Source organism: Gobius niger (genome assembly GCF_951799975.1).
Source record: "Gobius niger genome assembly, chromosome: 1".
Lineage (NCBI taxonomy): Eukaryota > Metazoa > Chordata > Actinopteri > Gobiiformes > Gobiidae > Gobius > Gobius niger.
The window spans coordinates 40124794-40404793 of NC_136852.1; the positions used below are offsets into that span (position 1 = coordinate 40124794).

Below are 280000 nucleotides of genomic sequence, written 5' to 3' on the forward strand. Positions count from 1 at the left end.
TCTATCATGACTCTATCATGACTCTATCATAACTCTATCATAACTCTATCATGACTCTATCATAACTCTATCATAACTCTATCATAACTCTATCATGACTATCATAACTCTATCATGACTCTATCATGACTCTATCATGACTCTATCATGACTCTATCATGACTCTATCATGACTCTATCATAACTCTATCATGACTCTATCATAACTCTATCATGACTCTATCATGACTCTATCATGACTCTATCATAACTCTATCATGACTCTATCATGACTCTATCATAACTCTATCATAACTCTATCATAGCTCTATCATGACTCTATCATGACTCTATCATAACTCTATCATAACTCTATCATAACTCTATCATAACTCTATCATGACTCTATCATGACTCTATCATGACTCTATCATAACTCTATCATAACTCTATCATAACTCTATCATGACTCTATCATGACTCTATCATAACTCTATCATAACTCTATCATAACTCTATCATAACTCTATCATGACTATCATAACTCTATCATGACTCTATCATGACTCTATCATGACTCTATCATGACTCTATCATGACTCTATCATGACTCTATCATAACTCTATCATGACTCTATCATAACTCTATCATGACTCTATCATGACTCTATCATGACTCTATCATAACTCTATCATGACTCTATCATGACTCTATCATAACTCTATCATAACTCTATCATAGCTCTATCATGACTCTATCATGACTCTATCATAACTCTATCATAACTCTATCATAACTCTATCATAACTCTATCATAACTCTATCATGACTCTATCATGACTCTATCATAACTCTATCATAACTCTATCATAACTCTATCATAACTCTATCATGACTCTATCATGACTCTATCATAGCTCTATCATGACTCTATCATAACTCTATCATAACTCAAATTCAATTCAAATTCAAATTCAAATTCACTTTATTTATCCGTTAGGAACTTCATTTGCAGGAGAAGTGCCAGTACGGGCCCGATAAAAACAATACATCCACAGACATTCAACAACATACAGCAATAATAAATACATTAAAAAAAAACAGTATAGTGGGCCTTCGATAGACCAAGGTCCACACAGTCATTTATTCAGCAGGCGGATGGAGGTCGGGAGGAAAGTGGAGGTCGCCCTCTTTGTCCCCAGAGGGCGGGACCTGAACCTGCGCCCTGACGGCAACAGGGCGTAGTGAGAGTGCAGAGTGTGTGAGGAGTCTGTGGAGATCTGGGTTCCTTTCCTCAGAACTCTGGAGTCATAGATGCTGCTGAGTGAGTCCTGCTCCTGACCAATGATTTTATTGCTGATTTTGATGATTTTATTGAGCATGTTGCGGTGGGTAAGAGTGAGTGAACCAAACCAGACAGTGATGTTGAATGTGAGGATGGATTCAATGAAACATTTATAGAAACAGGCGAGAATGGACGGGTGGACTTGGAGTTTGCGGAGTTTACGGAGAAAAAAGAGGCGTTGTTGACATTTTGAAAATATGTGTTCAGCATTGAGTTTGAATGTGAGTTTATGGTCAATTATGGAACCCAGGTATTTGTATGAATTAACCTTTTCTATTATTTCGTTGTTGACAGTGAGTGAGGGACTCACTCACTCTATCATGACTCTATCATAACTCTATCATAACTCTATCATAGCTCTATCATGACTCTATCATGACTCTATCATAACTCTATCATAACTCTATCATAACTCTATCATAATTCTATCATAACTCTATCATAACTCGTGGGGGCATTCCTTGCACATTCCAAGGCTTCAATTTTAATTTCTGGATATTTGGGAGCCGAGTCAGAACGGATTGAAGAGCTTCCTTTACTTTCGTATCCACCTCCATCGCCAAACTACAACCAGCAAATGCGGCGCAAAACGCTTGACGTCACCTACAAGCCCCGCCTCCCCGGCTCGCTGAATGGTAGGTTGAAATTCAACCGATGTAACGTGGCCACTGAGATCAGACCCAGACGTAGGAGTTACGGATGGCTAAGGCCAAGCTACTGAAACTCTGAAAAAAACTGCTTTCTGACCTCGCAGGACAAATGGAACCCAGCATAACGCTCCGCCATGTTTGTTTACTCTGAAGTCACGTTTGATCTCGAGAGATGAGATCTCTCGTCTGACCTGGGAATGTTCGTGAGTGAAATGGGTTTGTATGTGACGTGTTGATTTTGCCGTGTAGCTGCACCGCACACTGTACGACCAAAAGTGTTTTTTATCGCCGCGTGTGTGAGGTCTTTAAGGTTTGGAGAACCTGCCCGCAATTTGAAAATCGTCCCGTGTGAACCAGGCTTTACGCAAATTCAAATGTGACTTTTTTTTAGATTACCTTCACTCCATTCACATTTCACACATTCGCAGTTTGGTCTAACTCCTCTCCTCCTCCTTCGTCTCACAAAAGCCTTTTCATTTGTGCCTGTTCTTCCCCGGTAAAAGTCGATGGGCCGCAGTTGGTAACATCCCTGTGATCAGCGGCGCTCGGTTACATAATTGCGGCGCGTCTGAATTGGATTAAGCGCCGTGTGTTTGCGGAGGGTAATGGAGCCGATAAGAAGCGCTTCAGTGACTAATGACAAAGTCTGATTCAAAGTGACATTTCCCCCCCACCGTAACATGGTTGTAATTGGCGGTGTCTGAGGCGCACTGGAAAAAAAAAATCGCCCACCTGCAGACAGTTTCAAAAAGCATATTCAAAAACAAATTTGGCACAACAAGCAAAAAAGCAGTACTAAGTAACGTGTTTACCTTAATACATCCTTCCCGTAGTCCCTCTGGGGGTAATACAAATGTTTATGGGATGATTGGAGGGTCTTTTATCTCCCCCTGGTGTCTCTGGCCAGAAAACCAAATTTGCAACTTGACTACCACCGGGCCGGAGCCACCAATACACACTAATGGAATCCACAAAGAAGAAGCTAACAGGCTAACGGGCAAAGCTAACTGTGGGCTAGCACCACTTAACCTCTTCACTCCCACCTGAACGGATCCCATTTTCTCCAGTTTGGCTTTACCCTAATCAAAAAGCTTCTTGGGAAAAAAGCACCAAAACAGCCACACAAAAAATGAGAAGAAAACAAGGATGTAAACGCGACAAAAAAGTGACAAAAAATCTACAAAAATGCGGCAAAAATTCAACAAAAAAGTGACAAAAATTGAACAAAAATGTGGAAAAAAATTCCACCAAAAAGTGACAAAAATTAAACAAAAATGTGAAAAAAATTAAACAAAAATGTGACACACAAACAAACATAAAAATGGTTGCACAACACAGCAACAACGCGAGGAAGAAGATCAGTTTTGTGGGTCTTAGCTTTCAAATGAGGTGTTACACAGACCTATATAATGGCCAAAGAGGACAGAATGCATTTGGTTCAGGCGGGTGGTAAGAGGTTAAACAGTATTTACAGCCAAGTTTGAGTGAAGAAAATTATTTCCATTGTTTAATTGGATGAACAATATCCCTCTCTCTCTCTTTGTCTTTTCCGTCAGTGTAGTATTTACTCTCACAGACAATTAATGAGTAAAAAAACACAACATGCAGTGACGCTTATGGCCTGTAGGGGCATGAGTTACTCAGTACTGCTTTAAAGAGATTAAAAGAGCCTCTTGGTCAGTGTTCAGCCTTAAATCTAAAACTTACAAAACTGTTGCTTTTTCTCTGCACTGTTGTCACATTTTTGAAATGTTTTTATTGTGTTTTCATTTCTTTTTGTCGCTCTTTTGTCTTGTTTTTGTCATTTTTTCATGACTTTTTCTGCACTTTTTTTCCCATCACTTTTTTGTGGCTTCCTTTTGGTATTTGTGGTGCTTTTCCATCACTCTTTTTCCGCTTTTTTGTCACTGTTTTGGCGCGTTTTCATCCTCGTTTGTGTTGCTATTTTGACGCTTTGTTCTTTAACCCTCAAAGATGAAACATTTCAGATTTAATCATATTTATTTTTAGTTGTTTGTGTTGTTATGTGATGTCATTGATTTATTTACCCAATGTTTAAAACACTGCAGAAAAAAGTGACAAAAAAGCAACAATAACAAGATAAAAAAGCACCAAAAATACAAAAATGTGACGAAATAAATGATATAAAAAGCCACAAAAAGTGCGATGAAAAATGACATTAAAAACAACAACAAAGGAAAAAAAAGTCACAATCAGTTTTGTTGGTCTTAGCTTTCAAATGAGGTGTTACTCTGGCCTATAAGCTGCAAACTAGATGCTTTTAGATTTGGGTAAAGCTGAACTGGAGAAAATGTGCTCGGTAAGAGGTTCAAAAAACCCCCAGAGTAAGAACTCGTTGCGTTTGACTCAAGCTGACACTTTTTAGAACAGAAGCCTTTCCCAAATGACCTGAATTCACCCTAATATAATGACGTTTAGATCTGTCTGTTTCCGTGTTTGACGTGGCGGTCCGCAGCGGAGTGAGCGATGGAGAGGTCAAAGGTTAAGTCCACACTGCAGCCGAGTGCCTCCTGAGGTCAATCCACTTCATTCATGACTTTTCCCGGAGTCCGCTTGGGTTTGTTCGCTTTAATGCTCGTTTTGTCTCAAGTAAAGAACCGTTTCCTCCACTTTTCCCAGTGGTACCGTTAAACGATATCAGTTTGGTATAAGAAATTTTAAAAAAAGATCCAAGTTTTGATGCTGTCGGTCCAGGGACAGGATTAAAGCAAGTGACATGTGCCCTTTCCCCCCAATTTTTCCATTTTGTTCCCACAAATTTTCCCCCCTCATTTTTGCTCATTTTGTATTCAATTTATTTTTTCCCCTACTTTTTCCTCAATTTATTTCCAGCCTTTTTTTTTTTATTTTCACTTTTTCTTTTCTTATTTCTGCCCACTTTTTTTCAATTTGTTTTCCAATTTTTTGATACATTTTTATCACCATTTCCCCCCTTATTTTTTCCCCTTATTTTTGCCACAGTTACTCCCAATTTTTCCCCATTTTTTCCCCAAAATGATTCCCCATTTTCACACATTTCTTGACGTTGGAGATGTACATTGTAAATGTGCAGATCCTCCACACATTATTGTTCTGTTCTATGGTTTTGGACAACAAATATTTTCGTAGTGGTTCAGGTATCGGTATCGGTACCCACGCCCATTTGAATGTCTCAAACCTGAAAGGGGAACCAATCAATGAGTACCTTTCTGATCAGGTGATGTGGACTAGGGGTCGGGTTATGGGTTTTTCAAAGGCCGATGCCAATTTTTTATTTTGAATGGCCAATGCTGATGTGCACGGCTCTATATTAGACCAATATTTTTGATGGGTTTTTCCAGATGTCTGGTCTATAATCCTGTAAAAACATAAGTACGAGGTTGCTTCAGCAGTGGCCGATTTAATTTGATTTCTTTAGGTAATTAAATCATAGTTTCTGTCCCAGCTTTGATTAGTTACCACTAGCATCTTTCCGTTAGCAGTAGCATACTGTTGCTAGCCGCGACATTGATGGGAGGACTTGTTTTAAAAAATATCGGACCCATTTATTGTCCGGCCGATATGTCGGTCGACCTCTAATGTAGACACATGACGTTTGAAAAAAGTTGGACCATTATTTTGGAGCCTCAGCTTTGATTTACGTTTTATGATTTGAAATGATGTGTATATAAGAGCGAAATAGTAAGAATGAAATACCTGAGCTGGGGGAGACTTTGCCTGGGGCTCCTCCTGCTGGCAGCTGTATGAATAACACATTTATAGAATGATTTACAGTTTCAGCTTGGCCTGATGAACACACTGGGGGTTTGGGTTTTGAAAAGGGTGCGTTAAGGGGAAGTACAGATCGAAGAGCTAACACTGAAGCTCAAAATAATGCTTTTTTTGCTTTAAGTAATAAAAGGCACAAAGCTCGTGTGTATTTGTGGAATAAATAATCCAGTATCTGCGCATTAAAGGGGGGGTATTATGCAAAATCAACTTTTTCAAGCTTTACATCATGTTATTATGACTCATTAAAAACATGCCTGAAGTGTTGCCTTGGCACATTCACGTATTTCTGAGTAATCTGTAAAAACTCTGACGGCGGCCATTTTAGGGATAGGTTTGCCTGAGTCCTCCTAGGAACGCCCCCACCTCCTGGAGACGCCTCCGAGCTTTCGTCACCAGCCGAGTAACCAACCACTGCTCCTCAGCAGAACCCCCTCCCCACTGATGCCACAGACAGCGTGTGGAGGGGGCGTGTCGGAAAGGCTCAGAGGTTCTTAAAGAGACAGAGGCCTATTTCAAGACATTCACTACAGCCATTTTGAGAGAGACATTTTATACAAGGCAGTTATTCTAATTTACTGCATTTACAGACCAACAGAAGGTTTGGCCATCATTGTAGTGTGATATAGACTGGTGCTATGTGACTGAAAAAAGCATAATACCCCCTCTTTAAAATGTCCTAAAACATATTAAGTGTGACCTTTGTGTTTCCGTAGACGGCCGCGATGCTGAAGCCCGCCGACCCCAGCGCCTCCGCCTTCCTGAAGGTGGACCCCTCGTACCTGCAGCACTGGCAGCAGCTCTTCCCCCAGACGCAGCTCAAGCCGCCTCCCAACAACAACAACAACAACAACACCTTAGCCCCGCCCCTGCCCTCGCTACCCGCCGACCGCCTGTCCATCAACGTGGAAACCCTCCGCTCGGCGCGCCTCCACCTCCACCACGGCAACGCCAACGCCATCTCCAGCTCCACGTCCCAGCTCGCCCCGCAGATGGCGCTCTTCGGGCAGGCGCTGGCGCCCGTGTGCCTGCCCGAGCGGCCGCCGCAGCCCGCAGGAGGGGGAGGATGCAGGGAGGACGTGGTGGTGGTGGAGAGTCACTCGCAGAGCGGCGCCAAAGAGGGCTCCGGCGGCGTGAGCGTGGTGTCGTCCAGCGTGAAGAGCGTCAGCAGCAGCAGCAGCAACGGAGCGGCGCTGGCGGAGGAAGGCGCTAAAAGCAGCTCGCTGAGGTTTAAGCTAACGTCGGAGGAGCTGGACTATTATCTGTACGGACAGCAGCGCATGGAGATCATACCTCTGAGCAACCACACGGGGGAGCTCAACAACCGTACGTATTTACATTCTTCATCTTTAAGGCTTTCTCTGGACATCGCTGTTTTATAAAGAAGTAGATATCGCAGTATATCGCTGTAATCAAGTCCATTTACTTTACATATGCAAGAGAGCTTTAACCCCTTAACTCCCACCTGAACCGAGCACATTTTCTCCAGTTTGGCTTTACCCCAGTCCAAAAGTTTCTGGAAAAAAGATGTGAAAATAGCAACAAAACTGAGACGAAAACAATGATGGAAATGTGACAAAAAAGTGAGAAAACATTGACAAAAAAGTGACGAAAAATGGATGAAAAAGTGGCAAAAATGCCACAAGAAATTGACAAAAAATGGATGAAAAAATGACAAAAATGTGACAAAAAATGAACAAAAAAATACAAAAATGTGACAAAAAAAACACTAAAATGTGATTAAGATTTGAAAAAAAAAATGACAAAAATTGGACAAAAAAAGACAAAAATGTGATAAAAAATTTACGAAAAAATTGAAGAAAAAAAAGACAAAAATGTGAGAAAAAATGACAAAAAAGTTACAAAAATGAGTTGAATACCCAACAAAAAAATGATGGAAAAAAATCTAACGTGAGGAAAAAGATCCTCTCGGTTCAGGCGGGAGTTAAGAGGTTAAACCATGCTATAATTAGAGATCCAGATTTTTTGCTTCCGATACGATACTGTTTATCTTTGTTTCTGCCGATATCCGATCTCTCCAGTTTCAGATCAATAAAATAATTTCTTGCAAACGACTTGTTACAATTCTACTGATGAATAAACGAATGTAAAAACATTACACAAGGATAACTGGACTTTTCTACACTAATATCCTCGGGACAGGCTTTAAACCTAAAGCACTAAGATAAACAACTCACAATATGTAAGACAGGTGTACGGAGTTAAAAAATGTTAAAAGTATTTACTTGTTCCAGCCATGTCCTGATGTGACTGCCTCTAAAATCCTGCACTGTCACTCAAAAAGGTGTTATTGCGGGTCTGAAGTGCCGTCATGCACGAGCTTAATATAGAGGGTGCAGTTACACGAATGACCTGAGGTGGCAGTAGTGAGAATAAAATGGCCAACTTGCATCTAGTCTCTTTAACTGCATTTCATAAACTAAAATAGAAACACTTGGCTCCTCCAGAAGTGGCTATTTAATTTAATTATCCAAGCATATGTTCTGTCCCAGCTTAGATGAGTAGACGAGCTGCGGCATTTTGCGCGGGGATTACAATACGTTTGCGGAGGTTAAAACTACACTAACTTAAAACTCACCGATTGAATTGTAATTCTAAGCTTCATAATGACATAAAGCATGTCCATATTCTCCAAGGGTGTTTTCACACAGGCTCGAGTTTGGTCGACCTAAAGCAGCACTTTTAGGTCAGTGTGAATCTAACCGCTGTAGTCTGGCCTGGTCTAAACAGCCAACTTTATGGGTCCGATCTTGTGTCTCAAATGCAGACGATAGTGTGACATTAAGCGCTTAGTAGGAGCGCACTTTGTGATTTTGGCAGTCCGGACTTGGTGCATTTAAGTGGATGGAGACACACATTTTCCTCCAACCAGATCAGGAGAGCAGGACCCTGTAGCTCCCTCTCTCTCGAGACGTGAACATTGTTTAGCTCACGACTGGGTAAAAAAGTTTTTTGTTTGACCTGTGAGAGCCTAAGGCTTAAGAAAGAACGCAAGGCTGCGTTCTTTCTTAAGCGTTCTTTCATAAACGAGGAAATGAATGTCAGCGTTGTTCTCATCAGTGCAGTCTCCTCCTCTTGCGACGCCCCCTCACAAGTGGCGGAGGCGAACCTAGACGAGGTGATGCATAACTGTCTGGTCTTTGTGCGTGCCCTTAGGCACGTACAAAGACACAAGATGTTGTTAGCATTTAGCCTCTCCCAGCATATTCCTATGGTTAGAAGCGTCCAAACTCTTCCACGTTTTCCCTATTAAAATACGTCTACATGAGTAGTTACAGGATCCAAGTATAGTTACACAAAATTAAGCATGTCGATTTTCTAACTGGGTAAAAAGGGGAACTATTTTGTACGGCATAATAAGGAAATAGGAGCACTCCAGGCAGTAACATCTTCACTCCTAAAGAATTCTGATATTAGATACTAGTGCACAGACGCACTGCCAGACAGGTACGTATAAACTTGTCTAAGCTCAGGTAAGAACATATCTCAGTATGGAAAAATGGTGGCCTGTTCCTTTAAGTTTCTTATGTGGCATTTGTTTGTTTTTATGTCGTGTAATGTCCTTTTATATGTTGACAGTGCACTTTGAGCTTATTGCACACTTTTTCCAATGTGGCTTTATACTGCAAATGGCTAAATAAACTGAACTGAACTTTCCCTTCCTGCTGCGCAGTAAAGCTTTCCTCGCCATGAACCATGAAATACCTCATTGTTTTTAACCGTGAGAGAGAAGAGTGACCAGAACATCACGTGTGTGTCTACGCTTTATCAGGTCGATGCCCGTTGTCATGGGAATAAGTTTGTTGAAGAGCTGATGGTTGTTACGTGGCTGATGGTGCGAGGTTTGGAGCGAGCGCCTGTGAACATGGACTTCTTATACTTCCTGGATACAATGACGTCTTTTTTTTTACATCTTCGTCTGCTGCTGAAGCTCCATTCTGTACTTCCTGCTTTTATTGTGTCATAGAAAAAAACAAACATTTTTAAAGCTAAAAATCAAACTCTGGATGTGTTCTGTCATTCCCACTTGTGCCTGCGGGGGGAGCTACAGGCAAAACCTCTCACCTCGTCCTGGCCCCTCTTTCGAATGATTAAAGGTAACATATCACTGCAGGTTCCACTCCTTGCAGTTAGTTAGTGCGTGTGCTGTTAAACCTGCCGTGAGGACCGACCGGTGCGGGTCCGCAGAGTCCGAGTGGCAGCTGTTCTATCGACAGGGGTCAGAGGTCACCGCAGCTACAGACTCCAGGCCTGAGCCACTCGGTTAATGTTTCCCTCTCTCCCTCTCCTGCCTTTATCTGTCTCCTCTCCCCTCTCTCTGGGGGGCGTCCAAATCAACTCAGCGCTTTGTCATTTAAATCAGGAAGCGCCCGCTGTCAGCGCGCTCGCCGTCAGCGCGGGAGAAGCATCGATTTTTAGACACAAAATAATGGTATGATCTGAAGCAGGCCGTTCACACGTCCCAAGTGTTTCTGAGGGGAGAGACGGGAGAGGGGGGGAGAGATGAGGAGAGAGGGGAGAGACGAGGAGACAGAGAGAGACGGGGGGAGAGACGAGGAGAGATGAGGAGAAAGACAGCGAGAGACAAGGAGAGAGGGGAAAGAGAAGAGGAGAGAGACGAAGAGAGAGGGGGAGAGACGAGGAGAGAGACGAGGAGACAGGGGGAGAGATGAGGGGAAAGACGACGAGGAGAGAGGGGGAGAGACGAGGAGACAGGGAGAGACGGGGAGAGAGACGAGGAGACGGGGAGAGATGAGAGAGACGAGGAGAGATGAGGAGAAAGACAGCGAGAGACGAGGAGAGAGGGGAAAGAGAAGAGGAGAGACACGAGGAGAAAGACAGCGAGAGACGAGGAGAGAGGGGAAAGAGAAGAGGAGAGAGACGAAGAGAGAGGGGGAGAGACGAGGAGACGGGGAGAGATGAGGGGAAAGACGAGGAGACAGGGAGAGACGGGGAGAGAGACGAGGAGACGGGGAGAGATGAGAAAGACGAGAGACGAGAAGAGACACGAGGAGAAAGACAGCGAGAGACGAGAGAGGGGAAAGAGAAGAGGAGAGAGATGAGGAGAGAGACAAGGTGAGAGGGGAGAGACGAGGAGAGAGGGGGAGAGACGAGGAGAGAGACAAGGTGAGAGGGGAGAGATGAGGAGAGGGGGGAGAGACTAGGAGAGGGGAGAGAGACAAGGAGAGAGACAAGGTGAGAGGGGAGAGACGGGGAGAAAGATGAGGAGAGGGGAGAGACGAGGAGAGGGGGAGAGATGAGGAGAGGGGGGAGAGAGACGAGGAGAGATGAGGAGAAAGATGACAAGAGACAAGGAAAGAGGGGGAGAGACGAGGAGAGATGAGGAGAGAGACTAGGAGAGGGACAAGGAAAGAGACGAGGAGAGAGACGAGAGATGAGGAGAGACGGAATGATACACCAGCTAACCTGTCACGGTGCTTGACATTAACAGTATAACATGAGGAAGTTCCCTTTTTTGTAAGACGGTCTGCAAGTTGATCTTTTGTTCAAGACCATAACACTTGGTAAACCCTCTTAGTTTGGACCAGTTCTTTTATTGACCTGATTTCCAAACGCAGTCTTTTCTCAGCAACAAACTTCGTGAACTTAAGTGCATCAACCAGAGAGAAATGATCACTGCCCCCGATTATTAGTCCAGGGTTAGCAGTGCCACCAACATTAAGTTCAGAAAGCAGGGTTGACAGAAAAATGGTATTATCAATCCCCTCAGACATAGGACAGAGGAAAAGTTATCGTGAGCTTCACGACCATCATTGAACTTTGACCTAAGGTATTACGCTCTCTGAAAACAGTTGCGTGTGTGTGCTTGAATCATAATGCTTTTCACTCTGTTATACCAATACAATGAGGCATCAGCTAAACCATACACACATTTTCTTCCCTTTTTCTTGTCCCTGTGCCATTGGCCCCCGGCTGCAGTTTGATGAAAATGTCCCTGGACTGCTCCATGCCTTGTAAGAAAGAAGATTTTATGTCCGTTGAGTGGAGTTCCAATAGTCTCTGACATAACACTGCCACTAGGAGTCTCGGCGACTCTGAGGCACAAGTTGATGAGTCCTTTTGCAGCTCAGAAACTTCTACTCCAATCCTCCTGCCTCTTGTCTATTTCTGAGTCTATTTTCTGAGTGCACGGCCAACAAGTGGAGACGTACTTTTGTCCTTTATCCTCAACTTCTTCAAACACCTCGTTCTGTCTCCAACTCTCACCTTTATGCGGACAGTCTTTGGCCCCCGTGATGCGTACTTTATCACTCTGCACATTTTGATCGTTGTCTGTATCTGTCTACCGGGTTGGTACCGGGCTGTGGAGTTTTTGAGGACTTGCCCTTTTGTCGTCGCTGCTTCGTCACAAACATGGACTCCTGGCGACTTTGTGTTGCCGCGCTCGTTTTTCCGCCAAATGTTCTGTTCAAAGTGGACTTGTTAAGTCTGTGCATGCATTTAGAGCCAACTGCCTATCCGTCATATCCAAACATGCAGTGTCCAACAGCTTGAAAGATCAAACTGCGTCTGGTAGCTCCATGTTGTACTTTGTAATACGAGAATAGTGCTGTTCGATATCAATAATAAAGTCCACCGTAGACATGTTCGCTTCTTTTATAATGCAGTCGAAATCAGAAACATTAACATGCACTGTCAGTACCAAATAAACCAATAAATAAATACATAAAAATACAACGTACAACATTTGGTTGGTCCAGCAGTGGCCAATTTATTATTACTTGATGCACTGTAGATGCACTGTCGCTGTTGCTGCGCCGTCTCACCCGCTCAGAGCAGTAGTAAACTGTTACAAAAGCCTCGGTTCAAGCGCCGTGTGGTGGTCGTCTCTGGTGAACAGTTTTCTCAGAGAGTCAAGAAGTTTGTCTATTTTTCCGTCTCGTTGATAAAACTGCACAGCTCGTATGGCAAAATTAGAGCGAGGGATAAAGCCAAGTGTAGAGAGTTTAATAACTCAAAAACATAGTAGAAAAGCTCTCCTTCTAATATCCAGCCGGTAGCACTCGGCCAATCAGAGCGCTCCGAGAGAGACGCTGATTTGACGCAATCGTCCAAAACTGGCTTTAGGTCTCCAGACCTTTAGATAATAGCGGTGAGCGCTCATGCTTCAGAACCAGAAGGTCCCAGGTTCGACTCCCACCTGGATGGAGTTTGCACGTTCTCCCGTGTTTCCCCTACCGCTAAATACCGCCTCCTCCAGCAAGGTGATTCCATAGACTAGAAATAATGGACGTCTTCTGCTCACTCCTCCCCGTTTACCATAATGACCACGGCCGTGGGGGAATTCATGGAGGATTTACAGACTCCGCCTCCCCAGCTCTGACGAAGCATGTTCCTAAAAAGGACATAAGGGCGGGATCTTTACTGTAGACTCGGCCCTTGCGTGACGTGTAGCTCGCGCTGCTCCAATGCTAACAGTCCGACCCTCATTAAGTACGAGATTTCAAAAATTCATATTACGAAAACCAGCCTGGTTTCATATATTGTTATTAACCCAGCGTTATCTCAGGAGGAATATCTAGCCTAGTCTAGTGTTGAAAAAAATGAAACCAGGCGTTAAAGTTGTTTTTAAGGTGTCTAAAGTCCAATGCTTTTCAATGGGGACCTAGTGGCGATATGGAGGTACTACAGCAATGGCGGAGCAATGGCAGCCCCCACGTTCGTGGTCAAAAAGCAGGGCAGCCAGCGGCCATTGGGTGATTCTGACCGTCAGCCTGGCTCCACATGGACATGGACATGGCTCCCCGGCGCTGCCATCGCCCACTGCTCCTTACGGGTCTCTCCGGTCAAATGTACAGGACAGATTTCCCTGGGGACAATAAAGTACCTGACCCTTAACCTGATTAGTTACCGTTAGCATTAGCATGCTGCCGCTAGAATTAGCATGCTGCTGCTAGCATTAGCAGGCTAACTCAGCAATTGAATTCTCCAGGTTCTGCCCTTCAAAATGACCATGTCCATATTCACTTAGATTTAGATGGCGAAAGTCATGAAGAGCTAAAACAAGTATCGTCCAGTATTGGATATTTTAAATGGATACCTGATATTCTTCTTCTTTCCTTTTAGTGTCTCTGGTACAAGTATCGAATCGGTACATCCGATTTGAAACCCTGTTTTTGAGCCTCTGGGCTGAAGCGGTTCTCGAGTCTCTCGCTGGAGGACTATTGTGCTCAGATATTTCCGCACAAATGTGCGCATTAGTTTTTAATTAGCCTGAAAAGCCCTCCTCCCAGTGTCTGCGGTGATGAAGCGTCTCCTCAGCACTATCTCTGTCGATGCCTCGTCTCATGAGCGATGGAGGACAAGCACATATTAATTGGACTCTCCGGTTGGTGCGTGTGCGTCTGGCCTAAGCGTGTGCGTGTCTGGAGTGCACAGGGGGCGGTCAATTCGCCGCGCGGTGATTTATCTGCGTGGCGGCGCGGAGTGGAGAGCGCGGCCGATAAAGCGCTCATCTGTCAGAGGGCTTTATTAATTACAGCGGCGATAATCATAATCATAGAAATGTAATGGAGAAGCTCAGGCTGCTCAGACCGGGGCTATCTCTGTCCAAACAGGAGATTAGAAATAGAGCTGCTGCTGCTGTACCACTTTACAACTTTACAACAGGAGAGAGAGCGACCGAGCAAAGGACACTCACACACAGATTATAGGGCCGGACTGGTCAAATAATGGTCACAGGCTAAAGCCATTAAAAAGAATCAGTATGAGGCACCTTTCATTTGAAACTTTATAAATGACTGAATGGAGTTCAGGATGTAATGTTATTAAATCGAGACACTGCAGCTGAAAACATCGATTTTTTTCACATAGTGGTTCTGCTTAACATCTTAGTTTTAATGACAGAGTAAAAAAAAAGACCAAGATAATATTTTACGTTTTTTTATGACGCTATACAAACACACACAGGTCACATGTGCAGACAAAGTGACAAAACTTTAGGGCCGTTTTCATTTCACTCTTTAACAACATCTCCACTTCAGTCGCTCCTACAGACTCCACACTTTACAGGCTCACACTCAAATTGATGTCTCTACATTTCGTTTATTTTCCCATTTCTCCTGCAGTGCGTCGCCTTCGCTGAAATGTGTGTTCGCAAAAACTCTTTCCCCTTTGAAAGCTGCACGTGTTTGAGCGGCTCATACTCGGACTTTTATCTGTGTTTGAATCCACTGCAGCCGTTTGTCATAATCCAGCCAGGCCCTGTGTCCGCGAGGCACTTTCTGTTTCAGTCAGAACAAAGAGAGACCAGAGCCAGCGTCTAAACAAACCCCACTCGTGTAACTCTAGACTTATATGCAGAGACGGGGCAGAAACACATTTACTGTCCCTAAAAAAAGAAGAAGAATTAAACTCCATGATGTAAAAAAAAAAAAAGTGTTCAAAACAGTCAAGGTGGCAGCTACTGAGTGAGCTACTTCAGTTTGAAATGACAACAAAAATGACAATTACAAAATTACAATACAGATCTGAACTCTGGTGGGGAAAATCCATCTCACGCTCCCTGAACCACTCTTTCACAAGGTGCCATGAGGGAATAAGAAATCAATTGGAATAACCTGGTTGTTCCTGATGTTCACGACTGCAGCAGCCCCAGCTCAGAACACACATCCAGGAGGCATCTTTTTAGTGGTGAAGTCGTGTGTTTTGAGGTGTACACTACACGATTTTTTTTGTCTTATAACATTTTTAGATCATAATAATAATAATAGTAATAATAATGATGATAATAATAACAATACATATGTCTTTCAAGGAACTCAAAGACACACAAACAAAGATGAAAGTGCTATTGTAGGTCGTAGGCGAGCTGAAACAAGTGAGTTTTGAGCAGTTTTTTGTAGGTGGTCAGTAAGGCCGTGTCCACACGAAATCAAGCTGAGGACCAAACGCAAAGATATTTTATCACTTCAGTGTATCGTCCATACGAGCCCGGCGTTTTGGGGGGGTGTAAACGAACATTTTCCAAACTAGGTCCCAGAGTGGAAAGATCTCAAAACGCCGTTTACGCGGCGCCGTTGTTACGACGTCTCCGCAACTTTTGCTAAAGCGATGACATCACAGCTCCAGAGTCTGTGATCCATAATCTACTGACCGTATAATGAGTTCTACTCATGGATCTATGATGGTTTGACTCCGCTCCTCTTTGCTCCACTGCCGTCCACAAGCCACAGGTGACAAGTAGAAAAACACGAGTCAGTCTGTGTTTTTGGACTGACAGTAAAAGTCACTGACAGGTTTTTACGTCTGAAGAATAAACTCTCCTCCTCGTCTCTTCTGTAGATCCTAAATCCTTGAATCAGTTTCATTTTCACTGTTTACATTCCACATAAGTTTACTGCGCATGCGCCTCTACATCTTGTTCTGTCATCTGTGTTAGTGTCACAGCGCCTCACACAGGCCTGGAAGATGGATTGCACTGTTTTCACAGACCTGAGTCGACCCATGTGGACGCACACATTTACTGAGCTGCTTCATGCTTACAAAGAAAGTTTCTGAGAATATCAGCGTTTTGTCTTCGTGTGGATATAGCCTAAGTCCGAGTTTCTGATGTGGATGAGAGTGAGTTCCAGAGGGTGGGGGCGATGATGGCGAAGGCTCGGTCCCCTAAGGTTCGGTGCCTTGATTTGGTGATGGGTTTGAGAAGGTCGAAGTCGATAAGTAGATGTCACATTGCACGACGTGGGGATGGTAAAATGGTGAGCTGCTCTCGTCTCCACTGTGCGATTGTTCAAAGAGACAATCGTAGCCACGATCAAAGTTCTGTCATAGCAGTTTCAGGCTTCAGAAGGCGAGTGTTTAGCTGAGACAAGTGCTGCATGCTATCAGGGTTTATTTTTGTGGAAAAGTGCAGGGAAAGTCCTGTTAAATTGAGCAGTCGGACCCGCTCTTGGCCGGCCTCTGTTGCTGTGACTCTGGAGGCGTGTGGCTGATGTGTTGACGGGACGCTGACAGAGATCCTCTTTGTAGCGACAGGATTGCTCACTCTAAGACTAGTGTTCCAAAATGTCAGCCTCTGCCTGGTGTCGGTCGTAGCTGGTCTTTGGTCGTACGACGATTCTATTATAAATCTTGTCCCTGTCTCACTGTACGACCCAAGACCTGCGATTTTCAGCCACGACCTAAGATTTTTCTCATGACCAGTGATCGTACGTCGGCCAAAATCGTGCAGTGTAAACCCATGTCCCATGTCATTTAGCTTTAGCTTTAGCTGACTTAATTGTGACAATATATTTTAGTCGACGAAATTAACACTGGGGTCATGAGTGATACGCTTTGAACAAATGAAATGATAAAATATCATCAGACACAGGGTATCTGCAAGAATTCACATACTTTTTCATCTCACTATATTATATAAGGCACATGTTCATAATATTTTATATATTAGAGCCATACATTGTAGACCTATTGATATTACAGTAGTTTCACCAGTTGGCATTTTGTTTTATTTGATTTCATTTTCATAAACATGCAAGAAGCTTTTGATTTAGCTTTGAATTTTAAATGAGAACTTTTTCATAAGCAGGTGTTAGCGGCAGGTTAGCAATAGCTGATTGTTGTTGAACTAATGTGGATTTCTTGTGACATAGCATTCGACCGACCTCCAAGTTTAAAACTAGGGTGAATCTATGGTAGAATTTGCCCTTGTCATAGTGTCCTAGTGCAGATGTTTCAGACCTGCTTCTACCAAGGTTTTAATTCTTTTGCTTCTAACAGGGGTCTGCAAACGTAGATTTTCCCCATGTTTAGAAGTAGTTTCGCACCAGGGTAAGGTGCACAGCAAAAATGAAAACGTTAACGTTAAAAGCAGCTTACCTCTGTGTCACTCGCTAAAATCATGTTGTTTGACATATGTGTAGCTCTCAGTACAGGTTTTGTCCATCCAAGAACCTTCACTGAACATGATGGTTGACGTTTCCCGGTGTTTGATGAAGGTCTAAGGTGTACAAGTCTGGTGTCCCTCTGTCCACGAGCCTGACTTCTGTTTTCCTCTTCGTCCTTGCCCAACACATCCGTATGTTTCTCCCCAGGACTTTTTTGCCGTTTGTCTGTCCTTGTAATCCTTCAGCAAAGTATTTTACTGCTGCGAGTGGTGCCACAAAACTGTCCATGTTGTCTCCCGTTTTCTGCACCAGTGTTAGGAACGGTAGCACAGCGGTTAGTGCTTGTGCTTCACAGCTAGAAGGTCTGGGTTCGATTCCCCGTGTCTGCGTAGGTTTCCTCCGGGTGCTCCGGTTTCCCCTACCACTAAAAACATGTACAATAGGCCAGGATGTATGAGAGTGTGTTTGAGAGTGCGCATGGGGGACGACGGATGGAATTTAGCCTAAGGCTACAATCCGGTGTGGCTTGTTCATTAACTTGCACTGTCCCTACCAAATAAACCATAAATAAATAAAATAAATTAAACATCAGATTCTCGCTTCCCGCTTCCGCCAAAATAACCCCGCCCACTAAAAATCCAAGCCAATCAAAGCTAGATTTCTCGCAGCCCTGCTGCTGGGCCGAAGTGTCAGCATGAGCTGCCTCGCGTCTTGTGGAGTATGAATAGGCCTTAAGACTTTTTAACACTTTTAAGGGTCTTAATTTCTTTTGAGGCACCCGGCCACGACCTGGTCCACATGCACAGCTTCTGGCGTTCGGGACATGGAACGTCACCTCGCTGGGGGGGAAGGAGCCTGAGCTTGTGCGGGAGGTTGAGAGATACCGACTAGATATAGTCGGGCTCACCTCCACGCACAGCTTGGGTTCCGGATCCCAACTCCTGGAGAGAGGCTGGACTCTCCATTTTTCTGGAGTTGCCCGCGGGAAGAGGCGGCGGGCTGGGGTGGGTTTGCTCATATCCCCCCAGCTCAGCCGTCACGTGTTGGAGTTCACCCCGGTGGACGAGAGGGTCGCGTCCCTACGCCTTCGGGTCGGGGACAGGTCTCTCACCGTTGTCTCGGCCTACGGGCCCAACATCGGTGCAGAGTACCCGGCCTTCTTGGAGTCCCTGGGAGGGGTACTAGATAGTGCTCCGACTGGGGACTCCATTGTTCTACTGGGGGACTTCAACGCCCACGTGGGTAACGACAGTGAGACCTGGGAGGGAGTGATTGGGAGGAACGGCCTCCCCGATCTGAACCCGAGTGGTGTTCTGTTATTGGACTTCTGTGCTAGTCACGGTTTGTCCATAACGAACACCATGTTCGAGCACAAGGGTGTCCATAAGTGCACGTGGCACCAGGACACCCTAGGCAGGAGGTCGATGATCGACTTTGTAGTTGTGTCATCTGACCTCCGGCCGCGTGTCTCGGACACTCGGGTGAAGAGAGGGGCGGAGCTGTCAACCGATCACCACCTGGTGGTGAGCTGGATCCGCTGGCAGGGGAGGAAGCCGGTCAGACCTGGCAGGCCCAAGCGTGTTGTGAGGGTCTGCTGGGAACGACTGGCGGATCCCTCTGTCAGTGGGGTCTTCAACTCCCACCTCCGGAAGAGCTTCACCCAGATTCCGGGGGAGGCGGGGGACATGGAGTCCGAGTGGACTCTGTTCTCCTCCTCCATTGTTGATGCGGCTGCTCGTAGTTGTGGCCGTAAGGTCTCTGGTGCCTGTCGCGGCGGCAATCCCCGAACCCGGTGGTGGCGCCCGGAAGTAAGGGATGCCGTCAAGCTGAAGAAGGAGTCCTACCTGGCCTTGTTGGCTTGTGGGACTCCTGAGGCAGCTGAGAGGTACCGGCAGGCCAAGCGTGCTGCAGCTCGTGCGGTCGCAGAGGCAAAAACTCGTGTCTGGGAGGAGTTCGGGGAGGCCATGGAGGAAGACTATCGGTCGGCCTCGAAGAAATTCTGGCAAACCATCCGGCGCCTCAGGAGGGGGAAGCAGTGCTTCACCAACACTGTTTACAGTGCGGGTGGGGGGCTGCTGACCTCAACTGGGGATGTCGTCGGACGGTGGAAGGAGTACTTCGAGGACCTCCTCAATCCCGCCGTCACGTCTTCCGATGAGGAAGCAGAGGCTGGGGACTTGGAGGTGGGCTCGCCCATCACCGGGGCTGAAGTCACCGAGGTGGTGAGAAAGCTCCTCGGTGGCAAGGCTCCGGGGGTGGATGAGATTCGCCCTGAGTACCTTAAGTCTCTGGATGTTGTAGGACTGTCTTGGCTGACACGTCTCTGCAACATCGCGTGGCGGTCGGGGACAGTGCCCCTGGATTGGCAGACCGGGGTGGTGGTCCCTCTCTTTAAGAAGGGGGATCGGAGGGTGTGTTCCAATTACAGAGGAATCACCCTCCTTAGCCTCCCCGGTAAGGTCTACTCCAGGGTGCTGGAGAGGAGGATCTGGCCGATAGTTGAACCTCGGATTCAGGAGGAACAATGCGGTTTTCGTCCTGGTCGTGGCACACTGGACCAGCTCTATACCCTCCGTCGGGTGCTCGAGGGTTCGTGGGAGTTCGCCCAACCAGTCCACATGTGTTTTGTGGACTTGGAGAAAGCGTTCGACCGCGTCCCTCGTGGTGCCCTGTGGGGGGTGCTCCGGGAGTATGGGGTCCGGGGCCCTCTGCTAAGGGCTGTCCGTTCCCTGTATGACCGCAGCAGGAGCTTGGTTCGCATTGCCGGCAGTAAGTCAGACCTGTTCCCGGTGCGTGTTGGTCTCCGCCAGGGCTGCCCTTTGTCACCGGTTCTGTTCATTACTTATGGACAGAATTTCTCGGCGCAGCCAGGGGCCGGAGGGTGTCCGGTTTGGGAGCCTCAGAGTCTCATCTCTGCTGTTTGCAGATGATGTTGTTCTGTTGGCTTCAACAAACCAGGACCTTCAGCACGCACTGGGGCGGTTTGCAGCCGAGTGTGTAGCGGCCGGGATAAGGATCAGCACCTCCAAATCCGAGGCCATGGTTCTCCACCGGAAAAAGGTGGTTTCCCCTCTACAGGTCGGTGGGGAGTCCTTACCTCAAGTGGAGGAGTTCAAGTATCTCGGGGTCTTGTTCACGAGTGAGGGACGGATGGAGCGTGAGATGGACAGACGGATCGGTGCGGCGTCAGCAGTGATGCGGTCGCTGTATCGGTCTGTCGTGGTGAAGAGGGAGCTGAGTCGGAGGGCAAAGCTCTCAATTTACCGATCGATCTACGTTCCCACCCTCACCTATGGTCATGAGATTTGGGTAATGACCGAAAGGACAAGATCGCGAATACAAGCGGCCGAAATGAGTTTCCTTCGCAGGGTGGCTGGGCGCACCCTCCGAGATCGGGTGAGGAGCTCAGTTACCCGGGAGGAGCTCGGAGTAGAGTCGCTGCTCCTTCACGTCGAAAGGAGCCAGCTGAGGTGGCTCGGGCATCTGTTTCGGATGCCTCCTGGTCGCCTCCCGCGGGAGGTGTTCCAGGCATGTCCTAGTGGGACAGGGCCTCGTGGAAGACCCAGGACACGGTGGTGGGACTATGTCTCCGAGCTGGCCTGGTGTCGCCTCGGGGTCCCCCCAGAACAGCTGGAGGAAGTGTGAGTGGATCGGGAAGTTTGGGCATCTCTGCTGAGACTGCTGCCCCCGCGACCCGGCCCCGGATGAAGCGGAAGAAAATGGATGGATGGATGGATGGATTAATTTCTTTTGAAGAAATATGTTCTATGAGCTGTTTATTTTGTCACTTGGTGTTTCTTTGCCGAGGTTATGTGAGTCGCTTGTCTGTCTGGTTTACTCCTTTGTTCACCGCAGACACCTCTCTGATTCGGACTGAATGGATGTTTATTGCCCATAGGAACATAATGTGTTGGTAATCGGAGCTGAGATCTCCCTCAGACACAGAGACGGAAGGAACCGGAATCTGAAGACTAAACACTGAAAAGCTGAGGCTGAATCAGTGAGTACAGTCAGGTGTGTCTTCAACATGGACTTTGGAGTCAGGTTTTTAGTTCCAATATTGATAGATATGGTTCAGTGTAGCTGCCAGTACTGAGCACCAGTAAGATACCGCGAGAAAAAACATCATAACCTGTTACCTGCCATCTTAGGGTTAGAGTTATCCAAATCTCAAAGCGTGACATGAGAGCTTACTGCCCATATGCCAATGTGTTGCCTCATTTAAAAGCCAAGACCTTCTAGTTTCTAAAACTGCATGTAAGATCTGTGTGAGTTAAACAAAACTTAAAATTGACCTTGACCTGCAAATCCCCGCCCCAAAACGGTAATTGTCCAATCAGACATCGTAGCAACCGTTATTCCGTCAAGCCACAGACCTCAGCTGCAAAACAATGGTGCGTATCAGCAGTGAGCAGATAACCACCAAAAACCCAAGTACCAGACAAAGAAGAAGAATCAGAATTAACTGTGCAGGTGAACCTTTACAGGCCTCAGTCTACAGTCTCACAATGGTGTTACGTAGCTGTCCCTTTATGATCAAAATACTGTGCTTTTGGTCACTGTTATAATGATAACTGGCTGCAGCTTATTATCATTGTGGCACCTGTTTGTTTAGCTACCGTTAGCTACCGTTAGCTAACTTTAGCGAACCGAAGCAATGCTCATATTTTGAGCAATACCACAAAAATAAGACAGCGTTGACCCGGCAGTGCAAGAGCACGGCTGGTCCACAAAGCTGTGCTGTTGCATTTAACCTGTTACCTGCCGGTTAGTTAACCCTAATCAGGATATAATTAAGGTTAAGAACGACAAATGTAACGTAAATTGTGTTTCACTCACAGATCTCACATATTTTTAGAAACTAGAAGGTCTTGGCTTCTAAATTAGGTATCACACTGGCATATAGGCAGTAAGCTCTCCAGTCAATACGCTTTGAGATTTGGATGTAGATAATTGCTAACAATGATTGCTAACCCTTACCCTAAGGTGGCAGTTAAGTGGTTAAGGAAAATACCTGATGAAGATGAAGTTTCTATGATTTAGTTTGAAACCTGTATGCTTTAGTTTCAATAGTTGTACTGTCCCCTTCGTTGGATAGTTTAATATCATGAATAAATCCCTCTAATGCAGATTGCAGTAGAAGGACGTGTTCCAGGCATGTCCTATTGGGACATGGTCTTGTGGAAGACCCAGGACACGCTGGTGGGACTATGTCTCTGAGCTGGCCTGGTGTCGCCTCGGGTTCCCCCAGAACAGCTGGAGGAGGTGTGCGTGGATCGGGAAGTCTGGACATCTCTGCTGAGACTGCTGCCTCTGCGACCTGGCCCTGGATAAAGAGGAAGAAAATGGATGGATGGATGGATGGATGGATGGATGGATTAGCTTGTAGAGTACGTGTGCTGCTGACAGTCCAGTGGTTAAGGCACTGCACACATGCAGAACATCACTACCTCTACTCGGCACCAAGCACAAGACACTAACGCCACATGGAGCAGTTTGACTCCAAGTTCAATTATGGAGGTCAGTCATTCACCTGCTGGTTCTGCAGGTGGGTCTGACTGAAGGGAGGGGAGAGAGTTCAGTTGACCTTGATTATTGGGTTATCTGATTTCCCCAGTTATCTGATTTTCGTAGCCACTGTCTGTTTGTTCCTTCCTTTTTTTGGCACCTTTATTCTTGATCGCTGGTAATTCATTTTACCGATCACATGCATTTGAAATCAGCCAAAAGCCACATATAGCGTTCAAATGGAAACTCTGGTCTTGACCAAGGACTCGGCAACAGTTTGTGCTTAGAATTACAGGGCAAACGGTGACCCTCCTGTGGGGTTTTCACTCCCCTCCACTCATTTCCTTCAGTTCCTTCTTTATTCATTTGTATGACATGGTGCTTCAGGTTCATTTTTGTCTGAAGTAAAACTCAACGCTTTCCACTCTACTTGTGCAGCTCGAAGTGTGAGAGAGTGTTCACTGTTATCAACGTCGATCTTGGCCGCGCAGACCAAACAGGAAGTCAGACCCACTTCCCACAAAGTCTTTCTGTTGTTTCAGTCTGACGGACGACGCTAATGAAACTCCTTGATTCATTAATATCTACCACGGAGAGGGAGGAGGAATGTGTTCGTGAAGACGGCGTGCCTGAGTCTGAAGCAGCCATCTCTAAATGTTTGTAGAACGTTACATTAGCAGAAATTCAACGTCCAGTTTCTGTCAGAGGGGTTAAATCTAATAATCACAGTGACATTTTTGATGCCTTCACCGATTTAGGAGTAGAAGCAAAACCCTGAAATGCAGAATCGAGCATCAGAGTGGACTTGGGTATAGTGCCTTTTTTTGTAATGCATTACACAAAGTTTTTTAAATGAGGAGTGTTGCCAGAGTTCATCCAAAGTTAAAAACACAAAGGAGAATGAATTGACAAAGATTAAAGTCTTTATTTTATCACAAAGCCATAGTCATTTAACACTTTGAATCATGCTGGTATACAAGACATGTTTGTTATGGATCAGCTTGACGTTGAAAACACTGTTTCTGCAGTGGGTAATCAAAGAATGGTCTGGATGAGAACATAACCTTTTTAAATCTCAAAAAAATGTTCATGTCCCGAGAGAAAGATTTGTAGCCTGCAGCCGGTCCCGCTGTGGCGCGGGTCAGCACTCGCTCGTAATTGCGTTAACGCGACCAAAACAAAAGCACATGTTACGCTATAGTCTGTTTTTAGAAGCGCAGGATCGGACCCTTAGTCTCATTTTAAACCGCAGTTTCATTTTTAAAGGCCCCACATCCTGTTTCAGCTTAGGAGATGAGTTCCACAGTTGGATGGTTGCGTCTCTCTCCGCCCGCCTCACGTTCATCTCAGATCTGACTTTGCAGGGAGCGGCGTGTGGTCCCTCTATTCTCTGTCATCATCTTATTTCCCCTCTCTTTCCCGTCTGTAGGCTGTGACATGTGTGCAGACAACAGAAACGGCGAGTGTCCAATGCACGGGCCACTGCACTCTCTGCGCCGCCTGGTGGGCACCAGCAGCACTGCGGCTCCTGTGGCTCCCCCCGATGTCCCAGACTGGCTCCGCGACCTGCCACGAGAGGTACGACCAAACACACGAGAAAGTGTTCCAGTGCAGACCGATACAGACAGGCTGTCGCGGTCACTGCTCAGGATTAAGATGGACAACTGATCGACCATAGCATTTGTGTGAAATTGTAATCATTGCTCTTGAAGATAATACAAAAGTAAAGCCCCAGAGGCACATGGCTACGTAAACAACCAGCACATGGCTACATAAACAACCAGCACATGGCTACATAAACAACCAGCACATGGCTACGTAAACAACCAGCACATGGCTACGTAAACAAACAGCACATGGCTACGTAAACAAACAGCACATGGCTACGTAAACAACCAGCACATGGCTACGTAAACAAACAGCACATGGCTACGTAAACAAACAGCACATGGCTATGTAAACAAACAGCACATGACTACGTAAACAAACAGCACATGGCTACGTAAACAAACAGCACATGGCTACGTAAACAAACAGCACATGGCTATGTAAACAAACAGCACATGGCTATGTAAACAAACAGCACATGGCTATGTAAACAAACAGCACATGGCTACATAAACAAACAGCACATGGCTATGTAAACAAACAGCACATGGCTACGTAAACAAACAGCACATGGCTATGTAAACAAACAGCACATGGCTATGTAAACAAACAGCACATGGCTATGTAAACAAACAGCACATGGCTACATAAACAAACAGCACATGGCTACGTAAACAAACAGCACATGGCTATGTAAATAAACAGCACATGGCTACGTAAACAAACAGCACATGGCTATAAACAAACAGCACATGGCTATGTAAACAAACAGCACATGGCTACGTAAACAAACAGCACATGGCTATGTAAACAAACAGCACATGGCTACGTAAACAAACTGCACATGGCTACGTAAACAAACAGCACATGGCTATGTAAACAAACAGCACATGGCTACATAAACAAACAGCACATGGCTATGTAAACAAACAGCACATGGCTACGTAAACAAACTGCACATGGCTACGTAAACAAACAGCACATGGCTATGTAAACAAACAGCACATGGCTACATAAACAAACTGCACATGGCTACGTAAACAAACTGCACATGGCTACGTAAACAAACAGCACATGGCTATGTAAACAAACAGCACATGGCTACGTAAACAAACTGCACATGGCTACGTAAACAAACAGCACATGGCTATGTAAACAAACAGCACATGGCTACATAAACAAACAGCACATGGCTATGTAAACAAACAGCACATGGCTACGTAAACAAACTGCACATGGCTACGTAAACAAACAGCACATGGCTACGTAAACAAACAGCACATGGCTATGTAAACAAACAGCACATGGCTACATAAACAAACAGCACATGGCTATGTAAACAAACAGCACATGGCTACGTAAACAAACTGCACATGGCTACGTAAACAAACAGCACATGGCTATGTAAACAAACAGCACATGGCTACATAAACAAACAGCACATGGCTACGTAAACAAACTGCACATGGCTACGTAAACAAACAGCACATGGCTATGTAAACAAACAGCACATGGCTACATAAACAAACTGCACATGGCTACGTAAACAAACAGCACATGGCTATGTAAACAAACAGCACATGGCTACATAAACAAACAGCACATGGCTACGTAAACAAACAGCACATGGCTATGTAAACAAACAGCACATGGCTATGTAAACAAACAGCACATGGCTACGTAAACAAACAGCACATGGCTATGTAAACAAACAGCACATGGCTACGTAAACAAACAGCACATGGCTATGTAAACAAACTGCACATGACTACATAAACAAACAGCACATGGCTATGTAAACAAACAGCACATGGCTACGTAAACAAACAGCACATGGCTATGTAAACAAACAGCACATGGCTACGTAAACAAACAGCACATGGCTATGTAAACAAGCAGCACATGGCTATGTAAACAAGCAGCACATGGCTATGTAAACAAACAACACATGGGTACGTAAACAAACAGCACATGGCTATGTAAACAAACAGCACATGGCTACGTAAACAAACAGCACATGGCTACGTAAACAAACAACACATGGCTACGTAAACAAACAGCACATGACTATGTAAACAAACAGCACATGGCTACGTAAACAAACAGCACATGGCTACGTAAACAAACAACACATGGCTACGTAAACAAACAGCACATGGCTACATAAACAAACAACACATGGCTACGTAAACAAACAGCACATGGCTATGTAAACAAACAGCACATGGCTACGTAAACAAACAGCACATGGCTATGTAAACAAACAGCACATGGCTACGTAAACAAACAGCACATGGCTACTTAAACATGGCTGTGTTTGTAAGGTACAGGTAGCTGTGATGTCAAGCCAGCTACATCAGGATTTGGCTAATGATCTGCTTCCATTCTTCAGATTAAATGACTGGATTAAAAAGGAAACAGAAAACAGAAAGCGTCTTTGAGTGTCCAAAAAAGCGCTATACAAGTTTGATGTATTATTATTATTATTAAAACCCTTCTTTTACACTCAGTAGTGTCAGCAGAGGTCCTCCTCGGCATCAGTCTGGACTCTCATTACACAGCCATATCTATGCTTTTCTCAGGTCTGCCTCTGCACCAGTACGGTGCCCGGTCTGGGGTATGGGATCTGTGCGGCACAGAGGATTCCTCAGGGCACATGGATCGGTCCATTCCAGGGCGTCCCGTTGCTCCTGGACAAGATCCACAGTGGAGTCCTGAGAAACAGCCGACACCTGTGGGAGGTAAAAAATAAAACACTTTTATGCTCTATCCTGCTCAGCTCCAAACTTCTTTTGAGTTAACAATATTCTGAAAAGATTTTCACAGGGATTTTTCAAAATCTAATTCCCAGGCTGATTTTTGAGATTTGAACCCAAAAAACATGGCAACATTTTCATGTTTACTGATATTTTCTCTAAAAACTTGCCAATTCAAAAACTAAACATGATACAGTATGTCAGAGCAAATCTTTTTGTAACCTTTTAAAGGAGCTTTCATTGCCCTGTTGTAGTGATTTCCTAGCCTGGGAAAACCCAGACTGCTGTCTGTGCTCGAGTCATTTCGAAGTGCACAACAGCCTGGGGGACCATGGCCGAAATCTTCGCATGGATTTGGGGACCAGTCACATTTTAGAGGAGGGACGGCAAGACTATTCGACATACGAAAGCTTGTAGTTTGTTTACGGATCAAAAAAAAGTTGGTAAAGTTTATTTACAGATCCAACATGACAGCAGCGACTCCATCTTTTGATCAAGCTTTAGACCGTGTTCTAAATAGTTTAGTTCGAAAGTTTACGGCGGGTACATCATACGTCATCGGATACAATTGGTATGATTGTCTATGGCAGACGCATGATAGACATTCGTAGTGCCCAATAAACAGCCATGGACAATCGTAAACAACACCTCACCTACGAGAAAATGAACTGGTGGTCCCCAGACTAAATATCTCGTGATATTTTGTCTGGCGATAGCCAGGCTAGTGATTTCCTATCGTAAAGGAAGTTTGGTCTTTTCTTTTTTAGTTTTTCAGAAAACTAGCTGCAAATCCAAACATACCACTGCGTGAAAATCCATGTACTCACCTGCAGTCTTAGGCCGTTTTCACACATGTTGGAGAAGCCCCTTGTAGGTTGCCTCGAGATGCCTCCCATGACAACGAGCATCAACCTGTCAGTGTGCCGACACGCGCGCACGCACATGCACACTTCCCCGATGTTACGCGGTGGTCACTCCTCTCCCTCGTGGTTACATACAGTGAGGGTGATATATATGTGAAGCGCAGAGAAATGAATCAGCACACAGAGAGGAAAGTTTCACTGCGGCTGGAAGGGAAAGATGGCGTACGTTAATGATTTAAAGTTGATCCATTTGGCCTCTCAGAGCAGTAATCCAAACATCCTCAGGCGGCGCGTAGTCATTCTTTCTTCGTGCAAAAAAAACGCATCAAAGTGAGAATAGTTCACCAGAGGTCGGCCACATTCACACCACACCCGCTCCGACGCAGAGGGCGGCTCAGGCCGCTCCGAGACCACCTGTTTCAGCCGCAGTCAGAGCGGCTGTTTAAGCCGTCTTAAAGTGCTGCGCTTAGATTCACTCTGAGCCTAAAGTCAGTAGGGTCAGTGTGCCGAAAGTCCAGTGTGGTCCCGAACCTTTGTCGGGCCGAAAGTCCCTTAAAGTTAACCTAATTACAGCCTGTGTGAAAACGCCCTTAAGCTCTCTGAAAGGGACTTTTCTCACAGCACTCACTGAAATTGTGATTTGTTATTGTGTAAACCTCGCAGCCTTATTTACATCATTTACCTTTGAGTGTCTGGTGTCTGTTATGCGTATTTCACTAAATGTAACCACTACAGTGAGTAAAAAAGAGCAAGAGGACTATGTGAGTTTAAACTGGGACTAAATCAGCATCTTATGGACAGTGTGAGGTGCGGCTCTCATTAGCAGCAGCCATATTCAGGAGTGTAAACGGCGAGTAAACGGCGGCTCCTCTCCATCGATCGATCGCGCTGGTATTTCCACGCTCTGGCAGCGCGTCGATGCCGCTTATAAACAGCCGCATTTGCATGAAGCACCAGACTGATGACTCCCTTAAGACCCGCGCCAAAGGTCGACGCCGCATCACTCCCGGCTGCCAGATATGCCTCACGTCCGCTGCTGATGAGGTCACGGGTCAGAGGTCGGCCCGGCGAGGGGAGGCTGTGGGGCCAGGCGCGGAGGGTGACATTGGAGATGAAGGGACAGAATACAGGTCTGGTCCTCTCCTCTGGCCCAGGATCGAACCTGGGATGTCCTTGCTGTGAGGCTCGAGCGCTAACCACTACGCCACTGTGTCGTAAAAAAAACCTCAGGGTCACAGTGATTCAGTTTAAGGTGAGGCGCTGCAGATGTATTTAAAGACATATTAGTCACAAAGATCTGCACAGAGGGATTATGGATTTATTTGTTATTAGTAAAAAAATCTCTAGCTCAAAAAATCAGGCAGAAATGAGATATTAAGAATCCCTCTTGAAAAATCTTCCAAATGTAGTTGAGTGTAGTCGGAGCTTGTAAAGTGTGGAGTCTGTAGGAGCGGCTAAATTAGAGATGTTGTTAAAGAGCGGAATGAAAACGGCCCTAAAGTTTAGGCACTTTGTCTGCACATGTGCCCTGTGTCTCCCGCAAAGGAAATGACCACATTTGGATTACAGCCTCATCTCAGTCACAGCCTTTCATGCTACACGTGGATACCAAACATGTCAGTATTTGGAAATAAATACACGTGGGAGAGACCAGGGAGCGCCACAGCCATGTTGGAGTCACTTCTTGAAAAACTAAACCTCTCAGACACACAGGGATGCTGAGTTGTCTGCGGAGGACGTCCTGTGTGACGTACATTTGAAGGGGATCTTGAGTTTGACTCCTGTCTGTTGTCGTTAGTGGCTCTGGAGCGTCCTGTGATGGGGTCAGGGTTCAGAGGTCGTGGGGATGGGGAGGGCCAACATGAATTTAAAGATCATGTGACGACTTTATCCTGAGGAGGTTTATTACAGCGGACAGACAGACACCTACTGACCCGGGACTGTCCACCCCGATTTGGAACGATGGCTGACAACAATATACTATATTTAGTTGTAAACATACATATATCGGTTGTTGTAAACAGCGATATATTAGGCCAATATTTGCATCGTCCCCACGATTATATCCACAAGATCAACACTTGATTCCAGGCTCATATTTGTTTAGCTGTAGTGGTTTGCAAAAATAGTTATCAAGTCTTCACACTTTGTTTTAATTACCACAGTCAAATACCACAGGTATTTAATTTATTTTTATTTTTAATTTTCAAATAAAACATCATTGTGTAGTGTGACCAAAGTAATAACTGCTTACACTTGTATTGCATTTTAGAAGCCTGTGTCACAAGTGTCTCAAAGTACTGTAGTCATTATTCATTCACTCCACACTCTGTGGTGGTTAAGCTTCATTTACCACGTGGCTATAATGTGTTGTTTATATCCTGATCTCTTAGGTCAGTGCCCTCTGCTGGACACATGTGGAATTCTTTTTTATTTATTGAAGTTGCCCCCTAGTGGCTGGAATGAGTTTACTGGTTATTTAGTTTTAAAAATCATAACTCCACACAGGAATGGGCTAGAGACTTACTTTTTTTTATACTTGGGGATTTGTGCTCTACAAGTCAGGGGCCGGGTCAAATCATCAGCCCAGGAACCGTAGTTTGAGGACCGCTGATTTAAGTTTTCATTCTGGCTTCTGTCCCACAGCCTCATTTAGCTGCAACCTCTTACAGGTACAATCCTATATATTGCTTGTTATTGAAATAACATTTACAGTTTAGGTTTATAATCTATTTCATTGTCTGTGATACATTTAATATTGTTCATAGTAGGCTTTGTATATCTGACGGGCAAATTGAAGCCCCCCCTCCCCCTTGGTGCCTCCTAAAAATACAGTATACCCAGTAGAGAATTGAAGACTACACCACTGGGAATGAACCTACCATTTACACAAAATCAAGATCTCTACAAACTTAAAATCCATAAATGTAGTCAGCGCATCCCTAGCTTTCAGCCACTATTGTATTTAGGCATAAAACAAGTTTTGAGCACCCTGTCGTCTTTAATACACTTGATCGCAATGCTAATAGATATGAGTTTGTTGACAATATTTTTCCCGCTGTAGAGCCGATTATAAACCCTGCGTCCGTCGTTATTGAAAATATGAACATAAAACGGACGAAAACTGACAAATGATAATAAAATGTGCTTCTTGTAGAAAGAAAGGGCACATTTGGCCTGGCATCCGGTTTGGCAGAAAAAGGACACTGTTGCTGGTTAAAACTGTGAGTCATGTGGGTCAGTCTTTTTCTGTAAACAATTGTGAGTGTGTGGACTTTAAACCTTCCATTATGGATGGATTTGTGGCTGTGTGTAATGGCGGTGACAAGATCCCAGTAAACGTGTTGAGAAAGTGTGAATTGAATGTGTCTGGTTTATTTTTCTCTTTGATTCATATCAATGACAGTCATGACCCATCATGCAGATCAGTGTGTGTATATTTGTGCTGTACACTGTGTTCCAAATTATTATGCAAATTACATTTTTCTAAGATTTTCTAAATTGTCAACTCAAATGAGAGTCAGCATAATTTTCAAGTCTTTAACTGGTAGAGGATCATTTAAATGTGGTGGAAAAAATCTCCCAGTGATAACAGTATTTTTTTCAAAAATAAATATAGTAAAAACCTCAAAATCCACAGTTTCAAATTATTATGCAACTCATCGTTTCAATACATTTTAAATTAAAGCTTGTAATTAACTGAAAATGGTCATTTGTTGAATTTGTAGCATTAGGAGGTCACATTTACTGAAATCAAAAGCTATTTCAATCAAAAACATCTTACAGGTCAAGTTATATTTTAACATAGGAGCCCTTGTGTGATAGCAGCTTCAAAATTCTTAAATCCATTAAACGTGTGAGTTTTTGGAGAGTTTCTGCTTGGATTTCTTTGCAGGATGTTAGAATAACCTCCCAGAGCTGCTGTTTGGGTGAAAACTGCCTCCCACCCACATAGAAGTTTTTTTTGTTGAGGCTCCAAAGGTTCTCAATAGGGTTGAGGTCAGGGGAGGAGGGGGTCCACATCATGAGTTTCTCTCCTTTTATGCCCATAGCAGCCAGTGATGCAGAGGTTTTCTTTACAGCAGGACATGGTGCGTTGTCATGCATGAAGAGGATTTTGTTCGGGAAAGCACGGCTCTTCTTTTTGTAGCATAGAAGACAGTGGTCAGTCAGAAACTCCACATATTTTTCAAAGGTCATTTTCACACCTTCAGGGAGCCTAAAAGGGCCTAAAGGGGCCGACCAGCTCTCTCACCATGATTCTGGCCCAAAACATGACTCCGCCCCCTCCTTACTGACGTCACAGCCTTGTTGGGACATTGTGGCCATTCTCCAACCATCCACTACTCCATTGATCTGACCATCCAGGGTTACACGGCCTCATCAGTGAACAAGACTGTTTGAAAATGAGTCCTCATGTATTTCTGAGCCACTGCAGCCGTTTCTGTTCATGAGCTTCAATGAACAGTTTAGGGGAGGCCCGGATTGAAGGTTTATGCACAACTGCAGCCTCTGGAGGGTCCTACACCTTGATGTTCGGGAGACTCCAGAGGCACCAGCAGCTTCAAATACCTGTATGCTGCTTTGTAGCATCTGTTCTCTTAATCTGATGAAACCGTCCATATTGTGCCTTTATCTGCACAAACCGGAGTGTGCTCTGAATCATCCACAAATCTCTTATCAGTACGATGATTACTCTTAATCTTTCATGAAATATCGAAGGTTTTCATACCTAGACCAAGGCATTCAACTATTTCACGCTTTTCCTCAGCAGAGAGACCCTTTTTCTTTACCATATTGCTTGAAAATTTTGATCTGCTTAATAAAGTGGAACATCCTTTTTCAGTAGTTTTTCCCTTAACTGGGCTTAACCTGAAAACTAATCATCCCAGGTCTCTGAGATTAATGTCAGTGATTCATAGAGCCCCGAGAGACGACACCATCCATGAGTTTAATTTTTTTACCTTTTTGACACAAAAATACAATTTGCATAATAATTTGGAACGCAGTGTACAGCAAACTGGTGACTGTGAGAGGAGTTTGTCTGTGTGTGTTTGAGAGAGGAAAGGTTTGTTCTGGCATGTAGTGGTTGTGTGACAATAAGGAACCTTGTTGTCAGTAGGCATGCAGGCCCGATACCACGTACTCAATAATGTGGTCCCGATACCACAAACCGAAACCACTTGACGTGCGGCAAAGAGCTACAAACTGGAGAATTGTTTAGTGGAAATACAATATTCCACATAGAGCTGACTTTATTACAGACTGCACTCCCTAAACCAGAGTCTGTGCTGGATTTAACCGGGGCTAAATTTTGTTAGCGCTGCAGCGTGGAGTCTGCAGTGTTTACAACATACAGGCTAATGTTGCTAACTAGAGGCTAACTCTGGCGATTCTTAAGACGCTTTTTGCCCATGAATTCATCTGTAAAACTAACTCAGCAATTAAAAGTGCTCTGAAAATGGAAAATAAAGAGATAGAGCATGTCCATATTGAGCGAAATTTAGCTGCAGCAACACTAATCAAAATGCTGCTGTTACTTTAGTCTACAAAACTGTTGCAGAGTTGTAGTAAAGCAAAAAGAGGCAAATTAGCAGCAGTAATAAGTAGGGCTGTGTACCGTTAAAAACGTTTTTTTTTTTTCGGTGCTAATTTTCTGTACTTTTTCTCTCCAAACGTCAATAAATGATCCACAGTGAGTCTAAAAAAGCCTGAACTCATGAGCAGCTTCAGCGCAAATGCAGAAGCAAAGCTGTAACTTACTCACACTTCAGTCATTATCAAAGATGTCTGAGCCAGGACTAAACCAGGACTTACAGTAAACTGATTAAAAACCAGGACTGAATAAGAAACTAGAGCTCTTAGAAAAAGAGAAAAGCAGTGACAACACGGTATGACACTGAGAAACACATGGGCTTTACCTTTAGCTTTAGCTTTAGCTTTAGCCCCAGAGCCTGAAGTTACTGCTGTTGTTTAAACTCCAGCTGCATCGGGGCATTTGGGATCAATGATTGTCTCTGGAAAAGGTGAGGCTCACTCTGCATTAGCCATGTTTGGAACAGTTATGGTGCATTTTCAGTGACAGAGTGAGCGCTCTCACTATGTAACAGATCTGTGACGTGTGAGGAGCTTTCACTGTCGAACGCAGTGAGTTTAGAAAAGTTTAGCTGAAAGAAAACGGTGCCTGATGTGGATCTGGTCTGTTCCTGCAGCTCAGGAGGTAATAATGTCCTTTCTCTCTTTTTATTACTGCTTTAGTGGGAATTCTGCTCAAAAACTGAAATTACAGGTGACGCTGCTGCTCCTGTTTTCTGATGTGCCGTGTTTGTACCACTGTGCTGTTTGTTTTCCTGAACGATACTTTTTATACACATTATTTTAACTCAATTAAAATAACATAGGTATCGAAAAAAGTACCGTTGAGGCACCGGTACCGAAAAACGGTACCCAGCACTAGTAATAAGTAACCATCTCAATAATATGAAAAAAAATTGAATAAAGCACAGGCATTGAGTAACTTTTGGACAAGGACTGTTCTGTCTATGCAATGAGAATTAAAAAAATTATATTGAATGATTGAATTGAATGAAAATAAATAAAATGGCCTATGTTCATTTCTAATATAAGGAAATGTGAATGAGTAAAGTAATGAATTACTAACCAACCTGCTGTGCAAAAGTGTCTATAAACCGTCTTGTACTCATATCTGTGTTCGGTGTCAGCAAGTACTTAAATCAAAGTACTAGTACTCGTATCGGTTTTAGAAAAAGTGGTATCGGTGCATCCCTAGTCGTCAGGTTAGCTACTGCAGGCTGGAAACGAATGGTTGGTCGCGGTAGGTTGGTTGCTTTAAAAGTAGACCTTGCGTCAGAAAAGGTCTCCGCGTGCCCTGAGGCAGACTGATGGAGCAGTGGCAGCCATAAATCACGGCCGGAGTAGATCCATCCCTCGCGGCCTTTTTAAGAGCCACGTGTCCGCGTTAAACAAAGCCACAGTGAACCTAAATCTGACTGAAGCGGCCGGTATCGACGCGCGGTGCTTTAAACGCTCGGTAAACGCTCCAACGCGGCAGATAAAGACACAAAGTCCTCCTCAGAGCCGATCGATGGCCGTGAAATACTGCCTCCTCCCGCCGCCTTAATTAAAACTGGCCCTTCCTGGAGCGCCATAGACAACATGCCAGCTGCGCCCTGATTGGCTATAGGACACACTTCACTTCCTGTTTCAGGCGGCGTCAATAGAGGAGTTTAACCACGGCTGAAGCAATGGAGGCGCCTAATGACCGAGAGCCGCCCGGGGGGGAGCTGCTCCAGTATAGGGCTGGGTCCCACAAAAACTTTAGGTTCGACTGGTATCGAGAAAAACTGAAAAATATGTAGATATCTTTAGATCAAAGTCTTGATGCTGCTGGTCCAGGGACAGGATTAAAGGAAGTGGCTTCAAATATTATTTTTTTCTTCCAATTTTTGCCCTACAACCCCCAATTAAAAAAATGCCCAATGTTTGCCCCATTTGCCCAATTATTATAATCTTATTTTTCCCCATTTTTTTCTGGTTTCCCACTTTTCCCCCTTAATTTCTGCTCATTTTTTAAATTACTATTTCCCCTTTTCCCCCCATTTTTACCTAATGTGTTCCCCATTTTTGTCCAATTTCTTTTTGCTACAATTTCTCCCAATTTCCCCCCAATGATTCCCCATTTTTCAAACATTTCTTGACATTTGTAAAATTAGAACAGAATATAAATATTAAAAGTATCAAATTGTGATGCACTGTTTGATCCCTGGCCTGATAAACGTAGGTCTTTGTGATCTCTCTGAGGACACTGTTCCCTTGCCGCCACACAACAGGGTTTGAACAGGGACTGAGGAACTCACAGCCAGGCACGTGTTCCTTTCACACAGTGCACTGAACTCTTTCTAATGCAAAGAACAGTTTGGTTCGGGTGATATCAGCCTTTAATGGGCATTATATTGGCCAATCGCTCATATATATCGCCTGATATATCGGCCGGCTGATACATCGGTCGACGTCTGTGATAAATCTCCGTGGGGAGAGACTACTTTGTTGTTTTTATAGACAAGAATATTGACTAAATAAATGCAGTCTTGGCAGTTTGCTAATTATGATTTCGATTCAATTATGATTATTTGCACAGCCTTGGCCCTTAGAAAAAGACAGTTCTAACATCGACTCTTCAAGCTGTGGTCAGTGATGAGATATCCAAACCAGTGTCCTCTTACCGCGGCATTTGAGCTCATTTGGATCGGCCTCCGGACCGAGTGGCTGCGTCAGGTCAGGGGTCAAGTCATGTGATTAAATACCAAGTTATGCTTCCAAAAACTACTGTTTATGAGTAAAACGAGGCCAGGACGCTGTTGATTAACTGGTTTTGGTCGGATGTCTGACTGTTTAAACATTTTGGCCTGAATAAAACAATTGCATTTTCGCAAGGATTTGTAAGGTATTCAGTTCAAATATGAACAATCATAGGCCTCATATCTCAATAAATAGACCAATTTATTTGGCCTTTTTATGAAGATTTATATATATATATATAAATATATATATATATATATATATATATATATATATTTCATGTAACATACAGTGTTATTACATACACCTCTATCTTTATCATTACAATTATTCTTTTGCACAAATGTGAAACAAAACCTTTTAAAGTGAGTATTAACAAATAAAGTTTTGGGAGAAAATGGAAGGAAAAGAACATGGTTGCACCACTTGGTGGTGCTTGAGATTTGGGAAACAGCCACTGTTTTCTTCTGCTCTTTGGTCTGTGTTATATCAGAGACAGTGTTGTATTGCAGACTGAATGTTTTCTGAAAAGGCCTCCTGCAGCTTGTACCTGCGACATATCTGCCGTTGCTCTAATGCTGTCAGAAAAGTCGGAAATCAGAAAATCCAATGTTTTCTCTGATTTGCAGAGTTCCAGTTGTCCAGGTCGGAAACATCGGTGTTAGACGCTTCCACAGAAGTTACAACTTAGTTGCTCATGTTGGAGCTTCATAATCAGTTTACAGAGAAACTTCATTGTAATATTATACAATAGTATAATGTATTTATTATAACTGTCGTAAATACAGTGATAATTCAGCACTAGTAGTTTCATAATTAACTGTTCAATGAGACGTTAGCAACAGAGCATTGAAGCTTATCTTTTCACGATGACATTTAACAAGTTTATTTGGGAACCATCTGCCAAATAAGGCGGTTTATTGCAGCCTTACTTTTGTTACATGTTGCATAGGGCGCAGAAATCTTTTCTGAGTTTCCGAATCAGAATTACGTATTACAATAATTGGGTGATGGCGTCTGTCAATCACGGCCACCGGGAAGTCACTGAGATCCTGCCAGCTCCCAGACGACCCGTCTTTGAAAGAGGATAGTTTGGCAGGACAGGTAAAGCACGAAAGGCTGTGACCGAGATGACGCTGTTATCCAAATATGGTCATTTTCTTTGTGGGAGACAGTTTGGAACAGTTTGGAACGTTTTAAAAAGTTTGGAACAGTTTTGAAAAGGGCTCCACCGCGGAGGCGCACCCTGGTCTTTCCCACGCTTCTTCATTTCCAAACACTGACATGGTTGTGTATATTTTTTGGTTCTTAAGCATGTAGCAGTTGCACGTTTATAAGCTTTAGTTTGAGATGAAGTGAAAGTGGTGTGTGAATCTGCAGGTGTGGATCTGCAGCGGCTCCGCACCTGCAGGTTTATAATAAAAAGAGGCTGCAGTTCTGATGGAGAGCTCAATCAGTAGAACCAGTTCTCTTTTACCATCCCTTTACAAGACTTTTTTGTCACATATTGTGATGCTTCTTTGTAACATTTTCATTCTGGTTTACGTCTTGGACTCTTTTAGACGTGCGTAAAGCTGAACATTTTCTCCATGTTTAGCTTTACGCAATTCTAAAAGTTTCTTGACTGGAGAGTTCACAACCTATAGTCCTAAAGCCTAATTCTTTTTGCTGTATTTTTGTCACGTCTTTGTTGTGTTTTTGATGCTTTTTTGTCCCCTTTTTGTCACGTTTTCATCTTCGTTTTCATTACTATTTTTGAGGTTATTTTCAAGGAGCTTTTAGATTCCGCCGAACTGGAGAAAACGTGCTCGGTTAAGGCGGGGGTTAAGAGGTCGACCCCAGTGGGCTTGTCCGGCCTCACAGTGCATTGTTTCCTATTCAGCTGCAGCGCCTCGACTTAAACCGAGCCCCTAATTCTCCTAATCTACGACACGCCAAATTTGGAACGGTTGAACTGATCTCAAACTCTTATCTGCCTGAAAAATAATGAAGTAAATCCATGAGAAACTTTGCCTGGGCTGTAAAAACTGCACTTATTTAAAGTAAATGTGTCTTTTAGTAATTCCCCAGTAATTGCCCTGAAGCCAAACAAACCTAAATCTCCCCCTCCCGCCCTCCCTCCCTCCCTCTGCCTCGCTCTCGTCTGGTGTTTTTGGAGTAAAATGTCTTTCCCACTGCCTCTCTCTGTTTTCCCGCTCCGTCTTTGTCGATCGAAGCCCAACGCCTCGCTGCAATCCAAACATGTCGTTTCAGCGCATTAGGCAACGTTTAATAAAAGACACATTACCGCAGCGTGAAATCATGTCCGCGCTTTTGTAAACAGAGAAGGAAGAGAGGGGAGAGAGAGGGGAGAGAGAGGAGAGAGGGGCTGAAGAGAGAGAGGAGAGAGGAAAGAGAGGGAGAGGAGAGAGAGGAAAGGAAAGAGAGGGAGAGGGGAGAGAGGAAAGAGAGGGAGAGAGAGAGAGAGGAAAGGAAAGAGGGAGAGAGAGGAGAGAGGGGCTGAAGAGAGAGAGGAGAGAGGAAAGAGAGGGAGAAGAGAGAGGAAAGAGAGGGAGAGGAGAGAGAGGAAAGGAAAGGAAAGAGAGGGAGAGGGGAGAGAGGAAAGGAAAGAGGGAGAGAGAGGAGAGAGGGGCTGAAGAGAGAGAGGAGAGAGGAAAGAGAGGGAGAAGAGAGAGGAAAGAGAGGGAGAGAGAGAGAGGAAAGGAAAGAGAGGGAGAGGGGAGAGAGGAAAGGAAAGAGGGAGAGAGAGGAGAGAGGGGCTGAAGAGAGAGAGGAGAGAGGAAAGAGAGGGAGAAGAGAGAGAGAGGAAAGGAAAGAGAGAGAAAAGGAGATGGAGGAGAGGGAGGAAATAGAGTGGCATAGAGTGAGGACAGACAAGAGAGAGAGGAAAGAGAGAGGAGAGAGAGGGTAGAAAGAGGAGAGAGGGGCTGAAGAGAGAGAGGAGAGAGGAAAGAGAGGGAGAAGAGAGAGAGGAAAGGAAAGAGGGGAGAGAGAGAGAGAGAGAGAGAGAGTGAGGACAGATAGGAGAGAGAGGGGGAGTGGGGAGAGAGGGTAGAAAGAGGAGAGAGGGGCTGAAGAGAGAGAGGAGAGAGGAAAGAGAGGGAGAAGAGAGAGAGGAAAGGAAAGAGGGGAGAGAGAGAGAGATATATATAGTGAGGACAGATAGGAGAGAGAGGGGGAGAGGAGAGAGAGGGAGAGAGGAAAGGAAAGAGGGGAGAGAGAGAGATATAGTGAGGACAGATAGGAGAGAGAGGGGGAGAGGAGAGAGAGGGAGAGAGGAAAGGAAAGAGGGGAGAGAGAGAGATATAGTGAGGACAGATAGGAGAGAGAGAGATAGAGTGAGGACAGATAGGAGAGAGAAGGGGAGAGGAGAGAGAGGGAGAGAGGAAAGAAAAGGAAAGAGAGAGAAAAGGAGATTGAGGAGAGGGAGGAAAGTGAGGCATAGAGTGAGGACAGACAAGAGAGAGAGGAAAGAGAGAGGAGCGAGAGAGTTTGGGAACGGCTTCTGGATGAACCAAAGAAAATAATCTGAACATGTTTTACACCCGACACAGAAAAAACGCGGCTGCGACGCTGGAGACAGATTGAGTTAATAGTTTTCAGTTTGGGAAATTCAAAAGATGATGTGAAATATTTTGGAAAATGTTGAGAAAACACATCCAGCTTTCGCAACACTGGTAAAGACAGTGATGATAGATATACTGTGCCTGAATGTGACTGGGTTCATGCACATTTTCATTTCAAGCTAAATTAGGAGCCTTATTTTGAAACAGCAACTTTTTTTGGCTGTTGCCAAAACGTGTAGCGGTGTGTTCACAAGCTCTGTCTGACCAACCACTTCCTCCCTTTATCGTCTCGTGTCATTAACGTAAACTCAACATCCCGTCATCGTTACGTTATCGTCATATAGTTATGTAGTTTTGGTTGATGAAAACAACGCTCCTCTGGTTAGGAGAATAGTTTGGCTGCCCAGACTATACTTTACTTTTAACGGCAAATAAAGCCACTTAGAATACCTCTGAAAACATAATTGTGAGAAAGAGTTCCCTCATGTCGCTATAAGGCTTTTTTTTTTTGCATGTGAATGTCTGAAACTGCATTTTGATTGACAAAATGCAGTTTACGGTAAGGTTCAAAATAATGTTAACAGCCAGATATTTAATTTCACTCATTGTATTGAATATATATGTACACATTATTTTATCCAGTGACGTGCGGTCGGGGTAGGGCTGGCCGAGATGACGATTTTAGACCGTCTTACGATCTCCAGAGCTGACGGTCTGTCATTTTTATGGGATTGTTTTATCACGGTTTTAAACACTTCAGCACAGTTGACTCTTTTCACGGTCAGTGAAGCAAACTCAAGCCGCTAACTTTCTGCTACGCAATGATGGACGCTAATGTGCGTATTTAGCAGCGAGCCGCGCCTCTATAGCAGTGTTAACTTCGTCGACTAAAATATTTAGTCTTAATTTTAGTCAAAGTGATATTTTGGACGACTAAAATTGGACTAAAACTAAATTAAAAGTTTCTCATGAGACTAAAACTATGACTAAAATGTCCAGATATTTTATTCAACTAAAATATGACTAAATAAAAATGAAAAGGAGAGACTAAAATCATCCAAACTTCTATTGACCGTCTGAAAGAGCCTCAGATCATGTAAATTCTCTGCCAAAGGATCAGCTCTGAGCTTTGTTCATGTGGGAGAAGCTCCATGAAGCAGAGGAACCAGATTAAATATGATTATAATGAATATTATCAATGCAAAGTCCACTAAATTAGTCTTAAATTTAGTCGACTAAATTGACATGCAATTTTAGTCGACTAAAACTAGACTAGAATTGAAAGGATTTTTTCGACTAAATCTCGACTAAAATTACATTACATTTTAGTCAAAAGACTAAGACTTAAACTAAATTAAAATATGTTGTCAAAATTAACACTGCTCTATAGTCGCATACACGACCAGGCTCCTCAATCTGGAGCTTTAAACCCAGTGTTCTGCTCTATGTCAGCGGGATTTAAGTCAGTGTCTTTCCCCCGTAACGCCGCTGCTTTGTGTAGATCACAGCGTGTGTTTATTTATTTACCTGCCAGCACATGTGCGAAGAAACGAGTGTGTCCTTCATCCTTTCAGTTCTGTCAGGCGCTGCATCGTCTCATTTGTCTAATTTAAATCCTGGACCCGGTTTATCCATGTCTTTGAAAAATAAGACTTGTCCATCTTTGGTGAATTACTTGGTCAAGTAATAACTTCTGGTAACAAACTGCTTCCGGTTAGCCTTTTACACAATAAAAGTCACTGCATGTTATTGCTGTAGTCAGACTCTTATTGTGAAAGGGTCAGACATCACAGCAGCTTGACGTCATAAGAGAGAGCTCTCAGAAAAGAAGCCAAACAGCAAAACACACGAACAACAAGCCTTCACCAAACTTACTGTTACTATTTTGCTTTAATTTTCTGGAGTTTTATTGTGTTTTTTAATGTATAAAGTTAGTTTGTCTATTTTTGCTGTGTTGATTATCACAAAGTACAATAAATTAGTATATTCACGGAGTCTTTTTTTCTTCAGTGTGTAAGTTATTTTTGTTACTATAAAAAAAATCGTGATAGAATCGAAATCGGGAGTTTATACACTGTGTTGTCTTTTAATTTTATTGGCAAAAATCGTGAGAATGTTTTTTTGTAATTGGAGAATGAACGTCATTTCAAAGTAAGTAACATTTACACAAATACCAGAGACAGCAAGTTGCATTTTCCTGCAGTTTTGTTTATATTGGAGTCCATACAGCATGTGCCTCACCAGCAACAAACCTCACCACACGTCACTGATTCGATCAACCTCATGGAAACTCATACTGCCGTCGTGTCACTGAGCAAGACGCTTCCAACTCCAGCCGCAGTATATGTCTGCAGCGTGAAGACTTGACTAGACTTGTAGCTCTGAGTTCGGTCCTTTTTTTTTACTTGACCTTCCCAATATGGCGGCCAACCATCTCCGTAAATCTGTCTGTCTTTTGAATAACAAAGTCTCGGCGATTGTGAGAACGCGTCTCGTTTTGAGTTGGTCCGCGTTAATGCGCCCATCCATCACTGGGCCCGGGCCTGGCTGTGTGTTTGCAGATATTCGGAGAATGCTCGCCGTAAAAAAACCTCCGTAATGAACGCGTCAAACTGTCGTCCGCCGTCATCGCGCCCCCGTCAGAAATCACGCAGGAATAATATTATGGAAGGGGAGATATTTCGGCGAGTGGTAAAAGTCTGCGTTTCCAATCCCCGCGTGAGTCGCCCGGTCGCACATTTACACAAATATTTGCGCAGAGAGCGGCTCCGCGGCAGAGCGCCGGGCTCTGAAGTCTCTCAGTGGGAACAGCCTCTGATCGCCGTCCGAGCCGCGGGAGCACTGTTTTCTATGGGAGGCTCTGCTATTACAAACATATTAAAGACGTGTTCTGTGGAGCTGGAATGAAAACGGCTTCGGCTTCACTCCACACAGTCGCTGACCAGAGCGGAGGGTGGACTGCAGTGGCTCAGTGGTTAGAGGGAGTTCATCCATGGATCCACAGTGCAGGATACGATAAACAAACTGTACAGAACTTTGGTGGTTTTCACACCTGTTGGAGCTTTATGGGTCGACCAGAAACCGCCCTATAGTTTCAAATGCATTTACCTCAAAGTTTGTTCAGTCCATGTTCACAAGCGGCCGCACCAAACGTCGCACCATCAGCCACGCAACAATACAGTGAGGCTGATGCGTGAGGAGACGAGCAATGACGTCAACCTCTTAAAGCAGTACTAAGTAACTTGTTTACCATAATAAATCCTTTCCGTCGTTCCTCTGGGGGTAATACAAGTGTTAATGGGATGATTGGAGGGTCTTTTATCTCCCCTGGTGTCTCTGGCCAGAAAACCACAATTGTAACTTCGCTGCCACCGGACCGGAGCCACCAATACACACTAATGGAATCACGAAGAAGGAGCTAACAGGCAAACTGGCAAAGCTAACTGTGAGCTAGCGCCGCTGAAACAGTATTTAAAGCCAAGTTTGAGTGAAAAAAATGATCTCCATTGTGTAATTGGATGAACAATATCCCTCTGTCCCTTTATCTTTTCTGTCAGCGTAGTATTTACTCTCACAGGCAATTAATGTAAAAATCTGCAGCTTGTTGCGACACCTGCAGTTGCGCCTATGGCCTCTAGGGCCAAAAGTTAGTTAGTACTGCTTTAACAGAGCGCATTTCCTCCAGTTCGGCTTTCCCCAAATCTTAAAGCTTCTCGTCTGGAGCTAACAGACTATAGGCTAGAGCAGGGGTGGGCAAGTTTGTGTCATGGAGGGCCGATTTGTTTGTTTTTTCCGAAACACCAAGGGCCGAAACTCACAATTGTAGCCCAATGTAAAGCACCTTTTTTCTACATATTAAGTTTTATACAAAATATATGACCTAGTGCGGTGTTTTGCTGGGAAATGTGAAAATATTGACAGTATTTTTCACATTTTAGAGGCCTTTCATGTATTTGGTCTCTGACTTATGAATAAATGTTTCTTCAAAATTCTCTTGGGGGCCAAAGGTTTTATGCTGGAGGGCCGAATTTGGCCCCCGGGCCTGACGTTGCCTACCCCTGGGCTAGAGTAACGCCTCATTTGAAAGCTATAGAATTAATCTAAACAGATGTTTTTCCTTGCCTTGTTTCTGTCACTTTTTTCTCTTTTTTTGTTGCGTTTTCATCATATTTTTCATCGCTTTTTCGCCATGTTTTTGTTGGTCTTTTGTTGCTTTTTTGACACTTTTTTGTCACCGTATACCGTTGCATTTTCGTCAAATTTTTGTCGGTGTTTTGACGCTTTTTTCATGAAGCTTTTGGATTCAGGTAATGCCAGACTGGAGATAATGTGCCCGTTTCAGATGGGGATCGAGAGGAGCTTTACTGACGATGTAAAGTTGATCCATTTTGCCTCGTCAGAGCAGTAATCCAAACGTCCTGTATATTCACGTGCCGTATATTCATTCTTTCTTCGTGCAAAAAAGAGGCGTGAAAGTACGAGTTGTTTGGCCTGACGTTGGCCGCCTTCACACCCACTCTGCCCCAGAGGCGAGTAAAGCCGCTGCGAGAGGCACTTGTTTCAGCCGGACTGTTGAGACCAGGCCAAACTACTGCGGTTGGATTCACACTGACAAAAAAGCAACAAAAAATGTACACAAAAATCTAAATACGTCCACTTTATTTGTACCCTTTTTGCCTGATTTAAAAAAACAGAATGAGAAGCCGCTCGTCTCCTGTGCTCCCTGTGGTAGTGGGCAGCGTTTGGACCTGGTGGGCCACCGTACGCTCTGGTCCCGGTGTTGTGTGAGAAAGCATTGTGTCCTCGGCTCTGGCTCTGTAAATATTATGTCTGTGATTAAAGTCCTGATTTACGGCTCGGTCTGGCCTGGTCTGGGGTGAGATCGTGGTCCAGTGGAGGTCCGAGCTGTTGGTTTTGGGTCGGACTCCGGGACGCGATGATAGCGGAGGTTTTTACGAGGCTCTGACGAGAGAGAGACGCAGAGAGACCAAGCGCTCAGCTGAAGCTTGAGGCCACATTAGTCGGTTTGAATAGAGATTGACCAGCTTTCTGCTTCTGATACCGATGCCGGGGGTTTGAGTATCTGCTGATGTCACACACCAAGAGACTTCCTTTCTCCAGTGAAAAAATGAACAGTCCCTTTTACTTCATTGCAACATCAAGAAAGTCTTATCTTCTCTTGCAAAAGTGATGTTACAATTATAACTGTATAACTGACTTATTAAAGTATTACTTCAAGGGATATTTCAGGGTTTTTGACATAGGGCCTCATTTCCTAGTTATCCAGAGTTGTTGATTTCTGGAAAAAAAAAAAAAAATCATTTATGGAGTTTAGTAGCGCTAGGCTAGTGCATGTCTATGGTAACTATTAGCCTGCATTAAAAACCTCTTCAAAATCATGGGCTCGTCCTCCAAACGTTGCCAGATCTGATTTGTAGAAAGCTCCTTTGTGAATTCCATGTGTAGTAATGGCGGCCGCAGGTAAACAAACTACTGTAGATCCGGTAACCGAGTGGATCACTCCGCCGCTGCGTAGCTACAACAGAAAAATATTCAGTCAACACAGACATTTATATGAGGAGTCTGGTGTTATAAGTGATTTGCCTCAGGTGCTCTGTGCTTGGGCCAGACTGTTTTTAATGCAGGCTATTAGTTACCATAGACATGCGCTAGCCTAGCACTAGCCTAGCACCACTAAACTCTTCAAAAAGAAGGACTGCATGAATTAAAAAACACAAAAAATTCAAAATCAACAACACTCTTGATAACTAGGAAATGAGGCCCTATGTCAAAAATCTAAATGTTTGAGGCACATTTATATCATTGTAAACTGTAATATAGTTATAATTTCTTGCTATTTTGAATTGTGTTTTAATCTAATCTGGCTAACCCCAGGCTGCTGTGTGCGCTCAAATCATTTCGACTTCACAGCAGCCTGGGGACCATGGCCGAAATTTTCGCATGGATTTGGGAACCAATCACAGAACAAGGAGGGACGGCAAGACGATGACGAGCTATTCGATATACGGAAGCTTGTAGTTTATTTACGGATTTAAAAAGAAAAAAGTTTATTTACGGATCCAACATGACAGCAGCAGACGCGACGCTATTTTTCGATTAAGCTTTAGGCCGTGTTCTAAATAGTTTAGCTGGAAAGTTTACAGCGGGTACGTCATACGTCATCGGATACGATTGGTTGTGGCCACGTGCAGACGCACTATGGACGATCATAAACCACACCTCCTACGAGAAAAGGAATTGGTGGTCCCCAGACTAAATATCACTTGTGATTTTAGTCTAAATATCACTTGTGATAAATATCACTAAATATCACTTGTGATTTTAGTCTGGCGTTAATCAGTGCTCATGAGATAATTCTTTATCCCAAACCTAAGTTCTGAAAGGTCTCTTTCCTCACGGCTCACCTTCATCTCTGTGGAGACATGTGAATCCAGTGGGAGGTGAGACAGGAGTTTCTATGATCATCAGAGCGTGTAGTAGCGCTATGCTAACAGAGATAAAAGCAATCCTTTGTGGTGGCTGTTTTTATAAACATTATAAACACTTATATTTTCACTGTGCATCCATGATCTACTTAACTCTGACAGTGGAACTTCTATTGTCCACAGCCATCAGCTGCGGGGGCCAAAATCGCATCCCTCTGCCATTTGGAAATATCGCGATAAAACTGCAAATGCGATGAATCATTCAGCAAACAGCAAATGTTGTTGAGTCCAAGCCTGTAAACTTGTGATGTGACGTTCGTGTCCGAGCGGCTCTTTAAGGTGAACAGTTCGAATTGGGAACAGAGCTGGTGTTAATGTGGACTTGCCGTATGTACAAACCCCGCACCTGTTCCTGTGGATTCTTTTTACTGGTTATTTTAAATTCCACATTCACCTCTGTGTCTCGAAAAGCTTTTGTCCTCTGAGATAAAGTAATCTGGATTCAGCTCGACGCGTGACCCGCGCTTTGACCCCGCCCTCCGTTTGAGACTCCCTGATTTAGACGAGCTCTGACGGCGCCTTAAACGGGTTTTGCCGCTTTCTCACCGCGGCTAACGTTGATTTTAAACGGATCGGCCGCATTAGAGCTGCGTTTTTGTCCCGGCTGACCACGTCCTAAACGACCCCGAGCGTTCCCCCCATCATTTCGAGCAGTTTCCCGATGCTCTCGCCTGGTTTTTTCGACGCCCCCGGAGCAGGTGGTGTCGTGCCGGGATCACGGCGAGTCCGATCAGATACGGACTCGCACGCTCCGGAGATAAACCGCCGTGACGCGCCGCTGATGAAGACCGCGGAGATAACACGGGAATTAGTGCCGTCGTATTGATTTGGTGTGAGGCAGAGGCGCGCGGACATCGATCCCCTCTCACAACCACTTTTACGCCCCAAAATACGAGACAGGCGCGAGACACGGGGCGCGGGAGAAGAGAGGGCGATGGGCGAGCGGAGGGAAAGCGGAGCGGACAGTCGGGAGCAGCCGCCCATCGATCCCGGCGCAGGTTCAGAGGGGGACTTTAATGCCGAGCACTCGTCCAGAAAATGAACAGGGGAGAGCTGCGGTATGCGCCTTTTGTCCCAGCGAATAAAGGACTGGAAAACGGTCTAAATCTGCACGGGAACATGGATGAAACTCAACTGGAAACAAGACTCTTCCCATGGATTGTCATGATTTCATCCTGAGATGCACATTTTATGAAAGGGGGGTATTATGCAAAATCGACTTTTTCAAGCTTTACATCAAGTTATTATGTCACTCCCTCATTAAAAACATGCCTGAAGTGTTGCCTTGGCACATTTACGTATTTTTGAGTAATCTGTAAAAACTCTGATGGCGGCCATTTTAGGGATAGCTTTGCCTGAGTCCTCCTAGGAACGCCCCCACCTCCTGGAGACGCCTCCGAGCTTTCGTCACCAGCCGAGTAACCAACCACTGCCCCTCAGCAGAACCCCCTCTCCACTGATGCCACAGACAGCGTGTGGAGGGGGCGTGTCGGAAAGGCTCAGAGGTTCTTAAAGAGACAGAGGCCTATTTCAAGACATTCACTACAGCCATTTTGAGAGAGCAATTTTATACAAGGCAGTTATTCTAATTTACTGCATTTACAGACCAACAGAAGGTTTGTCATCATTGTAGTGTGATATAGACTGGTGCTGTGTGACTGAAAAAAGCAGAATACCCCCTCTTTAAAAGAACAGGTCCCCGTTTCTCCATACTGAGATATGTTCTTACCTGAGCTTAGACGAGTTGATCCGTACCTGTCTGGTCTTTGTGCCCGTGGAAGAGCGTGGTCGCTTCCAACTTCACCCCCGTTTGGAGCCATAGGAATACATTGGGAGAGTTCAAATGCGAAAAACATCATTGGCCTTTTTGCGTGACTGAGCGCACGCACAACGACCAGACAGGTACGCATCAACTCGTCTAAGCTCAGGTAAGAACATATCTCAGTATGGAAAAATGGTGGCCTGTTCCTTTAAATTTTTAATACATTAAGGAGAGGGACTCCAGACACTACAAACTCATCTTTTTCCTTTTTGAGGTTTGGGGTCAAATCATTCCCCACATCAACTGAGGACATTTTCTCTAGTTTTACGTAAAAATAAATATCTTCAAAGCTTCTTTACTGGAGCTTTCAGACTATAGGCCAGTGTAACGCCTCATTTGAAAGCTAAGCTCTGCAAAACTCACCTGAGTTTCTTCTCGTCTTTGTTGCGTTAGACTCTCTTCTTTCATCTAAAAAAAACTTTGTTTGTACCTCTTTCCATTCATTAGTAATCATCCATAGAAAATAGGTGAAATCTGCCACCTAGTGACTCAATAAAATAATTTGTAGTTCTTTTCTTGAGTCACTAGGTGGCAGTGTTAGGCAGCACAACTAAGATTTTAACACCAGACGTGCTCAAGGCTTTGCTGCAGCTGTTCCCATTGAAAAACCTAATTGACTTCTATAGACGTCATTGGCAGTCAGCGTTCGGATTTCAATTGATGTCTTTAGACGTCATTGGCAGTCAATGAGTTAAAGGTGAATCCTCCAGCCAGGTGGTTCTGGCCATCAGCCTGGCTCCACATCTGGACACGTTGCCTCAGCGGGCATCAAAGGACGGGTCAAAGTAACCTTAACCTTTCTTGTAAAAGTAGTGGTAACATACCGAAAATAGGGCAATTCAAAATGACTTTAGTTTGGACATTGCATTTAGTGGTCACTTCTTTTGTTGTGTTTGCATCCTCATTATCGTTGCTATTCTGACACTCGTTTCAAGAAGCTTTCAGATACGGATAAAGCCGAACTGGAGAAAACGTGCTCGGTTCAGGCGGGGGTTACAGCGACCAGAAACCAGTGTAACTTTTCCATGCTTTTGTCGCCTCCATTATCGCACTCCGGGAGCGTGGTAATCAGTGCGACGGAGAAGTGGGCAAACCCCGAGAGGCCCGGTCTGAGTGTGTGTGAGATAACCACCGCGTTGGAGCTGATAATCCTTTAAACAACAGGCGCTCCCTGTCCATTAGAACAGCTCGGTGTCAGGCGCGAGCCAAAGGCCACCGAGACCACGTTCAACCCGCGTAATCCCCTTCTAATCTGACTGCGTTTCAATCAATGACACGCTCCGGCCACAGCCCTCATGCAATTAGGTTCTTATGTGGAGTTTCCTTGATGTTCAGCGTCTGGCGTTTTTGTATCGGTTCGTGCACACCCTATTTATCTTGATAACAATAACATGAAAGATGGAGCTTTTCAGATCTCCTCGACATGAGTAATCTCTCCTCACCACATTATTTCACCAAACTCCATTACTGCGCTGTGGTCAGTGTGTGGTCCATGTGAACGTGACAAAGTGCGGCGCTGAAACAGAATAATGCCCCGCTCGGAGCCGCGTGAAAGCGTGTTTGTGTTTGAGAAATGTGCCCCAAACTCTGCCGCTCTGGGCGAAAACTCCGGCATAAACACTGGGACGCAGCTGCCGATCCGGGCGGTGCTTCATGACAGGTTTACACAGAGCCACGGCCAGTCACGAATGACCCGCGAACACAGATGGAAACTGAATGAGATTATTTGGAGCTACGCTTAAGGGCGTGAATCATGGCAAGGGCTGGAGTTGGAAAAAAAAGTTTAAGTTCTACTGGTATCAAAAAAATGAAAGTATCGAAAGTAGGAATGATTAATGATTTTTTGTGTTGTCTTGGCCTTTTATGTTGTGTGTAATTTTTGATTTTTAAACTGTGTTGTGAAGTACTTTGTGGCTTTTGTCTGTGAAAGATGCTATACAAATAAAGATGACTTACTTACTTACCTACCTACCTGCCTGCCGGCCTGCCTCCTTACTTACTTACTTACTTACTTACTTACTTACTTACTTACTTACTTACTTACTTACTTACTTACTTACTTACTTACTTACTTACTTACTTACTTACTTACTTGCTTGCTTGCTTGCTTGCTTGCTTGCTTGCTTACTTGGTGGGTTTGACTTCGTGGGTTTGACTCTTGATCGTCGTCCTGTCTCATGCCTCTCGGTCGTGGGTTTGACTCCTGATCGTCGTCCTGTCTCGTGCCTCTCGGTCGTGGGTTTGACTCCTGATCGTCGTCCTGTCTCGTGCCTCTCGGTCGTGGGTTTGACTCCTGATCGTCGTCCTGTCTCGTGCCTCTCGGTCATCCTGTCTCGTGCCTCTCGGTCGTCCTGTCTCGTGCGTCTCGGTCGTGGGTTTGACTCCTGATCGTCGTCCTGTCTCGTGCGTCTCGGTCGTGGGTTTGACTCCTGATCGTCGTCCTGTCTCGTGCCTCTCGGTCGTGGGTTTGACTCCTGATCGTCGTCTTGTCTCGTGCCTCTCGGTCGTCCTGTCTTGTGCCTCTCGGCCGTGAGTTTGACTCCTGATCGTCGTCCTGTCTCGTGCCTTTCGGTCGTAGGTTTGATTCCTGATCGTCGTCTTGTCTCGTGCCTCTCGGCCGTGAGTTTGACTCCTGATCGTCGTCTTGTCTCATGCCTCTCGGTCGTGGGTTTGACTCCTGATCGTCGTCCTGTCTCGTGCCTCTCGGTCGTGGGTTTGACTCCTGATCGTCGTCCTGTCTCGTGCCTCTCGGTCGTGGGTTTGACTCCTGATCGTCGTCCTGTCTCGTGCCTCTCGGTCATCCTGTCTCGTGCCTCTCGGTCGTCCTGTCTCGTGCGTCTCGGTCGTGGGTTTGACTCCTGATCGTCGTCCTGTCTCGTGCGTCTCGGTCGTGGGTTTGACTCCTGATCGTCGTCCTGTCTCGTGCCTCTCGGTCGTGGGTTTGACTCCTGATCGTCGTCTTGTCTCGTGCCTCTCGGTCGTCCTGTCTTGTGCCTCTCGGCCGTGAGTTTGACTCCTGATCGTCGTCCTGTCTCGTGCCTTTCGGTCGTAGGTTTGATTCCTGATCGTCGTCTTGTCTCGTGCCTCTCGGCCGTGAGTTTGACTCCTGATCGTCGTCTTGTCTCGTGCCTCTCGGCCGTGAGTTTGACTCCTGATCGTCGTCTTGTCTCGTGCCTCTCGGCCGTGAGTTTGACTCCTGATCGTCGTCTTGTCTCGTGCCTCTCGGCCGTGAGTTTGACTCCTGATCGTCGTCTTGTCTCGTGCCTCTCGGCCGTGAGTTTGACTCCTGATCGTCGTCTTGTCTCGTGCCTCTCGGCCGTGAGTTTGACTCCTGATCGTCGTCCTGTCTCGTGCCTCTCGGTCGTGAGTTTGACTCCTGATCGTTGTCCTGTCTCGTGCCTCTCGGTCGTGAGTTTGACTCCTGATCGTCGTCCTGTCTCGTGCCTCTCGGTCGTCCTGTCTCGTGCCTCTCGGCCGTGAGTTTGACTCCTGATCGTCGTCCTGTCTCGTGCCTCTCGGTCGTGAGTTTGACTCCTGATCGTTGTCCTGTCTCGTGCCTCTCGGTCGTGAGTTTGACTCCTGATCGTTGTCCTGTCTCGTGCCTCTCGGTCGTGAGTTTGACTCCTGATCGTCGTCTTGTCTCGTGCCTTTCGGTCGTAGGTTTGATTCCTGATCGTCGTCTTGTCTCGTGCCTCTCGGTCGTGGGTTTGACTCCTGATCGTCGTCCTTTCTCGTGCCTCTCGGTCGTCTTGTCTCGTGCCTCTCAGTCATCCTGTCTCGTGCCTCTCGGTCGTCCTGTCTCGTGCGTCTCGGTCGTGGGTTTGACTCCTGATCGTCGTCCTGTCTCGTGCCTCTCGGTCGTCCTGTCTCGTGCCTCTCAGTCATCCTGTCTCGTGCGTCTCGGTCGTGGGTTTGACTCCTGATCGTCGTCCTGTCTCGTGCCTCTCGGTCGTCCTGTCTCGTGCTTCTCGGTTGTGGGTTTGACTCCTGATCGTCGTCCTGTCTCGTGCTTCTCGGTTGTGGGTTTGACTCCTGATCGTCGTCCTGTCTCGTGCCTCTCGGTCGTCCTGTCTCGTGCGTCTCGGTCGTGGGTTTGACTCCTGATCGTCGTCCTGTCTCGTGCCTCTCGGTCGTAGGTTTGACTCCTGATCGTCGTCCTGTCTCGTGCCTCTCGGCCGTGAGTTTGATTCCTGATCGTCGTCCTGTCTCGTGCCTCTCGGTCGTGAGTTTGATTCCTGATCGTCGTCCTGTCTCGTGCCTTTCGGTCGTAGGTTTGACTCCTGATCGTCGTCTTGTCTCGTGCCTCTCGGTCGTGGGTTTGACTCCTGATCGTCGTCTTGTCTCGTGCCTCTCGGTCGTGGGTTTGACTCCTGATCGTCGTCCTGTCTCGTGCCTCTCGGTCGTGAGTTTGACTCCTGATCGTCGTCTTGTCTCGTGCCTCTCGGTCGGAGTTATTGGTGGCTTGTAAAAATGCTTACATGAGTGAATCTGGCCCAGTGCGCTGCATCGATTGTTTGTGCAGCGCATGGACAGTGTATTGGCTGGGGTCATGAACACGCTCCATTCTCCTCAATACACTGTCACTGCATCAACGCAGAGCCACAGATTATTAATGAAGGCGAGCAGAGACAGACGCGACGGGGAAAACCACAAGTTAAGCTTTGTGGTCTGTTAGAAAAGGACATGATACACATTTGCTGTGTTTGCAAATGGATAAAACAATAGTTACTTTTTCAGTCCGCAGGGCCCACATTTAGGGTCGGTTCTACATTTAGGCCTTGCAACCTTTAACGTTTAACAAATAGGACCCGTCTGAATGCACCACGGCTTTAATTCTGTACAAAAATGTGCTTGAAATTAACAGGTATCCCCTCATGCTCTCTCCCTCCGGCACAGAATGGTGTGATCAGGAGAGAGGCAGAAAGCAGAAGCAATGCGAACTCGCGCACAAACACATAAACTGAAAAATTGGAGACATAAAGTGTTCTCTGGATCACAAGCTGCAAAACATTGCTCATTTTATGAAAACCCGGCACATATTTACGTCAAAAACCTGCTGCAAAGATGATGGAATGAGTCGTGGCTGAATACTCTGAATGTGCGTAAGGCGGCGACCGGGATATTTTGACCCGCCCCAACACAACCCGCGACCAAAGGAGAATTTTATGACCCGACCTGCGGGCAACCGGCGCATCACTATTATTTATTAACTTTTCCAGCTTCAGAAGTAGCAAAATTCTTGTTTTACATTTAACATCCACAATTTTAACTTTATTTAACCAGGAAAGTCCCACTGAGATTACCAATCTCTTTTTCAGGGGAGTCCTGGCCCCAGAGGGGAACCTAATTTACATGTTTTAGTGGTAGGGGAAACCCGAGTACCCGGAGGAAACCTACGCAGACAGGGGGAGAACATGCAAAGTCCACACAGAAAGGCCCCGTCCAGGTGGGAATCGAACCGGGACCTTATCGCTATGAGGCACGAGCGCTGACCGCTGCGCCACCATAGGCCCGGAGTTGTACATCTCAATTTCTGTTTTTGCTCTACAACTTAAAGAATTTATGAAATGTCCTCCCAACAAAATTAGTTGAATTTTCTTTTTCATTTTGCACATTTTTTGCTCTAAAGTTGCACATTGTGTCCAATTTTCTTCTAAATACTGACCTTTCCGTCCACTCCTCTGTTTGGTAGAATGTTTGCGAACATGAGAATAATAATCCTATCTGGGAATGAACAGGGCCACACCAGCAGCATTCTAACGTTATTATTAACCTCTTAACTCCCGCCTGAACCGAGAGGATCTTTTTCCTCAGGTTATCAGATTTTTTTCCATAATTTTTTTGTTGGGTATTCAACTCATTTTTGTAACTTTTTTGTCATTTTTTCTCACATTTTTGTCTTTTTTTTTGTCATTTTTGGTCAAATTTTTGTAATTGTTTTTGTTAAATTTTAATCAAATTTATTTAATTTTTTGGTAAAATTGTAATCACATTTTTGTAATTTTTTGTCACATATTTGTCATTTTTTGGTCATATTTTTGCCATTTTTTGGTCAAATTTTTATCACATTTTTGTCACATTTTTGTCACATTTTTGTATTTTTTTGTCAATTTTTTGTCAATTTCTTGTGACATTTTTGTGACATTTTTGCCACTTTTTTGTCAATGTTTTCTCACTTTTTTGTCACATTTCCATCATTGTTTTCGTCTCAGTTTTGTTGCTTTTTTTCACAGCTTTTTTCCAGAAGCTTTTGGACTGGGGTAAAGCCAAACTGGAGAAAATGTGCTCGGTTCGGGTGGGATTTAAGGGGTTAAATGATAAAAATGAGTGAAGGTGAACCAAAGCGCTGTGCGATCCTCGGCCTGCCCTCATGTGCTCACACCCGCTCTTATCAGTGTCTAAGTGCAACACCAGCTGAGTTTACGTCTCCTCCGTCACACTCGGAAAACAAACTGCTTCTCCTCAGTCGCTGTTTTAACCCGCTGTCTATAATGTTTCACGCTGTCACCCGTCAAAGGAACAGAACAAGCTCTAAAACATCCACAATGGACGCGGGCGGACTTCTCTCCCGTCGTAAATCCTCCCATATTTCCCTTTGTTTTACAGTTGGAGTGTGATTTATTCGGAGCACTTTCCTCTGGTGTTGTTTGAATGGGCCTCTCGCCGATATTTGTCACACGGGACTTTACCGCTGTCCACCGAGCGCAAAGGATTCCTGCTCATTCATGTCTCTTTTTTGATAAATAGAAGTCATTTCAGCTCGCCGTGTTTAAATTAGAAGAGACATTTCGGGGAAGTGAAGTTTAACATTGCTCCAGCTTCCTTCATCAGCCTCAAACACAGGCTCTCAAACTTTTTAAGGCGAGATGCTAGGAAACAAAAAACAAATATATATAGATAAATAATAGATGCAGTCCCGATCCAAAGTATAAGACCAGTTGAAAAATGGCAAAAAAATAAATAAATAATAATCAAGTTAAGGACCACATGCCTTTGAAAGGTCATTTTCTGTCAGGTTTTCTCTCTGTCATGACGTTGTCCTGATGCAAAGCTTTGATCGTGTTTGGGTTGTTGAGCTGCATAAGCGGAGCCTCTGGCCGTCACTGCTGAGGCGACACAGTAACGCAGTCAGATCCTGAGGCTTACGGAACAAAAAAGTCAAGTGGAAGACCCAAATAAATGTTCCCAGCGTTGAGAGGGAGGATCCCGGACCCAAATGAAGCCTTCCCTGGAGCCGACTCAGCCCAATAACCAGATGGTTCTCACAGACGAGGGCCTCAGTCTGCAACATCTGCACAGAGCCCGTTTGACCTTTGCCCTGCTCCACCTGAAGCTCCATTGTTCCACCGAAGCTCATTACTCTCTGTGGGGCGTAGAAAACATCTCATGTGGATCATTTACCATGGAAACCAACAGGAACATCAAGGTCACATTTTTATCATTAGAATAAAACTTTCTTCACCGTTCAGTGTCCTGTTTGGTCTCTCTCCAAAGTCCAAACGGACAGTTCTGTGGTTGTTGAGCTTATGCAGCTCAGCAACCCAAACACCATCAGAACCTGCATCAGGACACAGTCAAGGCATGTGGTCCTAAACCTTTGATCAGCTTCAAAAACAGACTATTTCAGTTCAAACTTGCTGTTGATTGCTGATGTAAGTTCTCTTCAGAGACGAAATCCAAATAACGGCTCGAGGTAAGTTTAAATCTATGGTTTTATTTAAATGATAGACGACACACCATAAAAAGGCATTGTAAAGGGAGAGTTTGGTCGGGTTGTTTTCCTCTGACATTAAAACTAAGATGTTAAGGAGAAAACTAGTTAAAAACCTTAACCTTAACCGCATGGACAATGGATTTGTTCACACCAGTGTCGTTTCCGCTGACGCTCCTTTTTTCATGATGACGACGAGCTCGACGTGACTCAGAACCCTGGCCCTTACTCCGAAGTTTAAACAACCCCTTTGACTTATTAGCAGCAAAAGGCCTATATTTGTATGTATATTCTTCATCTATTCACAGACATTTGTACGTGTTTCCTTCAGATCTACGACGCGGAGGGGACACTACAGCACTTTATCGACGGGAACGACCCCAGTAAGTCGAGCTGGATGAGGTACATCCGCTGCGCCAGACACTGTGGGGAGCAGAACATGATGGTGGTGCAGTACAGGTAAGAGTGCTCTTCATCAATCAAACTGTGTTTTAATGTTCAGTCACACAACGAGGGCTGGGGACCGTCACCAGTACTTTAACGAAACCACATTTTTGGTTCCTGTTTTCGATACTTTGATACATATGGTACCCAGCCCTACGCACAACATGACTTTATCGCTTTGTACTTCCCACTGTTATCCAGCTGTCCTTTATAATAATCCCATCAAACCATGTGCAGATGTTTATCCTAGGCTCAACATGGGGGTTGCCAGGTGTCAGCGGCCAAACCCTCCTAAAATATCTGAAAAAGCAGCTCACATGGCTTTGGATTTGAGGATTTGACTCTCTCTTTACGATGTTTATTCTCTGATGTTTTGTTGCTTTGAGCCGGAGATTTATCCAGGAAGTGACTCCAACATGGCTGTGGCGCTCCCTGGACTTCCCCACGCTTCTCCATTCACAAATACTGACATGTCTGGTATCCACGTGTAGCACGAAAGGCTGTGACCGAGATGACACTGTGATCCAAGTATGGTCATTTCATTTGTGGGAGACAGCAGTGGCTAAAGAGGGGAGAAATATACACAGGGCGCATGTGCAGACAAAGGGACTAAACTTTAGGCGCTCCTACAGATTCCACACTTTACAGCAAACCTGGGCAAACCCAAAATGCAGCAACGTCAAGGTAAGAAATGTGTTTGCAAAGCGGATGAAATGATGTCTTGCTAATGAAGTGCATCGCTTCCCTTTTGACTCCTGACCCTTTTGAGTTACCATAAGTGAGAGACTGGATCACTGGGGTCTTGGTGGAAACCTTCTTCCTCCCCGTGGCCTTTGTCTTGTTTATTTCTGCAGTGGACCTGTTTGTGGCCTGGTTTACATGGTCTTGGTCCTGACTCCTGGTTTACATATTTAGTCCTTGGCTTGATATGGCTAAATATTTACACAATTTAGTGCAATGTACAATAGGATCAAGTTTTCTTATGGGGCCCCTTGTGAAAATGAACTGCCCACCCTTGCCTTACAGGCTCGGACTCAACTACATTTGGAAGGTTTTTTCACAGGGATTTTTCAATATCAAATATCTTTGTTACAAACTGTGCTCAGTGACTTTTCAGGTTTTTCTTTTTTTTTTTTTTTTTTTTTTTTTTACAGTGATTGCCTCTTTTTTGGGTTTGATGATGCACTTTAACCCCTTAACTCCCACCTGAACCGAGCACATTCTCTCCAGTTTGGCTTTACCCCAGTCCAAAAGCCTCTGGAAAAAAGGTGTGAAAATAGCGACAAAAAAGTGACAAAAAATGTATGAAAAAGTGGCAAAAATGACACAAAAATGACACAAAAAAAAGACCAAAAAAAGTGACAAAAAAGTGACAAAAATGTGACAAAAATGAAAAATTTGACGACAAATGACAAAAATGTGACAAAAAATTACAAAAAAATTAGTTACAAAAATGAGTCGAATACCCACGTATTGATGACGTGAGGAAAAAGATCCACTCGGTTAAGGCGGGAGTTAAGAGGTTAACTGAAACAATCAAACAATTAATATATTATATTTAAAATATATTTTCAGTCAGCAGGAAAAAAAAAAAACCGCAAATTGAGTTTTTGTAATAAAATCAAGAAAACTTTTTGTTAGGAAAAATCGCCCAGCTCTAATGTGAATACTTATTTCCCAAACTTTTACAAAGCTTTCCTCTCCATTTGTTACTCATTTATGAGCTGCTTAACAGTGATGACCTCATCGTCCTCAAGTTTAAACTCCATTATAAACATGTCTAAATCTGAAGCAGCTCCACTGACGCTAATATGGTGGACGCCATAACTAAGCTACGTCATGAATACCCGGATTGCCCTCTTCATCAATGGTTGCGCACCTTCTCTAATGTATATGTCCTGTCTATCATTCTCATCCTCATTGAAAATAATTCCCCTCCACTCTTCGTCAAAACAGTGCAACACATATTCAGTGATGCATGTTACTGACCACAACAGGATGGTTGTCCCGTGAGAGACTTTCACTTCATGGTCTTTGACTGTCCCAGGGCAGCTGTGGCTCAGGGGCTAGACCCAGGGCCTGACATTAGCACAAGCCAAACACTGGGTCATTTCTGAGGCTTGTAAGTTGAATTTTATAATATAATAACCGATGATATTTATATTTATATATATATGAATAATAAGGCAAGTAAACATGCTACACTCCGCACCATGCTTTGTTCCATTAATATGATTAATATGTTTATAACCATCAGCATGGGCTTTTACTTCACTAAAACTAAACATGTAATTTCAGATGAAGATGAGGCTAAGTGGCCAATAACTGCTCCTCACGGGTCATCCCAGTGGCGTCGAAGGATGGGTCAAATGCAGAGGACTAATTTCATTGTACAGTTGTGTAATGACAAAATAAAGAACCTTAATGGCATTTACAAAGACTTGCCCTCGTGGCTATAGTGAGTTCATGTCAAGCCCTGGTTAGAGCATTTACCCACAAACCTGCATGTTGGCAGTTTGTCACAGCTACTGTTGAGTCCTTGGGCAAGACACTTCTTCCTCTGTGGTGCATGGACGCGGTGTGTGATGGAGTTCAGAGAGATAAAACATCTTCAAGGATAAAAATCAAATCTATGACAATAACATGATCTAAAATAAGGGAAAGCTTTCAGGACAAGAATGAATTTCATAATGTGGTAAGTTGAATTATTTCACCTCTTAACTCTTAACAGTATGTGGCATCTTTGCTCAACTACGCAGAGTTTGTCAATATATAACCATCAGTGCCTTTAAGACATACTTTATTTACTTTTTCTCAAAGCTGAGCATATTTGAGAAGACTTTAGTTCACAGTTTCAGATTGCACATAATGAGTTTCACAGTGTCTTTAAAGAGTTTGTTTTTATCACATTAAAATGACAGTTGTCCATGACATGGATACAAACAAAACAAAAGCAGCAAACCAAGCAATACGTTCAAAGTGCTTCATTGTACTAATGTGAGTTTTTCTTTCTCCCCAACATCTGTGTTAAAGTGACAATTATCAAAAATGTAATCAAATGATAAGAGAAGACTCACTTACATTACACTATCCACATTATATACAAGAAAAAGGACATTTTGAGACATCAGAAATCGTAACACCTTCAAAGTCTCTGTTCGTGTCAGGAAAAGGGGAAAAGGGTTTGGGCTTTTAGAGTCATATCGTCACATGTCTGTCATGTCTGTAGGGCTGTGTACCGTTCATTCCTTTTATACCAGTACTTTAATACTTGGTTTTCAATACCGTTACCTGAACAATACTTTTTCCGATACCTACACTACAATATTTGTCGTCTAGAACCAGAAAACAGAGCAATACTGAAGATCTACAGGTCAACAATATTGGGTTCATCCCCAATGTCAAGAAATGTGTGAAAAAAGGGCAATAATTTGGAGAAAAATGGGGGGAAATTTTGGGAGAAGTTGAGGCAAAAATAAGGAAAAAATATCCAAAGCAAATTGGGGAAAAAATAGGGAATATATTTGGGAAGAAATGGGAAGAAAATTGGGGAAAATAGAAAACAAACAAACAAAACAAAAAACAAGGATAAAAGGGAGAATAATTTGGGCAAAAAAACAAAACAAAACATTTATTTGAGCTGAAACAACCAGGTCACTTCCTTTAATCCTGTCCCTAAACCAACAGCATCAAAACTTGGATAGACATTAAAATCTGTTTTTTTTTTTCCGGTTCCTGCTTTCAATACTTTGATTTTTTTGATACCGGTAGAACCTAAACTTTTTTTCCGATACGAGACTGGCATTGTTTATCGGTACCCAGCCCTAGAGATGATGAATGATGAATTAACAATTTACAAACGTGTCACGAACTCTTCACTGTCATAAAATGGCACAAGCGCTGTCCGCCGTGGCCTTGACTCTCTCCTCAATCCACTCGTGAATCTCCTGATCGTGCTGTCTCTTCATCTCTGCGATCTCCTTGGACAGGAACTCTGCATCTGCGCCTCTCTGCAGCTGCTCCAGCTTCTCCAGCTCCTTCTTCTGCCTCAGCTTTATCGCCTGCAGGTCTCTCCTGTCCGCTTTGTTCTTGCTCATGAACTTGAGCATGTATTCGTCGTTGGCTTTCCTGCTCTCTCTCAGCGCTCGCAGCTCGCTCCTCTCTTTGGCGTACGTCCTGTGGAAGTCGTTGAGCGTCTCCGCCTGCCTCCTCGCCTCCTCTTCGCTCCGTCGGCTCATTTCCTCCATCTGCCTTTGGTATTTCTCCTGCACGGCCCTCATCTCCCGCTCCTCCTCGCGCCTCCTCTGCTCGTCCTCATGCTTTTTCTGCTCGAACACGCTCCTGGCTTCTTGGAACTCTCTCTCCAGCGTCTCCAGTCTCCGGTTCTCATTGTCGCGCTGTTTCTTTTCCTCCTCCAATCGCTTGGCCCACCAGTCCTGCCTCTTCCGTTCCCACGTGTCCTGGTCGCGCTTCATCTCGTCTTTCAGCGACATCAGAATGCTTCTCCTGGACACGGAGTCGGATTGCTCATTGATTTGCTTCATCAGGCAGGAGTATCGGTTGTTCCATTCTTGTATCTGTGACTCGTCTTGTTCTTTACGCATCCTGTCCTCCTCCTCTCTTCGCTTTTCATATTTGCGCTTGTTTTCTTGTTCTTTTTGTAACCTGCCCTGCTTCTCTCGTAACAAATAGGCTTTCTGTGTGATGTCTTGCTCGATTTTGCTTTTCATTTCTAAAATTTTGCTTTTGGTGACTTTGACTCTCTCTTTGTGCTTTTCCTCGATCTCCTTCCTTTGCTTATGTAAAACAGGCTCTTTTTCTTTAAGTATTTTCACGGTTTCTTTTTCAATCGCCTTTTCCGCCTCTTCGAAAATCGGCGAGGTGTAGAACCCGCCGCTGTTTCTCTGCACCAGGGCCTCGATTTTCCTCACCAGCTCGTGCACTTGTTTTCGATCGTGCTGCGCTTTGTTGTTCAAAACGTGCATCCGGTTTCCGCATGTCTCGAGCAACGTCTTGACTTCGCTTTGGCCGTCTTCGATAAACGATTCCAAAGTCTGACCCTCGAGCTCGTCGCCTCGTGAGAAAACCACAATCATGTGGTTTTCCGCCGCATTGTCGAAAAAGTCCTTGACGAGTTGCACCGTATCTCGCTCCTCTTTGGTGAAGCGCCCGATCTTCAGGACCAGTAGAAAGACGTGAGGCCCGGGCGACAACAGGCTCACGCATTTGATCAGCTCCGTTTGAACTTGAGCGTTGGATAAAGTGGTGTCGAAAAGACCTGGCGTGTCCACGATCACCACCGAGCGGCCGTCGACCAATCCCTCCGCTTTTCTACAGAACTTCGTCACTGACGTTTGGCACAGTTTAGACTCAAACTCGCTTCGATTCAAAATGGTGTTGGCCGTGGCGCTCTTCCCGGACCCGGTTTTACCGATCAGAACGATGCGTAATGCTTCTTTGGTTACATTTTTCTTTACTTGAACTGTTGGCTTTATGTATTTGTTCAGAAGAGTCTCTCTCGCTTTGACCCGCGGTTTGATTGTCATTTGCTTCGTGAAGCTTTTGGATCCATTCTTGCTGATTTGTACCACCATTTTCATCACGTCCCGCACTTGCTCTTTGCTGTTGACGTTGAAAACGATGTAGCGGTTGTCGCAGCTCTCGCACAGCTCTTGTACGTCTTTGCTGGTTTTAATGAAATGGGCGACTGCTAAAGCGGCGGAGTCTGAGTCCACTGTGAACAGAATCATTTTGAAGTTGTTCATTCTTGAGGTGAACGCTCTCTTAATGGCCTCCAGCTCCTGTTTGTCCTCGGGGTTGAGCGGACCTACGGGTTGGACCACCATAAAAGCGTGGATGCCCTCTGGCTCACACAGGGAGATGCACCGCATAGACTCCTGCCTCGCCGCGTCCTCTTTCATAAGAGACAAAGTAGGCAGCTCTATTATGGACACCGTTCGCCCGTGCACTTGTCCGCGGCGCTCTACGCTCTTGCTCGCGTGTGGTGCGGTCAATTTGCGTCTGAAAATCATGCTTGCCGCTGTAGTTTTCCAGTCTACGTACCGGCCGCATAGAGCAATATTTAAAGGTTTCTCGCAGTTAAGCTCGTGGTAAATCGGTTCAGACTCCCCCGAGGCCTGGTAAAGATCCTGGTTTTCGTACAGAATCATTTCCACCTTCTCCATTAAATCTTTGAGAACTGCCTCAGAAAGCTCACTCAAGTCAAGCACTAAGTATCTCTGCCCGCACTCTTGTTTCAGTTTATGAAGCGCCGGGCCCCAACCAAATTCACTTTTAGTCACGATCACCATGGAGTATTTGATGGCGTCGTCCCCAAAGCACTTCAGGATTGACTTGATTTTGTCTCGATCGTTTTTAGAGAAGTCCGAGGGGTCGACTAACAGCAGGAGAGCGTTAGGTCCAGGGGGGAACTGAGAAAGCACGTGTGTGATTTCTTCTTTCGTTTGAGTCTCGTCAGAGCTGAACAGGTTTGAGGTGTTGATGACTTTGACTGCGACGTTGTTCCATTCTCCGCTGAAGACGCTGCTCTGTTTGGAGAGTTTACCGTAGGGCACGACTGTTTTCGCGGTGAGGAACGTGCCCAGTTTAGCCTTGACATCCTGGTTCTTTCCAATCATCACGATTCTGATGCCGGCGGCTGCAAAACAGATGTGCACAAGAGTTATATAACATATGCCTCGTCCGTCCAGGCTGATCTTTCTTGTGCTGTCGTTTGTCATTTTTAGAAAACATTATTTTGAATTTTGTTTTATGAATTACTTGGCTGATTGAACAAACTTTTTTTCAGCTTTGTACTGAATATGGTATATTTTGTCATTAGCTTAACATTCCCCTCAGCCAATTTGGACCCTTTTATGGCTCATAGAGTCAGTCGTATTACTGCCATTATTACTATTATGCTGATGTATAGGCTGATATTTCAAGTAATTTAATTTTAAGTAATTTAATATCTTTTTTGTTGTTTTTTGAATCAGAATTGTTTTTATTGCCATTGTCAGTGACAAACCATGAATAGAACAAGCAACTATGAAACTATAATGGAATGCATGAAGTAGATACATTACAATAAGATAAAAATAACAACCATAGCTTTGTTAAACATTTATTATTATAGTAAAGCATTCAATCATATAGGTATATAACTACTGGAGGTCGACCAATGTGGGTTTATCTGGCCGATACCGTTGTTAATAAATCCTTTCGTAGTCCCTCTGGGGGTAATACAAGTGTTATGGGATGACTGGGGGGTCTTTCATCTCCCCCACCACAATTGCAACTTTCCTGCCACCGGGTCGGAGTCACCAATACACACTAATAGAATCATGAGGAAGAAGCTAACAGGCTAGCGGGGAAAGCTAGCTGTAGCAGTATATACAGCAAAGTTTGAGTGAACAAAAATTATTTCCATTGTGTAATTGGATGTACAATATCCCTCTCTCCCTTTGTCTTTTCTGTCAGCGTAGTGTTTACTCTCCAAGACAATTAATACGTTAAAATAATCGGAACATGCTACGACACCTGCAGTGGCACTTATGGCCTCTAGGGGCATGAGTGACTTAGTACTGCTTTAAAAAAAAAATCTGAACCTGAGCTTCATGAAACGTGGACAATAGTTGCTTGGAGGAAGAACATCTGCTTCTGATGTAAATTTATGAATTTTCACGGCAATGTTACGCATTTAAGCATTCCCCAGCATTTAAGTCTCTAATACTTTCTGTTCAAAAATTATCTCTGTAAATCCCTGCTGTGGCTGAACTCTCTCCATGGGATGGGAAGTCTCTTCCACTTTTGATTCCAGAGATATTGGCCGATATTGTAAAATACCCAAATCGGTCAGGCCCTCATGCAAACTTGCTATTTTAAGAAACTCACTTTAAATGCATATCTTTAAGTGTGGAATGGCCACTGCTGTGAGCTCCCAAAACAGTTTTCACTGTAATTCACTGTGACAATAGACAGACAGTACACAGCAGCATAGTCATTTGTCAGACTTGTTTTCTTTAAATGGACGACTGACAAAGACAAACAGGCTCTGTCACTGCACTCTGTAACACTTTTCAAACTGGTCTCACGAGTCCTCCAACAATCTGCAAGTGACTGCAGCAACTTAGCAGATACTTTCTACTTCCGTTTTCTTTTCAAATCAGTCGGTCACTTGACATAATTCAAAGTAAGTTACTTGGTAATAGTGGCCTAAGTAAAATTCTTACCAGCTGTTGCTTTGTCCATGGCTCGGCCTCAACATTCGCCGAAACACTGGGCTCAAGCTGTGGGTTTGTGGGAAAAAGAACATTTGGTCAAATAACTTTACATCATTTTAAAGTTATATTTTGAAATGTATGCAGCCCACAAGCAGTCCTACTAACTCGTATTCTCTTTACCCCGACCTGAAGCAGTGGCTTTGCCCTAGTCGTTGAAATAGCACCTTGAAAAAAGCGACAAAATCGAGGATGAAAAAGCCACAAAAGAAAACGTGGGACAAAAAAAGAGGGCGATAGGAAAAATAATATTATTAATATATATATATTTTTTTTTTTAAATAGGAAGAAAAAAAAAGGGAAAATAAGAAATATATAGAAAAAAAATACATTTGAAAATTGGGGCAAACATTCCTTTAATCCTGTCCCTGGACCGACAGCATCAAAACTTGGATCTAAAGAGAGAAGATTGTTTTTTTGGTTCTGCCTTTTGATACTTTCATTTTTTTCCGATGCCTGACTGGCATTGTTTAACCCAGCTCTAGAAATAAGTAAACATGTCCTAGATTTGAGTAACTAATTGCAAGGTAAACATTCAATAATGACAGAGGAAACTAAAGAAAAAACACCAACAACAACCAAGATTTTTATGAACTTATTTTGATTGTGATGAGATCTTCACTAAGATATTTTGCAAAGAAGAGGGAGAATACCATTGGACTGGCTCATGGCCCTTATGTACAGTATGTTTGGCAGAGTGATGGTCATAGATACAGATGGCATCTCTGGAATCGCCCATATATGGTCATGTTTGAAGCAGTCAGAGGGAAAACAAAGAGGAGAAACATCTACATTTTCTATTATTACTCCAAAACTACTCTAACAAATGCTGAATTATGAATATATTTTTCTACTAAATAAAGATACAGAGACATGGGGGAGGACGCACTGCCGTAGGCAGAGCGATGATATGTTATTGAATGTTTACCTCAGACTCATGCTAAGCACATTTCCAAAACTGTAGAATATGAAATAACAAACCAGGGGCTAGTAAATAACAGTTCTCTGCTAAATCTCAATCGAAATGGCTGTTTACTGTATTTTCAACTTTCCATTACACTGCGTTCCAAATTGTTGTGCATATTGTATTTTTTTGTCAAAAAGGTAAAAAAATGTATGAAATGTATGAAACTCATAAATGGTATCGTGTCTCAGGGCTCTTTGAATCACTGACATTAATCTCAGAGACCTGGGATGATTAGTTTTCAGATTAAGCCCAGTTAAGGGAAAAACTACTGAAAAAGGGTGTTCCACTTTATTATGCAGATCATCATTTTCAAGCAATATGGGAAAGAAAAAGGATCTCTCTGCTGATGAAAAGCGTAAAATAGTTGAATGCCTTTGTCTAGATATGAAAACCTTCGATATTTCATGAAAGATGAAGCGTAATCATCGAACTGATAGGAGATTTGTGGATGATTCAGACACACTCGGGTTTGTGCAGATAAAGGCACAATATGGACGGTTTCTGCCAGACAAACACATCAGATTAATAGAACAGATGCTACAAAGCAGCATACAGGTATTTGAAGCTGCTGGTGCCCCTGGAGTCTCCCGAACATCAAGGTGTAGGAGCCTCCAGAGGCTGCAGTTGTGCATAAACCTTCTGTCCGGGCCTCCCCTAAACTGTTAATTGAAGCTGATGAACAGAAACGGCTGCAGTGGCTCAGAAATACATGAGGACTCATTTTCAAACAGTCTTGTTCACTGATGAGGCCGTGTGACCCTGGATGGTCAAATCAATGTAGTAGTGGATGGTTGGTGAATGCCCACAATGTCCCAACAAGGCTGTGACGTCAGTAAGGAGGGGGCGGAGTCATGTTTTGGGCCAAAATCATAAGGGAGAGAGCTGGTCGGCCCCTTTAGGCCCTTTTAGGCTCCCTGAAGGTGTGAAAATGACCTCTGTCTGACTGACCACTGTCTTATATAGAACAAAAAGAAGAGCTGTGCTTTCCCGAACAAGATCATCTTCATCATGACAACGCACCATATCCTGCTGTAAAGAAAACCTCTGCATCACTGGCTGCTATGGGCATAAAAGGAGAGAAACTCATGATGTGGACCCCCTCCTCCCCTGACTTCAACCCTATTGAGAACCTTTGAAGCCTCAACAAAAAAAACTTCTATGAGGGTTGGAGGCAGTTTTCCTCCAAACGGCAGCTCTGGGAGGCTATTCTAAAATCCTGCGAAGAAATCCAAGCAGAAACTGTCCAAAAACTCACAATTTTAAGGGATTTAAGAATTTTGACGCTGCTTTCACACAAGGGCTCCTATGGTAAAATATAACTTGACCTGTTAATATTTTTTTTGATTGAAATAGCTTTTGATTTCAGTAAATATGACCTCCTAATGCTACAAATTCAACAAATGACCATTTTCAGTTAATTATAAGCTTTAAAATGTATTGAAACGATGAGTTGCATAATAATTTGGAACAGTGGATTTTGAGGTTTTTACTATATTTATTTTTGAAAAAAATTCTGTTATCACTGGGAGATTTTTTCAACCAGATTTAAATGATCCTCTACCAGTTAAAGACTTGAAAATGATGCTGACTCTCTTTTGAGGTGACAATTTAGAAAATCTTGGAAAAATGTCATTTGCATAATCATTTGGAACACAGTGTATATGTTATTCATCTTATACCAGTTCGTGTTAACTCAACAGTACAATCTGACCAGATTTTGATACTTCAATGTCAGAGTTTAACCATCGTCACAAGGGACGTTTGTGTTCATCTCTTCGCCCCCACCTGAACCGAGCAGTTTGGCTTTACCCAAATCGGAAAGCTTCTTGAAAATAGTGTCAGAATAGCAACAAAAATGAGCCGAGGAATAGGATGAAAACACAGCAGAAGAGCGACAAAAAAACGTGACAACAAAGTGACAAAAAAGCAACCAAGGAATAACAGAAAAGTGTCAAAAATGTGTGATGTAAAAGCAACAGAAACGCTTCAAAGGAGCAACAGAAAAGTGATGAAAATGCAATGAAAAAGTGACAAAAACGCCAGAAAAGAGCAACAAACAATTATCTGTTTAAATTAGTTTTGGAGGTCTTGGCTTTCAAATGAGCTTTTACTCTGGCTGTAACCTTTCAGATTTGGGTTAAACTGAACTGCAGAAAATGCACTTGGTTAAGGCGGGGGGTAAGAGGTTAAAACAACAAACAACAAATTCTCCTTTAGACATTTCACTTCACCCCTTTTTTTCAGTTTTATGTGGAAAGGCTCCTTAATAGTAGTCACAGAAATTCCCTTTCTTTTCTGACCTAGTTTTCTTTTATCACATGCTTTAATTGTGTAAGACGACTGAACGTCATCTAGGATTTTGTAAACACCTAAGTATAAGAATATTTACTCTTTATTTGAGTCGGTAATTTAGAAGAAATGCGAGTGAAACAAGTATTATTGCACTTGGATTAGGAGAAAGACGTGTTATTGCACTTCATACTGAATAATGAATCTCAAAATACTTCAGACTCAACTCAAATAAGGTCAATATTCTTAATTCCACTCACTTTATCTTATCATACAAACAGTCTACTCAAAGACACACAAACTACTACACACATAGCTACGTTAGCTTTTTTTGCCTCACCACTTTCTTGTCTGGCGTCGACGTCTCTCAGTGCCTCTCCATCCGGTTAAACTCCCAAATGCCCACAATGGTCTGCGTTGTCCGTGTGATCCGGTTCCATAAAGGGGCCAGGCCAAGCTAATCTAAATCTAATCATAAAACTATCTGGCCCTGGCACAAGCGCACTGGCACCTGAATACCTTATGCATTCTTCCTGTAAGTCTCTGCAGTGAAAAGAAGCCTGCAGAAAGTCCTGCCGGCGTTTCCTGGTTGGCGTCAAAACTCGTCCGACTCGTTATTTAAGAATGACAAGGACGGAGCGTGGCCTGCACTGCTCCCTCTAAGCTGCGCATAGAAAAAAAAAGAAATCTGACCTGAGAATAGCTGATAACGAGGACGCGCTGGAGGAGTCACGTGTGGTAAATGTGGATCGGTGATTGAACAATTATCCATCCAAGCTTCCTTCTCTGGTCGAAGCGTTTACGCCCTAAACAAACCGCCCGAGTCACATTCCAAAACGAGCCGTGGAAATGTTTCCAGTCAACAACAGTTTCATGTCCAACAGGAAATGCTATGGTTTTGGAACATTAAAGTGCAGATCTTTCATTTCAAACATATTTGTGCCGAGTTCCACGTCATCAAAGAAATAAATATGTGGAATGTGGCTGGACAATTTAGCATTAAGCTAAACACAAGATTTCAAGATAACCTTTAGTAATGTGTATGGCCTTACTTTTCATATAAATAAAAAAATAAAAAAAATAGAATTGTAAATGTACAAAAACAAATGATTCTGAATTGTGATTATAGGGTTACACTGATTTCCTTGTTAAAAGGTGAATAAGTCTTAATGTTTCCTGTTTTTTCAAAGGGAGGTCACATGATCATAAAGCATGAAGGTAGCAGAAAGTCAGCTATGTTTGGAATTTGCTGGAAACTTGTCAGAAACGTGATAGTGAACATATAGATTCTTATCTTGATTCATGTAAAGCAAAAGTGTCAAACACTTGTGTTTGTGTCGCCTCCGTCGCCCGACAGGAAAACCACTGAACCAAAATCCACCTCAACAGTTCATATTTACATTTCCCTCAAATGCACAAAGATGTTTTAACCTCTTAACCCCGGCATTAACTGAGTGCATTTCTTCTTGGCTTTATCAAAATTAAAAGCTGGCAACAATTTATACTTATGGTACATGAGTTCATGCAGGATTTTCATGAACTTATGCTTGAATGAATGCTTAATTTCAGGACACATTCATACATTACTAAATCATAACTTGATTACCTGTTGGTTCATGGATTACTTCATCCCTGAATTAAATGTCTAACGACTGTAATGAATGTACATGAAAATCTGAATGATTCATCATGATCATGAAGCTCACATAAGAATGCCATGAATTCACTAAAACTACAATGAAATGACAATAAAATGATCAAGCAATCATGATCATGAGGATCATGCATGAACATCATATGGCGGAAATCTACTTGCAAATTATGTCCCTCAATTAAAGTGGTGCATTAACCTTAACTTTTTAACCTGTTAAAGAACTTAGTCCTGAAGAAAAAGCAATGATTTCTGGATTGTTTTCTCAATTGGAATTTTTGTGTGAAAAAACGTTTTAAAAACTTTCATTACAAATATAAGTACATAAGTACAGCTTATTTACTAACTTATTTTCCAGAATAGCGAGTGACACTCTAATTACTTTAATCAAAGTTTAGTATAAAAAGTTTAGTATAATGCACCACTTTAGTTGAGGGGACATAATCATAATGAAATCATGATGTATTAAGGATTAGCAAATGATAAGTTCAAATTTTATCCTATAAAGTTATACTTTGTGTTCTTGTTCATAATTTATAGGACAAGAACACTATAAGCAAGTGACACTTTAATTACTATAATCATAGCAAACATACCAGCCGCTGTCATCAAAGTTTTATTACAACTTACTTTATGTTACACTCAAAGAAGAAAACATGACACAAAAAAAGCAACTATTGCACTGTTATAAATGTTGCACCTTTTTAAATCCTATAAAGGATTTATTTATCCTTTATAAGATAAATTAATTTTATCCTATAAAGTTCTACTTTGTGTTCTTGTCCATAATTTGCAAGTAAATTTCCGCCATACGAGTCATAATGTTCAACTGTCAACCAATCAAATATGTTATTGTAATTTCTTTGTCGTTTTGGCCACACAAAAATGATAAGAAAGCGATGGAAAAAGTAAAAAGAAGAGAAAAACGCAAAGAAAAAGATCCATTGAGATCAGTTTTGTTGGTCTTAGCTTTCAAATGAGATGTTTCACTGGCCTATAGCTCTCCAGTCAAGAACTTTTTAGATTTACGTAAAGCCGAACTAGAGAAAATGGGCTCGATTCAAGAGGTTAATGAAACCGAAGTATGAGTGAAATCTAGATATTCAAGTAAATCAGCTTTTGCTCCATATAATGTGTCAAATTTCAGTCAGAACTGCAGCTGAGTCTGTTTTAGACTATAGCGCTTTTGTGTTTTGGACAAATGTATGTGATAGGATGTTGTGTTAAATTTAATGCCAGTTTGAATCCAATTTAATGCTGTTAAAATGTATAGAAATCTTACGAAATGAAATGTGCATTTTGCATTTGTGGTACTTAAAAAAATCGGCATTTAAATGGCACTAAAAAGCATTAAGTTTGACTTTCTGCCACCTGTAGAAACCCTGATATTGTAGCGCAGTAACAATCAGCCAAAGTGAAACCAAACTCTGTTCCCGAACCATTTCTAATGATAGTTTACTGTAAAAGCATCACCTTATTTTCCAGAACAGTGAGTGACACTTTAATTACTATAATCAAAGTAAACACACCAGCCACTGTCATTAAAGTTTTATTACAACTTACTTTATGTTACACTTAAAGAGGAAAACATGACACAAAAAAGCAACTATTAATTATTGCACTGTTTCGTAGCCTGACTTTACATTTAACATTTCAATTGAATAAAGGTTAAGTGCTCGCTTGGAGTGCAAACAGAGACAATGGTGCTACTTAGATATGGGGGAAAAGTCCTTACACATAACAGAGAACAGCATATGTACAAAGAAATAAAATGCATTACAAACACAAGAACCACATTCATCTGTAGGGCCGGGCAAGGCAAGGCAACTTTATTTATACCGCGCATTTCGTACACAAGGCAACTCAAATATGCAAAGTTACACTGGCACTGTTTACCGATACCAGTCTGGTATCGCAAAAAAAGTTTAGGTTCTACTGGCATCGGAAAAAATTAAAGTATCAAAAGCAGGAACTGAAAAACAATCTTCTATCTTTAGATCGAAGTTTTGACGCTGTTGGTCCAGGGACTCGTTTGACCCCTTAACTCCCACCTGAACCGAGCACATTTTCTCCAGTTTGGCTTCACCCCAGTCCAAAAGCTTCTGGAAAAAAGCTGTGAAAATAGCAACAAAACTGGAACAATGATGGAAATGTGACCAAAAAGTGAGAAAACATTGACAAAAAAGTGACGAAGAATTGATGAAAAAGTGGCAAAAATGTCACGAAAATGTCACAAGAAATTGACAAAAAATGGACGAAAAAATGACAAAAATGTGACAAAAAAATGACAAAAATGTGACCAAAAAAAGGACAAAAAATTGATGAAAAAATTACGAAAAAATGACAAAAATGTGATAAAAAATTACAAAAAAAATGATAACAATTTGACAAAAAATGACCAAAAAAATGCCAAAAATTTGATAAAAAATTGACGAAAAAATTACAAAAATGTGACAAAAATGAATTGAATACCGGGGAGTTAAGATGTTAAAGGAGAAAATTCCCCTTTTTTCCCCCCATTATTCCAATTTTTTACATTTTTCCCCAATATTTTGTCCTAATTTTACACATTTTCTCCTTATTTTTGCCACAATATCTCCCAATTTTCTCCCAAATGATTCAAAATTTTTCACACATTTCTTGACATTGGAGAAGAAACCGATAGGTATCAGAAAAGTATTGTTCAGGTATCAGTATCGGAAACTAAATATCATTTAAGTACTGGTATTGAAAAAAAACCCGGCCCTACTCATCTGTTGCGTAAATATTCACGAGTCTATTAGCTATAGGTTTGATTTTTTAACTTAAGAATTAGGCTACATATTTTGGAAAGTGCCATAGAACTACTGATGGCTTATGACTGTGTTAGAGCAGTGGTTTCCAAACTGGGTCTCGCAAGAGGTCCTAGATGATTTCAAGACACTATGATGCAGTTCAGAATTAAACTAGATTTCTGAGTGTCCTGAAAAGTTTGGGAACCCCTGCCTGCGTTAGAGTATGTGTTGGTGACGTCTGTGTAATTTTACTCCACTACATTTGAAATATAAATATAACACTTCCTGCTCCACTACATTTCAATAAAGGCTCCAAAGTAAAAAGTCCATTTGTCCATGTCCACTTAGATAACACTTAACTATTTTCTCCAGTATCTAGCATTTGAGCACCTCTGATGTTGTTAGTGATGTGTGACAGTCTGGTGCTGTTTCAGAGAATGGTGCATGCGCTGTTGTCCGCCGCGCCCCTCACTCGATCCCGTATCCAGTAGTGCACCTCCTGCTCGTGCTGCCTGCTCAGCTCCTCCACTCCCCTAATCAGCACTTCTGCATCGTGAGACCTCTGCAGTCGGCTCAGCGCTCTGACCTCCTGCCTCTGCCGATCTCTCATCGTGTTATAGTCCTTCATATACGACTTGCTCCTCTTCAGGTGCTTCAGCATAAGCTCGTCATCGTTTCTCTGCTGCTGCTTCATTAGCTCCAACTCCTTCTCCAACTGCACCTTATCCTTGTTAGCCCCTGTGGCGTATTTCATCTGAAAGCCGTTGCACTCTTCCGCTTTTCGCCTCGCTTCTTTTGCATTTTGTTGTTTCATGTCTTCCAGCTCTTTTTCGTAAATCTCCTCAGCGGCCTTTAACTCCTGCTCCTCTAGTTCCCTTTGAAGCTCATCTTCACCCTTCCTGGCTTCGTAAAGTTGTTTCGCCGTCGCGTATTCGCTCCGGAGCATCGCGAATCGCTCGTCGCTTTCGTCAGCTGTCATCGCCCAGACTTCCCGCTGCAGATCCACCGCCTTTCGGAACTCCTCCCGGATGAAGCTCATGCGTCTCTGCGGCCGGTCAGACCGCTCGCCTACGTCGACTTGGCTCGCTAGATTCTTGTATCGCTGATTCCACCTTTGCACCTGCTGCACCTCCTCCATTTTCAGAAGCCGCTCCTCTTCCTGTCTCCTCTCCTCAAACTTAAGCCTCCTTTCATGTTCTATCAGCAGCTGCCTTTGCTTTTCCCGCACCTGCTTGCCCTTTTGTAAAATTTCTTGCTCAAATGTATCTTTTAGCGCTACAATTTTCAACTTGGTGTGTTTGAGGAATTGCTTGTGCCGCTCCTCAATGGCACGTTTCTGTTTTTGTATTTCCGGCACCTTCTGATGGAGAATTCTTTCGGTCTCCTTCACAATGGCCTTTTCAGCTTCTTGGAAAATATCCGAGGTGTAGTGTCCGCCGCCGTTCTGTTCAACCATGGCGTCGATCTTTCTCAGCAACTCCCAGACTTGTCGCCGATTCTCTTTGTCGCTGTTGTTAAAGACCTGATACCGATTCCCGCATTTCGCCAGCAGCGCCTCAGTCTGCCCTTCTCTAACGTAATCTCCGATTGTCGCGTTCCTCAGACTGTCTCCTCTGGTGAAAAGGACAATGGTGTGTTTGTCGGAGTTCTTGCCAAAAAAGGCCTGAATGAGTTGCACCGTTTCTCGCTCCTCTTTTGTGAAACGTCCGATTTGCAGCACCAGAAGAAAGACGTGAGGCCCGGGCGATAACAGGCTCACGCATTTCACCAGCTCCTCTTGGACTTGAGCGTTGGATAAAGTGGTGTCGAACAGACCTGGCGTGTCCACGATCACCACCGAGCGGCCGTCGACCTGCCCCTCCGCTTTTCTGCAGAACTTCGTCACCGATGTTTGGCACATTTTAGACTCAAACTCGCTTCGATTTAAAATGGTGTTGGCCGTGGCGCTCTTCCCGGACCCGGTTTTACCGATCAGAACGATGCGTAACGGGTCTTTGTTGGCGCTAACGCTCGGTCGTAAGTCTTTGTACGAACTTGGTATGTAAATCTGTTCGTAAGTCTTCGGTGATGTTCCTCTGACTGGAGTCTCAGGGGCGGCTCGTCTGTAGCTAATCGTTCCCTTCTCGCTCATATCCTCAATCATTCCCACCACGTCTCGCACTTGCTCTTTGCTGTTGACGTTGAAAACGATGTAGCGGTTGTCGCAGCTCTCGCACAGCTCTTGTACGTCTTTGCTGGTTTTGATGAAATGGGCGACAGCTGAAGCCACGGACTCCGAATCCACCGTGAACAGAATCATTTTGAAGTTGTTCATTCTTGAGGTGAACGCTCTCTTAATGGCCTCCAGCTCCTGTTTGTCCTCGAGGTTGAGCGGACCTACGGGTTGGACCACCGCAAAGGCGTGGATGCCCTCTGGCTCACACAGGGAGATGCACTGCAGAGACTCCTGCCTCGCCGCGTCCTGGTTCAGAAAGGACAAAGCAGGTAGCTCTATTATGGACACTGTCAGGCCGTGGATTCTACCAACACTTTGTACACACGCAAGTTTGGGTGAACTCTGTTTCTTCCCCAGTATCGCTTTAGCAGCTGCCGTCTTCCAGTCGCCCGAAGCACCACACAGCACCACATTTAAAGGTTTGTCTGTGTGATAATCGGAAATTGGTTCAGATTGTCCAGTTTTTCTGAGTTGCCCTGGTAAAGCGTCATATGGACTTTGGTTGTCAGCAACAATGGCCTGGATTGTGTCCATTAAGTTCTTCAGAACCTGTACGTGCAGCTCGTCGAAGTCCAGTGTGAGGTATCTCTGGCCGCAGTCTTGTTTCAGCGCGGTGACCTGCGAGTTCCAGCCCATGTCACTTTTTGTCTCGGCTACCAACGAATATTTGATTGCGTCGTCTCCAAAACACCTCAGAATGGACTTGAGTTTGTCTCGGTCGCTTTGAGAGAAGTCTGAAGGGTCGACGAGCAGCAGGAAGGCGTTGGGTCCACACTGAGGAGGACACTGAGACACTAAGTGGTTTATTTCACATTTGACTTCACTGATGTCCAAACTGAGCAGATCCGTTGTGTTGAAGACCATCACAGACCTTCTCATCCACTGCCCCACAAAGACTTGACTGTTTTTGGAGAATTTGGCATAAGGAACGGAGGGTTTCGCTGTAAGGAATGTGCCTAGTTTGGCCTTTTCAGTCTGGTTCTTTCCGATCATCACAATTCTGAAGTCCGAGGCTGAAACACAGACCATTTTGTGTTTAGAGTGTCATAAATGACTTAAGACAATATACATGGCCATAATACAGTTCAATTCCGTTCATGCACAATAAGCAGTGGAAAAGTATAATAAATAGTACAGTAACAGTAACAAAACGTTGTGGCATTTCTTTCAATAGGTTGCACTCACGTGACATCACAAAATTTTAAAGACCTCATAGTTTAAAATTGAGGTGGAGGGCAACTGAAAATTCCATGATGGTAACTACGGTAACTGGCGAACTGCAGATTTCAGCACTATATAGTGGTCACGCCATTTTGTAAGGGTGTCAGAATGTCCAGAGAGAAAAAAGTATCCATTCGAAATTTCCCACAATGCTTCTCGAAAGGTAGTGAGCATCGATGGTCACTAAACGGGTCAATATAGACCACAATGCATTGCGAGAGTCGGAGAAGAGCCTGACAGCGACAGGTCTTTGAACTAAACAACACGACGAAATGAGCTGTTTCAGTCGTGTGCTGCGTATTTGTCATGAATAAATGACCTAAACGTAAACGGTTACGGTGAAAAGATGCTAACGTTAGCTGCTTACCTTTAGCTTGTGCTGTTAAATGACCGATAGCTACCTCATGAATAATCCAAGCCATTCACGTAAAATCCATGTGAAGTAAAAGCGTATCTGACTCGTATTTATCCATAAATATTCCACTGTCTCATGAGTCTGGTTGGTCTTTATCACAGAAATACTTTATTCCCGGAGTTTAGCGAACTTTTAGCAGATGTAGTCACTCAATCTGCTGGCGCTTCGGACACCGGCCTGTGACCTACTTTGAGCGAACGCTGGGGTGATTTTTTTTTTCCTTTTTTTGTGATGATAGTAACGCCTGTAAAAGTGCCAAAACAGTCGTTCTGTTTCATAAAATAAACGTTTGGAACAATAAATAAATTCAGATTAAAAAATAAAAAATAAAAACATATCTGCAGCCGCAGCTCGTGTGACGTCACGCAGCGCGGAGAAAGTAGTGGCTTGTGTCCGAAACAGAATCAGTGACTATGTAGTCGACTATGTAGTGCGGGCCTATGTAGTGAATGAGGGGTTAGGGAATAGTGTGGACATTTGGATACAACCTTCGTCTTTGTTTTTGGTTAATATCTGTCATTATTGGGCGATTCCACATGAAACAAAAACCGACTCAAAGTTTATTGTCATGTAGAGGCTAATGTCCAGTTATTTTCTCTGAAAGGCGTCCTAAAGTGGTGAGGATGTTCAAAAACAGGAGTGTGATGTTGGTCAGTAAAAAGACTTTCAACCATAAAAATAATAGACAGGTTTCTGAATCCAATCACTGTCAAATGTCAAATACTGATCAGGAAAAACATTTGACACTTTTTGTTTTGGAGATTTCTTACAAAAACTTTATTTCTCCCATAGAGTTGTATTGGCCCCTGCCCTCCACCTGACATTATGTCATCATCACATTCTAAAACGTGAACGCCACCTATACAAATGCATTATTTGTGTCTGTGCAAATAAAGTGCTGATCTTAGTGCAACAAAATTATATCAAAGCTTGGAAATAGCTTGAGGTTGTGCATGCAGTAAGTGACTTTAATATGAGCTCTGTCGGCCAATGAGCGGGAACAGGAAACTTTGAAGTAAACTTTGCACCTCGATGTTCTACTTTTTATAGTCTGTTCTAATTTGTATTCTATTTTTATAAATTCTTATTTCCTTATTGTTATAATTCTGCCCCTTAAGATTTTTGCTTTCATTTATTGTACATAAGATACCTCTTTTTTTTAGTATTTAACTGTTTGCACATTTCCTGTCTATTTTGCACACTCTTATTGAATGCCCAATGGAACAAGAGAATTTCTCTGTTGTGAGATCGATAAAGGATTATCTTATCTTATCTTACAGTACCTCATCTTATCTTAAATGTATCTTATCTTATCTTAAATGTATCTTATATTATCTTATCTTAACTGTCCTCAAACATACACGAAATGTACGCGTTCTTTGTCGCGGCGTTACAAGGAGGCCGTCATAAATGTACATAAACCCATGTTGAACAACAATAGTCCCCTTGCCAGGACTGCGTCCAGCTCAGGCTTGATATTAATTATACACAGAACTTATATAGCGCTTAAGGTAAGGACACAAAGTAGTAGAAGTAGTAGTAGCAGTAGTAGTTGTACATTCAAGTCTTCTGTCATTTTGAGGGTGTTTATTTTTTGACCCATGAGTTGTGTATAAAAAAGTGTATAAATTATTTCTCACCGGACTCTGCTGTCGCCATGACTTTGGACTTGGTTCCAGTCGACAACAAGAGCTGAGTTTCTGTAAAATAAAAATATAATAAAATAAAAATAAAAATGAGTGTGAGCGCCATATAAAAACAAATAAACAGATGCATGTGGAGCTGTCAAAGCAATACATCACCAACATAATATTTTTTTAAGAACTCACATTATCCAAATATTTATCATAACATATGTTTTTGACTTGAAAGAAAATTTGATTCACAAAATTTAAGTTCAGTATTTTATTGCCATTGTTATAAATATAACATGTAAAAGCGTAATCACTCCCACATTTGTAATGTCTTCTGTCACACTTCTGTAAAATGAAATTGAGTCCGCAATTACCATTTTATGTTTTATGTTTATTATTAGACCTCATGTCGCCGTCTCCTTGTGGAAGTTTTCTTCTCTTTCTTCAAATATTGTCCAAAGTTATCGTCCAAAACCAAAGAGCTGCTCTTAATTCCACAGTGTTTAGGCTGAGTGTGCTCCACCGGCCTCCCCACTACCATTCATAACGCACTTCTGATGGAACTACTAGTGGCAAAGTAAGACAGGGACTTGATTGGCCGAAATAACCTGCATTATAAATAATAGTTTACTATAAACTATAAAAAAAGATTCACTTTATTGGACTATGAAGAATTCTGTGAAAGTTATACAATAATATGCGATAAACCAAAAGCTTACAGCATATAATAATATCAGAAATAATAAATAATAATAATATAGTTGGGTTAAACAGGACAATGTAGATTTTGTAGCTAGCATGCAATATTCAAATATAAATACTGAAAATAAATTCACCCCATAAAACACTTAACATTTAGAAAAGCCCAGTATTTGTCACTGTTAAATCATGAATCATGAAACGCAATAAAAAACATGTGAACGGATCGGCAATGATCGGTATCGGCTGATCAAAATTTTAGTGATCGGTTCCAAGAATCCTGATTGGTGAACCTCTATTTATTATGTTTATTAATCTATTTTCCGGGTGGAGCAGTTTATAGGAATTGATTATGTTCATTGAACAGATACTTGCATTAACTTTACACTCAAACACAAATTTAATACAATTTACCAATCTTTAAACTCATCTATCTACTCTACTGCAGTTGTGCTATGACTTAAAGATGTTAATATTAATTAGTGGTGGGACTTTATTCAATATTTTAAATTGAGTTAATTATGGCCATTCTAACAAATTAATTGTAATTATTCAAATGCAAGCATCATTCATTAAGGGTTGTATTTATTTTATATAGGTATATTTTTGATATGCTTTTTTGTATTTTCCTCCATTTAAATTTATTTTGATGAAGATGTGAGGCCTGTGTGGTAATTTCACTTTAAAGACAACTACAGTTTGATTTATTTTAGAGAATGGTCTTTTTAAATGAGTTCATGTCTTAACTGTGTGAAGAAACAAGTTTGACAGTAAAATAGTTCTTAGTTTCACGCCGTGTTCGTCCCTAAGCAACGTCTGCAGGAAAAAGAAAAGTGAAAAAGTGTATGTGCTGCTAAAGTAAAATGGGATTCATTTGCATATACATACATATTTTCATATTCATTTTTCGCATTAAACCTTATGTAATTAATTAATCGCAATAAGGAAAAGTCCCAGCCCTAATATTCATGTAAAGCTTCAACAGCAAAGCTGTGAAAATAAATAAATTTCATTTGGAATAAATTGCTGCCTCTGTTGGTGGTTGGTTTAACATTGTTGTGCAACAGAAACATTTTCATGTTAGCGTATGTACTTTGACTTGGTAAACATATGTTGAATTGTTATCAGAATAAGTCATAAATGAAGATAATATATGTCAGGCGTCCCTGTTATCTCTGTGTAAATCAGTGGTTTACTCACAGATATCGGTCTGTTTCTCCGGGTCCATTCGCTGCAGTAAAGCGTCCGATCAGATACTGTGTCTCAGGAGGAAGGACTTGTTGTTATGATGAGTTGTTCAGAGTTGTTGACATGACTCTGCATTTGAAAATATTTGGAACTTTCCTGCCCTCGTTTCCCGGCACTGAGTGAAACCTGCTCGACGGCCTACAACTATTTCATTAGAGCAGGAGTGGCGAACACGCGGCTCTCGAGCCGCATGCAGCTCTTGGCCAATCAGAGCGCGGCTCTTTGCATAAGTGGAGATGTTTAATACAATGCAGCTCTTTGCAAAATAATTGGTAAATATTTCCCATAAACTGTATCAGTCATTAAGAATCTTGACCAAAACTCCAACCATAGTCCACACACATCATTGGCGGCGTGTGACTGGGATTAGCTTCTGTGCTTTTCAAGTTTCTGATCAGCCTACTCTTTATTTGATGTAATTTGGCTTCATATTCACAGAAAAAGATCTAAATTAGGAAATGAAAAAAAGCGGAGCTCTTATGTAGCACATGATGTGAAGCGCGACATCGTGACGCGGAAATACACAAAGTTATTGCCTTTTCTTTCACATGTGACTGTAACTGCAACAAATGCAACTTAAAACAGACTCTCAGACGTCCTGCAGAGGCTCCTGGTTAAAGTTCATGAACTTTGTGCAGCTGAGAGTGCGTTCTCTGCACAGTCCAGTCTGGACCGAGCTGCAGGCACTGAGCGCACAGGCCAGGGGCGAATCAGAGGAGGGGGTCAGTGGCCAGGGCCCCACACACAAACACACCCCAGCATGAAAAGAAAACTTTAAAAATCAAATTGTCAAATGTCAGTTAATATACATTTTTCTAACACAATTATTGAACAAAAGAAAGAAAAAGGCCAGGCATAAAGTTATAGTTTATTGTGATTAAAACTACCGCCCCAGGATCTCGTGAATGGTCGGTGCCTTTGTGGCTCTTCACAGGATCAAGGTTGAACATTTTGGCTCTTGGTCTCTGACTAGTTGGCCACCCCGGGATTAGAGGAAGGAGAGAGTGCAGGAGTTATGCAGTGTTGTTATTCTAAACTTATTAGACTTGTTTGTTCTCACGATGGACAAATTCATGTATATGACAAATACGTTTTATGATTGAAGATTATAATAATAATAATAATATTTAGGGATGCACCGATTCGCTACTTGCGCAATACCATGATGCATTGCGCCTTGGGGGGTTCGTCTGTTCATCGAAGAGACTAATATTCATCTTCCAAAACCTTTTTATTGATTGATTTTGAAAAGTCGATCGGGAAAAAAGCTCTGGCTAACCTCGTGTGCAGGGCTTTGTAGTTTCGGATTACATTTTTGATTGTTGGAGCAATTATGAGCACAGCAGAAGTTGTTTTTTATCATTGTTTGTCTGTAGCTTCACTCACACTCAAAGGCCCCCCAAGGCGCAAAGCATTATCGGTTATGTGCAAAAAGTACTTGCCGATACTGAATACCGATACGAGTACAAGGCATTTTCTTTAACATACTTTTTGAAGTGAAGAGACGGTCTATAGACTGACTTTTCCACAGTAGATTGGTTAGTAATTAATTAATTCACTCATTTTATTATTTTATTGACCTTTATTTAACCAGGATAGTCCCACTGAGATTAAGAATCTCTTTTTCAGGGGAGTCCTGGCCCCAGAGGGAAATCACATTCATCATTTACTTTTCCTTGAGTAAAGTGTGCTACACTTTTAAGAGAAGTTATATCATAATTGAACAGATGCAATTTTATTTATTTATTTTTTAGTCAATTTATTTTTCATTTTTATTGCACTGTCACTGTCCATCATAGACAGAACAGCTCATGTTCAAAAGCTCCTCAATGCTTGTGCTTTATTCACTTATGTATTTTTATTTCACAATAGTATTGAGCTCCGTGTGGATTTTCTCATGTGTTTATAGCAACTTAGCGAGTAGCTACAGCCTTTTGATTGTTTTTGCCACTCAATATAAACATGCTGTGTCTCTTTAATTTGGACTTTCTGAGGACTTTTAAGTCACTGGGTTAGTTTTGCAGATGAATAAGCTCCAGGGCATAATACGGCGTAAGAATGGCCAGAACTATTAGCGGCGAATTAGCACTAACAACATTTAGCTCTGGTTAAATCCAGCAGAGACTCTGATTTAGGGAGTTTAGTCTGTAATAAAGTCAGCTCTATGTGGAATATTGAATTTACACTAAAGAATTCTCCAGTTTGTTGCTCTTTGCTCTGCTCAGTGGAGGAGCGCCGGCCGCACACCAAGTGGTATCGGTTTCTGGTATCGGGACCTCATTAATGAGTCCGAGTATGAGTACAAGCATTTGGTATCGGCGCGATACTGGTATCGGTATCGGTGCATCCCTAGTAATGTGAATAAAAACCTGACCCTAGACCTTATGATAAGATTTGGATGTTGACAAAAATGAAAGTAATAATAATACAATAAAATAACAAAATCCAAGATATTAGAGTTTAAGTTGAATTTATTTAAAGGAAAGCGAAAATTACAGTGCTGAATATTTACACAGAAATCATCAATAGACTTTATACAAGGGTATGAATTATAAGTTGTGCTATTAAAAAGTAGAAAATGTGTCTAACTTCTTTAAGAATGTATATTAATGTATTGGCTAAATAAAACATCATAATTGATTTTGTGTCTAAGAAGTTCTAACAGAAAAGATTTAAGCAAAAAGTAAACTTGAGAATCACCCCCAGCCCCTTCCACGAGTCAGTTGTGTTGCTCTATGTATAGTTGTAACACTATTTCCATCCTCTGTAAACTTTATACAAGTGGTAAAATTGACAAGAAATGGAACTTTGATCTTTGCTTTTTGTTATAGGAATTTCATTGTTTTGGAAAGAAGAAGATGTTTCATAATGTGATGTTTTTAGTCTGTAGCTATATTTACTCAACTCTCCTCCGCTCCTCCTATTTCTTTTCTTTAGTCAGATGTCATGTTTTGCCGTGTGTGTCCAAAGTGTGACTTTGAAGGTTGTTCTTTTAACACTCTGATGTCTTTTCTGCATGCCTTATGTAAAAAAATATCTCCTTATGATGATTGTCCTTCGATTTTGTATGCAAACTTTTTTCTTTCTATCTTGTTTGAATGTTTGTCTTTGTATTGAATCAGTCATGTGAGGAATGAAGTGAGAGATGTTGAAAAGGTGAATTGGAGAGTTTTGATTGAGATGAGGTTGCTTCACATTATTACTCATCTCTTTTTGTCCAGGATGTTTGGTTTCTTTAACAGCAGATTTTACTCTGGATTTGGACATTCTGGCCATAACCTTTGTTGACACTCTGCTCTGTTCATTGAATGGTGCAGTCCTTGCGTTTCACAGATTTGTCCACTCTGTCCCTGATCCAAACTTTAATATCCAGCGCGTGTTGATCCTGTAGCTGCTCCATCTCCTGCTGCAGCTGTGGATCGCTGTCGTTCCCATTGTACTTCCAAAGGAGCGCCTTGACCTGATGGTCATGTCCTTTTTTCAACGATTTGAAGTCTTTATTTTTCTTCTTATCTTTTATTATATTTTGCAACGCTGCATCGTACAATCTTTCATTTTCAGTTTCTCGTCTCTGCAGCTCCTGCTCGAGGTCCAGAGTGTACTTGCTCAGAAACTCGTTGGACTCTGCGGCCTGTCTCCTCGCCTTTGCTTTCAGCTTTGCATATTCTTCCTCCTCTTGATACTCCCGTTCCTTCTGGTGTCGAAGCTCAGCCTCATAAGTCAGACGCTCATCTTTGTATCTTTGTCGCTCATCTTCGTATTTTAGTTGCTCCTCTTCGTATTCTCGCTGGAAATTTCCATACAGCTCTTGTTCCTCGAAGCGCCGCTGTTGGTCTTCCTCATGCCGTCTCTTCCACCACTCCTGTCGCTCCCTCTCCCAGGACTCCATCTTATTCTTCAGTTCCTCCAGATTGACGGACATCACCATTGTCTTAGGAAGCGCAAGGTCCTCCTGTTCAGACTCCATCTGCCTTCGTAAAGTGTCTTGTCTAATTTTAAACCGTTTTCTCTGTTGATCCTCCTCTAACTTCCTCATCTCCTCCTCCTGCTCTCGCTCCTCCTGCTCCCGCCTCCTCTTCTCCTGTTCTCTTTTACACTTATCATCAGTTTCTCTTAGCTGTTTGGCTTGTTTGTGGATTTTGTCCTCAAAAGTCTGTATAGTCTGTTGCATAGCTTTTCTTTGAGCAAGTTGAAGTTCTTGTTGTCTTGTGATTTCTGGCTCTTTTTCTCTCAGTATCTTTGCAGTCTCCTTCTCTATGGCCTGCACTGCCTCTTTGAACATCTCTGAAGTGTAGTAGGTTCCTTTGTTCAGGTTCACCATTGAGTCGATTTTGTGGATCAGCTCAGTGACCTGCTCACGATTCCCTGAGTAGTTGCTGAAAACTTGATATCTGCCTCCACAGTCATTGATCACTGTTTGGACATCAGTGCCCTCAATGTAGCTCTCTATAGTCATGTTTCTCAGCTCATCTCCTTTAGTGAAGAGGACCAGGATGAACCTTTGTGATTCTTCTCCAAAGAAGTCTTGGATGAGTTCCACAGTTTCTCGCTCCTCTTTCGTAAAGCGACCGATTTGCAGCACCATTAAAAAGGCGTGAGGTCCAGGAGCTAACAGACTAATGCAGTTCACCCAACTTCAGCGTTTGATAAAGTCGTATCAAAGAGACCGGGCGTGTCCACGATTTCTATTGGACGCCCTGCAACGCTCCCCTCTGCTTTTCTGCAGGTCCTGGTTACTGATTGTGCACATGTTATTGATGAAAACTCATCTCGTCCTAAAATAGTGTTCCCTGTGGCACTTTTCCCACAGCCTGTCTTTCCCACCATCACCACTCTCAGAGGTTCAGAGTTTCTCACAGGTTCAGAGCTTTGTAAAGTTCTTTTTCGCGCAGATGGTACTGGTTTCACCACAGGTTTTGGGAACAGCTCTTCTGTGAAGAATGTGTTCCTGCTTGTGTCCTCCTCCATCTTCAGCTGCTCTGGGACCTGTCTCTGTTCATTAATGTTATTCAGAAGACTCTGTTTGTCCGGAGTGGACTCTGCTCTCTTGCGTTGGCCAGTCATGCTTGATCTGCGTTCAAACATTTGCACTTTTTTCCCAACTGAAGACATGGACCGTTTAACCCTGCGTTCACCTGAAGGGTTCATATTTAAGTTTTCCATCTCTTCGTGTAAAGGCAGTCGGGGCTCGTATGTCCCGGAGAGGCTCAGGTGCTGTCCCCGGTTTTGGTTCACCAGATCTTCAGTTTTCTGCATCATTTCTTCAATGTCGTGATCTGGATATATTTTTCCATCCAACACAATTCTCTGGTGCCGTTTGTTACACTTTCTTATGATATCTTGTATAAAAGGATTCAAACTTGTGCTGTCCTGTATAGTCACCACCACTGAAAACACAAAAGCGTCTTTGTCAAAAAAGCCCAAAGTGTAGATGAGCTTTTCACTGTCGAACTCTGTGAAACTGTTTGGGTTGATCAACAGCAGCAGAGCGTTTGGGCCCGGAGGACAGTTGGCCACACATTTCCTGATTTCATGCTTCATACTGTCGATGGAAACTTCATTTCTAGTTTTGTAGATAATGAATGGGGTTTGTTTCCATGTGCCTTTTACACATTGAGGCAGTTTACTCTTTGTAGGATTTACATCGGGTTTGGAGAAGTTTCTTCTGGATATTAAGTTGGCCAAAGTCGTCTTATCTTGAAGGCTTTCCCCAAACATCACGATCCGCAGCTCCGAGGCTGAAACACAGTGGAAAAGGTTTTAGGAAACAGAAAAACATATCAGGATTCAGTCATGCAGTTAGTGACGCATTGGTTACAGTTTTTTTCACAGTTTGTGACAGTTTATAACCCGCAATGCAACATTGTTTCTAATTTTACAATCCGCACCACCCCGTCCTGCAATCATCAAACATTACTCATTACTCATACAATATGACAGGTCTGAATGGACCTTAGCTTCAGTTCAGTTCAGTTCAGTTCAGTTCAGTTGAGTTCAGTTGAGTTCAGTTCAGTTCAGTTCAGTTCAGTTCAGTTCAGTTCAGTTCAGTTCAGTTCAGTTCAGTTCAGTTCAGTTCAGTTCAGTTCAGTTCAGTTCAGTTCAGTTCAGTTCAATTCAGTTCAGTTCAGTTCAATTCAATTCAATTCAATTCAATTCAATTCAATTCAATTCAATTCAATTCAATTCAATTCAATTCAATTCAATTCAATTCAATTCAATTCAATTCAATTCAAAAAGGTGCTTAAAACTAGCAACAAGATGCAAATCTGAAGGACTAAATAAAAAGTTTAGTTCATCAATTCATGTATTTTTTTTTTTATATACGCCCTGTGATCCCAAACCCTGATCCAAACTGACCCAACCTTAAAGGAGTAGGCCACCGTTTTTCCATCTGAGATATGTTCTTACTTTAGACGAGTTGATACGTACCTGTCTGGTCATTGTGTGTGCGCTCAGTCACACAAATAGACCAAAGACGTTGTTAGCATTTAGCCTTTCCCAGCATAGTCTTATAGCTCCAAACTGGAGTGAAGTTTGAAGCGACCAAGCTCTTCCATGTTTTCCCTATTTTAATATAGTTGCATGAAAAGTGACATGTTCCAAGTATAGTCACACACAATTAAACATGATGAGGACCACTTTTATCCTCTTGGATAATCGGCATGTTTAATTTTGTGTAGCTAGACATGGAATGTGTAACTTTTTGTTTTTGTCAAATTTTAATCACATTTTTGTAATTTTTTTGTCACATTTTTGTCACATTTTTGTATTTTTTGTCATTTTTTCGTCCATTTTTTATCAAATTTTTGGCACATTTTTGGCACATTTTTGTCATATTTTGTCACATTTTTGTCATTTCTTTGTCACATTTTTGTCATTTTTTGTCATATTTTGGTCATTTCTTTGTCACATTTTTGTCATTTTTTCGTCCATTTTTTGTCAATTTCTTGTGACATTTTTGTGACATTTTTGCCACTTATTCATCCATTTTTCGTCACTTTTTTGTCATTGTTTTCTCGCTTTTTTGTCACAATTCCATCATTCTTTTTGTCTCAGTTTTGTTGCTTTTTCACAGGTTTTTCCAGAAGCTTTTGGACTGGGGGAAAGCCAAACTGGAGAAAATGTGCTCGGTTCAGGTGGAAGTTAAGGGGTTAAATAGGGAAAACGTGGACGAGCTTGGTTGTTTCAAACTTCACTCCAGTCTGGAGCTATACCTTTACAAGGAGAGGCTAAATGCTCACAACATTTGCATGACTGAGCACACGCACAAAGCCCAGACCCGTACACATCAACTCGTCTAAGCTAAGGTAAGAACATATCTCAGTATGGTGAAACGGTGGAGATAGAGTTGGGACTTCACTTAATACATCCAGAGCTGTCATGTAGTCACGAATAACATTTAAAACATGGTTTAGAGCGGCACTATACTGCGGACTACCACTGGAAAGTCGATCGATATTTGATCGACTTGTCGGATCGGTGCATCAGATCACGATCACACCCATCAGGCCGTTATTGGTAGAGCATGATGATCGGTGCACCTCTAATCATTTCAGAGGGGACCTGTCAATTATTCTGAAGCAGCAAACTCTTATAGATCATAATGTGGTCAAGGATGGCACTTGGTGTGAAAAGTCTGACCATTGACTTTGCTTAAGCCTAACAATCATAGTTATGTGTAACAAACCTATTAAGCGCTAGCCAAGCCCTCTTCAAATAGCTCTCTTTTTTTTAAGGAGCTATGTTTTAATTGAACACGTGTCAGCACCCACTTAAGGTCCAGGAGAGTCCAGATGACCTCATCACCACATTGACTCTCCAAAACTAAACCAAACTCACCATATTTTCCAGCCATGATTCCTTTTAAAATGCCACTGCAAAGAAGAACGGCCGCTTCTGTAAAAAGACAAAAAAACTAAATATGTTATCACCAATTTATGTGATATACATTTGTGCTCAAACGTTTACATACACTGGCAGAATTTTTATTATGTGATTTTCAGAATATAAATGATAACTCATTTTCACTCATAGTTAGTGGTCTTATGAAGCCATTTATGGTCAAACAACTGAGTTTAATCTTTTTAAATCATAATGATAAAAGAAGTTTGCAAACCCTGGTGATCTTGGCCTGATAACTTGCATGCAAGATGACACAAAGGAATTTGAATGGCTACTAAAGGTAAGTATCCTCACCCGTGTTTGTAATTATTGTGTGTGTATAAAAGGTCAGTGAGTTGTTGGCTCCTGACAGACCCTTACAACTGTCATCCAGTGCTGCACTGGTGTTTCTGCTTTCTGAATCATGAGGAAAGCAAAAGAATTGTCAGAGAATCGACAAGAAAAGGTAGATGAGCTGTATAAAATGGGAAAGGGTCATTAAAAAAAACTATCCAAGGTTCTGAGAGTATCAGTCAGCAGTGTTCAAACTCTAATTAAGATCCTGAACAGTTGGGCACAGGTTTAAAATATGGATACACAGTTTTTTGCAAGTTTCACCTTGGTCACGAAAAGTGTAAATGGCACAAATTTGGGCGTGATTCGGTCAAACGTTAAAGTGAAGAACTTTCAAGTCTCCCCTGATGCGTCCTTTGAATTGGAACAGGACTTGGGCCGCGAGTGATGACGTTTCACGATAGAACTGTCAAAGACCCTTTATCAGATCGACATCCTGCTTCTACTGCAGCAAGGCTATATATTAATAAACTAAAACCTAGAATATGAAGATGATCGCTCAATACACTTCTTTTGTTGAGCTCTTGACATTTTGGGGAAAAAAATATCTGAAATTCAAAAATGGCCAGTTTTAGAAGCCTATAAATCCAAAACATATTTCTGATGATTGTTCCTGGACATATTGTTAGACATGGCGCATACCAAATTGTAGCCCTCTACATGTTTCCATTGCTCAGTGCAAAAAGCCCCCACAATCAGAAAAGGTGGTAACAACACCCCGTTATATATATATATATATTTTTTTTTTTTTAAACTATTGGGAGTCAGAGCAAATAGGATTACAGTCTCTGGTGCCTGTCGCGGCGGCAATCCCCGAACCCGGTGGTGGCGCCCGGAAGTAAGGGATGCCGTCAAGCTGAAGAAGGAGTCCTACCTGGCCTTGTTGGCTTGTGGGACTCCTGAGGCAGCTGAGAGGTACCGGCAGGCCAAGCGTGCTGCGGCTCGGGCGGTCGCGGAGGCTAAAACTCGGGTCTGGGAGGAGTTCGGGGAGGCCATGGAGGAAGACTATCGGTCGGCCTCGAAGAGATTCTGGCAAACCATCCGGCGCCTCAGGAGGGGGAAGCAGTGCTTCACCAACACTGTTTACAGTGCGGGTGGGGGGCTGCTGACCTCGACTGGGGATGTCGTCGGGCGGTGGAAGGAGTACTTCGAGGACCTCCTCAATCCCGTCGTCACGTCTTCCAATGAGGAAGCAGAGGCTGAGGACTCGGAGGTGGGCTCGCCCATCACCGGGGCTGAAGTCACCAAGGTGGTGAGAAAGCTCCTTGGTGGCAAGGCTCCGGGGGTGGATGAGATTCGCCCTGAGTACCTTAAGTCTCTGGATGTTGTAGGACTGTCTTGGCTGACACGTCTCTGCAACATCGCGTGGCGGTCGGGAACAGTGCCCCTGGATTGGCAGACCGGGGTGGTGGTCCCTCTCTTTAAAGGGGGCCTATTATGCAAAATCGACTTTTTCAAGCTTTACATCATGTTATGATGTCATTCCCTCATCAAAAACATGCCTGAAGTGTTGCCTTAGCACATTCACGTATTTTCGAGTAATCTGTAAAAACTCTGATGGCAGCCATTTTAGGGATAAAACGCCTGATTCCTTTAGGGTACGCCTCTACCTCCAGGATACGCCCCGATCCTTTCGTCACCAGCCCTACGGGCAGCCCACTGCTCCTCAGCAGCGCTCTCCACAAAAAAAAAAAAAAAAGCCCCCACCCTTGCGTGTAGAGGCGGCAGCCCAGCGTCAACAAAACAACAGTAATTAGCTAACACCTGGTGGAACTGTGCGTCTCCGGAGCTCGTCGTACTCAAGATACTTTTAAGACTTACAAAATGCCTTCATGGAAGAAATGTATCTTTGGATGCCAAGACAACTGCCGTCTTTTTAGTCTTCCAAAAAATGAGGCTCTTCGTCAAAAATGGTTGGACTTTATTTTTGGAAACGAGCCTCCTCCGAAGAAGATTTGCTGTGTTTGTGCGAGACATTTTACTGACGACAGCTTTCTGAACAAAGACTTATTCGACAGTGGATTAGTAAGCCAGTTGTCGCTAAAAGACAATGCGATCCCTTCTGTCAAGAGTACGCCTTCAGAACCAGCACCAGTAAGTTGAATTGCTCTCACGTCGTGTTGTTAGCATAACATAGCTTACTTTCTAGCACAATCTTGTCTAGTACTGTATTATTCTTAATCAATCTGAGGAGACTCTATTCCGCGTTTGTAATGTATTACTTTAGTTAGGCATACAGGCGTATTGGCATCTCACACGTGTGTGTTGTATGGAAAATAAATTATTGAATTATAGCAATCCATCTAGAAATATTGGCCTTATGTCATGCAATATGTCGTCAGACATGGGTTATAACAGTAAAAAAAAGAAACCAAAAAAAACGTTTGATCAAAACAGATTAAAAAAATACAATAAAAGACATGTTTTGATGCTCTTACTCTGAGTAGTCTGCAAGAAATCACGTGAAAGAGTCAAAAAGTAGGCCAAATTTTAATGGTAAGTCTTTTTATGTTGTCTATCCATCAACATTTTATCTACTTTTTTTTTTAAAGCACTGTACATATTAACAGTATGGTAACTCAGACTGCTGTACAGTAAAAAAAAAAAAAAAAAAATACAATAAGAAAAAGAATAAAAGCAGAGAGTAAAAGTCAATAAATGTGTCCCAAAAATTAACTTAACCGAGCCCTCCAAAACCGTGAACCGAACCAAATACAATTTTAGCGTACCGTTACACCCCTAGTCAATATAGTCCTGAAATTTTTTACTGTAATTTTTGATGCTTGTCTTCTGAACACCGCAATACGAGTTTCATTTTTAGTTTGATGTTTTGGTTTATTCATTTATATTTGTATTTTTTTGTCAAGAGGCCACCTGCACCTGCAGCTACAAGCTCCACATCACATCATTCAGCTTATACGCCTACAACAAGATCAGTGGCTACACAATTGTCAGCTGGAACCTTGAGAAAAGAACACTACAGGAGTAAAGGTAATCGATATATTTACTGCCATTTTTTTGCAAATATCTAACATTTCAAATGCTATTTTTTACAGGTATTCAAGCCCGTGTTAACACTATAAGCAGAGGCACAGTTACAGACCAGTCCTTGCCACAGTTTTCATCAACACCTATTAAACCAACATCTGGGGTTGGTGCAAGACCACCAAAACGGCCTCATCTAGAGGAGGAAGATGACTGGAGCATGTCCATTCCTGCATCTCAAGATTCAACTTATGAGCCAGGAGATACAGTTACTGACATGTCTGACTTGATGTAAGATTTCCATTTTAATTTTTTGTGATATCTTAGATATTTAATTGATGTACTGGCATAACATTAATTTTCTGTGTGAACAGTGAAATGGAGTCTCCTTCTGAGTTTGAAGATGCAAAATACATCGTATTTGAGAGTGCCCTCAGAGAGCTGTTTGACAATTGCCCTGTCTGCAAGAGACACTGCATAGTGGAGCAGCGCAGATGTGGAACTTTAGTTGCTTTTAACCAGGACTGTCCACATTGTTCCTTCACTCGAAAGTGGCAGAGTCAGCCAATGAAGGGCAAGATTCCACAGGGTAATCTGGAGTTGTCAGCGGCCGTATACTTTAATGGTGGATCTTTTATAAAGATGGAAAGGGTATTTTCTTTATCACAACCCATGATCTAAATGACATGCATGCATAGAATAAAAATACATTTAAAAATCATTAATTTTATTCAAAATTTAATTTTTAACCATGTTTTTGTAGATTTGCCAAACCATGAACCTTAAGGTTCATCAATATGATACCTTTAGGAGACATGCACGAAACCTATTGGAACCTGCAATTTACCACAAGTGGAAGGTGGATCAGAGCAAAGTCTTTGAAGAAATGAAGTCCAAAGGCAAAGTTGCTGTTAGTGGTGATATGAGAGCAGATTCACCAGGTACTTATTTTACCACCAATCGTTATCATACTGTATTGACTGTTTACTGATAAATAGTTTTGTCCAGGGCACTCGGCCAAATTTGGGAGCTACACAATAATGGAGAATGAAGAAAAAAAGATCCTTGACGTTCAACTGGTGCAGGTTTGTTCCTCTTGCCACTGTTTACATACACCCTTCATGCCCCCAGATACTCTGGCACTGTGAGGAGAGGATTCAAACATTTATAATGAGTAAATACAAGTTAATGCACATAATTGACTATCTGTCGCATGTTTGTTTTGAAATTAAAATGTTTAAAAATGTAGCACCTGCTTTGTTTTATCCAAAGCCAAATTACTCTGAACTATACTATATTGCATTGTTTTTGTTTTTTTGTTTTTAGAGTAACGAAGTGGGCAGCAGTGTAAATATGGAAAAAGAAGGACTCAAACGTAGTCTTGATCTTCTGGAGTCCAATTCTGTAAAATTGGACTACATTGTAACGGACAGACATCCTCAAGTACAAAAATATCTTCGGGAGAGAGAGGTTCTTCACTACTATGATGTTTGGCATGTAGTAAAAGGTATAAACTATATTGTCATTTCTCCCACTCTTTGGACATATGCCTATTAGTGTTTGCGAAAAGTTTAAAAAAAAAAAAAAGGGACTTTTAAGAAAAAGAGATGCAATATTTTTATATTTTAGGCACATCAAAGAAACTGGACGCTTTAGCCAAAAAGAAGGATTGTGAGGTGGTACAAAAATGGTTGCCTGGTATCAAAAACCACATGTACTGGACTGCGTGTTCCTCTACATCTGGATCTGAGAAAGTGGCCAAGTGGACGTCTGTTGTAAATCACATTCAAAATGTCCACGAGCATGAGGATCCTTTGTTCCCCAAGTGTGAGCATCCAATCAAAGTTTCCAGGGATCGGAATAAGTGGTTCAAACCTGGTATGTGTATGTTAGTTATCAATGATGTTCATGTATCATGAGTTACAGCATTATGTTCATTAACCTTATTGCCAATATTCCAGGCACTGTTGCACTTTATAAAGTGGAAAAACTGCTCCTCAACAAAAGGATCCTCAAAGATGTGCGTAAGCTAAGCTCGAAGCATCAGACATCAGCGCTTGAGTCTTTCCATAGCCTGATTTTACGATTTACACCCAAGAATGTGAATTTCCCCTTCATTGGAATGTTGTGCAGGTGTGTTTATCTGTCATGTTATGGATTTATCATGCTTACCCTTTAGAAAAGGCTAATCAGGTGTACTAATGTCTTTACTTGTACGTTTTACAGACTCTATCTGGCTGCTATGCACCATAATGAGAATGGTCGCCGCGAGCAGGCTATGGCAAAGGGACAACTTTTGTGGAAATTACTTTTTCCAAAGTCAACAAAGGGACGGGCTACTGCAAGGCCGATCAAAACAGATGCCACATTTGGTACATTAAAAATTTTTTTATTATAAAATACCTTCAAATAAAGTGCACACATTTTCTTCAAGTTTTTACAGTATTTATGATTTCACAGCCTACAGAAGTGACCTGATGCAGCTGGTTTTCAATGAGGTACTTTGCGATCCCAAAAAGTTTCAGAAAGAGCTGCAGAAGGTCCCAGTGCCTCCCACCCTCAGTTCCATGTTTGACAGGCCTTCTAAAGAGGATGTTGTGGCCGCTCAGGTGTCTAGGTTTAATCCAGCGGTGGCACAAAGTCAACGGGCCGGAAGCCAACATAGTTCCCACCAGGGTCAGGGAACTCCTGCCGAATCCGCAGAACTGCACATGACGGGATAACAACTCGTACTCTGGCTCCAAGCAATCCCCAGCACCAACTCACAAAACTGTGATATGCCACATATCTGCAACGTCTGCAATTGTGACAAAAATATTGTAATATATTACCGCTTTTTAAAATTGTAATAAATGTTTAGTTTTTTTGATAACCATATTTATATTCTTTGAATACATACTCTTCCTGTGTTCTTCTCCGGACTGGCCCATAATCAGCTCTGTATACATTATTGATATTTTGGAGAACCCAGCGATTGAGACAGTTAACGAGAAATCCTGGATGGTCTGTGATGCAGCTTAGTTCTGTAGGGAACTGGTATAGTCTTCTCCGAACCTTTTGGGGGAAAAGAACATTTCAATTAGCTTCTCATTTTGTCTAGCTAAATTGGGATAAACATTTGTATATTTTATTGCATGCTAAGATACAGAGCTTTTCTACAGCTTTCCAGAACAGAGATGAAACTTGAGTGCACTGAAATTTTTGTTCACAAAAGTGAACATGAGAATTGGGCAGCTTAGACTGACGCTAATCAATTCAGGATGTCTCAGGTAGGTGTCAGGACAGGTGTTATTTCTGTACAATGGAAGAGGTGTGAAGAGCAGCAAGAGCCTGTATCTGATCTATGGTCATGGTGACTGAAGCTGAGCACAGGTTTGATACACTAGCATGATTGAAACATCACAGTGCACATGAAGTATTTCTATAACATACCCTAGGGGTCTCTAGGCAGCAAATGTTTTCTGCTTCTGTGGGCATGGTGCGGCAACAACCGCAGTCACACCTATTAGGAGAAAACACAATGGTTTCATAGCAAAACATAGTTAATGATATATCCGATTTAATAGCAACATGTAGCTTCATAATGTAACATAACTGTCCGCAAAACATCTGGCTCCAAAATTAAAGAATCAGTTTATTTTAGCATAAAATATATTGTTAATCAAACGTCTAGATGATACCCTTTATATTAATAATGCATTGATATAATTTTGTGTTTTTCGGTTATATTTATGTATTCATTGATTCATTATGCAACACATGCTTTCATTATACTACATATACTACTGAATTGAAAAATGTTGCTTCAAAATTAAGTAGCCTTTACTTATTTATTTAGTTATTTATTTATGTATTTATGACAAGAGGGTTGTTTATTACCAAGCAGACACGTCTTGTAAGAGCCTCTGAACTCTCAAAGGTTCGTCTTCAAAGTCACTTTCCGGGTCAGACGCTGGATCAAAGTCGAACGGACGCACAATATCCTGCGTGGCCATTGTTCTCTAAGTATAGCTCCTTTCCAACAGTAAAATTAAAAGCCACCGAAAATCGATCGTTGTTTTAATACGTGTGGAGGATACGACGAGATGCATGCGACAGTGTTGTGATGACGCCAGAGACAGCGTGCAGAAGGGGGGTGTGTCTTAGCTTCTTAAAGAGACAGGGGCCTATATCAAGCCATTTGCTTCCGCCATTTTAAAAGAGCAATTTTATATAAGGTAGATATTCTAATTTACTGCATTTCCAGACCAACAGAAGGTTTCGTCATCATTGTAGTGTGCTATAGACTGGTGCTATGTGGCTGAAAAAAGCATAATACCCCCTCTTTAAGAAGGGGGATCGGAGGGTGTGTTCCAATTACAGAGGAATCACCCTCCTTAGCCTCCCCGGTAGGGTCTATTCCGGGGTGCTGGAGAGGAGGATCCGGCCGATAGTTGAACCTCGGATCCAGGAGGAACAATGCGGTTTTCGTCCTGGTCGTGGCACACTGGACCAACTCTATACCCTTCATCGGGTACTCGAGGGTTCGTGGGAGTTCGCCCAACCAGTCCACATGTGTTTTGTGGATCTGGAGAAAGCGTTCGACCGCGTCCCTCGTGGTGCCCTGTGGGGGGTGCTCCGGGAGTATGGGGTCCGGGGCCCTCTGCTAAGGGCTGTCCGTTCCCTGTATGACCGCAGCAGGAGCTTGGTTCGCATTGCCGGCAGTAAGTCAGACCTGTTCCCGGTGCGTGTTGGTCTCCGCCAGGGCTGCCCTTTGTCACCGGTTCTGTTCATTACTTTTATGGACAGAATTTCTAGGCGCAGCCAGGGGCCGGAGGGTGTCCGGTTTGGGAGCCTCAGAGTCTCATCTCTGCTGTTTGCGGACGATGTTGTTCTGATGGCTTCAACGAACCAGGACCTTCAGCACGCACTGGGGCGGTTTGCAGCCGAGTGTGTAGCGGCCGGGATGAGGATCAGCACCTCCAAATCCGAGGCCATGGTTCTCCACCGGAAAAAGGTGGCTTCCCCTCTTCGGGTCGGTGGGGAGTCCTTGCCTCAAGTGGAGGAGTTCAAGTATCTCGGGATCTTGTTCACGAGTGAGGGACGGATGGAGCGTGAGATCGATAGACGGATCGGTGCGGCGTCAGCAGTGATGCGGTCGCTGTATCGGTCTGTCGTGGTGAAGAGGGAGCTGAGTCGGAGGGCAAAGCTCTCGATTTACCGATCGATCTACGTTCCTACCCTCACCTATGGTCATGAGATTTGGGTCATGACCGAAAGGACAAGATCGCGAATACAAGCGGCCGAAATGAGCTTCCTTCGCAGGGTGGCTGGGCGCACCCTCCGAGATCGGGTGAGGAGCTCAGTTACCCGGGAGGAGCTCGGAGTAGAGTCGCTGCTCCTTCACGTCGAAAGGAGCCAGCTGAGGTGGCTCGGGCATCTGTTTCGGATGCCTCCTGGTCGCCTCCCGCGGGAGGTGTTCCAGGCATGTCCTAGTGGGACAAGGCCTCGTGGAAGGCCCAGGACACGGTGGTGGGACTATGTCTCCGAGCTGGCCTGGTGTCGCCTCGGGGTCCCCCCAGAACAGCTGGAGGAGGTGTGTGTGGATCGGGAAGTTTGGGCATCTCTGCTGAGACTGCTGCCCCCGCGACCCGGCCCCGGATAAAGCGGAAGAAAATGGATGGATGGATGGATGGACAAATATATAAGCTAATATATAAGCTGTAATCCTGAACGCTGTCACTCCCTTTGTCTATATGTTGCTTTACATTAATTACGTTAGTGAGATCAGTTCCCCCAGACTCCTCTGGAGGAATGAACGCCTCCAAACAAAGAATGAGAGGAGAGACCAGTGCACATTTCTAATATTATCTATATTTAAAATATTGAAGTGAACAAAGGTCAAAGGTTGTACATGTGCACAGATGACCAATGTTACGTTAGCTTCAGTTTCTGCCCATGTAAAGTGAAAGTAAAAAGCTGATAGCCTTTTGTTTGTGTTTTTGAGAATTCTTTTCTCTGTGCACATTTCCTTCTTTCAAATGCAGTTACTGTCTTAAATGCTGTTCTTAACATCCCTTTGTGTTTGCTGCATACTTTACTTGAGTGTATGGCTGTATGACACGCACTAAGTCAGTAAAACCACACCCACAACAGGTATTTTATAGGCAGATCAGACTATTGTTACAAAACAACTACATTAATCCTTTAATCCTTAACTTAAAATGTAAATCGAGGATTAAAGGATTCACAAATTTAAAAAAGCCATGATTGTAATTATAAAACGTAATCCCCCCCAGCACTAGTTCATTTTCTTCTATCTTAACTGGCAAATATTCGACCACAAAAACAGACAAATTGAAACTGTAATAAACTTTAGGACAACGTTTATTCAAACCCTACCCACAAGTAAGAAAGCACTTTTGAAAACAATGGTGATTAACATTATTAATCTTAACATTATAATCAGCCTAATCGAGTAACAACAACCTCCAGTTATTCATTAGTTTTACTAATTACTAATTTATGTTATTCATGAAGTTACACGGAAAGTTTAGCTCGATTTTAAACCTTTTTATCTAACCTGGGTCAATATAAACGGATTAAAATCAATTATGAAGTCAAAGAACAAACATATGTAACGTCATGACAAAGAGATATTGGAATAGTTAAATAAAACAAAAATAAAAAAAATCAGGAAGAGCATTATCCTGACGGTTTCCACATCAGACACATATTCAACAAATCAACAGTAAAAGCACCAACAGAGAACAACGTTTAATATCAAATTTTATAAACTCACCTTTTTTTCAAAGCCCTTTAAACTCCGTCTCCAACAAGACGCTCAAGCTCACTGACGACAAATGAATAGTAGGTCCTTAGTACATGTCTGTTAAAAGGTGTGGTTACTTCATTTTATTTGGAGCTGCCAAATGAAAGTGAAACAAAGAGTTGTTTGACAGGTGACAGTGGCTCCAGTCGTCTTCGGGAGGTTGGCCGTTCAACTCCCGCTGTTGCAGACTGTTGTTGTGTCCTTGGGCAAGGCCCCCCCAGATTGTTGCTCACTATGGACACCTATAAATGAGTGAAGTATTCACAACATATACAAATCTGTTCCAAAATATCCTTCTGCTTTAGCGTGATCCTTCTGTCTGTAAAGAAAACAACAAAATGAACCGTAACAATGCTTGGATTTTTTGCCTAAAAGCGTAAAAACTAAAAACTGAGCGCCGGACGTGCACAGATGAGGTGCGCAACAAAGGTGAGCTGTCCTATGAATGAGAATTTGAATGAATGATTTGTTCCTTCATGGATTAGCACTTTGATTGTCTGAAGTAAGTAGTAATACTCTTAAATTGAGAATGCTTTGTTGATCGTTGTATTTGTTTTTTGTTGTTGTTTTTGTGATCATATGATTCAGTTTTTCAATGATAACAGGGTAGCAGGGCCTTAAATTTGATCAAGCCAAATTTAAGGCCTTAAAAGCATTACATTTCAGTGCATGGGTCTTAAATTTTCCTTAATCCTTGTGTTAAAATGAGTTGCATAATATTTTTTGTCAAATGCTAACGCTAAATGAGAGATGGAGGAATGCAGCGCAATGTTTTTGGTATGAAAAAATGGTTTGAAAAGTTTTGTTCAAAATCGTTTCTACTTTTGGTCCGTTACATTTTGAGTAAAAGAGCTGCTGTTCAACATGTTTCCATTTAAAACATCTTGAATTCATGTTTATGCTTGAATGATTTAAATTCTTCAAAATGTTGAAACCAGTGACCTCGGTGTGATGAGCAGAACACACAATAATAAGAGAGTTTGTTTTTCAAGTTCCTTAAAATGTGACTTCTATTAATAGAAAACACTATAATACAATGACATTATTGACAGTTTTTTTTATTGTTAGTCAAAACCTTTAATTAGAAATGAAGAATGAAGAGATTCACTTGTTCAATACATTATTGCTTTATCATGTCATCATGCCAAGTAAAATACATAAAATAATACGTTGATAATGTTGATAATAATTAAAATTCATGTTGACTAAATGGCAAATAATACACATTTTGGGAAAAACAATCTAAATGAGTGTTATAGTTTAACAGTTTCATGTACATGACACCGTAATGAATTACCTTGACCATTTTAGCAAAGTGTCCATATCTTGCTGCATATATAGCACTCCCTCAACCAGGCATACATATCTGTTAGATCCTGTGCTCTTGTATAACATTTCTGTTGCGTCTTTGAGGTGCTGTAAATGGTTCACTGAATGGAGCAGGCGCTTTTGTCCACAGCTTTGTCCACTCTGTCCCTGATCCACACCTTCACCTCCGCCTCGTGTTGCCTGTGCAGCTGCTCCATCTCGCGCTGGAGCTGCGGGTCCCGGTCCTTCCCGTAGTACTTCCTGTGCAGCGCCTTCATCTCATGGCTCTGCCTCTTTTTCAGCCAGGTGAAGTTGTCTCTGTACGTCCGGTCTTTCTTGATTTCTTTCAGCGTGGCGGTGTAGTTGAACCGTTCGTTCTCTTTCAGCTTCGCGATCTCGACGTCCCGTTTGCGCAGCTCCGCCATCAGGTCCTGCGCGTATCTCCTCTGGAACTCGTTGGACTCCGCGGCCTGCCTCCTCGCCTCGGCCTCGTGCTTTTCTTTAACCCTGTCCAGCTCGTTTCGAAACCTCCCCAGGAGCAGCTCCTCTCGCTGCCTCCATTCCATCTCTTCATCCCGGTGCTTGGCCGCAAACTTTAGATTGGCCTCTTCGTACTTGAGCCGCTCCTCCTCGTACGCTCTCTGCAGCGTTCTCTTTTGCTCTTCCTCCTCGTAGCGCCGCTGTCGGGCTTCCTCGTGCCGTCTCTCCCACCACTCCTGTCGCTCCCTCTCCCAGGACGCCATCTCCTTCCTCATTTCCTCCATAGCGACGGACATCACCATCATCTCAGGCAGCGCCGGGTTATTCTGCTCGGACTCCATCCGTCTCTGCAAATTGTCCCGTTTAGTTTTAAATCGCTTTCTCTGTAGATCCTCCTCTAACTTCCTCATCTCCTCCTCCTGCTCTCGCTCCTCCTGCTGCCGTCGCCTCCTCTCCTGTTCTCTTCTATATTTATCTTCAGTTTCTCTGAGCTGCGTGGCTTGTTTGTGCAGTTTGTCCTCAATAGTCTGTATTTCCAACTTTTTCTGTTGTAACCCTTTGAGTTGCTGAATATACTTCAGTTCAACTTCCTGCTCTTGTCTTGTGATTTCTGGCTCTTTTTCTCTCAATATCTTTGCAGTCTCCTTCTCAATGGCCTGCTCTGCCTCTTTGAACATCTCTGAAGTGTAGTAGGTTCCTTTGTTCAGGGTCACCATTGAGTCGATTTTGTGGATCAGCTCTGTGACCTGCTCATGATTTTCTAGAGTGCTGTTGTTGAAAACGTGATATCTGCCTCCACAGTCATTGATCATTGTCCGGACGTAGCTGTCCTCTCCGAGATAACTCTCTATGGTCGTGTCTTTCAGCTCGTCTCCTCTGGTGAAAACAATAATGATGAAGTCTTGAGATTTTCTGCCAAAGAAGTCTTTGATGAGTTCCACGGTTTCTCGCTCCTCTTTCGTAAAGCGACCGATTTGCAGCACCATTAAAAAGGCGTGAGGTCCAGGAGCTAACAGACTAATGCAGTTCACCAGCTCCTGCTGGACTTGAGCGTTCGATAAAGTCGTATCAAAGAGACCGGGCGTGTCCACGATTTCTATTGGACGACCTGCAACGCTCCCCTCTGCTTTTCTGCAGGACCTTGTCACTGAGTTTAGAGCTACTTTCGATGAAAACACGTCTCTTCCTAAAATAGTGTTCCCTGTAGCACTTTTCCCACATCCGGTTTTTCCCACCATCACCACTCTCAGAGGTTCATAGCTCCTGAAGGGTTCTTTAGAAGGAAAATTTTCTAATTTTTCCAGCGTTTCTGACCATGGGAGCGATTCAGATTGACCTTTTTTTGTCTCATATTGTAGACTTGGTTCATGCAGACTCGTTTGGCTTGATGCTTGTTCTCGTAAACTTCTTGCAATCTTCAAAGATGCTTGCCGTGTAAACTTGTTGATTGGAGGTTTGGGGAACTTGTCCTTTGTGAAGGATGTGTTCTTACTCATGTCCTCCACCATCTTCAGCAGCTCTGGGACCTGTCTCTGGTCATTAATGTTCAAGATAAAATGGCGTCCTTGACAGCTGCGACACAGAGCTTGTATTTCTGAGTTGTATTGCACGTAGGGACTGTGTCCTCCACCTGACTCGACTAGGAACAGAATCATTGTTATAGGGTCAATGTTGGGTCCACTGGAGTTTTGGAGCATATCGAGCTCCAGTTTATCTTCCATGGAGCTGGGTCCGACCGGCAACACCAGGACAAAGGCGTGGACGCCTTCAGGATGACACGCAGAGATGGCTTTGAATGCTTCTTTCTTGGCTTCCTCTGATGACTTTCCCCATAAAGCAGGCAGATCCACAAACAAAACAGTTTTCCCACAAACGTCACCTTTTACACTCGAACCTGAAGACGACACAGTTTGTCCTAAAATGGCGGCGGCTGTTATTGTTTTCAAGTGTTGAAACCTTCCACAAAGCACGACGTTCAATAGAGCTGCGTGTTGAAGACTCTGCTTTTGGACGGGATTGGGCTCCACCCCGTTGTGCGGCAGATTCCTGAGGTCGACCACGCTCATCGATCTGCGTATCATTGATGGCGCTCTCTGCTCGTGTGTCAGAACGTTGCTCTCGCCAACGTTTTCCAAACGTCGTTTCAGTTTCGGGTCCAGTGTCAGCGTGAATGTGGTCAAGGGCTGTTTTACGTGGCGCTCGCTCGGAGGAGTTGTGTGGAAGTCGTCCATCTCCTCATGTATCGGCACCTGAAGCTGTGGCTGGACCTGTCTCTGAGGTGATGGCGATGGCGGCTTCTGTGGCTGTGACTGATAGATCTTATATGATTCAGAAAGGGTCAGGTGCTGCCCGCCATTTTGGTTCAGGAGATCTTCAGTTTTCTGCATCATTTGTTCGATGTCGTGACCTGGATACGTTTGTCCATCCAAGACAATTCTCTGGTGCCGCTTTTTGCACTTCTCTATGATGTTTCTTGCCAAAGGATTTAAACTAAAGTGGTCTTGTGTCGTCACCGCAATGGAGAATTTGAAAGCATCTTGGTCAAAAAAGCCCATGGTGTACTCTAGCTTTTCACTGTCCAACTCTGTGAAACTGTTGGGGTCGATCAGCAGCAGCAGGACGTTTGGCCCCGGAGAGCAGCTGAGCACACATTGGATGATTTCGTCTTTGATGCTGTCAATGGACACCTTGTCTCTTGTTTTGAAGATGAAGAATGGCGTCTGTTTCCAGGTGCCTTGAACAAACTGCTGCAGTTCAGTTGGAGGGTTTTGATAAAGCGCCTGGTCATTCTGTCCGCAGATGAAGTTGGCCAAAGTCGTCATGTCCTGGAAACTTTTCCCAAACATCACGATCCGCAGCTCCGAGGCTGAAACACAGAGCAAATGAAGAGGTTTTAGGTGCATTAAAAAAACAACAACTTACCAAACGTCTCTCATTTACGTTATGGTTCCCTGAATCTGTTGGTGGTTTGGCCTTGTTTTTCCTCGCCTTTGATTACGTTTGGGTCAGCGGAGGGCTGGGTTCTGTTAAGCGATACCAGTTTGGTATCGAAAAAAGTTTAGGTTCTACTGGAATCAAAAAACCGATCGAATCGAAAAAAATTACATACAAAATTATCTTTATATCCACGAGACCATTGCTATATATTGGATCTTTCGATTGAAGTTTTGATGCTGGTCCATGGACAGGATTAAAAGGAAGTTATTTCAACTCAAAAAAAAAAAAACTTTTTTTGCCAAATGTTTTCCCTAAATTTTCCCAAATTTCCCCCCAATTTTTGCTCATTTTTTATTAATAATAATAATAATGCATCGGTTTTATATAGCGCTTTTCTGGACACTCAAAGACGCTTTACATTGCACTATTCATTCACTCCATACCCGGTGGTGGTAAGCTACTATTGTAGCCACAGCTGCCCTGGGGTAGACTGACGGAAGCGAGGCAACCAGTCTGCGCCATCGGCCCCTCCGACCACCACCAACCACTCACTCACTACATTCGCTAGGCTTCCTGGTGTTACTAAACGGTCTCCCATCCAAGTACCGACCAGGCCCTTCCCTGCTGAGCTTCCAAGGTCTGACGGGATTGGGCAGAGCAAAGGCGGGATGACCTAATATTTCCCTTTATTATTATTTTTTTCCCCAGTTTTTTTTCTAATTTTCCCAATTTTCTGCCCCTAATTTTTATTACTAATATATTCCCTATTTTCCCCTATTTTTTCTCAATATTTCCCAAATTTTCCAATTTATTTGCTCAATGTTTGTCCCATTTGTATTTACCCATTTCCCTTTTTTTTTTAAATACAATTTAAAGTATTTGCCATTATTTCTCCCACATTCCGCCAATTTTCCAACAAATGATTCCCCATTTTTTTGGCACATTTCTTGACATTGGATACTGTAGATCTGAAGATCTTCCATACATTATTGTTATGTTTTCTGGTTCTGGATGACAAATATTTTAGCATCAGTTTTGGAAACCAAGTACTTTTAAAGTATTGGTACTGAGAAAAGAAAAATTGTTCTCAGTCCTGCGGCGTGTTCGAATCTTTAGCCTTTGTTATCAGGACGTCATGACAGTGATAAAACCTGTCAGAAAATGACACTGAATCCAGCGTAAACTTAAAAGCAAGGACGTACTTTTAAAGTTTGGTCTGTTGTTTTTATGGAGAAAATACAGTAATTTACATTATGGGGGTTGTGTCTTTTCATCCGAGAGTGGGATCTACAGTTGCATCATTCCGTCATATTGACTGAATGTGTAATTTCCTGTCTGCCTTTAGGCCTTTTGTTTTCTCTCTTCCTTTATTTTGGCTAAGAACCAGAGCTGCGGTTCTGCACCTGTGCCACCGGCAGCACGCTGTTTAAATTCCTTCCACTCTGGTATTTGATCAGCTTTTGATCTGCTCATTCCTACGTTCCTGAAGGTTGAATGATCTGAAAGGAATGTGTTTTAAAAGTGAATAAACAGGTCTTTACTGGCAATGGCTGTTTCTCGTTCCTGATCACACCCAACTCCAAACACTTGGAACTGTTCCGAGATTTGAGCTACTCTGAAGCTGTCTCATGTGTGACTCAGCACTATTTCAAACACAGCTGTAGTGTTGTCAAGTTGCCAGAAAACCATGCTTGCAACTTGACTGCCACCGGCAACAATTAATGAGTAAAAAATTTGCAACATGCTACGACACCTGCAGTGGCGCTTATAAGTTAACCCATAAGAATCCGGACCCCTTTTTCTTTAAGGGTAAATTATGCTGGTTATCACACACACTAAATGGATCGTATAGAACACATTTCTGATGTTATTTTGTGGAAACACCCCCTGGTGTCCAAGATCTGTAAAGTGACATATATGTCACATTGGGCGTTTTTAGGTATTTTATTTTAGATTATACATGTTACTTGAAAATCAATCCACTTGACAGTTTCTTCTTCAGAAGCACAACGTTGCTGTTTTATCTGCACTTTCACAATATAAATCAATATTACTTACTTTTTAATAAGGTTAAGCAACAAAAATATCCAGGCATCCATGTCGCTTTACCTGTTTTTGACACGGATTTTTGGGTTTTTTTTTCAATTTGCTGTTGCACAGCTTCCGTAAGGCTTAGGGATATCAGGTAAGTCACTTGTGGTCACATGACTTCTCCAGTGTGTTACGTGGTGTCACTCTGGGACTTCAATGGTTCAATTCAAGATTAATGTTTTATTAGGAACTTTCCAGAGTATTTCGATTGTGCGTGACACCTGTGTCACCGTGGGTCCTTATGGGTTAAGTTAAGTTGTACTTTATTCATCAAATCTCTGTAGAGAAATTTGTTCTCTGCATTTGACCCATCCTCAACTGGAGGAGCAGTGAGCTGCCGGCATGAGCTATTGTACATGTTTTTACCACTAACCGATGCAGACACGGTGAGAACATGGCTTCTAGGGTGCACGGGTGACGACAACACGGAAAACAACGCAAGGAAAAGATCAGTTTTGTGAGTCTTAGTTACACTGGTCTATAGGCTGTAACCTTTTAGATTTGGGTAAAGCTGAAGAAAATGTGCTCGTTTAAGTCAGGGGTTAAGAGGTTTAATAGGTCGCGTTCACGTGACGTCACATCATTCTAAAGAGCCTATATTTAAATTGAGGCGGAGCAGTTGAGTATTCCATGGCAGTAACTCTGTCTTTATGCAGATTTCTAGTCTTAGTTTGTTGCTCATTTCTCTGTAATTCCTGGGCCAATTCACATAAAACAAAAACTGTCCCAAAGTTCAAAGTCCTCTCTTCCAGCTCATTTGAACTATGGCCTAATTATTTCCTCGAAAAGGCATCCAAAAGTGAAGACAATATTCAGAAATATGAGCGTGATCTGCTCCGACTGAAATAGAATTCTAGAACATGAACGCAACCTATTCTAAACCATAGAGTCTTTAGGTTTCTTCATTATGGCCTGTTTTAAATTTCTTTGACTTCCTTTGTCACAACAAAAGGACAACAGAAAACGAACAAAACACTTCAGATCAGTTTTGTAAGTCTTAGCTTTCAAATGAGCCATTAACCTGGCCCATAACCAGACTGGTATCGTTTTAATGTTGCCCAGCCCTTATTACGATAATAATATTTGTTTGGTTTATTGCATTTGCCAAAACTATATCAAACATCATCCATTTACCCAATTACTCACCGTATGTTCCAGCCATGACGATGATGATGAAATGCCTCCGCAGTGAAGGAGGAAGAACCTCTCCTGCAGAACAAAAACACACATGTAATAATCACTGACCACTGACATGTGACACGAGTTCCATACCATACCAACTTTATTTATAAAGCACTTTAAGAACTGTACAGTTGGCCAAAGTGCCGCACATAGAAACAGATACAAATAGAGTTAAAATACAGTAAAAAAAATATGAGGAAAAAAGCACAACAACAACAACAGCAGGCAACATCAATTTGCGTTAAACGCCATAGAAAAAAGGTGCGTTTTTAGGAGAGATTTAAAAACAGGGACTGGGCCTGTCTGATCTCTAATGGCAGCTGGTTCCACAGCCGCGGGCCGGCACCAGAGAAGGCCCGATCTCCCCGAAGTTTGCGCTTGGTTTTTGGGACAACCAGTTGCAGCTGATCCGCTGACCTGAGAGCACGAGAGGGGGCGTAAGGCTGAATCAGGTCAGACAGATAGGAGGGGGCGAGACCATTCAGACTTTTAAAAGTAAAGAGAAGAATTTTGAAATCAACTCTAAATCTGACTGGGAGCCGATGGAGCGAAGCTAAAACCGGTGAGATATGGTGGTCATGCTCCACTAACACATCATTTCATTGTTATTCTCACCTTATAATAAAGCTTATTTTATTATGCAACTGTGTGAAGGTGAGTTGTTTCAAGCTCACGGAAGCATCACGTCTCAAAGACAAGGTGAACAACTGTGGAGTGTTAGAAATGTCAGGCATCTGAGTGATTTAGGAGTCCGGCCTGTTCGACAGCAGTTCCCGCCAGGTCTCATTCTGGAAACATTTGATTAAGAGCGCTCTGATTAACCCCATTACCCCCTCCTTAACCGAGCACATGTTCTCCAGTTTAGCTTTACCCAAATCTAAAAGCTTCTTGAACAACAGGACAAAAGTGTGATGAAAACCGTGACAAAGAAGCGGATGAAAAAGTGACAAAACATGAATTTAAAAAAAGCTATTAAAAAAGTGGCAAAATTGTGACGATAAAAGTGAAAAAGAAAAATCCAGATTCATTTTCACCCACATTGGAAAAAAAGTGCAAGGAGCTCAAAGTGCAAAGTCAGCAACACATAAGGACACAACAAGCAAACAAACAAAATAAAAGCTCAAGGGTACAATGCTGTACAATTAAAACAAATAACATGCTGTACACACAAAAATGTCAAGTGCCTTCAAGTGCTTTGTTTAAAGTGATCACAGCTTAGGGAAAGAAACTGATTAAAAGGTGATCACCACACACACAAAAATGGACAAAAAGGCGATGGAAAAGAAACAAAAATGTGACAAACACAACAAAAAAGTGACAAAACATGAAAAAAGCTATGAAAAGAGACAAAAATACAACAAAAAAGTAACTCAAACAAGACAAAAACAAAAAACAAAAACATGATTAAAAAAAGCACAACAACACGAGGAAAAAGATCCTATTAATCCTATTGCATGACTTTTTTAGGTCTTAGCTTTTAAATGAGGCGTTACCGTGGCCTATAGGTTGTGACCTTTTAGATTTGGGTAAAGCCGAACAAGAGAAAATGCGCTCGGTTATGCCACAAAAATATTTTTGTCGCATTTTGGAAGTTTAAAAGTATGAATTGTGTAAATTTGCCGTTTGACCGTGTGGACAGGGGTTCCCAAAGTGGGGCCTGGGACTCCCCGAGGGTGACTGTGAAAGCAGTGAAGAATGACTTGCAATGTGCACCTTGTGGTTTTTGTGCCAAAGTCAGAAAGTGTGAGGGAAAAAAAGTTGTTGTTTTCTCTTGTTCTGTTGTTGTACAAAAATTGCCAAGTTTTTGTAAGGTTTTGCACTTCGGCATCTTGTTTGAACTGGTGTATTAATGCATATTTATTGTTCTTGTCTGTTTTTATGTATCTATTTTTATGTATCTTGTGCTGCAAAACTAATTGCCCTATCGGGGACATGAAATAAAGTGAAGTGAAGTGAAGAAAGGGCATTACTTTTCTGGCCTCGTCCTCGATGGGAACATAGTGGACCTGCTATTTTATGTCTCTCAGAAGTCATTAGTTGTTAACAATCCTGACATGATGGAGTTATTTACACTATAGAGCGGGGTCAGCCGAGGGCTACTTCAAGAGCATTAAGTTGTTAGAGTGCTACCAGTTAAAATGTACACTGTTTACTTATAGGATATTCACCCCATATTATATCAAAATAGCTTCATTTTAAACTCGTACTGAGTCACAAGAACAAAAATAACTGTATTTTTAGAATCAGATTCAGCAAAATACACCTTAGAAAAAGTCTCAAGGGCTACTGGGCAGGCCCCAAAGGGCACCACGTGGTGACCCCTGCTCTAGAGACCTGACTGGTCAGTGGTACTCAAAGTGGGGTTTGGGGCCCACTGGTGAGCACAGCAGAGGGGCCCCCAAAGCTTGTCTACAAAACAAACAAATATGCTTGTTTACTCCTTTAAATCAGTGTTTATCCATACAATCACTGTTATTCGTTATTTCTTATGTAATGTGAAAGCATTACAAATTCATGGGATCTTTGCATCAATAATGACTTTTGAACGGCTGGCCTTTCACACACCATCCTCAAAAAGCCAGTCAAGTTTAAAATTGTAAATAAAGACGTATCAGTTTTGAGATATCTTAATAATAATAGATTTTATAAATATGAGATAGATATAATATATATAGATATAATGGATATAATTAATGTTATTTCAATGTAAGGAACGTTTACACCAGAGGCTGCAGTTTTGTTGACTTTATTGCGACACGTGTCTCTCCAGCTGTAAACCTCAGCACACGTCACTGCTCTGACTGAAACAGTGGCCAAATATTTGAGCCAGTGAAATGAATGGTAGTGGCTCCTGACCTGGGGGCATGAGCAGAGGTCGCCACAAGTGACCAGCTGTGCATTCAAGCTACAGTCAACATCAGAGAAACTTTAGAGACTCACAAGTTCACTATCATCCCTCTGTGGGCATTACTTCTGAACACAAATAACATGACTAATCACATATTATCAGTAAACACACTTCACCATCACCAGTGGAGATCAGTGCTATCTTTTCATTCTCATCGAGGCCATTCTAAACAAGATCCAAATCAATGCACTGCAACTTTCAAATGACATCAACAGCCAACACAAATGATAAATGCTCTGAGCGACTGAAACTAATCTGATGGAACAATGAGATTTGAATATAATTGCTGAACTCACCTTGTTCAAAGCCCGTCTCAGAGTAGAGGTAGAAGGAGTCGTCACACTCACTGCAGAGAATTTAATAAACTATGCTGCCGTTTCCTCGTCACGTATCTTTCCTCTTAAAGGCGTGGCCCCCGTAAAGCTGGAACTGCCAAATGTCACGACGGAGACATGACAGGAATCTGTGTCATTCACACAAACACATGCGCTCGGCCTCAACAACACAGGGGCCCCAAGCAAAGCACCAGGATCTGCACATGCCGGACCTAATGGGGTGTTTGTCAGGATCATCCTGGCCCGACACTGACTACCCCTGCTGTAACACATTTTCAAATAAATGAATTAAATCTGCGGCAGCATGATAGCCATTATGCTATATCCCAGGTTGCCAGGTTTGAGTTTAAAACTACACCGCGTAACATTTCAGCCGATAAACAGTCAAATACAAGCATTTATTATTATCACAGACAGACGCTAACTGTCTTTCTTTCTTTCTTTCTTTCTTTCTTTCTTTCTTTCTTTCTTTCTTTCTTTCTTTCTTTCTTTCTTTCTTTCTTTCTCTCTCTATATATGACATTAGCATAGGTTAGGTCCTTATCCAAAACTATTCATTGATTATCAGGAAAATCCCAAATGTTCCACAGTGCAGCCTAAATAAACAGGCGGAGGAACAACTGCCAAATGGTTTTAGATCATTGTTTAATACAGGGGTTTTACTTTTTAAAAACATTTTAAAATCAAGTTGTTTTTGAACATGTTGAAGGTGTTTGAAGTATTTTAATAGATTTTAACGATTGCTGTATATGCTGTTTTACACTCAAAAATATACTGAGAGTATTAAAATGTTTCTTTTTATTACATATTGAAATCATCTGGAGACCCGCACTCAAGGCCTCGCGACGTCCCGAGGGGTCCCCGACCCTGCTTTATGTCCCGACCAATCAGTTGAGAACCACAACAAAAACAGCACCATGACAGCATTTTTCAAACGATATTTTAATACAGATTTGATCATCTCAAACATAATCTGACAAAGGTGGAAACAAGCTTGTAGTTGGCAGGCCAGGCAAAAGAGTGCAAGGAAGAATCTTTTACTCTGGCCTATAGGGGTAAGCTCCATTCAAGAAGCTTTTAGATTTAGAAGAAAAAACAGGATATTCATGATTACAACGTGTGCAGCCAGGAAATGTGTGTTTTACACTTTCCATTGCAGCATTATTTACGTTAAAAAGTATTTATTATCGCCCAGGGGTTCTTAAAGAGGGGGTATCATGCTTTTTTCAATCACATAGCACCAGTCTATATCACACTACAATGATGACAAACCTTCTGTTGGTCTGTAAATGCAGTAAATTAGAATAACTGCCTTGTATAAAATGTCTCTCTCAAAATGGCTGTAGTGAATGTCTTGAAATAGGCCTCTGTCTCTTTAAGAACCTCTGACCCTTTCCGACACGCCCCCCTCCACACGCTGTCTGTGGCATCAGTGGGGAGGGGGTTCTGCTGAGGAGCAGTGGTTGGTTACTCGGCTGGTGACGAAAGCTCGGAGGCGTCTCCAGGAGGTGGGGGCGTTCCTAGGAGGACTCAGGCAAACCTATCCCTAAAATGGCCGCCATCAGAGTTTTTACAGATTACTCAAAAATACGTGAATGTGCCAAGGCAACACTTCAGGCATGTTTTGAATGAGGGAGTGACATAATAACATGATGTAAAGCTTGAAAAAGTCGATTTTGCATAATACCCCCCTTTAATAGATTTCACGAATTACTGCATATGCTGTTTTACACTCAAAAATATACTGAGAATATATGCATTTTTCTTCTTATCACATATTGAAATCATCTGGAGACCCGCACTCAAGGCCTCACGACGTCCCAACGGGTCCCGACCTCCACTTTGTTGAAATGTTGCCCTGCTTTATGTCCCGACCAAACAGCACCATGATCAAACGATATTTTAATGCAGATTTGATCATCTCAAACATAATCTGACAAAGGTGGAAACAAGCTTGTAGTTGACAGGCCAGGCAAAAGAGCGCGAGGAAGAATCTTTTACTCTGACCTATGGGCTGTAAGCTCCATTCGAGAAGCTTTTAGATTTGGGTTAAAGGAACAGGCCACCGTTCTTCCATACTGAGATATGTTCTTACCTGAGCTTAGACGAGTTGTACCTGCCTGGTCTTTGTGCCCGTGGAAGAGCCTGGTAGCTTCCAAGTTCACCCCCGTTTGGAGCTATAGGAATACATTGGGAGAGGCCAAATGCTAACAACATCTTTGACTGTGACTGAGCGCACACACAAAGACCCGACAGGTACACATCAACTTGTCTAAGCTCAGGTAAGAACATATCCAAGTATGTAAAAACGGTGGCCTGTTCCTTTAAGTCGAGCTGGAGGAAATGTGCCTGGTTTCGGCGGGGGCAGACAGAGGAAACAACGATGGGGTTTGCACCTGTCCCAGTGATTGAGCAGATGAGTGGGGAACGTCCCAAAGGGGGTTCAAGGTGTGAGAATAAAGTAGACGCTTATAGTTCGGAAATTAGATTGAGTAGTTCACAGAATGGTGCAGGCCTTGCTGTCCGCAGCCGTGCCCACTCGCTCCTGGATCCAGACCTGCGTCTCCTCCTCGTGGCGTAGCAGCAACAGCTTCATCTCCCTCTGCAGCTGAACGTCCGCCTCTTTCCCTTTGTGCTTCTTATACAGCGACTTCAGCTCCCGCTTGTGCCGCTGCTTCAGTTGGTTATAGTCGTCTCTGTGCCTTTTGTTTTCACTGATTTTGAGCAGCATGAACTCGGTGCTGTAGCGGTCGCTCTCCTTGGCCTTCACCTCCGCGTACCTCTCCTGGAACTCGTTGGAGCTCACGGCTTGTCTCCTCGCCTCGGTCTCGTGCTCCTGTTTGATCTTCTCCAGCTCTTGTTGATGCTTGTCCAGCAGATTCTCCTCTAGCTGTTTCCTTTCCTTGTCCTCATTCTGAAGCTTGGCCTCGTACTTGCGCCGTTCCTCTTCGTACTTCAGCCGCTCCTCCTCGTACTCTCTCTGCAGTTTCTTGGTCAGCTCCTGCTCCTCGAGGCGCCGCTGTTGGTCTTCCTCGTCTCGTCTCTCCCACCACTCCCGCTGCTGCCTCTCCCACAACGCCATCTCCTTCTTCATTTCCTCCATAGTGACAGACCTCACCGTCATCTCAGGCAGCGCTTTGTTCTTCTGACCAAACTCCATCTGTCTCTGTAACTTGTCTTGTTTAAGTTTAAACTTTTTCCTTTGTATCTCCTCCTCCAGTGTCTTCAGCTCCTCCTCTTGCTCTCTCTCCTCCTGCTCCATTTTTCTCCTGTTCTCTTCTCTTTTATGGGTAACCTCTTTTTTTGTGAGATCTTCAGAAATTTTTAGTATAATTGCAGGCCTTGCAGACCTTCTTTCTTGCACCTCTTTCAAATCTTCAATAAGTTTTAGTTTAAGTTCTTCTTTTTGTCTTATGATTTCAGGCTCATTTTCTCTCAGTATCTTTGCTGTCTCCTTCTCGATGGCCTGTTCTGCCTCTTTGAACATCTCTGAAGTGTAGTAGGTTCCTTCATTTTCACTCAACATTGAGTCGATTTTGTGGATCAGCTCTGTGACCTGCTCACGGTTCTTTGAGTTGTTGTTGAAAACGTGATATCTGCCTCCACAGTCATTGATCACCTTCCGGACATAGCTGTCCTCTCCGAGATATTCTTCGACTGTTGTGTTTCTCAGCTCATCTCCTCTGGTGAGCAGGACCAGGATGAACTTTTGTGATTCCTCTCCAAAGAAGTCTTTGAAGAGTTCCACAGTTTCTCGCTCCTCTGTCGTAAAGCGTCCGATTTGCAGCACCATTAAAAAGGCGTGAGGTCCAGGAGCTAACAGACTAATGCAGTTCACCAGCTCCTGCTGGACTTCAGCGTTTGATAAAGTCGTGTCAAAGAGACCGGGCGTGTCCACGATTTCTATTGGACGACCTGCAACGTTCCCCTCTGCTTTTCTGCACAACGTGGTCACAGATGTTTGAGCTGTTCTGGATGAAAACTCATCTCGTCCTAAAATAGTGTTCCCTGTAGCACTTTTCCCACAGCCGGTCTTTCCCACCATCACCACTCTCAGAGGTTCACAGCTCCCCACAGGTTTAAAGCTTCGTGAAGTTCTTTTTCGCTCAGATGGTATTGGTTTCACCACAGGTTTTGGGAGCAGCTCTGATGTGAAGGGTGTGTTCCTGCTCATGTCCTCCACCATCTTCAGCAGCTCTGGGACCTGCCTCTGGTCATTAATGTTGAAGATGAAATAACGTCCTTCACAGCTGCGACACAGAGCTTGTATTTCTGAGTTGTATTGGACATAGTTACTGACGTCTTTAGCTGCTGGTTTTGAGTCGACTGTGAACAGAACCATTGTTAAAGGGTTGATATTTTGTCCACAGATGTTTTGGAGCGTTTCTAGCTCCAGTTTGTCCTCAATGGAGCTGGGTCCGACAGGCAGCACCAGGGCAAAAGCATGGACGCCTTCAGGATGACAGGCAGAAACTGCCTCAGAAATGTCTTTCCTCGCTTTTTCCACTGACTTTCTGCACAAAGCAGGCAGATCCACAATAGAAACTAGATGCCCACAGATGTCTTTTTGTTTAATGAAATCTGCTGATGGTAAGTCCGACAGGTTTGGCTGTAAAATGGCTTGGAATAATAGGGTTTTCCAGGTGGTGAACCTTCCACACAGTGCAATATTGAGAGGCTGTTTGTCCGTGTGTTCAGGATGTGTCTGTGTGAGTGAACTGGGAGGTTTCCTGCGATCGGCAGAACTCGTCTGAACTGTCTGATTGTTTGGAGGAGTTTCTTGAAAGACTGTGAAGCGTTTCTGAGTTTGTGGAGTCACTGTGAGTGTGTCGTCAATGCTGCTCTGGCCTCGAGGAGTTTGGTAGGACGGGGTATTGAGCTGAGGTTTGGGAGGTCGGACTGGTGCCTGAAGTCCCTGACGCTTCACTGACTCTTGTGTTTCGGAGAGGCTCAGGTGTTGCCCTCGGTTTCGGTTGACCAGATCTTCAGATTTTCTCATTAGTTCCTGAATGTTGGAAACTGGGCGGCGCCTCACGCTCAGGTTTATTCTGTGCTGCCTCTGACTGCACTTTTCTATTATGTTTTGTACAAAGGGATTTAAAGTAGTGCTGTCTTGTGTTCTCACCACTATTGAAAACTCAAAGGCGTCTTTGTCGAAAAAGCCCAAGATGTATTCTAGTCTTTCACTGTATGACTCTGAGAAACTGTCGGGGTCGACCAGCAGCAGCAGGACGTTTGGCCCTGGGCGACAGTTGGCCACACATTGCTTTATTTCATGTTTAACTTTGCCGATGGAAAAGCTGTCTCTGATTTTGTAGATGATGAACGGGGTTTGCAGATAAGTCGTTGGCGGGTTAGGTTCATCATTTGAGTCGTTTTGTCTAGACATGAAGTTGGCCAAAGTCGTCATGTCCACAAAGCTTTTCCCAAACATCGCGATCCGCAGCTCCGCGGCTGAAACACAAAGCAAACGATAAGTGTTTTCAGTCAGTTTGTGATTGACAAACATCACACCAGACCTACGTAGCAAGTGCACTTAGATTCAAGTTTCGATGCCGTTGGTCCAAGGACAGGATTAATGGAAGTGACTTGGTTGTTTCAGCTCAAATAAATGATTTTTCCCAATTATGCCCCCAAATTTTTGCTCATTTCCCCCCAAAAAATTCTATTTCCCCCACATTTTTGTTTTTTTTCCCGATTCATTCCCCATTTTTTCCCTCTAATAAATGAATTTTCCCAATTTTTCCCATTTTTTTAATATATATTTTTTTCTGATTTTTCATTACAAATATTTTCCCTATTTTTCCATGTTTCCCTCAAATCATTCGCCATTTTTCACACATTTCTTGACATTGGAGATGACCCCAATATTGTAAATGTGCAGATCTTACACACATCATTGTTCTGTTTTCTGCTTCTCGATGACAAATCTTTTAGTATCGGTATCAAAAACCAAGCATCATTAAAGTACTGGTATCAAAAACAATGTTGCAGTACCCAGGCAGCAGCACAAAGCACCACTGGCTCTGTTTGAATTCTTCCAACCGTCGCTGTTGTTGTGGCTCGTGAATAGGTAACAATTAGTGAGTTGTGATCCACTGGTTTAGTTTAACTCAGCAATACAAAGGTTGGTATTCATGAAATTTGAATATTGCAATGCAGTGACACTTTCGATAACAGTTCAAAAACAAGAATGTATTTACACATTTAAGTACAGGTCATTACACGTTTAATTTCAGGGTGTACAAAGTGTAACAAAGGTTCTCTGTTCCTCTTTTGAATTACAGGTCATCACATGCACCACACCTGTGTTTGAGTCAGTTGTGTTGAATCCATTGTGGTTTCCTTTGCTATTATTGGGACTTTAGAAAATTGCATATTTAACCTCTTAACTATCGCCTGAACCAAATACATTTTCTCCAGTTTGGCTTTACCCAATTCTTAAAGGGGCTAGAAGCAAGTTTGCCATTTTATACTCACTACTGCCACCTCAGGTCGTACGTGTAACTGCAGCTTCTATATTAAGCTTGTGCATGACGGCACTTCGGACCCGAACTAACTCCTTGTTGAGTGACAGGATTTCAGAGGCAGTTATGGAGAATATGCTTGGGCTCCTTCTACACTCTAGGACAGGGGTCGGCAAGTTTGCTCGGTGAAGGGCCGGTTCTCTTCATCGTCAAAAGACCAATGGCCGGACTCTCCAATTGAAGCAGTTGACTGGCTACATATGCCAGTGTTGTACGTCATATACGCTGGGAAAATGTTCATCTTAAATCAGATAAATTACTCAAAATCGCTTGAATAAATTTGAGTCGGTTTGAACTAATCTAAGATCAGATAAAAACGCTAATGCCAATCGAGCAAATTGAAATCAGACAGATGAACTTTTACTGTAAAAAACTTGAACAAAACGTGCTTGTTTCACTGGCAAGAATAGGTTTTATCTGCTCTAAGGCCAAACCAAATCTACTCAAACTTTAGATTTAATCTCTTAATTCAAGTAGATTTAAGTCATTTCTTCCTTTAGATGATTATTCTTTTAGGATTATGGCCCAGAAGGGTGCTCTGCTAAGACATTTTAAGGAATTGACAGTATTTTTCACATTTCTAGAGTACTTGTTGAAACATGTAGGGGAGGAAAATACTTAATTTTAACATTTTTACACTTCGCGTAGTCCCTTTAAAGCTTCTTGTCAAAACAGTGACAAAAAACAAGAGGAAAACGTGGACGTAAACGCAACCAAAAAGTGACATAAAGAGATGAAAATGTGTCCGAGTCCTACCCAAGCCTGAACATAAGCCCGTCAGATTTCGGTCAGGTTTCCACACTCTATTATGGAGTACTGTATGTTTCTGAACTCCTCCGTGCACTTACTCGTCATTTGCATTCTTTCTGTTCTCACATCATGAGACATAAAGCAATTATTATCCAGTTAATGACTTTGATCATATCTTCCTAGTGTGATTTCCTCGATTGTTTGTCAGTTCCCGAAGGTTGATTGATGTTACAGGAATGCGCTGTCATTGTGGATCCGTCCCTTTACTGGCAGTATAATTGTTTTCCTCATTTCTGACCGCACCCTTTCTCCTAAACTCACACCTCAAACACCTCCACTAAAACTATATATCAACGCCAAGGCCAAAAGGTGATTCTGATAATGCCCGTGTAACAATAATGTGAAATAGATTCAATGCTTTTGTTTCAGAATAAGATATTGCACTTCTACGTTTACCCAATTGTAACTGACTAAATGTTAGTGCTTGAGTTGACGAAACCTACAGCAAACCACGTAGGTCAAGACTGTTGGTCCAGTGATAGTGGTGTTTGTTCCAACCTGCAACACAACAGTGACCTGCAGGCTATCAGACCATAACTTGTGTTGTTTTCATTCCCAGTCCCTCCAGGATTCGCTGCATTTTCCGTGATCGTTGCTAAAATTCCTGATTTTGCCATTTTTCCAAAAGTTGCGATAAAAAGTAGTGATTTTTTTTCTGCCTAAAATATCAAAATCAAAATGTTATTTGCATGTTGAAAAATGCAACACTGGATCTTTGGACGTGGTTCAAGCTTATTGAGTCAATTCAAATGCTGTAATCAAAGCTAGCTACGTAAATAATAATCTAACTTTTGTTTTCTTGGCAACTTATTCTTTGGTCAGGCAGTGTATAAAACTGCTGACCCTGGACAGACCTCTGTTTATATTGTTTTATTTTAGCAGTTGATATTTACAATTACCAACGTAACCCCTGCTTTCTCACCATATTCTCCAGCCATGACTCCTCCTCATGCGCCTCTAGCCGGACAGTGTCAGTGACCGCTCCTGAAGGCAGAAGAAAAAACATATTCATGATTACAGGAAATGTGTCTTTTACACTTTCCATGGCAGCATTATTTACGCTAACAAGTATTTATAATCGCCCAGTGGTTCTTAACCTTTTTCCATTGAAGCCCTGTGAGTGAATTCACCCAATTGAACACTTCACATTTAGAAAGGCCTTTTACAATTTGCCACTGTTAAATTATGAATAATAATAATCAATAACAACCATGTGATCGGATTGGCAATGATCGGTATCGGCCGATCAAAATTTTAGTGATCGGAGATGGATTCCAAAAATCTTGATCGTGCACCTCTACCAAAATTGGAGAGTTTAATGCACCTGTACTCACTTCTCAGATAAGATAAGATAATCCTTTATTATTTTATACGGAGAAATTCACTTGTTACAATCGGCTCAATAAGATCACTCAGAGTGTGCAAAACAGACAGGACATGTGCAAACAGTTCAGTTGTAGAAAGCGAGGTATCTTATGTACAATAAGTAAAGCACACATCTTAGGGGGCGGAGTTATGACAATAAGGAAAAAATAATAGATAAAAATAGGATAAAAATTAGAACAGGTTATATAAGTAGAATATCGGGGTGTAAAGTTACAGTCCTAGTGCAGGTTGTCAGTAAGAGATGCCAGTACAGGGAATAAAGTGCAGATGATACATAGATTATTGTACGTAGTTTTGCAAGGGGGAGTTATTGCACATGTTACTTCACAGTCTTATTGTTCAGTCTGACAGCAGTGGGGATGAAGGCTTTGTGGTAGCGCTCCTTCTTGCACTGAGGGTGTCTCAGTCTTTCACTGAAAGAGCTGCTCAGCTCCTCTACAGTCCAGTGTGGTGGGTGGGAGGTGTTGTCCATGATGGAGGTGAGCTTGGCTAACACCCTCCTGTCCCTCACCTCCTCCACAGAGTCCAGGGGGCAGCCCAGGACGGAGCTGGCCCTCCTGACCAGCTTGTTCAGTCTGTTCTTGTCCCGCTCTGTGCTGCCCGGGGCCCAGCACATGGCAGCATAGTGGAGAGCAGAGGCCACCACAGAGTCATAAAAAGTCCTGAGCAGAGGCCTGCTCACTCCGAACGACCTCAGTCTCCTCAGAAGGTGGAGGCGACTTTGGCCCTTCTTGGATTAATTTTGGAATAATTTTAACCATATCATTTGCTCAAATAACAAAAATCACTTATGACTTGAGCCTCTGACTAGACAAAATGCTGTGCCCCCCTGGGGAGGCCCACAGCCCCCCAGGTTGGGAACCGTGTTGGGCAAGTGACTTTAAACTGTATTATTATACGGCTCTTCACAAAGTAGAACGCTCCATTGACTTGAATAGGATTCGCCAACGTTCTACCGGTCATTGTTTTCTGATAGACGACCTCTGAGAAACATAATGACTCCTGCGGGGTTCATGCTTGTAATACAGCTCTTTCATATCGCTCCGCACGTACTAGAGGACCCCGTCCCTGCCAGAGAGGTTGGGGGAATCTCTCGTGAAGTTAACGTGAGTCCGACTTTCAACTTTCCCAGAGATTCACCACCATTTCTCCAACTGCACCTTCAACTATGTAGCTAGGCTAGCAATAAGTAGCTAGCCTTGCTGCTACTAGCCTAGCCACACTGCCTGGAATCATAACAAACATTGCCAAGCAACGCGCAAACTTTTTATGAACTATTTAGCTCAGCAGCTAAGATGTACGACTATTATCAATACACAGTCATTGTAAATAACACAATCTAAGGATGAAAAGAGAAAGAGCAGTCTTTTCTGAGCCTCCAATCACACATGTATTTCACAAATGAGAAACACAACATTGTTCAGGTCATAAATGTATTTTAAACACACTCACCTTGTCGTCACCCTGAGAGTCACTGTCAAAGCAGACGCTGAAAGTCAGTGCAGAAAAATGAATGAAATCTGCAGCTGTTCCCTGTCACGTATCCTCTCTCTGAAGGTGTGGTTTCAAACCGGAGCTGCAAACCAACAAACCAACATGACTTTGCAATATTAAAACACACTGTAGCTTTGAATGCTTCTGCGGGACCATTACAGACGATTTCCAAACATGTGATGCATATTCAATGTTTGTAATCAGAAGTTTCTCAAAGTAACTCTGCAGGATGTTTGCTCTCACCTGAGTCAGCTCTGATTCCCTCAGTTAGAAAGAAGAGAGCGAACTTACTAACCAACCCTCCCCTCAGCAGCTACAGCACTCTTACTTATTTATAAGCTGTTATTTTGTCATATATTATGGTTAAATACTTTCTTTTTCTTTCTTTCTTTCTTTCTTTCTTTCTTTCTTTCTTTCTTTCTTTCTTTCTTTCTTTCTTTCTTTCTTTCTTTCTTTCTTTCTTTCTTTCTTTCTTTCTTTCTTTCTTTCTTAAAACATAGAAGGGTGTCTTATCTATAAATATAATATATATATCTATAAATGACAAGTAATATAATATAATATAATATAATATAATATAATATAATATAATATAATATAATATAATATAATATATTTAAAGTTATAATAAATCCAGTAAAGCACACTTGAGACCACAGGCTCAGGATAAGTGATATCCTTATTTATTACAGAAATAAGGTCAGATTTAGCAGATCTGTTTGTGATGATATGTGATATGTTGGGCAAATAAGTAAGTGTTTTATTTGTCATTGTACAAGCATACAACAAAGTAGTGTTCAGGTGTTAGTCCTGAGCTGCAGCGACTGAGTCGCGCTGCCATTGTGGGTCACTGACCATCATGTTTTTGGAGGTAGAGGAAACTGTAGCACCCAGAGGAACCTGGCTGAATTCAGTCTCTTCTGATCCTCTGAAACGGTGCACCGTCTCCTGGGTTTGTCCCTGTTTCAGAGCGTGGTGTCCTGCACTGGTCAGCTCCTCCTCCGTCCTCTTCCTCCTGCGCAGCTCCTTTCACCATCTCCTCGTTTGTCCCTTTTTTGTTTCCTGTCGCTCCTCTTGTGACGCCTCCACTGTGCTGCAGGTGTGGGTGAGGTGTTCAGAAGAAGAAATGTGTCGGTCTCAAATGGGTTTAGCTGATGAGCTAGCATTTAAGCAATGAAGCCAAACTAAACAATTCAGAGTTCCCTTTAATATTCCAGCTGTCTAATCTTGATGATTCATATCTGTGAGGCTCAGTAACACGTGTCTGAAATGTGCTCTGTCAATTTGAAAACTAAAGTCGAATATCTAAATGCACAAACATGACTTAAATTGTATTTCAACAGTGAATCCTAAATGATGTTCACCCTTTAACATAAAAACAAGACAGCTCAGGGAAAGGTATTTTTGATGCCTTTTTTATATAAAGGTTTACGTGCAGAGCAGAACGTGAAAACATGGAAACTGTGGATTGAAGTTCAACCTTTGATCTTACAGAGAGCCTTAAAGGAACAGGCCGCCGTGTTTCCATAATGAGATATGTTCTTACCTGAGCTCAGACCAGTTGATACGCAGCTATATCTTCACTTTACTGCGCGGACGTCAAAGTGCTCCTAAGGTGTTATTACGCCTCACAATATAGTTCCTCCTTATATCCACTTAGAAAATCCACATGTTTAATTTTGTGTGACTAGACTTGGATCACGTATTTAAATAGGGGAAACGTGGAAGAGCTGGGTCGCTTCTAACTTCACCATACAGGAGAGGAGGAGAGGCCAAATGCTAACAACATGTTCGATGTTTCTGTGTGACTGAGCACACACGTAAAGACCAGACAGGTACACATCAACTCGTCTAAGCTCAGGTAAGGACAGATCTCAGTGCAGAAAAACAGTGGCCTGTTCCTTTAACAAACGTTTTCTTCTGTTTGTTTTTACCCAAATCTAAAAGCTTCTCAACTGCAGAGCAACAGTGTGATGCCTCATTTGAAAGCTAAGGCCTGGTTGGCGCGTTTTCATCATGCCTTTGTCACTCTTTTGTGGCTTTTTTGTCACTTTTCCATTCTTGTTTTCGTCTCTATTTTAACGTGTTTTTAGATTTGGGTAGCACCAAACTGGGGAAAATGTGCTTACTTTAGATGAGTGACACTTTACAATGATCAAATATAACATTTACATTCATGACACTCAAATATTAGTAACGGAAACATTATTCTTTTCTCTCTCTTTATTCACAGCATAAATGTTATTGATTCCATTTTGAGTTTGCTTTATTTCTTTCACAATCTTCGGTTTCTCAGAAGGTGACCAAGCATCGTTAATAAACATCTGTAACAGGCAGTGGGGGTCGCAAGATGATACTTTTTACATTTCTGACATTGAATTATTATTAAGTATTTTTGATTGGAAACAGAATGTTATAGTAAAATTTAGCCTACATCAAATTCTTGAAGGGATAGTCTTGAGTCGAGGGGCATCGTTAAAAAATGTTTATTACCAGTTAACGATACATGGTTCTATGACGCCGATACCTGAACAATACTTTTTTCCGACACCTTTTTGTCCAGAACCAGAAAACAGAACAATCGGGTTAATCGTCAATGTCAAGAAATGTGTTAAAAATGGGAGAAATTGTGGGGAAAATTGGGAAAAAATAAATAAAAATTGGGAAAAATGTAAAAAAAATATCTATATATAATAATGTAAGCAAATATGAGGGGGACAAATTCGGAAAAGGAGAAAAAAATGGCATAATAAATAAACACAGTGGGGAAAAAGATGAAAAATTTGGTTAAAAACATTATTGGTAATATTTTATTTTACACTACCTTCCTACAGTACATTGTATCCAACTAAATGTATGTACCACCAATATACTAATACATGTTATTCCATGGTGTATGTACTGCATAGGTACAAGTTAGTACACAGTGTTACAGAGCACATTACATTGCACTAAATGTGGCAGATACAATGTTTCAAGGGTAGTGTAAAATAAAGTGTTACCAAATCATTTAATTGAGCTGAAACAACCAAGTCACTTGCTTTAATGCTGTCCCTGAATCATCCACATCAATAATTGGATCTAAACAGAGACTTTCATTTTTTCAATACCAGACTGGAATAGTTACATGGTACTTTGGTTGTCTGAAATTTTATACAATGTGCAAAATCAACCAGCTGGTCTTGCATTTTGATGAAAAGTAAGTCAAAATATATTCGCTACTTGCACATGACCCATAATGCTTTGCGCCTTGGGTGGTAGCTCAGAGCTGGAGGCCTTTGAGTGCGAGTGAAGCTCCAGACAAACAATGATGAAAAACACCTCCTGCTGTGCTCGTAATTGCTCCAACAATCGAAAACGTAATCCGGAACTACAAAGCCCTGCACACGAGGGCTTTTTTCAAAAGAGCTTTTTTTCAAAATCCATCCATCCATCCATCCATCCATCCATCCATTTTCTTCCGCTTTGGAATGGATGGATGCAACAGATAAAAAGATACAGATTTTCTTAAGCTTTGGTTCAGTGGAATTGGATATTTTATTTTATGGTATTTGGAAGACTAATATTAGTCTCTTCGATGACAGCTCGCAACGCCATATTGTTCACAGCAGCAAACCCCCAATGCATTATGGTATTGCGCAAGCAGCGAATATATTTCATTTTTTGTGAAGTCCCTCCTTCCCAGATCCAAACTAACTAATCAGAGTCCAGTTTCCTCCCTTGTCGACCAATTAGATTTTGAGATTTTAGGTTTTGATGTCAATCAGGAGGGAGAGGGAGGAGCTTGATCGTTTACCTTTGAAAATCCTGTTCCTGCTCTCAGTTTGCAAATTAAAAAGGGCTTTGCTTGAAGCGGGGAGGAATTACTTTCAGATCTCCTGTGCTTAATTTGTAAATTAGTATCTTCAGGAACACTTTTGGTCTGATGCGATGGATTCAAGGAACAGGCTAAAACATTTGCCGGAACACCATTATATCAGATCAAATCTTTGCCGGATCCTCCGAGATATTTTCCGGATCCTTTACCCTGAAATTAAATTAAATTACTGCAGATCTCTCTCTATCTGTCCTCATTTTGCAAACTTACAGACACCCCTACACTGGCGATCACTCTAATGCAGTGGTTCTCAACCCAAGGGGGTCGCGAGACAAATTTGGGGGGTCGCCAGATCATTTAGATAAAATAGCCATATTTTCATTAGCATATAATCTGATATTTTATTGTAGCATGTGTGTGGTATTTTACCAGAGTGCCATTATTTGTTTGTAGTTTGATTAATTTAATTTTAGCAATTTTTTTTGTTTTGTTTTGTTTTTTAACCCCTCAACTCCCACCTGAACCGAGCACATTGTCTCCAGTTTGGCTTTACCCCAGTCCAAAAGCTTCTGGAAAAAAACTGAGACGAAAACAATGATGGAAATGGGACAAAAAAGTGAGAAAACATTGACAAAAAAGTGACGAAAAATTGATGAAAAAGTGGCAAAAATGTCACAAGAAATTGACAAAAAATGGACGAAAAAATGTGACAAAAAATGACAAAAATGTGATAAAAATTTGACAAAAAATGACAAAAATGTGACAAAAATGACAAAAAGATACAAAAAATGAGTTGAATACCCAACAAAAAAATGATGGAAAAAAAATGTGATGACATGAGGAAAAAGATCCTCTCGGTTCAGGCGGGAGTTAAGAGGTTAAGAATTATGTAGGCTACTATTTCTATTTCTCACGGTGTGACCCCGGCGGGGGTCACGAATCCCTTTTACTGTTAAAATGGGTGTTGCGGCGCCAAAAGGTTGAGAACCACTGCTCTAATGTCCGTTTGGGGCTTTATTTATTAATTTGATTGATTTATATCATGGACACTGCATATTAATTAACATTTCTGTAAACATGCAGACAGATACAGTTTCAAGTTTCAAGTTTAATGGTTTTGTATAACCCAATATCACAACAGAAGTCGCCTCACAGGGCTGCACCAAACATTAAGGCAACAGTCAGCCTAAAATCTAAAACATTCAGACTGCAGGATCACATACATCACTTAAATATGCAAACAACCAAAAACTGTCCAGTCTCTACTAAGAGACACCAAACGAACAGTCCTATGGAAGCCTCACCTCATTCAGCCATCGCTCGCTGACATAGCTCAACACTTTTTTACTAGTTTATCATGAACACCAAAATCACGGTCGATAAACATGTAATTTGACCACATTACTTTTGCTCAAAAGTTTCCCATTTTGTCCAACTCTCTTTCCTCTGTTTGAGGAAATTTGCATATCCTACAAAATGAAATAAGCAGCGAAATCTTTTCTCTGCACTTGTGGCATTAAGGTTAGACACTGCAGGTGAATAGGGAAAAAATTTAAATTCACAGATATCAATTTGAAACTTTTGCTGTCGATCAGTGGCATAAATGTGAGAAAAAAATACATTGCAAGTTTTCTGTCATTTTATCTTTTCATATAAGAACAAGGTGTTTTATGCCTAAAAATGCCCCAAATTTCACATCTTTTCGGCGACGAAATCTGAATAATGGATAGAGCTACATTCAAATTTATGGTTTCATTTTATTGATAAATGAGTTCTCAAGACTTTTTCAGAGGGGATTTTGGATTTCTTGTTTAGTTTTAAAATAAGCTGTTTTTTAGTGGAAAGATTTGTAAAAATGTATTTTTCTCTGAATTTTTTGACATTCAAAACTCAATAAATGGGGCTTAAGGGATTAAATAATAAAAAATCTCTCTGAAAAAATCTACCAAATATTGTTCAGTCCAAGGCTGGAAAATGTGAAGACATTAGGTCCGACTGACGTGGACATAGTGTCGCCACAGACAGAAAAATGTGTTTTGAGAAAAAGGCCCTTGAAATTGCATTGTCCCATATAAGTCTATGGGGGAACATTGAATCAGCGCAATATTTAAACATGTTTTTGTGAAGATTCGGTGTATTATTGGTTTCCGGGTGAAAGCTTATATGTTCAGAGACCAATTTGGCCCAAAACCTGAAAACTGAAAAAAATTGAGTTTTGCCTGTAGTGTCTCCCCTTAAAGTATTTGGACATTTGCTTTCGGCCTGTATAAACCCTGTCAGTGGGACTTGCATTAGTAACACTAACTCGACATCATCTTTTTTCAGCCGTTCATACCGGTGTATTGAGCTACAATTACTCAAAACTCAATTTCAGTTAAAGTTTTCCTCTCGGCAAAAACAACAATTGAGAAAAAATAATAATAACAACTTTGTGCTAAGTTCCGTCACTTGTTTCTAAACCTTTGCCTCGTGTTTAATGTGACGCAGTTCACAGAATGGGGCAGGCCCTGTTGTCTCTGTCCGTGTCCGTCCTGTCCCTGATGAAGAGCTGAATCTCCTTCTCGTGTTGCTTCGATAACATTTCCATCTCCCTCTGCAGTATCGTGTCCTTCTCGTTCTTTTTGTGCTTCTTGAACAGCGCCTTCTGCTCACTCTTGTGCTTCTCTTTCAGCAGGTAGTAGTTTTCCTTGTGCGTTTTGTTCTGCATTATTTTCAGCAGCATCAGGTCTTTGTTGAAGCGCTGGGCGTCATTGGCCTTCACCTCAGCGTACTTGGCGTGGAACTCGTTGTACCTGACGGCTTGTCTCCGCACCTCGGTCTCGTGCTCCCGTTTCATCTTCTCCAGTTCCTCCAGGTAGCTCTCCTGAAGCCGCTCCTCCTGCCGCCTCCGCTCGTCCCTGAACCTGGCCTCGTACTTGTGCCGTTCCTCTTCGTACTTGCCGCGCTCCTCCTCGTACTCTCTCTGCTGTTTCCTGGTCAGCTCCTGCTCCTCGAGACGCCGCTCTCGGTCTTCCTCGTGCCGTTTCTCCCACCACTCCCGCCGCTGCCTCTCCCACGATGCCATCTCCTTTTTGATTTCCTCCAAAGTGACGGACATCATCATCATGTCAGGCAGCGCCGGGTTCTTCTGTTCACACTCCATTTGTCTCTGTAAATTGTCTTGTTTTATTTGGAAGCGTTTTTTCTGTAGATCCTCCTCTAACTTCCTCAGCTCCTCCTCCTGCTTTCGCTTCTCCTTCTCCCACTGCCTCCTCTCCTGTTCTCTAATGAAGTTCTCTTCTTTTTCTGTGAGGTTTTCTGCAATCTTTAAGACCTTTTTTGGCATTTCAGTTCTTGTCTCTTGCACCTCTTTCAAATCTTCAATAAGTTTCAGTTTAAGTTCTTCTTTTTGTCTTATGATTTCTGGCTCATTTTCTCTCAGTATCTTTGCTGTTTCCTTCTCGATGGCCTGTTCTGCCTCTTTGAACATCTCTGAAGTGTAGTAGGTTCCTTCATTTTCACTCAACATTGAGTCGATTTTGTGGATCAGCTCTGTGACCTGCTCACGGTTCTCTGAGTTGTTGTTGAAAACGTGATATCTGCCTCCACAGTCATTGATCACCTTCCGGACGTAGCTGTCCTCTCCGAGATATTCTTTGACTGTTGTGTTTCTCAGTTCATCTCCTCTGGTGAGCAGGACCAGGATGAACTTTTGTGATTCTTCTCCAAAGAAGTCTTTGATGAGTTCCACGGTTTCTTGCTCCTCTTTCGTAAAGCGACCGATTTGCAGCACCATTAAAAAGGCGTGAGGTCCAGGAGCTAACAGACTAATGCAGTTCACCAGCTCCTGCTGGACTTCAGCGTTTGATAAAGTCGTATCAAAGAGACCGGGCGTGTCCACGATTTCTATTGGACGACCTGCAACGTCCCCCTCTGCTTTTCTGCACAACGTGGTCACAGATGTTTGAGCTGTTTTGGATGAAAACTCATCTCGTCCTAAAATAGTGTTCCCTGTAGCACTTTTCCCACAGCCGGTCTTTCCCACCATCACCACTCTCAGAGGTTCACAGCTCCCCACAGGTTTAAAGCTTCGTGAAGTTCTTTTTCGCTCAGATGGTATTGGTTTCACCACAGGTTTTGGGAGCAGATCTGCTGTGAAGGGTCTGTTCCTGCTCATGTCCTCCACCATCTTCAGCAGCTCTGGGACCTGTCTCTGGTCATTAATGTTGAAGATGAAATAACGTCCTTCACAGCTGCGACACAGAGCTTGTATTTCTGAGTTGTATTGGACATAGTTACTGACGTCTTTAGCTGCTGGTTTTGAGTCGACTGTGAACAGAACCATTGTTAAAGGGTTGATATTTTGTCCACAGATGTTTTGGAGCGTTTCTAGCTCCAGTTTGTCCTCAATGGAGCTGGGTCCGACAGGCAGCACCAGGGCAAAAGCATGGACGCCTTCAGGATGACAGGCAGAAACTGCCTCAGAAATGTCTTTCCTCGCTTTTTCCACTGACTTTCTGCACAAAGCAGGCAGATCCACAATAGAAACTAGATGCCCACAGATGTCTTTTTGTTTAATGAAATCTGCTGATGGTAAGTCCGACAGGTTTGGCTGTAAAATGGCTTGGAATAATAGGGTTTTCCAGGTGGTGAACCTTCCACACAGTGCAATATTGAGAGGCTGTTTGTCCGTGTGTTCAGGATGTGTCTGTGTGAGTGAACTGGGAGGTTTCCTGCGATCGGCAGAACTCGTCTGAACTGTCTGATTGTTTGGAGGAGTTTCTTGAAAGACTGTGATGCGTTTCTGAGTTTGTGGAGTCACTGTGAGTGTGTCGTCAATGCTGCTCTGGCCTCGAGGAGTTTGGTAGGACGGGGTATTGAGCTGAGGTTTGGGAGGTCGGACTGGTGCCTGAAGTCCCTGACGCTTCACTGACTCTTGTGTTTCGGAGAGGCTCAGGTGTTGCCCTCGGTTTTGGTTGACCAGATCTTCAGATTTTCTCATTAGTTCCTGAATGTTGGAAACTGGGCGGCGCCTCACGCTCAGGTTTATTCTGTGCTGCCTCTGACTGCACTTCTCTATCATGTTTTGTACAAAGGGATTTAAAGTAGTGCTGTCTTGTGTTGTCACCACTATTGAAAAGTCAAAGGCGTCTTTGTCGAAAAAGCCTAAGATGTATTCTAGTCTTTCACTGTCTGACTCTGAGAAACTGTCGGGGTCGACCAGCAGCAGCAGGACGTTTGGCCCTGGAGGACAGTTGGCCACACATTGCTTTATTTCATGTTTAACTTTGTCGAGGAGCTGCCAGTGCGTCGCTTTAAAAACGGTGAACGGCGTTTGTTTCCACATTCCTTGAACAGACTGTGACTTCTTTGTTGAAAGAGTCTGATCTTGGTTTTGGTCGTTCTGTCCAGAGATGAAGTTGGTCAAAGTCGTCATGTCCTGGAAACTGCTCCCAAACATCGCGATACGGAGCTCGGAGGCTGAAAACAAAAGGAATCTGTTAAAAATGCAGAATCCTACATGATTCTAATAAGTTTGGCAGTGAATGAACAACAGAAATGGAAACAATGGAAACCAGTACTTCAACGATCGTCTTGAACCAGAAAACAGAACAATAATATGTGTCAGATCTGCTAATTTACAATATCGTGTTCATCTCAATGTCAAGAAATGTCAGAATCAGAAATGAGTGAAAAATCAGGAATCATTTTGGGAAGAAATTAGAGAAATTTTTAAAAATTAGGCAAATATTGGGCAACATTTTATTTTATTTTAGTATAAAAGCAGAAAAATCATTTACATTTGCTCAATATTTTGATACTGTATTATATAATGTGGGTTGATTTGAAGTGTGGCCTTTATGTATTGTCTTCGTAGTAATATCTGAAACTTCCTTCTTTTAACCTGCAATTAAATGAAACACTGTCATTTCCCAGCATCATCACACCACAGGTATGTAATGAGCTCCGGATTAGTGGTATGCATAAGTATGGGCCCCCTTTAACTTTTCTACATTTTGCCATACTATGGACCATAAATATAACTGAAATTGTATGTGAAAGACACACACAATCGTGAAGTGAAATGAAATTTATACATGATTTTGATTTTTTTTTTATGAATAAAAAACTGAAACGTGTGATGTGCAAGTACAGGCCCCCGTTTCCTTTTAGTGCAACCAATTGCCTTCAGAAGTTTCCTGATGATTTTCTTTTCCCCTTTTTCTTATGTAACCGTATTTGAATAGGGAAAACATGGAAGAGCTCGTCTAAGCTAAGGAAAAAACATATCTCAGTATTTCAAAACGGTGGCCTATATTCCCCTTTAAATGCATATGTTTGTTGTTTGTATATTGTGATCATGTTTTGCTCAATTATGTATGTATATATATATATATATATAACTATATATATATCATTCATATATAATTAAAAAATGTTATTTTCTCAGAATATGACACAATTTGCCTTACCAACTCAAGTTTTTAAATGAGCCCGAGTAAAGAGCATCTATTTTGTAAAGTGAGCAGTTTGTACAGAGTGCTGACATTGTGGTTTTGCTCGTTTTTATGTAAAGACCACATGGGGCGCAGACTTCCCTTGTGGAGAAGTGCAGAAGAACATAAAACTGGAACAAACGTGTCGTCAAAGTGACTTCAACATAACGTTATTTAGCATGTTTTGAATTACATCTGCTGTGAAGAAACTGGCCTGGAGCACATCATTATCTTAAAGCAATAGAAATAAAGACTCACCGTAAGTCCCAGCCATGGCTCCCACAGTCTGCAGTGACTCCGACTCGGCAGAACTCTCTCTGTACAAGAGAAGAATGCATTTGGTGTTTTATACTTGATCTTAAACTTTACCCACTATGTGTCCATTGTCAAATCAATTCTAAATTGTATTTTCCAAATCCACTTCAGTGCTGCACATGTGCTGTGATAAAACATTCAAACAAGAGATTTCTACACTTTGCTCAAAACCAGAACAAAAAGTATCATTCAAATATATTGCTCTGTAATATGTAGAAGACAAATACGAACGACAATAAAACAAATAAAAACAGTCGACAATAACAATACAATGTGATAAGGAAATACATAAAAGAAAAACACACAGAGCTCCGCTATTGTTTCATTCTAAAAGATATGTCTTTGTTTTTAGACAAATGTGTTGATTTAACCTCTTTGCATTTTCTCCAATTTGCCTTTCCTCAAATCTTAAAGCTTCTCGACTGGAGAGTTTACAACCTAGGCCAGCGTAGTGCCTCATTTGGAAGCTGAGAACTGATCGTCACTTTTTTTAAGTGTTTTGTGTCGCGTTTACGTCAAGTTTTAATCCCTTTCTTGTCGCTCTTATGTCACTTTTTTCTTGCGCTATTGTTGCTTTTTCAGAATGTTTTTGTTGCTTTTTCTTCCTCATTTTCATCGCTATTTTGTTGCTTTTTTAAAGAATCTTTTTTGCTCGGTTCAGGTGGGGGTTAAGAGGTTAATATTGGAACACATTTTTGTAATATTTTGAAACTGCTAGTCTTCGGTGTTGTCCTGGCACATCTTACTCTCTTAGACAACATTTATAGAGTCATAAAGAAAATAAATACAGCTCACAAACCCAGGAAGCACCAAAGTCTGAATCAAGGTATTGGCACAGATACATTTTATTTCTGTTACTAACATGTGATAGCGTGAAACAATCGATCATCGTCATTGTTGTTTTATATGTATGTGTGCCCTGGGCTGTTTCTACGCGCCGACTATTTCCATACAAAACAATGCATCATAATTCACCGTATTCATGAGCAAAGCAACGTCTTAAATCTGTCCTAAATCACATGGAGCTGCGGATGATCGGTGTTTTCATAGTTCAAAGGAACACTTTTACACCAGGGAAGACTTCATGGATGTCACATTGGGGACATGGTCTTATAGCAACAGCACAAATAGTCAGAAAAAGAACAAGAAGAACAAGGCCATGTGTAAAAACGTCATCAGTCATCCACACTGCAACAAAATAAGTGTCTACAGTCATAGTGCAGGTGATAAAACGTGTTTCATATGTTTGTTACGCAGATTCTTTATTCTACAACAACAACCTGAAAGGGAAACACTGATAACAATCTAACCACTTAAGGATCTTGAGACACCGATAAGATTTGAACCTCTTAACTAACATCTGAACCGAGCCCGTGTTCATTTCGTCGACTTTTATTTAGTCTTAATTTTAGTCAAAGTGTTGTTTTTGACGACTGAAATTGGACTAAAACTAGATTAAAAGTTTTTCATGAGACTAAAACTATGACTAAAATGTCCAGATATTTTAGCCGAATAAAATAAGACTAAATAAAAATGAAAAGGAGAGACTAAAATCATCCAAACTTCTATTGACCGTCTGAAAGAGCCTCAGATCATGTAAATTCACTGCCAAATGAACAGCTCTGAGCTTTGTTCATGTGGAGCAGCTCCATGAAGCAGAGGAACAAGATTAAATATGATTATAATGAATATTATCAATGCAAAATCGACTAAATTCGTCTTAATTTTAGTCGACTAAAACTAGACTAAAATTGAAGATTTTTTTTTTTAACTAAAACTAGTCTAAAATCGAATTACATTTTCGTCAAAAGACTAAAACTAAATCAAAATATGTTGTCAAAATTAACACTGGATTATAATGAATATTATCAAAGCAAAGTCGACTAAATTCGTCTTAAATTTAGTCGACTAACTTTACTTACAATTTTAGTCGACTAAAACTAGACTAAAATCGAATTACATTTTTGTCAAAAGACTAAGACTAAAACTGAATTAAAATATGGTGTCAAAATTAACACTGTGACTCTGAAAGCTCCTTGGATAAAGCAACATTGAAATCACAGCAAAAGAACAACACAAAAACAAAAGAGTGACAAAAGCGTGACAACAAAAACATGGCAAAAAAGCGATGGAAGAAGTGGCTGAAATGTGATGAAAAAAACAAACGTACCTTTGTCACATCGGTTCTTCCCAAAGTGGAGACGTGCGAAGCCGTGGCTCATAAATAAACATGTCCCGTCCTCTTGCGAAAGGAGTGGCTCGCCGACGGGAAAGCCCTGGACTCGCACAAATGACAGGTGACGGGACGTTCCTGCGCTGTCATCCCGCCGCTGCAGAACCAGACGTCCTGTACATGCTGGACGTTCACGCTGCCCAGGCACAGACGTCCTCCACGCCGGCTCTTCCCTTCGCTCTGCGCAGGCTTCTCGGTAAAACTTGATGAACTCGTCCGTCTAAGGAAGCGGTTCGTTTTCAGAAAATGCCCAGTATGTGTGACTCATCGGAGAGGCGTTCAAGCTATTTAGCACCGACTGGTTATCGAAAGTAGAATTAAAGTCTTCAAGGTGCATTATGCAACTTGTTATGTGAAAAGAATAGAATTGATATTTGTGCGTATTTGACCTTGTAGAGAGCAGTGTTAATTTTGACGACATATTTTATTTTAGTTTTAGTCTTTTGACTAAAATGTAACTTAATTTTAGTCGATATTTAGTCAAAAAAAACGTTTCCATTTTAGTCTAGTTTTAGTCGACTAAATTTAAGACTAATTTAGTGGACTTTGCATTGATAATATTCATTATAATCATATTTAATGTTGTTCCTCTGCTTCATGGAGCTGCTCCACATGAACAAAGCTCAGAGCTGATCCTTTGGCAGAGAATTTACATGATCTGAGGCTCTTTCAGAAGCTCAATAGAAGTTTGGATGATTTTAGTCTCTCCTTTTCATTTTTATTTAGTCTTACTTTAGTCGACTAAAATATCTGGACATTTTAGTCATAGTTTTAGTCTCATGAGAAACTTTTAATTTAGTTTTAGTCCAATTTTAGTCGTCAAAAATATCACTTTGACTAAAATTAAGACTAAATATTTTAGTCGACGAAATTAACACTGGTAGAGAGGGTGCGAGTGGTCAGCCTTTACTTTCCCTCACAGTGGCCTCCAGGATCAGTTGTTTTGAAGGTGTTCTCTCACCTTTGGTCAAACACACACAAATATAAACTTTTTCCCCACATAAAAGTTGCATAATGCACCTTATGAAGTGCACACTCTTGACCCAAATATGTGAATTCTGCGCCGATGGTGAAAGTGCATCACATGTGACCACATTACACTAAACCTAAGATGTAGTTATTGTAGAGCTTAGTTTAGTTTAGTTTATTTGAGCAACAGATGCATACAGGTATAGTATACATATAACATACAGAATTTTTCACAACATAAGAGGTATTAGTGCTTCTCAAATGGAATAGGAAGAAGTTAGTTATAACTTATAAGGCCCTGCCCCTCCTTTCAGACTTACACAACTTAAACTACTGCTCACGGCACAATCATTTTTATTGTATATTTAGGCTTTAACCATGAGATCTGTGCGGCAATTCCAGACTGAGGAATTGCCTTAGTAGCGAATTAAATCAACAAACGGCTCCTCTTAGCGAATCCCAACAGTAAAGTAACTAGATCATGACGTTCTTGTGTTGCTCTTGCATAAGGTTGAAGGTGCACATTCTGGACATCACATAATAAATCCGGATTCATAACATACTTCTCATTATCGGATCAAAATAACAAAGACAATTCACAGTTCAGGAACAGATGATTAATTACAGGAGTTTTGCAGACTTTTCCAGTATTTGCTTTCTGTACATTATTTTAAATTGTACTACAGCTGAATGCATTTTTAAATCCTCTTCTCAGGTGTTCCAGAGGTCGACTCCACTTCGTGTAACAGACATACTTTTTTGTGTTGTGCGGGAATATATTTTCTTAAGATTCATTTTCCTTCTTAGCTTCTGAGCTGTTATTATCCATAACCCATGAACCTGCAGGTCATAGGTTTTCATTGCTGACTGACTTGGCATCAAATTGTTCACCTGTACCAACCGGTTTGTCATTTATAGGCAGCGTTCACATGACGTCACAACAGCCTATGATCTGACACAGAGTTGGTGCAGCTAAGAATCCTATTGGGGTAACTGCAGTGGGTTGCATAAGTTTCGCCCCCCCCTTTAACTTGTCAACATTTTGCCATGCTATGGAGGCCACCGTGTTGCTTCTGGCAAACAGCAAACAGGACTTCTTATGGTTTTCTTTCAAAAATGGCGTCTTCTAGCCACTCTTCCATAAAGGACAGATTTGTGCAGTGTACGACTAATATTTGTTCTGTGGACAGTTTCCCCCACCTGAGCTGTAGCTCTCTGCAGTTCATCTAGGGTCATCATAGGCTTCTTGGTAACAGCCCTGGTCAGTGCTGTCCTTGTTCGGTCAGTAAAGAGGACGGCCGGGTCTTGGTAGGTTTGCAGATACTCTTTCCATTCCTGGATGGTGTATTTAACTGTACTTTGAGAGATGTTCAAAGCTTTGGAAATCTTTGTATAACCTAACCCAGCTTTATACTTCTCAATAAGTTGATCCCGGACCTGCCTGGTGTGTCTGCTGAGACCATCACAGAGCAGCTGTATTTGAACTGACATTAGAAACACACATTAGACTCTAGTCATTGGGTCAACATGTGATCATTCAGAAATCATCAGGAAACTTCTGAAGGCAGGTGTTTGCACTAAAAATATAGCGGGGCCGGTACTTATCCACATCCCGCTATATATGATTCAAAATCATATATAAATTTCATTTCACTTCGCGATTGTGTGTCACTTCGTGTGTGTCTTTCACATAAAATTTCAACTAAATATATTTGTGTTTATTGTTCATAGCATGGCAAAGTGTCAAAAGTTAAAGGGGGGGTCCATACTTATGCAATATGGTAACAGTCAAAAAATGCTGAATTCCACACTTGATTTGTGGTTGATATCTCTGTAAGGCCCCTCCTGGAGCCGCCACCTTCACGTGGTGGGGGGGTTTGAGCGCCCGAATGATCCTCGGAGCTATATTGTCGTGGGCTTCGTGCCCCTGGTAGGGTCTCCCATGACAAACAGGTCCTATAGGTGACGGGTCAGACAAAGAGCGGTTCAGAAGCCCCTTATGAGAGACCAACAGGCCCGGTTAGAACCATGAGGCCGTCCTTCTGTGGACCCACCACCTGCAGGAGGAGCCATAAGGGGCTGGTGCAGTGTGATTTGGGCAACTCCAACAGCTGCCCCCACGACCCGGAAATGGACAAGAGGAAGAAAATGGATGGATGGATGGATGGATGGATCTCTGTAAGGAATGCTTTAAAAACAGTGTGACCCGCTCCACAGTGCACCTGAGGCACATCACTTATAACGCCAGAATTTTAACCATTTTGCATTTAAAATAAATTATATTTGAGCAGCATCAGCTTCGTGGTTGTATAAGCTACACAGCGGCGGAGTGATCTGCGAGAAAATAGTCCCTCAAAATTCGATCATTCATGTAACGCAAGGTCAGTTATATTCCAGAAATGACACAGACATTTATATGGTTAGTCTGGCGTTATAAGAAAGGACAAGATCGCGAATACAAGCGGCCGAAATGAGTTTCCTTCGCAGGGTGGCTGGGCGCACCCTGCAAGATCGGGTGAGGAGCTCAGTTACCCGGGAGGAGCTCGGAGTAGAGTCGCTGCTCCTTCACGTCGAAAGGAGCAGCTGAGGTGGCTCGGGATCTGTTCCGGATGCCTCCTGGTCGCCTCCCGCGGGAGGTGTTCCAGGCATGTCCTAGTGGGACAAGGCCTCGTGGAAGACCCAGGACACGCTGGTGGGACAATGTCTCCGAGCTGGCCTGGTGTCGCCTCGGGGTCCCCCCAGAACAGCTGGAGGAGGTGTGTGTGGATCGGGAAGTTTGGGCATCTCTGCTGAGACTGCTGCCCCCGCGACCCGGCCCTGGATAAGGCGGAAGAAAATGGATGGATGGATGGATGGATGGATGGATGGATGGATGGATGGCTAGCTGAGACCATAGAAATGCGCTAGCCTTGCATTAGCCTAGCGCCACGAAACTCTTCAAACATAAGAACTGCATAAATTACAAAAAAAATATCTCCGGAAATCAGTAACACTCTGGATAACTAGGAAATGAGGCCCTATGTCAAAAATCCTGAAATATCCCTTTAAGCTCGTGCATGACGGCACTTCAGACCTAAATTAACACCTTTTTGAGTGACAGTGCAGGGTTTTAGAGGCAGTTGTGGTGAACAGGTCTGGGCTCAATCTACACCTTAGGACATTGTTGAAACATGTAAGGGGAGGAAGACACCACATTTTAACATTCTTAAACTCTGTATAGTCCCTTTAAGCTAAAAGACATACTATTTTAAAGATACATACATAAGAACATCTTCACTATAATCAACTATTTTAGACTTCTTTCTGTGTGGTGTGAAAAAGTCTTCCAAATGGAGTTGAGTCTGAGCCTGTAAAGTGTGGAGTCTGTAGGAGCGACTAAAGTGGAGATGCTGCCGTCTCCCACAAAGCAAATGACCATATTTGGACTACATCTCGGTCACAGCCTTTCGTGCTACACGTGGATACCAAACACTGCAGCGCGATGTTGGAGTAACTTTTTGGAAATCTTTGTTTATCTTTTGTTTTTAGACACTGACATTAAGGCGTTAAGGAGGAAACCAGCTAAAAATCTCAACACTGTGTTTCGTTTACCAACATGTCGCCATCTTTCTTGTCTTTATTGTAACTGCATGTTTCTACGTCCTCTTTGACTGTCGTCTGTCCCGTTTGTGGAGCCGTCTCTCACGGAAAGTCACCACGACCTTATCTTCATCGTCTTCTAAGGTTTTCGAGTGCACATTGTTGACAGCCAATCCAGTTCAAATCAAGTTGTGTAAAATGGGACTCTCGCTTCCTCCGCTCTCAGCCTGACTCACCGAGGTCAACAATCGCCTTTCCAGGAGAGAGTGAAAGTCTGGAGCGGAGTTTAAACATGAGCGATGTGTTAAGAGCAAAGACAAATACACAGACGGCGCTAAAGAGAGACGGAATGATTATTTAACTTAGGGAAAGCACAGCAAACAGACGGGACGAGGGCAGGAAGAGCGTCTGAAGAGAAAATAATTTAGCACTGACAAATGTGGGAAAAGGGAGTTTTATTAGAAAGAGTGGCAAGGGGTTTACAATCACCAGAGGATGTCAAATAAATAACGCATTCGACTTTTAGGGGGATTTTGGAGACACTGAGAAACAAATAACGGATTAGTCACAACTAGGGCTGGGTGCTGTTAAACTGTCTGGTATGGGAAATAATGTTCAATTTTTTTTATACCAGCAGAACCGAAAGTATCGAAAGCAGGAACCGAAACAGATCTCCTCTTTTTAGATCCAAGTGTTGATGCTGTTGGTCCAGGGACAGCATTAAAGGAACAGGCCACTGTTTTCCACACTGAGATATGTTCTTACCTGAGCTTAGACAAGTTGATGCATACCTGATTGGTCTTTGTGCGTGCGCTCAGTCACGCAAAACAACCAAAGATGTTGCTAGCATTTGGCCTCTCCCAACATATTCCTATAGCTCCAAACAGGGGTGAAGTTAGAAGCGACTAAGCTCTTCCACGGGCACAAAGACCAGACAGGTACGTATCAACTCATCTAAGCTCAGGTAAGAACATATCTCAGTATGGAAAAACGGTCGCCTGTTCCTTTAAAGAAAGTGACTTGGTTGTTTCAGCCCAAATAAATGTTTTTCCCCTCCATTTTTCCTCAATTCTTTATTTATTTCGATTTCTATTTTCCTATTTTCCTATTATTATTTTTTTCCCATTTTTTTATTTTTCTTACATTTTCCCCTCATTTTTTGCTTGTTTTTTAAATTATTAATATTTTCCCAATTTAATATTTTTTTTAAATGTTCCCTTTTCCCCCCATTTTTGCCCATTTTTTTCTTTTTTTCCCTCCATTTTTTCCCCTTTTTTTCTCATTTTCTTATTTTTTCGCCCTCATTTTTGCTCATTTTTTTAAATGCTAGTCTTTTCTCATTTTAACCAATTTTTTTCCAAAAAAATTCCCTTTTCCCCCCATTTTTGCCCATTTTTTTCCCTTATATTTCCACTTTTTTTTATTTATTTCCCAATTACTAATCTTTTCCCTATTTCTTCCCCATTTCTTCTCAATTTATCCCATTTTTTTGCCTACACATTATTTTTTTAAATTTTCATATTTTTCCCATTGTATTTTATTTTTTATGTTTTTTTTCCCATTTTTTTTCTAATGGGCTATATGCACAGTGACCCCACGTGATTTCCGCCTGGACAGTCAGCCAGACGCTGTCCTTCCTGTCCGTTATCTCTTCCCATTAAAAATTAGCAGGTCCCACAGAAATGAAACAATAGCTTAAGATTTGGTAAAGGACAGCGAGTAAAAGTTCGGATGTGGCTGGAGCAGGTTAAAAAATATTAGACGCAACGACTTCACTGGAGGAAACCTCCGTGTTCATAACGGTGGATGTTTTTTGTCTTGAAGCTAACGCGGCTAACAAAATAAAAAATAAAACTAGCGCAAAGTTTTCAACGAGCCTGCGCAAAAAAGAATCGTCCTGTTAGTAGTTTAAATAATATTTACTTCTTTACATGTTGTATTATCATTTTTCAACACTAGCCTTTAGCTCTAAGATAAAAGCTCCGCCCCTTACGACAGCTGGCCTTTCCTTTGGGTGCTGGATTCACAGCGAACATGATGTTTATAATACGTTGCTGTGACTGTCCATCAGTAACTCGTTGTCCTTAACCAGATCCTGAGCTATCGCTATTTTTGTGTGAGAACCTGCTAATTGTGAATGTAAACGACCAGCGACAGGAAGTGCTGCGTCTGGCTGACTGTCCAGGAAGACGTCACGTGGGGAAACTGTGCATATAGCCTATTACCTTAATTTTTTCCCCTCACTTTTGCTCATTTAATCACTAACATTTTCCCAATGTAATTTTTTTCCCCCCAATTGTTCCCCATTTTTGCCCATTTTCTTTTTTTTCTCATTTTCCCAATTTTTTTTTCGAAATTTTCACTAATATTTTCCCTATATCTTCCCAATTCATCTCCACTTTTTTTTTTTTGCATTTTGCCACAATTTCTACCAATTTTCTCCCATTTTTTCCCCAAATGATTCCCCATTTTTCCTCACATCTCTTGGTATTGGAGACGAACTCTTCCACACATTATTGCTCTGTTTTCTGGTTCTAGACGACACATATTTGAGTAAAGGCATCGGAAAAAGTATTGTTAAAGCACTGATACCCAGCCCTTCTTTCAAGTGTATAAACATGCCTTTCTCTTTCATCCCGTGGTATTGTTTCTCCTCGTTCTAAAGGGAAGGGAGTGTCAAAACACAATAAGCTGCGCCTGTTCATAAATCAAGCCCCGCTGTCCTCGCAGAAGCGCAGAAGCGGCGGGTGAAGAGCTGTTCGGACGGCTTCAGACGCCGCTCCTCGCTGCTTCCTTTCCTTTTTTTTTCACGTGTTTAACTTCAGCGGGACTCCTCTGATGTGCACACTTTTTACTCCAGATCAGGGCCGTGTAATCAGGGCTTTTAAAAACACGGTGGCGGGCCCCGGGGGACGCGCAGCCGCCGCCATAAATCATCCGCTAATAAAACCCGGCGGACCTACAGCGGGGTTAGTGCGCGGTAATAAGGCGCTACATGCATCAAAACAGCCCCCTCACCTTTACGGGCCATTCCTCAGCGGCGAGCTTCATCTGTGGGAATATTCACACTGACGGCTTTAGTTTTTATACGCACTGTGTTAACCCTGTCGTCTCATCGAATTAGGCTTTTAAAGATTGAAAAAAGCTTCCAAATGTATTTGAGTGGGAGCCTGTAAAGCAGGGGTAGGCAACGCCAGGCCTCGGGGCCAAATCCGGCCCTCTAGCATGGAACCATTGGCCCTCAAGAGGATTTTGAGAAATAACTTTAGACAAATCAGAGGTACTTTAACCAGTAGACTTGAACCCCTTATCCTCTGCCTTAACCGAGCACATTTTCTCCAGTTTGGCTTTACCCAAATCTAAAAAGCCTCTCGATTGGAGCTTGCAGCCTCATTTGAAAGCTAAGACCGTCAAAACTGATCTACGATTTTTCCTCATGTTGCTGCCGCGTTGTCTCCACTTTTTTTAATGCATTTTTACGCACGATAAGCTTTTTAGATTTGGGAAAGGTCGAACTGGAGAAAATCTGTTCGCTTAAAGGAATAGTTCACCAGTTTTCCATACTGAGATATGTTCTTACCTGAGCTTAGACGAGTTGATGTGTACCGGTCTGGTCTTTGTGTGTGCCCTCAATCGCGCAAAACGACGCAAGATGTTGTTAGCATTTGGCCTCTCCCAATGTATTCCTATAGCTCCAAACGGGGTGAAGTTAGAAGCAACCACGCTCTTCCACGGACATGCGCAAAGACCAGACAGGTACGCATCAACTCGTCTAAGCTCAGGTAAGAACATATCTCAGCATGGAAAAACGGTGGCCTATTCCTTTAAGGGGTTTAGTACTGTAAAAAATGTGATAAATACTGCCATTTTCCAAACTAGGTCCCAGAGTGGAAAGATCTCAAAATGCCGTTTACGTGGCTCCGTTGTTACGACGTCTCCGCATCTTTTACTAAAACGATGACATCACAGCTCCAGAGTCTGTGATCCATAATCTACTGACCTTATAATGAGTTCTACTCATGGATCTATGATGGTTTGACTCCGCTCCTCTTTGCTCCACTGCCGTCCACAAGCCACAGGTGACAAGTAGAAAAACACGAGTCAGTCTGTGTTTTTGGACTGACAGTAAAAGTCACTGACAGGTTTTTACGTCTGAAGAATAAACTCTCCTCCTCGTCTCTTCTGTAGATCCTAAATCCTTGAATTGTTTTATTTTCACTGTTTACACAAAAGTTTACTGCGCATGCTCCTCTACATCTTGTTCTATCATCTGTGTTAGCGTCACAGCGCCTCACACAGGCCTGGAAGATGAATTGCGCCGTTTTCACAGACCTGAGTCGACCCATGTGGACGCACACATTTACTGAGCTGCTTCAGGCTTACAAAGAAAGTTTCTGAAAACGTAGGCGTTTTGTCTTCGTGTGGATATAGCCTTAGTCCCTTTGTCTCCACATGTGCCCTATGTATATTTCTCCCATCTTTAGCCGCTGTGATGAACAAACTGGCTTTTTCAATCGTTCTCTGTTTCCTGCAAGGGCTAAAAATGTTGACATATGAATTATGCATCGAAAAAAATCTCTTTCCCCCACCTTCAACCAAGCACATTTCCTCAGCTTTACCTAAATCCAAAAGCTTCTCAACTGGAGCTGACAGCCTATAGACCAGAGTAACACCTCATTTGAAAGCTAAGACCTTTTTTGTTGTGTTTATGTTGTTTTTCACCGTATTTTAGTCACTTGTTTTTTCATCACCCTTTAGTGGTGTTTTTGTCACATTTTTGTGTGTGTTATTGTTGTGTTTCTGCCACTTTTAGATTTGGGTAAAGCCAAACTGGAGGAATGTGGGGGTCTGTGAGTCGTGTCCCTGTGGCAGAGTGAACCCATTTGTCTGGTGAATAATGCGTCTGCTCAGCGCCGCCTTCTCCAATCCCCTCAAACGCTCCGTAACTGCTGTAACTGCTGTAACTGTTTCTTGGTTTCTCGCGTCTTCATTTTTCTGTCTGCTCGCTTGGCGGAGTTTCCTGAGAACTTTCCCTCCGCTCTCGCCGCTCTCCTCCGGGACCCGTCGGCGCGTCGGTGGGAAAGGCCTCCTGAAAACGGCAGGCCGCGGCGGCTGATGTTTTTGGGCGAGTGACGTGTTGTTTTAACCCGGCCTCGCCACGTTAGCGGGTCGTTAGCGCGGCGGGGGCAGATATCTCCCATAAATCACGGCGGGCAGGTCGGCGTTATCAGGGACGAGGCCCTGCACAGACTCACAGACCTGAGCGTAATCTAACACAAACCTTGGCACTGGGCTCTGTGGAAAAGTGTCTGTAGTGTTTGTGTTGTCTAAACATCATCTGGACTGTGTTGTTTTCACCTCCTACTGACGTTTCCCTGGTGTGAAATACTCCTGATGTCACACAACCGCAACAAAAGTGAGCTCTTGATACATTTAAAGCAGTATTTGCCCTACATTTGAGTGAGTTGGACTTGCCAAGTAGAAAAATCTGCCCTTGGAATAAGTACTTGAGATGGGAAAACACATATTTCATTTTATATTAAGCCCTGATGAAACATGTTGGCTTGGCCATCTACATAAGCCTTTTAGAAGAAGAAGAAGAAGAAGAAGAAGAAGAAGAAGAAGAAGAAGAAGAAGAAGAAGAAGAAGAAGAAGAAGAAGAAGAAGAAGAAGAAGAAGAAGAAGAAGAAGAAGAAGAAGAAGAAGAAGAAGAAGTATATCGCCTTTCACAGTACTACAGCACTTTTAAGTACTTCCTCATGCTGTGCATATTTGTTTAGAGAGTCTGGGTTTGCTGCTTTTTTTGCTATTTGGATCTCTTTCCCCAAGGGCACCTATACAAACTTTTGGAATACATTGGGACACTTAAAGCAATCAGTCATGTTGTTGTTTCTACATATTTCAGGTACATTGGGATTTTTTTTATTATTTAATTTTAATCACAATAAGATGTTGTTTTTTTCGAATATTAGCACAATTGGCTTCACGTGACCAATCACTGTGTTGAACTGTTTTTGTTAACGACAAACTGAAAAGTTCAGCTTGTACGGCAAAGGCAAAGGCCTATATCACCGGATAGGCCTCGATGCCGGGCTGGGTGATTTTGAAAAAAAAAAAAAAATCATGATTATTTTCCCCATATTGATCGATCTCGATTTTTGATCCGATTATTTTTGTTTTACAGAAAGAAAACAATAAATGTGGTCTTTCCTGGACTTACAAGTAAACAGATGCTGTGGCCAAACTCATCCTCAAAAACAGACTCCACACTTCTGAACAACAACCCCTCACAACAACACACAAACATCTGCAAAGGAGACGCAAAAAAGTGGAATGTTTGAAGAATGTCAGAAGCGAGAATTGGCGACTGGCTTGGCTTTAAAGCCTCACAAGGCCAAGACTTACGGAGTGAAGCGCTAACAACTTACTATGTACATAAACAGCATTTATTAGTATAAAAGAAGACCAAACTTACAGTTCACTGGTTAGAGTCCAGCTGATCCACCAGCCTCAAAATAGTCCACATGGTCTAAATAGCGATCGGTAGTTTCCCCTTTGAAGGTAAACTTTCCTCCCCATGTGTGTCCTGGTCCTGGTCCTGGTCCTGGTCCTGGTCCTGGTCCTGGTCCTGGTCCTGGTCCTGGTCCTGGTCCTGGTCCTGGTCCTGGTCCTGGTCCTGGTCCTGGTCCTGGTCCTCTGAGGCTCCTCGTGTGTTTCTGTTTTGCCCATTTGACGAGTTTGCGCAACTTTGTAGCTGATTTTACACTTAAAATCACCAGGTCCTCTCCTCTAGCTTCCGCATGTGCCATCCTGTGCTTCCTGTTTGTTTGGGCCAAGTGTTTCCCTGGGTTTTCCCTGACAGGCACTGCAGCATTGCGCCGTCCATATTTTTTCCCAGAAAGTGACAGGATCGTGATCGACCTTTATTAGATTTGCGATTAGATTAAAATTCAATAAATTTCTCTTAGTGTTCTGGGCACTGGGGAGTGACAACGAAATAGAAAAGTGCATCTGTTGAACCATGTTAATGAATGTTGTTTTTGACAGTAATAAACTGTCAGTAAATGAGCTTCTTCTCTCCTGGATTTGTCCCGGGCGTTAAAGTTTCCTCTGTGTGTTGCAGGTCGTGTATCTTCTACAGAGCCTGCATGGACATCCCCCGAGGAACCGAGCTGCTGGTCTGGTACAACGACTCCTACACCTCCTTCTTCGGGATCCCCCTGCAGTGCATCGCTCAGGACGAGAACTGTGAGGAAACACACAGATAGAAATAACGTGACTGTGACCTGGAAGTGTTTGAAAATCCTGAAACCCCGACTAAAACTACACTGAAGAATTCTTTCCATCTCTGCAAATCAGTCCCTATTTATTTAAACAAGTTGCAGAAAAAAGGCCTGACATGACTTTATTAAGTTTCAAACAACAAACATGTCTCGCACAAAGCACATGTCTCTGATTTCAGCTGTTTACAAAACTCTCTTTCTCTGTTTCTGACATGAAAAAACAAAACAAACGTGGACTTTTTCTTAACGCGATTAGGGCCCGACAGAGAGAACGCGCTGCGGTCGTGTAATCGGAGCATCTAAATCCGTTCGTTGCTGTGCGGCTGCGCTGGAACCAGAAGAGGCCGATTGTTCATTACACATGTTTACCCGGACTTTTATTACATTTGTTTAAAGACATGAGGAGTTTAAACATGACGGGGCGCGCTCACAGAAGATGAAAACTGCGACACAAACCAGATCGGCTCCAGCGGACGCTCGTGGCCTCGGTCCAGGTTGTTACAGATGGGACTGAATCAGGGGAAATACGGAACATGAGAAGACAAAGGCATTTGTGTCGAGCCCAATGGAGCTGGGATTGTGTCGTCAAAATCTTACATTGAGTAGCTTTTCCTGTTTATGATGGTAAAAATCAGACATGCCAAACACAAATCTCTCCCTCCAGTGTCAGAAGTAACTTTGATCAGAATCCAGGGTCTCGACCTTGTTTGGTTACAATGTGCTTCTTCTTCAGATTTGAGCCACTGTCTCCGTATCCAAAACATTTGTAACCATTTTCAGGCCTAACCGCATTTATTCTTGCTGTGATCTTGGTCATAAAAGTCTTGGGGAGCAGAAAAAGGCCGCTCGTCGTCGCTGTCAGAGTAAATGAGATTTGTTTGAGCAGTTTATCCACAGGCTGAAGCAGCAGATCTGTTTACACTGAAACTACACTCTGATGATTCTAATGAAGTCTGTTCTCCGTCTCTGCTCCTCGCAGAGATCATCTGAAACAGAGGAGGCTGTTGAAGCACATTTAAAAGTTAGAAATCAGCAATTATCACTGTTACAACACAACGATAAGTGAACAACAAAGGTTTTATTTATGGAAAGGAAAAATAACAGAACAAACTAACAAAAGATAACCAAACTTAAATGTACATGATGGTTGAGTCGAGCTGGATGGCAAAGCCTGACAGAAGCCCGGAGGAGGAGGAGGAGGAAGAGGAGGAGCGAGACACTCCTGTGCACTGCCCCGAGGCGACCAGGCAAACACACAGCACCTGTACAAGGAAGGAAGAGGGAGGAGCTACTGCGAGGCAGGTCCCCCAAAACACCACAATGGGTCGTAACAATGGCCGACAAAGGAGTACGGCTGCAGAAAACATTTAATGCTTAGTGGCAAATATTTCTATGTTTTGAGTTTTGTGGGAGCCACAGTTTGGGGGTTTCTGGGGAGGCGTGGCCTAATAACAATAAGTAAGCGCTTACAGGATGTTTTTGAAGGTCAGGGAAACCTTAGCACCCGGAGGAAACCTGGCTGGCAGCCTTCAGTCGCTGATCCTCTGAAACGGTGCAGCGCCTCCTGGGTTTGTCGCTGTTTCAGAGCATGGTGTCCTGCACTAGTCAGCTCTTCCACCTTCTTCCTCTTCCTCCTGCGCAGCTCCCTCCGCTCCACAACAGTCTTTCACCATCTTCTGGGAAGAGCTTAGCAGTTAATCTGTTTAATTCTCCAGTGAACGTCCATTAACCAGAACAATAGTAGGAACAGAAGGCATGTGTGGCTTAGCTTTGAGTTTTGCCTGGATACCTCCTGGTTTGTCCCTTCCTTGTTTCCTTGTGTTCTTTGTGATGCCCCCACTGTGCTCTTCAGCTAGCTGTTTCTTTACTTTTTAAAAGCTGCTTCTTCAGGACCATTATGGGCTCTATGTCGCAAAAAAATCAGCTAAAACACAAAAACATGACAAAGATGTACAAAAGTATCCAGCAAAACAATGTGGAACAGAAACTGCAAATGCAGTTTGCAGAAAAAGGCACAAAAAAATGCTGCTGTACCAAGAGAGAGGGAGGTTACTGCTTGTTTACACGCCATTTGGCTTGTTATTGACTTATTCTTTGTCATCTTATCTGAGGAGGAATTTGCTGAGAAGATTGCTATTTTTCTTGTACAGTGAGACAGAGCAGACGAGCTGTGACAGATGTCAGGCAGTGTCTGATGTTTCAGAGCACTAGTCCGGTCGTAAACACACGCCGTCTGGACTGAAACTCCTACAACAAAGTTCTGCTGTAGCTACAATTCTCTTTGAACTGTCGCACAGTGGGGATGAGTGCGGCTCAGGGTTTTACAATACCCGTGTCTTCAATGTGACGTCTAAAAACCCTATAAGACACGGTGTCCACTGTCCAAGCGGCCTTACCAATGATGTTTGGGCAAAACCCTTTCACTGGTGGTTTCTGCTCGTCACAAATGTCACATATGAACTGCTTAAGTCTGGCTCTAATCCCGGTTCAGGGTTTTCTTCCTCCTTTAGCCCCACATTATCCTCAGAACTCTCTCGCTCGTTATTTCCTGCAGAGCGTTTCCTCTCGGCCGCTCATTTCCATAATTTGCTCGTTTGGATGATGCGTTCGATCGAGCGCGTTTGTATCTGAATGAATTAAAGACGCGGCGAAACCAAACGATCGCTGCGGCGCGGCGTGGACGGATGGAGACATTATGAGCTCATACAGTTATTAAAGGATCGATAAGGAGAGAGACGGACTGTGGTGATGCTGAGCCACACGCTCACTGCAGCTGGAGGTTACAGCAGAGGTGAGCTAGACTAGGACCTGGAAACAGGGGCAAGAACCAGGACTAAACCAGGACCAGGGCTGGGCGCCGTTAAACAATACCAGTCTGGTATCGGGGAAAATAAGTTTAGGTTCTACTGGTGTCGAAAAAAGTAAAGTATCAAAAGCAGGAACCGAAAAAAGAAAAAAAAAAATATTAAAGGTTAAAGGAATTGACTTGGTTGTTCCCCCCCCCCCCCCCCCCCCCCAATTTCTTTTGCCCATTTAAAAAAAAAGAAAAAAAATTAAAAAAAATGTCCTCCTTAATTTTTGCTCATTTTTTATGACACATTTCCCCCAGTTTTTCCCCCCCCATTTTTGGCCAATTTTTATTTTTTTTCCTAGGGTTTTCTCTAATATTTTTTTTATCAAATTTATCTCAATTTCCCCCCACTATTTCTCCCTATTTCTCCCCATTTGTACCCGTTTTTTGCCAATTTTTTCACCAACATTTTTTTACACACATTTTCCGGTATCGCTGTCGTTATCGGTGCGCTCATTAAGTATTAATAAGCATTAGTAATCATTTTAGGCCTAGGGTAAGGGTTAGGTTAGGGTTGGCTATGAATAAGCGTATTATTAATGGCCTATTAGTATGTTAACAGATAAAAGTATAATAAGCAGTGTGTTAATTTTTTACAAGCTTATTATCAATGCTTATTAACACCTTATTAATACGTAACAAGCACACCTTAATACAAAGCATTACCAATTTTCCTTATATTCCCACATTTCTTGACATTGGAGATGAACCCGATATTGTAAATGTGCAGATCTTCCACACATTATTGTTTTGTTTTCTAGTTCGAGGCAAAATAATATTAATGTAAATAATATAGCGGTACCGGGCGCTCATCAGGACACAACCAGAACTGAACCAGGACACAACTTACACCGTAGGAATAACAAGCAGAGGCGACGTCCCATCCTCACGTAAGCGGGCACTTAGCAAGTTGGCTAATCCTTTTCAGAGACCGTTAGCATTAGCCTGCTCAATGTATTTTTCCTTTTGTCATTAGCGTGTAGCCTCAAACATCGCAAATCATGAACAATCCAGATGTTGTCAGCTGTTGTCAGCCATCAACCACATTTAGGTCAAAGCCTCATTCGAAGTCATTAATACTTCAAAGAGTTAGCATTCAAATAAAAAGTAGTCCCAGGTTTGATTCCTGGTCTGGAGACATTTTTTGTACATTTTGTGCGTAGACAACTTAAAGGGATATTTCAGGATTTTTGACATAGGGCCTCATTTCCTAGTTATCCAGAGTGTTGCTGATTTCTGGAAATATTTTTTTGTAATTCATGCAGTTCTTATGTTTGAAGAGTTTCTTGGGGCTAGGCTAATGCAAGGCTAGCACATTTCTATGGTATCAGCTAGCCTGCATTAAAAACAGTGTGACTCGCTCCACAGAGCACCTGAGGCAAATCACTTATAACACCAGACTAACCATATAAATGTCTGTGTCGATAGAGTAATTTTAACCATTTTGCTTTTAAAATACCTTATATTTGAGCAGCATCAGCTTCGTGGTTGTATAAGCTACACAGCGGCGGAGTGATCTGCGAGAAAATAGTCCCTCAAAATGCGATCATTCATGTGATGCAGGTCAGTTATATTCCAAAAATTATTCTATCTACATTTATATGGTTAGTCTGGTGTTATAAGTGATTTGCCTCAGGTGCTCTGTGGAGCGGGTCACACTGTTTTTAATGCAGGCTAGCTGATACCATAGACATGCACTAGCCTTGCACTAGCCTCTCTTCAAACATAAGAACTGCATGAATTACCAAAAAAATATCTCCAGAAATCAGCAACACTCTGGATAACTAGGAAATGAGGCCCTGTGTCAAACATCCTGAAATATCCCTTTAAACATGCACAATAGGTTTCCCTTGCCTGCACATGGCACTAACTCCCCTTTGTCTGAGCGCCTCTAAACAGTTTGAAATAAAGACGACGAGGTTTATTCACCCGTCGATAATGAAAAGTTAATCGAGCCGTGTCTAATCAATATTCTGATGAGAGCTGTGACTGTAGCTCAGAGAGAAACTGCTGCAGAGACACGTTTATGTGGCCTTTGCTTCAGCTGGACAGGCCTCATGACCGGTCACCAGATAAAGACAACCGGACTGAATACATGGTAAAACGTCTGCTGTAGATTACTGACGTGAATGTTAGGAGGACATGTATCGCAAGGTTATGTTGAAATATAGTGTTATTTTATGGCATCATTAACCTCTTGACTCCCACCTGAACATGTTTTCTCCAAATTCTCCAAAGGTAAAAGCTTCTACAAAACAGCAATAAAAAACGAGAAGAAAAATGAGGATGTAAACGCAACAAAAAAATACTTAGAAGTGACCAAAAGAAGCGGCAAAAATGACAAAAACTCGACAAAAAGGTGACAAAAGAGCAACAAAAAAGGGACAAAAATCCACCAAAAAAGACAAAAAAACAGTGACAAAAATCCAGTTAAAAATGACAAAAATCCAGCTGAAAAAAAGACAAAAATCCAGCAAAAAAATGACGAAAATCCAGCAAAAAAACAACAAAAATCCAGCAGAAAAAAGACAAAAATCCAGCAAAAAAAAGACAAAAATCCAGCAAAAAAGTGACAAAAATCCAGCAAAAAAAAGACAAAAATCCAGCAGAAAAAAGACAAAAATCCAGCAAAAAATGACGAAAATCCAGCAAAAAAACAACAAAAATCCAACAGAAAAAAGACAAAAATCCAGCAAAAAAAAAAGACAAAAATCCAGCAAAAAAGTGACAATCCAGCAAAAAAGTAACAAAAATCCAGCAAAAAACAAAAACAAAAATCCAGCAAAAAAAATGACAACAATCCAGCAGAAAAATGACAAAATGCCAGCTGAAAAAAAAGACAAAAAATCCAACAAAAAAATGACAAAAGAGCAGCAAAAAAGTAATAAAGTGACACACAATAAGTGACAAAAACACATAGGGGAAATAAAAAGTGTTTTGCTCAGAAGGATTTTGGATCATTTTCCTGGATATCTGGTAACTGGAGAAAATGTGCTGGTTCCGAGCGTCATCTCGGTCACAGCCTTTCCTGCTACACGTGGATACCAAACAAGTCAGTATTTGTGAATGAATGAGTGTTTTGTATGATGAGGTGATGCAGGAAACGTAGCTCCTTCATCTGTTCGCGGTTCGAGACAGTCCAGGACCGAGCTCTTCTTCCCACAAACCGTCTCTGACATGCATCAAACCCGTCTATTACAAATCTCCCTTTGGTTTTACGTCCCAAATGAAGCCAATGTGATTGAGTTGCGTAAGAGCCGGCTCTGCTCTGTGTCCGTTTAATGCGCCTTTAAAATGTCTCTGGGCTCATTTCTGATCGTTTTACATCAGGCAAATGTGAAATGCTGTTACTGTCACGATGGTCCACAGGCTCCAGGGACCAGGGTCGAGCCAGGACAGGCCCGACGCTGGAGACTTATGTCTATGCTTTAGGTTCTGTCTTGATCTGGTTTAGACACAATGCAGTTGCACTTTGGTAGATCCTTTATAGGCCTCGTTTTAGTCCTGTTTTGTCTTGATCTCGGCCTTTGGAAGGTCAGATACTTTACGAGGTGGTACTTGGTGTGAACAGTCCAATGGTCTGGTCCTCGCTTCAATCTGCACTGATGGCTCTCTGGTCTGAGCGTATGACAGTGATCAAACAGGGACTTTATGTTTTCTTAGGACAGTTTTAAATACCGTAGTGTATGAATACAGAAAGCATGTTGATGAACAGATGTGCAGACGATCTGAGGACGAGGAGGACTTTTGGGAAAGGGTTAGGGATCACATTGACACTGCTGCTAGTGCCTCTTGTGGTGTAATCTGATGTGGTGTTTCAAGCTCAGTACTACTTGTTAGAGAATTAACAATGGTGTTCGAGAGGATAGATGAAGAACAGGCAGCAGTCTGGATGTCTTATACAGGAGAAGTTTATTTACCATCTGTACAGGACCCGGAGACATGAACATGAGACATATTGCGCAAGTCCTGCCATTCAAGTCTGTCTATGCTTCCATAGAAAAGGGATAAATCCCTCTCAGAGCGTCACACTGATACACAAGCAAACATTCAGTGGCTGAGAGTCTGAGCACCACAGTCCAGGCTATGACAGAGATAGTACGACTGTACAGCTTGAACTTAGCCTATAGAAATTAATTTGTGGAAATACTAATACTAAATTACTTTTTATAATGAAACTGACTAAAACGTGACAAAAACTTTCACATTTAGAAATGACTAAAATGGGACTAAAACTAAAAGGGCTGCCAAAAACAACACTGAACAGGAGTCACCTTAAAGGACTGCAGCAAACATTAAAACAGTGAAACTCATACATATGTAGGTTATGTACCATGGTTCATATTTTGGCATTGTTGTGCAAATAAGGAAATGCTGTTTTATAGGCCTGGTTTATATCAATCAGTCAGTCAATCCATCATGTATGAAGCGATTTTTATTGTGTGTAAAGTGCTTTACAGTGTTCAAACATTCTCTAGTGTTCTAGGGCTTGGTCAAACAGAACTCCAAGATTTTTGACTCTAGAGATAAGATACACTAACATTATCCAGCCCCTGACTTGTAGAGAGTAAATTCCTGAGAATGTCACAAAAAAAAAGAGTAAGTCTCTCGCCCATTTCTGTGTGGAGTTATGAACTTTTAAAGCAATAACCAGAAACCGGAAAGAAAGAAAGAAAAAAAGAAAGAAAGAAAGAAAGAAAGAAAGAAAGAAAGAAAGAAAGAAAGAAAGAAAGAAAGAAAGAAAGAAAGAAAGGAAAGAATTCCACACATGTCAAGTAGAGGGCGCTGACATAAGAAGAGATCAGAATATAAACAACACATTATAGCCACGTGGTAAATGGACACTATGCGCCTGGGCGGCTGTGGCTACAATAGTAGCTGTAAAGTGTAATACAATGTAAGCCTACAGTCCTGTCAGGCTCAGTATTATTCCTCTATAGTACATTCTCAATCAAAACATATTTTACTGGAGCTTTTGTTTAAGGACTTAATACACTCCCGATATATTATGGCCCCCAGCAAACTGACTTGGAGACCCCTGATCTACTCTTTCAGTTTTTGAGGGCCTAGTATAATCTGGGTTTTATCGGGGTAAAGAAGGAGGTCATTCACAGTCATCCAGGTCTGTCTGAGTAGGCTTCATTGATAAACTAGGCTGACGTTTCCTAACAGCAGACTGTAAAGCTGAAACTGATAACCCCCCGTCTCCTCTCTCTGCTCCAGTGAACGTCCCGCAGTCCGTGGTTGAAGCCATGTCCCGTCAAGACTCGCTGCAGCCCTTCACCAAATCCTCCAAACCCTCCTCGTCCTCCTCCTCGCCCTCGCCGGGGCTGATGCTGCGCTCCATGGTGTTCCCCCAGTCGCCCTCGCGGAGCTTCTCTCTGCTGGACAAGGTGGGCTCCGGCGTGGTGCCCTCGGACTCGGGCTTCTCGGCGCTGGCCTCCAAGCACCAGCGCATCCTGGCCAGCCCCACCTCCACCAGCCAGCTCAGCTCCGAGTTCAGCGACTGGCACCTGTGGAAGTGCGGCCAGTGCTTCAAGACCTTCACCCAGAGGATCCTGCTGCAGATGCACGTGTGTCCGCAGAACCCCGACCGGTGAGGACACGGCCATGTTTTTACATCTCTGCATTTCACCAGCTGCCTCTGACACGCAGTGGGCGGGGTTTTCTCCTTAACGTCTTAGTTTTAATGTCACTCCAACATGGCTGTGGCGCTCCCTGGTCTCTCCCACGCTTATTCATTCACAAATACTGACATGTTCGGTATCCACGGGTCATTTCCTTTGTGGGAGACGGCAGCGGCTAAAGACGGGAGAAATATACACAGGGCGCATGTACAGACAAAGGGACTAAACTTTAGGGACTTTTTAATTCCCCTCTTTAACAACATCTGCATTTTAGTTGATCCATAAGACTCCACACAACTGCATTTGGAAGATTTTGCCACATAAGGATTTTGAATTTTTACAGATTGTTCCACTAATACAGGGGTAGGAAACGTCAGGCCCGAGAACCTCTGGCCCTCAAGATGATTTTGAGAAACACTATTACACAAATCACAGAGTACTTTTAACATTATTAGAGTTAAATGGGAGAAAAGGGTAGAAATACTGTCAATACACCCAGTTAGGTCCTAACACTGGCATTTGAAAGAAGTGCACTGGAAAAAGTGTTTTAAGGAAGAAATGACATAAATCTACTTGAAAAAAGGGATTAAATCGAAGGTTTGATTAGATTTGGTCTGGTCTTAGATGAGATAAAACCTCTAGTCGTAGTTATTCTCTTAATTCAGATAATTTTGTGTCATTTTAAGTAAAAACAATTTTTTTGTCTGATTCCAAGTGGGTTTTATTCTTGTTCCATTGGCGCTTTAGCATTTGTGTCTTGGATTAGTTCAAACCGACTCAAATTCAACACAGAAGAACTTTAATTCAAGCAATTTTAAGTCATTTATCTCATGATGGTCATTTTTCCAGTGTTTTGCTTTAGTTTGGGCTAATAATCAGTGGTTTCGGCCCTCGGTCTCTTTACAATGAAGAATATTGGCCCTCCGCCAAGAAAACGTGCCTACCCCTGCTCTAATAACTAGTAATTAGTGACTAACTAAAACCTAAACCAGATCCAAAGTCCCTCTGAGATAATCTTTGTGAGTAAATATGTGACAAAATAAAACCACACATTTAAACCTGGCTCAATCCACTCGTTAGATTGTGTTAATGAAAATATGCATAAGAAACCTTATTTTATATGAAAACATACAGTGAAAGAAAATGTTGATGTTTCAGTAATCAGTCAGTAATCTACATCTAAAGTTTCACATTGTTATCTCGACAAACGTTTTTCTCCTTTTCATCTGTCAAAAGTCATTCAAGGCCAGACACTTCAGGTGAAAATTCAGTTCAAAAATAAATCAAATTTTGCTTTGTTTTTTGGGTTCAAAGCTCAATGAAACAGGTACAAATTCGATGATGTGGAAAAACCCTTTTGGAACTGGAAAGTTTGGAGTCTGTAGGAGTAAGACATTTCTTTCGATACCACTACTTTAACGATACTTGGTTTTCGATACCGACACCTGAACAATTCTTTTTCTGATACGTATACTACGATATTTGTCGTCTAGAACCAGAAGCAGAACAATAATGTGTGGAAGATAATTTACAATCATCTCCAATGTCAAGAAATGTGTGGAAAAAATGGGGCAAAAATCTGGAAAAAAGGGAGTTAAATCAGACGAAAATTGGGGCAAATAGAGACATAACTAGTAATAAAAAATGAGGGAAAAATTGGGAAAACAAAGGAAAAAAATGGCAAAAATAAGAAAAGAATTGTGTAAAAAAAAATGGGAAAAAAGAAATTAAGGACCAACTGGACCAACAGCTACAACTTGGATCTAAAGATTTTTGGGTGCCTCTTTTAAATGCTTTCATTTTTTCGATGCCAGTAGGACCTAAGCGCTTTTTCGATACCAGTCTGGTATTGTTTAACAGCACCCAGCCCTAGTAGGAAAAACTCTGATGTTAAGGAAGAAAACTAAGCCCAAATCTCAACACGGACCACTGCGTCTAAAATCCACATGTTCACCTGGATCAGATTCAAACTGGCATTAAAGATCAAACATAATGACATCATCAAAACTAAAAACACTTTGAGCTGCAGCTTTGGCTAAAATTGTACTATTCCCTCATTCCTCTGTCTGATGGAATGTTTACAAATGATAAAGAAAATATAGCACATGTTTTTTTTTGCATATGTGACATTTCAAATATAGCGGCATTAAAAGTATCTACTTTTCACTGGTTTGACATTGTTGTGATGTTTATTATAGATCCTTTGGCACAGGATGTGACAGAGCGAAGAGGTAGACATTTCACCATTACTTCTGTGCAATCTTACTGTACCAATGGGCAATCTTCCAGTGTCACTTATGTTCCTAGTGATTCCCAAAGTGTGGTCCGGGAACCCCAAAGGATGTTTCACAGTTTGAACCAGAATAAGAAAAGGATATTTGAGTGATGTATACAGTGGGAACCAGAAAACAAACATTTGCATTTTTCTCACTGTATAGATACAGACGGCATCTCTGGAATCGCCCATATATGGTCATGTTTGAAAACAGTGAAGGCGGAAAACAATTTTGAAAAAATGTAAAATGAATATAGTTTTCTACTAAATAAAGATACAAAGACATGGAGAGGAGCAAAGTGGTTCAACAGCCCATAAATACATAAATAACGGAGAATGCTAACATAATGCTACATGTTAGCATCGGGCTAATGCTAACGGTTAGCTAGCGCTAGCTAGAACTGCCGTTTTTTCACTTCTACAGAATAATCTGCTGTGAGAAAATATCCATAGACTTGACTTTATTTGTATATGATAAATAAGTTCATATTCCACTAGAAAATGTCTAAAAAGAGTGAAAAATTGTGTTTCCCAAAAGATCCTATTTTCCCCCTCGGCGAGGCCACGCCCCCTTTTATGACGAGATGCCGTCTGTATCTATGACATGAAACCAGAATTAACTTTTACTTTTTTAGTTCAATTAGAATTTTTAAAAAAAAATTGCTAAATGCCAGAAGAATGAGAGATAGAATTTTCTTCACGGCTTTATATTACTTTTTACAAAAAAAAAAGTTTACATACATTTCATTAATATTTGGTAGCATTGCCTTTAAACAGGTTCAGGTTTCTTTACCCGTAGGTAAATTAGAGTGCAGTGGCAGGTCATCTCATACAAACAAACTGTGTAACTTGGGTCAAACGTTTTGGATTTCCGTCCACAAGCTTCACACAATAGTTGCAGGAGTTTTGGTCCATTCGTCCAAACAGAACTGGTGTAACTGAGACACATCTGTAGCCGCCTTGTGCGCACAAGCTCTGCCCATACATTTACAACTGGATTGAGATCTGGACTTTGTGATGACCACTTCAAAACATTGACTTTGTTTTCCTTAAGCCTCTTTGTAACCGGGTTGTCAGTTTGCTTTGGGTCATTGTCCATTTGGAAAACCCATTTGTGTCCAAGCTTTAACTTCCTGGCATTTAACATCATGTTGCTCCAATATTTCCACATAGAGTTCTTTCTTTATGATGTCGTCTATTTTGTGCACCAGTTCCTCCCACAGCAAAACAGCCCCACAGCATGATGCTGCCCCCCCGTATTTCACAGTGTTCTCAGGCTTTTTCCTCCAAACGTGACGATGGTCATTATGATATAAGACTTTCTTTTTTTTCTTTTATTACATTCATTGTGTCTTCTTGAGTAATACACTTTTTCTGGTTTCTTTTTAAAAGACACTAGGTTGGAACAAACAAAAGCTGTTCAATTACCTTACGCGTTTCGACGGACAAGGAACCACTTCCGTCTTCGTCAGAGGCGTCTCCCGACGTGCATGATGCGTCTCTTATTGGGAAAGTTGGGAACTACAACTACAACGCGTAAGGTAATTGAACAGCTTTTGTTTGTTCCAACCTAGTGTCTTTTAAAAAGAAACCAGAAAAAGTGGATATAAGACTTTATCCTTTTATTATTTACAGACTCCAAACTGTCTTTTTGATGTTTCTTTTGGAGTCAGAGCTTCTTCCTGGCAGAGTTCCCTCTCAGTCCATGTCGGTATAAGACTTGTTTCACTCTGGATGAAGACAATCTCTTACCAGGTTCAGCATCTTCACCAGGTCTTTTGCTTTTGTTCTTGTGTTGATATTCACATCTCAAACACAGAACCCGCCTTCTTTATGATCTGTATGATGACTGGACATTTACATCATTGTTTTAACCAATGAACCTGAACCTTCAAGAGTCTTGAAATTGCACCCAAGGATGAACCAGACTTGAGCTTTCAAGGACACGAGCTTTCGCAAATTGTTTGTGTGTAATGTAAACTTCTGACTTAGTAGAAAGTAAAAAAAGGAAAGTTTTTAACAAGTTAGTTCTGGTTTCATATCAGACATTGAGAAAAAAAATGCAAATGTGTCTTTTTATAAAGTTTATATAATCCTCTGGTTCCCGCTGCGTAAGTGAAGAAAGAAAGTCCAGCTGATTTATTGGACGAGTAACCGATATAGTTGAATCTCTATTTTCTGTTGCGATTCCGTTTGTGGAGTTTGTGAATTGTTAAAAGCCTTTTTCTCCGGCGTCTCACACAAAATCTTTGCTCCTTCGAACTGTTGTTTTAATTAGCGCGCACGCTGAACCGTCCCCGCGTTCGGCTGATGTTGCATTTCTGGGATCATTCCTCGGCGCCGTGCCCCCCGGAGTTCCCCCTCGGACGCCGCTGTCCCCTCGCTCCGACAGTCCGGGACAGGACCGGGTGTTTTAGTGCGAGCGCCACATCTGCCAACTTCATTACACATCGCGCCGCGCCATCGGACGTATCGGGGATTTTTTTTGCTTAGCTTTATTTCCGCGGCGCGGGCGAGCGAGCGGGCGATGGAGGGGGGGGGGCGCATAAATCACAGCGGCGGTCGGGGGAGAAATACCTCGCCTTACGGTGACGGCGGCAGGAAAACAGATGCCACGTGTTCGATAAACTAATACTCATAGGGAAGAAAAATGTGGCGCGGACGCGGAGGGGCGGCGCCGTCGATAACCGCAGTTTATGAGACGAAGGATTCAGCTGATGGAGCAAACGGTGACAGGAGAGAGAGGAGGGGGGAGAGAGAGAGGGGAGAGAGAAGAGAGAGTGAGAGAGAGAGAAGAGGAGAGAGAGAGGGGTGAGGAGGGAGAGGAGAGAGAGTAAAGGAGAGAGGAGAGAGAGCGGGAGAAGAGAGAGTGAGAGAGAGAGTAGAGGAGAGAGAGAGGGAGAGAGAGCGAGAGTAGAGAGAGGAGAGGAGAAGAGAGAGTGAGAGGAGAGAGAGAAGAGGAGAGAAGAGGAGAAAAGAGAGGAGAGGAGAGAGAGAAGAGAGAGGAGAGAGAGTAGCGGAGAGAGAGCACGAGAAGAGATAGAGAGGGGAAGAGGAGAGAGAGAGGAAGAGAGATGAGGGGGAGGGAGAGTGAGAGAGGGGGAGAGAGAGCGGCAGAGAGAAGAGAGAGAGTAGAGGAAAGAGAGAGAGAGAGAAGGGGGAGAGAGGAGAGAGAGGGAAGAGAAAGTAGGGAGAGGAGAGAGAAAGAGAGAGAGAGAGAGAGAGAGAAGGGGAGAGAGAGTAGAGGAGAGTGAGGAGAGAGATAGGGGAGAGAGAGAGGCTGCAGGGAAATACAATGAACGAGGGACCGTTCATCGCCACACACTTTATACACTTTCTCACTAGTTCAGACGGGTTCTCCCTTATACCTGGTGTTACTGTGTGATTATTTTTGTAGAATAATCACTCTGCGATTGTTCAAACTAAGAGACAATCGTCGCTACGACCAAAGTTTTATGGCAGCAGTTTCAGCTTCAGAAGGCGAGTTATTATCTGAGGCGAGCCCCCCATGCCAGCTGTGTTTATTTATGTGGAAAAGTGCAGAGAAAGTCCTGTAAAACGCAGAGTCATGTGCGTATGGTGTTCATACACTGTAAAAAAGCTGCAAAATTGAACTAAGCACAAACCCGCGAAACAGCAAGGCCGCTGTTATAACGAGGGACCGCTGTATAGGGAAGTAATGAAATTTTACATTTGTGATGTTAATGCTGTACATTACTCACTTAAATATGAAGACATTTTAAAGGGGCTAGATGCAAGTCAGCCATTTTATACTCACTACTGCCACCTCTGGTCACATGTGTAACTGCAGCTTCCATATTAAGCTTGTGCATGACGGCACTTCGGACCTGAAGTAAAACTTTCTGAGTGACAGTGCAGGATTTTAGAGGCAGTTGTGGTGAACAGGTCTGAGCTCATTCTACACATTAGGACATGGCTGGAACATGTAGGGGGAGGAACATACATATTTTTTTAATTTTTAAACTCTGTATAGTCCCTTTAAAGTCATTTTCCATCCATCCATCCATTTTCTTCCACTTGTCCGTTGCCGGGTCGTGGGGGCAGTTGTTGGAGCTGCCCAAATCACATTGCACCAGCCCCTATGGCTCCTCCTGCAGGTGGTGGGTCCACAGAAGGACGTCCTCATGGTTCTAACCGGGCCTGTTGGTCTCTCATAAGGAGCTTCTGAACTGCTCTTTGTCTGACCCGTCACCTATAGGACCTGTTTGCCCTGGGAGACCCTACCAGGGGCACAAAGCCCCCGACAACAGAGCTCCCAGGATCATTCAGGTGCTCAAACCCCTCCACCATGTTAAGGTGGCGGTTCCAGGAGGGGTAAAGTCATTTTATGCACAATAAATGGCAAAAGTTGTCAATATTGTTCGATTTGCTTTTGTATATCAGTATTCCCAATCCTAATACCTCAAAGTAGCAAGTATCACAGCGTTAAACGATTTTCTTTCCATAGTTTGAAAGATTTTTGCCCTTTCTTCCTTACAAAAGTCTTTCTGGACTATCTTGCTCTTTGGAGGTTCATCCACAGACGTTTAGGTCAAGGTAAAGGCCACAGCAAGACCTTCAGACGGCTCCTCTGGAGGTCTTCCATGGTGGATTCAGGATCATTACCTACTTGCAGAGGCCATCTGCCCACTTCAGCTTTGTAAGTTGTTACTAATTTGTTGGAAATTCATTGAACACAAGAAATGTTCCCTGTGCCACTGGCTGCAACACAACCCCAAAGGAAGATCGATCAACAGTTGTTATGATGTTTTCGCCATAAACCCATACACAGTAGTTGAACATGTCTAAGTAATCCTCCGGCTCGGAGACACTGACGTCCGATTAAAGGGGCTTGAACACGCACTAAAGCTGAAAACCCAATGAGACACTTGAGTCTACTCCCCTTTAAACAAACTTGTGTTGAGTCGGCGCCGCTCCGCTCGGCCGCGATCATGAATTTCTGCCCCGTGCCATCCATCACCGCTCTCTCCCTCTCATACATATTTATTGATGTTTACTGAAGACAGATGGATGTGTAGACGGAACAACATGGCCGCCCTCAGTCCGCAGGTTTGTGCTGACTCCTCTTCCTTCCTCTTCCTTCTGTCGGTTCAAACAGAATCCATCAAGTGCAGTTTGTCCGAGGAAACTGTTTCGCCGCGACGTGAGCTCAGACTGATCCGGGTTTGACGAGGTTTATCCCTGACTGCCCTCTCCCCAGACGCCTCCTCCAGCCACTCGGGCGTCCGCAGAGAGACGCGGGCCCTCCAGCGCAGGGATGTTTTAATCTGGCCTCCGAGAGCATTTCCAATACATAAACGATGATGTATGAGCTCGTTTTTCAGCACTGGCGGCACTGAAGAGTTCTTGTTCTGTACAAAACTCACACACGCTTGATGAACCTTTCAACCCCTGCCTTAACCAAGTTCTCCAGTTCGACTTTACCCAAATCGAAAAGCTTCTTGGGAAAAAAAAAGTGTCGAAAGAGCAGCAGAAATTAGACAAAACTGAGGAACAAAAGAGCGACACAAAGGTGAGAACAGAATGTGATGAAAAATAAGTGACAATGCGGCAACAGCGTGAGGAAAAAGGTCCATTTAGATGCGTAGGTCTTAGCTTTCAAATGTAGGCATTATACTGGCCTATAGGCTGTGACCTTTTAGATTTTAGCCGAACTGGAGAAAATGTGCTTGGTTATGGTGGGGGCTTAGAGGTTAAAGATCAATGCGAAAAGTCGACCACAGCCTGGAAAGGTATAGCTCTATAAGCGTTTTGTAAGGAAGAACAGGCAGGACTAAATCCCTCAAACTCTGTGATAGTCTGTGATAAAGCTGTGGTACTGGCTAGAGATGCACCAATCAATTTTTTTTGCTTCCGATACCGATACTGGGGGTTTGAGTATCTGCCGATATCTGATAACAACTGATATAAAGAGACTTTCTTAAAAGTGGCTGCTGTGAATGATTACATATCAGTGATTACTTTGATCAATTCATAAATGGAGAAACATTAAGCAATCACTGGACTTTTTACACTAGTTATACTCACATGACTCAGGCTTTAAGTAACATTAATATAAAAACTCACATAATGTGATCTGATCATTACAATATGTGCCCAGTCACAGGAATCAGGGACACAAGTCGGTTCTGGGGCATTTTGAGCTGTTCACAGATTATTAAAGTGTGGTCTCCAAGCTTTCCAACAATGTGTAACACATGGAAATCTGATCATATTTGGACATATAGCAGCGATTTCAATTTAACAACTCAAAAAGGCCCAAAGGGCAGAAAAAGGCCTCCAAAGTTTTGGGTAGTTCTCACCTCTCTCTGCTGCTCGAGTGACAATAGGGCTCATTTACATCTCATTTAGACAAGCCATACCCGCTCCTCCCGTAAAGCTGACAAGCACAGGGAGGAGAAAAGGCAAAAAGTAAGAAAAATCAAAGAAAAAAAAAGGTTTGCAAACAGGTAATATTTAAGTAAATATCTCATGCATAAATCCACTTCCCATAGAGCCTACCTCTACAGCAACTAGCAACACAATGACAACTAGCAACATTATCCCAACACACACACATGTGACCAGAGTTAGACCAGTTCTTTTCAATGTAGAGTTATGCAAATCCGCGCTACATCCTTCTGTCTTAAAACACGCTCTGAGGCGAGGAGCTGGCTCGAGAAACGTAATGGTCAGCAGGGGGCGCTGTGCATGCTCACAGCCAGGGCATCATCAGTCACATCATCAGCGGAAAAGTTAGTCTGGAAAAGTTCACTGGTTTCACGCAGAAAAATGAACTTCTGTAGTAGTATTCCATGTAGTAGTATTCCAGCGTTAGCATTTGGCTATTCAGAGCGTTAGCAAAAGGGGCCGGCCTACGTCAGACACACGGGGAATGACACGCCCCCACGGCATGAGCTTTTAAATATACCAATACTGTTATCTAAAACATGGTGAGGCTTCTTCGTGATCTCAACTAAGAGAATCTGCCTGCCCCTGTCCTGCCCCTGTCCTGTCCCTGTCCCGCCCCTGACCTGTCCCGCCCCTGTCCTGTCCCGCCCCTGACCTGTCCCGCCCCTGTCCTGCCCCTGTCCGGTCCTCTGTCCCGTGCTGACTGACGGACTGTGGGAAAGCGCACACTTCTGTTACAGCCGGTCTAACGTAAACGAACGGAGCGCGTTGAGCTCGGGTGATGGATGCGTTCAGGGCCCGGTGTTTAACTGGGACATTAGAGCGCTGTTGTCCCAGACTTTGATCAGGCGCTGGTGTTTACGCACTTTTACAGTAAATGTGTTTAATCTCTGGTGGAGGTCTGATCATGTGACGCCGGCTCCACTTCTGAGGCTTTAAACAGAACGCTCTCACTGCCATCAGCTCAGGGATGACAGAAAAAACGAAAAATATTTTCTTTAAAAAAACACATTATGACTAGGGCTGGGCTCCGTTCGATACCTGAACAACACTTTTTCTAATGCCAATTATTTGTCACGTAGAGCCATGAAACAGATCTTTATTCTTTTTCTTTCCATTGAATTTCTTTTACATTGGCATTGGCAATTAAAACAACCAAGAAACTTCCCTTATCCTCAAAAGGGAAGAAAGAACACTTTCCACATTTGTCTTCATTTTTTTCCTCAATTGTTTTCACGTTTTTTTGTTTTTTTTTTCCAAAATGTTCCTTTTTTTTCTATTTTGCCATAAAATTCCCAACTTTTCCAGGTTTTCCCCAAATGCATTTTCCTCATTTTTTCAACTTGTTTCATTTTCTTGTCCCCCATTTTCCCAATTTATTTCCATTATCCCCATTATTCCACTTTTTCAAATTTTAAAAAAAATATTCCAATATGTTCCCTCACTTACTGTCTACCATTTTTTCCCCAAAAATATTTTTCTGTTTTAAAAACAAACAAATTCAAATTGCGTTTTTTCACGTTTTCTCCCAATTTTCCTGTAATTCATTCATTCATTTTTCCCCTTTCTTCCTCAATTCTGACGATACCGGTACTTGGTTTTCGATACCAATACCCGAACGATGCTTTTTCCGATACCTTTACTGACATATTTATCATTAAGAACCATAATACAGATTAATAATGTCAATTTATACCTTTTCCTTCCATTGAATTTATTTTACAAACAACCAAGAAACTTCCTTCAACGACAAAAGGGAAAAAAAAGATTTTCTTATTGTTTGTCCCCCTTTGCAACAACTTTTTTCAATTTTTCCCCCCAAAATTTCCCATTGTTTTTTTCCAATTTTATTTTTCATGTTTTTTTTTATTTTATTTCCCCAAAATGTTCAATTTTTCTCACTTTTTCTCCATGTTCTTTCTCTTTAATGTTTTTTTTATTTTTCAATTCACGATTTTTTCCCCCAAATTTAACTTGTTTTTTCCACTTTTTGTATTATTTTTTTTACTTCTTTTCTTCTTTTAAATATGGATGACCAACAGCCTCAAAACTGGAATATAACGATTTTATATTTTCTTTTCACTACCTGCTTTCGATTCTTTTGCGATACCAGACTGATATCGTTTAACCGTACCCAGCCCGAACTCTAACTTTGACTTCCTGAATAGCGTGAACATATTGCCACTGAAGTGAGTCCTTGAAAGGCTTTAAATATGCCTTTTCCTTTGTTGACAGTGATGTTTTCTCCTCTGGACCGCTCGTACGTTGAGACTCAGTTTGTGCCCGTAGCTTACCCCCCATGTAAACAGTGTGTGTGGGGGGGGCTCGGCGGCCGGTGTGGGACTCGCTGAAAAGTGAAGACGAATGTGGCAGTGTTGGCATGTGCCGCTAAAACAACAGCAGATTTACGAGGCGGGCGACAGATCGCGCCGTAACACATTAACACAGGTGTCGATGGGGCCGAGGGGGGGGGCGAGGTGGAGGGGGGGGGGGGGGGGGGGGGGGGGGGGGGGGGGGGGAGAGTTTAGATGTTTTACCACGAAACGCCTGCAGACAAACGAGCGCCAATCTGTCAGAGAGAAAAACACACATTTACAACTGTCGCTGCTGCGTTCGAGCTGAACACTTGGACTGGGGCGTGAAAGGAGCTCTGCAAACACGGCTGAGCTGAGAGGACTTTCACCTTCCTGATCCAGACCTGTTCTCAGAAGCGCTTCTTTGCTTTCGCCGCAGATGGATTGTCATGGGAATTGTGACTGGCTTGGGGACTGGTGGTAGTCGCGCCTAGAGTGAGCGGGCTTTACATTTGCCAACAACAAATATGATCATTTCACCGTCTTCAGCCACATGTGCAGACATTACAAAAATGTAGTCCTGTTTGTTGAAAGTGAGGTTTTGATTCCACTTCAGTCGCTCCTCCAGACTCCACACTTTACAGGCTCGGACATAGCGAGAAACTAATGACTTTTTTTTCAGAGGGATTTTTATGATCTATAAAACATTTATATCCTCACAAAACAAGAAGACATGACAGTTTTTACAAATGTTTCTCTTATTAATAGCTTATCCAAAAATCTAAACAAAACCAAAAATCCAAAAATGTAACTAATACAGGCCCGATCAAAAGAAAGTAGAAAAATGGCAACAATTTCACATTTTTCATGGTTGGATCTTAATAGAACTTCAATATGCAACAAGAAGAAATGGGAGTGAGACACACAAAAAAGAGTCAATCTTCGACACAGTAACACAGTCAGATCCTGAGGGTTGTGGAACATAAAACCCAAATAAATGTCCCCAGCTTTGAGCCAGAGGATCTGATTGGCTGGAGGATCCTCGACCCAAATAAAGCCGTTCCTGGAGCCGACTGGAGCCCAATAACTAGGGATGCACCGATACCGATACCAGTATCGGGTATCGGGCCGATACCACAGGCTTGTACTCATACTCATACTCATTCATGAGGTCCCGATACCAGAAACCGATACCATTTGACGTGTGGCCAGCGCACCTACGAGCACCTCTCAGCTGAGGAGAGAAGAAGCAACAAACTGGAGAATAGTTTAGTGTAAATACAATAATCCACATAGAGCTGACTTTATTACAGACTGCGCTCTCTAAATCAGAGTCTGTGCTGGATTTAACCAGAGCTTAATGTTGTTCGTGCCGCAGCGTCTGCAGTGTTTACAACACACAGGCTAACGTTGCTAACTCGCGGCTAGCGCAGTTTTGGCCATTCTGACGCCGTTTTATGCCCAGGGGTTTATTCATCTGAAAAACTAACCAGCGACTAAAAAGTCCTCAGAAAATCCAAAATAAAGACATACAGCATGTTTATATTGAGCGAAAATGAGCTGCAGCAGAACAATGAAAACGCTGTAGCTACTCGCTAAGTTGCTACAAAACACACGAGAAAATCTACAGGAGCTTAAGAAAAGACGGAAATACTATTGTTAAATAAAAATACATAAATGAATAAAGCACAGGCATTGGGAGCTTTTGGACATGGGCTTTTCTGTCTATGATGGACAGAGACATAAAAATAAAAAAATTATATTGAATGAAAATAAAAATAAATAAATGGCATCAGCACAATTCTAATAACTGCTCTTAAAAGCGTAGCCTACTTTACTTGAGGAAATGTAAATGAGTAAATTTACTAATTACAAACCAATCTGCTGTGAAAAAAGTAAGAATGTTGAAGAAAATGCCTTGTACTCGTATCAGTATTCGGTATCGGCGAGTACTTAAATCAAAGTACTCGTATCGGTTTTAGAAAAAGTGGTATCGGTGCATCCCTACCAATAACCATCAGAGGTTATCATCTGTGACTGACGGGCTTCAGAAACAGGAAAACGTCTCCAAAGGCCTTGTCTTCTTCAACAGATGAACGAGGACAGGTTTTTTTTTTTTTTGCCTTTGCATCAGGACGTCAGGACAGAGTGAAAACCTGACAGAAAATGACACTGAATCCACATTATTGCACAGATTTGGCCTTTTAAAGACATGGGGTCTTGTAAAAACAGCCTACTTCAGTTTATTTGTTGTTTTTAATAAAAGCTTTACTCCATTTTTTTTGTCTCATCTGTCCCAATTCTATTTGCACGTTGACGTTCTGCTTGGAACCTTAGTAAGATCCACCCATGAATTTTTTGTTGTTGCCTTTTTTCAACTGGTTTTAAAGCAGCACTAAGTAACTTGTTTACCTTAATAAATCCTTTTCATAGTCAGTCTTGAGGTGATACAAGTGTGAATGGGATGATTGGAGGGTCTTTCATCTCCCCCTTGTATCTTTGGACAGAAAACCACAATTGCAACTTTCCCTGCACCGGGTCGGAGTCACCAATACACACTAGTGGAATCACGAAGAAGAAGCTAACAGGCTAACGGGAAGAGCTATCTGCGGGCTAGCGCCATTTAAACAGTATTTACAGTCAAGTTTGAGTGAAAAAAATGTGTAATTGGATGAACAATATCCCTCTGTCCCTTTGTCTTTTCTGTCAGCGTAGTATTTACTCTCACGGACAATTAATGAGTAAAAAAAACACAACATGCTACGACACCTGCAGTGGCGCGTATGGCCTCTGGGGGCATGAGTTATTTAGTTCTGCTTTAAACTTTTGATCAGGACTGTATATTATTGCCATTATTTCTTATATGAAAAATAAAATAGCAGAACATGTCTCATATTTACAGTAGTTGTACAGTTCTAAGCTCTCTCTGAATATCTCGCCTTAATTTACTCTTTTTGTGGACAGCTCTGATGCCAGGTTACAAGTTGAAATCTTAAAGGATAAGCAGCAGAGCCTGTCGAGAGCTGTTTTCGATGTAAAGTTTAACCCGGAGTAAAGGCTCCGGAGGCGGCGCTCGTCGGTCAGAAAAGTGCAACGATCATTAAGGACCGGAGGCCGTGGTTATCGGCTCTGCTCTCGCTCCGATGGAGACATTATGAGCTTTATGCTTTAACAGCTCCGTCGATGCGCTCCTCCCACGGACAGACAGGAGAGAGAGGACAGAGGCACTAAAGGACTAACCCATTTCACTTTTAGTTCAGTGTGAAACGTGCTCAAAAACTCACCCCCGTGAAGAAGCCAGATGTTAGGAATGCATTAGGAAGGTTAACTAGCACTCACTGAAGTCGAGAAGCTGAAGAATATTGGCAATTTTGTCCATTTTTATACCTAAGAGGCCTTATTTTTATTGGAAAACATGAACTGACAGAACACATTTTCCGTTGTGGACGCAGTCAGGACGCAGTGGACAGAGCGAGGAGGCAGGAGACGAGGAGGCAGGAGACGAGGACGTAGTGGTGCGCTTGACCCGGTGGAGTGTGTTGTCGGAGACTCATTGATTTTATTGATGAATTTCTGCCGTGATTTATGTCCAGACTCCGGGGACCGCAGTCATACAGTGCTCAAGACCCACTCAGACTCAGGCCAGACCTCGCGAAGTCCCAGTTCAGTCCCATTTTACCACTTTGCCTTCCTCTCGAGAAGTACCCTAACATTTTTTTCAATACCAGTACTTTAAAGATACTTGGTTTTCAATACAGAAACCGGAACGCTACTTTTTCCGATACCGATACTAAAAAATGTGTCGTCTAGAACCAGAAAACAGAACAATAATACGTGGAAGATCTGCTGCACGTTTACAATATATTGAGCTCATTTCCAATGTCAGGAAATACGGGAGAAAATTGTAGCCAAAAAAAGGGAAAATGAAGAAAAAATATTTAAAAATATTGGGAAAAATGGGGCAAAAATAGGGAATAAATTGGAGAGAAAAAATCGGGGGAAATAAGAAAAATATTAGTAATGAAAATAAACAAAAATTTGGGAAAAAATATGACGACAAGAAAAGAAAATGGGGCAAAAAATAAATTTAAATAATAATAATAATAAATTGAGCAAAAAAATTGGAAAAATGGGGAAAATATTAGTAATAAAAAATAGTACAAACTAAGGAAAAAATATGAAAACAAGAAAATAAATTAGGCAAATATTTGGGCAAAAAATGTTTTAAGAAATTGGGCAAAAATTTGAAAACGAGAAAAAAATGGTGCCAAAAAAAAACAAAAATAGGGGGGGAAAATGTTTGGAAAATGGGGCAAGCATCGGGCAAAACAACCAAATTTGCATTTTTATTTATTTGAAAAGGGACAGTGCACATTAATAATTTTCATCGGTCGTCCCTAATCACTTCCTTTAATCCCGTCCCTGGACCAACAGCATCAAAACCCGGATCTAACGAGAGAACTTTTGCCGCTTCCGGTCGTTTCATTTTTCCGATACCAGACTGGTTTAACATCACCCAGCCCTCTCCTCTCTTCACGCTCTTCGTAAGCGCTCACGACTCCCAAAACCCATCAGTATGTAAATAGCTGCACACTCGGAGGCGGATTACGTTCATTTCAACTTTAAACCTAATCTTGTTTTCGTAGCCGCTCCTTGTTTTCCCCCCTCGTTTATTCCTAATGGGAGTCTAATGCTTTGTTTTGTCCCGTTTCTATCCCACAGTCCACGCACTTAAGTCCACATTATCAGCTCTAACACGGCTCACTGTAATAAACGGCGTGGCTGGGATTTGCATGTGCTGGTGCTGCAGATATTCCCCAAACCCCCCCCCCCCCCCCCCCCCCCCCCCCTCCTCTGCCTATAATAAACCATAAGTCTGCATTAATGTCCGGCGCCGCGGCTAAATAAATAATATCCCGACATTTATCAAGTTAAAGTATGCGGAATCGATGTGGCGCTTCATAGAAAACGCCGCTAATAAATGCGGGGGGGGGGGGGTGAACCCTCGGCCCGGACCCTCGCCCCCGCCCACGGCCCACTGCGCTTTATGCAAAAATCACCACCAGGAAAAAAGAGTGGAAAAAACTGCGGCTGAGAGCTTTCCGATGGCGAGCGCTCTCTGCGGGTTTGAGTGTGATTTATGAGCTCCGCCGACGCGCTGTTTGTTCACTTTGTTCACGCCATTTTACCTGTTTGTACAGCTCTGACACACTGCTATTGTTCCCAACACTTAGGCCTGCTTTAGTCTAGTCTCAGGCCTGCTTTAGTCTAGTCTCAGGCCTGCTTTAGTCTAGTCTCAGGCCTGCTTTAGTCTAGTCTTAGGCCTGCTTTAGTCTAGTCTCAGGCCTGCTTTAGTCTAGTCTCAGGCCTGCTTTAGTCTAGTCTCAGGCCTGCTTTAGTCTAGTCTTAGGCCTGCTTTAGTCTAGTCTCAGGCCTGCTTTAGTCTAGTCTCAGGCCTGCTTTAGTCTAGTCTCAGGCCTGCTTTAGTCTAGTCTCAGGCCTGCTTTAGTCTAGTCTTAGGCCTGCTTTAGTCTAGTCTCAGGCCTGCTTTAGTCTAGTCTTAGGCCTGCTTTAGTCTAGTCTCAGGCCTGCTTTAGTCTAGTCTTAGGCCTGCTTTAGTCTAGTCTTAGGCCTGCTTTAGTCTAGTCTCAGGCCTGCTTTAGTCTAGTCTTAGGCCTGCTTTAGTCTAGTCTTAGGCCTGCTTTAGTCTAGTCTTAGGCCTGCTTTAGTCTAGTCTCAGGCCTGCTTTAGTCTAGTCTTAGGCCTGCTTTAGTCTAGTCTTAGGCCTGCTTTAGTCTAGTCTCAGGCCTGCTTTAGTCTAGTCTTAGGCCTGCTTTAGTCTAGTCTTAGGCCTGCTTTAGTCTAGTCTCAGGCCTGCTTTAGTCTAGTCTCAGGCCTGCTTTAGTCTAGTCTTAGGCCTGCTTTAGTCTAGTCTCAGGCCTGCTTTAGTCTAGTCTCAGGCCTGCTTTAGTCTAGTCTTAGGTCTGCTTTAGTCTAGTCTCAGGCCTGCTTTAGTCTAGTCTTAGGCCTGCTTTAGTCTAGTCTTAGGCCTGCTTTAGTCTAGTCTTAGGCCTGCTTTAGTCTAGTCTCAGGCCTGCTTTAGTCTAGTCTCAGGCCTGCTTTAGTCTAGTCTTAGGCCTGCTTTAGTCTAGTCTCAGGCCTGCTTTAGTCTAGTCTTAGGCCTGCTTTAGTCTAGTCTCAGGCCTGCTTTAGTCTAGTCTTAGGCCTGCTTTAGTCTAGTCTCAGGCCTGCTTTAGTCTAGTCTTAGGCCTGCTTTAGTCTAGTCTTAGGCCTGCTTTAGTCTAGTCTTAGGCCTGCTTTAGTCTAGTCTCAGGCCTGCTTTAGTCTAGTCTTAGGCCTGCTTTAGTCTAGTCTTAGGCCTGCTTTAGTCTAGTCTTAGGTCTGCTTTAGTCTAGTCTTAGGCCTGCTTTAGTCTAGTCTTAGGCCTGCTTTAGTCTAGTCTTAGGCCTGCTTTAGTCTAGTCTTAGGCCTGCTTTAGTCTAGTCTCAGGCCTGCTTTAGTCTAGTCTTAGGCCTGCTTTAGTCTAGTCTCAGGCCTGCTTTAGTCTAGTCTTAGGCCTGCTTTAGTCTAGTCTCAGGCCTGCTTTAGTCTAGTCTTAGGCCTGCTTTAGTCTAGTCTTAGGCCTGCTTTAGTCTAGTCTCAGGCCTGCTTTAGTCTAGTCTTAGGCCTGCTTTAGTCTAGTCTCAGGCCTGCTTTAGTCTAGTCTCAGGCCTGCTTTAGTCTAGTCTTAGGCCTGCTTTAGTCTAGTCTCAGGCCTGCTTTAGTCTAGTCTTAGGCCTGCTTTAGTCTAGTCTTAGGCCTGCTTTAGTCTAGTCTCAGGCCTGCTTTAGTCTAGTCTCAGGCCTGCTTTAGTCTAGTCTTAGGCCTGCTTTAGTCTAGTCTCAGGCCTGCTTTAGTCTAGTCTTAGGCCTGCTTTAGTCTAGTCTTAGGCCTGCTTTAGTCTAGTCTCAGGCCTGCTTTAGTCTAGTCTTAGGCCTGCTTTAGTCTAGTCTCAGGCCTGCTTTAGTCTAGTCTCAGGCCTGCTTTAGTCTAGTCTCAGGCCTGCTTTAGTCTAGTCTTAGGCCTGCTTTAGTCTAGTCTCAGGCCTGCTTTAGTCTAGTCTCAGGCCTGCTTTAGTCTAGTCTCAGGCCTGCTTTAGTCTAGTCTCAGGCCTGCTTTAGTCTAGTCTCAGGCCTGCTTTAGTCTAGTCTTAGGCCTGCTTTAGTCTAGTCTCAGGCCTGCTTTAGTCTAGTCTTAGGCCTGCTTTAGTCTAGTCTCAGGCCTGCTTTAGTCTAGTCTCAGGCCTGCTTTAGTCTAGTCTTAGGCCTGCTTTAGTCTAGTCTTAGGCCTGCTTTAGTCTAGTCTTAGGCCTGCTTTAGTCTAGTCTCAGGCCTGCTTTAGTCTAGTCTTAGGCCTGCTTTAGTCTAGTCTCAGGCCTGCTTTAGTCTAGTCTTAGGCCTGCTTTAGTCTAGTCTCAGGCCTGCTTTAGTCTAGTCTTAGGCCTGCTTCAGTCTAGTCTCAGGCCTAGTATACGTATCAGAAAAAGAATTGTTCAGGTATCGGTATCGAAAACCAAGTATTGTTAAAGTACTGGTATCGAAAGAAATGTCTATCTCCTACAGACTCCAAACTTTCCAGTTCCAAAAGGGTTTTTCCACATCATCGAATTTGTACCTGTTTCATTGAGCTTTGAACCCAAAAAACAAAGCAAAATTAGATTTATTTTTGAACTGAATTTTCACCTGAAGTGTCAGGCCTTGAATGACTTTTGACAGATGAAAAGGAGAAAAACATTTGTCGAGATATCAATGTGAAACTTTAGATGTAGATTACTGACTGATTACTGAAACATGAACATTTTCTTTCACTGTAAGTTTTCATATAAAATAAGGTTTCTTATGCATATTTTCATTAACACAATCTAACGAGTTGATTGAGCCAGGTTTAAATGTGTGGTTTTATTTTGTCACATATTTACTCAGAAAGATTATCTCAGAGGGACTTTGGATCTGGTTTAGGTTTTAGTTAGTCACTAATTACTAGTTATTAGAGCAGGGGTAGGCAAGTTTTCTTGGCGGAGGGCCGATATTCTTCATTGTAAAGAGACCGAGGGCCGAAGCCACTGATTATTAGCCCAAACTAAAGCAAAACACTGGAAAAATGACCATCATGAGATAAATGACTTAAAATTGCTTGAATGAAAGTTCTTCTGTGTTGAATTTGAGTTGGTTTGAACTAATCCAAGACACAAATGCTAAAGCGCCAATGGAACAAGAATAAAACCCACTTGGAATCAGACAAATATTTTTTTTCACGTGAAATGACACAAATTTATCTGAATTAAGAGAATAACTACGACTAGAGGTTTTATCTCATCTAAGACCAAACCAAATCTACTTTAATCTCTTAATTCAAGTAGATTTATGTCATTTCTTCCTCAAAACAATTATTCTTTTTCCAGTGCACTTCTTTCAAATGCCAGTGTTGTACATAATGACTGGGTGTATTGACAGTATTTATACCTTTATTTCTCCTGTTTAACTCTAATTATGTTCAAAGTACTCTCTGATATGTGTTTCTCAAAATCATCTTGAGGGCCAGAGGTTCTGTGCAGGAGGGCCGGATTTGGCTCCCGGGCCTGACGTTGCTTACCCCTGTCCTAATGTGTAGAATGAGCCCAGACCTGTTCACCACAACTGCCTCTAAAATCCTGCACTGTCACTCAAAAAGGTGTCATGCACGAGCTCAATATAGAAGCTGCAGTTACACGTATGACCTGAGGTGGCAGTAGTGAGCATAAAATGGCGAACTTGCATCTAGCCCCTTTAACGTGGCATTTTGTAAAGCATTAACCTGTGACCTGCCACCTTAGGGTTGGGGTTAGCAATTATTTATATCCACATCTCAAAGCGTACAGCCGATATGCCAGTGTGTTTCCTCATTTCAACCTGAAAAGACTCACAGAGACAGAAAAGGCAGGAAGAAAATCTTATTGAATCATGATTGGGGCTGCACGGCGTTGATGAAGGACAGCCAGAATCTTCCCCGGAGCCTGGACGCTGGTGGTAATGGAAGGGGAGACCTGGGGAGACCCGGGGAGACTCGGGGAGACCAGTCGACGATGAGCAGAGTTGGGGAGAGTCCAGGCGGAGAAAGGGGTGGAGGAGGGTCGTAGCACGGCTGGGGAACTCTGATAGCCCTTTTCCACCAAGCTGGTGCCGGTGCTGGTTCTGGGCCAGTTCCAGTTTCAGAACCGGTTCTTTCGTTTTCCACTGACAAAACGCTGGCTCTTTGTTCCAAAATCTGGTGCCGGTTGGGAACCAGTTAAAAGCTGGACCAAGAAACGAGCACCAGTGATGTCAGCGGCTGGGGGCGTGGCTCTCTCCTCCAACAAACAATCAATATTAGTTAGTTTGTGCTTAGAACTTCCTGGAGAAGCCAAAACAGTCTCTGTGGAGGAAACTGATGTTTTGCTTTATGCTCTTTAGCTAAAACAAGAGTTTGAAAGAAGAAATCAAAATGTTAACGGCTGCTGTGACTGAAACATAAACTTATTTTTCTGTATTTTATAACCAGAAGTGGCTGTAGTAAGATGTTACTATCCATGTTTGATGTTGACTTCCCAAAGCGTTGCTGTGACAATAGGCACAGCTCTCATTTTGGTGGGAAACCAAGTCAGTTTGGAACCAACCCGGCACCAGAACCAGCTCTGAACCAACACCTTGGTGGAAAAGCCCTATGAGTGATTGACCAGGGGGCTTGAGAAGGGGAACCTGTGCGAAGAGTGGCTGGAGCAGGGATGAGCGCGGCGGTGATTGGCTGACGTGAAGGCGCGGCTTGAGCAGGGTCTGTGATTGGATGATTGGAAAGAGCTGCCGTTGATGAGGCGATGAATCAAAGCCAAAACATTATGGGCCAGATCTTGTGGTTCATGGCGCAGGCTGTAGACAAGACGAGTACGCAGACGGGTGGCGCTCCTTGCAATCATCAGTGTCACACCTGGCGCAAAAAGTGGGCAGGACAGGAGGGGGGACAGACTCGCATTGCGATGTTGTGGTGCCGCCCCTCCCCATGCAGGGTTCTCTTGTACATGCGTAACATGCGTGATGCAACGCGCAATGTTTAATAAAGATAAAAGAAATAAAACTGTCCCTCCGCTGCTGCAGCCACTCGCTGCAGATCCAAGGTGAGCGGGCGGGGACAGAGAGGCAGCAGCCTCGGCGTTAGACACCGTTCCAATGCGCAAAGTTACCAAATGTAAAGGATTTAATTGATCAGAAACTGTCATATCGGCTGTGGAGGAGTTGCAGAGTCATGGAGTAGTTGCAAGAAAACTGTAGTGTATTGGAACATTTGCGCTACAGCTGCAGCATTCTTGGAGCGGCTGAAAAAAAAAGGTTGCAATGCGCCCTGTAAAATGCGCTTCTTTCTTTTGGACTGAGCTGTGGCTACACAAGGAGCATCATCAGGAGATAAAGACTGACACACAAGGGAAATGTCTCCTTAAAACTCAGATCAGACCTGGTGTTGTGGCAGTTGAAGGCGTGTGTGGTTTATTTATGGAAAACTGTTTTGGTGTTAGGGGTGTGTTTTGGTGTTGGGGTGTGCGCGTTGATCTACAGTATCAACGTAAACCCGTGCGTAACCTACGCTCAAACAGACTTTTCAAGGCAATTTCGCTTTTGTTTTCAATTTGACGTCGATTCTAAGGAAGAAGACAAGGCAAGGGTTGTAAAGAGGAAGGTTGTGAAGGTTGCCACAGAAGAGTAGTGCTGCTTGTAATGAACCAGTTGGCCTCTTTTTCTTAAAAAACGCCCCATGCGCCACATGCAAGATCGCGCGTGTACTATGTTGCGTTTAGAGTTGCGCACGGACTGCGCCAGTCACAAGATCTGGCCCTGTACTTTCTAAATATGTGTGAGATCTGTGTGAGTGAAACACAACTTACATCACATTTAAAACAAGTCTGACCAGTCCTTGTCAGACCTGGTTTAGTAATATTTAGTTATCTACCGCTTTACCTCTACCTGAACCGAGCACGTGTTCTCCAGTTTGGCTTTACCCAAATCTAAAAACGTCTTGAAAAAGCAATTAAACCGAAAAAGTGACAAAAGCACACTTTGTCGCCACTTTCTACATCATATTTTGGATATTCAACTCATTTTGTAGCTTTTTTGTCATTTTTTTAAATCAATTTTTTGTCACATTTTTTTGTCTTTTTTTGTGTCATTTTTTGTCACATTTTTGTCATTTTTTCGTCACTTTTTCGTCAAAGCTTTCTCACTTTTTTGTCACATCTTCATCATTGTTTGCGTCTCAGCTCTGTCGCTATTTTCACACCTTTTTTCACCTTTTGGATTGGGGTAAAGCCAAACTGGAGAAAATGTGCTCGGTTCAGGTGGGAGTTGTTTTTACTGTGTTTTCATCCTCATTTGCTTAGTTTTTGTTGCTATTTTCACACTTTGTTCAAGAATCTTGGGTCAAAGTCAAACTGGAGCTGAACGTACTTTCCCCAGTTCAGCTATACCCAAATCTAAAAGCTTCTCAACTGGAGAGCTGATGGCGTTTTTGTATCTTTTTTGACTTGTTTTCGTAGATTGTTTGTTGTGTTTTTGTCACTTTTTTACTGTTTTTTTCTGCAGCACATTTTCATCTCCATTTTGACGTGTTTTTTTCAGGAAGCTTTTAGATTTGGGTAAAGCCAAACTGGAGAAAATGTGCTCGGCTCAGGTGGGGGGTAGTTTTATTCGCGGGTCTGGTCCCGATTTAGTCCTGGTTTAGACCTTTTTTGACCCGCGCTGCGTCTCCGGCTGCACTTTCTGCTCAAAACACAAAACCCTGAGCGTGAGAGTGTTTCCTCGGTGGATTTCCGGTGATTTATGAGCTCCACAGACCTCCTCCTCCTCCTTCACTTCGGGGCTTTTACCTGTTTGCGCTGCATTGATCTCGGACGCCGCTTCATTTTTGCTCCTGTTTTAGTCCCGGCTTTAGTCCCGGCTTGCTCCTGGTCCCGGTATCATCCCGCGGACGCCGAGCGCTTTGTTTGCGGAGCCCCGGGGCGACGTGGGATTTTTCGAAGGAGCGACTCGTAAACAATGGACTAACTTTAGCCGCGCGGGGAAGCAGAGCCATCCGTTACCGCGGCGACCTGTTTAATCAGGAAACACAAAACCCGCGGATATTTTTAAAGCACACATTTTTCTTTCGCGCGTCTTTCTCTCGTTTTTACGGCGCAAAAGCGATTTTTTTGGGAAACCGCCGTCCTGAGCTGACGGATGGAAACAGAGGGTTTTATGCAGAGCCCTGATAAGGCGGAATAATGCATGTGGCACAGTGGTTAGCTCCCCCATCAACCTAAAACATGCACAATGGGATTATTGCCATGTAAATAAAGCAATGGAGATTTCAAATCAACATATCCTGCCAAACCACTTTTAACCAAGCAGTTTGAGACGCTGCAGGTGAAAACACAACAACTTATTCTCTTTAATATCTTAGTTTTAACCTCATAACCCCCACCTGAAGCGAGCGCATGAACTCCAGTTCGGCTTTACCCAAATCTAACCGAAGAGCAACAAAAAACGAGACGAAAATAAGATGAAAACACAACAAAAGAGGGACAAAAATGTGACAGAGTGACAAAGGAATGACAAAAACGAGATGAAAAAGTGATGAAAAAGCCACAAAAACAATGATGAAAAGGCAACAAAAAAGACGTCAAAAGTGATGACAACACGGCTACAGAGTGATGAGTTAGATGAGTTTTGTTGGTCTTTCAAATGAGCTTTTTGATTTGGGTAAAGCTCAACTGGAGAAAATGCACTTGGTTAAAGGAGCAGGCCACTGTTCTTCCATACTGTGATATGTTCTTACCTGAGCTTAGACGAGTTGATCCGTACCTGTCTGGTCTTTGTGCCCGTGGAAGAGCGTGGTCGCTTTTAACTTCACCCCCATTTGGAGCTATAGGTATATAACTGGAGAGGCCAAATGCTAACAACATCTTTGGTCGTTTTGCGTGACTGAGCTCCCACACAAAGACCAGACAGGTACGTATCAACTCGTCTAAGCTCAGGTAAGAACATATCTCAGAATGGAAAAACGGTGCCCTGTTCCTTTAAGGCAGGTGGAAGGAGGCTAACGTGAACCAAACACAGGGACAAATGGACTTTGGAGCCTTTATAGTGTAGTGGAATAAAAGTTCTGATCCTCCAGAATTGACTTTGTTACTGACCGCCTGTGCCTTGTTGTCAACCCGTTGGGAATTGCTAAAAAAAAAAATGCAATAAAATGTTTCAGAAAACACATCTATTTCACATGTCGATCCTTGAGTTAGCTCCTGGTTTCAACATCGTCCTGATAAAACGGCGCAGACCGGCTCGGCTCTGGTGGAATCCCCAGCCTCTGGTTCACATTTGTCCTGGGTCTAAATTAAGAAAGTGAGAAGGTCTCAGACAGAGAAGAGCGATGGAGGTCTGGGGCTAAAGGGACTCGAACCCTGACCTCCCTCCACCAGCAGGAGGCCTCACTGCAGCGCCATCCATCATCCACAGGCTAGAGATACAGAGATACAGAGATACAGAGATACAGAGGTACAGAGGTACAGAGATACAGAGAAACAGAGAAACAGAGAAACAGAGGTACAGAGGTACAGAGATACAGAGATACAGAGAAACAGAGATACAGAGAAACAGAGAAACAGAGAAACAGAGAAACAGAGGTACAGAGAAACAGAGATACAGAGATACAGAGAAACAGAGAAACAGAGAAACAGAGGTACAGAGAAACAGAGATACAGAGATACAGAGATACAGAGAAACAGAGATACAGAGATACAGAGATACAGAGAAACAGAGATACAGAGAAACAGAGAAACAGAGAAACAGAGGTACAGAGAAACAGAGATACAGAGATACAGAGAAACAGAGATACAGAGATACAGAGAAACAGAGAAACAGAGAAACAGAGGTACAGAGGTACAGAGGTACAGAGGTACAGAGAAACAGAGAAACAGAGAAACATAGATACAGAGATACAGAGATACAGAGATACAGAGAAACAGAGAAACAGAGAAACAGAGGTACAGAGGTACAGAGATACAGAGAAACAGAGAAACAGAGATACAGAGATACAGAGATACAGACATACAGACATACAGAGATACAGAGATACAGACATACAGACATACAGAGATACAGAGATACAGAGAAACAGAGAAACAGAGAAACAGAGAAACAGAGATACAGAGATACAGAGATACAGAGATACAGAGATACAGAGATACAGAGATACAGAGATACAGAGATACAGAGATACAGAGATACAAAGATACAAAGATACAGGCCCGGACAAATTTCTCTGAAGTCGAGAGAAATGTTTTGTTGAGGCGAAGCGATGCAGGTGAAGGAAAACTGTACATTTAGAGATATCAAATATCAACTGTTGGCATCTAGACTTTAGGACACACTTAATACTGTAAATGCAGGAGTGTCAGCAATTAAAAGATTCACATAATTTCTCTACATGTTCACCCGAGGCCCTTAAACTTTGTTTGTGGACATGATTCCTGTGGCCGAGGTCAGGGGTCCCCAACTCGAGGGTCCGAGGCGTTACCAGAGTCTCAGTTAGAGAGACGAGTTAGAGAAACAAGTTAGAAAGACAAGTTAGAGAGACAAGTTAGAGAGACGAGTTAGAGAGACGAGTTAGAGAGACAAGTTAGAGAAACAGGTAAGAGAGACAAGTTAGAGAAACAAGTTAGAGAGACGAGTTAGAGAAACAAGTTAGAGAGACGAGTTAGAGAAACAAGTTAGAGAAACAAGTTAGAGAGACAAGTTAGAGAAACAAGTTAGAGAGACAAGTTAGAGAGATGAGATAGAGAGACAAGTTAGAGAAACAAGTTAGAGAGACAAGTTAGAGAAACAAGTTAGAGAGACGAGTTAGAGAAACAAGTTAGAGAAACAAGTTAGAGAGACGAGTCAGACAAGTTAGAGAAACAGGTTAGAGAGACAAGTTAGAGAGACAAGTTAGAGAAACAAGTTAGAGAGACGAGTTAGAGAAACAAGTTAGAGAAACAAGTTAGAGAGACAAGTTAGAGAAACAAGTTAGAGAGACAAGTTAGAGAAACAAGTCAGAGAGACAAGTTAGAGAGACAAGTTAGAGAGACAGGTTAGAGAAACAAGTTAGAGAAACAAGTTAGAGAAACAAGTTAGAGAAACAAGTTAGAGAGACGAGTTAGAGAGACGAGTTAGAGAAACAAGTTAGAGAAACAAGTTAGAGAGACAAGTTAGAGAAACAAGTCAGAGAGACAAGTTAGAGAGATGAAATAGAGAGACAAGTTAGAGAAACAAGTTAGAGAGACAAGTTAGAGAGACAAGTTAGAGAAACAAGTTAGAGAAACAAGTTAGAGAGACGAGTCAGAGAGACAAGTTAGAGAAACAGGTTAGAGAGACAAGTTAGAGAGACAAGTTAGAGAGACGAGTTAGAGAAACAAGTTAGAGAAACAAGTTAGAGAGACAAGTTAGAAACAAGTTAGAGAGACAAGTTAGAGAGACGAGTTAGAGAAACAAGTTAGAGAGACGAGTTAGAGAGACGAGTTAGAGAAACAAGTTAGAGAAACAAGTTAGAGAAACAAGTTAGAGAGACGAGTTAGAGAGACGAGTTAGAGAAACAAGTTAGAGAAACAAGTCAGAGAGACGAGTTAGAGAGATGAGTTAGAGAAACAAGTTAGAGAAACAAGTTAGAGAAACAATTTAGAGAGACGAGTTAGAGAGACGAGTTAGAGAAACAAGTTAGAGAAACAAGTCAGAGAGACGAGTTAGAGAGATGAGTTAGAGAGACAAGTTAGAGAAACAAGTTAGAGAAACAAGTTAGAGAGACAAGTTAGAGAGACGAGTTAGAAAAACAAGTTAGAGAAACAAGTTAGAGAAACAAGTTAGAGAGACGAGTCAGAGAGACGAGTTAGAGAGACGAGTTAGAGAGACAAGTTAGAGAGACGAGTTAGAGAAACAAGTTAGAGAGACGAGTTAGAGAGACAAGTTAGAGAGACGAGTTAGAGAGACGAGTTAGAGAAACAAGTTAGAGAGACGAGTTAGAGACACAAGTTAGAGAGACGAGTTAGAGAAACAAGTTAGAGAAACAAGTTAGAGAGACGAGTTAGAGAGACGAGTCAGAGAGACGAGTTAGAGAGACGAGTTAGAGAGACAAGTTAGAGAGACGAGTTAGAGAAACAAGTTAGAGAGACGAGTTAGAGAGACAAGTTAGAGAGACGAGTTAGAGAGACGAGTTAGAGAGACGAGTTAGAGAGACGAGTTAGAGAGACGAGTTAGAGAGACAAGTTAGAGAGACGAGTTAGAGAAACAAGTTAGAGAGACGAGTTAGAGAGACGAGTTAGAGAGACGAGTTAGAGAAACAATTTAGAGAGACAAGTTAGAGAGACGAGTTAGAGAAACAAGTTAGAGAGACGAGTTAGAGAGACAAGTTAGAGAGACGAGTTAGAGAGACGAGTTAGAGAGACGAGTTAGAGAGACGAGTTAGAGAGACGAGTTAGAGAGACAAGTTAGAGAGACGAGTTAGAGAAACAAGTTAGAGAGACGAGTTAGAGAGACGAGTTAGAGAGACGAGTTAGAGAAACAATTTAGAGAGACAAGTTAGAGAGACGAGTTAGAGAAACAAGTTAGAGAGACGAGTTAGAGAGACAAGTTAGTGAGACGAGTTATAGAGACGAGTTGGAGAAACAAGTTAGAGAGACAAGTTAGAGAGACGAGTTAGAGAAACAAGTTAGAGAGACGAGTTAGAGAAACAAGTTAGAGAGACGAGTTAGAGAGACAAGTTAGAGAGACAAGTTAGAGGAACAAGTTAGAGAAACAAGTTAGAGAAACAAGTTAGAGAAACAATTTAGAGAGACGAGTTAGAGAGACGAGTTAGAGAAACAAGTTAGAGAAACAAGTCAGAGAGACGAGTTAGAGAGATGAGTTAGAGAGACAAGTTAGAGAAACAAGTTAGAGAAACAAGTTAGAGAGACAAGTTAGAGAGACGAGTTAGAAAAACAAGTTAGAGAAACAAGTTAGAGAAACAAGTTAGAGAGACGAGTCAGAGAGACGAGTTAGAGAGACGAGTTAGAGAGACAAGTTAGAGAGACGAGTTAGAGAAACAAGTTAGAGAGACGAGTTAGAGAGACAAGTTAGAGAGACGAGTTAGAGAGACGAGTTAGAGAAACAAGTTAGAGAGACGAGTTAGAGACACAAGTTAGAGAGATGAGTTAGAGAGACAAGTTAGAGAAACAAGTTAGAGAAACAAGTTAGAGAGACAAGTTAGAGAGACGAGTTAGAAAAACAAGTTAGAGAAACAAGTTAGAGAAACAAGTTAGAGAGACGAGTCAGAGAGAGGAGATAGAGAGACGAGTTAGAGAGACAAGTTAGAGAGACGAGTTAGAGAAACAAGTTAGAGAGACGAGTTAGAGAGACAAGTTAGAGAGACGAGTTAGAGAGACGAGTTAGAGAAACAAGTTAGAGAGACGAGTTAGAGACACAAGTTAGAGAGACGAGTTAGAGAAACAAGTTAGAGAAACAAGTTAGAGAGACGAGTTAGAGAGACGAGTCAGAGAGACGAGTTAGAGAGACGAGTCAGAGAGACAAGTTAGAGAGACGAGTTAGAGAAACGAGTTAGAGAGACGAGTTAGAGAGACGAGTTAGAGAAACAATTTAGAGAGACAAGTTAGAGAGACAAGTTAGAGAGACAAGTTAGTGAGACGAGTTAGAGAGACGAGTTAGAGAAACAATTTAGAGAGACAAGTTAGAGAGACAAGTTAGAGAGACAAGTTAGTGAGACGAGTTATAGAGACGAGTTGGAGAAACAAGTTAGAGAGACAAGTTAGAGAGACGAGTTAGAGAAACAAGTTAGAGAGACGAGTTAGAGAAACAAGTTAGAGAGACGAGTTAGAGAGACAAGTTAGAGAGACAAGTTAGAGAGACAAGTTAGTGAGACGAGTTATAGAGACGAGTTATAGAGACGAGTTGGAGAAACAAGTTAGAGAGACAAGTTAGAGAGACGAGTTAGAGAGACAAGTTAGAGAGACAAGTTAGAGAGACGAGTTATAGAGACGAGTTGGAGAAACAAGTTAGAGAGACAAGTTAGAGAGACGAGTTATAGAGACGAGTTGGAGAAACAAGTTAGAGAGACAAGTTAGAGAGACGAGTTGGAGAAACAAGTTAGAGAGACAAGTTAGAGAGACGAGTTAGAGAGACAAGTTAGAGAGACGAGTTAGAGAAACAAGTTAGAGAGACGAGTTAGAGAAACAAGTTAGAGAGACGAGTTAGAGAGACAAGTTAGAGAGACGAGTTAGAGAAACAAGTTAGAGAGACGAGTTAGAGAGACAAGTTAGAGAAACAAGTTAGAGAGACAAGTTAGAGAGACAAGTTAGAGAGACAAGTTAGTGAGACGAGTTATAGAGACGAGTTATAGAGACGAGTTGGAGAAACAAGTTAGAGAGACAAGTTAGAGAGACGAGTTAGAGAAACAAGTTAGAGAGACGAGTTAGAGAAACAAGTTAGAGAGACGAGTTATACTCAAAAGAAAGATCAACAGTGGTGGAAAGTAAAGTTTGTCCTCTCATGTGACCAAGGCTTAGGGCTGCAGTGAAGTCATCAGTCATCACATATATATATATATATATATAATCTTCCGCCAGACTAAATGATTATTAGAGATGATAAGGAAAGATTGAAGTATTCTCCAAATACTTAACCGTGAGCCGTTATTATAAAGTGAGTCCCACAGTATTCATCACTTCGACAAAAAAGTGTCAGCAGTAAAATTAAGAAGACAAAGTTGAATTAATTGGATTTATTGCCCGACCCCCGTTACATCGATCTTCAGCGGTGGGAGATACTGTCCGGGCCTGAGGGCCAGAGGGGGGTCCGGAGGGCGGCCACTACAGTTCCCTCTAATGGACTGCCCCTGTATCTGCGGCTGTTATCAGCCCCAGCCCACAGTCCGTTATCAATATGGGAGCCACACAATTACAGCAGAGACGCACGGGCCAGAGGAGGGATTACACCAGGGCCAAACCAGGACTGAATCAGAGCTAAACCAGAGCTAAACCAAGAACTTGACCAGGACAGAATCAGAGCTAAACCAGAGCTAAACCAAGAACTTAACCAGGACAGAATCAGAGCTAAACCAGAGCTAAACCAAGAACTAAACCAGGTCAGATCAGAGCTAAACATGGACCTACCAGATGTTTACATACACCTTATAAAAACACATTAACTTTTTTGTCTTTTGGGTCTAGCATTTAGCAAATATTTCTATTTGCTAAATTCTAGAAGATTTTTTTTTTACTTTCTACAAAAGACCTGGTGAAGATGCTGAACCTGGTAAGCGTTTGTCATTATCCAGAGTGAGAGCATCATGCTGTGGGGTTGTTTTGCTGTGGGAGGGACTGGTGCACTTCACAAATGACATCATGAAGAAAGAACACTATGTGGAAATATTAGAGCAACATCTCAAGACATCAGCCAGGAAGTTAAAGCTTGGACACAGATGCGTCTTTCAAATGGACAATGACCCAAAGCAAACTGTCAATACTGGTTACAGAGAGGCTTAAGGAAAACAAAGTCGATGTTTTTAAGTGGTCATCACAAAGTCCTGATCTCAGTCCAGTCGTAAATGTATGGGCAGAGCTGAAAAGGCATAGGAACGCAAGGTGGCTACAAATGTGTCTCAGTTACACCAGTTCTGTTTGGAGGAATGGACCAAAACTCATCCAACTATTGTGAGAAGCTTGTGGAAGGAAATACAAAAGGCAATTCTACCAAATATTATATGAAATGTATGTAAACTTTTGGCTTTGTAAAAAGAAATATAAAACCGTGTAGAAAATTCTATCTCTCATTCTGGCATTTAGCAAATAGACATATTTTTGAACATTCTAATTGACCTAAAAAAGTAAATTCTGGTTTCATGCCAGAGATTAATAAAAACATGCAAATCTGGTACCCACATCTGGTACCCACTATATACAGGACTAAACCTTGACCGAGCGCATTTTCTGCAGTAATGCCTCATTTGAAAGCTAAGACCTACAAAACTGACGCATTGTTGTCACTTTTTAAAACATTTTTGTCCTGTTTTCATCTGTGTTTTTTTGTTGTGTTTGTTTTGGTCACTTTTTCATCACTCTTTTTAGTTTGTGTTTTTGTCACTTTTTTATTGTGTTATCGTTGTATTTCCGGCACATTTTTTGTTGCTCTTTTGACACTAGCTTAGATTTGCGCGCTGTGTTTGTATCCAGAGGTCTAAGCACAGAAGAATGCATTTAAACTTGTTTCTGTAGCAAAATGTGCATGTAGATCTGAGGCTATAGCAAATTGCTTTTCTAAAATCAGCAATGTGTTAATTTCGTAATTTAAAAATCAAAAGTTAAAGAAGGGACTAAAAACATGTGAACTTCAGTGACAGATTGAAAGATCCTCTGCCACAAAAGCAGAATATCTTTAAATATGTTTGAATATAATCCTAGAAACCAAAGTCCAGTGTGCGGCTCGGGGCCCGGTGCTGCAGTTATCGGCTCCATCGTGTGGTTCACGTCGGTACAGCCGCGGTCCCAGAGGCGGATGATGAATAGGACTCACCGACACGGCTTGTTATTACAGCCGCGTTAACCATGTTCTACCGAGCGCAGATAGAGATGAGAGATGCTCCGGCTCTGGACAAATGGAAACAAGGCACAGATTAGGCTGGAGAAGTGTAAAAGAGCAGTGCTTCCCAGCGGTTCCGAGGTTTGGAAACGGCTTCAGTCTGCCTGGTTATGGTCGAAGAAGAACTTTGTTTATCTTCTTTATCATACGGGAGCGGTGTGAGCGCAGGCAGATCAACATCAGAGGTGGTCTGTCACAAAGTCAATTTACTACAGTGCTTAAGTTTGAAGGACTTAACTCTGGTTGTAATTGTCTTTTTTGAGAAATCGTGTCACTGAGCCGAAAAACGTGTTCATATTGACAAAAACAAGGTTGTGAAACTTCTTAAAGGGAAAGAGAGGAAGAGCCCTGGCCCACATGGGTTTGGAGGTCGAGTCCTAAACCTTCTGCAGAGGAACTTACAGATATTTCCTGTCACATTTCTGTCAAAATCTCTTGAGCTTTGTAAGGTACCCGCTCTGTGGAAAAAAAATCTGTTATTGTTCCTGTTCCCAAATTCATGTCACCTAAGGGCCGGGTCCTCGACGATTAAAGGCCTGTAGCGCTGACATGTCTGATTATGAGTGACCAGTGCTTGACCCACTTCAATTTGCCTAAAGGTCCGGCAGAGGAGGAGATAAATGCATTTGCTACTCTCCTCAATCTGACGCTCACACACCCTGAGGCTGCCAACACCCTGGTGATTTCGCATCTGCATTTAACTTTATCCAGCCACACTTACTGGGGCACCGCAGGGTTGCAGTTTGTCACCTGTGTTGTTTGTGTTGTATATAAGTACTGTATGGGTCAAAGCCACCATGAACCGTATGTTATTGTATTTGTTTCTCTGGTAAACAGTGTTGGAGTTCTTTGAGTGGTGCCAGGTCATCTTGGGTAGCACTAATAATTTGAAGAACTCTTTTATCCCCATCTTTTTCAAACAATTACTACGATCCATGTGACAACACTAGGGTAGGTATCATATTTTTAACCAGGCTGTTTTTGTACATCAGCAATAAAAAGTGGAAGCCTAAGTCTATGACAGGTGGAGCACTTTGCCTTTCTGCCTTTTCGCCCTTTTAAGGAACAGTCTTTGTAGGAGACCACTCGGGATCATTACTATGAATGGGGTTGAATGGAACACCGGTTATCTCTTCTATCCTATATCTACGGTCCGTATGTCAAATATTGTATTGAATTGAATTGTGTCAAGATCTGACTACTTTAACACCACTTCATTTGTGACAAGAGAGTGACAAAAAAGCGATGAAAAAGCAAACAATAAAAATGTGACATAAACTCAGTTTCGTAGGTCGTAGGCTAGTTATACACTGTAAGCTCTTAGGTAAAGAAGCTTTTAGATTTGGGTAAAGCTGAACTGGAAACAATGTGCTGAATTAGGATTATGATTATTACAGTGAAAGGTGCTGTAATCTGAGTTTAAGGCGGAACAACCCGGAGCGCGTGATCTTTTTCTTGGCCGTGTGAAGGTTGGAGCTGCGGGCCTCGAGAAGCGCTGCCCTCATGTGTTTCCTCCTGTGTTTTCCAGGCCGTACCAGTGCGGCCACTGCTCCCAGTCTTTCTCGCAGCCGTCGGAGCTGAGGAACCACGTGGTCACGCACTCCAGCGACCGGCCCTTTAAGTGCGGATACTGCGGCCGGGCGTTCGCCGGCGCCACCACGCTCAACAACCACATCCGCACGCACACCGGGGAGAAGCCCTTCAAGTAAGTAACCGTGAGTACTGCACTACAAACTCTACTGTATCATACCTATAACCGGGCTAAATATGGACTAAACATGATTTTTGATCATTTATGAAAGAGAAGCACATACTGTCTAGACCAGGCCGTCTCAAACTCCCGACTCAGGTCCGGACGTGGACCTCGAGGTGATTTGGTCCGGACCCCGGTGGTGCCTCTGAGCTGGGAGTTTTATCGCCATTTAGAGTTTGCTCTTTCCCATAAGTGCAGTTGCAGCTTTGGCCTGTAGGGGCAGTGTATAAAGAGGCGCACAGTCTGCAGGAATGACTCTACCCTTTGTCACTTGGGTCAAATATTGTATTTACCGTATTTTCTGGACTATAAATCGCTCCGGAGTATAAGTCGCACTAGCGTAGCTGCACCGTTGACAAGCCTCTCCCGGCAGCACGTTGTTCAAGCACCCATTTGCAAACTCGTTCCTCTAGCTAGCTTTTAGCTCGTAGTTAGCTTTTTTAGTTTTCTTCATGGCAGTAAGAGTAATCTCCGCTTTCCGCCAGTCCCTCACTTATTTTCAGTGGTACAGTAAGTAAGCAAGTAAGTGCTTTATTTGTCATTGTAAAACCATACAGGAGTAGCAGATACTGGTACACAAGCCTAGAGGGCCCTTTAGTGGCTGTCAGTATGAAAATAACAATTGTGAAATTATATATTTTGATATATAAGTCGCACCTGACTTTTAGTCACACCCTTAGCCAAACCATGAAAAAAAGTCCGGAAAATACAGTAGTCTTTTTCTGTTTTCTCTCTCCATATTGTTTCTTGTCTGCCTTTTTGGCCGATGGACTTTATATTTACTGGACATTTGCTTTTCAAACCAGCCTAAACCCTTGTCTGGGTCAGTAATCATCATCAGTAAGTTTAACTCATTGTCAGTGCAATGTGAAGTTACTTAAATTTAGGGCTGGGTACCGTACAATTTTGTTTGACACCAGCACTTTAACGATAATTGGTTTTCAATACCGATACCTGAACGATACCTATACTTAAATATTTGTCATGTAGAACCAGAAACAGAACAATAATGTGTGGAAGATCTGCACATTTACAATATTGGGTTCATCTCCAATGTATGGGGGAAATGGGGGGAAATAGGGAAACTATTTGTATAAGAAAATGACCAAAAATGAAAAGAAAACATTGGGAAAACGATAAAAAACAACCAGGTCACTTCCTTTAATGCTGTCCCTGGACCAACAGCATCAAAACTTGGATCATTTTTTCCCTCATTTCCTCCGTGTAGGTTTCCTCTACCATCCAAAACATGTACATGAGGCTCCCCTCTGGTTGTTTGGTTTGTCATGTTGAGGCCGCGTTTGTCCGGTCGTCTCATTAAAGCCGCCCCTGAGGTTTTCCTTGGACCTGACCCAGATTCCCCAACAGATCAATCCTGGTTTTATTCAGCCTCCTCCATTATTCATCCGTGTGACCCTCGACCCCTGACCTCTGACCCTCTGCGCAGCGGGAGCAGCCCGGTAATGAAGCGCCCGCTCTGCTCCGGTAGATTACAAACGGACTTCGATCAGAGGTTTTACGGAACGAAAACCACCGCGGCGTGAACCATCCATGTTTTTAGTGAGATCCAGCTTCTTTTATGGAGCCTGTGTGTGAGACAATGAACAAGCTGGTTCAATACAAGTAAAAAACACAAAAAAAGACACAAAAGAGTGACAAAAACACAATAAAAATGCAACAAAGAAACAACAAAGGAGCAACAACAATGTACTGGAAAAGCAACAATAATACAATTTTAAAACGTGACAGAAAGAGAAGAAAAGCAACAACAAATACGATCAGTTTTGTAGGTCTTTCAAATGAGGCATTACACTGGCCTATAATTTCCATCCGTCGTCCCCCCTGCACACTCTCAAACACACTCTCATTCATCCTGGCCTATTGTACATGTTTTAAGTGGTAGGGGAAACCGGAGTGCCCGGAGGAAACCTACACATACACGAGGAGAACATGCAAACTCCACACTCCTAACCGCTGTACTACAGTGTCGCCCAACAAAGGTCATGTGTGGACTAGTCCTCACTATCGGGTCAGTAGAGGTTATGCAGATTATATTCCTATTAAAATCTAGATAGAAATGGAATAACAATAAAGTGAGAATGACATTTCAGATACAGCCACTCATTTTCACATGCATTAGCTCCATTGCAGTGTTTACCTTAAATTTCACCTGATCTGCGTTTCACAGGTAGAACAGTTACACACTCTTCCACTAGAGGGCACTAAAAACAAGTAGTCTACAACTGGCATTTTATTGATGTGTTTCAGAGGTGTAGTTTGCCATAAGGCCAGGCAGGCGGCTGCCTGGGCCCCCATCAGTCAAGGCCCCCATGAACCAACCCATTACTCTGAAGCCTGCAGTAAATGCTTGATACACACAGTCTTCCTAATGATTTTGATGATGCAGTTACATCATCTGTCCACTCCATGGCGCTGTTCATCCCCATCCTGCTGCTGCTTTACTGAGTCATGGTTCCCTAATGTTAAATTATAATGAGCAGAGGACAGACTTTTTTACTCACGGCTCCACCAGATTATATTTCTAAAGTGAAACCAGTTTATTGTGACACTTCCTGACCTAAAGAACCTCATCCTTCTGTTCTGAGGAAAACTTATGCAGAGAACTGCATTATGGGAGTTGTCAGGTGACCTGCTCCTGCCCAAATGACGTCCTCTCTCCCAGTGCGCAGTACACCCAGCGGCCACCAGAGGGCCCCCAGAGGGAACCAACCAAGTGCTTTTTTGAGTGCTTTTTCACGTGACACCAGATAAGAGATTTGTTCTTCATTCACTGGTGGTAAGTTGTACGTATGTAACTTACGTATGTACGTATGTAACTTACGTATGTAACTTACGTATGTAACTTACAGATGACAGAAGCGCTGTCGCGACTGCACACATCTCCACCAACCTGACCCCCATCTCCAGACAAAACACCCCTCACTTCAAAACAAGAACATAGACTATTTTGTTCACCTGCGTCAACAAATGGAGAAACAGGCAGTGTTAATGAGGAAAACCACCACTGCGAGTGGAACAGGACTGTGACGTTTCAGGATTTGTGACATCGGGCCTCATTTCCTAGTACCAGCGTGTTGTTGATTTCTGTAGATATTAATTTTCTTTTTATTCATGCAGTCCTTCTATTTGAAGATTTTTGACATATGACCTTTAAAGCTGAAACTGCCACACGCTGATACTGTCTGCCTGCAAAAGGATCTTAAAGAGATATTTCACAAATAGCTCAAGTCCCCCTGTCAAATAATACAATATCCAGACATAGTGAAAACATGTCTCCCCACATTGAAAAGATTGTTTTGGGCGTCTGTGGGAAATTTGCAAATCGATGAATCCACAGATGTCAGTGGAAATGCACAACGTAGTGCAAATGTGAGCTTTGTCGATGGAGACATCATCAGAAAAACTCTTTTTGTTAAGAATTGCCAGAAAGAACTACAGGAGAGAAAGGTTCTGTCTGAATACCTTGAACAATACGGACTGAGTGTTTCTGACCAATGAGAAGCATGATTTGGGGTTTTGTTTGGTTAGGACCCCCACAGCTGCAGTTGGAAAGGACATGACTTTGCAGGAGCAGAAGAAATACCTGAACTGCTTCGCTGATCTACCCAAGGACAGTTTTTGGCTGTCAAGGAGTTCTACATTCTGGGAAATAAAGCTATTTTAGTTCTGATCCCTTTCTCCACAACATCTCTATGTGAGCCATGGCTGCTGTAAAGACCAGATGAAAGAGAGAGACTGATCTTAGTGTGTGTCTGTCCCCCATTCCTGCAACAACTTCAGCATTGTGTTCAACTAAGCAGGCCCAGATTTCACTCAAGTAAATACATTTTGACTAGAAATATAGTAATATACTTTTTGAGACATTTTTGATTTTTCTATTTTAAACCGGATCCCCCCAATTATTTTTACTTTTTTCCCTCCTTTTTTGCCACAATTTCTCTATTTTTTCCCCCAAATTATTCCCAGTTTTTTACCCATTTCTTGACATTGTAGATGAACCTGATGTTGTAAATGTGCAGGTCTTCCTCACATTATTGATCTGTTTCTAGTTCTTGTTGAAAACCAAGTATCGTTAAAGTACTGGTATCGAAGCACTACTGTTTCTGCTTTTGTTGGTCTGAAAGGGGAGGTCCAGAGAATGACGGATACCAATGGTTGACATAAGATATCACTGGACTGACCGCTTTGGTTTTGCAAAAGGTCGGTTGTATTGAAGATATGAAAATTAGAATCACAAAACAAACAATAATGGTGTTGAAAAGAGAGGCAGTCTGTGTGTCAGGTGTTTGACTTTTGTTCAGTTCAGTTTATTCCTAGTTTGGGATCTGTTCGATTCAGTCAATGTGGGACAAGCGGATTTCAGTTTGAGGGAAAGAAGCAAAACCAAAGTCCGCACACAGTCCATGTTCCCAAAGACCAGGGGACTAACTTTGACTTTGAGTCAGCCTCCACCCAACTCTGCCTCACATTTTAACCTCTTAACCCCCACATTAACCAAGTGCATTTTCTCCAGTTCAGCTTTACCCAAATCTAAAAGCTTCTCGACTGGAGAAACGTCTTTGATCATACGAAGGTTCTAGTCCTTGTCTCACTGTATGACCTACAGCCTAAGACGAGCTGCAACCGAGTGTGATGTTTTGGAACAGTCTCAGAGTGAGCCTCCTCTCCCTACAGAGAGGATCTCTGTCAGTGTCCCGTCAACACCGCAGGCTCTCAGAGTCAAAGCAACAGAGGCCAGGCCTGAGCGGGGCCGACTCCGCATTTTACAGAACTTTCCCTGCACTTTTCCACAGAAATAAACGCCGCTAGCATGCAGCACTCTCTTCAGCTAAACACGCGCCTTCTGGAGCCTGATATTCTCTATGATAAACTTTTATTTTAGCTATAATTGTCTCTTTGAACCATCGCACAGTGGAGATGAGAGCAGCTCATGATTTTACCATCCTCCTTGTCTTCAATGTGACGTCTCAAAATCTTTTAAGACAAAAACAAAATCGCACAGTGTACATCAGCCATAAGACCTACAAAACTGATCTAAACAAATATTTTTCCTTGCTGTGTTGTCGTCACTTTTTGTCACATTTTGTCTCTCTTTTGTCTCTCTTTTGTCGCGTTTTCATCCTCGTTTTCATCCAATTTTTTGTAGTATTTTGCCTTTTTCTTCTTTTAGATTTGGGTAATGAGCAACAGGAGAAAATGTGCTTGGTTCATGTGGGGGTAAAGAGTCTTGACATTTAAGGCCCTGTCTATGTTTCCCTCTTGGTGGTCAGACAGGTGACTTTCCCGTGGCCGCCTCAGCGTCAGCAGCGGAGCGTCCGTCAGTCCGTCAGCGTCTCTGAAGTGTCCGAGCTCCGCTGATGACGAGTGGATTCTTTTGTTCGTTTGTCTGTCACACGTTAATGCAGTTCGGGTCATCGGGGAAAAGCGCTCATTACAGTTTTAATCGTCTCCCATCGACTCTGGCCCCGAGAATGAGACCTCAGCTTTGCCCACAATGCACCGGGACCGAGAGAGCGCCCCCCGTCAGCGAAACACGGTCCCTGCGGCATCGCCACGGCAACCAGAAATCTTTAAAACAAGAGTGAGCCGACACCGAGCTGTTACCGAGCTGTCATACTCACTTACGCTCAGGAAACGCTCGGGAACAGGATTTTAGTGCAGTCCCCAAATATCATGTCCTTAGATTTCATTTTCTGTCATTAATATTTGCAAACAGAGGAACGAGGGAGATTCAAAAGCAAAAAGGTCACGACGGGAACCTGCTTCTTCCTTTTTTTCTTGAAATAAGTAAATTTGTCCTGATTTGAGAAACTCATTTCAAGAAATTGGTCCGTGAGGCAAGTTTTTTTTACACTTTTAATGATAAAAAAAAGATATCATCGCACTTACAATGAGATGAACATTCTTGTAGAGATAGAATGTAAGATTGCAAAATGGGGGAGAGAAAGAGAGCAAAACTTGAAGGTTCCTGGTTCCCTGACATTAATCATTAGATACTTACGTTGTGTTCAATTGCAGAACCAGCCGTCAATTATATTTACACCATGGTCTGGGTGAATACTCGATTCTGATTGGCTGGTTAAAGGAACAGGCCACCGTTTTTCCATACGGCGATATGTTTTTATCTGAGCTTAGACGAATTGATTGAACCTGTCTGGTCTTTGTGCCCGTGGAAGAGCTCGTTTGCTTCTAACTTCACCCCCGTTTGGAGCTATAGGAATACACTGGGAGAGGCCAAATGCTAACATTTGTTCTTTGGTCGTTTTGCATGACTGAGTACACGCACAACGACCAGAAACGTACGTATCAACTCATCTAAGCTCAGGTAAGAACATATCTCAGTATGGAGAAACTGTTCTTTTAAGTAAGGGAGAGTAAGCATCAGACAGATCACATTTCCGCTTGTGAACCATATATTTCTGATCATTAACACCTCATTCATCATTATTCCTTCGATAATGCACGGCTCTGACGCGTTTATTCTGCGTTTATATAAGTTGGAAAAATCGACCAGGATCAAACATTTTCTCCGAGCATTCCAGTAGTCCAGGTTGGAAACATCGGAGATAAAAGTTACAACTTTGTTGCTCATGTTTGAGTGTTATAATCAGTTTACAGAGAACCATTGTCCATCCATCCATCCATCCTTCTATCCATCCTTCCATCCATCCATTTTCTTCCACTTGTCCATTTCCTGAACCGCTCTTTGTCTGACCCGTCACCTAGGACCAGTTTGTCATGGGAGACCCTACAGGGGCACGAACGCCCGACAATAGAGCCCCCAGGATCATTCGGGCGCTCAAACCCCTCCACCACATTAAGGTGGCAGTTCCAGGAGGGGACAAACCTCACTGTGATATTGTAAAATATAGTAGCATAGTATAGCGTATTTATTATAATTGTTGTAAGTACAGTGATAATTCAGCACTAGTAGTTTCATAATTCTCCTTTTAACGGTTAATTGAGACTTTAGGAACAGAGCACATGATCCGTTTCGCGTTGACAACAAGTTTATTTGTGAAAACATCTGCTCAACAACACTGCTGATTTACATTTGTTACATGTCACGTCGGGAGCAGCCATCTTTAAATGATCCTTCTCAGGTTATGGTGATTCTGTCCCGAGTTTACGAGTTAGAGTACATACATATACTGCTGAACTTACAGACTATCATTTTAATTTACTTCAGATAAGAGTGTTGTTGATCTATGTGTTAAAAAGAAAACTTGGCTCATGGACAGAGTTCCTGAAATGAGTTTCTCAAATTGAGGATGAATTTACTTTCATTTGAAAAGTTCAGGATTTTTGTATTTTCATCAAACTCATGCAGTAAATTTGACTTTATTAATCATTTTGTGACAAGGCCTTCATTTAGGCGTTGAGGTGGTGTTCTCTGCCTTGTTCCTGGTGTTTTATAATAATGTCGAACACATCTTTCTAAAACAGCTTAAATCTGGTAAGGAAGATGTGAGGCAGACTTTAGGATGGATCTGACGCTGACGTTTCCTGACAAACGAACGCCTTGATCCCGTTTGTGACGGGACTCTGCCTGCTCTGATCACAGCCCGGGTCAGAGCCAGGTCCAAGTCCAGAGCCAGTGGAGCGGCGCCTGAAGGACTTCACAGCCCGCGGGCCCGTCACCATCCCGCTTCAGTCCACACGGAGCGGTTTGATCAGCGCGGCTTTTACGGGTCGCTGACGGAGCCGTGTCTGTTCAAAAGGCACAGTCACAGCTGAGCCCCGCTTTGAGACGAGACGAGGCTCGTGCTTCTGTGAGCGACGTGGTGAGGAGGAGGGAACCCTTAAATATGTGTCACTGCAGAGACATGAACAGAGAACAAACAGAAAGGAACATACGTGGATTACTACACTCTCCCCTCACGAGGCGGGGAAGGCAGCAGACCTGGAGCCAGATCCACCGTGATAGTGCGCCCTCTGCTGGAGGAAGGACGTTTACCTACTTCATGCACGTGAGGAGTCAGTGACAGAGTTATTCCCATTTTTTCATAAAAAAGAAAAAAAAAACATTGAAAGCGACTCACCGTTGTGGATCTGCCTCGGCTCCGGGCCTGCAGCTTTCGATTATTGCCTTTCACATTTACAGCTTGGATTTTCCCAGGCTATTTTTTCCTGCATGTTGCGTAGGGCCCCCGCAGCCTCAAAGGCCCCACATCTCATAATCTAATCTCTAATCAACACGTTGTTGCGGCGACAGGCTCTCTGACAGCGCTCACTCACTCTCCGCCGACTACCATATAACACCAAAGAGGAGCCGTCTGCTGAAGTGGATGAGCAGGAGAGACCGACCGCCTTCCCCCTGTCACTGTCCCCTGTCTCCCGGTGTTCGCCTCACGCTCGCCTCACGCTCGCCTCATGTTTTCTCTGCTCGGACTCAGGGCTGCATTGGCCACACACTCATTTAAACAATCATCTTGTCGTCTCTAGCAGAGGATCAGAAGAGAGTAAAGTTACATCTGTCTCAGAGGGAAGTTGAATCCACACGGTTCTCAAGAGAAAGTCACTTTCAGTAACTGGTTCTCCGAATGTGCTTGTCTAAAATAAATTACTGTCAGGTGCAGGGTTCAGTTAGTTTTAAATTAGCCGTTCCCAAACTGTGGGTCTGGGACCAGAGGTGTGACAGTGGCTTAGTGGTTAGTGGTTCTCACACAGAGGGTCAGGGCCCAAATGAAGGTCATTATGTTCCACTTCTGTCCTGCACTACTGCGCAGTGGAACTGTTTTTGAACATAAATGGGTTTGCTCTTCGTCAAATAGCCTTGGGATGCGAAGTGTAGGGCCCCGAGGGGATTTTTGCTTCGGGCCCCAGAAAAGCCTGCACTGGCTCTGAGTCCAGGTCGTGGACTTGATGAGGAATAAAAACCCAGTGGGAGTTTTGTGTCGCCTCAAAAATGACCGTTATAATCTCGTTACAAAAGTAGCATTCATGGCATTTTGGATGAAAAATACAGGGACAATTGTAGCAATTGTATTTTGTTTTTGAATTCTCTGAGGGGATTCATTTGACGGAGTCTGGGTGGATGTGACATCACTCACATACATAAATGGTTCATAGTATAATCAGTGGTTGAATAATGGTTCAAAAATGGTTTATTCAGCTCCAAAAATTTAACAATATCAAGTTTCATTAAAGATGCTGATTTTAGAAAATATTCCCAGGCTAAAGTTCTCAAATGACCATGAGCTCTGCGCCTGAAGAGGTTCAGAGAAAGGTCTGGACTGGTCTGAACGCTGGACATTTGGACGTAAACTTCCTCTGGTTTGTTTCAGGTGCGAGCGCTGCGACCGGAGCTTCACTCAGGCCACTCAGCTCAGCCGACACCAGCGCCTCCCCAACGAGTGCAAGCCGCTCAACGACGGCTCCGAGTCCATCGAGGTCGACTAGCACCGCCCCCCGCAGACCACGAGGAGAACAACACACTGCCCCCTACTGTCCGCACAGGGGGAATACAGGCACCGGCCAACGAACGACGCTTCATCCGTCCAGGTCGACCTCTACAACCAAACATACTGCCCCCTACTGACCAAACCAGGACAATACAGGCGGATACACACCAGGGCCCTGTCGCAAAATACTCCCTTTGATCAGATATTCAATACTCCTTTAGATCAGATATTCAATACTCCCTTCGATAACGGATATTCAATACTCCCTTCGATAAAGGATATTCAATACTCCCTTCGATAACGGATATTCAATACTCCCTTAGATAACGGATATTCAATACTCCCTTCGATAAAGGATATTCAATACTCCCTTCGATAACGGATATTCAATACTCCCTTCTATAACGGATATTCAATACTCCCTTAGATAACGGATATTCAATACTCCCTTAGATAACGGATATTCAATACTCCCTTTGATAACGGATATTCAATACTCCCTTTGATAACGGATATTCAATACTCCCTTTGATAACGGATATTCAATACTCCCTTTGATCGGATATTCAATACTCCCTTTGATCAGATATTCAATACTCCCTGTGATAACGGATATTCAATACTCCCTGTGATAACGGATATTCAATACTTCCTTTGATCACAGATATTCCTCACAAGTGTTTCCGTGACGACTGACTCGTGACAGAGACTTGAGGCGAGACGCTGCGGGGAATAAAATAATGTGGAGATATTGATATAGATATTGAATATTGAATATTCCTCCCGTCTTTAGCCGCTGCTGTCTCCCACAAAGGAAATGACCATATTTGGATTACATCTCGGTCACAGCCTTTCGTGCTATACGTATGAATGAATAAGCGTGGGAAAGACCAGGGAGCAACACAGCCATGTTGGAGTAAAACATTATAAAATATGAAGGAGTTTAGTCTTTTTTCTTGATACTAAAACCAAAATGTCACCTGCAGCGTCTCGACTTAAAGTGAAACTGGATTTTTCAGTGGAACAGGAAGCGTTTGGGAGAAAACGTGTTGCCCTACGAGCAAATAAACAGCGCTGCAGTTGAATCCCGTGACTTGTACATTTCCAAATGCTCTGAAAGTCCTGGTTTGGTCTCAGCTCGATACTTTACGGACTCCTCCAGCTCAACATTTCTCCCCCAAAAACCAAAGAAGCGCGTGTTCTTCCAAAGAGCAGAGACTCTGTACAGCTCGGACTGTTGTTTATCCGACGCTTTTGTGGAAAAACTCCCAAAGAAAAACCTCCTCAAACCAGGAACAAACCGAAAACCAAAAAACCAAACAAACAGACGATCGTAGCTTTATCCTGAGTCTGAGGAAAAACTGACGCCAAAGTTCTTTTCCACCAAAGCCACGGAGCGATTGTAAACTACAGAAGAAGACCAAGTCTATTTATCGCCGCATATCCTGCTTCTGCACTTTTACTTTGAAAGAGTGACTCTTATGTTGAAAGGGTGGTGCATTTATGAACATGTGATTTCTTTTTTTTTATATTTTCACTTTGTGGGAAAATCGTCCGACGCATGTTTTAAAGTGAACAGGGTTTGAACAAAGGACTTTCATGGTTTGAAACTTCCAGAGGTCGGGGACAGGAAACTACAAACTCCATCACTTCCTTTGCCTTTTCACATTTGACAAATGAATAAGTAATATGTTTATTATCTCTGCCCACAGGGGGCGCTAACTAGGGCTGGGTACCGTTACACGATACCAGTTTGGCATCGGGAAAAAAAAGTGTAGGTTTTACTGGAATCAGGAAAATGAAGTATCGAAAACAGGAACCGAACAAAAAAAACTTTTTTAGATCTCAGTGTTGATGCTTGGTTGACTCAGCTAAAATTAGGGCTGTGCAATTAATCGAAATTCGTTAACAATTTCGATTATTACACTAAACGATTACAAAATTAGCATAATCGAAAAAAATACCTGTTTTCTTTTTACTCACTTTATTTTTTTGCAAAACAGACTTGCGCTGGGATTATTTTCCCATCGCATTTCACGTGCCATGACTCATGCTTTTGCCTGACATAAGAACAAACGGCGCTGTGTGATGATGTCATCAGGCCGCGCTGCTCAGTTTGCTTGCGCAGGTGTGAGGGCTGGCCAGCAGGGGGCAGGTGTGAAACAGAGACCTCTCCTTAATCGAGGCAAACTTAAAATCATTTGTACTTTTATGACTGTTCAGAAAATAGAAAATATTCAGCATAGTTTTTTTAATTAATAAATATATAAATAAAATAGGGACTTTTTTTTAAAGGCAACAAATTATTGCTTGAATAATTGTGATTTCAATTATGACTAAAATAATCGTGATTATTATTTTTTCAGTAATCGAGCTGCCCTAGCTTAAATAAATATTTTTACCCAGTTTGGCCCAATTTTTACCCCTTTTTTTTCCTCAGTTTATTAGTATTTTTGTATTTTTTGCCCCAATATTTTTAATACTAATATTTTCACTATTTCAACACAATTTTTTTTTCTCAAAATTTCCCTCAATTTTTTCCTAATTTCAATATTTTTACTATTCACACCCCCTATTTTTCCCAATTTTTTTACTCAATTTAGTAATATTTTTTGCCCAATTTTGTCCTTATTTTTTGTAGCTAATATGTTCCCTATCCAACACATTTTTTTCAATTATTCCCTAATTTTTTTATTATTTTTTTTACAATTTTTTTCTTAATTTGCCAATTTCTCCCAAATGATTCCTCTTTCTTTCCACTCTTGACATTGGAGATGAATATTGTAAATGTTCAGATCTTCCACACACTATTGTTCAGTTTGCTGCTTCTAGACGACAAAGTAGTCGTAGTATCGGTGTCGTAAACCAAGTATCGCTAAAGTACCGTATTGAAAGAAAGTACCCGGCCCTAGCGCTCACCCGTCTGTGGCTCCACCTGCTGTTGTGATTGTGAACTGCAGCCTCCTGTCCCGACCTCTCCATCCTGAACTCCCAAAGATCTGCTTCGTGGCCAAAGTCGTGTAAAAACGTTTGTAAATACGTGTCGAACAAAGCACAGCTCAAGTTTGTGCCTGAGTTTTAAAAGCTTTACACTTTCCTCTGTCTCCAAAACGGAAGAAACCGAAAGAGGAGAGCTGCTGCAGCCGACTTTAAGATACCAAAAATAAGTTGTACCAAAAATGTTTGAACCAAAAAAACGGAGAGATGTTTCACTTTGGACGGAAAACGGAGCCAGACGTTTCAAATAAAGTTTTACATTGTCGGAAATAATTTAGATTGACTGAATTTCTATCAGAGCCGTTTAGCCGCATTTGTGAAATAAAACCACATTCCATCACTGCACGTTATGGATCAGTTAGTAATGCTTTGGTAAATGCCTCGTTAATCATTAATGACACATTTGCAGAGTTTATTACCATGAATAAGCCTCTAAACAGAAGGTGCAGAGACAGTGGCTGTTTCCCAAAGCCGAGGCGCTGTCGGCTCCAGGGGAAACTGAAGCTACGAACAGAGTTTAAACTGTCTCATGTAAAGCACTTTGTAAAAGGCGCTTTACAAATAAAGCTCTTCAAGGATACATCAGTGTAGTGCTGGGCCATGTGACCATACATGTCATGGGGACGATAGGAAAGTGTCTCTCGGGCCATTTCTCTTCTATCGTTTCTAACCTAATTTTATTATAGCAAATATTTCTTTAAATTGGCTACAATGAATCTAAAAGTGTCTTGTCACTATGCATACGGTAAGTTTATGTAAGTGATGATAAGTGGTTTTGCGACATTGCGCTGCTTTACGTTATCGCTGTCCGCCTGTAGCCATGGCGACGTCTCGTGGGGGCGACAACACTCAACATGTTTATTTGTGACTCCCACAGCACGAAATATAGTTCAGTTAAATGTCACTTCAAAATAAAGTAAGCAATGACATTACTGTCAAACTTTTCAGAGAATAACTGAAAACGGACTTTATTGTGATATATCGTGATATAAAATAGTCCTTATCGTGATATGATTTTTTTCCATATCGCCCAGCACTACATCAGTGTAGCCTTCACTGCCTTGCACCAGCTTAAATCCCCCAGAATGCACCACTGCTCTTAGAAAAAAGCTTTTATTTTGGTGGGATTGGCGGCACCATGGGACGGCTCATAGCTCCTAGTCGCTGGTGAACCACCAGAGGTCCCTATGGTGAAGGAGAGGAAGCACCTTTCCCCACCTCCTTCCTCACTGTTCGGACACTTCATGTCATGGCGGTTTTGCCTTTGACCTTTTACCAGTTTGATTCAGAAGCCGCCGTGGACTGGGAGGAAGTGAGTTTGGAGGCTCTGCCTTCAGCTCCAGGACGACCCAGGACGACCCAGGACGACCCAGGACGACCCAGGACGACCCAGGCCTTTAGGCTTTAGGAAACAGCCCACAGTGGTAACACTTTATAATAACGGCACTATAAAGCATTAGTATTTATAAACTAGTGTTAAACACATTTATAAAGCATTCTCCATCATTAATAAAACATTTGTAAGCACATACTGTAAGTAAATGTTTAAAAGACTATAAGACATGTTGGCATCCTCTTTATAAACCATTTGTTTATGATTTGTTATAATCTTTATAAAACATTTATAAAGCATTCATCATTAATGTTTAATCATTTATAAGCACAAAATGAAATACTTTTTCATTATAGCTGCACCACAAAGCATTAGTACAGCCTTTATAAACCTGTTGTAAACACTGTATTTTCCATTAAAAAACATTTAACAGCATTCTTCATCATGTATAAATCATTTGTAAACACACAAGTAGATGTTTTAGAAGACATGTGCTTTTATATAAACCATTTGTTATTTTGTTTCATTCTTTATTAAACATTTCAAAAGCATACTTTTGCATTATTAAGAATGCTTTACAAATCAGGCTAGGATTAGGTGTAAATGTTTTTTTAATAGAATATACAGTAATAATAAGTAAGCAATAAGTTTACAAATGTTATTAATAATGAATGCTTTCTAAATGTTTTATAAAGATTATAACAAATCATGAGCAAATAGTTTATAAAGAAGATGCCATATGTCTTTTAAACATCTACTTATGTGTTTACAAATGTTTGACAAAGTGTTTATTAACGCTAGTTTACTAATGCTTTATAGTGTGCAGTTATTGCTAAGTGTTTCCCACGGGGCTTCAAAAGCTTTGTAAAAGTGTTAGATATGATGAAATAAGTCTTTACTAACGCTTTAACAGCACAGTCATATTTTATAAGTTTACAGTAAAAGTGATTTATTCCACTAAGAAGTGAAAATGTGATGACCCTTTGAACACACTGTTATTTCAAAAATGCGGCTCTACAGATAAAAAAGTTCAACTTCATCACTCAGTAGCACCGGTGTGTCCAAACCACGGTCCTGGGGCCAAATCCGGCCTCTGATGTGAGGGACAAGATCAAACCTTTTGTTACAAGTGAAACCTCACACCGGCTGTGTCCAAAGGAGCGCCCGCCAAAAGAGCAGCAGGAGGCGGAGTCTGCGGACCATCCCATAATCTGAAGTGGCTCCGTTTTGTTGAACGAGTTGCATGAACCTCTTGTTTTTTAAGAATAAAACCAAAAACGCTCTTGTTCCAAAGGAAATAAAGCTCCACTTGACTTTGCCTGGTGTGTTTCCTGCTCTTTAGTATTTCTCTGAAAGTGGGAGCTCTGTGAGGGCGACTCCATCCATCACCTTCAGGTTCCACCGTTTCCCACGTCGCCCTGTGTTTCTGACAGCTCCTCTCGCTCCGGCGGACCTTAATGGGTTTAAAGTGAAGAGAATTATCGAGTCCACAGGAATTTCCTGTCGACAGGAACATGAGGCAGAGCAGGGTCAGTAAGAAAAACACTCAACAGATTTAACCAGAGCCAGACGGAGCCAGAGCGTGGGAAATATTCAAATGAACTGGATTTAGGGTTTGACACCGATATAAGGCTTTGTGTGTTGTTAAAGATTTATCGATAGGACTTAAAGAGGGGGTATTATGCTTTTTTCAGTCACACAGCACCAGTCTATATCACACTACAATGATGACAAACCTTCTGTTGGTCTGTAAATGCAGTAAATTAGAATAACTGCCTCGTATAAAATGTCTCTCACAAAATGGCTGTAGTGAATGTCTTGAAATAGGCCTCTGTCTCTTTAAGAACCTCTGACCCTTTCCGACACGCCCCCTCCACACGCTGTCTGTGGCATCAGTGGGGAGGGGGTTCTGCTGAGGAGCAGTGGTTGGTTACTCGGCTGGTGACGAAAGCTCGGAGGCGTCTCCAGGAGGTGGGGGCGTTCCTAGGAGGACTCAGGCAAACCTATCCCTAAAATGGCCGCCATCAGAGTTTTTACAGATTACTCAAAAATACGTGAATGTGCCAAGGCAACACTTCAGGCATGTTTTTAATGAGGGAACGACATAATAACATGATGTAAAGCTTGAAGTCGATTTTGCATAATCCCCCCCTTAAGGATATAACGTTTAATATTTTGAATGGAGAGGGGAAAACACTTTCTGCTGGAGAACCATGGCGTTGGATTTGGATGAGGATCAGCACCTCCAAATCCGAGGCCATGAGGAGTCCTTGCCTCAAGTGGAGGAGTTCAAGTATCTCAGGGTCTTGTTCTCAGTGAGGGACGGATGGAGCGTGAGATCGACAGACGGGTCAGTGCGGCGTCAGCAGTGATGCGGTCGCTGTATCGGTCTATCGTGGTGAAGAGGGAGCTGAGTCCATCCACACTCACCTGTGGTCATGAGATCTTGAATGGGCAGGATCGCACATACAGGCGGCTGAAATGAGTTTCCTTCGCAGGGTGGCTGGAGGTGAGGAGCTCAGTTACCCGAGAGGAGCTCGGAGTAGAGTCGCTGCTCCTTCACGTCGAAAGGAGCCAGCTGAGGTGGCTTGGGCATCTGTTCCGGATGCCTCCTGGTTGCCTCCCGCGGGAGGTGTTCCAGGCATGTCCTAGTGGGACAAGGCCTCGTGGAAGACCCAGTACACAGTGGTGGGACTATGTCTCCGAGCTGGCCTGGTGTGGCCTCGGGGTCCCCCCAGAACAGCTGGAGGAGGTGTGTGTGGACCGGGAAGTCTGGGCATCTCTGCTGAGACTGCTGCCCCCGCGACCCGGCCCCGGATAAAGCGGAAGAAAATGGATGGATTTTGTGTATTACTCACAGGCTGTTGGTTTACTTTGCCTGTTACTGGGGGGACTCGCGCCTACATGAAAACCTGCTGCTGTTCCCTCCCTGTTCTCACCTGCACCTTGTGTCCAGTGGCTTGACTCGCCACGACGAAAGAACAGGGAGTCTGTCTCTACAAGACGAGAGGGGGGGCAGTTTCTCTTTCTGAAGAAGCACTTAAAAACACTTTGCCAGAGGACTTTCCAGCGTTCATTTCATCCACTAAAGTATCTATTATAGAAAACGCTATCTCAATGGGCGCCGCCATGTTTATTTCCCATACCGACTTTGAAGCTAAGCAGGGACGGGCCTGGTTAGGACTGGGATGGGAGACCGTTTGGGAACACCAGAAAGCCTGGCGACAGTACTGAGTGTGTGCGTGGTTGGTGCTGCCGTGCGTGTGCGCGCATCCAAACAGGGCGGTGTGTGTGTGTGTGTGTGTGTGTGTGCGTGCGCGCGTGTATGTGTGCGCGCGCATCCAACCAGGGCGATGTGTGTCATTGTCACTCACCGCTAACCTGCAGACGCTCCGCACAGGTACAGTTACATCCTCCAAAACACATCTGCGTGTCTTTGTTTAAGTCTCTCCTGCAGTGACCGAGGCTGTGGTTCATTTTACATCCAGGGCTGCGTAATGTTAGAGACGCAGACAAATGCGTTACATCCAATCCTGCCCATATACGTCTCCAAAGCTTTGTCTCCGAAAAAACAGTACACGCTAAACATTGCCCAAAACCTGCTCAAACACGAGCCTCTAATCAAACGCGCTGCTCCGACTGATTTATCCTCCGTGTGCTAAAAGCGAAAATGAAACTACTACTTAACGAGCGCATGGCCTGCACTGCGTAGTTCTTTTTTCTTTTTTTTTTCTTTGCTGCTGTACCATTTGTTTTCTATTTTGCTTTCACGTATTGTGAGCCCAGAGGTACATTTTATTCTAAAGCAGCTTTGAACGCATTGCCAATTTTATTGTAAGGTTATAAATACTGTCTAATAACGATCATTAGGCTATGTCAGTTCAAAACCTACTCATTATTTGTTTGATTGTACACTACCGTGATGGACCAAACCACAGGTCCTGCACCGTGAACCAAACCGTTAGAGCTGAACCCCTAATATTTATCCATAATTATTCCACTGTCTCTTGAATCCTGTTCCCTGAGTTTAGCGAAAATATTGTCGATGTAGTTTATAAGAAAGGAGCACGGGTGCATCAAACACTCCAATTGCAGTTTGTTTGACATTATTTTTAGCATTCATTATTTTACACATTTGTAGTGGCCACAGTTTTTGGAATGGGTTGGGAACCACTGGTCTACAGCTGAACTGTGTGACGGGTTGGACATTTCTTTGTAATCATTTATAATCTCAGAATATCAAATGTGGAGACTAGCGAGGCCCGGCCAAAGGCCGGGTCTCAGCTAGTTTTGTCATAATTTCATTCATATTACTATTTTTATTTTTCAAAATTGGACTCAAAAAGCTGTTTTGGAGACTAAAACTGTGACTACATTCTGCAGGTGTTTTGGTCGACTAAAAATTTTTTTAAAAAGGGACTAAAACGTGTGAACTTTTTCTGCATAATGAGTGAAACGACGAAAAACTGTTACACGACACAATTCTGAAGCAAATTTACTTAGAAAAAAAGTACAATAAATAAAGCACAAACATCTGGACAAAACAAAGTTCACCTGCGCAGAAAATCATGATCCAGCTGTTTCAGTTTCAGTCATTTCCGAGACGGTTCTTTCATTTAAAGCAGTGGTTCTCAAACTGTGGCCCCGGGGATGTAACCTTGGCAACAAAAAAGTTCTGATCAGTTTTGTAGGTCTGTGGTTCCTTGATGTAACGCAGGTACAAAGGTGCTATACACACAGTGGGGCAAAAAAGTATTCGGTCAGTTCCCCATAGACTTCATATCGGATTTCTGCCCCTCTGTATATGTATTTATTTTAGATTTGGGTAAAGCCGAACTGGAGCAAAGGCGCTTGGTTAAGGTGAAACGCTGCAGAAAAATAAATAAATGTGACTGAAGTGACGGGGAAATATTTCAGTCCTGGGTTTGGGTTTGTTCCAGTTCAGACTTGAGTCATATTGCTGGGTTGCAGGTGACATCACAACGTTCTAAAGGCCTATACTATTATATAGAGGAAAAAATATTTTGTTTTTAAGGAAATGTTTGGTCTTGCGCAGAGAGATCATGGACCCAGTAGCTGATATTAATGATAATTTTTCTAATTCATACATTTTCTTTTTACCTACGACATGTGAAAGTGTAATGCTGTTAATAGGAAAAACGGGCTCCTGCCCCCCGGTGGGCCCGGTGACATCATCATATTCTAGAACCTGCAACCCAGCAATTGAAATGTTTGGGGCGCCCTGTGATTGGTCAGCGCGCCGTCGCCATGGCGCCCTGGATCTGCCGGTTGAGCTCGGAGATGATGCGGTCGTCGTGGGTGTAGACTCCGGTCCTCAGCAGAGTGTCTCTCTCCTCCAGCAGCCGCGTCAGGTGGTCTGTCATGTGGTCCGTCATGTGGTCCATCAGGTGGTCGGTCTCGTCAGCCGGAGGGGCGGGGTCTGGAGCAGAAGGGGAGGGACCTAACCCGTCGTCCTTCAACCTGGAGAAGGAAAAGGGCATATGACGGGTCTTAATGCTTATTTAGAAGAACATCAGTCGCATAATTATCATTTTATTTCAATGAAGCAGCGGCTTTTATGAAGAAAATTCATTCCATTTTTTTTATTTTTGAAGCTACTGACAGGGAGGGACATAAAGGTAAAGTTCCAAAGCAGTTTGACTCATTTCTCATTGACATAACAGTTTAAAAAATGTTTGCCTTCACCTATGTCACTTCCTGTTGGTGTTCAACCAGGAAGTGAAACTATAAACATCAGAAAAATGGGCAAACTCAAAAAAACTGGAGAAATTTTTTAGCAAAATCATAAATATGATTGTCTTAACTATGTTTTAGCAAAAATGTGTCTAATGTGTCAGATCCACTTTAAGGAGAAGAGGCGGGGCTTAAGGAGCAGAGGCGGGGCTTAAGGAGAAGAGGCGGGGCTTAAGGAGCAGAGGCGGGGCTTAAGGAGCAGAGGCGGGGCTTAAGGAGCAGAGGCGGGGCTTAAGGAGCAGAGGCGGGGCTTAAGGAGCAGAGGGGGGGCTTGAGGAGCAGAGGCGGGGCTTAAGGAGCAGAGGCGGGGCTTAAGGAGCAGAGGGGGGGCTTAAGGAGCAGAGGCGGGGCTTAAGGAGCAGAGGGGGGGCTTAAGGAGCAGAGGCGGGGCTTAAGGAGCAGAGGCGGGGTTTAAGGAGCAGAGGGGGGGCTTAAGGAGCAGAGGGGGGGCTTAAGGAGCAGAGGGGGGGCTTAAGGAGCAGAGGCGGGGCTTCAGGAGCAGAGGCGGGGCTTAAGGAGCAGAGGCGGGGCTTAAGGAGCAGAGGCGGGGCTTAAGGAGCAGAGGCGGGGTTTAAGGAGCAGAGGCGGGGCTTAAGGAGCAGAGGGGGGGCTTAAGGAGCAGAGGCGGGGCTTAAGGAGCAGAGGCGGGGCTTAAGGAGCAGAGGCGGGGCTTAAGGAGCAGAGGCGGGGCTTGAGGAGCAGAGGCGGGGCTTAAGGAGCAGAGGCGGGGCTTAAGGAGCAGAGGCGGGGCTTAAGGAGCAGAGGCGGGGCTTAAGGAGCAGAGGCGGGGCTTGAGGAGCAGAGGCGGGGCTTAAGGAGCAGAGGCGGGGCTTAAGGAGCAGAGGCGGGGCTTAAGGAGCAGAGGCGGGGCTTAAGGAGCAGAGGCGGGGCTTAAGGAGCAGAGGCGGGGCTTGAGGAGCAGAGGCGGGGCTTAAGGAGCAGAGGCGGGGCTTAAGGAGCAGAGGCGGGGCTTAAGGAGCAGAGGCGGGGCTTAAGGAGCAGAGGCGGGGCTTAAGGAGCAGAGGCGGGGCTTAAGGAGCAGAGGCGGGGCTTAAGGAGCAGAGGCGGGGCTTGAGGAGCAGAGGCGGGGCTTAAGGAGCAGAGGCGGGGCTTAAGGAGCAGAGGCGGGGCTTAAGGAGCAGAGGCGGGGCTTAAGGAGCAGAGGCGGGGCTTAAGGAGCAGAGGCGGGGCAGAGGACGACCTGTTGAGCTGGTTCCTGATCTCCTGCAGCTCCTGTCTCTCCTCTGATGACAGATACTTGAGCCTCAGAGCCTCCAGCTCCTGCTGCTGCTTCTTCAGACGAACCATGGCGTTCTCCTGCTCCTTCTGGAAACAAACCAGAGTCACGGCTGAGCGGGGCCTTAGACAGCACTTTTTCAAGTAATCTGTGGCAACACTGTTTATGAAGATAATTAGCCAATCACAAAGCTCCAGAGCCTGGAGGATTCTCTGTTAAAGGTCACCTGTTTGAACCGGGCCAGCTCCTTTAGGGCGCGGCCCCACTGCTGCTTATAGTGCAGCTTGGACTTAGTGGTGGACTCCAGCTTCCGCTCCAGCTCCACCTGGAACACAGAGGCTCATCTTTTCACACAATGGAGAGGAAACATGCAGCGTGATTTAGTTTATTTTCCCAAAATGTTTCAAAGTTTTAAAAAATGAAAAAAAAAATATTCAAAATTTTAAAAGATGGTCAATTTTTTTTTTACTTTTCCAAACGGTCTCCCGCGAAAGAAATGCCTATATTTACATCGTGATCTCAGTCACAGCCTTTCGTGCTACACGTGGACACTAAACACATCAGTGTTTGTGAATGAAGGAGAGTTTGGTGTGAGATTAAAGGTCCTATATCAGCTTTTAACCATGTTGTTATTTCCTTATCAAAAACACCCCCAGAGTGGTTTGTGGCTTCATTCACGCAGCTCTCAGTAATCCTCCTGAATCCTGCTCTCTGAGCAGCTGCTCCTCCCTCTCCTGGTGAACGACTGAGTGTTCAGTTGTGTCGTAACAGCGGAACGGAAGTGCTCGACGTCTGTAATGTAATGTCTTACAGCCTGATTTTAATTTGTAAAACAGCTTTTTCATTATTTCTGTTGTAAGAGAGAAACAAAGAGAAAAAAAAGAGGAAAAAAAAAAAGGATGTGCCCGAGGTGCTTCCAGGTCAGCTGAGGCCAAAACACCCCCCCCCCCCCCCGAGCGTCTGAACAGACGTCATGTTTGCGCTGCAGCTGTGAAGATGGAGCTCTTTCTAACCTACTCTGGACACACCTGTTCTTTACTCTTACCTAACGATAATGTCACGGAGAAAAAGAAGCGCGTTTGGCTACGAGGACTTTATTCAACCTTCCTAAAGAAGAGGCGACTTTCACCAAAATAGTGTTTTTCTGTGACTGTCTCTGATGTCCCAAAATGTCAACAGCGATGGACCAGAGCGGTGAGTTTATCAAAACGCGTGCTAGCTTGTGGGTTAGCGTGTGTATTAGCTTGTGTGTTACCCATTTATGATGTCAACTCCTTATAACTGCATCATGAAGTAACTTCACTTATTGCTGTTTATTTATATTACGGTAAAGTTGTATGTGCGGAGAGAGGGGGCGGAGTTAACTGAATCAAAGCGTTGTGTCTTCCGGGTTCGAAAAATACCTCCAGAAAACACTTTTTTATCCCAAAAATGAGTGCTCCATAATGGTAGAGGTACAATATATCATATACATACATGTACTTCACTTTGGAATGTCTAAAATAGCATGATATAGATCCTTTAAAGTTGTGCTGTACCTTCTCCAGCGTGAGCAGGTTGATGTCTGACTGCAGTCTGAACTCCGGCCTGAGGTTCTGCTGTTCTCTGTAGATCATGAACTCTTTCTCCAGAGCCTTGTACCTCATGTCTCCGTCTGAGATCTGAGACCACACAAAAGCACAGGAAGATCGTCTATAACATTGTTCTGTTTCCCACTGTTACCGCCTTGTCAGCACTTTGTCAATGCTTTAGTCACGATTTTGCTTCTTTTTCATCTTTGTTTAGGTCTCATTTTCGACGCTATTTTGACTGCTTTTCCAGGAAGCTTTTAGCCTCCTCCTCCTCTTCCTCACCTGCTGTAGCAGTCGGGCCCTCTCCTCCCCCTGCCCCTCCTCCTCCCCCTGCCCCTCCTCCTCCCCCTCCCCCTCCCCCTCCTCCTCCTCCTCCTCCTCCTCTTCCTCACCTGCTGTAGCAGTCGGGCCCTCTCCTCCCCCTCCCCCTCCTCCTCCTCTTCCTCACCTGCTGTAGCAGTCGGGCCCTCTCCTCCCCCTCCCCCTCCTCCTCCTCCTCCTCACCTGCTGTAGCAGTCGGGCCCTCTCCTCCTCCTCCTCCTCCTCCTCCTCCTCCTCTCGCCTGCTGTAGCAGTCGGGCCCTCTCCTCCTCCTCCTCCTCCTCCTCCTCCTCCTCTCGCCTGCTGTAGCAGTCGGGCCCTCTCCTCCTCCTCCTCCTCCTCCTCCTCCTCCTCCTCCTCTCGCCTGCTGTAGCAGTCGGGCCCTCTCCTCCTCCTCCTCCTCCTCCTCCTCCTCCTCCTCTCGCCTGCTGTAGCAGTCGGGCCCTCTCCTCCTCCTCCTCCTCCTCCTCCTCCTCCTCCTCCTCCTCCTCACCTGCTGTAGCAGTCGGGCCCTCTCCTCCTCCTCCTCCTCCTCACCTGCTGTAGCAGTCGGGCCCTCTCCTCCTCCTCCTCCTCCTCACCTGCTGTAGCAGTCGGGCCCTCTCCTCCTCCAGCAGTGCCGCCTTGTCCCTCTCCAGCGCCACACGGTGGTCAGAGTCCAGCTGCAGTCTGTGTGTGGCGTCCTTCAGCTCTCTCTGTGTCAGAGCGTGTTCTGCCCTGAGCTCCGTCTGTAAGCGCTCCGTCTGAAACACAGTCAGGGGTTTTAACAGAGAGAGAAACTAGAAAAGTGTTCGGGAAAGTCCTTTGCATTTGAGCTCTTGCTTTAGACCAGGGCAAACTGTTTGATGCAATGGCCACGCTGGGTTTTGAGCTCACCAGGAGTGAGTTTGACGTGTTTCAAACAAGTACAATCCTCAATCTGACTGTAATCACCTAAACACATCATGAAAGTGCAACAAAAAAACAGCAGTCGTATCTTTCTTCATGTCATTCAAAGTATTGATGCTGTTCATCCGTTTAAGCATTGCTTATCAGGCCTGGTCAGGTTTAGCATGAAACAAACCCAAACACGCCTTAAGACCCTCACTACATCAGCGCACTTCTGAGAACTTTAACCCCTGCTTTAGACAGACAGTAGGAGCGGCCTGCGGTGATACATTCTAGTGTGGGAGTTGAACCCAGGACCAGAGCGGTAACGTCATTCTTTCAGCGACTCGACCACAGACCTGGAGCTCCGCCTCCGCCAGACGCTTCTCTCTCTTCTCCAGGTCAGACAGAGTTTTCTGAAGCTGCTCCTCCAGCGCGCTGTACTCCAGCTCCTGCACTCACAGACCACACGCTTCAGTCACAGCTACAATCACACGTCTATCACACGTCTATCACAGGTTTATCACACGATTATCACGCGATCATCTCAAGTCTATCACAGGTTTATCACCTTCTTGCTGAGCAGCGCCTCCCTCTCCTGGTCTCTCCTCCTCCACTCCTGGGCCAGGGCCTGCATGTGGCTCTGCTCCTTCTGCTGCAGCTGGAGTAAAGAGAGACAGGATCGGGGTTGGTTTAATGCCAGTTATTATCCAGCCTCTGACGCAGCTGAGGCACCGTTAAACCAAACCGGTCTGGGATCGAAAGAAAAGGTTTAGGTTCTATTGATATTAAAAAAAAGCAGGAACCCAAAAAAATCCAAGTTTTGTTGCTGTTGGTCCAAGGACAGTTCCGCTCAAATAAATGATTTTTTTAGCCTTTTTTTTAAACATTTTTTTCCTTAATTTTGTTAATTTTTTTATCACTAATATTTCCCTATTTTCCCCCACATGATCACCCATTTTTCACACATTTTTGACGTAGGAGATGGACCCGATATTGTAAATGTGCAGATCTTCCTCCCATTATTGTTTTCTTGTTCTAGACGACACATATTTGAGTACAGGTGTTAAAGTATTACTTAGTTATCAGTATCATTAAGGCACTGGTGTGGAGAACAAAAGCACGGTGTCCAGCCCGAGACGCATCAGACGGAGAGAAGGTTGGACTCGCAGTACCGCTCGGGCCCCACAGGAGGGCAGTGTTACCTGGTGGTCGAAGAGGTCCTCCTGCTCCTCCTTCCACAGCTCCAGCTCCAGGGCCGCGCGGTACTCAGCGGTGTCTCTGGGGGGCACCGGGAGAGGGGCAGGAGCAGAGGGGGGCACGGAGGGGGCTGCTGGAGGCTGGACCAGCGACGGATCCTCATTCTACAGACAATTAAAAAAAAAAAGAAAAAAAGGAATCCTGTGAGAATATGATATAACAATACTGTGATATTTGTGAGTTTTTGTGTGTGTTTTCATCCAAAGAACCAGTATTTTTATGGATAAAAATGGCCTATTTGGCATCTTGTTTAGTTTGTGAATAATCAACATTTGTTAATGAAGCCCTTTACAACACTCAGGGTGACCAATGTGATTTACAGTAAATCAAAACAACAAGTGAACAAGAATAAAAATGTATTAAATGCCAGTCAGCAGGTTTTGAGCCGGCTCAGTCCCGTCGGGGGAGCTTGTCCCAGAGTCTGAGGAGGCCGGATCACCCCAGTGTTCGTGGCTGAGTGTGGGGACTTCAGCAGGAGCTGGTTTGTTGACCTAACAGTGGACATGTCTTGCATATGGAGCTTAAAAATACTCTTAAAAACCTTATTTTGGAGCCTCAGCTTTGATATTTATGTCTCTTGAAAACATGTCTGTGTAAGAATTAAACCGTAATAATGAAAAGCAGGAGAAACAGCTCCTCCTGCTGGCAGCTTTGGGATTAACTTTCTTCAAAAAAGCTGCGTGTGAGCAGCTCCAGTGACCAACACACTTCGAGACCGGCTCAGAGTCCGTAATGTTGGAAAATGGGCTTTAGTTTTGGGGTTTGAACAGTGAGGTGAGTGTAATCAGCTTTGTCCGAGGATTAACTCAACTGTGAATGTTGTCGGTCTTTGACAGGAACAACGTTAAAACATGGTTTAAACCTCAAGAAAGTCCATTTCACAGCAAACGTCCACTTGAACAGCCTGTCACTGTCAGTGTTTTGAACAGACAAACGGTCTGGCAAATAAGGAGGAGCAAGGCCCTAAGAGCTTTCAAAACAAAAAGCTACATATTGTCGTGTTTTGCACCAATAGATACAGACGGCATCTCTGGAATCGCCAATATGGTCATTTTTGAAAACAGTTAAGGGGGAAAACAATTTTGAAAAAATGTAAATTTTCTCTAATTATTTAAAAACTACTGTAACAAACGCTGAAATATGAATATAGTTTATACTAAATAATGATACAAAGACATGGGGAGGAGCAAAGTGGTTCAACAGCCCATAAATACATGAATAACGGAGAATGCTAACTTGATGCTACATGTTAGCATCGGGCTAATGCTAACGGTTAGCTAGCGCTAGCTACAACTGCCGTTTTTTCACTTCTACTGAACAATCTGCTGTGAAAAAATATCCATATGGACCCGATTTACACTTGACTTTATTTGTGTGTGATAAATAAGTTCATATTCCACCAGAAAATGGCTAAAAAGAGGGAAAATTGTGTTTCTCTAAAGATTCTATTTTCCCCTTCGGCAAAGCCACGCCCCCTTCTATGACGAGATGCCGTCTGTATCTATAGGTTTGGTCACGTTTTAGAATGATGATGTCATAATGTCAGGTGGAGAGCAGGGCCAACACAACTCTGAGAGAGAAATCTCCAAAACGAAAATTGACAAATATTTTTCCTCATCAGTATTTGTCAGTGATTTGATTCACAAACCGGACTTATTATTTTCATGGGTGAAAGTCCTTTCTACTGGACAACATCATGTTTTTGAGTATTGTCTCCGCTTTTAGACACCTTTCTGAGAAAATACTTGGACAGTAGTTTATATGTGCGGACAGAGGAGACAATGAACTCAAACTGTTTTTGTTCCATGTGGATTCTCCCAGTAATGACTGAGATATTAACCAAAAACTTCTACAGTTCACCATCATGGAATTTTCAGAATTCTAAACTATAAGCTCTCTACAATGTTGTGATGTCACGTGAACGCAACTTATGGAAATGGTTGAGGTTTCACTAACGTACAAGTTATCAATGAAAAAATCTGTAAATATTCATATTATTTATCCTTGTTTTTGGAGTTCAAAGCTCAATTAATCAGGCAGGAATTGAATATTAATATTAAAAATCTTCCAAATGTAGTTGAGTGGAGCGACTAAAGTGCAGAGTTAAAGAGTGGAATGAAAACGGCTCTAAAGTTTAGTCCCTTTGTCTGCACATGCGCCCTGTGTATATTTCTCCCGTCTTTAGCCGCTGCTGTCTCCCACAAAGGACATGCCCATATTTGGATTACAGCGTCATCTCAGTCACAGCCTTTCGTGCAACACGTGGATACCAAACAGGTCAGTATTTGTGAATGAATAAGCGTGGGAGAGACCAGGGATGTTGGAGTCTCCTCCTGGAAAACGACGGCTCAAGGCGACAAAACCTCAGATAAACATTGTAAAGAGAGACATTGATCTGAAAGTACATCAAGTCTCACCGGAGTGGACTCGGACACGATGACCTCCGTGGCCTTGACCAGACCGAGGTCGTCCAGCGCCGCCGTGAAGCTCAGCTCCGCCACAGTCTCCGACGGCCTGACAGCACCAAACATTCACATCAGCAAACTCCGGAAAACAGTCGATTCACGGCTCACACACGTGGGTTTCCCTCTCACCCGTCGACCCGGACGAACGGCACCCTCTCCTGAAGAGTCTGCCTCCAGCTCTGCTCCCCAGACGACCTCTGGACTTTGACCCTGGGCGACCGGAGCAGGTGAGACAGCTGCAGCGAGGCTCGGCCAATCAGCTCGTCCCGTGAGCTGAGGGGGCGGTGCCACAGCTCCACCAACAATGGCACCCTGAGGAGACACGGGTGTAGGGTTAGCACTTCCTCCCTGCTGCGCTCGGGACTCGCTGAAAGTGGGTACGGGTACATTTTCTTCCATATCAGTACTTTAACGATACTCGGTTTCTGATACCGATACAAAATATTTGTCATCTAGATCCGGAAAACAGAACAATAATGTGTGAAAGATCTGCACATTTACTTCTCCAATGTCAAGAAATGTGCCAAAAATGGGGAGTAATTTTGGGGAATTGGGAGAAATTGTGGCAAGAAAAAGAAGGGAAAGTTGAGTAAAAAATAAAACGGGAAATAGAAAAATGTTTGTAATAAAAATGAGCAAAAATTAGGGAAAAAATTGTTGAAAAGAGAAAAAATTGGGGAAAAAATTGGGCTAAAAAATAGCGGGAAATAATGAGAAAATGTATCTTTTTTTTTTTTTTGCTGAAACAACCAAGTCACTTCCTTTACTTCCCTGGACCAACATCAACACTTGGATCTAAAGAGGGAAGACTTTTATTTTTCGATTCCTGTTTTAGAAACTTTCATTTGAAACCAGACTGGTGTGGTTTAAGCTTCGTTTTCTAAAGCTCTTTACAGCGGGTTGGCGGCAGCAGCTCGGAGGATTTCTGTGTAAAATAAGCAACTTTTGAACTGGAGAGAATGCACCTTAACTGAGTGCATTCTCTCCAGTTCACCTTTACCCAAACCTAAAAGCTTCTCGACTGGAGCTTACAGCCTATTGGCCACTGTAATGACTCATTTGAAAGCTAAGACTTCTAGCGTCACTTTAAACAGTATTTACAGCCAAAAATAATAATTTCCAGTGTATAATTGGATGTACAATATCCCTCTCTCCCTTCGCCTTTCCTGTCAGCGTAGTATTTACTCTCCAAGACAATTAATAAATTTAAAAAATCGCAACTTGCTACTACACCTGCAGTTGCGCTTATGGCCTCTAGGGGCAAGAGTTACTTAGTACTGATTTAAGGCGAGACACTGCAGGTGAATAGGGATAAAAAATAAATGTAGAGATATCAATTTGAGACTTTTGCTGAACATTACAGATATAAATATGAGAAAAAAATGTATTGCACTTTTTCTGTCATTTTATGTTTTCACATAAAAATAAGGCATTTTGAGCATTAAAGTGGCCAAAATTGCCTTTATTTTGGGCAACGAAATCAAAATAATGAATTGAGCCAGATTAAATGTTATGGTTTTATTTTATGGACATATTAGTAACTAAGATTATTTCAGAGGGGATTTTGGATATTTTGTTTAGTTTTTCAATAAACTAATCATCAGTGAAAAAATCTGTAAAAACTCAAATTCCGCCTGTTTTTTTGGTTTCAAAGTTGAATAAATCACGCTAGGAATTAGATATTAAAAAATCCCTCTGAAAAAACCTTCAAAATATGGTTAGGTCTCAGACTGTAAAGTTTGGAGTCTGTGGGAGCTTCTATAAGGGCTCAGGCTCTGCCCGAGTGCGGCTTCTCTCATTCAGAGAAAACCAGCCCTGAAGTTTTGTAGCGAGTGCGCATGCTCGGCCCGTTCTTCGACTCTTCTGCTCCAGCGTCTCGTAGGAGGAAAAATACCATATTTGGGTGAAAGCGTCATCACGGGGCCCCTTAGCAGGACACGTGGATGTCAAATCTGTCAATATTTATGAATGAAAACCCGCGGGAAAGACGGACTTTCTACGCGGCGCAGCAGCTACTTCCGGGTCGCCCCCACCTCGCAGACAAAACATCATAAAATAAACATCATCATTTTTATATCTGACATGAAAACTAAGACGTAAAGGGAGGAAAATAGATAAAAATCTCCACTTCCACCACTGCGTGAAAAATCAATACTTTCACCTAATGTTTTAGCACCTGTCTCGCGGCGCCCACAGCAGCCGAGGGTCACAGGGATGAACAGATCCGATGAAGAGAGTCTTTTTAGTGTTTAGTGTTACCTGTGGAAGGTGTGGTGCAGCTGTTGCGGCAGCGCGGCGAAGTCGAACGCGCAGTAGGACTGAGGCAGCTTTATCTCCGAGTGTCTGTGCAGCTCCACCGCCGGGTTCGTCATCACTGGAGCCGCCGAGCCAAAAAACACGTACTGGTACCTGACGAAAACACACCACAAGTACATCACTGATCTGTGAGAGTGGACAGAGTCAGAGCTGGGAGTAAGTCACTAATGCAAGTCTCGAGTCAAGTCCAAGTCATGAACTTCCAAGTCCCAAACAAGTCCAAGTCAGTAGGTCATGGGGTCAAGTCAAATCATAGCTTTTGTCAAGTCAAGTCTTTCTTTCGCCGGCAAGTGACCCTTAAGTCGCGAATGTCAGCGTTAAGCCTAATTCTTCTTTTCAAAATGTTTTTAATCTACTTGAAAATATAAAGCGCTTTCTTAAGATTTAGCGATTTCTTTAATTTAGGCTAAAATGAAACTTTTTAAAAGCTAATGGATTTGGGAAAAAAAGTTTAATTAGCAATATTTTATTTATATTTAAATCGCCACAAACTTTAAATATATATTTTGAATGCTCCAGTCTATTACTGGGACAGCATTTTAAAGAAGGGGGCCCGGGGGCCTAGTCTTATAAACATGAGTTTCTTTTCCCTGCAGTCTTAAAGATAAATATAAAATAATATTTTTTATTATTGTTAGTTTCAGGCAGTTTTTCTGTCAGTTCCCCTGTAATGCCCCAGCCCCTGTATACTCGGATACGCCCCTGCTCAAAGTAGGTTCCGCGCAGCCTTCAGTCCCGCCGTCACTGGGCTCTGTGTGGCTGTGGAAAACAACCTCTAAATGCAGTAATTTAAAAAACCGAAAGCCCCCAAGATTTCTGTCATTAATCCAGCTCTTATGCATCATTGTTCGGGAGGCTGCCAGTCTGCGTCATAGCTTCAGTTCATTGTTTCAAACTTGTTCCTGTCCTAATAAATGTCTATGAATCGTCACCTCTTCACTCACTGTAGGAAACTTTTTTTTTAATTAGACACGCTCCGTCGGGAAGCTGAAAAAGCATGAGGCTAATTCTAATGTAAACATAGATGCGCCGCTTTTACGCAATGAATCCTGATCTTTCGAAAGTTTCTCTCAAATAAATAATAATTATAAAGTAACAGCGAGTCATTGGCCTCAAGTCCAAGTTAAGTAACAAGTCACAAACAGCAAGTCCTAAGTCAAGTGAAGTATTTTTAGAGCTTTGGTCAAGTAAGTCTCAAGTCCCAAAAATTGCAACACGAGTCTCCCACGTCTGGTGATAGTTCAGCGTTACCTGAGCGTAGCAGAGAGGGCCTGGCTGAGGCGCAGGCTCCCCACGCTCTGCAGGTCCAGGGAGAAGCTGTAGTGATGGGCCGATGGAGGGATGGACACTTTGGGAGCCGATACAGAGACTGAGGAGACGTCCGAGTCTGTGGGCGGGTTGGGGGCGGCTGCAGAGACACAAACGCCGGGATCAACCATAATGCGCTTTAGACTCCACAGTCATGGTCCAAAGTTTCCAACGCACTCAGCACAGAACTCGCCCAAACTATGTGACTTATCCCAGATTCCTCTTTCTCCGAGTTCTCCCCGCACAACAACATTTATTTGAGCTGAAACAAGTCACTTTTTTTAATCCTGTCCCTGGGCCAACAGCATTAAAACCTACGGTACCCAGCCCTGTGCCTGACTGAGTGATTGTACACAAACACAGATAGGGAGGCGGTGGGGAGATGTACCTTTGTGCTGCAGCTCCTCCATCAGACTGTCCGCCTCGCTCTCCGTGTGAACGACCGGACCAGGGTGAGATCTGGGGATGGGAGACAGGAGCGGGGACGAGGGGCCGCGGTCGCCGCCAGAAGGGAGCTCCACCGCCGCAGGGACTAAAGGCACGACCGGAGCTTCAGGGACAGAGGAGGCTGCTTCTTTTGGCTCAGTCGTCTGGACAAAGAAGAGCACAGAGTCTGAGACATTCAAATTAGTTTTCACAACAAACTGTCAAAACAAGAAACCAAATCAGGACCAAAGAAGGGCTCAAATGTAATTAAATGAAGAAAATCAGGTCTCTAAGTTAGTGTGAATGAAACTCGTCTAAATGTCTGATTAAAGATCCATGAGAAGTGAAGAGCAAATCAAGCTTTTGATTAGTCCTACTAACATTATGTCCCCTTTGGCCTGCATATACAGCGGGTTGCATAAGTATTGGCTCCCCTTTAACTGTTCGACAGTTTGCCATGGACCATAAACATAAAAATATTTAAGTGAAATTTTATATGAAAGACACACACTAAGTGACACACTTCTTTCACTTCTTTCATGTGAAGTGAAAAGAAATGCATACATGATTTTGACATTTATTTTATAAATAAAAATCTGAAAAGTGGGATGTGCATAAGTACAGTCCCCCTTTCATTTTAGTGCAAACAATTGCCTTCAGGAGGTTGAATGAAGATTTCTGAATGATCACATGTTGACCCAGTGACTAGATAGAGTTGACCTGTGTGCAATCTAATGTCAGTTCAAATACAGCTGCTCTGTGATGGTCTCAGAGGTCTGTTCAGAGACTATTGTGGAGCAGAAGCATCAAGAAGTCCAAGAACACACCAGACAGGTCCAGGATAAAGTTACTGAGAAGTATAAAGCTGGGTTAGGTTATAAAAAGATTTCCAAAGCTTTGAACATCTCTAGAAGTACAGTTAAATACACCATCCAGGAATGGAAACCGACCAAGACCCGGCCGTCCTCCTAAACTCACTGCCTGAACAAGGACAGCACTGACCACAGCTGTTACCAAGAAGCCTATGATGACCCTGGATGAACTGCAGAGAGCTACAGCTCAGGTGGGGGAAACTGTCCACAGAACAACTATAAGTCGTACACTGCACAAATCTGGCCTTTATGGAAGAGTGGCTAGAAGACGCCCTGTTTGCTGTTTGCCTGAAGCCACATGGGGGATACAGGCAAACATGTGGAAGAAGGTGCTTTGGTGAGATGAGACTAAAATGGCTTCTTCTAGGTACTCTTCAACAAAGGCCAGATTTGTGCAATATACTGTATATCGTTAATTGTTTACGATATATATTCAGCCCGTGACACGACCCAAAAAGAGTCTGGCTCTACAGTGCCCGGACTCACTCCCGCTTCCTGCCCTCATGTTTAAGAGTGGGTGGTACCTGCGCAGGTGAGTCCTCTCTCCGCAGCGTTACAGCCACGCCCACTGTCGGATGCTCAGAGCCTCCCGGAGACCTCTGCTTTTTGGGAGGCTTAAGGACGAAGGCTCCCTCCACTGTGGCTGCTTTAGAGTCCAGATCCAAAGATGGAGCACAGAGCGGGGCGAGAGAGACGTCTGCACTGCCCAGAGACAGGCTGCCGCAGCACAGGTGGATCTGCAACAATAACCGATGGTCAAACATGGGACAGAGAATCTCACCTGCAGACTGTTCTCACCTCAGTATTGTTAATCTCACCTGCAGACTGTTCTCTCCTCAGTATCGTTAATCTCACCTGCAGACTGTTCTCTCCTCAGTATCGTTAATCTCACCTGCAGACTGTTCTCTCCTCAGTATCGTTAATCTCACCTGCAGACTGTTCTCTCCTCAGTATAGTTAATCTCACCTGCAGACTGTTCTCACCTCAGTATCGTTAATCTCACCTGCAGACTGCTCTCTCCTCAGTATAGTTAATCTCACCTGCAGACTGTTCTCTCCTCAGTATCGTTAATCTCACCTGCAGACTGTTCTCTCCTCAGTATAGTTAAGCTCACCTGCAGACTGTTCTCACCTCAGTATAGTTAATCTCACCTGCAGACTGTTCTCTCCTCAGTATCGTTAATCTCACCTGCAGACTGTTCTCACCTCAGTATCGTTAATCTCACCTGCAGACTGTTCTCTCCTCAGTATCGTTAATCTCACCTGCAGACTGTTCTCTCCTCAGTATCGTTAATCTCACCTGCAGACTGTTCTCTCCTCAGTATAGTTAATCTCACCTGCAGACTGTTCTCTCCTCAGTATCGTTAATCTCACCTGCAGACTGTTCTCACCTCAGTATCGTTAATCTCACCTGCAGACTGTTCTCTCCTCAGTATCGTTAATCTCACCTGCAGACTGTTCTCTCCTCAGTATAGTTAAGCTCACCTGCAGACTGTTCTCACCTCAGTATAGTTAATCTCACCTGCAGACTGTTCTCTCCTCAGTATCGTTAATCTCACCTGCAGACTGTTCTCACCTCAGTATCGTTAATCTCACTGCAGACTGTTCTCTCCTCAGTATCGTTAATCTCACCTGCAGACTGTTCTCTCCTCAGTATAGTTAAGCTCACCTGCAGACTGTTCTCACCTCAGTATAGTTAATCTCACCTGCAGACTGTTCTCTCCTCAGTATAGTTAATCTCACCTGCAGACTGTTCTCACCTCAGTATCGTTAATCTCACTGCAGACTGTTCTCTCCTCAGTATCGTTAATCTCACCTGCAGACTGTTCTCACCTCAGTATAGTTAAGCTCACCTGCAGACTGTTCTCACCTCAGTATAGTTAATCTCACCTGCAGACTGTTCTCTCCTCAGTATCGTTAATCTCACCTGCAGACTGTTCTCTCCTCAGTATAGTTAATCTCACCTGCAGACTGTTCTGACCTCAGTATCGTTAATCTCACCTGCAGACTGTTCTGACCTCAGTATCGTTAATCTCACCTACAGACTGTTCTCTCCTCAGTATAGTTAATCTCACCTGCAGGCTGTTCTCTCCTCAATATAGTTAATCTCACCTGCAGACTGTTCTCTCCTCAGTATCGTTAATCTCACCTGCAGACTGTTCTCTCCTCAGTATAGTTAATCTCACCTGCAGACTGTTCTCTCCTCAGTATCGTTAATCTCACTGCAGACTGTTCTCTCCTCAGTATAGTTAATCTCACCTGCAGACTGTTCTCACCTCAGTATAGTTAATCTCACCTGCAGACTGTTCTCTCCTCAGTATCGTTAATCTCACTGCAGACTGTTCTCTCCTCAGTATCGTTAATCTCACCTGCAGACTGTTCTCTCCTCAGTATCGTTAATCTCACCTGCAGGCTGTTCTCTCCTCAGTATCGTTAATCTCACCTGCAGGCTGTTCTCTCCTCAATATAGTTAATCTCACCTGCAGACTGTTCTCTCCTCAGTATCGTTAATCTCACCTGCAGACTGTTCTCTCCTCAGTATAGTTAATCTCACCTGCAGACTGTTCTCTCCTCAGTATCGTTAATCTCACTGCAGACTGTTCTCTCCTCAGTATAGTTAATCTCACCTGCAGACTGTTCTCACCTCAGTATAGTTAATCTCACCTGCAGACTGTTCTCTCCTCAGTATCGTTAATCTCACTGCAGACTGTTCTCTCCTCAGTATCGTTAATCTCACCTGCAGACTGTTCTCTCCTCAGTATCGTTAATCTCGCCTGCAGACTGTTCTCTCCTCAGTATCGTTAATCTCACCTGCAGACTGTTCTCTCCTCAGTATAGTTAATCTCACCTGCAGGCTGTTCTCTCCTCAATATAGTTAATCTCACCTGCAGACTGTTCTCTCCTCAGTATCGTTAATCTCACTGCAGACTGTTCTCTCCTCAGTATCGTTAATCTCACCTGCAGACTGTTCTCTCCTCAGTATCGTTAATCTCGCCTGCAGACTGTTCTCTCCTCAGTATAGTTAATCTCACCTGCAGGCTGTTCTCTCCTCAATATAGTTAATCTCACCTGCAGACTGTTCTCTCCTCAGTATCGTTAATCTCACCTGCAGACTGTTCTCTCCTCAGTATAGTTAATCTCACCTGCAGACTGTTCTCTCCTCAGTATCGTTAATCTCACTGCAGACTGTTCTCTCCTCAGTATAGTTAATCTCACCTGCAGACTGTTCTCACCTCAGTATAGTTAATCTCACCTGCAGACTGTTCTCTCCTCAGTATCGTTAATCTCACTGCAGACTGTTCTCTCCTCAGTATCGTTAATCTCACCTGCAGACTGTTCTCTCCTCAGTATCGTTAATCTCACCTGCAGACTGTTCTCTCCTCAGTATCGTTAATCTCACTGCAGACTGTTCTCTCCTCAGTATAGTTAATCTCACCTGCAGACTGTTCTCTCCTCAGTATCGTTAATCTCACCTGCAGACTGTTCTCTCCTCAGTATAGTTAATCTCACCTGCAGACTGTTCTCTCCTCAGTATCGTTAATCTCACTGCAGACTGTTCTCTCCTCAGTATAGTTAATCTCACCTGCAGACTGTTCTCTCCTCAGTATAGTTAATCTCACCTGCAGACTGTTCTATCCTCAGTATCGTTAATCTCACTGCAGACTGTTCTCTCCTCAGTATAGTTAATCTCACCTGCAGACTGTTCTCTCCTCAGTATCGTTAATCTCACCTGCAGACTGTTCTCTCCTCAGTATCGTTAATCTCACCTGCAGGCTGTTCTCTCCTCAGTATAGTTAATCTCACCTGCAGACTGTTCTCTCCTCAGTATAGTTAATCTCACCTGCAGACTGTTCTCTCCTCAGTATCGTTAATCTCACCTGCAGACTGTTCTCTCCTCAGTATCGTTAATCTCACCTGCAGACTGTTCTCTCCTCAGTATAGTTAATCTCACCTGCAGACTGTTCTCTCCTCAGTATAGTTAATCTCACCTGCAGACTGTTCTCTCCTCAGTATCGTTAATCTCACTGCAGACTGTTCTCTCCTCAGTATAGTTAATCTCACCTGCAGACTGTTCTCTCCTCAGTATCGTTAATCTCACCTGCAGGCTGTTCTCTCCTCAGTATCGTTAATCTCACCTGCAGGCTGTTCTCTCCTCAGTATAGTTAATCTCACCTGCAGACTGTTCTCTCCTCAGTATCGTTAATCTCACCTGCAGACTGTTCTCTCCTCAGTATAGTTAATCTCACCTGCAGACTGTTCTCTCCTCAGTATCGTTAATCTCACCTGCAGACTGTTCTCTCCTCAGTATCGTTAATCTCACCTGCAGACTGTTCTCTCCTCAGTATCGTTAATCTCACCTGCAGACTGTTCTCTCCTCAGTATCGTTAATCTCACCTGCAGACTGTTCTCTCCTCAGTATCGTTAATCTCACCTGCAGGCTGTTCTCTCCTCAGTATAGTTAATCTCACCTGCAGACTGTTCTCTCCTCAGTATCGTTAATCTCACCTGCAGACTGTTCTCTCCTCAGTATAGTTAATCTCACCTGCAGACTGTTCTCTCCTCAGTATCGTTAATCTCACCTGCAGACTGTTCTCACCTCAGTATCGTTAATCTCACCTGCAGACTGTTCTCTCCTCAGTATCGTTAATCTCACCTGCAGACTGTTCTCTCCTCAGTATCGTTAATCTCACCTGCAGACTGTTCTCTCCTCAGTATCGTTAATCTCACCTGCAGACTGTTCTCGTGGCTCAGGTAGCGCTGAAGGACCTGCTTGTTGCTGCGGATGCGCACAGAGGCGCGCTCCGGCTCGAAGACGGGAGTGAGGAGGCTGTGGAAGGGCTCGCTCGTGATGTCGTTCCCCAGCAGCGAGTAGTAGAAGAAGAAGTCCGACCCCTCCTCCGCCAGCTTCTGGTCACATGGGATCAGCTGAGAGGGAGCGACAGGATTATTTGGTTTCAGTTTGTGACATATTAGTTTCAAAGATTAGCCCAGGGAGGGATTTTGGATCATCAGAGAAAGAAATAAGCAAAAATTCTAAGGTTTTTTGGGTTCAAAGCTCAATAAATCAGGCAAGAATTTGATAATGAACAGTCCTGGTGAAAAAATAAGGAGTTTGGAGATTTGGTAACAACAATGAGAGAAAAATGCCTTTTGACAATTGCCCTTGAATTTACAATGTCCCAAATAATATACGGGGGGAAATTTTTTGCAATATTTAATCCCCTAGTTGTGAAGATTGGGCCGTTCATGAGGTTTATATGATCAAACTGTGCCAGAATCTGAAGAGTGGACGTGAGTGTCTCCAGTTAGAGGTTGAGCCTGACCTGCTGGAGTTTCGTTGCGAAGGCCACAGTGACGGAGAGGACGAACATCTCGGAGCACAGATCCTCGGGGCCGAGCTGGTGGAAGCCTTTGTCAGACACCAACACGGGCTGCAGGCGGTCAGGGAGCAGCTCCAGGGCAGGGGGCGCTACAGAGGAGAAGCATTCAACAGAGCACCAATACAGCTTTTCTGAATCCAAAACTTGAAGGCAGTCAACCTCAAACTCTGGTCATTTGAACGCCCTGAGTGTTTCATTAGAACTTTTTTTCTTCTATTTCCCAATTTTTCCAGTTTTGTTTCATTTATTTTTGTCCATTTTTTCTTGTTTTCCTGATATTTTCCCCCTATTTTTTGCGGTGACACAGTGGTGAATGAACAGGCCCGTTACTGACCCGTCCTGGGAGGAGCCTTCTTGGCCCTGAAGGCGTCGGGCTCCGTGGCTCTGGACTCCGAGGGTTTGGAGTCCGTCTCCAGCTGCAGAGCGAGCAGCAGCGCCGGCTTCTGCTTGGTGTATTTACTGCTGAGGAGCGGGAACCAGCGCGGCTCCTGGAGACACCACAGTATTCAACAGTAACATTAGAATGAATGTTATTGTCACCACATTCAGACAACAGCAAAATTATACATGGAGGTGCTTGGAATGTCAGTTTAACCTCTTAACCCCCACCTGAACTGAGCACATTATCTCCAGTTTGTTTTTTATCAAAAAGCTTCTTGAACATAATTGAAATTTGGGCGAAAACGGTGATTAAAACGCAACAAAAGAGCAACAAAAATGTGACAAAAAATGCCAAAGCGTAACAATAATGCAACAAAAAGCAACCAAAGAATATCAGAAAAGTGGCAAAATGAGATGAAAAAGTGACAAAAATGTGACGAAAAAGCAATGAAAAGAAATGTCAATAAAGTGACTGTCTCCTGATCTTTCATTATGAAGAAAACTGCCCAGAGTTCTGCTCATTAATATTTAGATTCATAATACAGCCTACAATTAGGCTCATTCAAAATTATTATTTCTGTTTTAAATATTCCTTGTCTACTCTCAAAAGTTAAACTTCTTAAAAAGCCATGGGGTTTTCAAAAGTGTTTTGGTTTTCTCCTTCATGCCTCGAGCTCTGCCGTGATTGGCAACCGTCTCCATGGAGACTGAAGGGGAAAGAGGCGGAGTTAATGGTGCCTCAGCTCCACCATGTTTGTCTCTGCTCTGAGTGGGAGAAGCGAAGAGAGGATCAGACTTGGGGAAACTTTGTTGTAGTGGAAGAAAACTACATGCGCAAAAACACAAAAACACAACACACGGCCTTTGTAGATAAGCAGAGATCGTCAGAAAGTTGCTGGGTTCTTCTCTGCCGTCATTTACTGTCTCACCGTTAAAACTCTCTTTTTGAGGTTATATTTATGTGCATTGTGAAACTTGCAGTACAAAATATAATCTCTGGCGATGTGTGCTGATTCAACTAGAAGCCTGGGGCGACCAAATGGGATCTGAGGGCCACATTTGGGCCACATTTGGGTCATGATTCCTCACTTGTCTGGTGAAATAACCTGTGCGCCTCACCTGCTTCACCTCCTGCACTGATCTCAGGTCCAGGACGATGTAGCCCACGTTCTCCCTCTTGTTACTGAGCGAGTCCACGGCGAAGCACTGCAGCTTAATGGGCGTCCGCTGCAACCTGCAAAACACAGACCAGACACTTTCTATCTCCTGTCAGTCTGCTTCGGAAGGACGATCTAATCATTTGCCAAAGGTCTCCGGGAAGTTGTGTGAAATCCCTCCTCTTACAGAACTGCTCTGCGCATGTTAAACCATCACCCATGCATTCCAAAACAACACTATCAATACTGGACCTGTGCTGGTGCAGCGTCCTGCGGTTCAGCTCCCAGGCCAGCTCGGTGCTGAACAGCGGCTGCTCGCGGTGCTCCACGGGGTCGGTGCACAGCGACTCTCCGTCGAAACTGGCCTGAACCATCAGACTGAGGCGAGAGCTCTTGGGGAAGTGACGACCTGCAGCAACGGGAAACAAGGACAGTCAATCTTTAAGGGGCCGGTTTGGTCCTGTCTCTGCTGTGGGAGTAGGACCGGGTTCTTTACATTTATTTTTCATTCATTCATTTCATGCAATGACACAGAAAGTACAAGATTGACAAAATATAATTAAATCATAAGTGCAAAAAAGGAACATGCCGTATGTAAACAAGACGATACAATAGGAAGAAGATAAGTTGACGCTTTTTCGGATACCGGTGCTTTAACAATACTTGACTGTCGATACCAATCCTGAACGATACTTTTTCCAATAGTAAATTATTTGTTGTCTGGAACCAGAAAACAGAACAGCAATGCGTCCTGTTAGCCCGATTCACTATAATGTGATTGATCTGATTGATCTGTAGAGCCGACTCCAGGCTCTTTATAAACCTCTGATCACACTTTTACTTCATTTACATTTACTAAGTCTTTTCTGACATTAACTATGTTTGTTTGTTTGTTTACTTCACTAATCCCAGTCGGGAACTTTGTCCTCTGCATTTGACCCATCCTTCGATGCAGCTGGGGCGACCCCCGTAAGGGGACCCATCTCCAGATGTGGAGCCTGGCTGGAGGATTCACCTATTGTACATGTTTTCATTGGTAGGGGAAACCAGAGTAAACCTACACAAACACGGGGAGAACATGCAATCTCCACACAGAAAGGCCCCGTCCAGGTGGGAATCAAACCCGGGACCTTCTAGCTGTGGAGCTCGCTAACCGCTGTGCTACCGTGCCTACATCAATTTATTTTTTTCATACACAAGGGTTTATTTTAAATATAAGCATATCTTCATATTTCCTGGATAAATGGTGAGATATATTATTCTCATTAGGAGTAAAACAGTTATGTAGTTATTTCAGCAGGAGATTCAGATAAAGTCGTGTTTTTTGTTGAGTTTATCGATGAAACTGTCAACAGTTTGGACCAGGAAGAAGCTTATTATTGTGAGTGACGTCACACTTAAAACACTTAAAGGGGGGGTATTATGCAAAATGGACTTTTTCAAGCTTTCCATCATGTTATTATGTCATTCCCTCATTAAAAACATGCCTGAAGTGTTGCCTTGGCACATTCACGTATTTTTGAGTAATCTGTAAAAACTCTGATGGCGGCCATTTTAGGGATAGGTTTGCCTGAGTCCTCCTAGGAACGCCCCCACCTCCTGGAGACGCCTCCGAGCTTTCGTCACCAGCCGAGTAACCAACCACTGCTCCTCAGCAGAACCCCCTCCCCACTGATGCCACAGACAGCGTGTGGAGGGGGCGTGTCGGAAAGGGTCAGAGGTTCTTAAAGAGACAGAGGCCTATTTCAAGACATTCACTACAGCCATTTTGTGAGAGACATTTTATACAAGGCAGTTATTCTAATTTACTGCATTTACAGACCAACAGAAGGTTTGTCATCATTGTAGTGAGATATAGACTGGTGCTATGTGACTGAAAAAAGCATAATACCCCCTCTTTAAAATACGAGTTATTGTTCACATCATCAACTTCATTATTATATTGTGCACATTCTACATCCACAAATGTAACTTTTCATCTCTAGTTTTCCCTGTTTCCCTGTATCTATTCCATATATCTATTTTTCCCCCATCACTGTCATTTGTGCTCTGTGTGCATCCCCTGGCATTCTCATGTTCATTTCTTGTCTTTGTTTGCAAGATTTTCAATAAATAAATAAATAAAAGTGATTGTTCACATTAACCTCTTAACCCCCACCATAACCGAGCACATTTTCTCCAGTTCAGCTTTACTCAAATCTAAAAGCTTCTTGACTGAAATGCAAAAGTGTAATGCTTTTTTGGGGTTTGTCACATTTTGAAGCGTTATTCTCATGGTCACATGTTTTTCCCACTTTTTCGTTGCGTTTTCGGCCCCTTCTTGTGTTGCGTTTTCGTCACTATTTTTGGGTCATGGCAAACTGGAGAAAATGCGCTCGGTTCTGGCGGGGGCGAAGAGGTTAAAGTCTCCATTGGTTTATTATTGCTGTTAATCCCGTGGTGTTTAGTGATAATATGTCGTCATCGTCTCTTTATTTCAAGCCAGTCCAACTCTACTGAAAACGGCATCAACTGTCTTAATCCAAGCACTTTTTAACCTCTTAACTCCCGCCTGAACCGAGAGCATTTTCTCCAGTTCAGCTTTACCCAAATCCTGTAGGCCAGTGTAACGCCTCGAGCTAAGATCTACAAAACTCATCTAAATGGATCTTTTCCCATCCTTTTTTTGGGGTATTCAACTCATTTTTTTTGTCATTTTTTTAATAATTTTTTTGTCATTTTTTGACACATTTTTTTTCTTTTTTAATCATTTTTTTGTCATTTTTTGTCACATTTTTTTTCTTTTTTTGTCATTTTTTTTGTCTTTTTTGTCATTTTTTGGCACTTTTTTGTCAAAATTTTCTCACTTTTTTGTCACATCTTCATTGTTTTCATCTCAGTTCTGTCGCTATTTCCACACCTTTTTTCCAGAAGCTTTTGGATTGGGGTAAAGCCAAACTGGAGAAAATGTGCTCGGTTCAGGTGGGGGCTAAGAGGTTAAAGTCTCCATTGGTTTATTATTGCTGTTAATCCCGTGGTGTTTAGTGATAATATGTCGTCATTGTCTCTTTTATTTCAAGCCAGTCCAACTCTACTGAAAACGGCATCAACTGTCTTAATCCAAGCACTTTTTCACCTCTTAACTCCCGCCTGAACCGAGAGCATTTTCTCCAGTTCAGCTTTACCCAAATCCTGTAGGCCAGTGTAACACCTCGAGCTAAGATCTACAAAGCTCATCTAAATGGATCTTTTCCCATCCTTTTTTTGGGGTATTCAACTCATTTTTTTGTCATTTTTTAAATCATTTTTTTAATCATTTTTTGTCATTTTTTTGTCACATTTTTTGTCGTTTTTTTTGTCTTTTTTTGTCTTTTTTGTCATTTTTTGGCACTTTTTTGTCACATCTTCATCATTGTTTTCGTCTCAGTTCTGTCGCTATTTTCACACCTTTTTTCCAGAAGTTTTTGGATTGGGGTAAAGCCAAACTGGAGAAAATGGGCTCGGTTCAGGTGGGAGTTAAAGGGGTTAAGCAATGTATTCAAATTATGATGTATCCATTGTGTAGCTCATTTTTTCCAAACTTTTTAATTGCCAACAACATCAACAAACACTTATTTCTGTCAGTATTTTACTAAAAAACACGAAAAGTCCTCCCATCCCCTCTGAGCCGACAGAAAGTCGCTCCTGTCACGAGCTGCTGCTGACATTAAAGTGCAACAGAACAACACGGAAAGGACTTTGAGGCAAGTGTTTAAAGTAATTAAACGCTTCTTTGACAAATAAAACAATGATTCAACCTGGAGCAGACCCTTTAAACTCAGCTCTCCGCAAGCTAGAAGTTACAGACTAGCTTTACGATTAAGTTTACTTTAATGAAATCCTTTTAAATGCGCTCACCTTCTAATATGGACACAACGATCAGGAGCTGCTCACTTTTCGAGGCCATTTCCACATCGGCCAAACTCCGCAGAAAAGTTCCGGTTAAGCCTCGGAGTTTTTCATCCGAGTCTTCGTTATATCTGGGTTTAATCGCAGAGAAATGTCGGGATTAAAAGACCCGTGTTTGCGTGTTTTGTTTTGTGTGTTGTTTATTCCGTTGGAGCCGCCGGATCTGCCGCTTTGCCGCCTTCCATTTTGTTTTGGTGCCGGAAGTGACGACGGTGGCGTAAACAAGACGCGCGCGCTCTGGCGACGGGAGGAGGTACTGCAACGTCAACAGTTTCAGTAGAAGGTTTCTTTTCTTTTCTTTTTTTTTCCACATAGTTTTCAAGTTTCTTAAATAAACAAGATATCCAAAATGTCTTCGAGGTGGAACTTAGCATTTAACTTCGAAATAACTACATTTAAACCTATTTAAATTGTGGCAACATTTTAATAATTTAATCATTAGCCTACGAGTTTGTTGCCACAATTAGCCAATGGCAATTTTTATGTCATAAGAAGCTATCCTTGATTTTTTTATTTTCTGTTATTGGAATAAAATTTGCTTTGTCCTTTAGGTAAAAGCAGACATTTATCCAAAAAACACTGGTTTTAAAGCCTTTTAAACAGTCATAACATGTCAGGCTAGTAGGCATATTTTACAGTGAAGTGACAATTTTACTCCCTGAAAGTTGTGAAACCTGGTTTAAACTCAGTCCCTGTGACGAATTTTGATGTTGTAAATGCATTAGGAAAGTTTGACACGAGTTTGGACCAGAAAATAGCAATTTGAAATTTGAGTGACCCTGTTTCTTTGTACAATCAGGTATAGTACCTTTACGTTATTGGTCTTTATTATAATATTTACATATTAACTTCGTATATAATCACAAATCTATGCTATTTTGAGAATTGTATATAATGTCAGTGTTTTTATATTTATTTGTCTTTTTTGTAATCATCTTAGGACCCTCACTTTGGGAACCACTGGTATAAATTGCTAAATGTAAAAGATTTGTCTTCAAAGGAATAGGCCACTGTTTTTCCATACTGAGATATGTTCTTACCTGAGCTTAGATGAGTTGATGCGTACCTGCCCTCAGTCATGCAAAACGACAGAAGATGTTGTTAGCATTTGGCCTCTCCCAATGTATTCCTATAGCTCCAAACAGGGGTGAAGTTTGAAGACCAAACAGGTCCGTGTCGACTCGTCTGAGCTCAGGCAAGAACATATCTCAGTATGGAAAAACTGTGTGCCCTCAGTCACGCAAAAAGACCAAAGTTGTTGATAGCATATGGCCTCTCCCAATGTATACCTATAGCTCCAAACGGGAGTTTGAGAAGCGACCACACTCTTCCACAAAGACCAGACAGGTACGTATCAACTCGTCTAAGCTCAGGTAAGAACATATCACAGTATGGAAAAACAGTGGCCTGTTCCTTTAAGCAGCGGGATGAGATCGGCCCCTCTACCACCACTAGCCACTGTTATGACACTTTTAGTCAGTTAAGTTGGTGACCACACTGGCGTCCTGTTGCTGGGTCCCCTGCTGGGCCTTTGACTAAACCAGGTAGAGAGACCGGCCTTTCCTGGACTCCAGACGAGGCCCTCACACTTCTAGACAATAGGGCCCACATGGCCCATCTCCCCAACATGACAAAGATCTCCTCTGCCAGCCTGATTTCATTCCCATGCAAAGTGCCTTTTGGTGGCCTTTCTGGGCTTTCCTCTGTTGTGTATGACCCCGGTCCTGCTGCTGTGTCTGTGGTGCTCACCTTATAAAAGGTGATGCCAAACTGAGCAGGGCAGAGCTTACCATGACCCCGCATCATGCGTAACCCTCTCCGCAAATGCATTTGTGTAATAAACTTCACATGTTGACTAGACAAACATCTCTTAAGCTTTATTAAGCAAGAAAATCCACAACACCACTCACTCACTCACTACATTTACCAGGCTTGCTGTTGTTCCCAAATGGTCTCCCGTTCAAGAACCAGCCAGGCCCTTCCTGTTTAGATCTGATGGGATCAGGAGGAGGAAGAGCAAAGGGGGTATGGCTGCAGTTACATAGCGAGCACTCTGGCCCACGGGATGATTTAATCCGGCCCCCGACTTGTAGAGCACAAATCCCTGAGTATGTCCCAAAAAAAAGGAAGTCTCTAGCCCATTCCTGTGCGGAGTTAAGACATTTTAACTAACTAACCAGTTTACTCATTCCAGCCACTAGGGGGCAATTTGAATAAATAAAAAACAATTCCACAGGTGTCCAGCAGAGGACACTTACATAAGAGATCAGAATATAAACACATTATAGCCACGTGGTAAATGAAGCTTACAGAATGAATAATGACTACAGTACTTTGAGAAACTTGTGACACAGACTTGTAAAGCACAATACAAGTGTAAGAAGTTATTACTTTGGTCACATTACATAATGATGTTTTATTTGAAAATATAAATAAATGGAAATTAAAACAAAGTGGAAGACTTGATTACTATTTTTGCAAACCACTACAGTGAAGCAAATATGTGCCTGAATCAAGTGTTGATCTTGTGGATATCGTCGTGGGGACGACTGTGCAGGCGAGTCATCTCTACTTCACTATGAGGCATTTTGGTCTGAGTCATACAAGTCTATGTTATAGCCGACCCGGTCCGGCCCCCCATTACAGTCAGGAACAATAATGTGGCCCCCCAGAGAAAAAAGTCTGAGGACCCCTGCATTAACTCAAGAAAATGCACATAGCGCTCTAAACTAGCAGATTTTATACACAATAAAACCCCAAGTAGACACCGAATCACAGAAATCAATTAAAGACGTGGGAGTTTGTCAATAAAAGCCTCTTTATTCCCAGCATTTCTCAGAATAGTTTCAGAATCTCCACATTATTCGTTGGTCTCGAAGTCGACCCGTCGTCATTCCGCTCTACGCTACGGAAGGAAACTGCATAGATTACAAAAACGGTACAAAATCTTAAATACTGATGCTATTTACACAGTGGTTCATAAAAAAACAGGAGAGTGTCACAAACCAAACAAGTGCATGAACATAAATATGATTCTAAAACAGGCTAAACAATGTCGACACTCCCATCATCGCGCAGATGCAGACGGCATACGACTGCTCCGCTAACCTCACATTCACAAACGCATGAGAGTCCGTCTTGTGCTGCTCTGTTCGAGTCCAAACCGAAAGTGATGCGGCGTCGACGGAAAAACAAAAGGTATGGGCTACATTAGGGGTATCTCACGGTCAGTCGATTCTTTTTCCCTCTTTGTTTTCTCAGAGGCATCTTCGAACGTGACCGTTTCTTTGTGTTCCCAGAGTTTCCGTCTGTATCTTACCCTTAACTTGATTGAGGAAATGTCCGGCCAAAAATAACGTTAAGACGTTCCAAAATCAGGCCTTTTGCATCAACAAAATAAAAAAAAAACGATCATTAGTTTAACCAGAGCCCCATAAGGAGCTGGTGCTGTGTTCAGTTTGTGCTTCAGACCAATGTTTGAGGCACTTAAAAAAAAAAATCACCGTCCGACGACATCAGCGCTCTGCAAACCTTTTTCAGCTACTTTTCAAAAGCAGAAGAGCGCTTCGGTGAGGCCTTAGTCGAGGAATGAAGAAACCAACTTGAGGTTCCTCTTTGCACTTGACCACTTTTTTCCAAATGTTTGTGTCAAAGCATGATCCGAAAAGAAAAGGCTCCTTGAATGTGATTCAGGCGTCTGGATAAATGTAGAAATCCTTTGGGAGCGACTTGGAAAGATCTGTTGAGCCTCTTCTCTTGTCTATAAGGCTGGGCACCGTTAAACCAGTCTGGTATTGGAAAAAAAAGTTTAGGATCTATTTTTTCCACATTTTCCCAATTTTTTCCCCTTATTTTTGCCCATTTTTATTGCTAATATTTGACCTATTTTCACAGAATTTATTCCCCATTTTTCACCCATGTCTTGACATTGGAGATGAACCCGATATTGTATATTTGCAGATCTTTCACACATTATATTTCTGTTTTCTGGTTCTTGATTACAAATATTTTAGTATCATTAAAGTACTGGTATGGAATAAAATATAACAGTACCCAGCACTAGTTTTGAGCACTTCTTTCCTTCAGACGTTGCTGCTTCGATTCTTTCCTTTAGCTCCTCCTCCTGGCCCTCCCCCTTTCCTCGCCGGAGAGTTCTGATTGGCCGCCGTCGCGCCGCCGCCGCCGCCGCTGCTGTTGCTGTTGTTGTTGTTGCTGTGGTTGGAGTTGCCACTGAGCGTCTCCATGATGGACCTGAAGGACCCGAAGGACCTCTTGGCGTGCGGCGCTTTGCCCGGCTCCGCGGGCTCCTGCTGGCTGCGGTGGACCTGCTCGTCGAAGGTCACCCTGAGTTTGAGGTTCTGGGAGGTCTTGCGGCGGGACGAGGGCGACTTGAGCGCGCTCTTGGGGCTGGTGGTCTCGGGGGGGCGTGGCTCCGCGGGGGCGTCGCCCAGGGAGTGGTCCACGGACTTGGACTCGCGCAGGGAGAAGGCGGACTTGCGCTGGTCGGCGGAGGAGATGGAGTGAGGGATGGACTGGGAGTGGGGCAGGTGCTTCTGCAGCATCAGCTGGAGGTGGTCTGGGACCGCCTGGTCCTCAGGGGGGAGCAGCAGGTGCGAGGGCCGAGGGCCGGGGGCGGCTTTGGCCTCTTCAGCCTGGACTGCGTCTGCAGAGAAGAGATAAGAGATAGAGATAAGCCTTGATTGATCTCACGACGGAGAAATTCACTTGTCACATCAGCTCAGCAAAATAGACAAGCAAACTTATATACAATGAATAAAGAAGCTTTAAAGGGACTATACAGACTTTAAAATATTAAAATGATGTATTTTCCTCCCCCTACTTGTTCCAGCCATGTCCTAATGTGTAGAATGAGCTCAGACCTGTTCACCACAACTGCCTCTAAAATCCTGCACTGTCACTGCACGAGCTTAAAGGAATAGGCCACCGTTTTTACATACTGAGATATGTTCTTACCTTAGCTTTGACGAGTTCTTTAGGACCTGTCTGATCTTCCCCCGTGCCTTCAATCACGTAAACACAGCACAGACGCCGTTAGCATTTAGCCTCTCCCTCTCTCCTCTATAGCTCCAAAACAGGTCAAGATAGAAGCTACCAAGCTCTTCCACGTTTTCATTTAAATATGGTTACGTGAAGTGTTCCACTACAAAGTATAATTACACAAAATTAAACAATGTGGATTTTCAAAACGGATAAAAGGGGGAACTATATTGTAAGGCGTAATAATACCAGGAGTAATTTGGCATCCGCGCAGTAAAGTGAAGATTACTGCGCGGATTTCGAGCTTGGTAGTTTCTATCTTGACCTGCTTTGGAGCTATAGAGGAGAGAGGGAGAGGCTAAATGCTAACGCCGTCTGCGCTGTGTTTACGTGACTGAAGGCACGGGTGAAGATCAGACAGGTCCTAAAGAACTCGTCAAAGCTAAGGTAAGAACATATCTCAGTATGTAAAAACGGTGGCCTATTCCTTTAATATATAGAAGGTGCAGTTACACGTATGACCTGAGGTGGCAGTAATGAGTATAAAATGGCAAACTTGCATCTTGCCCCTTTAAGTGGCAAAATGTATTTAACCATAAAAAACAATTTAATAATTAAATCAGAGTAGACTATAAAACAGTGTAAAGTTTACAGGTTGATAACGTGATGCTGATAGAGAGATTATTGCACATTGATGACAGGAAATGGGAAGTTTAGAACAGTCACTCTTAACTAGTGCAGCGTCAGGACTCGGGCTGGGCACCGTTAAACCAGACCAGTCTGGTATAGAAAGAAGAATTAAGATTATTTTTTACATTTATATTGGAAAAATAATAGTATCAAAAAGGAGGAACCACATTTTTTTTTGCTGTTGGTCCAGGGACAGGATTAAAGGAAGCGACTTGAGTGCAAATTTTGTATTACTAATAATTTCCAATTTTCCCCCATTTTTCACACATTTCTTGACATTGGAGACGAACCCGATATTGTAAATGTGCAGATCTACCACACATTATTGTTCTGTCTTCTGGTTCTAGACAACAAATATTTTCGTATCAGTAGAAGAAGAAGAAGAAGAAGATCTTTATTTATATAGCGCCTTTCACAGACATGGTCACAAAGCGCTTTACAATTGAACATTCACTCCATTCTCGGTGGTGGTAAACTACGTTTGTAGCTTCAGTTTCCCCTGGGGGAGACTGTCAGAAGCGCTTTCGCGACTACACACGTCTGCGCCAACGGACCCTCTGACACCACCATACATTCACTCACACACATCATTCATCCTGGCCTATTGTGCATGTTTTAGTGGTAGGGGAAACCGGAGTGCCCGGAGGAAACCTACGCAGACACGGAGAGAACATGCAAACTCCACACAGAAAGGCCCCGTCTAGGTGGGAATCGAACCCGGACCTTCTATCTGTGAAGCGAGAGCACTAACCGCTGCGCTACCGTGCCGCCCAAAGTAAAAAGTATCGTTCAGGTATCGGTATCGAAAACCAAGTATTGTTAAAGTACTGGTATCGAAAACAAATCTAGAACCAGAAAACAGAACAATATTATAATTTACTCCTTCACGTCGATAGGAGCAGCTGACGTGGCTCGGGCCTGTGAAAAAACAAAGTAAAGGAAGTATCAAACTTATTCACAAGTTTTATCCTTCTAAATGTTACATTAAAAACAGATTTAAGAAAGAAATTGATATTGATTGTAGTTTTTGTAAAGTATATCCTGAAACCATTGTGCATCTTTTCTGGTACTGTCCAAGTGTTGTGTTATTTTGGCAGAAATTCTGTGACTTTATTCATGAAAATATTGAAAAGAATTTTGTTCTACATTGGAAGAGTGTATTGTTTGGTCTGTTTGAATCTAACTTACAAAAAAGTAACTCTATTTCCTTAATTAATCTCTTATTATTTTCCGGGAAAAGGCCATGTTTCTCTGCCTTTTATAACGGCTCCAAACAATACATTCTCTCAATTAAATTTTCTGAAAAACAGAAGGCGATTAAGACTGTTGAGTGCTGTACAGCGTTGAATGTCTTCATTTAAATCCTGAAACCCCCTAGCGTTAGAATATGTTTTTTTCTTTTTCATCATTATTATTATTTATTTATTTATTTCCCTCTTTTTCCCTTTGCTTTCCTATCCTCTCTTTTTTTCTTACTCTTTGTTTTTTATGATCTTGCACTGGTCCAGCAAAGCATCGTTTTTAATCTCTAGAGGTTATTTCCATGTGCAACTACTGTAAAATGTTTCAATCATTGTCTACTACTATACATTGCTTAATAAAAAAAATACATACAAATAAAAAAAATAAAAAAAGAATTATACATTATAACCATTTGTAAATATACTGTCAATGATTATAACCTTAAAAAAACAAAAAAACAAGTCACTCCCTTTATTTCTGTCCCTGGACCAACAGCATCAAAACTTGGATCTAACGATTTAAAAAAAAATTGGTTCCTCCTTTTTGATACTTTCCTTTTGCCGATAAACTAAACTAAACTAGACTAAACTAAACTAAAATGCCGTAATATTCGTCTTTTCATTACCTGCTTTCAATACTTTATTTGATACCAGTAGTACCTAAACTTAACAGAAGCAGCCCTAGTTTTAAAGCCTTTATTTATTCCTGCACTAAACTAAAGTCTGCTGATGCGAGTGACCCAGGTCTGCACTCACAGTTCTGTGCGTCTCCGTTGACCTCAGTGTCCGACTCGCTCAGACTCCTCGGTGTGATGTGTTTGAATCGGGACAGCTTCAGCGGCGCCCGGCGCGGGGGGGCGGGGCCTGCGGCGGGGGCGTCCCGGCTCAGCGTGCCCGTCGCGGGGAGCCTCTCCCTGGGGCAGGCCGCCTCGGACGGCTCTCGGCCCTGGAGCTGCCGGACCGTCCAGCTTCCGTCACCGGGATTGGCCTCCGCCGTCAGCATCAGCTCAGGCCACGCCTCCACAGGGGCATGATGGGAGCTGTTGTCCCGAGAGACGGGGGGGGGGTCACACAGGGATGGAGTAACAGAGGAGAAATCAGTTTGGTGATAGAAACACATTGTAATTAAAACCATTCATTTGCATAAAAAGTTTATAGAAGCATTAACCCTTTAACCCCCACATTAACTGAGGACTTTCTCTCCAGTTTGAACCAAATCTAAAGCTTCTCGACAGCAGAGTTTACAGACTGCAGACCAGGGTAACGCCTCATTTGAAAGCTAAGACCAACAAAACTCTTCTAAGCTTCTTCCTTGTTTTTATTATGATGTTTTAGTTGTTCAGTCACAGGTGAAGTGACATGGGGATGTTATATCGGGAGGCTAGAATTGTGGAGCTTGTTTGTGCTGCGGTTTCAGTTTGGCCGAAACATCTGTTTACTTGGAGTCCAGGAAAGGCCACATTTATTGTTTTTATCATTAAAACACTGAAAGTATCGAATCGAAAACCAAGATCTATTACAGTTTTGTTTCTTATAGTAAGACAGAAGGTTTAGTTTACCTGCTTGACTAGTTTCGATCACTTCCTGTGATCTTCTTCAGAAGCGCCCCCTGGTGGTGGAGGTGTCGTGTCGTAGCAGCTCACATGGATTTTCCAGTCAGTAGGGAGAGCTTACCCCCCCTACTGACTGGCGCCTTCACCAGGACGGCATCCCAGGTGTGGGATAAGGTGTACGCTCCCTCGTCCCGGTTCAATGATGTTGATGCACGTTTCCTGATCTCGATGGCTTCTCTGATCCAGCGGTGATACTTGTTACTTTCGGCACGGATCAGGAAACGTGCATCAACATCTATGAGGAACCTTATCCCACAACTGGGGCACGGCACCTCCACCACCAGGGGGCGCTTCTGAGGAAGATCACAGGAAGTGATCGAAACTAGTCAAGCAGGTAAACTAAATCTTCTGTCTTACTATAAGAAACAAAACTGTAATAGACTTAACCTAAGAAGACAGTATGAACCTTCTACAAAGAAAATCAAGATCGATCAATATTGGGAAAATAATCTTTTTTTTTTTTTTGCAAAATTGCCCAGCCCTGCTCTCTGGTGCAGCTTCATCGAGAGAGAAAACACTCACCATAGCTTCACTACAGCTCTCTTTCCCTTTATTGTATTGAACGTTGGGCTGTCAATATTAATCACGATTAATTTAATTAATCGTGATTAATTTAATTATATTAATAAATTAATATTAATTAATAAATATTTTAATTGTGTCCTTATATTTCACTTCATGAACCTAAAAGTTTGAAGTTTCTGTCCAAAAGGTTCAGCACAAAAGAAAATGTCTCTAAAAAGTGAGTTGTCAATCAGCTGTTGGACTTTTCACATAAATATGAAATGTGCAATATGTGCAATCAGTAATCACGTGCTTTAAATGTAAGCGTTTTTATGTGGGATAAGTATTAAAAATTAATATAATTATTAGAAAAAAATTAACTGCGATTAATTAATCACGATTAATCGCATTTCACAAGTGTGATTAATCGCGATTAAAAAAAATGAATCTATTGACAGCCTTAATTGAAAGAATGATTAAAATATTCTGAGAGCACATTTGAAGATCATATTTCAGATTTGTTTGAGCAGTGCAAGTTCAGTTTAATATTTGAATGTCCAAATACTACTTAATGTAAAGGTTCAGCGACACGCATATTACAAAATCTTCAGGATCCAAAAAACAGTGAAATAAGTGAATACTAGTTAATGTCACAAAGGAAATCTTTTGATATTCCAAAGCAAATAAGACTCAACGGGCAACTGTTGAGTGAGAAATTAAGCAGGATTTTGAACGCCGCTGAGTGTGACACTGACCCTGGTGACCTGGAGGGGGTGCTGTCGCTCTTGCTTGTCTCCATGATCCTCTGCAGCTGTTTCTGGAGACTCATCCTCTCGGTCGCCTGTCTGTGAACCGACACAAAGCACAACCATGGAGACGCTGCAGCTGGAAGCATGGACTTTTCACACGGGGATCAAGGTTGAGATTTTTTAACCTCGTTTCTCCCTTAACGTCTTAGATTTAATGTCAGTAAAAAAAACAGACCAAACTCCCCTTCACGATGGTCCTGGAAGTGACTCCCACATGGCTGTGTCGCTCCTTTCTCACGTGTCCCCCATTCCCAAATACTGACACGTTTGGTATCCACGTGTAGCATGAAAGGCTGTGACTGAGATGTAATCCAAATATGGTCATTGACTTTGAGGGAGTCAGTTTGGAAAATTTTGGAAATGTTATAAAAATTGTGAAACAGTTTGGAAAATGCATCGTATGTATTTTGTAAAGAAACGAACACTGTCAAAAGTTTGGAGACACTTTCTCCAGTCCCTGAAGGCATTCATTTATGAACAAACACATATGGAATTATGTTTCCTCAATGAGCTTCATGATGTTGTCACAGAAATGTTTTTCACTTCATGTCCATCTCATGGACAACCTTATTATGTGAAGCTCATTGAGAAAACTACAAGAATAAAGGGCGGCCATTTTGAAGACTTTAAAATGTAAAACATATTTTGACTTATTTGACCCATTTTTGTCCCATGTGTTTATTTAATGTCTTCAATGAGAATCACACAAAGTAAATAGCGTTGGAAATAAAGAAAAGCTGATACATAAAAAGTTTCCAAACCTTTGAGCGGTAGTGTATGTACTGTGGAGGCCACCTATTATCTAGGTAAGGAAAAAAGATCGCAGGATAAAGCTAAACTAAAAAAGCTAAACTAAACATGATTTTTGAACAGAACAGTGCAAAACTTATTTTGCAACATGCTCAAACTTGTGCGTAAAAGAGGAGGACGACTTATTCAGAGCATCATCTGCTCGTCAATATTAAAGGAATAGGCCACCGTTTTTACATACTGAGATATGTTCTTACCTAACCTTAGCCGAGTTAATATATCCCCGTCTGCTCTTTGTCCGCGCGCTCTGTCAGGCAAACGGAGCACATACGCAGCCTCTCCCACATGTCACATAGCTCCAAAAAAGCTCACGATAGAAGCTACCAAGCTCTTCCACGTGTTCCCTATTTAAATAAAGTTACGTGAAGTGTTTTCATGCGAAGTATATTTACACAGAAATGTAACATGTCGATTTTATAAGCAGATAAAAAGGGGGACTATATTGTGAGGCGTAATGATACAGGAGCACAGCGTCCGCGCAGTAACTCCTAAAGACTTCCCCGCTCACTTCCGTCAATAGAAGCTGCGTGACTTGTACAGAGCCTTTTACAACAAGCAGAAAATATATTTTCGGAAAGTGCTCTCGCATTCCTACCTCATGGTGGAGCTCCTGAGTCCTGTGTCGTCGTCCGGGGTGAGTTGGAAATCTGTGAAACATTACTACACTATATACTTTCTGCTTGTTATCACAGCCCGGCACGATGCACGTAAAAGGCATCGTTCACAAGTTATCCACGCTTCTTCAACTGTTCTCTGCTGCTCTCTACAAGTCACGCAGCTTCTATTGACGGAAGTGAGCGGGGGAAGTCTTTAGGAGTTACTGCGCGGACGTTTTGCTCCTCGTATCATTACGCCTCACAATATAGTTCCCCTTTTTATCTGCTTATAAAATCGACATGATACATTTCTGTGTAAATATACTTCGCATGAAAACACTTCACGTAACTTTATTTAAATAGGGAACACGTGGAAGAGCTTGGTAGCTTCTATCGTGAGCTTTTTTGGAGCTATGTGGGAGAGGCTGCGTATGTGTGACAGAGCGCACGGACAAAGACCAGACGGGGATATATTAACTCGGCTAAGGTTTGGTAAGAACATATCTTAGTAGGTAAAAACGGTGGCCTATTCCTTTAAGGCTCGTATTACATGAATACAAATGCAAATTGGAGCTCATTATTTGCGTTTTCTCAATTTAACGTAATGTTTCAGAAACAGTGGGTGAAAAGGACAGTATTTAGCAGTTTGCATCGTGCGTGTTAGAAGCTGCTCCACGCGCTGCTCCGTCTGCTCTACACAACACGCCTCTGATAGTATTTATCCATGCACTCTCAGCTCCGATGTGAGATCCATCGCAGCGCTAAAAAGGGCTGTTTAGTTTCCGTGCAAAATGAAAAGCTAAACCAAGCGGTGCTCCACAGTGGCTGCACTCAGAGACAGAGCGGAGTCCTGATTTTAAATATGGTTTGATTTTCAATGGCGGGCTTAAAAAAATTCTGTCAAAGCCTCAACCAAGACTGTCCGACCAGGCGAAGTTCAGGTCCTTGGACATTTTCTGTTTAGACATTTCTTTCAAAAACTGTGTCGCTCCCACTGAGTTGTATTGGCCGCATAAGTCACAAAATAAAAGCATAAATTCAAACCTGGGCCTGTCCATTACATAGATTTCTTTGCCCTTCTTACATGAAAACATAAAACGACAGAAAACTAGCCTCATACTTCTGTCAGCGATCTACACGAGACTTCAGTCCGGTCACTCACTCGTTGAGTTGCTTGGTGAGCTTGACGACCTGCGAGGCCAGGCTCATGCAGGTTTCCACGACGACCAGGTAGCGCGCACAGGAGGTGTGTCCGTGCCGCTCGGCGCTCTGGGACGCTCGCTCCCCCTGCTGGTTCAGCACCGTCACGTTGGAGCCGTACTCAACCAGCGTCTGGGGGGAAAGAGAGAACAGAGGAATGAGGGAAAACCACACACTGAAAAACAAAACAGACACAACCCGAATATTTGGAGCCAAAACTGCAGCTGAATGTGCTGAATTATTTTTCTAGGTTATATTTAATATTTAATGACATTTGGAATCCAGTGTATCGCTTTTTAATGACATTTCAGGTTGGCCTGTCACGATAATTACTGTATCGACTTATCGTTCAATAAATGACAGATAAAGAATCACATTTTGGACTCAATGTTATGATCAGTACATGTATTTACATTTTCCCTCATTTTCTTGATCCTATTTTTGTGGTACTTTTTTTAAAAACAGTAAATTGTACTTCATTGAAGACATGAGTCTAGCGTACATACTTTTAGGTCACTTTGGAATCTGTTCTCCTCCTTAGCCCTTTGCCTTGGCCCTTCCACTCCATTTTGTGTGAGAGTCACGAGAGTAACTAAGTCGTGAACTTTCTTTTACTTTACTCATACCCCTCTGAGGACTTTGACAAAATATGGAAATAAGCGGCAAAGCTAATTCACAGACATCAAAAATAAGGAATTAGATATTAAAAATCCCTGTGAAATAAACTTCTATTGACTGTAAAGAAGGGCTGTGCAATTAATCGAAATTCGATTACAATTTCGATTATTACACTAAACGATGACACATTTAAAAAACATTTTATTTGATTTGCATTATTTCATGGGGCTGGGATTATTTTCCCTTCGCATTTCACGTGCCATGGCTCATGTTTTTGCCTGACATGAAAACAAACAGCGCTGTGTGATGATGTCATCAGGCCGCGCTGCTCAGTTTGCTTGCGCAGGTGTGAGGGCTGGCCAGCAGGGGGCAGGCGTGAAACAAAGACCTCTCCTTAATCGAGGCAAACTTGGAATCATTTGTACTTTTATGACTGTTCAGAAAACAGAAAATATTCAGCATAGTTTTTTTTATTAATAAATATATAAATAAATTAAATAAATACTTTTTTTAAAGGCAACAAATAATTGTTTGAATAATTGTGATTTCAATTATGACAAAAATAATGATTTTTTTTTTTTTCCATAATCGAGCAGCCCTACTGTAAAGTAGGACTGCTCGATTTAACCAAAAAACAATATTACGATTTAGATTTTATTTAGATATTTCCCCCATTTACCGTCAATAACTTTTTGTTGCATATAACTAAAATATTGCCTAAACTGAGACAATGAAATATTTACAACTGACTTATTAAAGTATTACCTACTAATCATTTAACATAATTCAAAATAGCCCATATTTATATACTTTTATACTGCAATATTTGTTGTAAATAGTCTAAATAATTTCTTGCTATTTGCATCTTAATTGTGTTTTAGCCAGTGTTTATGAGATCAGTTCTTGTCTTATCTAGGACCTTCTTCTCTGTGGAGACATGTGAATCCAGTAGGAGGTGAGACAGGAGTTTCTATGATCATCAGAGCGTGTAGCAAAAAGCAATCCACAGCCATCAGCTGCAGGGCTCAATATCACAGTAGATGTTGTTCAAGAGTGGAATGAAAACCTGATTTGGAGAAAGCGGCGCTGAAGTTTAGTCACTTTGTCTGCACATGCGCCCTATGTCTTTATCTGCAGCTGTCCCCCACAAAGGAAATGACCATATTTGGATGACGTGCAGACCTGTATGCAGGTGAGGTGCCCGTGCTGCGCCGCTGTGTGCACCGCCGTGTTCCCGTTGGGGTCGGCCTCGTCCAGAGAAATGGCCTGTTCCTGCATGAACTGAAGCAGCCACAGCAGCACCTTCTCCTGAACACACAATATACACAACAGTAAACACAGCACTGTACTCCTGCAGTATTTGTATGGACAGAGACAGTGTAGATGTGTGAGTCTGTGGATCTGACCTGTCCGTGCTGTGCGGCGTAGTGGATGAGGCTCGGGAACTCTCTGGTGCAGCTCAGTTCAGCGATGGCTTCGGTCTCGCTGACCATCCACCGCACGCACTCCAGATGCCCGTTCTGAAAAAGGGAACGGAATCCTATTTGTAAAGCGCTTCAAGGAAGACACGCTTCACACTTTTTCATTTTCATTCACTCCGTAAGTTGGCGGTGAAACACTTGCACATCTGCATCAATGAACCCTCTGACCTCCAGAGGGTTCACTGACCTCCACCGACTCTTACACCGGCCCCTGGTACCCAGAAACTAAGCCGGCTTAGTTTCCGAAATCAGACGAGATCGGGCACCGGGGTTTAGGGTTCAGCTCAGTGTGAAGTGTGCCCTGTAAACAAAGCCACCATGCCTTCATTTAAGGAGTTAGGTGGAAATATTTCCTGAGGTGGCATTTGATTCAAAAACTGGTTTGGCCTCCTTTTAATCTGAACTGGAAATATTTTATCTACGGATGCACACTTCCTGTTTGGCAGCCAATCAGCTCTCAGCTTCCCCCCCGACAGCGCAGACTAAACTTCCTCTCATTTGTTCACACTTTGGATAAGGCTTCAGAGCGATTTGTTCAACTCAGACACTGAACTTCACAATCTAACAGTGTCAAACTAAACCAGAGGTTCCCAAAGTGGGGGTCGAGACAGGAGCTGATTTCAGGACAATACTTTTAATATTTGGAATGAGCTTTAATTGTCATTATACAATTGTACAATGAAATTAAGGAGATCAGATGTAGGGTTAAGTCCTGAGCCGCTGCATCACCACCAGCATGTTTTTGAGTGGAAACTGGAGTGCCCAGAGGAAACCTACGCAGACTAGGGGAGAACATGCCACACCGAAAGGCCCCGTCCGGCCCGGGGGTGGGGGGGGGGGTACTATATGTTTGTTTGTTTGTTTGTTTGTACACTTTATTGTCCCCGTAGGGAAATTTGTCCTCTGCATTTAACCCATCCTTCGATGCCGCTGGGGCATCTCCATGATGTGGAGCCAGGCTGATGGTCAGAATCACCTGGCTGGAGGATTAACCTATTGCACATGTTTTGTTTTTAGTGGTAGGGGAAACCGGAGTACCTGGAGGAAACCTACGCAGACACGGGGGGAATATGCAAACTCCACACAGAAAGGCCCCGTCCTGGTGGGAATCGAACCCGGGACTTGTGTACCTTGACGGCGAGTCCGGCGGGCGTGAGCTCCTCCGTGTTGCGTTCGTTGAGCCCGTCCTCGCCCATCAGAGACGTGAGGTGCTGCAGACACTGGCTGTGGCCCTGAGACGCCGACACGTGCAGCAGGTTGTTGTTCCGCTCGTCTCGGATCTGCTCCAGGTTATCGGCCGCTAAGTGAGGCTAAAGAGGAAACAGTTATCGGCCGCTACGAGGCTAAAGAGGAGAGATTGTCTAGTGCTGCCTCTAGTGGACAAACGTGTTACTGCTCCTCACCAGTAGAGAGACCTGTCCCTCCCTCACGATGTTGAGGATGTTGTGGTTCCTCTTTGTCTCCTCGTCCATCTCCGGAGCCGGGGCCCAGGGTTTGGACGTGTCTGGCCTGGCCGCGGTGCCTCCCGCTTGGGCAAACATCAGACTGGAGCCCCCCGCTTCGCCCGAGGCCCTCTGGACGTCCGGGAACACGCGGGCCGACAGGAGCTTCTCTGGAGGAGAGAGATCATCTTTACAGGTCCAGAAAAATTAAGCTCATGCATTCTGGATGTTCTTAGCTTTCAGATGATGAATGGCTTGTTCAGGCCTGTTATAATAGCAAAGTTTGCAGTTCAATATATTGAGGTGGCGAGTAACTAGCTCGCCCTTCTCCCCCATGAAACTATATAACTAAATACTTTACAAACACACATTTCATTACAAACACTTTTCCAAACTTAATGTTTCATGAATCTGCAGTTTGCTTTCTTTTGTCGATCTCTGCTGCTTTTACCTGAGTGCGCTCCGGCGTCGGAGAAGGAGGAGAGGGAGGAGGAGCAGCTGAGCAGCCCAGAAACGTGTCCGTCTGTGGGGGTAAAGGCTCCGGCGGCGGCCCCCGGGCGCTGGAGGTGATGGAGGTCTGGGTCGACAGATCGGGACTTTCTCAGGTCGGACCACTTCACGGGAGACAACACGCAGAACTGAGAGGAACAACAGGAATGAGGAAAATGAGGGAGGGCGTTATACAGATGCTTTTTAATGCCATTATACAGTAAAGCTTCAAAATGATGAAAGATAAACATTTGTATCAATCGTATCAATTGCATCGTTCCCTTTTAAATATATATACTACTATGTATTTGCTGTGGGAAACTTCTCTTTTTTTCATCTTCCTTGTATTATCTACATTGCAGGTATAATATACTAGTTTATTTGGTTTTATCATGTTCCCCAATTAAATCCAAACGCCAAACAATGTTAAAACTGGCCTTTAAAATTCCTCTAAATATATCCATGCTAACACTGTCATGATTCGTCTTTTGTTCCCTTGTTTTTGTATGTTTTCTTGTGTTTGGTTTAGTCCTGTGTTTTACTTTGACATGTCTTCTGTCCTTGTGATTTTGCCCTGATGTGTTTCCTTTGTCCTTTGTCGCGTCATTGTCTACGTCAGCCCCGGTTTTAGTTATTTTGGTTTTCATCGTCTATTAAACTTCACCAGTTTTGTTGCAGTCCTGCATTTTGGGTTTTATTTTCTTCACTCCACCACAACCGTGACAAACATTAACAATGGATGAACTTAGTTTTAGAATTTAATTCAGGGTTTAAGTGAGTACTTTTAACACTAGTACTCTGGGGGCCAGCAGGAAGAGGAGGGGCCGCTCTGTGCATCAAAATTGGGGAATGCTACTATTTCCAAATCAATTAAAATTTTTACTGACATTTAAAGATTTTTGGCACAATTCATTCCGAGCTTTTGAATGCCCCGCAGAAACCCTGACTCATGTTTTGTTGCACAATGCATTTGCGGATTTACCTCCTCTGGCTGCTTCTTATCAAACCTTCCGCTTTCCATTCGCTGATATTTAGATAACGACGACTAAATGATGTTTAGGTCTGTCTCAATTTTTTTTTTTTTTACAGGATCATTAATCGTGTCCGAAATATTTCACCGCAGGAGTTGCTAGATTAAATGAAAATCCCAGATGATCCAAAACATGATCATCCTTTATTTAACCATAAAGCAATAAGTCGATATAGTCATTATCGAGACAGGCCTTCACTCACCATAGCCCTAAGTTACAAATAGGGGTGGGTGCCGTTAAAAGATACTTGGTTTTCGATACCGATACCTGAACAATACTTCATTCTGATGCCTATACTAAAATATTTGTCGTCTAGAATCAGAAAACAGAACAATAATGTGTGGAAGATCTGCACATTTACAATATCGGAATCATCGAAATGTGTGAAAAATGTGGAATAATTCGGGGACAAATTTGGGGAAATTGTGGCAAAAAGAAAAGAAAGAAAGAAAACAAAAGTAATGGGGCAAAATGAGCAAAAATTAGGAACAAATTGAAAAAAATGGGGCAGAACTGAATGGGGAAAAAATGGGGAAAATTGGGGCATTAGGCAAAAAAAAATGTAACAAAAAATGGGCAAGAATAGGGGTGGGGGGATTAAGGCAAAAAAAAAACAATCTATTTCCCCATAACAGACTGGTATCGCTCAACAGACACACAAACGCTGTTACTCACGGGGGTCTGCGCACTGCTGCTGCCCAGGGACAGGGCCTCATTGTGGGGGAGAGCGGCGGCCTTGGCCCCTCTCTGGTTCCTCTCCAGAGTCCCGGCGGCGCTCGCGCTGCAGCCCAGCGCGCTCCTCTTCTCCTGGGGCAGAAGACACAGGGGGGGCTCACAGACACAGTCCATTTGTCCATGTGTTTGGTTCAGGTTAAAAGCCTAATTAACGTGCGCTCTATGAACAGTAGGTGGCGCTGTGCAGGTGTACTGTCAACCCCACTGACTCTACTGACTACACTCGCTACTGCCACCTCAGGTCGCACGCGTAACTGCAGGTTCTATATTAAGTCGATGGCCTCGTACCTGTGGCGTCCGGGGCAGCGTGGTGGACATGGGGCTGGACTTGATGTACGGCACGTCCAGGATCTCGTCCATGTCCAGGTCGTAGTGCTCCAGTTCCCCGAACAGGCTGTGGGGGGCGCCGGGTGGCCTGTGTTTGGGCGCGGGCTCGGTGGTGGTGGTGGCGGCGGCGGCCGGAGGCGCTTTCTCGGGGCTGGGGTCATCCTTGGGGCCGGGGGCAGGGCCAGTGGCGTCTTTGGGCTCGCCGCTGTCGGTTTCCGGGTGGTGCTTCAGAGGCGACACCCGTTTGACGGGCCTGAACTTGCTGTGGACGTCGGGGCCGTGCGACGAGGCCCCGCGGCTCCAGTTAATGACGGGAGCTGGACAGAGCGCGGGGAAACAGATTTAATGACTGAATAATACAAGCTCAATTATGAAACTTTTACTAATGCCCCGAACACTAGATTTTAAAGCAGTACTAAGTAACTCTTGCCCCTAGAGGCCATAAGCGTAACTGCAGGTGTCGTAGCAGGTAGCGATTTTTTTACTCATTAATTGACTTGGAGAGTAAATACTACGCTGACAGGAAAGGCGAAGGGGGAGAGGGATATTGTACATCCAATTAAACAATGGAAATAATTTTTTTCACTCAAACTTGGCTGTAAATACTGTTTAAAGTGACGCTAGCCCACAGTTAGCTTTGCCCATTAGCATGCTAGCTTCTTCTTCGTGATTCCATTAGTGTGTATTGGTTGCTCCGACCCGGTGGCAGTCAAGTTGCAAACATGGTTCTCCTATTGTGGTAACTCTGGTAACGGTCAAAATGCTGAATTCCACACTTGGTTTTTGGTTAATATCTCCGTAGCGGCTGGACCTCTACACATGAAACAAAAACTGTCCCAAAGTCCAGCGTCTTCACTCTCAGCACAGATGAACTATGGTCACATGACCGTCTCATAAAGACGTCCAAAAGAGGAGACGATAATCCAAATGATGAATAAGATGAACGTGGCAGGTTTGTGAATCCAATCACTTCTAATGCCTCTGCTCTGGCTCACATTATCACAGCACGTTCTAGAATGATGTCAACGAGATCTATGACTAAGTATTTCAGCCAGTGGGCGAGGACAGCCCTTCTCTTTGGTCCTCATGGGGGGAGCTAACATGTGTCTGTAATACCAAAAGACACTTGGTAAATAGTGTTTCTATGAAGACTTTGACCTTGTTTGTCCTGCTGAAAAGCCTGGCTCCAAAAAGTTTTTTCTTTTTCTGAAAAATGCTATGACCCATGTAACAACACTGGGCGAGGTGTCATATTTTAACCACGCTGGTTTTTGTGCTTCAGCATTAAAAAGTGGAAGCCTAAGTCTATGATTGACTGGCTGTTTTTTTCCACGAAATTTAGATTGAAAACCAGATGGAAATCAATCCAATGCTTTATGTATCACAGTGTCAGACCTGCCCTGTCCTCGCTGGCTCCATCGTTTCTCCTGGACAGCTCCGGGATGTTCTTCAGAGACGACACGGAGTACTGGGGAAAACAGAGAATCTATCAAACTTGTCCAATGTGTGAGAAAATCCACTCCTGTCTCTAAAGTCGGACAGAGGCTGGTCACTGCTCTCAGGGTCTTGCTGAGCTTGGTTCCTCTGGTTGTGCGTAAAAACAGTGTTGCGCGGCTAACGTGCACCGCGGGCCCACTTTATTTTTATTTTTTTCCCACAAAAACTAACACTTGCATCGAGTGAAACAGGCCCATTTTATAACTGACCTTGCGTCACATGAATGATCGCATTTTGAGGGACTATTTTCTAGCAGATCACTCCGCCGCAAAATGCAAAATGGTTAAAATTACTCTATGGACACAGTCATTTATATGATTAGTCTGGTGTTATAAGTGATTCAGGTGCTCTGTGGAGCGGGTCACACTGTTTTTAATGCAGGCTAGCTGATACTGTAGAAATGCGCTAGCCTTGCACTAGCCTAGCGCCACGTAACTCTTCAAACATAAGAACTGCTTGAATTACAAAAAAAATATCTCCAGAAATCAACAACACTCTGGATAACTAGGAAATGAGGCCCTATGTCAAAAATCCTGAAATATCCCTTTAAGGATTAACCCCAGCATGACATATCAATATTTTCACCGTCTCGTCTTACTATCATGTTAATGGTGACTGTAGGTAATCCACATATGTATGTGCTACTTTTGGATCAGGGATTTAATTGTGTTCTGGTGATGCGTTCACTGACCACTGCATCATCGGAGAAGTCGATCTCATCCAGGTCGAGGTATTCAGGCGCCTCCATCTCCGCGCCGCATCCTCGGAGTCACAATCCTGCAAAAACATGAACGAAACAAACAGAGCTCTTCAGACGACCTTCTCCTCAGAGGGCGAGCGCTGACCCACTGTGCCACCAGAGGAAAGATCACTTTGGATTCCAACAATAACAGAATCCTTAAAGTGTGAGGAACAACTGTTGGGATTTTCCAAAGAAACAAAGGCTCAGAGCGACACCAGCCTCAGTTCAAAGCATTTCACTACAGGAGGATTTACCCAACACGGGACTCCAGTATGACCCAGTTACAGCTGCAATAAGGACTAAACCAGGACTAAACCAGGGCCAGGTCAGGCCCCCCAGAGCTCCCATCTGGATCTCAGACAGTCCCAAGCAGTTCTCTCAGTCCGTTTTTGCTTTAATGAAAAGTACTGTAACATGCTGTTGTATACCTGCTAGGCTACCAGGGGGCGCTGTGAGCGTGTGGAAAAGTGTGCTCTGAGAGAAACAGGGGCACGGTTCTTTATGTCCTGTCCAATGGCCGCTGGCTGCTCTCCTTTGTGACGACGACACTAAGGGCTGCCATTGCTGTAGTACCTCCATAAAGCCACTAGGTACCCATTGGAATGGAATTGCGCTTTAGACACGTAAAAAACAACTTAAAAGCCTGGTTTCTAATTTTCTTAAACTTTCTACAGATAGATATTCCTCCTGTGATAACGCTGGGTTAGCTACAATTAAAGAAACCAAGCTGGTTTTCAAAAATAAAAAGTTGAAATCTCGTACTAGTTAGCGACTGTTAGCATTAGAGCTGCGCGAACTACATGTCACGCAAGGGCCGAGTCTACAGTGAAGACCCCGCCCTTATGCCCTTTTTAGGCCCATGCTTCGTCAGAGCTGGGGAGGCGGAGTCTGTAAATCCGCCATGATTTGCCCTTCGAGTGCAGTCATTGTGGCAAACGGGGAGGAGTGAGGAGGAGTCTATTATTTTTAACAGTCTCTGTTCTGGGTGTTGAGCACGAGCTGTTGCTGGAACAGCTCGTCACTAAATAAAACACCTTAAAGCTACATGTCGGCTAGTTACTTGCCTGTAAGCGCGGGGCATTACAGTTGCCTGGAAACCAGACTCAATCGCTGGTGGTGACCGTGGCATCACCTGCATTTCCGCAGCCGTACATACGCAAGCGAACAGTAAGCGGAGTAAACCAATCAGTGAAGGGCGGGCGTCTGCCGTTGATGCAGTGTTATTAGCAGTTTTGCGTTAATATTAATAATATAGGATTATGAATCACAAAACTCACCTACGGTCTATGTGTTTTTAGCATAGACATATTATTAATAGACTGTCATTCCTAACTCCTCCCCGTTTGACAATATAACTACGTTCGAGCTCTGACGAAGCATGTTCCTAAAAAGGGCATAAGGGCGGGATCTTCACTGTAGACTCGGCCCTTACGTGACATGTAGCTCGCGCTGCTCTAATCAGGGGCAGACTGGGACTGAAAACCAGCCCTGGACTCTGGTTAGCCTGGCCCAAATTAGTGTAAATGTGACACTTCCACAAATACATATGTGAACCTCTTACCTTAACCGAGAGCATTTTCTCCAGTTCGGCTTTACCCAAATCTAAAAGCTTCTTTACTGGAGAGCAACACTGTAACGCCTCATTTGAAAGCTCAAATCTAGAAAAGTGATGGTGACTTTTTGTCACGTTGTCGTTCCATTTTTGTTTGTTGTTGTTTGTTTTTGTTGCTTTTTGCTGCTTTTTCATTACTTTTTTGTGGCTTTTTGGCGTGTTTTTGTCACTTTTTCGTTGTGTTTTCGTCTCTTGTTTTTCAGGGTTTTTTGGTCATGTTTTTGTTGTTTTTTCCACCGCTTTTTTCATTGCTTTGTCGTCACGTTTTTATTTTATTTTAGATTTTTTCTTTTTTTTTTTCATTTTCAGTTCAGTTCAGTTCAGTTCAAATGTTTTATTCAGCCATGGTGTTATTACAGACACAATAATAACAACAACAGCAACAGAAAAGTCTTCAATGCTGAATAGGAGCATGAGGAAGACATTATCTATTAATTTTCGTCACATTTTGTTGTGTTTTGTTCACTTTTTTGTTGCTTTTCCAGCACATTTTTGTTTTTGGATGCTTTTCTTTTAAGCTTTTAGATTTGGGTAAAGCTCGGTTTCGCCCGGGGGTGAGGGTAAGGTAAAGTGAGGGGCCAGACCGGCGGCCCTAGAGCCAGTGGCCCTTCTGTGCTCTTCCAGAATGGACATGTGGCCAGTCCGCCCCTGGCTCTAATGCTAACAGTCCGGCCCTAGAACGAGCTTTCAATTTTTTTTCTTACAAATGCATTCCAATGGGAGACTAGCGGCTATATGGAGGAACTACAGCATTGGCGGAGCAATAGCAGCCTCTAGTGTCGTCGTCACAAAGCAGAGCAGCCATTTAATTACAGAAAAAGCTCACTCTCTCCCATGCGCCATTCGTGGATTGTTATTTAGGGTCTTCCGTGTCCCATGAGTGACACTGCGCGCAAACAACACGTGACCGCAAATAAACAAATCTGATTGCACGGCTCGCTTGAGTTTCCTGATGCCGCCAACAGAGGGCGCACTGTGTCCCCTCTGTGTAATAAATACAGAGTGGAGTTAATTGTGGTCTCACCAGGCTAGCATTAGAAGCAGGGTCGGACTGGCCATATGTCCATTCTGGAAGAGCACAGAAGGGCCACTGGCTCTAGGGCCACCAGTCCCGCCTCAACCGAGCTTTACCCAAATCTAAAAGCTAAAAAGAAAAGCATCAAAATAGCGAGAAAAAGGGGATGAAAAGTCAACAAAAACATGAGAAAAACACGGACAAAAAATGATAGAAAAAATAGCTCAAAAAGCAACAAAAATATGACAAAAATGTGGCGACGTGACCCAAAGTTTCCGTCACTTTTGTAGGTCTTAGCTTTCAAATGAGGCGTTACATTGTTGATCTCCAGTCGAGAAGCTTTTAGATTTGGGTAAAGCCCAGTATAAAAAACATGAATCTAAAGGGAATTCCGTGGAGTATGGTGCACCACAAGGTTCCATTTTGGGACCTTTATTATTTATTATTTATATTAATGATTTTGCTTCTGTTTCTGCGACCACCTTTCCCGTTCTTTTTGCTGATGATACCGATCAAAAAAATAATAATAAAAAGCCGAACTGGGGAAAATGCACTCGTTAATGTTATGGCGGGGGGTCAGAGGTTAAAATATGTATTTGTGGAAGTGTCACAATTACGCTAATTTGCGCCACACTGCTCAGAGTCCAGGACCGTTTTTAAATCCCAGTCCGCCCCTGATTAGAAGTACTTTGTTTCCAGCCTTTACTCATAAATGATTACGAGCATGCCCCACTTTATGTTCATGGTTATAATAATTCAAATAAGTAGAATAGATCAATATTCACTTGTTTAAACAGGCAATACTGATTTTGTTCATCTCACATTCATGATTTTGTTTACTATTATTCTTTTACAAATCCGTGTTCATTGGCTGAGCTTCGATGTGGCACAAATTCTCAACACGACCGCCCAGCAAAACCAATGTTACTTAACCTTTAGCCTAATTAAACAACTTCAACATTCTTGCACGTTTCTTTTCTGTTGTTGTTGCTTTATACAACCGGCCATTTCAGGCGGAAACGAGTCTATTTTTTCCCTGCAAATTGGATAAATGTCACTTCTGGACGCGCATACAAATGGGCAGTGTCATACCTGGTTATTACGCTCGGTAAACAACACCAAAACACTGGGTTGGGGTTACATTTGGGCATTTACGGTAATTGCCATTTCAAATAACAGTGTTTAAAAACGCTGCGTAATGTCTACGAGAGGATACGTTAGAACAAAGGTGTAAAAGAACAGGATTAAAGCGAGATTAGCCAAATTAGTGACAGCCGATTGGATCCTATGTGGACACCAGCTGATGCTAACGCTAACAGGAGAGCGAGGGGAAAATGAGGTCAAATGGCAAAAGAAATCCCTGAAATAAACACTGGGGTTGTAAAAAAGGACAGGCATCTTTGGTGCTGAGTGTATTGCGAGGTTGTACCTGGGTGGAATTGTGGAAATCCGGGGGGGAATGTTGCTTTTCGTGGCGCGGATGGTTAGCAGCGCACCGTTAGCTGGGCTCCACGAATCCAAGCGTCTTTTTTCCCTTCGACTCGCTCCCGTTTCTTTTTTCTGCACAAAGACTCGGGGATGCGTGCGGCTCAGAGGGAGGAGAGAGACTCTGAAGCCATAAAAGGCTCAAACGAGGAGTTTCGCTTCAATTAAGTCCGCCAGAAAGCGAAATGGAAAGTCTGTGCGTAATGCGCTTTTAGTTCACTTTCACTGGATTAGGAAACATATGCTGGGTTGAAAGGTTTAATGAGGCCAGTTACTTTTTCTTTTCTCCCACACCTTATATTAACTACACATGATTTATTATTGAACTGCTTAATAAAGGAATAAGTCAAGTATGAAAAACGACCCATGATGAGTTAGGCATGAAATGTAGTAGTTAAGCAGTTATTAAGTAACTATTAGGTAATGTGCGGTGCCTCAGGGCAGCTGCCTTGGGCCTTTGCTCTTTAATATTTACACAAATGAAATGCCACTGGCTCTTGACAAAACTAAAATAGTAATGTATGCTGACGACTCTACTCTGTATTCATCAGCAAAAGACATAATAGAACTGCGACGAGTATTAGGTGAAGAATTAAAGCAGGTGTTAAAATGGACTCAAGAAAACAAATTGATATTAAACACGTCAAAAACAGTTGCAATGGTAGTTGGGTCTAACAATAACATTAAATCAGATCCAGAACTAAAACTTGAGATAGAAGGAGTTCAAATAAATCAGGTATATGAAACTAAGCTGCTGGGAGTTTTAGTGGACTGTAAATTAAACTGGACCAAACATATAGAAATGATAGGGGTAAAAATGGCACGTGCGATCTCAATGATAAATAGATACAAGCACTGTCTTACACAGCAATCTACTAAACTAATCACACAAGCGCTGGTACTGTCCTACTTGAACGATTGTCCAACAGTCTGGTCAAATGCAACATCTGAAAGAATAAAAACCTTACAAGTAGTACAGAACCGAGCAGCTCGAATGGTGCTAGGCTGTGACTACATGACCAGCACAAAGGAAATGCTGAGTAAACTAAAATGGTTGTCAGTGAAAAACAGACTCTTGTACTCTCTGTTATCCTCAGTAAAAAGTATTATGTCAACTAGATGTCCAAAGATCACTTATGAAAATCTCCTGTTCAGCCATGAGAAACACAAATATAAAACCAGACATGCAACGGCCAGAAAATTTCTCTTGCCAACAGTAAGATCGAATAGCATTACGAGGACCTTCACATACAGAGCTATGCAGGCATGGAATGGACTTCCAGATAGTCTAACGATAGTGGAGGACAAGCAGAGATTTAAATTGTTACTGAGAAAACTCTTACAAACAAATGTGGATTGAATTTGGTGAATGAACGTGTCATGTGATATTCCTTTCTGAATGCAAATATGTGCTACTTTTATGTACAGCTTTTATAGGATTTTAGTAGGATATACAAATGTACTGATACACATTTTTGTATGATTTAAATACTGTTTTTACTTTTTGTGAATGGATTTAGTGGGACCCCAGGAAGAATAGCGACAGCATGACTGCGCTAATGGGGATCCTTTCAATAAACAATAAAGAATAAACAATTAAGTGTTCACTAATGAATTGTTCATGATGAATTAAGTTAATGCGTTGTTTAATAAGGCTAAATAAGGTGTAGTTATTATAAAGTGTTGCCGAGAAATAGGCCTAACTAAAGCAAATGTGTGCATACAGAGCCGTGGGAAGATGTTTTAGTCAGGGGGCGCTGAGGGACAAAATGTACCCCCCCAAAAGACTTTTTCTGTGCATAAATCCTATTTATTAACCTCTTAACTCCCGCCTGAACCGAGAGCATTTTTTCCAGTTCAGCTTTACCCAAATCCTGTAGGCCAGTGTGACGCCCCATTTGAAAGACCTGCAAAACTAAATGGATCTTTTTCCTCACGTCAGATTTTTTTTCATCACTTTTTTTGTTGGGCAGTCGTCTTGTTTTTGTCAAATTTTCGTGACTTTTTTGTCACTTTTTCGTCAAATTTTTCGCATTTTTTGGTCAAATTCTTATCACTTTTTCGTCCATTTTTTCTCAAGTTTTCGTCAAATTTTTCTCACTTTTTTGTCAAATTTTTGTTCATTTTTGTCATTTTTTCTAAATTTTTTGTCACTTTTTCGACAAATTATTCGCATTTTTTTGTCAAATTCTTATCACTTTTTCGTCCATTTTTTCTACATTTTTCGTCAAATTTGTCTCACTTTTTTGTCAAATTTTTGTCCATTTTTTCTACATTTTTGTCACTTTTTCGTCAAATTATTCGCATTTTTTGTCAACTTCTTATCACTTTTTCGTCCATTTTTCCCTCAATTTTTCGTCAAATTTTTGTCACTTTTTTGTCCACTTTTTTGTCCATTTTTGTCATTTTTTGTCCATTTTTTGTCACTTTTTCGTCAATGTTTTCTCACTTTTCTCACATTTTCATCATTGTTTTCGTCTCAGTGTTGTTGCTATTTTCACACCTTTTTCCCAGAAGCTTTTGGACTGGGGGGTAAAGCTGCAGAAAATGTGCTCGGTTCAGGTGGGAGTTAAGGGGTTAACATTGCCTGCAGTTCACAAACTATCCACCAGCGGGTGCTGCAGCGCCCTCAGCACCCTGGGTTCCCACGGCCTTGTTTGCATATGAAATAGTTCATGAAAACCTGAAGCAATTTCTGAAAAAATGTGGTTAGTCAAAAGAAAATAATAAACAACTTTACTGAAACAACTGTGTGTGAGGCTAAAGAACTAGGCTAAATATCGGCTAAATTAAAATATTAAAATATTAAGGCTAACATCAGATCAACAATGCTCTCTGGTTGATGTTATTTCAGTTATTCACATCTTTATTTCCCCAATAATCAATAAATGAAGTGATGTTATTGTCTAGTTTACAGACCGAGTTCATTTCTGTCCAATAGACGATCTCTGCAGAGGCCCGTTGCTTTTTTTATTCCCAATAAAACCAAGGACCAAACATATCTATAAAGTCTCACGTTTCATAAGAACATGGCCCAGCCCTGCAGCAGGTTTAGCTGTTTTTCATTATCACGGCGATGTTTCAAATGTATGAGGCCCGATGTGTTTTATTGTGTGTTTTTCCCTAATTTTTCGAGGTTGGTTTATGTGTGTTTTTTTGTAGGACAACAAATATAAAATATTTAGGCGTTAGGTGTAAGAGACAGACTGCGAAAATGATGTTTGTCCAGTAGAGGGCGTGCGTGGTTCAGCTAATAATAAAACATCTGGGCAGGTTTTACGATGAAGCGTAAGAAACCAATATTATCTCCTCCTGTTTTCAAATGCATGTACTTAATGTTGTAATGATTTGAGCTAGTTCTTTTCTTGTTAAAATAGTTGGGAAGTCTTTTATTATTACATATATTATTACATATATATATATATATATATATACACTGCTCACAAAAACTTAGGGCACACTCAAAAAACACAATGTAACTCCAAGTCAGTCAAATTTCTGGGATATCAGACTGTCCAGTTAGGAAGCCACGCTTATTGTGAATCAGTTTCACTTGGTGTTGTGGAAATTAAACAGACACAGGTGGAAATGAGAGGCAATTAGCAAGATCACTCCAAAAGAGGCATGGTTTTGCAGGTGGTGACCACAGACCATTTCCCTGTCTTCATCCTTTGGACCGTATTTTTGGAACACTTTTGCATTTGTCCAGTGTTCTCATCACTAGAGGCATCATGAGGAGAACACTGGACAAATGCAAAAGTGTTCCAAAAATACGGTCCAAAGGATGAAGACAGGGAAATGGTCTGTGGTCACCACCTGCAAAACCATGCCTCTTTTGGAGTGATCTTGCTAATTGCCGCTCATTTCCACCTGTGTCTGTTTAATTTCCACAACACCAAGTGAAACTGATTCACAATAAGCGTGGCTTCCTAACTGGACAGTCTGATATCCCAGAAATTTGACTGACTTGGAGTTACATTGTGTTTTTTGAGTGTGCCCTAAGTTTTTGTGAGCAGTGTATATATACACACATACATATACACATACATATACACATACAGTGGGGCAAAAAAGTATTTAGTCAGCCACCAATTGTGCAAGTTCTCCCACTTAAAATAATAACAGAGGTCTGTAATTTTCATCATAGGTACACTTCAACTGTGAGAGACAGAATGTGGGGGAAAAAAGTCCAGGAATTCACATTGTAGGATTTTTAAAGAATTTATTTGTAAATTATGGTGGAAAATAAGTATTTGGTCACTTCAAACAAGGACGATCTCTGGCTCTCACTGACCTGTAAATTCTTCTTTAAGAAGCTCTTCTGTCCTCCACTCGTGACCTGTATTAATGGCACCTGTTTGAACTGGTTATCTGTATAAAAGACAGCTGTCCACAGCCTCAAACAGTCAGACTCCAAACTCCACTATGGCCAAGTCCAAAGAGCTGTCAAAGGACACCAGGAAAAGAATTGTAGACCAGACTGGGAAGAGTGAATCTACAATAGGCAAGCACCTTGGTGTGAAAAAATCAACTGTGGGAACAATGATCAGAAAATGGAAGACATACAAGACCACTGATAATCTTCCTCGATCTTGGGCTCCACGCAAGATCTCATCCCGTGGGGTCAAAATGATCATGAGAACGGTGAGCAACAATCCCAGAACCACACGGGGGGACCTGGTGAATGACCTGCAGAGAGCTGGGACCAAAGTAACAAAGGTCATCAGTAACACCCTACAACGACAGGGAATCCCAGACGTGTCCCCCTGCTTAAGCCAGTGCATTTCCAGGCCCGTCTGAAGTTTGCCAGAGAGCACATGGATGACACAGCAGAGGATTGGGAGAATATCATGTGGTCAGATGAAACCAAAGTAGAACTTTTTGGTATAAACTCAACTTGCCGTGTTTGGAGGAAGAAGAATACTGAGTTGCATCCCAAGAACACCATACCTACTGTGAAGCATGGGGGTGGAAACATCATGCTTTGGGGCTGTTTTTCTGCTAAGGGGACAGGACGACTGATCCGTGTTAAGGAAAGAATGAATGGGGCCATGTATCGTGAGATTTTGAGCCAAAACCTCCTTCCATCAGTGAGAGCTTTGAAGATGAAAGGTGGCTGGGTCTTCCAGCATGACAATGATCCCAAACACACCGCCCGGGCAACGAAGGACTGGCTCCGTAAGAAGCATTTTTAAAGTCCTGGAGTGGCCTAGCCAGTCTCCAGACCTCAACCCTATAGAAAATCTGTGGAGGGAGTTGAAAGTCCGTGTTGCTCGGCGACAGCCCCAAAACATCACTGCTCTCGAGAAGATCTGCATGGAGGAATGGGCCAAAATACCAGCTACTGTGTGTGCAAACCTGGTACAGACCTATAGTAATCGTTTGACCTCTGTTATTGCCAACAAAGGTTATATTACAAAGTATTGAGTTGAATTTGTGTTATTGACCAAATACTTATTTTCCACCATAATTTACAAATAAATTCTTTAAAAATCCTACAATATGAATTCCTGGATTTCTTTTTCACATTCTGTCTCACAGTTGAAGTGAACCTATGATGAACATTACAGACCTCTGTCATTATTTTAAGTGGGAGAACTTGCACAATTGGTGGCTGACTAAATACTTTTTTGCCCCACTGTACATATATACATATAGACATATATATATTAAGCACTTGTTTTGTTCATACCAGTTATAACAGAAACACTAAACTTATGGCCATAACAGAAAGACTAAATGACACTCAATATGAAAATATGTCATACATGGTGGATAACCCAATAATCAGGCTATGAAGAAATACCTAGTATAATGGGTCAAATCATTATATGTACACGTTATTGGTGCATGTTCATAAATACACATAACACAACTGATTTTTCAAATGTTTTAAGATATGGTACATATATCAAATGGCCATTCTACACTGCTCATCTTGAAATGTCTAGCTCTAACCCACTCAAACAATGTAAATACAAATAAAGACACCACATACTGCAGGTATACTAATCAACAGAAATTCAGAATGATGAAACCATCACTGATCCCAGACCAACAAATATTTTGGTACATTTCACTTACTGATCAATGTGGACTAATATTTGGAGCTTCAGATTGTAAATAGAATTACAGTTTAGAGTTGACATCTTACCTATTCCTTTACAAAATGCAAGAGACAATGTTGACCTGGTTTATGTTTTATAACGAATATTGTATGAAAATATACATGCAGCCCCACACTTTCAGCTGCTGTAGACATTCTGTCCATTTCATTTAGGTCAAGGGGTGCTGAAGAGGTTTTTTGGCAATATATAGCCATAGCATCCTCCATTGAAGACAGAAGTTTTGCAGATGACAAAATACAGGTTCCCTTCCTCCTCTGGATAACTCATCAGTGCCCACGGTGTTATTTCACCCATCACGTTGCTCCAGCAGCATGACAGCTCATAACGATCTTCAAGAAGAAAGAAAATGTAATTTACAGGAGTACTTCTGTGTTTTCAGTTCTGTCCACAATATACTGACCTAATGTATTACGCAATTGCAGTGTAATTTGATACACACAGTGGTCATACCGCCTTTGCTCTGCCCAATCCCGTCAGACCTTGGAAGCCAAGCAGGGAAGGGCCTGGTCAGTACTTGGATTGGAGACCGTTTGGTAACACCAGGAAGCCTCGCGAATGTAGTGCGTGAGTGAGTGAGTGAGTGGTGGTGGTGGTCGGAGGAGCCGATGGCGCAGACTGGTTGCCTTGCTTCTGTCAGTCTACCCCAGGGCAGCTGTGGCTACAATAGTAGCTTACGACCACCAAGTATGGAGTGAATGAATAGTGCAATGTAAAGGGTCTTTGAGTGTCCAGAAAAGCGCTATATGAAACCAATGCATTTCTATTACATGCAGAATGGTCATACCATACTGCATTCTCTCTCACCTGTTGGACAAGAAAAAGAAATTACAACTCTGCATCATGTAATGCAACACTCGTATGAAGCTCATGTGGGTTGGATGTGTCATTTATTATTGGCGTATAAAAATAATGACATATCGTAAACCTGTCCACCAGATTTACGATACAATGATTTACGATTACAATGAATAACGTAATTTTAATCATCACATTAGAACAATGTGGACACATTTATTTGAGAAAATGTGTCACAAGATATAGAGCACTTTATTTATCTAAATGAAAAAAACTATTCTCCCACTTGCTGGTGTAAAGAATAAAATGTGTGCACCTATGCTAAATGTCACAATTATTATGCAAGTTGCAGCTAATCTGCATGACATGTCAGCAATATTTTAGTGTACCTGCGATGGGCATGGGTGGCCCCATCCAGGACAGAACATGCTCAGGGTTTCTCATCACTGGACTTCAGTTCATGGTTAGCCACTGCACTAGGCTCACACCAGTCGGCTTTCTGAAAAGATGCTACAATATAAAAATAATCATTATTGATTATTCCTGTCATCAATGTCCGAACCTCAAGATGGGTCTTGTGGCTCTATATAGTAGTACAGTATCTGGCAGCATCAGCTAATACTAGTGGTCATGCCATCTTGTGTATCTTCCATTTTTAGAACTAAAAGAAGACTCTATTACAATTTTTGTATACACAACAACTTTTTATAAGTAGCCTTACAGTAAGTGGGATGGATTTATCAGCATTCTCTATGAAAATGACAAGGAAGGCCAAATGATCAATTACCATTACTGGCCAGTTACCCCCAGGGCAGCTGTGGCTTGCATAGAAGCTTTCCACCAAGAAAGGGTCTTTGTGTGTAATTATTTGAATACAACTAAATATATAGTGGTTATGCAAAATAATACAGTTGACAGTGGAGTATTGATGTGTCATGACAAGTTGCTTACCTCATTGATTGGACAGAAATCTTGATCTGTGCCTGCTGACTGCCTCCTACTTGTCCGGTCTGTCAAATTGGGCACAGAGTGGCTCTGGCACAGCTACTTGGTCAGAGTGCTGTTGGTAAGGCTGAGCATCCTCCACCACACACTCAAACAACAGATCCATCAGCCTGTCGATGTAGACTGGAAACAAACAAGGGCATTTCCTTAATTGACATGTTCCACACAAATGTTCATACTCGTTTTAATAAATGACATACACGTGGTAGGCTTGGTCTTCAATGCTCGGACACTGTAGTCTCCATGCTTATATTGAGGGTGCACAATGGCATACCTCAGCTCCCCCGCTGCGGTTACTCCTTGAACCCTTCTGGAATTCTCATTGTAATGCATTGCGGCAAGTGTCAGCCTAAAGGTATTGATTTTGTTTTTAGTATATTTAATTATACCTGTAAAGAGTTCATATTGATTACCTGCACAGCATTCCTTTGAAGGTGTATGCCACACTTTTCGGGGAGAATCTAAGAATGAGGCTGTGAAATGCCTCGATTGTGGAGGTGTGGTACACAGGGCTAATTTTGGCGACATCTTTCACAAGCCTTGGAGCCAGCAGAATGCCTGAGAGTGTCTCACATGACGCTGTGCCTGTACAGAAGATTAACTTTGAATTCAACATTTATTTAGATAACAATGCAAAGAGGTTGTGTTCATTTTAAAGGTCCTATATCATGCAAAATCGACTTTTTGGAGCTTTTAGCCATGTTGTTATGCTATTTCCTTGTCAAAAACACCCCCAGAGTGGTTTGTGGCTTCATTCACGCAGCTCTCAGTAATCCTCCTGAATCCTGCTCTCTGAGCAGCTGCTCCGCCCTCTCCTCGTGAACGACTGAGTGTTCAGTTGTGTCGTAACAGCGGAACGGAAGTGCTCGACGTCTGTAATGTAATGTCTTAATTCTATGCTTACAGCCTGATTTTAATTTGTAAAACACCCTTTTCATTATTTCTGTTGTAAGAAATAAATAAATAAAGGAAAAGGAAAAAAAAAAAAAAAAACACATCCCCTGAGCGTCTAAACAGATCAGTCATGTTTGCGCTGCAGCTGAAGATGGAGCTCGTTATAACTGGACACACCTGTTCTTTATTCTTACCTAACGATAATGTCACGGACGGAGAAAAGGAAGCGCGTTTGGCTACGTGGACAGGAGTATATACAGTCTATGAGTCAACCTTCCTAAAGAAGAGGCCACCTCCATCAGAAGCTGTTTTTTTCTCCGGGATTCAGCGACTTTCACCATAATATTGTTTTTCTGTGACTGTCACTGATGGATGTTTGGTGAACCTTCACCTGAATCAAAGTGGATTAACTTTTATAACAAACGCAAGTCCCATAATGTAAACAGCGATGGACCAGAGCGGTGAGTCAGTCCAAATGCGGGTTAGCATATTAGCTTGTGTGTTAGCATATTAGCTTGTGTGTGTTAGCCATTTATGAAGCTGTGTTGCAGATGTCAACTCCTTATAACTGCATTGTGAAGTATCTTCACTTATTGTTGTTTATTTATATTACGGTAAAGTATGTGCGGAGAGAGGGGGCGGAGTTAACTGAATCGAAGCGTTGTGTCTTCCGGGTTCGAAAAATACCTCCAGAAAACACTTATATTTATCACAAAAATGAGTGCTCAATAGCGGTAGAGGTACAATATATTGTATAAATGCCTATACTTAACTTTGGAATGGCTAAAATAGCATGATATAGATCCTTTAAAGTTGTACATAAAATAGTGAGTGCTAAAGTCAGATGCACACAATGCCTACTTGGTTTTAGCCACTGCCTTTCCTTTTCACCATCTAGAGGTTCATGCTGGCAGTGAGGGAATAGGTCATTTTCATGTCTGTGGATGTTCTGTACATGACTGGCCACTGACGTCCACTTGGCCACAGCCTCTTCACCTGAGGAGGAACTTGAAGCAGACCAATATAGATGATTGACAACGCTTTTCCTCCACGGGCCCACATCTTGCGTTCTCTTTTTCTTCCCCAGCTCATCCAGTTTTTTCCCAATTCCTGGGGATCAAATTTCAATATTGGATATAGAGTAACAACATAAAACACCATGTCACAAAAATATACCCTTTCCCATGTGCCAAGGGTCGAAGTAGTGGGTGATGTCCGGCCTCCGCTCTCTTAAAAACTTTTGAACCCCAGTATGTCTGTCTGTCACCACCGCTCCCACCTTTAGACCCCGTTCCTCAAGCATGGTCAGGCTACGGATAAATCCAACTTCATTGCTCTGCCAAAACAAAATGCTTTATTACACCAAGCTACAAATTCATAATACATTTAGTGTAGGATGTTTTACCTGGACTAGTTGGACATCAATGACTTTGTTACTTTTGACATCCATCATGGTGTAACTGCCATATTTTGCTGAATGTCCTACAATAAAGAAAATTACACAATAGGCAATTTCTACTCATAACAGACACATGGTTTTATTGAATTACTTACCAGGTGAATCCGCACGCATATCTCCTCCAAGAGTCACCACCCCACCAGCAATAGCTTTCGCCATGAGGTCTTCCTGCTCCAGCTTCCACTGCCAGCTCACGGTTGGGATGAGGAGCCCGGCCTGATGCTTGTGAAAGCATTGCTCGGACAGCCCCTGTATGTTCAAGGCCCCCATGAACTGTAAAATGTGAACAATACAATCAAGTGACCTATACGAATACAACATTAAAATAAACATTGCTCCGATTGTTACCTTTGAAATCTGAGGAAATGAGGAGCCGGTGAAAAGAACAGCGGCACACAGCTGAAGGTTTCCAGCAGGAATGTCCTTCACCATGGGCTGACTGGACCAGTCCTTGAAGTACTCACAGTGAGTGCATAGCTGTTTCACACGGAGGAGGGTGCCGATAGTCATTGTGTCCACAATGCAAAGACGGGTGCAGACAGGACATGTGCGGAAGAGCCCCATCAGGCTGTCCTCGTGCACAATGTACTTCTTTTGTTTGTGAGCAGGGACTACGGGAGTGCTACATTACAGGAATACAAATATATATATAATTCGAAATATAACCATATCAAGTACAGATTTTTGATGTGGTCTGGTATAAAGTTATTTACCTACTGTCCACTGGAGTGGCACTGCCATCCAGATGGAAGTTCGGATCAAAGTCTGACACTTCACACCTTCGTCTTTTGGGAGGTGGAGGGCTTGCCCTGGGACTCTCTTGGAGAGGGATTTCCAATGTCCCAGTGTCACAAGCTAAGATAAGATAAGAGATAAGATAATCCTTTATTGATCTCACAATGGAGAAATTCACTTGTTACAGTCGGCGTTCAAGAAGATCACTCAGAGTTGTGCAAAAACAGACAGGAAAATGTGCAACCAGTTAAATAGAATAAAAACGAGGTATCCCATCCCAACAAGCAGCAGAAATACAACAATAGGTGAACAACACAATAAAATAGGGTAAAATCTAGAACAGGTCATACAAGTAAAATATGGGGGTGTAAAGTTCCAGTCCTAGTGCAGGATGTCAATAGGTGAAGCTCCACTCCGGTGAGGGGCTCTAGCCTGGATGGCTGTGTTTACAACCCATCACACACAAGGAAGGTCAATACTACACACATGTGTCGTTACACCACCGTGTAATCAACTGAAGGAAAACATCAATTCAAGGAGGATAAATAACATGAAACAAAAAATCACCTTTGCTTGTCCGTGTAGGTTCCACATCGGTCTGTAAGGACACATGCCTTTTCAGTACATCGGTCTGACAGCCAATTTCGCGAGTCGTTTTTGGCTGAAAACAAAGCTACAGTTTATCATAACGCACAGGTCTGCAGTACAACCTTGCACTGTTGACATATTCCAGTATGACGTAATGAATGTGTATCCATTACAGCTGAGGCTCGCGCGTCATCGGGGATGTCTAGAAAACATGCAGGTCTTTCTTGTGCACACTCACCACCAAATGACAGGGTGTCAGGGCCGATGGTCCTGGCTGCTGAAGGGCCTGGGTGGGGACCGCCTCGCTCTTCAAACAGAGTTGCGTGGTGAAGCCACGTTCGACCTCAAAGAAGTTGGAGTAGGAATCCCGCGTGAAATGTAGATCGCAAACTCCCGCACGGACCGGGAGTTTGCTGTTTTCGCCCAAGCCAATTGCGCGCAGCCACTGGCGCCTGTAGAATAAATCTACTGGGAAACCATGTAAACCAGCAGTGCTCTGGCAGCCGACCACAGTGCAGGTCCTCCGGCTCCTGCCCATCCTATACAGTAAAAACACGAAACCCCAAACAATACACAATCCTACACTACACGCTCTAATACCAACACAAACGCTCTGACCTGCGAAAAACCTATGGAACTACAAGACTACAACAACAAAAAATATCAAACAATGAATTATCCAACTGAATACTATTCTACTATCTGCAAACCTGATGCTCGCTATCAAACTTGTCGCACGCGCTGTTCCAAACTTCTTCTTCTTCTTGTTTGACGGCGGTTGGCAACCAGCTTAAAGGAGCATTACCGCCTCCTACTGTTCCGGAGTATGGGTCAGCCAATGAGCTTACACACTACACCCTTTGTACATGAACAAAGCAAAATAATAATACAAAAATAAATTAAAAAAATAATAAAAAATAATTCCCCAAAAACAGCCACACCTACACTCTATCAAAAAAAAACCTATATCCTTCAAAAACCCCACCAGTTCCCTTATCTGTGCCCCGCCACAATCCAGCACACTCTCCATAGCAGGGGCGGACTGGGACTGCAAACCAGCCCTGGACTCTGGTCAGCCTGGCCCAAATTAGCGTAAATGTGACACTTCCACAAAGACATATGTGAACCTCTTACCCCCCGCCTTAACCGAGAGCATTTTCTCCAGTTCGGCTTTACCCAAATCTAAAGGCTTCTTGACTGGAGAGCAACACTGTAACGCCTCATTTGAAAGCTCAAATCTAGAAAAGTGATGGTGATTGTTTTTGCTGCTTTTTCGTGACTTTTTTGTGGCTTTTTGGTCTGTTTTCGTCACTTTTTCGTTGTGTTTTCGTCTCTTGTTTTTCAGGGGTTTTTGGTCATGTTTTTGTTGTTTTTTCCACCGCTTTTTTCATTGCTTTGTCGTCATGTTTTTATTTTTTTATTATTATTATTTTTTTAGATTTGTATTTTTTTTCCATTTTCAGTTCAGTTCAGTTCAGTTCAGTTCAAATGTTTTATTCAGCCATGGCGTTATTACAGACACAATAATAACAACAACAGCAACAGCAAAGTCTTCATTGCTGAATAGGAGCATGAGGAAGACATTGTCTTATAATTTTCGTCACATTTTGTTGTGTTTTTGTCACTTTTTTGTTGCTTTTCCAGCACATTTTTGTTTTTGGATGCTTTTCTTTTAAGCTTTTTGATTTGGATAGAGCTCGGTTTCGCCCGGGGGTGAGGGTAAGGTAAAGTGAGAGGCCAGACCGGTGGCCCGAGAGCCAGTGGCCCTTCTGTGCTCTTCCAGAATGGACATGTGGCCAGTCCGCCCCTGCTCCGTAGTGAACTCCCTAATGTCCAGCTCCTTCACGCTACTCTTCAGAGCTTCTCTCTCCGCACCATAACCCTCACACCGTAAGATGACATGCTCTACAGACTCCTCCGCCTGCTGCCACACTCCACAAAGCCCTGTCTCATGTTCTCCTACCATCTTCAGGGTTTTGTTCAGCCCACAGCAAGGCCGTGGGAGCCCAGGGTGCTGAGGGCGCTGCAGCACACCCTGGCGGATAGTGTGTGAACTGCAGGCAATATTAACCCCTTAACTCCCACCTGAACCGAGCACATTTTCTCCAGCTTCACCCCAGTCCAAGAGCTTCTGGAAAAAAGGTGTGAAAATAGCGACAAGACTGAGACGAAAACAAGGATGGAAATGTGAAAAAAGTGAGAAAACATTGACGAAAAAGTCACAAAAAATTTACAAAAAATGGACAAAAATTTGACCAAAAAGTGAGAAAAATTTGACGAAAGATTTAGACAAAATGGACGAAAAAGTGATAAGAATTTGACGAAAGATTTAGACAAAATGGACGAAAAAGTGATAAGAATTTGACAAAAAGATGCAAATAATTTGTCGAAAAAGTGACAAAAAATTTAGAAAAAATGACAAAAATTGACAAAAAATTGACAAAAAAGTGAGAAAAAATGTACGAAAAATTGAGAAAAAATGGACGAAAAAGTGATTAGAATTTGACAAAAAAATGCGAATAATTTGACAAAAAAGTGACAAAAAAGTGACAAAAAAGTCACGAAAATTTGACAAAAATTTGATGACAAAAAAGTGATGAAAAAAAATCTGATGTGAGGAAAAAGATCAATTTAGTTTTGTAGGTCTTTCAAATGAGGCGTTCCACTGGCCCACAGGATTTGGGTAAAGCTGAACCGGAGAAAATGCTCTCGGTTCAGGCGGGAGTTAAGAGGTTAAAAAATAGGATTTATGCACAGAAAAAGTAGTTTGGGGGTAGATTTTGCCCCTCAGCACCCCCTAACTAAAATATCTTCCCACGGCTCTGGCCCACAGTGTCCCAGTCTAAGCCTCCCCTACTTCCCCTATGCACCCTAAGCCCTGTCACCTTCTTCTTCACACCATACAAATGCCTGCCCTTACCCCCAGAATCCCACCGCTCCTGCCACTCTTTGACAACCTGCCTCCGAACCACACTTTTTGCTTCCGATTTGCTGCTCTTAAGTTCTGTTGCATCAGTTAAGAGACAGATTCCAGTCATCATAATGGTAATTCAGTTTCATCACTTTAATAGTTTGACTTTTATATGTGTTACTGATGATGATGATGATGACGATGAAGATGGTGGGGTATGCTCTGCTGTAAAACGCTTTTATGATTGCATTAGGGGTTGTCATTTATTTATTGATTAGAGTCCACTTCTCATCCACAGAACGTCCCGTATTGACCATGAGAAAGTGACTTTAGTCTTTGGGTCCATATTGACTGTGATAATATTCTAAGAAGGCCTGAAGAAAGAAAGATGGCCAATCACAGCGCCCCCTAGTGTGGCTGTGAAAAGAAACGTGACAACCAACCCCGGTCTCCACATCCGAAACAGCAGAAGGTGAAAGTGAGACAGACGGTTAGATGTTGTAAATAGCAAAACGTTTGATGAAGAGTGTGTTTTTTTTAATCGTTTGTTTTGAGCGACTCTTCCATCATTTCTATACTGTGAATAGTTTTACTCTTGTATTTCTTACTGTTGATGATGTATTTTCTGCTGTAAACGCTTTGGTGACGCAGATCCAATGTAACAGAAGGAGGATAAATGACAGATTGACCAAGGCTTTGGCGGATTCTGCTACTTTTATTATATTACTTTCAGGTATTGATTCATGTTTTAGACCAAAAAAAAACAATAAAATCAGTTTTCTCATGAGAAACAGCCAGTCCTTGGTTTTATTTATCATTTTATTCATTGGTTTATTTATTGGTTTAACTTCACACAGAAGGGCCCCGTCCAGGTGGGGATCAGCTGCTCCAAAAGCTCAGTGTATAAGTGAAAAATGGCGAGTATTTTCACCCAGATAATTTTTCTTTTGTTGGTTTAAAGCCTTTTCAATGAATGTCCTTGAGTGTTTGAACAGATACTTTGGTAACTGAGAACTAAGTGCTAAATAGTGTGCTGATGGTTAATAATTAAAGCACTTATTATGTCTATTATCCTTAACACTTTCTCATTTATACATTTTTAATTACTCCTGATCAGCCAGAAATCAGAACGTTGTTGGACATAGTGTTAAAGGAACAGGCCACCGTTTTTTCCACTTACTGAGATATGTTCTTACCTGAGACTAGACGAGTTGATGCGTACCTGTCTGGTCTTTGTGTGCCCTCAGTCACGCAAAACGACCAAAGATGTTGCTAGCATTTGGCCTCTCCCAGCATATTCCTGTAGCTCCAAACGGAGTGAAGTAACCCCGGGATTCCACATCATCCGCCTGTGCGCTCAGCTCCGCTCCACCCCGACGTCGAACGGCTGCGACATCAACGCCCACTGTCTCCGCTTCAGTCCGCCCCGGTCCTCTCCGCCAGTGCTCCAGCTCCACGAGGAGCACGCGCACAAAGCAGCAACTTTGAGAAATAAAACTCCCAATAAAATAATAAACAGCTATTTATGAGCATGCGAGCTATACCGCGTTGAAGCATGAAGCCTGTGCCCCCTCATGCGCGAGGGAGAGAGAGGCAGAAGAAAAAGTTACGTGAACGAAAGCAACAGAAGCTTAATCGGGTCGTGTGATTGTTTTTGTGATAACAAACTCCCCAGAGGGAATTATCGAGGTCACTTTGTGTGAAATAGTGACATTTTCGTTAAAATAAAGTCCGCTCGGAGGGAATTTACTTTGAAAATACGGATATTGTTGTCGTTCTCTTTCCTGTTTGGTGCGGTCTGAACTGTGGAGCTTGATCCGGCCGGAGCTGACGCGGCGCAGACGGACCTGAAAATAGGGTTGATCCGTATTTTTATCGTGGCGAGGCGGAGCGGCGGAGAGGCGACGTAGGCCCCTCGGAGCGGAGTGGACGATGTGGAATGTTTCTGAACGTTCAACATAGCAACGCATTTGCTGCGGAGGTCGGGGCGGAGTGGAACGGAGCGGAGCGGGGCGAGCACGGAGAATGTGGAATCTGGGGGTAAGAAGCGACCACACTCTTCCACGGACACGCACGAAGACCAGACAGGTACGGATCAACTCGTCTAAGCTCAGGTAAGAACATATCACAGTATGGAAGAACTGTGTGCCCCAAGTCACGCAAAAAGACCAAAGATGTTGTTAGCATTTGGCCTCTCCCAGTATATTCCTATAGCTTCAAACGGGCTGAAGCATCAGGTACGCATCAACTCGTCTAAGCTCAGGTAGGAACATATCACAGTGTGGAAAAACGATGGCCTGTTCCTTTAATACGGGCCTTATACATGCGTTTCCAATGACATCACACATAGTTCCGGCGGCCATTTTGAATACTGAAGTAGCATCATGCAGTACTACGACATGCAACAATATCTCTACTCAGGATGAAAATGAAAGACAACACAGTGGAATTTTTATGAACTCGTGATCACTGCAGAAGAAGATAACAGTAAAAACACGGCCCCAGAGACGCACGTTTATGTGATGTAACCAACAAATGTGGCACAGACGAAGCAGCTCTGTCTGTCGAGCTACAGCAGGCTTACTCTGAAGACTAAAGTAACTCATCAAAGAGGCAACATTAAACCTCTCTCTGTGATTTGTACAGTTTGTCATGTCAATAGCGTCTCAGTCTGAGTCAGGGTTTAGGCTGCTCAAGACGTTAGCATGCTACCGGTTAGCAACTGTCATCAATGAACTGTCAACTGGAGCTTACAGAACATAGGCCAAGTAACACCTCAATTGAAAGCTAAGAACTACAAAACTCATCTAAGTGTCTTCCTTGTCTTTGTCCCTGGATGAATGAGAGCTTTCACAAACATACTTTCTTGTCTCTGTTATCACGTTTCAGTCATTTTTGTTGCATGTTTTATCATGTTTTCACACAACGTGACAAAAGAGCAAGAAAAACGTGATGAAAACACGACCTACGAGGACAAACACTTGACAATCATAACAAGGAAGAAGCTTAGATGGGTTTTGTAGGTCTTAGCTTTCAAATGCGGCGCTATGTTTGCCCAGTAGAGGGCGTGCGTGGTTCGGCAAATAATAAAACATCTGGCCAGTTTTTACAATGAAGCATTTATTATGAATGTGGCAAAAGCAGTGAAATTAAATACAGCTCAAACTCATATTAATATTACTCCGATGAAACTACAAAGAAAGCACCAAAACACGTGTAGCACCAGTGGAAACAAAAATCAAGTCAAAAAAGAAAACAAAATAAAGCACTCTTTCTTCCTAATGCCCCTGGACTTCAGTCTGAAGACTCTTGGTTTCGTGGTGTCAAAGTGAAGCAGCAGAGTGTCGTCGGGACGGACTTCAGTGTCTGAAACAGAGGCACAGGTTAAAACAATGTGACACAAAAGGTCACAGTGACGGTTGTAGCACTCAGTGACGGGATTTACGGCTCTTTTTCGGGAGCAAGGTCATTTGGATTGGCTCAACAAAAATTACTCTTTTGGCTCCTAAATGGCTCTTCATTTCTTTTTTACATACAGTTTGAATTTTAGACACATTTAGCAGAGGTATATTATTACTATAAAAAGTTATGAAAAAACAGAAGAATTTAAACACTTTTGAAAGTGGTTTTAGTTTCATGTGCCGGTTTTTCATAAAGTCACACTTTGTTTTATTTTTTGGCTGGGTTTGCGACTTATACTCAGGTGCGACTTATATATCAAAATATATAATTTCACATCTTTGTTACTTTCACAATGACGGCCGCTAGAGGGTGCTCTACTACAATCTGCAAGTAGTGAAATATGCAGCCGAAATCGGTAATCGAGCAGCAGAAAGAAAGTTGTTTTTTTTCATTATGCACTTAGTAGTCTGGAAAATATGGTATGTATTGTTTTCTTTACAGTCTAAATCCTTATTGTTTCTCCCCAGTCCCTCTGCTGTCTGTGTCAGCTCCTGTTCCTGCTCCCACTGTAGCTGCACCTCGGGCTGAGAGAGGGACATAGACTCCAGACATCACTGAAATCAAAACCAATGGCCGCTGGCTGCTCTGCTTTTTGGCAACAACACACCAAAAAGGTACTACATTGCTGTAGTATCTTCATATCGCCGCTAGTCTCCCATTGAAAGGCATTGGACTTTTGACACGTTAAAAACAACTTTGATTTGTTACTTTCAAAAAAAGTAGGGGGGACTGTTAGCATTGGAGCTGCGCGAGCTACACGTCACACAGGGGCCGAGTCTACAGTGAAGATCCCGCCCTTATGCCCTTTTTAGGAGTGAGCACGAGACGTCTATTCTTTTTAGCGGTCTATGGTCAAAACTCCTCGATGTCTGCTTTTGTAATGGGCTCATACATGTGTGAAAAAGGCTGATACGCCAAGGATAGGGGAAAGCTGCAGACCCGGAGGTGAAGCAGATCCACCGAGAAGCGAATCCACTGTGATAGTGCGCCCTCTGCTGGATAGACCGATCAAGTTTTAGGAAGGTTGATGTTGATCTACGCAACGCGAGGAGTCAGTAACTGACTCATTTAAATGTTTTCATAAAATAAATGAATAAAAACTGCTTTCACACGTTGGTTTGCAAGCACAGTTGTTTTGCACCAAAATAGATGCACAAATGTAAACTGTGGACGGAGGCTCCAGGACAAAGACTTTATTAAGACAAGACCCTTCGGCGACATTAGGCCGAGGCGTAAAAAAATCCAACTGATCGAGAAGAACCAAGGTGATTTTTGATTCAAATGTATGGCCTTAAGGGCCTATCCCACTGGGCCGGAGACTAGTTGGAGACTGTAGCTGCTGCTGGTCACAGAGATGTCTCAGAGACATCCCCTGGCAAAAAGGTGAGTCTCGGTGAAAACTAACAGGTTAGATTTCAGCTGAGCCTCTGAGAGGTCTCTGCAATGTCTCCGAGACCTCTCAGGTACCAAGATCTCAAAGGGATATATATAGAGTCGCCTTATTTCCAGGGAACGTCTCGGAGACATCTCTGTGACCAGCGGCAGTAGTTGTTGTAATATTCTCAGTAACTGTAAAAGTAGAAACCGTGGTCCTTACGAGGTCATGGTGCAGCCCGACAGGTGGGCGCTCGTCCCGGTGTAGTGCACCTCACACCGCGCCACGTTGTTGTTGAAGTTGGACTCTGGGACTCTGTGTCGAGGGTTCACCGTCACCTGGACAACACAGACAGAGTTTTGCTTCAGTGAAGGGGACTCTTTCACCGACTGCTCCACCACCAATTTAACAAACACTGATTATGGATGTGTTTTCTACCAAATCAAGACTCAGAGACACGGATAGAGGCAAAGCGGTTCAGCGGCCCAAATCTGGACATATAATTAGCTATTGTTTTTCCTGTTTTCACCCTACTCTTAAAAAGACAATGAGCAGGCTCCAAAAACCTGCCAAACAGCAGCAGAGGCAGCTTCAGACACATCCTCCCTCAGTCCATCACTAAAGGGTCACTGAGAAGGTTAGCGCCCCCTATGGGTGAAACAGAAGCTCTCGTCCAATGAAAAGAATGGATGTCATATTTAATCAATCATAAATTCACATTTTAAAGCACCGCACACACGACGAGTTGCCGTCTGTATCTATTTCACAGTTTTAACGCGTGACACAGAGTCATCATGAGGTGCAGCTCCACGACGAGCAGTTACATCTGTGATGCACGGATCCAGGGCGTTATGTGGAATTGATATTAACACAAAAGATGATCCGACGTCGGGACCGGACAGAAGAGTCACATGATCCTACAGAAGAGTCACATGATCCTACAGAAGAGTCACATGATCCTACAGAAGAGTCACATGATCCTACAGAAGAGTCACATGATCCTACAGAAGAGTCACATGATCCTACAGAAGAGTCACATGATCCTACAGAAGAGTCACAGGTTTACAGTTTCACCTTGAGGATGTATTTTCCCGGAGTCACGTCGGTGATGTCGATCCACTGACAGTCGATGTCTGCGCTGTACGTGTCATAGCAGCCGGGACTCAGGCCCTGGAGGAAAACAACCAGACCCTGGTCAGACCTGGACATGGGTCAGACCTGGACCTGGGTCAGACCTGGGTCAGGCCTGGACCTGGGTCAGGCCTGGACCTGGGTAAGGCCTGGACCTGGGTCAGACCTGGACCTGGGTCAGGCCTGGACCTGGGTCAGACCTGGACCTGGGTCAGACCTTGACCTGGGTCAGACCTTGACCTGGGTCAGACCTGGACCTGGGTAAGGCCTGTACCTGGGTCAGACCTGGGTCAGGCCTGGGTCAGAGATATCAATTATTGAGTACATTTACTACAGTACTGTACTTAAGTACAGTACTGTAGTAAATGTACTACAGTACTGTACTTAAGTAGAGTGTTTGAGGATCTGTGCTTGTCTAGTACTATTTGTGTTGAGAATGTATTACTTTTACTCCTCTACATTTGAAAGGTAGCACTACATTATAGTTGATAAAACATCCGTTTTCGATTTGTATCAACAAATACTTGATAATTGACTCTGTGCATAACTTCAAATCATAGCAACGCTGCCCAAGAAGTGACTTCCTGTTTCGATCCAGCACACCAAAATAAAAGCACCATCTTATTAATGAGTTCAGCAGTTCATTAATTGAACTTTCTTTCTGCCTAACTATTAACAGACAAAACACTTAAAATGTGTGTATTTAATTATATTCTTGTAATGTAGCAAGTACCTGCTGAACTAATCAATGAGCCGAGCTGTGTGTTTTTATTTTGGCGTGCTGGATCGAAACAGGAAGTCACTTCTTGGGCGGCGTTGTTATGATTTGACGTTATGCTAGTCAATTAGAAGTACAGTGCTGTCTGAATTTACAATATAGCAAATATTTTGTTAGATTACTATAAAACAAAAGCAGGTATAGTGCCTTTAAGGATTCTAAGTAGAAAGTACAAAACCGTTCAAATAAGTGTTGGGAAAAATAACTTTACAGCTTCAAAAACATGAAAATGTGTGAATTCCTCTCTGTGCAGCAACATGACAGGGCGGGACACATTTATTTTCTACAGCAAATACTTTTAGTAATAATTTGACTGAACAACCTGTACTTTTGTTCGGGGCACCACTGGACCTGAGTTGAAGAGTGTCTCGGACCTGAGTGTGTGAGGTGCAGGCGTATCTCCGGTAGTATCCCGGGTCACAGGAAGTGTCCTCCAGGCAGAAGCTGGCCTTGTGCCCCTCGGCCACAGACTGGTGGCTCTGGTCCAGCAGCTCGTACAGACTGAACTCATCCATGCTGTGGAAGTGACTGGGGAGAGAGAAGGCATCAGGGAATATCTTACATTTAATTGGACCAGAAATCAATCATTGAGTTTTGACTCCCGTGAAAAACATGGATGTTGCTTTGCTCTTAGCTGCTGAAGCCAAACAGGAAGTGACGGCAGGCTCCGGAAGTTCCCTGATCTAATGCAGTGGTTCCCAACCTTTCTTTGGGCTGGGTACCCGTTGAGCCGGATTTACTCTCTACATTGAGGATACCACCGATATTTTAAGAATGTGATCAACTAAACTCAGATTCATTAGTAATTAGCAAAAAAATATGTTGATTAAAATTTTTAAACAATGGGGCAACAGGGGAAAATGTGTGTGGGGGGGAAATATGGGGATACAAATCAAAAATAGCAAAAAATAGGGAAACAAATTGTGAAAACAACGAAACAAAATAAGAAAAACATTTGTAAAAAAAAAAAACTGGGAAAAATGGAGCAAACATTGGGGTCAAATAAATAACATTTATTTGATAAATAAAATGTATTTGAGCTGAAACAACCAAGTAACGGCATTAAATCCTGTCCCTCGACCAACAGCATCAAAACTTGGATCTAAGGATAGAAGACTTTTTTCCATACGTGCTGTCGATACGTTCATTTTATCGATACCGGTAGTACCTAAACCTATTTCCGATACAAACTGGTATCGTTTAACGGTGCCCACCCCTACTGGTAACTACGGTTGTAGCCACAGCTGTCCTGGGTCTGACTGTCTGTGCCACTGGCCCCTTCCGCACTAACCATTCACTCACCCCTACACTCACTGTCAACCCTGTCGCTCCTGTAGTAGTAGTAGTAGTAGTATAAGTATGTGCAGTACTTGTGACAGGAGTGCCACTCCCAGGAGTAGCGTGGCTTTGACGGCAGGAAGTCGGCCGTGCCCTGGTTCTTCACTCTCTGAGTGAACCTCAGCAGGACTCGCGTGTCGTAGTCCTGAGCGTAACGTGCCGAGCTGAAGAGACAGAGTTAAAACATAATGTATTTATTAGTTACAACATACAATCATTTATTTATTAGTTACAACATACAATCATTTATTTATTAGTTACAACATACAATCATTTATTTATTAGTTACAACATACAATCATTTATTTATTAGTTACAACATACAATCATTTATTTATTAGTTACAACATACAATCATTTATTTATTAGTTACAACATACAATCATTTATTTATTAGTTACAACATACAATCATTTATTTATTAGCTACAACATACTATAATATATTTATTAGTTACAACATACAATCATTTATTTATTAGCTACAACATACTATAATATATTTATTAGTTACAACATACAATCATTTATTTATTAGCTACAACATACTATAATGCATTTATTAGAGTTTCACATACTACACTGTATTTATTAGAGTTACAACATTCTACACTGTATTCATTAGAGTTACAACATTCTATACTGTATTTATTAGAGTTACAATATACTATACTGTATTTATTAGAGTTACAACATACGATACTGTATTTATTAAAGTTACAACAATCTATAATGAATTTATTAGAGTTACAATATTCTATACTGTATTTATTAGAGTTACAATATACTATACTGTATTTATTAGAGTTACAACATACGATACTGTATTTATTAAAGTTACAATATACTATACTGTATTCATAAGGTTCAACATACTGTAATGTATTTATTAGAGCTACAACACAGTATATTGTAACTAATAATGTATTTATTAGTTACAATATACTATACTGTATTTAAAAGATTTACAACATACTATACTGTATTTATTAGGGTTGGAACCATGCGCTTTTGTCATGATACAATACATATTGCCATAAATGAAGTACTTTGTGTCCAAAAGTTCTTAACCAAATGATGTATAATATTAAGTGAAGTCTTAACATTGTAAAGTGTAACAACTAGATGTCAGTGTAACAAAGGGCTACAAAATAAATCATTAAAAATGCCTCCACACTCTGCCCATGGAGAGATGTACACTACTGCAAAATGTTGATAAAGCAGCTCTTAAAGTATCAGCATTTTGATAAAGTATTGATACTCGGTATTGCAGCAAAAGCGCATTGAAAAACAACAGTGTTGGGGAGAAAATATTGATTTAATACTGAACACTTGTTGTTGTATTTTGTAGCATATTCCATTGCTTTTTCTGATGGCTTGTATTCTGAATACTTAATTGTAATTGCACGTAATTGTAGCATGTAGGTGCACTTGTTGGAACTTATTTGCATAAAGTAAGTCACAAAAACTCCCTTTGCAGATGCACCTGGAGTGTAGCTCACAGGACGGCCGGTGCACATATGCATTGTTTGCATGAACCATGGCTTGGTTTTCTGCTGTCTGAAGGTTAGGGTGAGGTTGAGGGTGAGAGTCATTTTCTCCAATTATGCATATCCAAATCTCAAAGTGTATTGACAGGAGAGCTTACAGCATAAATGCCAGTTTTTTTTATAATATGTGTAAGATCTGTGTGAGTGAAAAACTTACAACACATTTAATGTTCCTAACCCTTAACCTAACCCCTGACCCTAAACCTGGTGTGTCCAAACTTTTGGTGTATACAGTGTCGAGGGCCACGTTTCGGTGGTCAAGGCAGTAACATTTTCAACTAAGTGCATTTAGCAGAGGTTTAACTTGTGCTCCTTTATTTAGGCTTGGGACCTTACAACTAGCTGTTTCCCCACAATAAAATGTCAGATTTTGAGGTATCATTGTGTATAAATTTGAAACTTGACATATAAAGATGTGTGCCAATTTAAGTCCGAGGGCCACCCAAGATGGATCCGATGGCCGCATTTGGTCCCCAAGCCAAACCCTTTGTGGAGTTTTTTTGTGAGTGGAGAGATTGCTGATTATAAAACATAATTTATGTTGTGAAATATGCTAACATCTCACAATGGAGTACTGCTTGTATTCCTTTGATTTTAAGAAAGTGGCTGTGATCTAAATACCCTGAGATGAAAGAGTAACTATACCGGAATACACTCAAAATGAGTATTCTAAACACATGTATCCCTCTACTCCCCAACACTGCTAAATGATTTATTGTGTGTGAGGTTGAACTCACGAGGCGAGGCAGTTCTCCTCAGCGGCGCAGCGCAGGTTGTACATCGGCACCCTCTGCAGGTAGGCACCGGCCTGGATGTAGGTCGGGTCTGGAACCAGATCTGGGAGGCCTATAGGGTTCACACACAATGGTCAGTTCGCACTTTAAATGTGGCACACTGGATTTGAATATAATATGCCACAGGATGGCACTGGGGTTAGTTTTGAGCACATCCTGCCTCAGCATTGCCACATTTGACATTTTCATTTGCCTCGTAGCCCCCAAATATAGCAAGTATCACAACTCGAAACTCTTTTCTAGGGAGCGAAGAGTCAAAAGTCTTCCAGAACAAACAGATTTCTGGGTAAGTCCATCAGCAGATCTTCAGTAATGTTTAGTTTCAGGAGTTGATGTTGTCCACTGTGGATTTGGAGCTATGTATACAGTGGGGAAAAAAAGTATTTGGCCAAAATTCAATAGAAAGTTGATGGGAAACTGACCAAATACATTTTTTCCCACTGTATGATCACTACCCGTTCATAGAAGCCATTTGCGTTTTGACTTAAACCTTTTCAAAGACAGTGTCACGTTTTCCTCCACTCCACTTTTTGATCAACGCCAATGTAGGGCTGGGCACCGTTACACTTTTTCGTTACCAGTGCTTTAACAATGCTTGCTTTTCGTTTCGGATACCTGAACAATACTTTCTCCAATACTAATACTAAAATATTTGTGGTCTCGAACCAGAAAACAGAAAAATAGTGTGTGGAAGATCTGCACATTTACAATATCGGGTTCATCTCCAATGTGAAGAAATGTTAAGTCAAAATAATAATAGTTTATTAATATAATACTAATAAACTATTTTTGCAAGGTTGGCCGTGTGCTGGACTGTTATTTTTACTCATGTACGCTGGGATTTCCCTCATCTCCTACTCACCTGCCTCTGGTAATTGATTGGAAGTTTCTCTTCCAAGAACTGTTCAGTCAAAATACCAACAAAAGTGAGACGTTTGTGGGGATTAAAATGCA

General features: G+C 42.8%; 5 protein-coding genes across 5 annotated transcripts in view; 1 reads left to right on the forward strand and 4 right to left on the reverse strand.

The window, feature by feature from the left end:
- Positions 1–6468: 6468 nt before the first annotated feature.
- On the forward strand, positions 6469–195808 carry prdm6 (PR domain containing 6; the record flags this gene model as incomplete). Its single annotated transcript, XM_079567809.1, has 8 exons — positions 6469–7069; positions 24551–24699; positions 27312–27470; positions 56604–56731; positions 144110–144234; positions 152344–152716; positions 185949–186125; positions 195482–195808. 8 exons carry the CDS (start codon positions 6469–6471, stop codon positions 195594–195596), a joined length of 1827 nt encoding a protein of 608 aa, XP_079423935.1. The 3' UTR covers positions 195597–195808.
- Positions 111878–115602, reverse strand: LOC306974255 (uncharacterized protein; the record flags this gene model as incomplete). Its single annotated transcript, XM_079571430.1, has 3 exons — positions 111878–112540; positions 112745–114834; positions 115596–115602. The coding sequence occupies 3 exons, from the start codon at positions 115600–115602 to the stop codon at positions 111878–111880; spliced, it is 2760 nt and encodes a 919-aa protein (XP_079427556.1).
- A 9358-nt stretch (positions 195809–205166) lies between the features above and the next one.
- On the reverse strand, positions 205167–229347 carry cep120 (centrosomal protein 120). Its single transcript, XM_079567294.1, has 20 exons — positions 229119–229347; positions 225495–225651; positions 225205–225319; positions 224039–224192; positions 223648–223793; positions 223052–223249; positions 218849–219061; positions 217415–217616; positions 216970–217126; positions 215662–215811; positions 213532–213714; positions 213355–213451; positions 210883–211041; positions 210249–210338; positions 210037–210129; positions 209392–209553; positions 208458–208580; positions 207146–207244; positions 206884–207008; positions 205167–205409 (listed from the first exon to the last, which is right to left on the reverse strand). The coding sequence occupies exons 1-20, from the start codon at positions 229165–229167 to the stop codon at positions 205181–205183; spliced, it is 2901 nt and encodes a 966-aa protein (XP_079423420.1). The 5' UTR covers positions 229168–229347; the 3' UTR covers positions 205167–205180.
- A 3658-nt stretch (positions 229348–233005) lies between these two features.
- Positions 233006–254198, reverse strand: sncaip (synuclein, alpha interacting protein). The gene is made up of 14 exons (XM_079567417.1): positions 254049–254198; positions 249942–250027; positions 249149–249221; positions 247715–248070; positions 247367–247498; positions 245623–245809; positions 245133–245341; positions 244860–245039; positions 243655–243768; positions 243431–243556; positions 241593–241762; positions 238971–239060; positions 236855–237138; positions 233006–233832 (listed from the first exon to the last, which is right to left on the reverse strand). Exons 2-14 carry the CDS (start codon positions 249996–249998, stop codon positions 233252–233254), a joined length of 2559 nt encoding a protein of 852 aa, XP_079423543.1. The 5' UTR covers positions 249999–250027; positions 254049–254198; the 3' UTR covers positions 233006–233251.
- A 17686-nt stretch (positions 254199–271884) lies between these two features.
- lox (lysyl oxidase) overlaps positions 271885–280000 on the reverse strand; it is a 12924-nt gene continuing 4808 nt past the window's right edge. Inside the window, exons 2-7 of the mRNA XM_079561269.1 lie at positions 278990–279098; positions 276736–276867; positions 275740–275893; positions 274531–274626; positions 273679–273794; positions 271885–271985 (exon numbers count right to left, since the gene is read on the reverse strand). Of these exons, the coding sequence (XP_079417395.1) occupies positions 271979–271985; positions 273679–273794; positions 274531–274626; positions 275740–275893; positions 276736–276867; positions 278990–279098 (614 nt within the window). The 3' untranslated portion in view covers positions 271885–271978. The remainder of the gene's footprint in view (positions 271986–273678; positions 273795–274530; positions 274627–275739; positions 275894–276735; positions 276868–278989; positions 279099–280000) is intronic.

Coding starts and splice junctions, on each gene's coding strand:
- sncaip (XM_079567417.1), bottom strand. CDS start 249,998: ATGGAGGCGCCTGAATACCTCGACCTGGATGAGATCGACTTCTCCGAT. Junction 248,071..249,148: donor AGCCAGCGAGGACAGGGCAG/GTCTGACACTGT, acceptor CGCTCTGTCCAG/CTCCCGTCATTAACTGGAGC. Junction 247,499..247,714: donor CGCTGCCCCGGACGCCACAG/GTACGAGGCCAT, acceptor CTTCTGCCCCAG/GAGAAGAGGAGCGCGCTGGG.
- cep120 (XM_079567294.1), bottom strand. CDS start 229,167: ATGGCCTCGAAAAGTGAGCAGCTCCTGATCGTTGTGTCCATATTAGAA. Junction 213,452..213,531: donor CCGTTCGTCCGGGTCGACGG/GTGAGAGGGAAA, acceptor TGGTGCTGTCAG/GCCGTCGGAGACTGTGGCGG. Junction 207,245..208,457: donor ACCTGCTCACGCTGGAGAAG/GTACAGCACAAC, acceptor TCTGTGTTCCAG/GTGGAGCTGGAGCGGAAGCT.